At 38.6% G+C, this 220,803-nt stretch overlaps 1 protein-coding gene across 1 annotated transcript; it reads right to left on the reverse strand.

The window, feature by feature from the left end:
- Window positions 1-27,046: 27,046 nt before the first annotated feature.
- On the reverse strand, window positions 27,047-208,551 carry ADAM12 (ADAM metallopeptidase domain 12). Its single transcript, XM_032191052.1, has 23 exons — window positions 208,284-208,551; window positions 191,503-191,636; window positions 162,674-162,747; window positions 108,158-108,236; window positions 104,516-104,592; window positions 92,864-93,041; window positions 88,008-88,073; window positions 87,028-87,099; window positions 85,845-86,014; window positions 84,439-84,523; window positions 78,838-78,986; window positions 59,555-59,732; window positions 54,511-54,600; window positions 52,929-53,124; window positions 45,506-45,614; window positions 45,192-45,390; window positions 42,104-42,181; window positions 39,860-39,968; window positions 36,954-37,089; window positions 36,184-36,292; window positions 35,526-35,708; window positions 29,683-29,810; window positions 27,047-27,383 (listed from the first exon to the last, which is right to left on the reverse strand). Exons 1-23 carry the CDS (start codon window positions 208,399-208,401, stop codon window positions 27,323-27,325), a joined length of 2,778 nt encoding a protein of 925 aa, XP_032046943.1. The 5' UTR covers window positions 208,402-208,551; the 3' UTR covers window positions 27,047-27,322.
- Window positions 208,552-220,803: the final 12,252 nt, after the last annotated feature.

Raw genomic sequence — 220,803 nt, forward strand, 5'->3', positions numbered from 1 at the left:
TGATAACTAGATTTTGGCCAGTATTAAATTCCCACTGCAGAGATTTTCCATTGTGAGAAGGGGACAGGATGGGATATAATATTGTGTATAATAAAAGTGGAACCAGTAATGTGTATACATAAGCCCTCTGGACCTGATTGCAGGGGTAGGCGGCACCAAGCACTGTTAGATCCTAGAAGTGAGAACATCTCCCTGATTTATGAAGTCCTATTGCTAAAAATGACACTTTAATACTCTGCAGGAATTTCTTTCTGTTGCTTTTTATACTCATATGAATATGAAAGCTTGGTGCTTGGCCAACAGACAGCAAACAAATGTGGAAAAAAATTTCCTTCTTCTTTGAAGAGTGTGTTAACTTCCCCGTTGGCCTCCTGGCAGCAACATTTAACCTTGCTTATACTGTAACTATATGACTGTTTATTGAGTAAACCATAAAACTGAAATAGAGAATTTCTTTCATATCCAATAGACCGTAGTGGTACAGATGAGTCACACTTCTGTTGTGTTTTAATTTCCACTTATGGTTTTGTTGGCTGGTAAAATATTATTAGTTTTGCATTACTGCTCTTAAAAGTACTGACAGATTGGTTTAGAACAAAGTGTTTCAAGTCTAAAACTAGTTTCAAGTCTGAAAGCAGTCTAAAAACTAGACTAAAAAGTCTAGTTTTAACTTACTGATTGCCCAGCACTGAATAAGAACATTATGTTTTTTTGAGCTGAAATTTTGCCATTTGCTTGTGTAAGCAATATACTTGCTTGGTTTTGAGATTATTAATTTGTGCATAAATTAGTGTAAAACTTTGAAAGACACTTCTTATTATTCTTTTCTCTTGTTTGCTAATTGTAGATTGAAATTGGAATTCAATAAATCGAATTGTTGAATTACTATAAATTGAAAATACAGAGCATGGTCGTTTTACATATTAAGTAATATTGTAAATAATAACAAAAATATATTTAAAAATTCCAATCAGATTTATTAAGATAAGGAAGTGTGGTCATATAGCTAGTGCCTTGAGAGGATGGCTTCAGATTAGCACAATCCTATAAGTTTTTAAATGTGTTGTAATTTAATTCTGCCCGTGTTTTCTTCCTTTGCTTGCTTTCCCTCTCCTTCAACAAGTGACTCATTATTTCCCTCCTCCACTCACCTTCAAATGAGCTAATTATTGATCTGAATTAGGTTCTTATCATGAAAATATTCTCTTTTCACGTGCAGTGCAGTCTGTATTGGTCAGAAGTTGTTTTATCATTCCAGCAGGCCATGACTTTGCTCAGTTCAGCAATGGCAATGAATGCAAACTGCCTGAGTATTACTTCTACCAAAGGGTCGCGGTGAGTTCAGGACTCAATACAGGTTATCTTGAGATGAAATTTAAGTAAATTTTATTTTTAAACAGAGAAAAAGTAAATTAAATAGGCTTCTTCCCATGACTGGGAGGCAGGAAGAGAAGAAGGTGGTGAAGAGGTTTGAACCCTGTGTCCTTGGGTCACCTCCAGAGAAGGACCACAAGGTGGACTGGCTTGGCATGAGGCACAGACAAAATGCCTCTAACTTGCATAATTGAAATGAAAGCTCAGAACATGTTTTCTTACATATTACCATATTTATCACCAGCATTTGCTTAATAAAACCATTGGATATCTCATTTTCTGTAGTATAGCTGTGTTACGATTTTATCCCCAAACCTGTCAACCAGGCATCAGATCTGTTTGTTTACTCTTCATTTGAATGTTGATATAAAAAGTAAACTAGTAGCTATATTAATCATTTGTGAGTATTTTTTTTTCCTGAGCTGTTTTAGAGAATGGCTTTAAGTGTTACTTAAACACCAGGACTTCTAAAGAAGACAAATGATAGGAGGCCTAAATGGAATTTTACTCTAATTTATCAGTGTTCTTCTATGTAATGGGATATCTTCATCTGCTTTCTATTCACTTTATGATGTTTAGAAAAAGCTAGACCAGCATTTTCTTTTCAAGCTGTTAGTGTAACATCCATGCGTACTGTAGACTTCATGCTTCCCAGAGCTGGAACAGCAGGAGGAGGAGGAAGAAATAGAGATAATTCATCACGAAGAGAATAAAGGGTATTTTGAACTTGGATTTGAAATGAGATAAAGAGTCAGCTAGACAGTGTTAGTACAGTTTTTTTCCAGATGACAGGAACTACAGACAAGATGTTTGGGTAGGGGCCAGGATGTCTGATGGGGCGGTGACAAAAACTGGTGCTGCAGCAATGCAAGAGAGAGAAACATTAGGCTGTTTGTCAGGGAGTGCTTTTGCTTTGTAAACCAATGAAAAATATTCCCTGGAAAGTATCTTGGAATAAGTTGGGAACTATGTGAAAGTATTAGTGGCATGGTTATATCTTTTCTTTGAATGAGAATGCTGAAATATTTTTATGGGCTGGAATATGAATTTCTGGATTTGTGGGAGGTAAAGTGCAACATATGGAGGGGATGTAGAGCAGTGAAAGGGTAAGGTGTGCAGTGCAGTGAAACGAACTAGGTGAAGTGCCTGCATTTACAAACTGGGGTAAATAGTGGCAGTGAGGGATTTACAGGCAGAGCAGAAGGGACCAAGTAGACAGAAAGACTTCAGACCTTGGTGTTTAGCAGCAGGCTTTTGTTGCTGAGGAGCCAAAGAGTCTGAGGAGGAGTTACAGAGATTCTTCAAGTTACCTAATCCCAAACCAAGAGCTGTTTCAAACTGCAGAAGAGGGTGCAGCAGGGACCAGCAGACCTGCTGTGGCAGCAGTGTGGCTGAGCAGCTGTTCTGCAGATTCATGGCTTCAGTTTTCTTTACAACTTTTGGCAGCAGCCATGAAACTTTTAGAGCGGTCATTGTTGCTGTGGTGGACAATAAAGTCTCTTTAGAATTAATTTTCTGTATTCTAAAGATATTCCAGCATCCTCTTTAGGATGTAATTGAAGTGGCTAGTTTTTATATTTGCCACTTTTAAAAAAATATTTTTTATATTTCATATTTGCGATATTTTATATTACTAACATTTTAGAATACGCAGAATGGAAACAGTACATATAAAGTTAAAGTTAGTTACATATAAAGTAACATATAAGTACATATAAAGTTAAAGTTCATTACATATGAAGTTAGTTTACTTCTAAATAAGAAAAGAAAAAAAACATTTATTGGCTTCTTTGTAAGCACAGATTTTATTGATTTGTTTCATGTGAACTCTAGAATAAATTTTCTTTAATTTGTACTTGCTTACACTTAGAAAGTTTTAAGAAGCTTATAACTTAATAACTTATTAATGAAGCATGACGTGTGAAAACATGATTGTTGCTTGTTACAGATGTTTTCTGGTAAATATATGCAGCATTATTGCAAAACACAGTGCAGCAAATAAGAAGTGAGTGATGAAAACGTGCCTTTTAGAAAGGACGGAATTCACATGCTGAGGCTGAGCTTTTTTTCCCAGTGCCATTTGAACTGGGCCAGAGTTGACGTAGCTGTTTCACTCTGCTCAGACAGTCACTGTCACGGGGAGCTGGCAATGGTCAATGTGCTCCGAAAAGAAAAATTTGTTTTGTTTTGACTTTAGGAGACTGCCATCATGTGACATGGCTCTGTCTCAGCTGCATTTGGCCACTGTCATGGTTGTGCTTCATTACAGGGCTGTTGTGATGCTGTGGTTGTCTACTGAGACCCTGAAAATCCCATTTCAGTGCTTTGGCCTCCATTTTGCATTGATTTTGCCCAAGATGTTTTGAAATCCTTACCCTAATCAGGTCAATAGGAGTTTTGTTATATACTTAAATGGAGTCAGTCTACATTCTTTGGCATTTACCCCACAGCTGTTATCCAAGCCAAAATGTTAGGGAAGTCCATGTGAATTGGCATGGCTATAGCATGCCAAATCAAGTCCTTGTTATTATATATACAGATAATATTTAGTGCAAACGTCTGCTTCATTACAGATGCAGAACTAAATGTTTGGCCTTCAAATTTAATGGGAGTTTTGCCATTGATATAAATCCAGCCAAATTTTCTTCCAGAAAATGTTACTAATATATCTGTGAGACATCTGTGGTTAAAAGAATTATGGAAATGTGGTTTATTTTCTGAAGGTAGCATCACCCTTTATGTGGGGTCAAACCTGGTTACAGTTTTCAGAGGCAAGCAGAAAAGTAAATGCTAGATAATGAGTGATCTCTTGATCTTGAATTTCTGTTTACCTCTGTGGAAGAAAGCAAATATAATTTTACACCTTGATTAAGAGAAATAGCTGCTCTATTATTTTTCCTGCATTCTCATTAACTGTGTTGCTCTTACTGAGATAATTTCACATCTTTTATTTCACCTTTAAAGTTTCCAGAAAGATGACTTAGACTCTTTCCTTTGATAGTGCTAAAGCATATTGCAGCCCTTGGAACTGCTCTGCAATGTGTTAGGAAGTGCTATATGGCTGTGGTAATGAAATCCAGTATCTATTATAATAATAATTACTTTAATTAAACTTTTTAGAACCTCTGAAATGAGACGTGAACATAATATCTCTGCCTGTTGTAGGTGCCTAAATGTAGTATCTTGTTTTACAGATCAGAATATAATTGGATGGACTAAACTATTGTTTATTTTTAAGAATTTCACACATTCAATAAACTATTGAATATTCAGATTCACCTATTTTTGCACTCTTTCTTTTCAGTTACTTTCGGTCATGTCCTCTACTGAATAAATCATTAAGAACAGCCCTAACCCTGGCGATACATAACGGATGATGAAGGTCTGTTGCAGTCTGTCCAGATGTGGGGGGATCACCCATAGTGAATCATGCTGCAGGCCATCTCAGGTCGCTAAGATAAGGGCAAACCATAATCTTTCCACAGTTTCTATAAAATAAAATAAAATAAAATAAAATAAAATAAAATAAAATAAAATAAAAGTACTTGTAAGAATTCTTTTAGATAGACTTTGGTATTTGCTGTTGTTTACCTCACTGTTGATGTAGAAATTCTTTGCAAAGGAGAAGACAATCATGCTGGCAAAATATAATGTAGCTTTTTTTGGTTTCTTTCTCCTATACTTAAAATGTACGTAATACAAAGCACCTTGTTGTATACACTTTCCTACTTAATGAGGAACAATGCATGTTTGATGAAATGAGAATAAAGTGAGACAAACGTAATTCAAGTCAAGTGGTGCTGGGGAAAGCTTTTCAGAAATAATGCTTAAAGCAGCCAAATCAATCTCATTGACATTTGCATGTGGGTAGGCTTTTTTTTTTTTTTTTTTTTTTTTTCCAGGTAGGCTTTGGTTTCTTAGGTGGGGAAAACAGTGACCAGATTATGTTCTAATTTGAGATAAAATTGCACACTCATCCTTAGACCTCCCTAATGTATGAACTCGGATATCTGGATCTGGAGCTGTGGCACTGTGTCCAGCCTGCTTTGGCTCTCAACCTGGATTTGAAATCCAATTGTGCTTGCACAGGCTGGGAAGGAGAATGCCCAGAATAGGGGATAAGGGTTTGAAAGAGAAGAGTTATCTGAGTAACAGCTATTAAAATTGTCTTTTTCCTCCTGCACTTATTATTATTCAGTAAATTTAAAGTACAGAAAATTCTTGGACGACTTTCATTGTCCATGGAAAATGTGATTTCCTTGGTCAAAATTGCAAGAATGCTTCTAATTCTTTACAGATATAATATTAATGGCATGTAAATTTTATTTCGTGATTAGTATTAAAATTTTCTTGTATCTAGCACTAGTTACAGGACAGTATTTGCTATTGCTGAAACATATCCAGTGGATGAAGATTTAGCTAGATATTGCCAAAGTGCAATATCTATTGCTCTCCACTTAGAGAAGTGAGAGCAAACCACAAAATGGAAAAGGTAAAGGTGTGTATGACCTTTAACAAGAATGCAGTAGACATAGGTATAATATATTATTGTATACAAAAATAGCTGTTCATGTTTAGGCTAATTTTGAAGAAAACAGCTTCTGTTTCCTTTCCTTGTGAACTTGTGAAATGGTAGTGTCAGTAAAGTTCAGATTTTGCTCATTCAGTCGTAAAGACAAAAAAGAAAATCGCTGATTCAGGATGAGAGATTTAGATATCAGTGCTTTAATATTTCCTCGGCTCCCTTCCCTTTTTGCTCTCTAATTTTTGTGTGCTTTACCTGCACCTGGGCAGCTTCTTGCTGGCCCGGTGGAGGGGCAGGTGGGAGCATGGTGGCTGCAGCCTGGCTTTCCTGGCTGGAACCTCCTGGAGACTGTTTGCTTCTGAACCAAAGCTTTTGGTGTTGCATGGCTGCATGCCTGCACACTGTTCCATTTGCTCGACACGAAGGTGTTTTACTCCCACACGTATAGTAATGGGTTTAGAAAATTTATGTAGGGAAGTTTGTCACTAGGTGGCAGAATTAGACTGTATTAGTACCAGCATTTTTTATGATGTGTCCACTTGGCTTTGTAGTCCATAAACACTGCTTTGACTAAATCCAGCATTTAATAATATATAAATTTAAAAATAATTTCTAATAAACACAGATCTTTCAAAGAAGCAGTTTTGTTAAATAGCAGGTGTAGTTTGTTGGACTTAAGTATTTTGTTAAAAGTATGATTAATATTTCACTTTGAATTTGTAAACCTGCTCTTCACTCACACATTTTGGAAGTATTTTATGGTTCATGTTTGTAGATGATCTGTAAATTAAAACATATTGTTCTTCTTTGGTGATTTCCAAAGACATATAATATTAAAATATTTCTTTAACTAAATGTACAGAGGTATTCATATGCACAAATGTCTTTTCATGTCTCTATCTGCATTATTTTTTTTTTCACAAAAAAATAGCTATTACACAGGCAAAGTTATGTACAAATTAGTTTTTTTCCTACATGGGATGGTTTTAAAATTTGTATCAGTATAGCAATTGCAGCATAGTTGCCACTATAGTGCAAGAATGGCTTCTGCCTCCTCAGATGAAACCTTTTATTAGGGACGTGAGCAAAACTGAAAATACCCCACTCTAAACTGAAGCAGCAATGATTATACTGTTTGTATTCTGGTCTTAATTTATGAGTTAGCTTCTAATGAAAAAAAATCATTATGTTCCAATATAGATTATATGTTGGTGCCTAGATTTGACAGATGCATCAGTATGGGTGCGGTGATGCAGAACTTGAGGACATTTGATTTTGAAGAATAATGCATATGTTTTGAAAACACTGTAGAAACCTTTCTGATCTCTTACTATGTGCTGAAATGTTTGGAATATTTGAATGATCATATGAGAATTTCTTTTCTTTTTAGAGGATATGCTACATGTCATATTGAAGGTGGCTGTGAGCCAAGAGTGTCCTACTCTTGGTTTTGAGATTTTGAGTTAAGGTCACTGGTCCTAAAGGATCTCATGCTTATGGTCCAGTTATCTCTGTGTTCCCCACTAGTAAGTAGTAGAGAATTTAGTTTATCCTTTATTTAAATTTAAAATTAATTTATTTTTAATTAAGTCCTTAACTCAAGGATTCCTTAGATTAAATAAATAAATAAATAGGAATGCTCAAAGAACATGATGTGTTTTCTGAGCAGACATGAGGGAAATCACATAATTTTACTTTAATACTTAGATTAACTAATATGGACTAAAGTTATTATGTAGATTAAATTATATTTATAATAGTCTCTAAAGGACTCTGTAACATAATTTCTAAAACTGAGAAATAAAATGATAAAATGTTACTTGATTTCATTTTATTTATTTATTTATTTATTTTTATTTTTAATTTGTGTCTTAGCCAAAGTTAGTTCAAGGTAATCCTTCAACCTTAGTTCAAGGTAATCAAGTGAGAATGAAACTCATGTAGCCTATCTCATGCTTTCTGGATTTAGGAAGAATATGACTATGATACCAGAAATGTTTTTGTCAATGAAAAAAGTAGATGCATGCCCTTTCCTGGGACGTAGAAAGCTTTTTTTTTTTTTTTTTTTTTTTTTTGATTGAGAATATGAATTATATTGCTTTTCAGATGTCTGAGATACTGGCCAACGAAAACATTGCCTTGAACATGTACTTCTGACGTTATTAAAAATTGCAGTTGAAAAGGTGCTCATAATACTAATTATATAATTAATAATAATATATAATATATATATATAAATAATATATAATAATATAATTCTAATTAATAATACTTAGAAGTAGGCAACCCATTTTCAAGTTTTCTGAAGTTCTTATTCTGCATGTTTTTAGATGACACCTGAAATGACTTTAGGAATCAGTCTTTCACTGAGAGCCTTTTTCCTTGTAACTCCAACTTGGCACTGCAGTCATTGCAGACATTTTTCTACAATTGAAGAGTTTCCATAAAATGTAAACATATGCTTTCATAGATGTACTTGATGCTTTAAATGGACAGTCCTTATGAACAGTTGTGTGGAATATTTCATATAGAAATATTTCATATTTCATATTTCTTATAAAAAATCATATTTCATATAGGTGCAGTAAAGTAAGCTTGAACAGGTTCATTTGATAAGAAGCAGATCTTCCAAAGCTGAGATTTCTTCATGCATTTGTAATGATCCTTGAGCTTTCCAAGTAACCAGAGCTGGCTTAAAATAATTTTTTACTTACAAAGTATTATTGTACAAGTTACATAAAACCCTCCTACAGATCATTACAGGCAGCATCTAACCTCTGGCATAACCTAAGCAATAGGAGTTTCTTTACAAATTCTCACTCACAGCTAAGCTGGAATAACTGGAGACTTCTCTCCAGTAGTTGGTAAATTGTTCCAGAGATTAATTACTCCAGTTAAAATGTATGCCTTGTTTCTGGTGTGTACTTCATTAGCTTCGCACTCCGGTCAATGCATCTTACTGTGCCTTTGCTTACTACATTGAAGAGCTGAGATCCCACCAGGAGGCCTCTGCTTAGATACTTTCTAATCACATTTGAGCTTTTATATTTCACTGCTGCACAAAGTAGAAATGTATTTTAAGTAGTTTTGCTGTAGGTTATATATGTGTTTGAATACACACACATATATATGTGTGTTTGAATGTGCATATACATACATGAATTAAATAGCAAAGGAAGTATAACTTAGGCCTGAAATAATTTGTTGTACTGTTTTTTTACTGCAGTTTATTTCTGATCAGCATATTATACTCAATGCAACAGAATAGGTTTCTAGTTTGTATTCAGCTGGAAAGAAGTTCAATAAATCAGAAAAGCAACTACTCTATCTGAAGGAAGTTTTCTCTCCCTCTTTGGTAAAGTACAAGAAAATTCTGTTTAAATGAAGCATGCAATTTTAATCAATTCCCCCCCCCCCCCGAAAAAAAAAAAAAAAAAAAAAAAGACAAAAAAGAAACAGCTGCTGCTTGTTAATTAGTGAATGCCTTCACCAATGGACTCATCATTTATTTATTACTTTCAGCGCAGCCTTAAATTCTGTAAATAAAGGTGTTATCACCATGCAATATGACTGCCTGTTCATTTGCAACTAAGCAGCTCAGATAATACATGAAGAGTTTATTTTTAAATACAAACATATGAGCTTCATACTCACAGATTCGTTGCTTTCATCCAATAATTGCTTTAATAGTCCTCTCCTGGAAAGCTATGTACTACATCACATGGCCATTTGTTGGTCCTCTGCTAGGTTCACTTCAGTACATCAGTGTACTTTTTGTTATTCATTTCATGATAGTAGCCTTCATGTCTCTAATCTATCCATAGATTACATAGATACATAGATTTGTATCTATCCATAGCTTTTGTTTTTTAAATGAATTGCCTCTGTGGTGACTCCAGGAACTCCATAGCTTCCTGTGTGACCTTTACAAGGAAATCCAGCAGAGACTGCTTCACTGAAAAAATTTGGCTTGATGGTGCAGATACATTAGTATAAATAAGAAAATCACAATAGTAAGTACAAATAGGCAGTGATAATCACACCTCATTGGCCGTATAGATTATGTTAGTGATTAGAGACTGTAAAATACAATTTGGTTTAGTTTGTTCATCTACTAGCTTGGTATGTTGCTGGCTAGCTTTCATATAGGTATGTATTACAAATCAAGGAGGAAAAGAGATATAACCAGTTTGTACCTGTCATTATCTCTGACCCTGTCTTCACCTTTTTGTTCCATGCAGTCTAAATGAGCCTTTTTCATCCTGAGCCCTTTCTTTATTTTTTCCTCTTCTTTGTAAGTCTTTATCTCATTATATTTATTTGCCACAAGCTGTTAGTTTAATTTATGACTTCTTGTTGGGTTGGAATCTTGTCCTGCTGCCTCTTTCTGAATGCTGGTTGGCAGCAGATGTGCTGAGAGAGGGGCACTCACCTGAGTCCTAAGAGTATGGCTTAAGCACAAAGTTCAGATGGCCTTGGAAAAGCTCAGAAGGGTTAGTGTCTGAAGTCAGAATATAAGTAAAGCTGAAAAGCATAATATGCATACTCCTTAATAAAAAATAAAATTAAAAAGAGAGAAATAAGTATAATTATTAAACTATTTTGCCTTATTAGGCTATTTTTTGCTTTATCTTGCTCTTAGACCGGCTTGAAGCAAAAAAAAAAAAAAAAAAAAAAAAAATGTTTATCTCCATGACACATTTTCCAGAGAAATATAACACAGTCAAGCATAAGGCTAAATTCAACTGGACAAAAATTTGAGTCTTCTATTCTTCTTTTCTTCCTGGTCTTTCATACTTTTTTCCTCCCTCTTTTGTCTTGTTCCCTTCTTTACCTCCCCCTTACAAGCAATTTTAGCACTAAGCACTACCTCTGTGCTCGGTTGTTGTAGTCTTATCTTTTGTTTTGCCCTTGCCTGTAGGTATGTTCTTCGTAATAGGTTTTGCAGCTTGTTTCTTCCAGATTTTATTGTTTGTATTTCCCCACTTCACCATAGAGTTGGGAGCCTCTCCAGGTGACTCTGGGCCTCTGCCAATGTTGTGTATCTACCTAGAAAATACTTGCTTTGGGTTACCGAGCTAAGGAACACAAAGAACTAGAAAATGAAAAATCCAACTTTAAGGTCTGTTTTCGTTTCAGTAAAAAAAAAGTTACAAATAATTATAAATCTAACAGATATATATAGCTTACTTAATCATATTTTGCTTTTTCTAATGGCATTTTTAAGAGATGCTGAAGCTATTTCAAAGTCTCTGTCAATGGCTGTAAGTGAAGTATTTTCTCATACTAGTGGTATGAGTCGTCACTACAAATTTGAATGTTTTATGACATGAAAGACGGCTAACTGAAAATTGTGATACAAGTTCTGTTGTTTGTGTAAGCAAGCTGGAAGCTATAAAATATCAGAAGATGGTATTGTGAAATATGAAGACTGGATGCCTACCAGTGGTAGGCTAATATTATGCTATTAAAATGAATTTGTCCAAACATATATATATATTTTTGAAAATACTTTATTCCCTACTTTCTATAGGACAACCAATAAATAACAGAAAAAAGTTCCATTGGCTGTAAGTATTCTGAACTATGTAAAAACAGTTTGTAATTCTCTTAAGCAAGGATAAGGAATTGTTCTATTCTAAAATAACAGAATTAGAAGTCTTAAATAGATAAACTATAAATAGTATTAAATTATGTTATATGCATTATAATTAACATTACGGTGATATTTAAATGGTTTAATAATTATATAATGTTCTGTATATGTTATTTACATTATAATTGCCATGATAATGTTATACTATAAATGACATGCTATTGTAGTCTTTCAACATTCATTTATCAGTGTATTCTGAGAGACCGTATGTTCTTTTATATCAGGCTTAGCTGTTATTTGCACATTTATCCAAAAGTTACTCTGTAACCATTTTCTCACATACCATTGACAAAAATGAATGTATGGGTGGTTAGAATATTTTAAATCATCATACAATAGGTTTTATCTGCCAATATTTGCTTGATTATTTTTTTTCATACGCATGTGAAGGTATGCGTATATATTATTCCTGATAAATAGGGTTTTACTCCTTAGTAGTTGCTTCTCAGAAAGTACACAATAGGTACTACTGTGTTCTGTTATCTCATCCAATGGGATTTAATTTCCATTATTATGTCCCCATATGTCAAAAATAGATCTAGGTGAAATGGGAAAATGTGGGCTATATAATGTTAAACGTAGTGATTTCGATATTAAATATTACATTCACAATGATATTTTTACTTTCAAATTCATTTTTATTAACAATTTTTCCCCTTTATCATTCTACTTTTTTATTCTTAGAAAAAAAAAAGTAACCGAGAAAAATTAATATCTTTATTTTAAAATATACCTGTTCACAGCTACACTCTGGGAGGCTTCTGCAAAACACGGGGAGCCCTGAGATCTTTGGCATCCCTTTCTGTGTCAGACCTCATGTGCATACACTCAGTGTATATATTTTGTGAGGGAGTAGCTTGAAGAAAGCTTATATCTCCATATGCAAAACCAAGGAGTCCTTGCACATCACTGTCCACTGTGCCATGTGTTCTGATGATTATGAAGGATTAGAAAACTGCAGATGTTTGTCAGGTGAGTTTGGTGAGGTGGCTGTGCAGAACCACTGTTTCAAGAGCATACTACTTAGGAAGGGCAGATGGCCCCAAATTAAACTAGTCTGCATTAGCCATTGCTCTCCATTTCCAGAATTTAATTTCTGTAGGCTGTATGGTACCACCCAAATAATGTCATTTTAGGTCTAGAGTTCTGTAGGTGGGTAATTATGTCAACCTGTAACCTATTACCAAATGCCATCACCACCCTCTATGTAAAGTCCTATGGATTTATTTACAGATCCTCAGCATAAAAACTTTTGGGGAGCATCTGCAGTTGCTTCTTACTTACTCTGTAAATCCATAAAAATACTTGTGTGCTGATTGCTGCATTGTTTGACACCTATTCAGCCCTAATGGTTGGCAATCACAGAACTGATGATTACAGGGGAGGCTGATAAACTTCTTGTTAGCCTCCAGCAACCTTATTCTTAAAACCTGTATTCCTTGGGATGATTTTTAACTGTTCTGGCTTTTTCTTCCCTGAGCTCTTGTCATCCGTAGAAACTATTTCTACTTCTTGTAGCTTGACATTCTTCAGAAAGTAGCTTGTGCACAAGTTCTTGCACAGTTATCACGCATCCTTACCTGGTGGGACAACCACCCATCTTCTGTAGGTTTTTTCCTTTGGAGCACGTGCGTGTCTGTAAACCACATGCTGCTGATTTGCCCAGGATTTTGGTAAACAGTGCTGGTTTTACTATGCAGTTTTAAGCCTGACAAGTAGCTGTGCTGCTCAGTGTGATATTTTGAAAAATTGAACAGGAAGCAATGGTGTTGCATGGTTTCTTTGATGACCTGCCCATCATTCCTGGACTGCTTAAAATGCTTCTGGAACTGATGGGGTCGCCATCTCCTAAATACTTCCTTATAAACTCTGGGACAGTATGTTTAAGCTATCTTCTGCATTCAGGAAATGAATGTTATGATTTACCATCTTTGCTTAAATAAATAAATAAAACAAAAGAAAAACAAAACAAACAACAACAAAAAAACAAACAACAACAACAAAAAAACCACAATATTTTGTTTTCTTCTCATCTCTGTCAAAGTACTTATTTGTGACCAAGGAGATGGTATTTGGATACTGTCTCAGTTTAGAAAACATTTAACGTTTTCTGGCTAATGTGCAGCTGTACATTCAATGATACGGTGTATTATAGAACAGTATTGCTACTTTTGTTAGCTAAAATAAATTTTTTAGACTAATTGTCTGAATCCTGAATGCTTTCAGCACTGCCCCATGTGCAGCTCTTCCTACAAACCTGTTCCCTGCAGTATCAGCCAGACTGTGACTGGTTGAGGAGGATGAACAGTGATCACAGCAGCATCCTGTGTACAGCTTAGTTTGCTTTATTTACATTCCTTACTGCATATTTAGTAAATGTATTGATCTAGTGTAGAATTATTGTATCAGTCACAGGCTGAGCCAGTGTAATATTATATTTTGAATCAAATTATACTTTGCTATATCCAAGACAACAAAGTTTTTTTGATGTGAATTTAACCATAATATAGCTGACACTTTGCATATTCATTTCCATGGTGGTAGGTCTGCTTACTAGTGGGATAAATATATCCTCGAACTGGGAAAAGCACTGTGATAAATGTAAATTATTTCTCATTTGAAAAATAAACAGAAAAGTTCTACTAGTGGTAACTGGCACTTGGTTTTAAAGTGATTGACACAGATTTTATTTGTCCAAGCACTGCATTGAAGACTCATTAGTTGAGAGAGTCCTACAGTTTTGTTAATTGTAACCTCTGAGAGATAACTGCAGATAATTAAGCACCAATCAGATTTGGGTCTGACTGTAGCACACAGAATCAAACAAAGATATCTGTCTCAGGAAAATAAGAAGTATTTCTACATTAGCATAGCGAGATTTTTGGAATAGCTAGCTAGCTAGCAGGGGAAAAATATAATTGCACTGAGGACTGTGTGCTAGATTTTTGAAAGGCATACAATAATATGGTTGTCTGTAATAGCAGGAGGCTGGACTTCATGACCTGGAAGATCTCTTTAAGTCCTGAATTCTTCATTTTTGAGATAAATATGTGTGTATATATATATAACTATATATAAACATATACAGTTACATATAACTATATATAAACATATAGTATCACAGTGGAACCACACTGACAGAACAGATAAGAGTCATAGTAGCAGAGGATGTTAGCTGAAAATTAACACATGTGATAGTCTAATCTTTTAAGAAAATAAACAAATAAAAACCGCTGATATTTCTTTAGCTGCAGCATTAAGGTATTCTATGGTTCTGGCATTGTATTTTTATTCTTCTTAGTCTGATCAAAAATTATTTTGCCTATATTCAATTTCTCTTGTTTGGTTAAGATTTTGAGAACCAGAATGATTTTAAACTGAATTGAGAAGTGGATGATCCAAGAAGCACTGGTGTGATGTGGCTGGTAGAGTTAATGATGCTGAGGATGTCTGAAGGACACTATTCGGGAAAAAAGAGAAAAAGGATAAGAATGAAAATGCAAGATAAACATTTGTTAGTTTAATGTTTTCAACTTCACTGACACCTTCAGTCTGTTTAATCCTATAGGTGCTTAAAGCCCTCCAATGACTTGATAACAGATATGAACTGAAAGAGATGTTTTTGCTGGATGTGGGGAAAAGCTCTTCACCATGAGGATGGCCAAGCCATCCATGTGTACCATGTGTAACAGGTAACCCAGAGAGGTTGTGGCCCATCTTCATCGTCAGAAGTTTTCAGGGCAGACTAGCTAAATCCCTGAGGAACCTGGTCTGACTTCAGGGCCGACCCTGCTTTGGGCAGGAGCTGGGGTGGAGATGTCTTCAGGTCCCTAACAGTTTTAACAATCCTATGATCCTACGATGAAGGCAGTTCTAGACATTCACTGAAGAAACGCTGAGGAGTTTAAGATCTTACCATTTGTGCTGGAGATAATGCTTGACTGGAGAGCTGATGGAGACATTAAGCAGCTGGTGAAAGCTGTTCCAGGCACACATGCTTGACTGTATTGAAGAATTTGAAGAACTATCACAGAATCCCATCTGCTGGTTTTATTTTAGTGCCACTAACCTCCAGCAATAGGCGGTACAGAAATGCAGTAACAAGCCTCTGAAGAACAAAAGCATCTTAAATAAGTTTGCTTTTTAAGTACGAAAAGGGTATTTTAAGAGTTTACGCAAGGAGAAAGAAACCTGCTTTCAGAGACACTGTTCCTCCTTTTTGGGACAGAGGCCTCACTCCAGGTCATTTAGGCTTCAACAGTGTCCAGCACCAGATTGGGAACTGAGAATTCAGTAGAAATTCAGAATGGTGTTTGGTGTAAGGTTGGGATGTTGTAATGACATTCCCTTTCTGAACTGATGGATAGTTAAGGCAGTAGGGGAGTTGAGATCTGAATGTGGATTACTCAGTGCTTGCTTCTCTTCTCCTGTCCCTCTTCTTTCTGTCCTTTGAAGTGAGGTAACCTTTTGAGAGGTTTCAGAAAGCTCTTAGCAGTGTGTCAGGCTTTTCAAATATATTCACAATATTATTCATTGTCTTTCCAAGGTCAAGCATTTTCAAGTCTCTCACATACTAGGGTTTGGCTACCACTGGTGCATTTTTACTCTTATTGTCAGAAATTTACATGGTAATGAATACTCTTATACTTTTTTTTCAGCAGTGATAATGATGTCTTGGTTTTGCAGCAAGTTAATTTATTTTCTTTCTGTATTTCTGAAGTTTCAGTCCGATGTTAGCTAGTTGTGCTGGCCACTTGGATACTGTTGGGTACCTGAAATCACAAAGTGCTTCTTGGGAAGCCAGACTTCTGGAGGTCCTGTACTCGGCTGCAGATGGAGGACCTTTTCCCATTACTGAATGGATAACTAATGACAGCTGTAAGGTAGGTGTTATCTCCACATTTTGCAGAGAAGACAGCATTGTCCCAAAAGTAAAGAGGTTAATCTTTTACATTCACATTAGTCCTGCGGTGGTGCATTTCTGAATCCTTTGGGCAAGGTTGTGTTTCTGCTTAATGGAAAATTATTTGCCTGAAAGGGCAATGCCACTGATGTGGGTTCAGGAAAGTGAAGAACAGTGAAAATGTCTGAAAAGTGGGGGAGTGGATGAAACCCTGCGAATACAAAAAGAACAAACAGAATAATCTCTACAACTAGAGGACAGCGATACCTCCACTGCAGTGGTTTTGTAATTAGACCTCTCCTCTTTAGCTGTATTTCATTAATTTACCATTAATAAAACAATAGTTCCTTAATAAGAAATGGGATAAGAGAAATTACCATAATAGTAGCTGATAAAGGATATGAAAGGGGGTCTTCCTTGCCTAAAATTGGAAGTTTATAGTTTTATGAAAAGTATGACAATTTGTTTTACTTGTAGGCTTTCATGAAACAGGAGATAGGCAGAATTGCCTGTTTTTGGTTTCACATCAGAGAGAGACACAAACTTGCATTAGCAAACAAAATTGGACATATTTAGTAATGGCTCAGTAAATATTAGTAAATGGGTGGTATAATTTAATCAGTATGGTTGCAGTTGATAAGGTGTTGAAAAGCTCTGATCAAGACTGCTGGGAGGCTAAATGAAAAGCTGAAGATTCAGAGATAAGGATTGATGGATATAATGTTATTCTAATTGAGAATAGTAGAGAACGTGAAGCACTGAGAAATTAAATTGATGACCTGTAAAACAAGCTTAGATTAAGAAAAAAATCAGATTGATAGAGGTTCCTGCAGGAATGCAGGCAGAGAAAGGGGCAAGAGAAGACAGAATGTGTTGGATAAGCTTAAATATTGCCTAATTGTTTTCTCAGGTAGGATAATATGAATTTAAGAAGTGTTATAAAAGTTTGTGTGTCAGGAAAAACCTGTGCACTGTGGCTAGAATTTAATCTTCTATTCTTTTTTGTAGCATTGAGGGTGAGGCTGGGTTTTCCTTACCCCAACCTTACCCCTTTCCTTACAAATCCCCTTTCTTCCCAGTGATGTCCTGTTTGGGAGCTGTTGGGTGTGCTTAGATTCCCTGTCCCACATTTCACACCACTCTGCTCCCCAGAGTAACCTAAGCACGTGGTTACTCAGTTGGGGGGTGAGAAGCTTTGAAGAGTGTGGAAAGGTGTGGGACAGCACGTCTCTGAGAACTGTACTGCACTTAAAAATAACCTTTGTTCTTTAAGCTTTGGCCCATTTGCTTGTACAGTGTCTGACTTCAGACTACCATTGGAGATTAATATAATTTGGAAAACTATCAAATTCAGCACCTTCTCTGGGACTTTGTTGCAGCCATACTGTTTTTATTGTTGCCAGACCTCTAGTTGGAAAAAAACAGTTCGGTTACAGCCTTCAGCAGCTTCTGCACGGTGCACATGGGGGACATGGACAGGCAGCACTGGGAGTGCAGCATTTCAGAACAGAGCAAGGGGTCAACGCTTTGCCACGGTCTGAAAAAGTCAAAGCTGGAAGTGAAGAGAAATCTGAAACGGGAGCATATTGAAAGTCCAATCAATCCACTTAACTTTCTTTCCTGTTATTTAAGATGGTGCTTCTGGTGCTTACTAGTATACACCTGAGACTGTAAATATTCATACCATAAATTAGAATAATAGAATCATAGAATATCCCTAGTTGGAAGGAACCCCCACGAATCATCATGTCCAACTCCTGGCTCCACACAGGACCACCCAAAAAACAGACCCTATGTCTGAAAGCATTGTCCAAACACTTCTTGAACTCCCTCAGGCTCGGTGCTGTGACCACTGCCCTGGGCAGCCTGTCCCAGTGCCCTCTGGGTGCAGACCTTTTCCCTTCTAGGCCCTTCACTATCTTTGTAGTCCTTCTTTAGTTTTATATCCTTCTTACTTGATGGCACCAAAAACTGTGCGTAGTAGAAGAGGTTCCTCAAAGAGGCTTGTATAGGATTTCCCTTTGTAATTACCACTAGGTTTGGGATTTGCCTCAATGGCAGGAAAAAAAAAAAGTCTGGCAAGAGAAAAATGGTCTCTCTGTACCCCAGCAAAATCTGCTGCTGTGTGCTGGAGTTGTGAGCTGGCACTGGGAATTACTCAAGTAGCAAATCTGGAATTTGGCTTTATACCAGCATAGAAAATGAGCCGTACCCACAGCATGTGTCCAGAGACTGGGGGCTCTTCTTGCCTGCAGAAACATCGAGTGTGCCCCTCTGAGCTAGTCATGGCATGGCCTGGGGAATGGCACAAGTCCGCATGCCTTGGAAAAACAAAGCTGACACTTTAAAGACAGGCCTGGCTGAAGTCAGAAGGAAAAAAGAAGCTCATTCATCTAGAGGATTTATATAAAATTGGCTAGGGGAGCTGTAAGTCTGTCAAAATGACAACTGAGCACAAAGAGGATGCAACAAAATGAGGAATGAATGACAGAAGACCCAAAGAGGGAATAAGTGAGGGAAGGGGTTTCAGTATGGGGAAGGACCAACGCTGTACAGGACTGCCCAGAGGAGAAGTGGATAGTAAAATGTGAGTGTGAGCATCACAGGGCTGTGGCATGGCATGCACCCACAAAAGGGCAGGGGCTGTGGGCAAACTGCAGTGCCTGCACACCCCAGAGATGGGTTGAGAGAGGAAAAACAAGCTTCAGAAGACTGAAGTCTCTCCTCTCTAGTAAATCTGGAGGATTTGTTTTCTTCCGAGCTCTTATTTTTCTTTAATTTAGGTTTGTGATTTAAAGTGGAAGGTTGAAAATAACTGCAAAGGAAGAAATAGTCCAAAACTCATATGAAACACATTTTTAAGGAAAAGAATCATAAAAAAAAAAAATCACTGAATTAATATATTTTTTGATACATTCCTAATGCACTTCAAAATTATATCAGTGATAAAACAGGAGGAGTTTGATTAATTTTTGCAGCTGTTCCCGACCTGTGTTTTTATACAAGTATGTATGCCTGGTGCAGACTACGTGGGCATTACCTAGAGATTCTTTCCAACCATCTGTTTGATGCAGTTTCCATGTTACCAGGCTTTAGTTACTGCCAAAATAAAATTAATGATTTCTGCACTAATCTAATGACTCCTCACTGCATCCTCAAGTGGGCTCTAAGTAACAACAGTGGTATTAAATGCTTTGGTGCTTTATTCTTGTTTAATACCTTAGTCCATACTTTAATGCCAGCCACCATCATCCTGTATTAGATTGCTACAGGATATATATCACATTTCAAAGAGGACTCAGGGTTGTTGTTTCAGTGTGTGTGCCTTCCTGGGCTCCAGCAGAAAGTTCCCAGCACTGCTGCTGGAGCAGCTTGCTGTTGGGATTGTTCCCTCAAGTACTTTTTAGCTTCTTATTCCTAATGTTGAAGATTTTGCAAAGTATTCAACATTGAGGTTCACTTTCCACTCTGTAGTCGTGGCAGGGCCTGCACAGTGTGGACATGACAGGTATCACGTCATGTAATGTAATTTCTAAAATGCTCTTTGTTAAAATTATGGCTGTCGGTACTAAATAATCATGAAGAAATTGCTCTGGCACTGACAGAGAATGGAACAGAAACTACTGGTAAGAATGAGGTAGCTGCAATAAGCATAGCTTTCTTTTATTTTAATTGTTAAATGGAATATGCTGTTGTTTATGTCTTTCACTGTTGTAAAGGACTCATGGAAGACTGGACGGTATCACAGGCAGATGTGAATAATTTCTACATATTGATTTTTGGCTCTTGGCTTATTATTTTAAATGTATTTCCTTCTTCAATTTTCTGATTTTTTGTTTGTTTATTTGGAGCTTGGTCAATTTGTTAGAAGACAAGAAGAAAAAGCTAAGAGGAAAGCCTGATATTTCTCTGTCTTCCAGCTCAGAGATGGGTGACTCAGATAATGGCAAAGGAGTGCTTTTTTCACCAGTAAAGTTAAAATATGAATACTGGACCTCAGCTAAGTGCTGTAACTTGCCTGTTTCACCTCTAGTGTTCAGTCTTCTGGGCCCTCAGCACTCATTAAATTGTGGAGCTCAGCCTCCTCCTCCAAATGTTCTCCTGTATCTGTGGGATTTACAGCCACTGTTTTCTCATAACAAAACCAAAAATCTCTCTCATGCAGAGCTAGATGTAAAGCAAGAAATTCAAATACACAAACATGCTTTTTGGCATTCCCCTGAGGACATTGCAAACTGTATTTAAGCTGCTGGAAATGAAACACTGATTTTTTATTTTTATTTTTTTATTATTATTTTTTTCTTCTCTGCTGCTTCTCTCTGATCTTCAGGACCTTTTTTACTTTCATGACTGTCCCTCTAGTAAACAAAAAATTAGCATGTCTTACCCAACCTTGTTAATGCTCACCTTTAAATTTTCCAAGGAGATGCTTCTTCACCTCAAATCATGAGCTCAATGCTTGAGCAGCAAATTTACAATCTGCTCTAGGACTGAAGAATATTCAAGGTGTTAGGGCATCTAGTATTTCTTCAGAAAAGTGTACTAGGCTACAATTAACTTGAATTATCTTTGGGAAAAAAAAAAAAAAATCTTAATCTTTTAGCTTTTAAAATGAAAAAGTAATTTGCATCTTTAATAGTAAAATAATCTGATGTGAATTACCTGGGGTCTTTTAAGACAAAGCTCCTTCTTAGTTCTGTCTGACAGTGACACTGCTGGGGATGTAAACATGAATTCCCACTACTGAATTTTATTCAGAAAAAGGCATTTTTTCTTTTAAAGAAGTAAAAACATTATTCTTTGTATTTGATTTAGCCTGGTGTTATGTAATACCTTAATGTACTTCAAAATTTTGCATTATTGTGCATAGAATATTATTGTATGTAGCATACTCAGAATGAGTCATTGAACTGAACTCTAAATAGAGAAAATTGTATTTTTATATCAAACCAATTTTAATAGCAGGCCATGTTGATTACATAGAAATAGAGAAATAATAATGAACTGTTATTGATAGATGACGAATAGCCATGTTTTTATAAAAATTGTACTAAATTTTCACACTGGAAAGACATCCTAGAAGATAATAGGACACTAAGCTTTGTGAGTAGTATATATACATTTTAAATTATCTCATCTAAAACAGTTTTGTATCTGATGGTTGCCTGCATGTTATATCATGAAAATACTTCAACTAGAATTTCAAACATTTGTTTTAAAATATTTTATTTTTTTTCTGTTTGTGTAAATGAAATACGTTGGCCATGCTACCAGCTATCCAAGGAATAACATGTACGGATATACAGGGCTAACTCTGTCAAAAAACAAAGTTTGTTCCAAGATTCAACTTCATTTTTTTTCTAAATTTTTTTTTTTTTTTTTTTGTGTCATAGTCAGAAATTATTACCCTTCATAATAACAAAACGCCACAATGTCACTTTCTCTTTACTTTTTGTTTGTTATGTTTTTCCCAAAGGTGCCACTACTGCCAGTTGTCAATTCGTCTGTTTTAAGCAATGATGTGGACAAGTTGCCAGAACAAGAGATATGTTCATAGAAACAGACCACTGAAAAATGGAATTGGAAAGTAATATAGAATTAAAAAAAAAAAAAAAAAAAAGTTATTTGAATACTTTACAAAAGGAGGCTTCTATAAGTGTCACAGAAAAGTTTTACCTTACTGGGGAATATATTAGGACCTCTCTGACATTACTGACTGCTTTTTATGTATAGATAGCTTTAGAAGAAGGAAAAGGTTCATAATACTAGGATAGGCTTTCCTCTGTTCCATTTTTTACGTCATTTTAAAATCAGAAAATATTTCTAGCATTCCTTCTACTTCAAGATAGTATCTGCAAAGAAAAGGAATATACTGATATTCTGTTAACTCAGCATTTTGAAAATAATAACAATTGAAATCTCCAAAAGAAGCTACTGAAAATTATGGAACTTAGTTTTCTTTTTGTTCTTTATGTGCTGTGGACTTTAAAATACAGCAGCTCAGGCAGCTGTCAAAGGTGACTGAGGTGGGCAGAATGGGGTGCAATTTAACAGTGGTAGTGAGCCCAGAGCAGGAAATGAGGAGGAAAGAAGTCAGAAGAATGGGTGAGACTGGGATGGGGTCATGGGCATCGGGATGGAGGCAGAAAGTTTGCTCTGGATGTGATGGAGCTGAGATACTCCACCTGTGATACTGATAATCAAATGCATGTTTTGTATTCTACCCACTGTTTCAGGAAGCATATCTATTGCTGCTGCTTCTGATGAAAAAGAATGGTCAAGTAAAGAGTCACAGATTCCATAAGGTATGATTTCTGTGTTTTCAGAGTTTTCAAAGTAGTTTAAGATGTCTTAAAGTCAAGTAACATCACCATTGCAAAGTCAAGCACTGAAAAATGCAGAATTAATGTTGCCCCCCCCCCCCCCCCTTTTTTTTAATGGCCCATTTCTCCAAATAAAGCATTATCTAGTGTATTACCTAATCAGATGTTTATTTTTCCCCACAGGGCCCTTCACACATAAATAGCACCCAATAAAAGTACTACTTATGCATAGCTTACATTTTCTACAATGGAAAGGGTCTGTAGGTAATGATTCCCCTGCACTTGCAAAGTTGCCAAAACCCTCAGAACAGAGAGGTGGGAGCTTTTTAAAATGGCTTACATGAAGAAAGATGTGTTTTTCTACCAGCATGTTGTATTTTATTTTGAGAAAAATCTTGCTTTTTTTTTTTTTAACCATTTGGATAATTATGTAAGGAAAGCACCAAATACAGTTAGGAATGTATTTATCAAGAGAGAGTACTTAATAATGAGCAGATTGCTCAGCTATCAAATTACCCGATTGGTTTTGATTGAAGTACCTTCAAGTGGAAGATTCCACAAGTTAAAACCTACTACATTGGTAAAAACTGGCTACAGAGCAGTGATGGTGAAAAGCTTAGCAAACTGGTGGATTGTAAATGAATGGCTCATAAAAACAGTGTGCTGGTTTATCTGCATTCATACCGAGCCAAACAGCCTGCAGTGGTATATTAAACTGTTAAAATTACTCACCATTCCTATGTTTTTCAACAATAGCACCTTTTCAAATTAATATATGCTGTATTTTCAGATAGCCTGCCTTAAAGTGTTTCTAAAATGATTTTTATTCCTGCTCTTAGTTTCATTGTTCACAATCATGGGTCACATTTCTTAATGTTGTATTTAAAAATACATAAAATTATTCTTGTGCTGATGGTATATGCCAGAAAGGTGCGTATTCATAAATACATTAAAAGATATAAATTCAGATATGTAAAAGTACAATGTAATAAAGCATTAAAAATGTATTTTCATTTGTACAGACATACAGTACTTGCATAATGCTTCTTTTCTCAAAGTGCCTTAAAGCCATCCTTGTATAGATAGGTAAATCTGAAGTTAGAAGACCATCCTATTTGTCTAGAGTTAATAAATAAGTAAATAAATAAATGGGAGGGGAGGAGCTTCTTAAAAAGAAACAAATCTTTCTCATGATAATGCCACTAGAGATTCCACTTCCAAACTAACTAAATTCCATGAGTTCAAAATGCTATCTCAACATACTCTAGATTTTAATGCTTCTCTCTTAAAAGTATTACATAAAAAGTGCAGCTACCTGTAATGTATGGGACAGCTTTATCTTTTCATAACGTGTGGTATAGTTATCTGGAAGGATGGTCGGTGTGCAGGATGAAATAAGCATTACTGAGTTTATAAAATTACACTTCAGAGGAATCTTCTAAAATAAATAATGGATTTGTTTACTGATATGGGATACTTTATAGTTAAATTAAATAATTCAGTTACTTGATTGGAATTTAATAAAAGATAATATTGTATATTCAAATGATCAGCAGAAAGTAGAATTGAAACTAAGAAAAAAGCTACATTTCTGTTTATTTTTTGAGCCTTTGAAAAGGCTCTCAAAATACACCTGGGAATTAAAAAAAATAAAATAAAAATTGATACTCTGATAATTTTATTATTATTATTTTTAATCTAAGAATACTAAACCCAAGAGATTTGATGGAGGGTAAGGAGGTAAATATGCAATTTTCTTTTTGTTTACTGTGTATTTATTCATTTTCTTTTATGGTGTTTTGTACTTACAGTTCTATTGATTAGCATAATAGCAGCATTGTCATGCACTGCTTTAGGGAGAGCACATTGTGTTCTTGCCTGCCTTGCCTTGCCTGGAAAGGAGAGTTATCTGGATCAGGAACGTCATGCTGAGGGAGGAGCATGGAATATGTGCATGGGAGATGAAGATGAGGAGACAACAGCTCAGAATCTGCTCAGATCTCTCCCAGGAAGAGATGTGGATCACCATAAAAACTGAACGGATGTTGTATATTTTTGAAGGTAATATAGAACTGGAAGTTTACGGAGCACAGAGATAGTTCAATATATTACGACAGGGCATAAAGCCTGTGTTGACAGCACTTCCTTGAAACGAGATACTAAAGGTCCATACGCTGAGCAGCTGTCACAGAGTAACATACGTTGAATTTCACATCCTGGTGTATCCCATGGTAATTTGTTTGCTTACACTGTCCCTAAGAATGTGAAACCATTCATATGGTTTTTGCAATGGAATTTTACATGACACCTGCATGTCTAATCAGAAAGTCACTAATTTTGTATGAAAAAAACACAGCCAACTACTACTCACATCCTGGGAGAAAAAATATATGTATATCTAAACAAAAGAAGCATTTAATAACTTTATTTATTTATATTTATTTTTTTCCTCCACCTCCAAAAGCTACAGATCCCTTTTGGCCTGGATTATTTTGTATCTGAGTATGTATAATGTATTTGCTTATCTGATACTTGGAAGGATTCCAGGTTATATGATTACTGCGTACATAACCCACTCCTCAATTTTGCTATTAAAAAATCAGCTTGAAGTATGCCAATAACTACATTTTATTGGTTTTAAGTTTACAGTATGTTTGGTTTTGCTTGCCTTTGTTTTGGATAAGGAATTACATTTCTTTTTTTCCAGAAGACTAGAAAGCTCTAGCTTTAGCCATGTGTAACACATAGATGTTCCTTCCCCCTCTACACCCCATTATAGATATATGCTACTTCTGACATAAGAAAAGTGTTTTAAATACAAAATATCTCAAATACTCAAAGGTTATCATCTACACATTCTCAATATTATGTGGAAATTTTGATTTCTGCTGCACTGCCAAGCCTAGGGTAGGCTGGCATCCTACTTTAGAGTTGGTAGCTCTCCACACATGAGGCACCGGTGTTGCTGTTGTGGTTGCTTTAAGAATTGAATGCTTTTGTGTTTACTTGTGGTTTATTTTTCTAGCTAGCGACAAAGTAAACTATGGTTTATTTTTGTTTATTTAGTTTATCCATAAACATGAGTGCTATGCTGCCACAATGGGGAATAAGTGGGAGAATTAAATGCAATTACACTTACTGAAATGATATCCAAATTTCTAGCAATGCTTTTATTTTTGCTTAAAGATCAACAACAACAAAATACAGGCAATGAGGAAACTAACCTATGTAAGGTAATAGCTCCTTCTCCCTCTATTTCAACTGATATGCAAAAATTGTTTTTATTACAGCATATGTGAAACAACTGTATTCAGCAGTGCTACCAAAAAGGCACGGAAGAGATCAGATGTAATGTTACTATGCAGTAAAGAGATGAAATTTTGTTTCCATGTCTTAGGATAACCAAAGTTTACGTTCTAAAATATGTATTTTGTTTAGGAAATTAAGAAACCCAGAACAATATTTTAGAAGTTAAATACAAAACAGTAGTAAATAGTAAAGAGATGAAACTTTATTTCCATGTCTTAGGATAACCAAAGTCCGTGTTCTAAAATATGTATTTTGATTTGAAAAGTAAGAAACCCAGAACAATATTTTAGTTAATACAAAACAGTAGTAAATATGCAAAATACATTTGATAAGCAGAGCAATGAGGCAAAAGAAATTAAGTATAATAATTGATTTTTAAAATGCAACTTTGTAATGCTTGGCGTCCCCCCACCCCTTATGTGTAATCTGTTGTCAGTCTAAACAGTATAGGCATGTAACATAGTGAGTATTGGTTGAACTTAATTACCAAAGCATCAGAAAGGTAATGACACTGGAAGGCCTGATATCTGCATCAGTACGTACTAACCATAATGTGTTTGAGGAAAATGAGGTTAAAAAATACAGTTTTGTGATATACAGTACTTCTTCAGTAAGAGAATTTGTCCAAAAAGAAGACATTCTCTCATAGCACAGATTTCTTGACCATTTCAAACAGCAACGTGAAAACTGCTATTACAGTACAACTGCTAATGCTGAGTGATACTTTGGTAAGAACACACATTCCACATCTGTGTGCAATATTGGACATTTCACCATGTTTCGGGAGATTTTTTTTACCCTGACATACTTATTCAAGAGTTTGCTATGAACCATTGAGATTGATTTGTTTATACATTTGATTCATCAAAACTAAACACCCTACATAGGACCAATAGAGCAGAATTATTCAAGTTCATTGAAATATTAAAAAAAAAAAAAAAAAAAGGCTTCCTTTTTAGGAAAACTCAGCTATGGTAAAAATATCTACTACAGTGCACTGCACTGTAATAAATATTCAACATAAATTAATAATTTACAAGTACCTGAGCAAGTATACAGAGCACCATAGCACAGCACAGCACCAAAGGCAGTAGCTCAGAATTCTTAAAAATAATGCTGTTTTAAACATTAAAAATTCTAAGTATTGTTACAAAAATGAACTCCAGCTGGAGTTTAAAGATAGTGCAAACTTCTGTCTTCACTTTTTGTAATAAAGGTGTCAGATTTCCTAGTTATTTCACATCAGCAGTGTTGCTGGACCTGGATACATGTGGTGGATGCTTAGGAGCAGGTCTGTTGGAAAGAAAGAAAATAGCAAATGGTTATTTAAACTGTTGGTAGTTCTCACGGCCAGTGCTTGCTTGAGGCATGTAGAGGAATGGTAAAAACCCCTCAGCGAGTTCTATCGAATCTAACTTCAGGCAAATAGCATGGGGCTGCCATACTGGGACAAGATCTGACACCCTTTACAGCTTACTCACACACCCTCAATATGCTGAAGTCTGTGAATACCCACAGACTCCTCCCTTGGACTCAGGTGGTAACTGATGCCTGGCCAGTGGGATAAGCTTGCTTAGTGTTTCAGGTCTTGTCCTTTAAACTTTACTTTTCCAGGTGCTCACCAGTTTTGCAAAAACTCTACTAAAGGCAGCAGAGTAGCAGTTGGTTTAAAGCAGTGGAAGCAGTCAGCTGGAAGTATTATTACTTTCAGATTATCTTACTAGAAGGCACAGCCAGGGACTTAATCAAAGTGCATTCTTATGGTCTTTCTCTACAAGTATTAGGAAACTAACTAGATTCTATTTTTAATTTTTCTAAGCAATATTAAGTGCCTCACTAGCAGAATTCCTGTGGCTTAAAATACTACTTTCATCTTCCCTGCAGCTCACTTTTTATTCATAGGAAGCTGAAGACTATTGGGCAAGAAAATAACGACTTCAACTTTTTTTCCCTAAAGCAATTGGAATTGTTGTTTAAACAGTCAATAGCAGCAAAGTAAGAAATTTTAGATACAGTTTTGTATACAATCCCTAAGAGGAGTCCATCAAAGGCTGGATGTTTCTTTATTAGAGAAGGAGAAAATGGTGATATTCGATAATTAATTATTATACAATTAGTATGGACCTGTGAAAAATCAATTAAAAAAAGTCTTGACATATTAAACATTCTGCTACCAGAAAGTGAGTAATCTCAGAAAACAGCAACAAAAAGACGGAAGGAAATCGGCAAGTTTGTTACTAACTAATGCTCAAAAAAATAAATGGCATGTCTGTCTCTGTTATAGAACAATACTGTGGTGTAATATCATTGTTTGATCTTTTTGGACGGTGGGGTGTGGGAATGCATACTTTAAAAGAAGTTTGACAGGACTGTTAAAGGTTTCTGTGCTGCTGAGACCTATGATTTGGTGTATCAGAGTTTACCTACAACTAAACTGTTTGCCTGTTGCATATATGTTGCTCTAGGGACTACACAGATCTGAAAAATAATCTCGACACATAGTTTTCATCATGTGAAGAGTCTGGACTGCACTAACAGCATTTTTTTTGTTTAGTTTTCAAAACTCAAGCTTTCTTTTTTTTTTTTTTTTTTTTTTTTGTTAGAAAAGAAGCCATAATCTGCCTTTATGACATAGTAGACCTACCAAAAATCTCTGCTGCAACTATTTACCTGTTTTTCTTTCTTAGTTGTCCATGCAATTTAATTGCTATGTATTCTTCCATTTACATACATACTCTTTACATGCATACTTATGTTTGTATATACACCAACACGCTTGTTCCTATATAACAAAATCCCCGCATTCCTCATTCTTTCAACTTCATTGCCATTATGGAATGGATTACCTTCTGATAATTTTGAAATATAAAATAATGGCAAAACCTCTTTATAAAGATTGCTTGCCAATAGGATACTTTTGATCTGATAAAATAATTAAACAGGACATGTATGCATTGCTGAGCCTTTAAATCTTAATTACTCCCCCTCCATCACTAGTAGGGATAGTCATTTCACTTCTAGATTTTTAATTTTTTTATTCTTAACATTCCTTTTTGGATAAATATAGCTTATGTGTTTTCTGAATATTTGGGGTATTATATTCAGATGACTTAATGTTCTACCGTGAAATGTATGAGTAGAAAATTGCTTTCATTGGTGGCAAATTTTAACAGCAGCACTTGGTTCTCAGCCTAATTCTGTAAGGGGGCTGGCTAAGTGTTTTTATTTATTTATTTTTATTCTTTTTTCCTGCAAGAGTTTTCAGAAACTGGTGTTTATTAACTCCTTTCTCTTCCAAGGAATTGCAAATAGTAATTGGGCAGTGTTTTTGCCAGCTGCTTCCAGTAAGACCTCCATTATAAATTCTCATAGTCCTGTGGAAGTCAGTGCAATTTTGCTAGTGTACTCTTGTTGGGAATCAATCCAATACTGCATGCTTTTATAAGAGCAGGTAGAAAACGTTTGTCGCGTAGCCCTCAGCAATAGATACAGCAGAGCTCAGCTCAGAGTGCAGAGGATCTGCTCTAAGACAATTTAGACCTGCCTTATTGAACCGAGTGCTACAAGCCAAGCCATTTTGATGAGAACTAACCTTACAGGAGTAATGGGAGGCACAGCTTTTGTGTGTCCAAGCACTGGGGTGCACGCACTGTTATAACGAGCTTTGTTCAGAGGATCTGCTGGTAGAGGCTTCCGAGGGGGGTTTGGCTTGTGATTTTCCTGTTATAAAACACAAGGTCATCGTATTAGTCTTTATAATTGACATAATGGATTTAACATAGCAACTACTGAGCAAGAGCAAGGATAAGTTCAGTGTAGTTGTGACCAGATATGTTTAGATGAGTAAGCCATAACGCGTTTCCAGTAAAGAGGCACCTACATTTTAAAACAAAGCTTTAGGGATTTTGTTTCTTTTTCTTTTCTTTTCTTTTTTATTTTTTAACTTCAAAAACACTGGGTGCATCCATACTGAAATTAATGGTAAATTATTAGCAGATGAAGAACAACATAGATTGAATACATACAGTTGCAAAAAAAAAAAAAAAAAAAGAAGAAATAAAAAATAAAAATAATATATATGCACTATATATATATAATATATATATATATATTATATAATATATATGCAATATATATAAAGGTGGAAATACTAGAAATTACTTCATAATACAAGTTGAGATGACCACAGAAGCAAACTGCCTAAGTCTGGTTTGAATTGGGAGCATCTGTGGAAACTTTTGTTTAGAGATGCTGCTGTGCTTTCATTTTGTGGAATTAAATGATTTATTAATAAGGAACAGAAGTCATCTGCTATCGGGCTTGAGCTAATGTCTTTTCTGTGTGGTCCTTGAAACCCTGCAAACAGGGCAGTGTATCTATCTGTGGTCTTCATCTTGAAGAACTGGGATAGATTAGATGACTTGCTCAGGTCACACAAAGACTCTCCAATGTATCCAAAACCTCCAGATCCATCTGCTTTTCAAACTGCACTGTCACGCTTTCTCTAAAAACATTGTACAGAGTGATTTTACTCATCACTATTAGTTTGCCATAACTATCATTAGCAAAGTTGACCAAAAAGAAACAAGAAAAGTTTACATGCGTTATTTAGTTAAATATCTTCTGAAGGATGTTATGAAAACAAGAGGCGTGAATTACTCACAAATAAAGTACAAGTTTTAATTATTCATACTGAGCTTCATTTTGTGATAAATGTTGACTCTTCCAAAAAGGAAGTGCAGGGTGACTATCAGTAAGCATTTTGATTTAAAAAAAAGGCAAAATTTAGACCTTAACTAAATCTATATTGCATGTAATCACTTCAAATTTACCACAAGCTATACTTCAAAGCTGTATATAATGTTGCATTTCTTTTTACTCTCAGCATAAGTACTAGTTCATAAGTGAATGAGAAATAGCAACATGAAAAACAAAACTTATTTTAACTTGTTGTAGTAACCAAATCTCATATTCTGTATAAAAGTTAGTCTCGACCAGCATCCAGAAGAACTTTTTCATGACAAAACAAATAAAATATTTTTCTATAAGCAGCTTGTGAGAAAGGAAAAGCTCCATCTCTGGGGAGAAAAATATTGCAGATATTCTTGAAATAATCAGGCCTGGTAAATGTTGAGATAAATATCAGCTTGTTAAAACACAATGTAGCTTTATCTCACAGGACTGTCCTGCAGAAAGTCACAGAATTTAATTAAACACTAGAGAAGGAAGTTCTTCAGAACACAGTCTTTTCCAGTGATACAGAACTGAACAACCCTAAAACTGTTAAGAAAAGAAATCTTACCATCAGGATTTCTTAGGAAAGCTTACTTTGTGCACTAAACTTCTTACACAATGAAACCTTAATGTGTGTTTTGAAGTAAGGGATACCAATATGGAAAAAGTTAGCATTAGAAAGTGATAACTTTTTAATAACTGATTTAGATTTACAGTAAAAATAAAGCTTTTAAAAGTCACTATATTTATTGCATGGAAAGTTATATACAACTTTATTTGCAGCTTCATCACCTTGAGTACTGCAGCATTAAAAAAAACAAAAACAAAAAAAAAAAAAAACAAAAACAACAGTAAAACACAGAAACAACAGCAGCATAAAGACAGCAATAAGGAATGTGTCTTTGAACATTTTAAAGCCTTTATTCCCTTAACTGTCTCCACAAAAGCAGTCTTTTTCCTTGAGTACACCTGAATTAATCACCTGAATTAGTCTGATCACATGAGTATTCATCTGTTTGCTTGATCAGTTCTTAATTGTTATTGCATGATTTGTATTCACTATTCAATTAGAAGAGAGCTTTAGGCACCATAATTGGGAAGGAAACTGATGCAGGCTCAGCAATCTAGAGAAGTGAGTCTTGGTCTGAAGAGCTTAAGATCTGTTAATGATGAATGAACAAAAAGAGATGAAAACTGTCCCAGTTTGTTTGTTCTTATTAGCTATGCCCTGTGTCTAATCACCACCTGTAATTTTATTTTTTATTTTTTCCCCAAGCATTTGTAAAAACACTGTCCTTGAGTTAGTATACTTAAGAGAGGCAGAAAATTGGCTTGACAGGCCTAGTGTGGCAAGCTGAGAGAAAAACACGGTTTTCATCCAGAGCTTACAAAGTCATCAGGCATGCGTAGCTTAAATTTTTTTTACTGACACATTTCTGAATAAGCAATTGGAAGAAGTTTCTTTCCTGGAATGCACTGAGTGAGAAAGGTTGCCTTCTTCAATCTATTTAGATAAGAACTTCATTTGTATTAGCCCACTGTGTCTGAATCTGCCCTGAGATGACATAGGACAGGTATTAACAAGAATAACTGTGGCAGAAAGAGCAGAAGGTGAGCCCAGCTCCAATTTAGTGGGGAACAAGTGAAAATACGAAGCCATATTTCCTGTAATATGGCTGACCTGTAAAATACATGATATATTTTAGTAATAAGATAACAGTATCAGAAACTACACTTGAATGCAACCAGTAGCAAAACCAATTGGAAGTCTGGAAGTGATCAAATCAGAATACATGGACTGAATTCATGGTTTGTATAAATCTGCGCAGTGTTCTTGATTCAGTGGTGCTGTGCTGATTTATACTGATTGTGAATCTGGCCCATAAATAAAGTATGTTTGCCTCGTGAGAGCATCTGTAGGAAGAAGAAGCTGCTTATCAGTCAAAAGATTGTTAAATGTTAACGTTGGCATCAGTTAATTTGCTGTTTTTTTGTTGTTGTTTTTTAAATCTACTTGCATCTAGAAGGAAAATTTACTGTAAAATACTAATCCATTCATTTCTGTCTCAAGAGTCACTAGAGGGAAGAAGACTTGTCTTATAGTATACCACTGTGCCTTAGCTACCCAAAGCTGTAAACCAGGAGCAGCAGGAAAGTAGCTTGTGTTCAGATATATCTCTCAGATGGGAGAGCTTGACTGAAACTGAGGCAGATGTGAAGCCATCCACAAAGTGAATGGTTTTCTCTACTCCTCTGCAGTGCTCTGCAGCGCAGAGCACCTAGATGACATTAAGGATGTAGCAATGTTTTTTTAAAGTGCTTTCTCTTGATGACCTGATGGGTGTGGTTCCAAGGAATTAGTGTTGAAGGAATACTTTAACTGCTGTCTATATTAAATAAACGTCTTGAAGTTGCGATAGGGACAGTTCAGGCTGAGTGTTAGGAAGCTGCTACAGTTAAGAAGTGGTTGGACAATGCTCTCAGACATAGGGTCTGATTTTTGGGTGGTCCTTTGGGGACCCAGGAGTTGGACTTGATGATCCTTGTGGGTCTCTTCCAACACAGGAAAGATATTCTATGAAATTAGACTAAAACTATTCTAAAGCTACTTTCTCTAAGCTTTGAGAGAGTAAGATAGCTAACTTGGGAAGAAAAAATTTGCTTCCCTTGTGGTGTTTTCTGTATTCCTAGAGTATAAAAAGCAGTTATTTCTGATAATCTTGAATTTATGATAGGGATATAATGTTGAAAGAAGCCACTCTTGACTATTCACTAAGTTTCCCTGAGTTCATCCACTGTTTGTCTCGTTACTGTTTTATGCTGCAACTGAAAATTGAAAACATCAATATTTTGCTTGATGGAGTAGCAGTCTCAATTACTTTCAGCTGCTAAACTGAAAAAACATTTTGGCAGTTTCAGCTCTGTCAGATGCTGGTAATGATGGCACCAGAGAGCTAGTATTCTACCTTGCACTTTGTGAGGTTTGAAGGGAAGGGCATGTAGTGGTGCATTGGGCTGTGACAGGCTGGGCAGGTCAGAGTGAGAAACGTTTCCTTTTCTTGGAATACCTTTTCTCTGTCTGTCTTCTGCTAGCATGAGGCAGCATAAGCTTGTAAATTGCTAGATACTTTTTTTTTGTTGTTGCTGTTTGATTGTTTAAAGGAAACAGTTTGATTAACAAATAGGAAAAGCACTTTTGTTCAAAATCTTAACTTTGAACAATGTGAAACATGCAGAATGTTCCAATAAATGCAAGAAAATAAACAATGAAACCATTGGAGCTAAAGACAAAAACAACACAAACCAGTACCAGTCCAGTTTAAAAAAAAAAAAAAAAAAAGGCTTTGAAAGAATCAATATTTCCCACTCCTTTGAAATTGGAGATAAATGACTAGCAAGATGGAAAAGTGAAGAAGAAAAAGATAAACTAATTGGAAAGAGGCTAATAAACTGTCCCTACTTTTAAAAGTTGATCTAACCAGAGTGATTTGCTGTTCAGACAGTCCAAATTGCAATGTTTTTTTAACATTTTTCTTACTGACAAAATTTGTAAGCACAATGGCATGGCAGCTCAGCACTGTCTCATCCCTCTTTATTTCTTTGTTCTTTCTGCACTCGCCTTTCAAAGCACTACAATTCAACAACTGTTTCTCATAGACATATCCTTCTACAAATCATTGGGAAAGTGTCTTGGAGTAGCTCACGAGGTTGCTGCATGAAGAAAACGCTGTCCTTGGACATCCTTGCTAGCCTACTGGTAGGCACAGTCCCTCAAGACACAACTGTTTGAGTACGGATTTGTAGAAAGTGCACCAGTGTGCTACTCATTTAAGATAGCTTGGCAATAATAATATTCATTTCATTTTAATTTTGTACTTTATCCAGAATAGAAAAACGTCTACAAAACAGAACTAGCTGATTGCCTGATTGTTTTTCTAAGACACAGTCATGCTACAAATGTGACCATAAGAGAAAAGTTAGTGACAAGAAAAGGACGTTTTAATATAGACAACTGCACAGACAACTTCATCTACCCTGAATATTGCTTTGAGATGCATCTTATTACCAAAAAAACCTATCAGCTCTATTTGAACATTGAGAGGAAATATAGGTTTAATGAAGTAAGTGTAGACAATTCTAAGTCTTTTCAAATCTGTGATCTGAAAAAAAAAAAAAAAAAACAAAAAAAAAAAACAATTTACATACCCTTCTGCAGAGCAGAACTACATCAAGCTAATACCTTCTGCTCTCGGGCAAGATGTCTGTAACTTGACTTCCTCAATTATATCACTGTATTTAACACCTTGCTAACAACTGCTATGGCTTCCTCTCGGTTTGGCAACAGACAAAATGAGCTTGTGTTTGCCCCTAATGTGGAACTTGTTCATACTGCTATGTCTTTTAAGTGGGGGAAAGAGATTTCAGGATCCTCATCTTTAGAATTGCTGCCACAGCTGGCAGAAACCCGTATAACCTTCTGGAGCAAAATGAGAGCTTAAGGAATCTTTATTAAATTATCTATGCCACATTCCTAACAGTGTAAAGTGTATAAAGAAAATATAATGGCAAAAGGCCATTATAAAGAAAATATAAAGGCAAAAGGGAAAGATGAGAAAACTGCTTAATTCCTATTCATCACATGCAGATATTCACGCACTCAGTGTTAAACAGAAAAGAAGTTAAAAGAAAATCTGTGGTTACCTGGGAGAACCTCAGTGAGGGGTTAGCTGGCAAGGGTCTTTCAGGCACAGCTTGATGACATGGCAGCTGGGGAAGGGGTGGTAGGACTCGCTGTGGTGTTTTTAACGGTGGTAAATCATCCGTCTTCACAGGGTTGCTAATGTCAACGATCTGATACGGCAGCGGTCGTCTCGGGCCATCTCTCTGCAGAAATAACCCCACCCCAGAAAACAGTTATAAACTTCAGGAGTTGATACAAGCATTGATATAGGCATTACTCCTTAAAAAGTCACATTATTCACTTGCTTTTCTCTTCTGCTCTGCTTTCATCTACCTTCGACACCTCCCCTGCAACCGGAATGGTGATTAACAGTTTCCAGAGTCCTACTGAAGCATTAATCGTTCACCATTTAGATGTGGTGTTCTGGTGTAAGGCAGCTGACTCTGTCCCAAAGACAAGAATTTATTTCATGTGCTTAACATCCCCACCTGTGCAAAACCTGGAAGCCATTACTGTATTCTGAGGCCTACTTCTCCCGTTTTGCATGTTTTATTTCTATGTGATATCAGTATGTACTGATGCAATGTAATTGATTTAGAATAAATTACTTAAATGAAATCCAAAACAGATTTTTATTTATTTATTTATTTATTTATTTTAAACTACCCAGGGACTTACTTTTGGTATGTTTATATTTTGTGGCTTCATGATGAGGTTTTTACTGAGAGATGTGGTGTGAATGTGATTAGGCTCAGACAAACTGGAAGGCCTTGTTGGACTCACAGACCTGCAATACAAGCATACATTTATTGAACACGACATTCTGCTTTATAGCATTTTTTTTTAAAAAGTAACCTCTTTTCAGAATGAGATTTTGCAAGGTCTTTCTGACTTTTCATAGTAAACAAGGAAAGTAAAAATTCTCTAGTGCTCCTGCAAGAATAAAAATAAATATTGATTTTTTTGAAACCAGTAGTCTGTTAAATTAGCTTCTGCAATCTGTGGAAATGCAGCTTTGTAACACCCAAGAGACTCTTCTAATGAATCTAGCATTTAAACAGTAATGACCTCAAATATGAAAGTTTCAGCTCACTCGACTGAGTTTAGATAAAAGGCCATGCAATATAATGAGACCATTTCAAGCAAATGAATATGAAGGTAAGACTTCCTTCAATTTTTGAACTTTTTTTTTTTTTTCCAATCACAAAAAGAGGTATATAGTCAAACCAAAACCCACATTATTACTGACAATCAGTAAAGTTAAACCAGGAAAAATTCTGCTGATAATACTGTGTGAATATTTTTAAGGCTGGCTCTTTCTAAAAGATATTCAGACCATTCTGTGATGAACACCAAGATGAGATTTGCCATGTTTACAGCTATTTTTTTTAACAAATATCTTTAAAGATAATAATAATAGGCAGTATAATTAGGCAAAATGATCATACCTTAGTTTCTCTATTGTTGTCTTCTTACTTGTAAACAGTAATCTCATGAAAGTCTTCCTTTTCAGATACATGATTGACCCAGCAAAGATAAGGCACAGAATAGTTATCAACACTCCTATGGTTAAACTCTTATTATCTGCAACAGAACACATTGAGTTTGCTTCTATTAGGAGCCATCTTTATTCAAATGTGTTATGTATACGGAGCAGGACATTGCTGCCTTGTCTGGTTTTCTAACTGCAGTGCAGGTGACGTGAATAAACTGTGTGCTAAAGACTCAAACTCTTATTTCTCTGTAGCAGTGCCAGCTGGTGCCTTCCTCATGGGCTGCCTACTTCCAGGGCAGGGGGGAGAGGAAGGGAAGAAGGACCAAATAGAGACCTAGCTCATGGTGTGGGTTAAGTGCAACATCTTCAATATGCTGTCCCTCAAGCATAAGCTGTAGCTCTAGCTCCTTTGTAACTAGATTTTCATTATAACTGGGGTTTCATTGCACTTGGACTGGTGTGGTCCAGCCCAGGTGGCTGTCAAGTCTAATCTGGAGGCAATCAAGGAGCTGGAGGAGTGTCTTCAGCACTGGGGCTGTGTGCTTTCAGAGGAATGTGCTGCCTAGGCACGGGACTGCAGCCTCCTGTACTTGTTCCAGTTTTCAGAGTGCTTTAAGCTACGTTAAGTACATTGCTGGGACCTAAGTGAGGCTCAGTGGAGATGCAAGTCCTGACTAGATGACTTGCAGCTGAAAGCAAGCCTTATTTTTTAGGAAGAGGTAAGCCATAAGCATCAGAGCTGCTGCTATGTGATACAATCATCGCCTGGAGGAGAGGATGTTGTGATTTTGCAGGACTGCCGACCTGAAAAGTGCACACTCCCACAGTAGGAGATGCATCTTTAATCTTTGCTCTGGTAACCTATCATCACTGTCTCGGTCTTATCCTGATTGAATTTCAGCCAGCTGGCTCTCATCGACTGGCCTCAGCTCGCGCCGAAATGGTGAACACAGTCAGCAGCACTGACTCAACAAGCTGCACGTGGGGCTCGATGGGGTGTGAAGTGCTGCGATTTTTACTCTGTAGCACTGCAGAACAGTAAATCCCTCACCATTTCTAAAAGATTAATAAAATTAATAAACTCAGATTATGCAATTAAAATTAATTAACTTCTCCACCTAACAATTAAATATGTAAGGCTTCTTTATAAGAAAAATATGGAGTCAAACACATGTGTTTACTCCGAGTCAGCTGGGTAAAATCAGTTACTAAATACTAATGAGACCATGTGCCACATTTGACTAAGATGAATGTATTTTATTGATCTAATCCTTCTGTAATTTGATTTAGAGATGTGCAGACTACTCAAATCATAATCCAAACCACCCCATCAAGAGCTCATATTTAAATTCAAATGTCAGGGATAGAAAATTAGGTCCTCTAGCAATTTCCATATTTGTTTATTCCCAGAATTATTGAATTTAGCCCTGTCTTTAGAGAAAAATGGCCAAAATACCACACTGCATTAAGCTATTGTTAACATGGTTTTCTATTAAATTGAAGTGTTGGCTTCCAAAACACAAAATGCAAGAATTATAAAAGATACCCTATATTTGCCTTTTGCAGTTAGCTTTGTCTGTGCAGCGTGTTATTATAATATATTTTGTAGCTCCCTAGATACTTTGATACAAGATAAGCTGAAAAGGGACTGTAATGCTTTAGAGCATATCTTAACAGAAAAACATTTAACACACAAGTGATCACACTTGTTCGGTGCCTGAGCACAGTTTCTTTGCTATCTTACCAGTTGGTAGGTATTAAAAAAAAAAGAAAAAAAAAAAAGACATTTCAACAGAGAAATCATAATGCACAGCTTTGTAATGGAAATGACTGTGATGTCATAAATCCAGCATTACAATTCACTGCAGGATCTGGCATGTAGAGAATACAATCCATTTTGGTTTTGAATAGCATTATTCATATGAAAACTTGCAGATCACTTTCCAGCAAGTTTTAGGTTATATACGTATATGTGAGTAGACTGCTGGTCCTGTCACTTGCTCAGACATGAATCAGAAATATCTCTATGGAAGTCACTAAAGTTACAATACTTTGGAGAAAAATTGGCAGGTGATGATCATCAAATCCTATAAAATTGCACCATGTGTAGAAATAATTCCTTCTGAGGCTGGCCAAAGATGAAGTAAGATACTGATGCCAATATTCTACAGACTGAACAATGGGAAACTGAAATACAAATTACAGAAAATGTGCATCTCGTGCTACTATTGTATGGTAGGAAACTCCTGATGAATGTGTGGAAGCTATTTATAAAAATGTAGTTTTAAGCTGATTCTTCTTAGAAGCACGATATCAAATATATTGTTGAATATGCAAAATTTTTGCATGTATAATCTGTACATTGAGTTTTCATTAGGCACATAGCTATAGTAACAGGCCATGCATACAATAAGGTTGTTCTGTCCTGATACTCTTGGAAAATGCTCTGGAGCCTGGCATATCTCAGCGTGAATCCAGAGCACTGCAATGTTCATCTACCATGGCAACAGGGCTAGCATGAGCGTGGGAGTTAGCTCCTCACCCTCGGCTTAGATCAATACCATTTCAGGGAGCTTCTAAACATGACCACATATCTTAAAAAAAAGAGAAAGATGACACAAGATGAGACTCACTGGGACTACTGTGCCTTTAGTTATGCAAGAAAACTGACGGACTCAGCTGGCCTTGGTTTTGCTTCACTAGATTTTCAAGCTGGCACCAATGCATTTAGAATAAACCATTAGACTTTACTGACTATCCCAATCTTGCAAGCTCGTTACTCACAAAACAGCATTCTGTATTTGCATTCTTTATTATGGAAATATGGAAATGACAGGTAAAGCATGAATTGCTACTCACCTGCTTGCCTTATGGGTCCACTGTCCACGCTGCCACCGAACCCTGGCTTGTCACAGTAGGGGGGGGCCCAGTCAGCCTCGCAGTGACAGTTCTTTTTATTGTTGCAGACCTTCAAAAGAAAAGAAAGATGACCTAACATGAAAAGTATTATACTATACATCTGAGAAGGGCTCTGGCCAATACCGCCTCTTAATCAGATAGTGACACATCTGAAAGAAATAAAGCTCCTGTCACAAGGGAGATGTACTGGTATCTGCTCCTTGCCACAGCTAAGATGGCATAAAGCAACTCCAAAGGCAAGAGAGCAAGGAAAAAAGAAAGTATTATTATTTATGTGGCAGGTAATAGTTTGAGTTGCAGCAGTTGACAACTTCTATAATCACAATAAGGATAATCACACACCTCTTAAGTCTTACTCTCTTTGCCTCCAGCAGCAACATTACCTGCTTTCTAACTTCTGTTCCTTCTGCCCTCCCAGGAACAAGATTGTTAATACAGTAAAGCTTTGTCAGCCCACTTGAATCCTCCTACCCATCAAGGGTTTGTGTTAGGCTGCACATTGATTTGTCCACTGCTCAGACCCTTCAGCAGTTGGAGCAGTTGCTGGAAGGTGTGAAACTGAAAGCAGGGCAGAGGAAAAACTCCCTTTGATATCATAGATATCCTAATTGTATGGCCTATAAAGATGCAGTCCTCAGTGTTCTGGTGGTTTTTATCAGGGCTAAGGAAAAACTCGCAAGACCTGATTGACCTAATGCTCCCTGCAGAGTAAGAGAGCTCCAAGAGACCAAAGTCCATCTTCAATAGCAGCCAGTTCCCCCTGCACAGAAGAAAGGAGCTGGTAGACTCAGCTATTCCCACAGGAGGTCCCAAACTCCTGTGGGAACACCCATCAAAAGAAGGGCTGCTTTTTATTCCCTTTCACTAACACCCAGGTAGTGGCTATGATAGTAATACTGGGGCTAGTAGTCCATGCTGTATCAGCTGAGTACATAAAGTGAACAATACATTATGTGAACAGGCCAAAACTTTTCCTGCACAGGACAAAGAAAGCACAGTTGCAAGTAGATGCTCAAATTTATTTTTAATGCAAGTTTTTGGGCTTAGGGCTAGTTATCAATGTGGTCCTTAATTCTGTGCTAACACTGTTCATCACTTATCAGCCACCGTCATGGAAAAGCTACACAATAGATGGATTTATAAGACATGAGTTAGTTCACAAAGTTTTCAAATATGCATTTTTTTGCAAGGTCAGCTGGCAGGTTTTCAGCAAAACTATACTGGCTCTGTCTGCAGAGTATTAAAGCATCCTTCACATAGCTTAGCCTTGCTATGGTCATACAAAATACAAAAAGAAATGATTTACTTTTCAAAAACAGCAAGATATTTGAAAATATAATTTGTTAAGCATTATTTTTTAAATTAAAGCACTCCAGAAGGTCCCTTCTATGGTTCCATGAAATCCTTTTTTGACTACTCAGGAGTTACTGTAGGTACAAAGATGCCTATCTAAGCCAGTGCTTATTCCAGCACAATGATAAGATGCATCACCATTAACATTGCACAGTTTTGTGTATGTGGGATGATAAAATAAAGTAAATTAAAATCCCCTCACAGGACAGGACAGGGCATTTCCAAAATTTTTCACAGAAACAAACAGATCATTAGAAAATCAAGGTTAATAAGGCATAGCTTGACATGATTAACATTTTCATAATATAAACTAGCATTCAAAACACTTTGCTGTTGTTAACTGATTTCAAATATTTCATTCTCTGTCACTTTCATACCATGAAACTCATCTATATACTTTATTTTCATAATTTTGGAAATGCTTTTTTGAGATATCTCAATTCAAATGCATATTTAAGCTTTTCTGGACCCACATAGAAACTGTCTTTTTTGAAACGTTAATGGAAAATTTTCATGACGGAAGGTTAGACAAAATTTCTTTGAAGATGACAAAATTCCTTTTTATCACAGACTGTTAATTAAGAATAAGATAATTACTAACTGATAAATATTCCTTTGTTAAATGAAAATAATTTCATTTCTTGTAGTTCATATAAGGGATATGGAAAATTGAAATACATAAGAAAAAATATTGCAATGACTTCGACTCATATATTACAAAGAATCACACATCTCAAATGTATTACTTAAAATCATGTCTTGTCTAGTGTTTATTGACTGTAAAAAAAAAAAAAAAAAAAAAAAAAAAAAAAGTATTCCCATAATACTTACTCCACGTCCATGGCACTTTGTTGCGCATTTGTGTACACCAAAAACACTTGTATTCTGGCACCGGCGATTAAGACAAATCTGCAAAATAAGGAAAGAGGGGTTTTAATAGGAGCAGAACTGCTGGTGCTCACCATAGACCATGTCCCTCTCAAACTCTTTACATCTGTTCATCTGTCAATGGCTCCTATAGCAGTTTTGAAGATTTCCCAACACACAAGTTGCACTGACAGCATGCTGACAAAAAGATAAGGACAGCAGCAGTAGATGTCTTTTTCTTTGTGGACCTTTTATGTCCAAATCTGTGGAATTTAAATATTGCACCCTGGCCAATACTGAATTTCAGTCATAGTTCATAGTTGGTTAATATGCTGAGCTTGCGTAACTAAACAGGCAGAGTTTCACTCGGGTGGAACCACTTATTTTTTCTTTATTTGTTTTTCTTCTTTCAAGTCAATTAAAAAAAACAACACAGCAGTTTGCATTTTTGAGGACTAAGAAATGCATTGAGTAGGTCTCAGTTCAGGTCCCTTTGTGCCATAAATTAGCGTAACTGTATTGATATCAATTGCTCAATATATCCCTTACATGCCAGTGTGGAACTTGCCCCAGGACAGCCTGAAAATTTACCTGAGCTTATAGATACGTATGGCTCATTATTGTTCATCAGCAAAACTGAGATCTTACTGACAGTTTCCCTAAGATAAACAAATTTTTGATGTCAAATATAAAACAGCGATTCATAAAGTAATAATAATAACCTGACAGGAAATGGAAGTAAACTAGTAGCATATGCAACGTACTCATGCAAAATATTTTGCTGTCCAGTCAGGACAACTTTACTCTGCCAATATAGCTGAAAACTGGTATAAAAGAAGAGTGGCACTGTCTAATAACACCATCAAACTGTCAAATGGCTGGTGAGGATGTCAGTAATAAGAATTTATTCTATTCAAAACTGTAAAAAAAAAATATGCAACTGGAATGACTTACTATACTCTATTGATCAAAAAAAAAAAAAAAAAGAAAAGAAAGAAAGAGAGAAAAAAGTCACTGCACAATTTTGCTCATGTTTAACTGCAGTTCAGTTCAGTAGTACTAAAAGTCAGTCACAATAATTAGCATTAAGCAGGGAAAAGTGTTGAAGGAGACGACAGGGATGCTTAATCAGGGCACTTATCCCCTGGGGAGAAGGAAAAATGGAAAGGAAATTAGAGTGAATTGGCATCAACATGCACGCATGTAGAGAATATGGTCTGATTACAGCAGTATTCACAATTCAAATATTCATAGTGCAGTAGCACACAGAATTTTGATCACATTAAAATGGCTGCATTTCAAATTGTGTATCTTCAGCTTAGAAAACTCAAGAATATTTAAATTCATATTCTTAATCCATAATACAAACGCACTAATGTCCTCAAAGTAAAACATACAATTTCATAAGTATTAGCCTGCGTATTCTATAGTGTGCATGTGTATGATTAGATAGATTAGAAAGATTAAATACTCATTAGTAAAACATAATGGGGTTCTTTCCCAGCGTTGAATTTTCTTTGAAAAGAAGTTTTATAACAGATTGACTTAGAAATGTTATGTAAGGGTTGTTTTCCTGTACCAGAACTGGATTTGCACTAGGGACATGTTTTAAAACCGTTCCCAATGCAGAGTGGTAATCCAACATAATTCAAAAGCATTCAGAAATTCAGAGACTTATTTGAATTTACCACAAATTATCAAAGCATTTTTTTTCCTCTTTGCCAGTAATCCACTAAGGGTATGAAACCTTCATTTCAATAGTTCTTGGACTCTTTTCCATTCCTCCCCTCTTTAAACTCATGGCTGTCTCCCACCTTTTTCTGTTCATTTTCTCTCCAAAGAAAGCCTATGAATGTGACAGCCACATGAAATTTGGACTACATTCATGCCAGATAAATCAGAATGTTTGCAAAATATGATTGCAAAAATCAGTTTTGATGGCTGAACATAAACGGGTTTATATTTTTAAAATAGATCTTACAGAAACAGCTTTTCTTGCAAGAAAAAGAGGAGGGGTGGCATAATCAGCAGATCAGATAAATACAGTTTGAAATCTAAAGTGAAGTTAATGATAATTTTGCAATGCCATACACACTGAAAAAGTTTGCAGCACTGGTAGAAAAATCCATGGAAATAGTAGCGGATGCAAAAGCAACTGTGTAAAAGCACAGCAGCACAGAGCGGCACGTCCCCAGCACACACCTGCAGTATGGGGACTTTCTATGCCAGAAGTGCTAAGTAACCCTTGATGTATTTTTCCCCAGTGAAGCTAGTTATTCACTTCTTGAACACATTCACTGTTTTACATTTTGTGGCAACCCATTGACAGAGCTCACAGAACGCTCTGTGAAAAATAAATAAATAAATAAATACCCTTTTGTTTGCTCGCCTGATTTCTGATTTAATTTGTTTCATTCTTAGGTGTTACTGTCTCCTCCCCAAACTACTCAAGATTTTATGTATTTGTATAATCTACCAAGTCTTCAAGATCTCTTCACCGAGCCAGAACACTTATTTGAGAGCTTATTGCAAGCTGAGCACCCTGAAGCAACGCAAAGGACACTTAGAGGGCATGGGAGTTTCCAACCCTCGAACACCAAACCCTGAACTTAGGTAGGAATAAACATCAACTCAACTGCAATGCTAATTTCTACGTCTTGCTTTCACCAGTGAATAGCATGATTTTATCAGAATTTCATTAACTATTCTGCAGTGTACTTTGCTGTACTTATTTTTCAAGGAACCTCTATCCTAACTGGATAGAAACTTGGGGCTGTCTTAAAAAATCAAAACAAAACAACAGTTATTAATTTAAGCAACTTTCATTGCATCTGCAAATCTGTAATCCAGAACAGTGGCCAGAAGAAGGGAGTAAACATCTGACTCAGTGTGAGAAACAATAAGAGCCAACCAATTCTTTTGTGGGGAAAAAAAAAAAAAAAAAACAAAAAAAAAAAAATCCCAAAGCAAAAACCAGTCAGTTTAGTAAAAAATACTGTGCAGCTGGAAGGTGGTGATGTTCTCTCTGTCTGGGATTGTTTCAGAACCTTACTTTTCCATCTTCACACTTGGTTCCTGACAGCACAAGACCCGGGTCTGGCATATCATCCCCCAAATACACGTGGGTACCACGGCACAGGATCTTTCCACCTTCCTGAAGGGGGATATTGGTTTCTATGGAAACAGCATTGGTACCAATCACAGGTCGATTTGCTCCCCCTTGACACTGAATTTTTCCACATTTTGCATCTCTGAAGGAAACAGACAAAATGAAACGTTAATGAAATCATTGTAGATGTTATATACCCATTCCCACCACCCTCACATCAGTTCCTGTGTTGGTGACGAGAGACCAAGAGACCCTACCTGGGCTCACACTTGGCAAAGGAGCTCTTGGAGTCTTTGCCACAGTTGCCGTAAGGATCACCTGCAGAATTGACTCTCTCAAAGCAGATCCCAGGAGCAGGTTTCGCACCTGAAACGAAACCTAGTCAGAACTTTCATCTCGTACAAGGTGTTTTTAATAATTTTCTTTGAGCTCCAGTGATGTTTTAGGGGAAGGTAAGATGTGATCTGCATGTTGATGAAGCACAGCAGAGCAGTTGTGCTGGATCAGCATGCTAATTGAAGAGCCTGAATGTGTGGGTTTTCCACAGTCCTTTGTCTCTCTTGGCAGCCCTGTGCAGTAGACAATGCTGAACTCATTCTCTTTCAGAGTTCCTACATGATGGTCCTCTTGTGAATCCTCCTAGGACACAAAAACTTTTAGCAAATGCCAAATCTGGTTTAGTGAAGAAAGACATAGGCCAGCTGGTAAGTTAACTCCCTTCCTTTTACAGGGGTCCATGTGATTCTAGCAAGGGCCCAGGAGCTGAAGCCAATGGAAATAGTTTTCAAGAAAGGCCCTTTTAACTATAGTTCAGAACAACAAGAAACCAGAAAAAAAAATCCATTTGCAAATGAGAATGTCACACAACAGTGTGACGTGGCAAAGAGAATATGGTGCTGTTGGATCAAGTTAATGCACTGGGGAGAGGAAAGGAACCTGTTTCCACCTTAATCTTCAGTAAATCCATGCCTGAGAGGAAAGGCTGATTTGAAACCAGGATCATTTCTACCAGGGTAGTCGAACTAGGAATCTGGGAAGACAGACAGCATCTGGTTCTTATCTATCGTAGCCTTTTGTAATACTTATCCTAACAGCACTGGAACTTCTCTGATGGCATTAGTACTGGAAATGTCTGTGCAGACAGATTACTCATCCCCACATTTTAGAAGTTAAAAGGTGCTATTAGAACATCTACTCTAATCCCTTATGCAGATAATATTATGTCCATTTTTCCCAGATTATGACCAACTACAGAATATCTTCTACATCCGTGCATTCATCTGACATGTCTAAGAGGTGGAGAATGTACTTTTGTGGCTTGACTGTTGCAATATTTAATTAGTCCCCATATTAGAATTTCATTCCTTTGTTCTAATGTGAAGTGTAGCTTTTGTTTCCAGCAAATAATTGCTGCTCTTTGATAGATTAGGGCCTTTTGCTGTCCCATATTTTCTTTCCATGAAGATAATTAATAGCACAATCAAGTCATTGCCAACATTTCAAGTGCTCCAATACACAGACTTGTTTTGAGGAGACAAGTTGGTAAGGATATATATTGGCTGACTCTCTTGGCATGTATCTGCTAGATACATTTTTGTACTTTTGATAGATCAGTGAAACTGAAACAAAAATAACTGACAACAAATGATGTGATAGCCTAAAGGCTGAGAACATACCACTTTCAGTGTTGCCTGATCTTTAACAGGGACAGAATTAATGTTCCATTTTTCACATGTTCCATCTTTCAAATATTTTGAGCCACTTGCCAGTGCATATGCCTATAACTGTGGCTAAAACATATAATTTATTTAAACTATCCTGAAGATTTGAAAGCCTTCAAAGAGGAAGAAGGCTTTAAAAAAGGGGGTCAAATTCCTGAAGAAGAACATACAAATATGATTGTAAAACTCCCAGATAGCATGGATCTTTTCACTAATAACTCAGAGATTAAAGCCTCAATTAATTATCTGCATTTCACAGTTAGAAGCTTGACTAATACTATATACTGCTGAACAGCAATCTAATGCTATTAAGGACAAAATATTAAAACTTGGAGAGGCTTAAGATGGCACCCTCTTTTCCTTCTAAGATTTTTACATACTGAAAATGGAAAACTCAGAAAGCAGGGCACAGAAGGAACAGACTGTGAGTTTCTGGTTCCCTGGAGAGAAGGACAAGAGCCTAAAATTCTTTGGAAGATTACTATTAAGCTTGCTGAGTTCAGAATTTTACTCAAATCTGGAACTATTAAAGGGACTTGCACAGGATTCTTTTGCTTCTTTTCATTAAACCACAAGCAATAATCAAAAATCAACAAAAGCATCCAGACAAGACACTGTACAAAATGCAAAAGTAAAATTTACATTTTCAGCATGTAGATTCCTCCTCGTCTATCCAGGGCAGGCACATTAACTATTCAGCATGATGCAAACATTAACATGTGCATACACTATGCCAGCTTCAGAGTGGAGAGGGAAGGCACGAAAGAAAAAATATGCTGTAAGTAAAAGTCCAAGAAAAAATAATTGCTTTTTCCTCCAACATCTGCAGTGTTTGACTTCCTCAGACCTACCTCACCCCATGACAATATGCAATTGCGATGGGTCTCCATATTTTTTTGGCTGGGACCCATGAATCCCAACCAGTTCAGACAGTGGAGTGTCACTGGGGTGGCTGGAGGATGTGTCAGCAGCAGCCCAGAGCACAGACACACTTTTCAGAGCAGTGTGTGGCTCCATGAGTTGCCAAAAGCAAAATGAATGTCCCATGCTTTGCCTATAAGTGACCTATAAAATGCTTATTAAAAAAATGATATTAAGGAAATAAGGGGCTTGCTGAAAGACTGAGAGTTTAAGGTATTTACCTTCCCTTTCACCTAGTGAATTTTTTTTTTTTTCCTTTTTTTTTCTTTTTTTTTTTGACTGTAGAAGTCAAGCATGGTACATGTGATGGAAAGCTGCCTGCAGGAAGAAAAACACATCTGCAGCATCCTTGCAGGGCTCAGCTAGTGAGCTTTAACTCCAACCAATATTACTTGACAAGAAAACGGATGTCATGGAGGACAAAATAATGCTCCCCTGCCATGCTTGGAGCAGTCTGTGTATGAAAACACCTGGTACCCAGTGATCATCTGGGGCCTGGAAACCAAAATCTAGCTTCAGTTTCTGTCTTCTGTATCAAACCAAAACACATGGTTGCTTGGGATTCAGATGGCTGCTCCTTCTCCTGACTGCTATCTCACAATATTTGGACATTTTTATAAATGAAAACATAGCAAACTATAAGAAGCTGAGCAGATGGAGCTACCGAGTTAAAAGCAGGATTTCAGAGGATGCTTAAGGAAGAGAATTGTAATGTTGCATTACTGGAGGAAACCCATTTATCATGATTGCAGCACATAAACTGCAGCAGAAAGTCCTGTCTTTCTCTATTTTGCTACCTCTACAGGCAAAGACAAAATGATTTGTGAGATTTACAGTGGATATTAAGTGCTTTGAACTGGATGAGCAGAGTTTATTTCACTTTGCTGTTGATAATTATAGTATCGTGACCCTGTAATTAAGGTCCTGTCAGCTTTTCCATGCTGAGCCTTATTTGAGGGATTAAATCAGCCGTTTGAAACTGCTGCAGGTCAAAGCTCACCACTGCAGTTGTCAGCCTGGAGACTTTTTTTTTTTTCCTCCAAACGTGTATATTGACAAACGCACTTCTTTCATGTTAAGATTGCAAAAAAAATGTTCTGCTCTCTCAGAAGCAGTGCAGAAATGCTGTGTCATTTCAGACCAGCACAAGACCTGCTGGGAAGATAAAACACTGTCACAGTCTCCCTAAAGAGAAGAGAGAAATTTCTGACCATGGTGCTGACTGCAAGAACAGAGAAACTTCGGTTATCAGGCAGCAAGCAGAAACAGAAGATATTTAGACTCACCTCCCAACATTGTCTCAGACTTATTAAAATTATATACCTATGGAGCGTACATAATGTGGAGGGGAAAAAAAAAAAAAACAAAAACACTCAGATGGGAGTTTTCTTACTTGTAGCATGATAACAAGTACCATGACCAATTAAATAAATAAATAAAAGCATAAAAATACATCTGTGTGTGCCACGTAGTTTGCACCTAGATTTTATATCTCATTAAGTCTGTTTTACTGCACTGAGGATCCAAGCAAACTTCCTTGAGCTTCCCTTGGCCTTTCTCTTCATCTTGGTGATCCCTGCTGTCAAGTCTCTGAAAAGTGGGATGGGGTTGAGCTATTATTTTTGCATGTAAGGAGGATGCCAGCTCTCGCTAGCTCTGAGAACATGGTTTAATGCTTTTCGCACCCCTAAAAGCAAAGGCATTGCTGTAAATCTGTGATGACCCAAACTGTTTGGTTTCACTGGTTATCCTAAATGAGATTCAAATTTTGCAGTACTCAGATAAATATGTATTCCTTCAAAAAATAGCAGTGGCTTGGCTGCCTAACTTAGATGGGAAAGCCTATCTGTTTTGCTTGTAGGGTTGTGCTTGGAAAAAAAATGCAAAGCTTTGGTATCATTGACAGGACTTTGTAACAAATATTGACAATAAAATTAAGATTGTTCCTGCCTAAACAAATGGCCATGTCTACGCGACAGATTTAAGCATGTTCTAATTATTAAGTCAATGCATGCCATTGGCTCCCCAAAATCATTGCTTTTTCCCTCTTGGGGAAATGTAGGAAAACACACCGACAAACATTTCCTTTTCTTCCCTGAAGAATCACTTTCTTGTCAATGCAGAAAATGCCAAGAGTTTAAAGCTGAGAATCTTCTATTCCTTGGTAATCAATAATTCCTCTCTCTTAAATAGCTTTATCTGTGTATCTTGGTGCTCCCTGCAAATGCCAGTGGAGTATCAGACATTACACAAATGCATTACTATCGATCTATCACTCTGTCACACCACTATCAATAGGTCAGATCAGTGCAATGTGAAATTTTTTAATACGAAACAAAAAAGGTCACAAGCCCCTCATGCATGCTGCTCCTTAAAGATAAAAACAACGAGAACTAATGCAAGAAAGAGAGAAGAGGAATCTGTGTGTTCTGTGAGCAGCCTGGAATGAACTTGATATTTATGGTTGTTTTCAGAGCTCTCCAGCCTATTGCAGATAGGAAACAGCAAAAAGTATTCCTCCAATTTTCCTCCAGAAATTATCTGTTGAAAGTAACCAAGAAACCTGATGAAACACGAGTACTCCTTTTTGGAAACAGATTCCTGCTGCTCAGCCTAATGTAAACTATCTCTGACAAACTCATTATTTTTCTTCAGAGCTAAAAATATTAAGATTGACATTTATCATTGGGCATCTGTAAGCCTATGAATGAAGAAAGATATACAAGAGAACACATCGATAAGAAATTCAATATACCGAATGAAGTTTTAAGAAAAGTTAACGTATTTTGCATGGCTTTCTCTTACAGAAAAGAAAAAGGGAACTAATGTAAAGGAACTATGGCCTGTTTTCCCTTTACTGTATAAAATTTTCTTTGAAAAACCCACAACTACTCCCTTATCCCACTTCCAACACACACAGTTGTTAAAAACAAATTTTAATCAATTACAGCAATCGGGTTAAAGGTTCAAACGTAACTTTTTGATACAAAGCCCAGGGACAACATCTTGATATGTCAAATTCCTCCTTCTGCTGCAAGCAGAGCTGGAGGGAAACAGTTTTCTTATCTGTCTTGCCAAAGCAGGCAAGATTTGAAATCTTCTCCTTTTTCCAGCTGCATGGCCCACCCACCCCTCTTCCCATTCCAGCCCTCTTCTGCCAGCTCATGCTCCAACAAGATGTAAGTATGAGCAGGTGGAGATATTTACAGCCCCGGTCTTTAAATTCAGAATACAAGCCTTTTTTTTTTTTTTTCTCTCTCTCTCTCTCTTTTTTTTTTTTTTCCTCTCTTCTCCCTCCCCTTTCTTTTTTGAAATCTAGTCTGCTCGAAGTTTGAAGATTTACAGGTATTATTTCTAATTTATACCTGCACCAGTGAGTTCAGAACTGAGGCTTGCAGTTCAGGTTCAGATAATAAGGGTATTCCAGTTAATGTCTGTTGTGACCATTTGAGCCCTGTTCCTAACAAAGTCATTTGTCTCACAAGCAGACCCCCACAGCCTTGACCGCCGGAGACTGCATGCACAGCAGTGCCCATGTTGAATAGCCCAGAGAAGGAAGACAAGAAAGAACTTGGGGAGCCCGGGGGTGTTAGAGGACGTGCTTTGTTAGGAAACAGACCTGGCAAGGGAGCTACAGCAATACAGCTTTCTGACCTTTAGCTGAATTTTTCTAAGCAACCAAAATTACTAACAGTCTGACTGAGTAACTTTCCATGGCATGGGAAACTGGTTCGTAAGGAGGTTTTGCTTTATACGAGAGAAATATCTCTGTATCCAGGGGATTAAAAAGTCCCAGTATGACTAAGACTGGAGGCTATAATTGCACATGCCTATATGAGCTCATATTACCTCTATGACACGAGTGGGATTCGGAGGAGTGCATGAGATGCATGGCTTTCTCCACGTAGGCAGTTTCGTTATGAACTGGAACTCTTCTAACGTGTTCCTATACCCACATGAACAAGCTAATGTCTCTCTGCTATCTGCATCACTGGCACTATTTCTTGAGATGCTTTGATGTTCATTTGAAAAGTTTGGAAAGTGGTCTGAGCTCTTATGAAGATTACTGATAAATTCTTCAGTGGACTTCTGATGAGGGCTATGACCAAGGGAAACCTCTGTGCATCATAAATTGATATGAAAATCTTGAAATAGAGTTAAAGACAGCTAGATACTGAATTGAAGGAACCTAAAGGAGCCAAAAAAGTTAGTTTAAAAGAAATAATTAAATGTGGCTCTTAATATCACCTCTCCCTGAGAGTTCAAAATATTTTCCCCTTTGAAAGAGGGACCAAGTGTGATGCTGAAGATATGACTTGTCCCAAGTGAGGCAACAGGAAACAGCAAAATGCTGAGCTAATGCTGGTATGTCAGTGGGAGGGCCACAAAAAGGTAGAAGGCGAACAGCTTTCCTGGGTTATCATCTGTTTAGGATAATTTAAGAGCTCATCATTTTAGATTTTTGCAAAAAGTGAGTGAATTCCCATGGGTGAATAAAATCTCTGCTTCAGTGCATACTCTGCTAAGAGAATTATCAGGAGGCAGGTTTACAGAGTAACACCAATTAATAAAATGCACAAGGGGCTGTGAGAATCTTGTGTTAGTGTTAAATATTGAACTCTATTTTGGGATGTAAGCAGACATTCTGCGGATGAGCAATTCAGAGATCAGGTGGAAGCAGTCTGAAAAAGGATGTGATTTCTACCTCAGCATTCAGGAGCATTCTGCAATTTATAGGATGAACTAAGACCATATCAATCAGTATTAAACGATTTGCCTAAGTTCACAGAGCCATTTGTAGTGGTGCTGTGGAATGAACCTAGTTACGGCCGCTCTCTACCTCCTGCTGCAAGAAATGAACATGACTGCAAATCAAGGAGAAAATGAATCACAAAATGATTCCCTCATTGTTCAGTTCTCCATTTCAGGAAAGAATAGACACAGATTGGCACTGTATAAAGTTCCCCCAAATCCAGCTATAATCACAGGCAACTTTTACTGCAGTCTGACAAGCAGATCTCCTGGTTCCTGGACTCACCCTGGCCCCAGAGGGTGATGCACTGCTGCTCGTGGGTCTGGCAGATGCCGTTGTAGCAGTAGCCGTCCACCCCGTGGCACGCGTGCCCATCGTGCAGGTACACATTAGCTGGGCAGTGAGGGCTGGCTCCCGTGCAAAACTCTGGCAGATCGCAGGAATTACTTGACTCTCTGCAAGAAATCCCCGCTGGTTTTAACTGCAAAACAAACAAAACCTTAACTGCTGTCGTTCCAATCAATAAGCGTTATGCAGCGGTGTAACCCTTGCAGCACACAGCTTTTTTTTTTCCACTGGCTCTGCACCAACTGACTGCAGTGGACAGCATAAGGATTACGCCACTCTTTAAATGTATTTATTTGATCCGTGTTGCAAAGTTGCTCAGGTCAGAAGGTAAATCCAGCATCTTGTTAGTTTTCAAATAGGAACAAAATTTTTCAATGCACCTCCTGCAACCATTCCTAAACACACAGATGCTGAAATATTTTGGGGCTGTAATGCAAAGGATGCTCCTTAGTGCTGATGGGAAGTCAGACCAGAAACCTTGCCATCCACACAGCACCAATCCCAGGTGATTGCTCTGTGCTGGGGCCAGGTGTGACAACACCACAGTGACCAGGGCAGCCAGATGACCACAGAACATCTCCAGCTCCAGCTGGAGCAGTCACTCACAGGGTCACCACCCCACCTGATGCTGGTTTCACTCCCTGAGAGCTTCCCTGATAGCTCAGGGAAATGTTGCTCTCTCACAGGCTTCAAGATCTTCTTCAACTTAACAATACCACCAGTCCAAAAAACTACTCCTCTCCTGTCCCAATTTCTCTAGATAACTCTGTTGTTCAGAGGTGAAGGCAACTAGGGAATGTTAAAAAAATCCCAGTCTGAACATTCACACATCACCAGCAACGAGAGACAGGTGTGCTCTGGGAGCACCATTGAACTTTAACTGCATCACCAGTGTTTTTGGTGAAAAGCAAAAACACATGAAGGTAATCCTCCCTAGGAAAATGCTGCAGCAGGTTGATGCTGTCCTGACAGCTTGCAGGTCTGAGCTTTTAGGCAGATGGTTGCCACAGACACAATGGAAACTTGCTGAATGCTTTATTAGCCCATATGCAAGAGTTGGTGTGAGAATTTGAGAAGGTAAATGCCTGCAGCAAGTTGGCTTTTTATAGCACATTAGGAGTCCACAAGAGCTGATGTTCAGCCATTAAAAATATATATGCTGTTGACAGAATTAATATTTCAAGAGTCTTCCCATAAAAAGAGGGTCCATCATTTAACGACTGCTTGCCACAGCACAACATCCACATAAGCATGAAAAACAGTCAAGTATACAAGTTCATGAAAAGGAAGAGGTTTTGCATGAACAAATGAAATGGCTACAAATAGCACAGGCACTGTTAAAGAAGTCTGCCCTTTCAGTAACTGTTAGAGTTTGATTCTTTTTTTAATTGCTCACAAGAAATGCAAGGGTCTTAATGCTGCTAATTTGGGTCTGTGTTCTTGCTTACTCGTCTGCTGTTGAGAAGATTATGGAAGTGTGCCCACCCCACACAAACAAGAAAGATTTCCGTCAGTTCACCTTGCAGTCTTCACAGCAAAGTCCATGTGCACACACTGCTCCTGGTCTCAGAGTACAGGTAGTTGCATTACAGCACGGGTTTGTACATTCCTAGACGGGGGATAAATTAAAAGCAGACAATTTTCAATCACAAAGAGCTGTAAATCAAGAGAGGCTGACGTTCTCAAAGAGGTGCTATAGCCCTGCCAAGAAAAGCTAGGCATGAATTAATGAATTATGTATGAAATTCGACAACTTGATCCAAACAGTCTTGTCTGTCCTTCCTTCCTACAACTGCAGTAATTGTAGTAAAACCAGAGAAGCCACTGAGGAAGGCTGGTTTATTCTAGCCAGGGGTCTAGTGCCAAACAGCACGAACAACTCAAGTGTGCTGCTACCTATCCTGACACAACAGTATGGTGTTTTATTTCCACTAAGTTCAGTGGAATTAATCACCTTCTGTGGAATTCACCACAGCTGAGGATCCCAGACCTGTGCCCCAGGTACTGAGCATCACCACTGCAGCTCTCTGTTTTGTGATAGATGCTTACCAAATTTCTGTCTTGCATAGAGTCTGCTGCCTGCTGCAAAGAAAGATGATGACACCATTCCATATAATCTTTTCTTGGGGTATTCCAGTAATAGAGCTTTGCGAAGAGCATGAATTGCATTATTACTAACTGATACATCCCAATTTCACACTCATGGATTAGATGGCTGCACATGGGCTTTTACAAACTTTATTCTCAGTAGAATGAGCTGTTAAGAAGTTTCAGAAAATAATGGAGTTGTTTTTTCCGAGATTATACTCACAAGCTGCAAGTTACATCAGCTACACTGGAATCTCAGCTCTCTAACAAAAATAGCAGCAGATAAAATTGCTCTTCAGCTGTGTTAAGTCAGTTTGACTTAACAAGGGATCACTAACAATACAGGGAACACAGGAAAAATAAGTGGGTTAGAATGATGTTCACAGCCTCTTGCTACCTTATTGGCTTTTGTAAAGCTTTCCAGCTGGAAGATAGGGCTGCCATTGCACTCGCAGATGAGCAAAATGATTCTCCGAATTTCACTGTTTTCTGCCTGAATATACAAAGATAACTGTGCTGCTCTGAAGCAGCAGAACAACTTCCTGCACCTATTTTTGATCATACTGGAAGGCAGCAGGCTACACAAATATTTCTGCACAGCTGCTGTATTTAAGAAGTAACATTCCTCTGCACAGAAGAAGATCTTATAAATTCATCTCAATAGCAACCTGAGAAAAGCAGAGTGAAGGAAAGCGATGTCAATCCAATTAACATACTTCTGAAACTGTCAGCTCCTATACCCCATCATCAGGCCATCCACAAAGCAACCCAAGGAAAGCAATTGGCATTCCACAGGCAGCGTGGGACAAAGACACAGCTCCCTGAATGATGTTGCTGCAGCCTTTCAAATTTCCAATTGCTCACTCACTTATTACTCATTGCAGGGAATGAGCTTGGTAAATAGTTTTTGTGCCTGGGCTATTAAATTGTCAGGAATGGTTTTAACATAAACAAACAGGCAAGCAAAGAGAAAAGGCTCACAAGGTTTTTGGAGGCTGGAAGAGAGATGGGAGGCAGCCACCTGAAACTACCGCCCTGTCGTAGTTTATTATTATTAGTCATTGCTAGCTACAACAGCAATGATGGGAGGTGGGTTTCTTGGTGTAGATCTCCTGGGTTTATCAGAGTGTCTTAAACAGACTAATGCAATAATTATTCTGGCATCACCTACATGACACCTTGTTTTCACTCCCACTTTCTTTAGAATACAAGATAGACCACACCTCACCCATCTAACCTTGCTACACCCTGACAGCAGCCAGCAGAAAATGCTTGCAGACAAGAATATGAACACAGATATGTGATACTTTCCTCATCTCCTGGGTTCCTTGGATCCATATGCATTTAAGCACCTGCAACATTTGGTGGAAAGGAACTCACAAGTAAGCTACACAGTCTGGGGAGCAGCTCCTTCTGCTTGTTTGAAACCTGCCATTTGCTAACTTCATTTGCACAGTTCTTGCCGGGGGCAATTGCTCCCTATTCACTCCTTTCCAATTCACTCATGATTTTATCAGCTTCTGTCACTATTTCCTTCATTTTCTACTTTTCCAGGCAGAATGCCTCCAAAAGTTTAAACAACCTTGGTTGTTTTTCTTTCAGCCTTTTTTCATTCTGCTTTATCCTTATTGAGACCAGGGAGAGGTAGGAAAAAGCTGCACATGCTGTCTCAGACACATTATGAAGCAGATTTATAGTGGCTTTCTGGTCCTTTTCTTTTAAATTTTTGTTTGTTTGTTTGGTTGGTTGTTTTTTCCTATTTCCTTCCAAGTAATTTCTAACAGCCTATTTACCTTTTTGACTACCCTTGAGCACTGAGCTGACATTTTCATAACACTATTTATAGCAGTAAGAAGTCTTGCTCCTCTATGGTCAGAGTCAGCTCAGAGTCCATCATCCTATCTGTGATGTTTGGAACATGCCTCACTCTGCACGCGATCCCATTTTTCACCTTAATGCCCAGTCAAGCTATCTCAGAAGGTTCTTCTCTAGTTCTTCATAGCCAGCTTTCATCTCTACAGGCCTAGCTAATACCATCAGCAAGTTCAAGACTATTCCTCTTCTCAAGCTGTTTATGAATATGCTGAACTGTGTAGTCTTCCAGGACACATCTCACAGATAATGTCACTGTAGATCTTCCACTGCCATACTTGACTATTTACATTTGCCCTATATTTCGTGTCTTTTAACCCAGTTTTTGTCTGTGCAATATTCATTCATCCTATAGCCGTGTAGTCTTCTAAAGAGGCTTTGGTCTAAAGCTCCTTTGAAACAGGCTGATATAACTGGATCTTCCCTTTCCACCTACTTGCTAAATCCTGCAGAGCTCAGTGATAAGTTTGTAAAGCAGGTCGTCCTGGCACAAAAGCAGGACTCAGAACAGTCCCTGGCATGCCACAGCTACTCAGGCAGTAGCTCTTTATTACATTTGCCAGTAATTTGTTTGGAACTGACTTCTCATTTACCAATTTGTGGTATTCTGATCTTCCTTGTAGCCTGTTATAAAATTGGCCACATTTGTCACCTTCCAGTTCTTATGGACCAAAGGTACAAGGGTGTTTTTTTGTTATTGTTTGTTTGCTTTTTTTTTTTGCCCCCCCCTTTTTTTTTTTTTTTTTTTTCCTTTTTCTGTCTTTGTATGTATAATCCACATTAACCCTTCTTCCTGTACAGCTGACATTGGACAGCATATTGGACATTAAAATACAATCCCAAATTAGGCTAAACTGGTAATATCATCCTTGGTTGGGAGTCATACTCTTGGCCTGGTGGTGAGCACACCAGCTTCCATTATACTCAAGAAGCTGACCAGCATCTGATGCATATGAGACCATGATGTGTGAAGGTAACCAAACAGTCCCTACTGCATCACTGTGTCCGGGGTTGTCTGAAGGGTGGGAGGTGTACCATAGCCCTTATGAATCCATTGCTGTCCTGCTGATAAGGAATGTCACTGATGATCTCAGCATGGAGCTGATGTTTTAGCTGGGGGACAGAGCAGAGCTGTTTTTCCTTGGCAAGTAACACAGAGAATTCTTCAACGCCTCATCGAAATTCTGAGGGTAAAAGATTCTTGAGTAAAGGAGAAATGTCCTTACCCACCATCTACATCTATATATTCAGACAGATACTTAATTCTGATCAACGATATAATACAACTAGCACATGTTATTGCACAGCTTTCCATGCCATAAAGTACTGCACCACTATTGACAAAACTCAGCTGGTCTAAATGACTGGACAGTGAATTGCTAACTACTCTAATATATATATATATGTGTATATATTTATGTATGTATTTGGTACCACTTGGATTATAGCAGTAAAATCCAAACTAATTTAATTGGACCCAAGGTGCATTTTAGCAACATAATTAAAAAAGAAAAACATAGAAAGAAGAGGCAAATCAAGTCAGTGCTTGCTGATGTTAAGTGGCTTTGACTTGAAAAGGTATTGCTATCATTCAAAAGTGAAAATGAGAAAGATAACTGGGTTAGAAAGACATTTGCAAGCTGCTTGCACTCTATTGACTTTAAACTAGAAGATAAGCCTGCTTCCTCCAACCTTGTTACCCTGAAGAATGAGTGAACTGTCAGGAAATCCTTATGGCTTGTGTAAATCCAATACACTGTATAGACAGGATACAGCAATATCTCAGTGTTTTAACTGCCCCGATCTATTTTGTCTGCAGAGCTGTATTTATCACAGGAAACAAATCCCTCATCTGCTGATGTATTTAATTCAGATAATCTGGGAGAAGTTCAATACAGCCAATGAACATGGGGAGCCAAAAGGATAAGAATGTATGCTCGGATATTATTTGACCCCCAGGTTTTGCCTATCTCCTCCTGATCTGAGCAGTCCTCTGACACATTCTCTAAACTAAACGAAATGATTGTTGAAGTAGTAGTAATCTTTCTGGGAGTCAGTAAAGGCTATTTTTGTTAGCAGGGTAATTGGCTAACAGCAAAAAAAAAATCTCATAGCAAAAGAGGGAAAGGTGTTGTACGTAAAACCTGAAACTGGCTGCAACAAAATAGATACCTAAGCAGTATCAATTCAGTAGGTTCTCATAGATGGAAGAGAACTTTCAGTTAATGTGTGGTATCCTGAGAAATCTAAGTGATGTTAAGAAATTTATTTTGGGTTTCGGTTATTAGCTTGTTTGTACAGGCATCTCTGTTGTTAGGACCGTGATACACATGGCTGGTCTGTTGGATGAACCACGAGAGATTTTGTTCCTTAATGGCAAACTGAGCACATGTTTAACTAATGCTTTGCAATTTCAGCAACCCAAATGCAAGGCAAGCAGAAACCCCGCATTTCTGAGGACTCTGAGGCTTAAGCTGATAAGATAGGAGCAGAGAAGAGGAAGTTCTGCTTTACACCAAACATGCCAAACCAACTCTGGAACTTCTCTACTGTTAAAACCCAGCAGATAGGAGGTGAGTAGTAATTCACAGGTGGTATCTTACATCAGGCTCCCCACAGTCGCACTCCTCTCCATCTTCCACGTAGCCATTCCCACACTTCTGTCCACCAAAGGACTCCTTGACTTCAGGCAAGTTAAACAGACACATTCCCACTCCTTTCTCCAGGCTGTTTTCCAGGTCCTTTCTGCTGCAGCTACTGAATACCATGGGAAATGGGTAGCTGGAAGAAAAATTCATGAAAAAAAAAATCATTATCAGATGAAAACATCTCTCTCCTGTCACACTGCTGACCTTTAAGCACACCTGTGCACAAATAAGAAGGCTGTGTTCAGTTTTTTACCCTTTAACACTAGATTGAGATACAGCAATTCACTGTGAAATTGTGCCAAAAATGTTTATTACAATTTCTGATGACGAGCAAGGAAATTTCCATCATTTGCATTTAAAGTTGTAACTGCTGGTAAAGACTGGAAGCACTCGTACTTGGATTTCCTTCTCCCCCTTCTGTGCAGGTAGTTACAGAGCAAATTTTGATTCTGACCCTAAAGAAATGCTAGGCTTGCAGGGAGGATTCTAACATTCAGCGGACTGCAAAACATCCTAAAAAGTCTTGGAAAATGTAGCCTCAAATGACAAATTCATTCACTCTCTGCGGAGTGGCAAACTTCCCGCATGTTTTTAGAGAAAGAGAGAGAGAAAGAAACAACACGTTAATTGGTGAGAACCTGCTACTACAGTTCACCAAAGTTGAGCTTGGGAATTGAATGATTAAACCAAATGCAGTTCTTCTTTGAAATCTGGCTGACTATAAAGACACTACTGAAAATGCCCATGTTTTGAATTCATATTGATGAGAGCAGAATTTGGCCCTGCTGTGCAGGCACCGAGGGTCTCTATTTAATTTTGGAAAATGCATGGACAGTTAGTGAAATGATCCAGTGGAGTACAAATGTCACCAGATAATCTGTGTTTTTTGATGGAGGACGTAATTCCATTCTCATTAATGAACATTTGCAGTTTGACTCAAAGAAATGAGACAAATGACACCTGGGTCTGGCCATCAGAGTTATATCCTACAGAAGTCTGCTGTGCCCTCTCTGCACTGAGATGAACACACAATTACATTGAATCTGGATTACAACCAAGCAGAAAAACAGCTTTCAAGCTGCCTTATCTCCCCTAAGACCCAGGACCTTCTTTACTGCTGCTCCACAGTCAAGCGGTAATTTAACATTACAGCAGCACAGGGAGACAACCTGATAATGACTGGACTTTATTCACTAAACGCTTTGTATCAATCATGTATTATTAGGGACAGGGCATAATCCTTGCCAACAAGCAAGATAATAGATGGAAGTTCTGCACTGCTGAGCTTCAGACTTCGATGAATCAACTGTTATTTCTAATATTCTGAAATGAAAAGCTTGCTTTGTGGATGATAATACCTACTGCTATCAAAAATGGATAATTTCTATTTAAATAAAAAGAAATGCTTGACAATTGCAGATGTGATATAACTTCCCATGCTTAGGATTAGCTAATTAGGATCTTGTAGAAAGGTTAGGGGTACTCTACAGAACAGAATTAATTTTATGCCCTCTTAAAATTACCTTTTTGCAGATTATTCTGCAGTAATACAGCCAGCTTGTTGGTAAATGACATAAACATGACTGTTAAGAAGAAAATAATTTTCATGTACCACTACAAGGCTTGTCTAGTTAAACTAAACAGTTCTGTGGTTCACTGACATATGACTTCAGAAAGTTAATAGGCCTCTTCACTTAAGAAGCTGATTTCTGGAAAATGTTAATGTTTAGGCAAAATGACAGAGTCTAAGATAAACAAATTTCAGAATAGCATGAGGTAGGAGTCAGGCTTCTAGCTGCAGCTCCGGGCTCAAGAGGAAATGGAAGGTACTGAGAGTAATGAAACAGAAAATAAAGGCACTTGGGAAAACTTCTACTGACCTTTTTATATTAAGCAAATGGAGATGATCTTAACTGAACACCACAAGTTCCTGTCCCACTCTTAGTTTGATTGGAAAAAAGGCACAAAGTTTTGTGTGCATGACTATGATCAAGTAGGTAGATGTCAAACACTTCTATCAAACAACCTCAAGAACCACAGATACATCTGAGTGATAAATCCTCTACAAAATATATGAGTGCTTGATCAGAATTGATCCTCATATCAAAGTGTGAATAAATGAATATTGCATCATCCAGGCAAGATCCTTCACTTCAGTGACACAGATTTACTTTGATATCCACTGAGAGGATAGTCATACAGTCGCAGGGAATCATACAGACCTTACACAGTCTGAAATCAATTCAGGAATACAAATAATGCATTTTTCCCTGTGCCAGATGTCTGAGCCACATGCAGTCCATAAGAACAGCTTGCCAGTCAAAACCATCAGTATTTTAAGGGCTGTTCCTTTGTATCCATGAATGCTCAGGGTCATTTGCATGAATGTGAGATGTGTCTGTCCATCACTGGGAGAACAGAATCCTTACTCTTTACCAGAGGTGAAATAATGTCATTGTTAATGAATGAGGTTTCTGTTTCCCCCCCAAAGGAACTTCAAGCTGTTTCCTATTTTGAACTAAGAGATCCATTCATCTTCTGGCTTTTCCTGCTCTTGACGCTGATTTCCTCAGCTGACATCAGTGCAGCACATGTTATTTGATGAAATTTTCTGAAAATATTTTTTCTTTACCAAGTAAGCCCAAAATAAAGCAAAGTAAAAACGAAGAAAAACACAACAAATGGAAACAGAGAGCACCTGAAGGATAACCACACATACGAGAGAAGATACCACATCAATTGATGTCAGTTGGTATATTGGAAGCATAACTGATCATTAATATCATGCATGTTGTTAAAAGGAATCTAGAGCCTGTGAAAAATCATGACTAGTCATGTGAACGATAGTCATCCTCTAAAAAGTTTCAGCACACTACCCTGTGAATAAGCTTCAGTCCTCACCTGGAAGGATTTCCTTTGTGTGGGAAAACATCATGGAGTCTCTTCAGTAAAGTCAATCCTTGACCTGCCTCTAAGATTTCAATATCATGATCAGAGATATTTGTGTTTTCTGTGGTACCCCAGGCACTTATCCTTTTGGAATAACCCTCAGATACCACTTTAGTCCAACCTAATTCCTATTCTAGCATGCTGAATAGCCCACACATTTGCTACACTCTTTGAATCTGTAAATTTAATACACAATAGATCATTTAGTTGAACCATTCTTGCTCTGGGTACAACTCTGCAGAACTCAAATTGTGCCTGGCACTACATCAGTCTCTTCAGTGGGTTTACAGCAAGGAAAGTAATTTCAGAGTCTTTCTACCCCTCTTGAATCCACAGCATTCCTCTATGTCTCCTTAGTGCTTAAAAGATGCATGTAATCTCAAGCAATGACTATCCTAGTTCCCAGCAAAAATAGCTTTGACTGCTCCTGCAAATGAGAGATTCACAGTAGTAAGATGATGGCTGGTAATTGATTCCTTTATAAACAGAGTCTGGTCTTGTCCCATTCATTTATATTTCAAGCACTCAAGCCATTCAAATGCCAGTTTCCTCTATCTACTTTTGCATTTAGCCTGTATTAGATGGCTCCTTTCATTAACTAAGTGAAGTGGCATCATCATGGGAAGTGTCAAGTCCCTTTTAAGAAAAGAGAATTCTTTGTCTGTACTAGCACTGCATTGCCCAGCATAGTTTCTTTTTTGCATGAACTATAAAAGTTCATCTCCATCATCTCCATTTCAGAGGCATTTCCCCTCCTAATGCACTGAAGAGTAAGAGAATACATGGACAGAAAAAGTCAGAATCACTGCCTCAGAAAATTACAGTTTTTAGAGATAAGACAGCCAAGGTATTCAGGAGAAAGCGAGTGGCTGCTGATTGATGCATGGTAACACAGCAGATCAGCTATAGCCCTAGCACAGATCCTGCTGCTGAGCAGCATTTGCCTTTTCTGTCTTTCTCATCCAATGCTCCAGCTGGAAAATGCCTGGAGGGGCACTGAGATGGGCTGCAGGAGATCCCTGCTCTATTCTAAGCCCCACCACTGAACTGCAGTGATACCTTGGGAAAGCCATCGGAAGTGAAACTCCCTTCGTTCTAAACTTGTAGATGTCTAGCTGCATCTTTAGGTTCCTGAACATTGAGTACCTTGGGTCTGCCTCCTCCATGTTCCTTCACCATAAAACATAAGGCTCCCTTTGAAACACATTTCGCTGTTTCTCAAGAAGAACCACTGAAGCGGTATCCCCATCAATACTTCTGGCAGTTCTCTGCATATTGCATAGGATGATAAACTGCTGATTCACAGTATCTTGGAAATGAATATTATGATTATTCTGAATTTTGCTATCTAATCTCAGATTTTTTCTTACTCAAGAACTGTAAGACATTCATAAAGTAACTGACATTATCTCCAAAAGGTTGGTATATGTACACACACACATTATATAAATACATACCTTATATATCTATTTATAGGGTTCATTTATTCCAGTTCATATCACAACCTGATTATTCAGCATTACAGCAATGTTTATACAGAGCCTTTTACCCAAGGCCCTGAAGTGTTTTACAATTATTCACTCAATTAAAATGCACAACAGCCCCAAAGAGCTCTACTAAGTACCACCAGGCCTTCTTCCCTGAGGTAATATGATAATTGGAGATTATATTAATTTTAAAAGGGCATTTTGATTTTCCACCACTTACTTATTGAAACAACTGTTGACTAGCTAATTTCCAAAGGTGCAGAAAATGGGACCTGGATTTGTCCAGAATGCTAAAAAAATCAAGCTTGATATGCCATATTTAGAAACAGCTCAGGCACCAGCAATTTTTTATTTTATTTTTTAAGAGCATGAAGGTGTTATTAACAAACCCTGAGCCCTGAGCAGTTAGAAATTTCACTAATTAAGCAAGTGAATTTCCAACACTTTCCATGAAAACTCTTGTCCAAACTGAACATCTGTGTCTCGTAGTGTCTGTCTTGACCCCAGGACCCTTTCAGATCCACAGTTACACTGACCTTTTTTTTTTTTTTTTTTTTTTTTTTTTTTATCTTTTTGTAGGTTTTTTGTTTGTTTGTTGCTTTTTCTTTTTTTTTTTTCTTTTTTTTTTTTTTCTTTCCCAAGTGAGGGACTAAGCCAAGAGCACCATTCAACAGCATTGTCTTTAACTCAAGAGGTGCCTGAGATAAGCAGCTGCCTTCACTGCCACCCTTTCCTATAGAACCTCACCACAGAAGTACAGGCTCTGACATTCAGTTGGGAATCCTGGAGCTCCTGCCCCACTGAATGGGAGACTGAAAACAACATCAAGGTTTCCATGTCAAAATAAATAAAAAAAATAAAAATAAAAATTATATATATCTATATATATATATACACATTTATATGTTAGGGTAGCCTACATGTAAAGACACTTGCTTGGAAGGAAAGCTCAGGGTGTTAGTGCTATGCTCTAAATTGCCTATTATTTTTATCCAAATAATATTCAATGTAAAAATTTGTCAGTAGTATCTGGAGAAAAGAAACCAAGAGCCTACTTGCTCTTTGGAATACCTTCTAAAGCGGACTATAACCATATTTGGTTTTACTTAGTTTCTTAGACTTAATTAGTCTCCAAAACTATTGATTTATGGCTGCACAGTAGCTCACTTTCAACTGGAGAGGAAGAGAGCAACTCAGATCCTTGTTTTGGAGGTAGAAGAAAGAAGTATGAGCTCCCTCTTCATAGATTCCTAGAATTATTAATGTTGGAAAAAACCTCCAAGGTCATCTCCTCCAACCATACTCCTACCACCAATGTCACCCACTAAACCATGTCCCTAAACACCATGTCCAACCTTTCCTTAAACACCCCCAGGGAGAGTGACCTCCCTGGGCAACCCATCCCAACACCTGACTGCTCTTTCTGAGAAGAAATTTCCCCTATTTTCCAACTTTTCACACCTCACAGAATTACTTAACCATGAATGTGTAGATTTTCAGTTGAAAATCCCCATCTTATATAGGAACCTAAGCCCAACTTTTAAAACTTGAAAAATCGAGAGAGTTTTGCTTTTGTTCATTGAAGTATATATGATTTTTTATAGACAAATTGCCAGCAGCAGAGACAATAACACAACGGTAACACCCTAGAATGTAGAAACTCAAGTGAAATGAGTGTTTTTAGACCCACTGAGGTGTTGATTTCAAAGAACCATGACAATTTACCCACCTCCTCTAACTCCTTATCTAATTGACATAATTCTTTCTCACAAAAAGATATCCCCCTTGGTTTTAACCTCCTAGACATTATTACTGCTCTCCATCCCTTGAAAATAACTTTTATTCTGCTCTCCTAAGAGATATGAGCCTAGCAGAACAAAACTGAATTTGCTATTAGATGACATTTTTAGAAACTTCAGCTGTTCTATACAGTGTCTTATGTTAATGAATTAGTAATCATAGAGAACCTCACAGAGTAGGGTATTGAGCAGGAGATAAATCCAGTTCTCTTTGATATTGAAATAGGTTTTCAAATACTATAGATCTCTCAGTCTATAAAGTTCTGTCATTGCACATTACTTCATACACCTCAGGTTTTAATAGCAACTGTTTAAAATTAGGCAACCTCCATAGCATGGAGGGTTTGTTAATCTATAATTTAAACAATGGCTTCATTTGTAAGTAGTTTTGGGGGAGACAGATAGTTTTAAAGTAGATCTCACAAGCACAATAAAGTAAAAGGAGATCCTAAAAGTAGCTGCAGATTTCTTCTCACCCAAAGGTTTTACATACAGCAGATTTTTTTTTTTTTTTTTTTTTTTTTTTTTTTTTTTTTTAAACATATATATTAAGTATTGAAGTGGGAAGTTGCTTCAAAAGCATCTAGGTGTCTGGCAACTCATACTTATTTTTCTAGCCTATTTTTCACTCTTGCTCCTCCGTTATAGTTTTAATCCCTAAAGCATCAATAAAGTAGAGCACAGAATTGGGCCATGTAGTTATACATGACATCAAAGCTCTTGCTGTCTGAGTTCATGGTCAGTGATTTAAAAGCAAGCCTAGATTTCTCCCACAGTTTTGTCATGTTCACTACATGGCAGCATTTATACTTCCAATAAATAACTGTGAATGCCACACTAGTGATTAAATTAATTGATATGTAGTGACAGTGGCTTGCTGAACTACAATGAAATTTCCAGGGTTATTGAAATAAAGTCTTTCCAAGTAAATGTTTAAACTTCACATGTAAATGCTTTAGGATCTTTGTAATTTAGCCCTGGGGATAATGCAGATTCCCAGGCTTCATTCAAGTAATATTACTTCAGGTGCATAGGCCGGATTCTCATAGCCCCAGCTGAGATCTGACCTCTCCCATTAAACTGAAAGTGAAAATTTTACTACCTGAAATATTCAGAAAAGCAGATTTATAGTATTGAATGTGGGACTTGAGGGCAGAAAGCAGTGGTGAAGTAAATGACTGGATGGTCCAGAAAAATACTTTTTGTAGAGGAACAACACTTAATGGCTTTATACAGTATACATTGTCATGACTTGATATTTCTGCAGTCACAAAACTGCCAAATAAAACATTATTAGCAGTTACTTTTACTTTGACAAATGTACAGTCAGAGAAGTTTTTTCTTGTTGAGAGGCCTGTTGTGACTTTCATTTCTGTGTTCAATGGGTGAAGCAATACCAAACCAATTTATCAATCTTGACAGTATTCTGACGATACTCTGGAGTTATCTGCATTGCAAAAGCTCCATGGGAATTGAACTCAGACAACTGTTCTTCCTGTTGGAAACTGGACAGCCAAGGAAAGTAGCTATAATCAGTTTGAATTTGCCTCTGGCTCATCTCTTGCTCTGTTTCCTTTTAGACCACTACCTCATTAATAAAAATTTGCTGGATTGCTTTGAGTTCAGGTTTCGCAATCTACTGCTTAAAACTTGATGTGAATCCAATGCTGACTACAGTAAAATTATTTAAAAAAAAAAAATCATATACAAGAGGAAGGGATAAAAAGGCCAGGTCAGGTCTGGTCCCAGGCTAAAGGAAAGCAAGGCAGCAGGCATCCCATGCCTCCATCAGTTACCAAGACTGAAGGAAACTGCAGATAAGAAGCATGACCAGCATTCTCTGTGTTTACACTTGTCACAGAAAACACAGCACCCTCAGCACAAGATAAGCAAATAAAGATAAATGCTCCATCTTATTGCTCAAAATACCTTGCTAAAGGTCAGATTCCCATTGATTTCTGGTTAGATAAAAGGCACTCACTGATCTGGCTTGAAATGCTAGGAAAGCCTCATGGCCTGATAACACTTCATTTATTCCCAATGTGATTTTATAATCAATTTTAGTTTTAGACAGTTACATTCTGATTTTGTCCTTTGAAAAACATTGCAATTGTTTTTTAAATAGGTCAGAAGCAGACTGACAAAAAATATAAATCTGACTTTGGGAACTGGGTTTTGAGAGGATTGCTTTTATAGAGAGCATGGTGAAGGAGCAGAACAAAATTATTTTTCAAAAACCAAGCCAAATCAAGCAAAGGGGAGTATCAAACCCGAATGGTAACAGAGAAAAATCAACAATACTTATTTATGCACACTTAGCTTTTTCACTAGTACAGTCTCCTGTCCTGCTTTGTGTGAATCCTTAACACAATTCAGGATATGCCACACCCAGAAGAAGCACAGTTATCCTCCTAGTGATGCTGTGACCCATCTGACCAGCCTGATTTAAAGACCTGCCACACTTTGCGTACTTATGTAGTAGACTCAGAAGATGAATTTGGGCTAGAATAAGCCTGCAGATCAAGTGAACAGATCAAATGACAACAAGGTAAGGGAAGAAGGCTCAGAGTATGCCAGAACCCTCACGAGGAAGAAGCTGGGTCAAGGTGAAGAGACTTGGGAAACATCTCTGAACAAAGCTCTTGAGGAAGCATTAGGAGGATGAAGCTCATGGAAACGCCAGCTGGTATGACAAGGGTGTTAGAGAAAAAATGGCATCATTTCCACCTTCTCAGTGTGTACCCTATAAGATGTACACTGAGAGAAGAACAGCATTTTCCCACATCACCTAAATAAAATCCTAAACAGAAATTAACAATCCGAGCTTCCCTTTTCTTCTTCACACAGCTTGGACCAAATAAATAAAATAAAATGAAATAAAATGAAATGAAATAAATAAAATAAAATAAAATAAAATAAAATAAAATAAAATAAAATAAAATAAAATAAAATAGTACCACCATACATGTAATTATCTCAAGCCAAGACAAAATAATGGATCCAGCCATGATCTATAACTTCGAGATCCTTAAGCAGGCAAAAAATTTAAAGGAATCTATTAAGATCCTGATGAAATCCTGAACATATAGGAACTTTCCTATCAACTTCAATGGAGCCTGGATTTCACATCTAATGCCGTCTGGCTGCCAGGAGAACGTCACTGATGAATATGAATGCAATTTTCCTGCTACTTTAGAAGAAGCCAGAAAGGCTCCTTAGGAGACTAAAGTTATTTCACCTCTTTATTTTCTGTGATTTCATGTTAAAATATGTGGCTTCTTATCTTCATCTCACCACTGTAGCTGTGGTTTTCAGTTTTGAAAAGCTGAAATGGAGCCTACCTGCCTTTCTGCCATGAGAATCCTACAGTAAGTGCATCTGGGTCTTTGTCATACACTTTGAAATAAGAAAAAAAAGAGAGAGAGACTGGCTTTGCAGGAAGCAATTGTGGGGTAAAATGGACTTCTTCTCTCTCTGAATTTTAAACATTTTGCACATCTATCCCAGACACAAAAGACTCTGTGATTCCCATGACAACTGTGGCAAATGTAGCTGTAGGCATCATTTAATTACAATGACTCAGACTTCCAAGTCAACACCGATTCCTTAAAGTGCTTCAGGGCATAAAACATATGTACAAAAAAGAGTGACCTTACGAATATGCCCTTTAAGGTATGTTTCCAATTATACTCTGGGAATTTGGAATTTATTAACACCAATTAAAATGGGACATTGTACACTTAATTCTCCGTGCCCTGCACTGCAGATTTATCCCTGCAGGTTGAAATGCTGTTGTTTTGTTTTGTTTTTGATGAAAGAGAAAGCTAAGATAAAGCAAAATGTCCTTACATGTTTTGTTCTCATGGGTCATGGCAATAGCAGTACTACAGGAGAAAAATGTCCCTTACAGAGCTATGTTTTGTATGGATAGTACACTGACAAGACAAAATGCAGCTGAACTCTCACATACCAGCATCCAAGCCGGTAAAACTGTACCCATTCTGGATACATCACATAGTAGAAAACATGACTTGTCCCTAAGTATCTGCTATAAATAATCAGACCAGAAGTAAAATGTGTTTTCATTTGAGAAGTAACCTCTCTCCTTGTCAGCTTCACTTACAGAAAATGCATGCTGTAAATCCATATGAGTCCTCCTCTAGAATACACAAAAAAAGTAAAATATTTTCCTTTCTAACCGCAAATCTACTAAGATGTGAGCAACAACAACAATAAAAATAAAATAAAATAAAATAAAAATTAAAAAATTAAGGACCTGCCCTGTAGCTTTGTGGATTAATTGTTAACAGTGATCCACTCTTGTAAAGGACTGAGAAAAATGTCATGTATTTTAACCATTGCTACTAATTCTTCAATGTAGACCTTATTTACTAAAACAACTAAATATTTCCATAATGTGTGGAAATTACTAACAAAAAAGGAATGCCAAATGCACTGCAGACATGAGGCTACTTGGAGCTAAGTGAAAGACTGACATAAATCCATTTTGTAATCTCATGACTGTTTTCTACTAAAGGAGGGACCAGAATGCAATGTGCTAAATTACTAGGGCATAGGGATATGTTGCTTAAGTTTTGTAAAAAAAAAAAAAAAAAAAGCAGTTGCACTGCTGGCACAACAGACCTAGCTCTGTCATGAACGATTTATTACATCAGTATATCAATTTTATTAAAAAAAGGAAGAAGACAATGAAGAAGAAGTCTTTGTGCAGAGCTCAGCTCTAGACCAGTTTGGAAACATAAACAGCTTCAGAGTTTAATTAGGAACTGTTTACATCTTAAAGATAATTTCATTTTCTTCAAATTGTAACAGAGGTAATTGCAGATAGTTCTGCTGACTCTTCAATTTAAAGTCTCTAAGCTGCCAGACTGAAAAATGCAAAGTAAGGTCTGCACAACTGAAAACAAACTGTGAGGGGTCAGGAAATACCGTGTAACTAATAATGGTTTGATTATTTAATGTTTAACAGCTCTGCAACTACAAGGTACTGTGGGATGTCTAGAAAGGACAAAAGAGCACCAACCAGTACATTAAAAAGTCCTTTCCCACACTGGTCTCCATCACATTTCCCACATGACCTTTTGCCTTTTTTTTTAATATATTATTTTTTTAGCACTTTATTTATTTAGCTAGTGAGTTGGTTTATTATTGTGAAGTGAAGTGAAGTGAAGTGAAGCCTTGTGAAGTGACGAATTAAAGGTTTTTTGCTTCAAGTTGAGTTTGGTACCAAAACCAAGATGCTGACTTCACAGCACACCTTACTGGCTCCTGAAGCTAGCATGCTCCGGAGGTACATTTTCATAGCCCAGGTCTGTATACTACAGAAGCTCTGGGTTTGAGCAACAAAAAGGAAGGCAACCCTGTATCCTCTCTCCTTGAGATGATTTTTCAAAAAGAACTGAGATGGAAACTAACACTAAAAATAGCAAAACATACACATGATTAGTACGTTCCTATCTTCTCCTTATCAAATTTTAAATTATTGCTTTATGCATTTAACTACATGCTTATAATATAGTTAAATACAATTTGTTATACGTCAGTTTAAAAACAAAAATCAAACAAAACCAGATAAAATAATAACTCCAAAGAAAAGCCTCTGAAATTGAAGCTACTGGGCAGAATAGTTCTCCAAGAGACACCAACCACATATCATGCAAATATATATTTATGCAATATAAAATAATCGTTACTGTTAGTAGCTTTCTTTGATGTGCAGTTCTAAATCTCATTAATGGCTATGGATGATCCACAAGGGAAGAACAGACCTTCAGCACCATCAAAGGGTTGTGCAACATGCTTCAGTGAGGGAGTGCTGGTCCCCCAGACACTGTCCTTGATGGTGAAGGGAGATGAAGAAGCTGCTGAATGTGTCCTCATCCTGCCCCAACCTTGCTGTTCACAGCTATCCCAACTGCACCAGGGTAACTGTGTGCCTGAGCTGTCAAGCAGATCACTAAGTAATCCTCATCATTCTTCTGCCCTGACAAATCTTTTGTTTAAGTTGGGTGATATCCATTATCTGGATAACCCACTAAATGCTAGTCCAGTTCACCAGCAGTGCAAATAAACTGCCACACAGGAATAAACCAGGTTGGAGTTTTGATCCACAGACGAATTTCTCATCCCAAACCAATATTTCAGTGTCTGCTGTGGGTGTAATGTGACAATCAGAAATACCTATGGCTATTGCAGAGAAACCCTGCATGCAGATTCTGTAATCCACATGTCTATGACCATTTAGCGTTACTTTAAAAGAGAAAACAAATACCCAATTCAAGCTGTGACACTTCAGGGGCTCTGGGGAGCATTTCCAGAACCACCCTTGAACCCTGGCAGCTTGGGGAAGAAGGTGCAAAGTGATGACTGGACTCCTGAAGTGCTAGCTATGTGTGAGTGTGGAAACTTCTGCTAGCCCTACCCTCACATTGACAACAAACACGGGGGAAAACTTGCAAGTCTGAGCACTTCGGAATCTGTATCAGGCCATTTAAGATAAGAAACACAGAAAACAAAACAAAATAAGACTCTCAACAATGTGAACAAGGAGTGGGAGCTGGGGGGGAGGGAGAGAGGAGGTGCAGAGGAGAGGCCAAGTAAAGAGCAGTTTTAGATATTGGTGATAATAAACTTGATACCATAGAGGGCTGTAAACAGAGAGTAGCCAATGCAACCAATTTTCCTTTGCCACCAGAAATAGATGCTATAAATGACACAAACTAGAGTAATGCACCTTCTGTTGTCCTCTGAAGTTAATGCATGAAAGTAAACCATCAAATGTTACTGTTTCTCACTTGCAGGAAAGCTGCCTTTCAGGGATAGTTTCTCTTCCCAGATCATGCAGACCTACATTTTCAAATCAGTTGGGAAGTGGCTTATAACACACAACAAAGAACAAATGCTTCCTAACCTAACACTTGGATGCCTACATCACTTGCAGTATAAACCCACGGACCACCTTATCATTAGTTGGGCAAATGAGGACATTTTCATTTATATCTTCTGTGCTACTTGCTTGGTCTTGCTTGGTACCACATTTTAGCCACTCATGGAGAAACATCATACACGTAGACATCTGGTACTATTACTAGGGAAAGAACACTATATTTCCACTTAAATATTTCACTTATCCTTGACTTGTCTGTAACTACCATACTCAGTGCCCTGTTCCTAGAGGGAATTAACTATAGCATATACTGATGCTCTTTTTCATTGGTGTCTGAAAGAAGCCCTTCTGATGGTGATTCCCATCTTTACTTTTTCCCCATTTCTCTTCACCAATACTTCAGTTAGTTTAGTTTGGGACTATCACCCAGCTGATTTTTAACAAATTATCATTTGCCTTCACTCTCATTCACAAATCTGTACGTTCCCATTGGCTGTATGTTTTAATTATAACCATAAAGGTTTCAGTTTTACTTAAAAACATTATCATAACAGTGGATGCTTTCGGGATTTATTAAACAAAGCCAAAAAAAAGATCATCTCCAAATTTCAAAAGTAAATGAACCAGTATTTCTCTACCTACCTTGTTCAGCTTCCACTATGTGCTCTTTATGTGATCTTGATTGTTTTCCTTCCCCAAACCCTGCCTCCAAAACTCAATAATTAAAGTGAAATTGTGGACTGAAAAACAATTACTCAAAATTATTATTATTTCTTTTAATTATTATTTTATACTGAGAGGCACAGTTCCACAAAAATCCTGTGAAATGATGATCAGTAGCTGGGAGGTTGAAGAATTGGTTTCAATTTCATTTCTCCTTTTCCTTCACTTATGATCACTATACAAAAACTTGGTCCCCAGGCTCCAGTAGAGCCCCAAGCTATCCTGCAGCCTAGGCAAATCACAGGCATTTCCACCACTACAAATTCACAGTTCAAGCTCCACTTCCCTGTAACAAATGCAGTCATATTTATCTGAGCAAATTGAATTTAAAACCTGACCAAATCAAAAAGATATACTGACGTTAAATTCTAGCTGTGAAAATGGAAATGGTAACACAAGATCCAAGATAAGAGAAAAAAAAAAAAAGGCCAGGCATAGAGGGATTCAATTCATTCTTTGACTTTTCAAAAGGAACATCACACTAAAAGTAACATGACAAAGTGGAGTTGTTGTGCACAGAAGTCCTTACAGAGAAGCTGCTTCCTTGTTTACGTTGCTGGCGCAGACCTTCCCGCGTGGCACCGAGTGGCTTCCCGTCCCTAATGCTACATGTCATTGCAGGGATACAAACCAGCACACAGCCTGGGACAAGGCAACGAAAAACAGGACTCCCGAGGAATTTAGATTAAAACAAAAGTTTATGAAGAGAGAGTTTTTCATTCAAATGTCTGTCAGGCAGATAGCAAAGGCCAAGCCTTCTCTCAACACATCAGGTTTTGCAGTTCCAGAAGAGCACAAACTTATACCCCTTGAATCCACATCTTGAAACAATAGTGCTTACAGTATAATTTATTTATTTTTTTTTCTTAAGGATTTGTTATTTTTAATTATTTTGCATTTATTTAGTCTCTTCATCACAGTCTTTGAAGAGAATCATTATATGGCCAAGGTAGAAACAAGAATCAAAGTAGACTTGCATGGCCTGCTGCCGGGCTGTGCTTGATGTGCTGGACAAGAAGACTGGACACAAAGTGCTGTTGCTTGATCCTAGAGTTCAAGGGAATGTCTTTCCCCTAGCCAGATGCAAAGGGAACTGGAGGAGAGACTGCAGAGCAGCCCTTATCCAGTCATCCTCTCTTCTATTGGTATGGTGAAAAACTGCTTCTGACTTATGGAAGTGCAAAGAGAGATGAATTGAACTTCTCTATCCTAGTAGCCTTCCTGGCATGTCAGTTACTTTTGGCTGAGATGAAACAGCAACAAGAATTCTCCTGATCCTGGTAAGAGCAAGACAAAACCATGAGATGACAAAGAAAGAACCTGTCTTCATGGCAAGTCATGGGGCTCTGGAGAGGGATGGAAACTACAGCAGGATCAAGCACCTGAATGTGCTTGATGAGACTTTGTGTCCTTTGTGGATTCCTGTGCTCTCATTAACACCTAAACAAGGTGAAAAACATGGAAAGTCAAGGAATACTTTCTGTTAGTGGTAAGGAATGTGTAGTATGCTCAACTGCCCCAAAGACGAGTGAGCTGTATAAGTCCCCCATATATAAATCAGAAGAGCATGTTATTGGTAAGGATATAGACACATGGGTGAGATGAAATATAAGCCCTTGGGTTTACTGAAGGGAAGAAAGCTATCTAAAAAGGTATTACTCCCCTTAAGGCTAGCTAGAAATTTCAAGCATTTATGATCTCTTAAGCATCCAACTAATTTGAGGGAACTCACGTTGTTTCAACAACCATGGAGATAACTGTGCATAATTTTGATGAAGGAGCACATTCCCAAAATTATTAAAGAAACAAGCCCTGTTAACTGGCATAATTTTTCTCCACAGATTGTGATAAATTCTGTGTTTAGTTGCGATTATATATATCTAGAGTAATGCCTTGGGTTTCACTATAACTCTTCTGGTTTTATCTAGCTGTCAGGAAGAATATTTGCAGTCCTAAGAGTGGAAAATTTAGGGAGATACTTGGAAAACAAGTGGAATACTGAAATGGCCTTGCTGATTCAGCTTAGTCCCTTTGTTTTCAGACACAGCCATCTCAGTAAAAAGATTTGCAAATCTCTTTGAGACTCCTTATTGCCTTCTTTATCACTTGAAACAGTTTATAGTCAAAACAATTAAAAGAAATGAAAAGGTGTGATTAAAACATATGCATAAAATGGGAACAATGTGTTAGTATTAAATATTTCCTTCTTGATACTATTTTTACAACAATAACAACAGCAAAATCAGAAACTTCTGCAATGGGATTTATGTGATTTCCATTGCAGGTATTGTGATCTCAAAAAAATCTAGAGTGCCGTAAATTCTGGTTTTGGTTTTATATGCTTAATTCCATTTATACAAAATATATTTTGCTAAAGTAGCAGGTCTTTAAGGCATTTGTTGCTCACACAAAATGGTACACATCTTGCTGGTATCTTTTAAGAGTGAAAGCTATAGGAAGCTCATTAAAGGATAGATCCAACAGAGTTTAAATTCCACACTGATCCCTTGAGATTTTTTTCCACCAAGAAGTAATTTCCAAGATGACTTTTTAATGCTAACCTCTTCAAAGGCTGAAACACAAGAACTGAAAGAAGATGGCAATAATTAATGAAATCACTTTTAAGTAAAAAGCCTTCAAACATTCCTTTTTGCTGCAGAACCAAACAAATGACTACAAAGTCAAGTTTGCAGAGGCATTTCTGTTATAACCCAGATATTTTCTATTCTTTTTAGATATCAGATAAGGACTTCTCAGGGGCTCATACTTTTTACCCTAGCTTCAGCCCAAGGATTTCTTTTCCCTTTTCTTGCACTTATTAACTCTAGCTTAAACCAACAGAAATTAGAAGGGCACAGAATGCCAAAGAGTATACAGAGAGAGCAAGCTGTCTCTCCATATGTATTTAGCTTCCCTGAGATGTTCTTTGTTTTGATGTTTTTCTTATTCTGAGAATGTTTTTCAGGCAGGGGATATTAATTTGGCCTTCTCTTAACTGACGCTTCCAGAGCTGAAAATTCTTCAGTGATTCTTGAGTAATGGTGCTCAGAGAAATACTACCATTGGTCAGTTGTTGGGTAAATATTTAAAGTGTTAATTTTAAATTGGTAAAACATAGTTTGGCTTAGGGCGTAAAGCATTCTCCTGGAATACTTATTACAGATTGACAGCACAGCATGAAGGTAAAGCCTAAGGCTACAAACCCAATGTTAAAATTTCCATTTATAAATCAATAGTCACTGCAAACAAACCAGCCTACTCTCTTCTGTGAATGCCTCAACTCTTCTTTAGGCATAAGATGTAGACAAAATTTGGTCAAAATCCAAAGACAACATGACAAAGCTGAATGAAGTGCACCTGCTAACCCCCTCCCAAAGCTGTCATACCTATGGTGCTGGTGTTGGGCAGGGCGTTGCTTAGGCAGTATGGCCTTTAACCTATAATATATATGGTGCTTTAACCTGCAATGGTGCTATTGAAACCCTGGCATAAAGCAAGCTGTGTTTCTCGGACTCATATGTGAGGATTAGGCTGATCAGGTACAACCTTACTCTGTCCATACCCAGAGCCAAGCGACTGGACTGGCACACCAAGCAGATGAGGACACCTCCAGATAATCTCACAGGACTGTGGTTCAGAAGGCGGAACCAGAGACAAGCTAGCTAGGTTCATATTAGAGATATCTTCCTGTTATGAAACCAGAGTATCTAGAAATTTATTTCCTGACTGCATCTCCTGTATTTATTTCCAAACGCGGAGTAACTGGATGCCCAACCTGTAGTTCAGCTGAGATGACTAAGGCTTGAATGCATCTTTCAGGAGCTCACAGCCCAGACTTGTCCGCCCACTGCATACCAGGTATCACATCACATCACTTCAGAGCCTTGTTTCCAACTTCAGTTTGTTTTCACAGTGTGTTTAATAGCCCTGATGTACTGCAGAATGCAATTCCGTAGGGATATTTACTACCTATTGTTTTAGAAGAGGCTGGCTATTTTTCTCTTCCAAACTGTAGAACCACTCTTATTGTCCTCCAAGCACACAACTCTCTTTTCATTGTTTGTCTCAACTTGCTGTGCTTGGCCTCTGGCCAGAATCTCTTTTTCTGCCTTGAAGGAGGGTGACAGCTTGCCTTTGAAGAAGTGCCAAAGCTGCTGTTTGGCTGACCAGCAGGGAGCAATCCTGCCCAACACTCCCTGCCCTCTCCCATATTGCTCCCCTCCTTTCCCAGAAACATGCAGCCTCAGAGCAATCAGAGGCTGACCTGATCAAATATCCCAGAAGAGGTTTTCAAGCAACATATGAAGTTTAAGCACACACAGGGAGTGCTGGAGCTGGAAGACACATCAGAAGATCATCTAGACCATTTGCTCACCCCAAGGCAAATCCAGCTGTACCTACAAGATGCTGCATATTTGTCTGACTGGTTCCTACCAGATTCCAGGCAGACAGTCACATTTCTGCAGGCTAACTAGTCCAACATGCCACTTTTCCATCAGAAAGCTTTGGTAAACCTCATCTCTCTTACTTCAATTTCATGCCATTGGTTCTTGTCTGAATCTGGACATGGAGAACTCTTTCATTATATAATTAAGTTTCTAATAGCATTTAAAATGCAGAGATGCAAGCTGTAACTAGTTACCCTGCTCACAGTGCCTGTGCTTTTCATGTCTACTAAACCACCAGGCTTCTCTGTTGACATATAAGCCTTTATCATCAGCAGAGCACTGACTCAGAGATGATCAGCCACAGATTCACTGGCTTTATTTTCCATGGTGCTTTCTGTCTTTCCTTTGAAGATCTTGCTCTGGCCACTGAACAGGCCTAACCCCACTAAGCTGACAGACCCAATTTGCTCACAGGTTAACACTGCTACACACTTACAACAGACAGAGAAATGCAAAAGTTTGTGCAAAACTAAAAACCTTCTCTGTGCAAGACAAAGGCTTTACAGAGAGTCTAATAATAATATATTTCCTGCATTACTTTATTTCCTACACAATCATCTTAGTCTTGGCCTTGGGACATTGCTCATTTCCTATTATGACTGTGATGCTCAGTTGGCAAGATGAGCAAGGAGGATATTCTGATTCATCACTTGCAATGCAGTTTGGTTTTTAAAAAAACTTAACCACCTGCTTATGGCGTTTTTGTCTCTCACACTGGTAACAAGGAAATGGAAAAGTACAATGGTACATGTTTTATACTGATAAGAAGTATAATTGTTTCAGCTTGAGGGGGATAACTTCAAGGAGATTTGACAGGTCTTGGAAAGTTTTTCTTTTTTTCATTTAAAAGTACCTGAGACAGAAAACAAAACCTGAAAATTTTCCACTATAACTGCAAGATACCAGTGCTCACGCTTGCACTTACCCAGTAGAGGGATTCATGATGCAACCCCCTTTCTCTGTAGATGCTTTGCAGTTGCAGCCCCTCTCCAACGTATCGTGATTCATTCCAAAATTGTGGCCCAGTTCATGAGCTAGGGTGACTGCTGCACCTAGAGGGTTTTCTGAATGATCCTTAAACAAATAATAATAATAAAAAAAATAAAATAAAATTGCAAAGTCAAGGTAAGGAAACATTAAAAATGCACATTTCCTTTTTAAGGTCCAATTGTTCATTCTTCAAAATGCTTTATGAGCTTACCAGCTGTAGTAACACTATTGTTAAATGCACACAATTTAATTCACATGTACCAGGTGCAGACTGGGAATTTCAGAGCAGCCTATCAGTTCTGGCCACCCATTTTCCCCAGACATTTGAGACCACAGGGCAGCTTTGAACCATCTCTTTTGAGCCATCTCTTTACTGAGGGCCTAAAATTTCCGTGTTCAGTAGCTCCCAAGACATGGCAGTGGCAGAAAACAATAACCCAAATGGGAAGCAATGGAAAGGATAAGGATTTATGGGATAGGATGAGTGTGATGGGGAGAAACAAGAAGATCCTTCATGTCAGGAGGTAAACTAAAAATGCAGCAAGAGATTTACTGGACCTATTTAATCTTCATCAGATTGTTTTTTTAATATCAGAAATTTGAAGAACAATCCATAAGCCCTGTAGGAAAAAAAAAAAAAAAAAAAAAAAAAAAAAAAAAAAAAAAAAAAAAAAAAAAAACAGTGACCTTTGAAAACCTTCTTTTAAAAATGAAAGGATGAAAGGACAAAGTAAGATGAAAACTTCAGTAGCCTCTACTTAACACCTATGAATATTCTAAATGCTGCAAGTGTCAAAATTGAAATATTGACATTAATCTGTGTTGAAATTCTGGTTTCTTTTTTTTTGGACAACTACTTCTAAGAAATTCACTGCATGGTCTGATTATAGGCTACTGATTGGACTGATGTTTTGGCCTAACCACAAGTCAGAGACCTTTCTACATCGATCACTTTCCTTGAGGGAAAAAATATCCATTGTGCTCATATAAAAGCTTTCCCCAAAGGCATAAACATGTAATATAAATGCATGATCTACTATTTATCACTCAGTAAATGGAATTACTATGTACAGCTGCCTGCTCTAAAAGCATATATGAATATATTCAGCTTAAATAACTCTTTTAGTATCATCTAAGCCAATCTTCAGACTAAAAAGAAGTGAAAGGTAAAAGTCTCTCAGACATCAACTATATATAAATGAAGCCCTTAATACATGTCTTGGAGTAGATTTAAAAGTTTCTTCTTTCATCTGTCTGAACTAATATTTTTTGTAAATCAATTCTTAAATAGAAAACAAAATCAAAAAGAGATCATCAAATTCTGAAAAAAAAAAAATCCCTTCTGCATTAAATAATTTTAACTTTTAACAAAGGATCTCTCTCTTTTTTTTTTTTTTTTTTTTTTTTTGTGTGTGTGTGTGTGTGTTTTGTTTTGTTTTGTTTTGTTTTGACCGGAATATTAAAATTTTGATATCAAAATACTGTGACTAACATAAAAGCCAATTTGTTTGCAGTTATATGTTAAGATATCTGAAGAAAGAATCTGTATAACCTGTCCTAGTAAAAGAAAAAACAAAGTAAACATATGCAGCAAAATAATCTGTAATAACCAAGAATATACATACTGTTGCACAAAGCCCATGTGTGGAGATGTCTTACCTAGATACAAGTCACATACATATTGATTTATCTTTGTACTTACAGTAATTTATGAAATATTTAGCGTATTCAGTGAAATTGAATCTGAAGTCCTAAAAGGAACACAACCCCTCACTCAACTGGAAAAAAACTGAGGACCAAAGATTATGAAAACACTGATATAATTCCACATAATTTACCAGCAAAGCACTGTAGCAAAGCCTTAAAATTAGTGCAATGTTGTCCAGACTCAGAAATTCCTCTGAGTTTTGAACCACCTACACAGACAACAAACTGAGCTCAATTTTTCTTCAATTTGCCAGTTTCTTTTCTGCTTACTGCAAAGGGATTTTGTTCATTTAAGTGTCTCCAATATTGGCAATTAAAAATAAAAGGAAGAGTTCACACAGTCCACTCCAGAACTAGAGCAACAAATGATCTGAAATGTAATTTGGGTCTTGAATAGGCAAACAATTTATTACAGCCCATGCGGTTCTCATTACTTGCTCAGATCCACTTGGAATGCAATTTTATCAGTTTCTAGAGAGGATTTTTAAAACAAGGAATGTGATGTCTCAGCAACAGAGGTTATTTGAAAACAGCATAAATGAAGATTATCAAAACAAACAGTGACATGTCCCATTTGATACTGAGACCATTTAAGTTTCCCAAGTACTTAAGAAATGAATAGCAATGTGACTGATTTATTCCACCAAGGTCTTTTAAAGCTAACTTAAGTAGTAAAAGTCATTACCAAACAGTTTCACAACCACTGAATAAGCAACCAACTACTGTTAAGACATTATAAGCTGTTGCACAAAAGATGCAGCTGCTTTCAGTTGAACTCTGCTTCATTCCACTGGGATTCAGTTCAAACCTCAATAATAAAGTCTGTCACCTACAGCTAGATGACCTGACACTGGTACTTCCCAAGTAGGTTCACTCAGTTGTAAAAGTGCAAGTTTTCTGAAATATTCTTTTATTTCATGTAAGCTATTCATTGAAAAGTGAAGTGCCCCTGTACCACAGCTGTTGCTTAACCTAAATTCCCACTAAAGACAATAGAAATTTGACATGAAAGAAAACTCTATGTTATGTTACTGCAACTCAGTGACATCTTAATTTTAAATCCATGAATTTGTTTAGAAACAACAGAACGAAGACTGAAGCATATGTCAAAGGCTTGTTTTAATGTCAAAATGTGTTTGGTCTGTAAAAAACACAACAGAACCATCACAGTGAAATAAAATGATAATACTCCTGATGCACCTAAACTGTCTCGTACTCAGATGTGCACTCTTCCCACCCTGAGTTTCTGTTAAATAGTGTGAAAGAGGGGATCACCTATCGCCGAGAGAATTCAGCCCTACAGAAAATAGAGAGAGGCAGGGTCTCAGACAGGGGAATTTAGATCGTATAATAGGTGTGGGTAACTGCAAAACAGTCAGGAAAATCAGATCACACACAGTCAACTCTTTCCAGATTTACATTCAGAAGCTATTTCTCATGCACTTATTCCATTGTTTATTCCTTCAGAACTCTTTAGAACAGTTTTCAAAGTGAGGAACTCTCTGGGGTTGGGTGTTTGGAGAGGGATGGGTAAGAGGCTGGTCAAATGATAACAACAACTAAATGTTCAGTAGCTCAGTGTTGAGATGTTTGAGCACCAAAGCCTCCCAGGTTAAAAGTTATTCACTATTTCATTTGCACATCTTGCAGACTTAAAATTTTTGTCTGTATGTATTGGTAGGTATCAAGACTTTTCTGGATATACATGAATTAGCTTCTGCTAATCTGGGGGGAAAGCTTGGACAGCTGCCCTTCCAGGTTTTGGAGGGAGTGTTTGCTTGTTTGGATTTGGCTGCCTTTTGAGGATTTGCCTGAAGAAGGAAAACATCTCTAGTTATGATGTGCAAGCATCGGATTAATTTGCACCTCAGAAGTTTCAATTCACTAGGGTGGGAATCTCCGGGAAACAACACACTCCCCTGAACAACTGAAGCTGTGGCCTGGCTACAATTTCTCTGCAGACACCGGGTTTCTCCTGGACATATAAATCAGTCTGTTCTCTGTCAGAGCCCTGAGAATACTTTAAAGAAATGCTGATTCTTGTTTTCTTGTTATTGGAATGATTTTGCTGTTTCTGTTGTTTCTGCTTAAAACACCAGTTTCCACAGTGAGGAGGACTGGCTTTGCAGAAAAATACTGTAGCATATCTTAAAGTTTATGCTATAAATTAAAAGACCAAACAAGTCATCATTAAGGGCATCATTAAGAGCATCTCTGCAGATAAAGCCGAAGCAGTGACTGCTACCCTGAGGGAGGAATGGATAAAATGGGGCTGGTTGACTCATCTATGCCTTTGCCAAGATTTGGAAGTGCATCTGGAGGCTCCCCCAGCTTTTCCTTCCTCTTTGCCTCCTTTTTCTTTTGTATCTAGCCCCCAGGTACCCAGCAAGAAGCTGTAACAAACACTGACTAGAGACTCAGCTTCTAAAGCTGCCAAGAGACTTAAGCCTATGTCTTTTCTACAATTTTGATGACTTTCTCCAACTTATTTGATTGTTCTTTCCCACTCTTACCTACTCTTCATCTTTCCCACTCACCTCATAAATCCTCCCAGTCTAGATCATCAATACATCATCTTTCATGAATGCATAAATTGCCTCAGCTTGGCTTCTTGCCTACTTGTCCCAGAGACCACAAAGGAGCCCTGCATTGCGTGTGGACCAACCTCAGCTTCCACGTTCACTGAGAAGCAAAAAATGCAGGGGCTTCAAGGGACTGTATCTCTGGGACTACTCCACTTAATCTTGAGGCAAAAACCTTAGTGTCTTGGGCTCCAGGTTGGCTCCATGATGCTTCAAAGAACTGGGAGGTTTGGGACCATGCAAACTCTGAGAGCAATGTGCATTTCTCAACTCCCACCTTGTTTACATAGGGATGTGTAACTGAGGCATCCAGCAGAGCTGGAGAGAATGGCTGGATCAGCTAATGTGGGGAAAGCCTAGACAAAACCATAGAAAAAATAAGGGCTTTCAGCACTTCCAAGCTGAACTCAGAAGTAGACAAAATTTATGAGGTTTGTAGGGCTTCATTACTTTCTGCTCTGGAGCTGAGCTCTAAGGCCACCAGCTGAGCCTCTTAGTAGCCTGCAAGTTCTTGGAGTCCACATCTAATTTTATTTAAAGTACTTGAATTGAAAAGCTTAGTTAATTCAAAACTGCTTTCACTCACCCTTAAAAAACACTGTTCAAAATTATTATTTTTTTTTTTTTTTCTAAATGAAAGTATTCCAGAGTTAGTAGCAGAAATTGACTAAAATGTTTATTTGTTTGTTCATTACATGTAGCATTGAGCAACAGCACTACTAGCAATATTCTCTGAGAGACATTCAGGTAGAATAAATGCTGCCATTGTTTGTGCTTGTTGTCTGGCAATGTAACAAAACCACTGTGCTACAAAGATGGAAAGCAAGGTCTTACACAGGGAACTCTGTAAATCCAGAATAAAATCGATATAATGAAAGATTCAGGGTAGACTGTTGTTGCCTGTAACGCTAGTATACTCAGGTGCATAACAAATACATCTTCTGGTTCTCATCCTTCATAGCACCTCTTCACCTGATTTAATGATCAGTAGGAGCAGAAGATTCTTGCAAAGAGGTCATGCTATATTTTAATACTATATATATATATATTTATTATTATTTTTTTTTTTTCAGTATGGAAACTATGAGTTAAAAACTTTACATGCAAGCTGCCTGTAGATATAGATAATTCAGACTGAAAATGGGACAAAAGGGGCTGATGTGCTCGTACAGAATACAGCACTACAACACGTGAGATCATGTTGCACCACTTGGGCCAGTTTCCAGCGCTGTGCTTTTACCACTTACCATGACGACCCCTCCAGACTGCTCTGCAGTGCACATGCTCATTATGGGCGCCATGCCAATGGTAGTCCCTTGGAAGTACACCCCGCTGCAGGAGGGCGAAAAAGGAAAAGAAGAATCCCAGAATCAACATTCGGTGCCAAGATACCGCCCTTATTATTTTCAGTCTTGTGTTTCTGCCAGTCTCAAACAAAGATCCTGTTTCAAATGTGTCAGCTCCAGACATTTGCAGGTTGAAAACAATGAAAAGCACAGATTAGTCATGCCAACTTGCCAAACTGACAATGACAGCAACCCTGCTCTGAGAAAGATCCATTTGATCACCATCCTTTGGATTTACTGCTGTAACAAGACCCCTTCTTCCTTTCTTTTTCTCCTGATTGATGTTGGGAATAGAAACGCAAACAGAAAAATACTGTCTCTAGCTCAAGGAAGGCTTATTTTAATGTAAGCTTATGTGCTACTTGTTGCAATACAAAACATAGAATTTAATCATTCTAAACAAAGTATTAAAACATATAATAAAATACTTTGTGACAGTTTAGAGTGACTCACTCTATTCCCCCACAGATAGTGTCAGAATATCTATGCAATGAATAAAGTGAGCTCCTTTTAATTACTAAGACATGTGGTCTGTTTTTGTCTATAGTATGGTTGATCAAAACAATACCTGGATCAAGAAAGAGGTGCTATTTTTTTTTTTTCTTTTTTTTTTTTTAGACTGCTTTTGATTTGAGCATTTTTACTCAGTTCAATCTAGGAAACAGCAGCAAGGTAAATGATGTATATAATTTAAATTGTAAGTCACAAATTCAAATTAATTTTCTGATTGAGACCGCATTTTTAATTTTATTGATGTCTTTTTATGAATGAGCAGGATTCAGATCATAAAAACAGAATGGTTTGGCATGGAAAGGACCTTAAAGATCACCTAGTCCAACCACTGCCATGGGCAGGGACACCTTCCACCAGATCAAGTTGTTCAAAGTCTTGTCCAACCTGACCTTAGAATGTCACTATCTGCTTGACAATAATACCGCCTCAGCTCTACTTTAAGGGAGAGGGCAGGACTGCCTTTTTCAATAACAGCTTAGATTGAGACCACCTTAAACCGGCTGCAAATTCATGCCTAAAGTCCTTATTGGCTTATTATACATCTAGATTTCCATGCATGTTGTATTCAGGAAATGCCTACAAGTAACAGCTATTGCATAGCTGTTAAAGGAAATTTATCTGGAGCATCTGCTGTAGGGCCATGAAAAGCACTTCTGTGTTTGTGGAGGGGAAAGACAAACCCTCAGGATCACAGATAGTCATCCCAACAGTTTAGACAACCGAAGAAGAATACAGTACAGCTACTCTCACATCACTGAAATACCAGCCAATATTAGATTTGACATCAACTCTACCTTATTAGCTGTGCATTGTCGTGGGGTTTACGAGGTAGTAGTTTTAGCTTTCTCCAGTCTAGAAACTCATGGAGGCTGGTGAAAGGATCTTGAGAAATGGAGCACTTATCCATGTCGTTCCACACCTCCACTCCAACCAGGGCTACTCGAATATTCAGTGGCCTGTAGAACTAATGAGAAAACAGAAACAAAAACAATTATAGAGCTGTTGGCTACTCTATTATCACACAGTTGCTGTGAGGGGGGAGCAGGCACAGTGTTACTGATGATGCAGAGATAACAATTCTAAGGTAAGAGTAATGTGAAGAAGGACTCAGGAATTGATCAAGTCTGGATTTGGCTGACAGTCTGAGAAAAGCATATACTAGATCTTTGTCTTGTTTATATGCATTACAGCCATTTGGATAACACTGCCATTTGTTGAGCATAAATTAAGCATGAAACATAAATATATTGTAACATGCAAAATTAATTTTGAGCAGGTAACATATAAATGCCTGTCTTCCAGTAATAAGTCAGCAAGACAATTACAGAAGAGGTGGAGGTACCTTCAGCAGCTTGTTTTTAATCACGAATGCTTCTCCTTGAGTTACTGTCCTTGAAGCATCACTTGATAAGTTCTCAGATAAATTAGACTCCCTTAGCTATAATTTGAGTACAACATTCCTAATTTTTCTGGCCATGCAGCACATCTAAAATAAACTTTATTATTTTATTATTATTATTATTATCATTATTTTGCTTTTAGTGGTTGGAGAGAAACCTTGCCCTGAGATACTGGGGCATTAGGAAAACAGCAGGTGTGTTCACTCAAATGAGGCAGCAGGAAACACACATTGCTCTTATTGATGGGCTGATGGCAGGCGGTGAACCATTGACAGAGGCCAGGTTCTCAGCTGCATGTTTTGCACCTGCACGGCATCAGCTGGGTGTGTAAGGAGATGGTCTGAGTGTGGTGGGCACACTGGGAGTGTGGGCCAGGGACAGCCTGTAGTATGAAAGGAAATACTAGAAATGTGACCAGTAAATCTGAGTCGAGCTCTTTTTCTTTTCATAGAGGTACAAATTTAAGCTTTAAAAGCTTTCTTAATTTATACTAATAAGACAGACATAAATCTCACAGCAATGTCCTTCAGAATGTGCAGTAATTTCTGAAAAAGTGGAATAATCCTCATGTTCTTACCTTATCAACATAGTTTGCAATTTCTATCAGCCTCTGCTTAATTTTTTCCACATCCTTGCCTTGTCTCTGAAACTTAGAAAATAAAGGATCAATGTACTAGCAGCACAAATACAGCAGCTTTTCTCCCCAGCATCCACCTTACTCTTGATGGCACTGTCAGTGATGTTTGGGGATTACAGGGAGCAAGCAAAGGACAATGGCAGATTTCTCTTGGCTTTCATGGAACTGATATCTGCCTCAGAATAAACACAGGCTATGGGAGAGGATTTTTTTCTTCATAGAAAGATTTTAAAATCCCTAAGTCTTACATAGCAAGCTTTCTAGGACTGAGGTTTTGTGAAAAAGAAAGGGCTCTTCTGTTAGCTATTTTGGCAGCAGAGTGATTGTTATTCCCTAATGAGCTGTGTTCAAGGAGAGTGAAAGACCATCATCTTTTTAAACAAACAAAAATGTAAGTAGCAAAATATTTCAAAGCAAGCCTTCTCATCTTTGGTTGCCGTTCAGCTCACTGAAACACATCTGTACAGCCTGTCCTGGTTCCTTTTTTGAAGCTCTGCTTCCAAACTGTCAGAAAGGCTTTGTGCAATGTGATGGTACAGTACTGCTTCAGAAGGAAATGCAGGATCCTACAGCATCTTCTGAACGGTGACAATCACACCAAGGGCAGGCAGGAAATGCAATGGTTTAACCAGCTCAAGGAAATCCTGGGCTGTGAATTTTTATTTGCCTTGTCTTGAATTACTGCCAGACATCCCAGTTATCTATGAGTGCCAAATTCCTTACAAAATATTGCAAAAAACATTTACAAATGACTAGCAGTCATCTATCTTAATAGTGCCTTCCATTGCTTAGCCTTAATTAGGTTAGAAGCATTACTTGTGAAAACTACAATATTTTATCTGAAGCACATTACTTGCAATCCCGTGGAAACCCATTTCCCACCTGTGCTTCCCATATATTTTTATGTTTAAGTCTCTTACCTCACGATTATCTGCCACAATAACAAGCTCCACGTACTTTGTTGTCTTCAGAGTCTCCCTCTTGTACTGCCAAAGAAGATGAAAAAGGTTTGGTTGTTGTTGTTTCAATGTGACCCTTGGAATCAGCTCTTCCTCATTTAAACAAAGTTTTTGCAAGAGGAGATATACAACATCTCAGACTTCCAAAGGTTTCATGGTGTACAATTTCTTATTGCATTCCTTCTCCTCATGTCCATGTGGTGCTTGCAAAAAAAGACCTGTACAACCAGGATTTGATCACAGCAACCAGGAAAGTGTTGCACAGTGTCTCTCAACCTTTCAGGTTTCTGCAGCTGCAATGTTTGAGTTATCTTTCCTCGCAGGAGAATATCATCTCCAGCAGAAAGACCTTTGCTATTTCCAAGGTACATTTAAAGAAATGATAAGATAACTTTTAGCAAACATTTCAAGCAACAGACAAATGGGCAACCAGGAAAAATGAGTTGTAGAGGGATATCAAGTAAAGCACGATAAAGTAATAAAGGAATATTGAGTATCAATCAAGTGGTCTACTTATAAACTGTGTAGGAAAAAAAAAAAAGAAAAAAAAAGAGAACAAAACTACGGAAAAACAAAACAAAACAAAACAAAACAAAAACAGCTAAATAAACTGTCAGTGTCTGGGAAAGCAAACTATAATGCTTTAAAAATAGCCTACATTTAATTTTGCATCTGTGTATTCATGCATGTCGCGTTACTTGCAGTTCTGATTGCAGGTCCAAAAAAATCATAATGCTTAGCTCCAAAAGGATCACTGAAAAAAATTAAATGATTTTTTAAGGCTATTAATCATAGGACAGCTCATTTGCTGCCCTAAATTTAAGTGACCTATTGTCACTTAAAGTGACCTATTGTCTGTGGAAGTTCTGTGATTTACACCAGCTGAACATCTATTCTATTATTCCTCCCTTGTTTCTGGAATAAAACAGTTAGGGAACAGAGGTCCCAGCAGTATGAGTGATCTTCGTGCCAGAACTTAAGGACCTTAAGCAGTTGTATGACCTACTAATGACTATGATGTCTCAAACTGTACTAGTGCTCTTTAACCTAAAACATGACTAAAGCTTTCAAAAGCAAACAGTGTGTTCCAAGGCAAACTATGCAATCCCCTATGAAGCTAAGTCAGTACTGGACATCACCTTCCAGCCAACTTTCACAAAGTTTTCTTCACATTAGCAAAGTGTTCCTCTTTGTTATCTGCAGATTGATGATTTTGAATGTTTTACAAGAAACATTATGTTTAGAGGAAAGTGCCAGAGGTAACTAACCTTCGGTAACTCTAACTTTCCAACACTAGGAAACTCATATTTAATAGTGTGACACAACCTTTAAACTACAGGAATTGAAAAATATTAAGTTCCACTTGGATGGTATTTCTGAACTGTGAAACCACTAGAAGCTGTCATTAATGAACTAAGCATCAATGGTACAAACACTTTGCAGGATTACACTCATCGGGGGCTCTGGCAAATTAACATGGGTAGGTATTCTTACACCTTCTCCTGGTACTGGAGCTCCCTGTCATCTTCTTTGGCTCTGCTGGAGGCAACAGTCTCCATCATGGGGAAATGGTGTGTGCATGGACCTGGTGCATGTACCCATGCCTCCTCTGCCACACAGGGCATTGGCAGTGCCTGGTGGTGTGCTGGATGGGAAACAGACACCAGCAGCCAGCACATCTGCTCCTGCTGCTTCTGTAATGGCAGCAGGTGCAGTGTAAAGGGCCTGCCACATCTCTACAGAGCTCAGCTGAACCTGCAGGGTTTAGGCAGAGCTTGATTCACCTCTCTGCAAAATATTGGACATGAGTGAGATGCCACGGAAGGCAAATGACCATATGGGTTTTGTTTGTGGCAGAATTGGTCTCTCAGACACTGAATGTCTAATATAAACCTGAAATTTATTATGCATCCCTGATTAGAGACATACCCCAAGATGCCTCTAGTCTTCTTCGAAATGAAAAGCAAAAAAAAATGAGACATGATTATCCAGGTGCAAAGATATAAGAAGGCTCTGTTACACCAGTCAGCAAGCCATTCATTTTTTACCAAAAATAAAACTGTTTGGACCGGAGAGAGTTAGCCTGAGAGAAATTGACTACCAAGGTATAATGATATAAGCCTCCGGTGACTGATTTGCATAACGAATCCTTTCCTGTGATTTGCCCAAAGGCTATGTGTATTCCTCGGATATGATATTTATTTATAAAATGTACCTAATTATCACTTCTTTCAGCTTGGTTTCTGCAGCCTACTGCATCAATGCACAATCCATTGACTGATTGAATCACTCAGAATTAAAATGAAGAGTCAATAATACAGCTATGACAGATATTCACAATGGGAGACAATACGCTTTGTTCAGCTGACTGCTGTCCTGCTCCTCTGCTTCTTCCATACCTGATCCTACTGCAAAACTGCTGTCCTATGCCACCATATATTCCCTGTGCTCTCCTGCCTGGGAATTGGCATTGCTTAGATTCACAGCACAATGTTGCAGCCTCTCTCCTTCTCTGTGATCTAATTCCCCAAAACAGCTGTTCTGGGATTTACCAGGACCACACAAATGGCTATTTTGTGTGGCTACAGAGAAAAGCCATACTGTAGGGACTGCCTTACATACTAGACTTGCTTTCTGTAGGGTCCTGTCTCAATGGAGCTCAACTGGAAGACATGTTCCTAGCTGCAATTTGACGGTCCCCTGCTTTGTAACATAACCCAGTACTTATAGAGACACAGCTCTAACAGGGAAAACTGTGTCTACACACACCTGCTGTGTTATTTGCTTTGATTTATTAAACTTCTTGTTTGGATCTGGGAAGCTAAGTTTATTGTTTGTTCCATCATTGATTTGTACTTAAATCTAACCTAAAGACTAGTCTAAATTTGTGATACATTGATCAAACATTTTGGCTCTGCTCAATAAGCATTTAGTGTAGGTATCTGAAGTGAAGGTTCAGGGGGAAATAAAAAGAAAAAAAGAAAAAAAAAAGAGCAAAAAAGCAGCTCCCCCAAAACCTGCCGAGAAACCTAAAATTTTCATCATGCCCTAAACCTGATGCTGGATTTGTGCTTACTTCTTTGACCCAGTGTAATCTGAAGCAGCCTTGTGTCTCCATATTTTGCAGTTCATTCTTATTCAGTGTGTCCTGACAGTTTGCTTAGTTGATGACAACATTGAAATGTGAAAATTCAGTCCACACATTACATTTGACAACTTCCAGAATTCATACATTAAAAGTGTATCCAGCATACTCATGATATGTATTTTACCTAACTCTATGATGTGGTTGTTGACAGGTTTTATAATTACGTCCAGTGAACCACAGCAAGAATATCTTTCAGATATTTAAGGTGAAATTTGACATGTATTTGAAGCCATCAACAAAATGTGAGAACCATGAAGGTAATTGTAAAATTGTTTTGATTGCATCAGCTAGTTATACACATGCTTTTTATTTCAGTTTCCTTGTGTTACTCTGATTACCTCTGCAAAGTCCCAAACATCTGGGGGCAAACCTTAATAAAGATGTGAAAAGAACTTTCCTATTCACATTAAATAATTTGAAAATACATTTTTTTTTTTTAGGTTGTTGTAGGATCTACAGAAACACTCTGGCATAGTGTAGGACCCTATATTTGAAGCTTCATTGAAAGGAAGCCCATTTTGGTAGAGTTGAATTTATAGAAGGACAAACTGGAAGGCCATGGCTTTGTTCTGCCATGTTTCCCAAAAAGAACAGAAAGGTCATGTCACATATATGTATATGATGTCAGGGAACATTAACAGAGAATGTTTGAGCTGAAAGTATAAACAAAGCTTACACAGACTAATGCTAATATTTTCAACCTTAGTGAGTTCATACATTCTGAGAAAAAATATAAGACAATAAAGTTGTAGATGTAATAGCTAATGCAATATTCATTTAGACAAAAAGAAATTTGGACAGATAATGCCTAATATTCCTGAAGTATAAAATAATTTAATTCTACTACATAAATAAAATCTGGTGATGCCATTTAGGTTGCTCTCCTTAACAATTAACTCAATGTGAAGGCTTAGTAGTACACCTAACTATAAACCCCAGTATGTGACAGATAATAAATTTTGAGGCCAGCTTTGTAACATTGTAGAATTTCTGAACACCTGAAACAGTCTTTTCTACAATCCCCTTCCAAAATGCACATGAAGTTATTGTACTATTTCTTCTTTCTGGTTTTCAGCTCATTTCATTTTCTAGTTTCCATGAGCTAGATGCATTTCACATTAAGGACATTTCTTCTTACATTAAAACAATTACAATAATACTTCTGTAAAATAATATGGTGAGAATTTGTTTTGTCTGCATAAGATACTTTCCTTCTAGAACGTAAAGGTTCATTTAGGTTTTAAAACACTATTTGCAAAGCATCACAGCTATCATGTTCTTTTCCATCTTGGGTGGGCAAGAACTTTTCCAGACCTTGCTTAGCGTTCTTATGGGTTCATAAATTGTTGCTATAATCATACATGAACCAAAATATAGCACCATAATTTGAAACCACAAACTTCTGTGCCATCTCATTACCAGAAAGAATGTATAAATACAATGCAAGAGCAAAAAAAAAAAAAAAAAAAAGCAATAAAGCTTTAACAAATCATGTAAGTGTATGATTAAATTTATGCATGTTCTTAAGTACATATCATCAACACAAGATGACTATATGGTTTAGTGGTTTGCTCAGTAGGTATATAGGAAATGAGGCTGGAACAAATATTTATGGTTGTGAAGATGCTTTCAGAAAGGTACTTAGTGTAAAACTATATAATCCACCTACCCTGCCAGCTTGAGAATGGTGTGTTGTGTCATGAGACCTCATGGTGGAGATATCCAACTGGTGGCCACAAGATCCTGGACCTATTTTCAAGTTCTCTGCTCGGTAGATCTTGTGTTCAGTCGTAGCACCTTCTATTGGCTCCAGAATGTAGCTTTTGTTTGCAAATACAATAATTCCCCTGTAGCACAAGAGAACAGAGTAAGATGCATGGCTTTCAAAAATGAATCTATGTTTGTCTTCAACAACGTTACAACACGTTTTAATAATGACGGAATACGAAAAAGAAAAATGCTGATTTACAATGTCATGGCCGGGTGGAGCAGGAAACATCAAAGCTGTATATTTGTCACTGCAGCACACTGCACCTTACAAGAAGGAATGGCTCAAAGAAAATTTTCCTCTTCTGAAGTGTTGTGCTGTAGAGCAAAATTACATTTGTATTTTATGTGTTTTTCATTCTCCCAGTGATGCATTGCCATTGCTTACTAGAGTAATGATGTGCGGGCTTCTGAGGACCGGTTGCAAACAGTAGTGAACAAAAGCGTGGTGAAATGCTTTTATAAGAAAAGGTACAGAGAAAAAGAATTCATTATGATCTGCAGATACCTTTTAAACCAAATGCTGGTGCAAGCATCACATCTGCCAGATGAAAGATGTATCAAAAAGGATTATTAAGCTTTACATCATGGGACAGTAAAAAGAAACTCAGATATATTAACTGGTGGATTCCTGTTTAATGTATTTTACTCCCCCAAATAATAATTTTACTGTAATATCATCTGCTGAGAATCTCAAAGACTTTTTAACAATGGAAGCACTCCTGTCACATTACTGTCAGCTACAGTATGCAAAGAGGAAATAGGGGTTTAGAAAGATATTCAACACCTTGTTCCAAGAAACCTGTGGAAGACTCTGGGACACATAGCCAATTCTAGGCTTCATGTGTTGTCTCCTTACCAAAAAATACACTGCCTGTATACTCCAGACCAAATAGAAGCTGTTCTTGGGTTCTTGTGCTGGGTTCTGCTTGATTGTTCTGAACTGCTACAGTAAAACAAGTTCAGTTCCTCCTGCTGGCATTAGGCTACAGAGATGCTCTGTCAGCTGAGCACAAGAAGAACCAATAGCGTGGCATGGGTGTCCATGGTCTGCTCATTCTGTGAATAAGATTTCTGGAAATATATGGCATAAAGTAGGATGATTTCCAAAAATACCACTTGAATTAGTAGTCAGCTGGAGGAAGCAGCACAGAGTAAGTGACTGCTATGCTGTATATCCAGATGGCATGATACCATAAGAAGACACAGGTTAGGTTTAGAGACAGGGCTCAGGTAGAAATTAATGTGAGAGAAAAGAATTTATCATTCAGTTTCTAATATACAAGTGTCATATCCCAAGCACACACCACACAGGAGAGTCCTAGATAATTTCTGCATTTAACTGGATATCCATTTTTGTTGGGTAATTATGTGACCAAAGTAATGGACCTTTTAAAACCCATTTGTTTGTTGTTAACTATGGATAAGCATTTTCTTATACAGTGTGTGAGGTATTTATCAATTGGAAAATGCAATGCATAGTGCACTGCACTACTGATTTTTCCAAGTCTTTAAATTAGGAAGGCATAAATCCCTGAGTACTGGCAAAGTTTCAGCAGTACCATTACAATCTACAGAAAAATCATATGAAACTTTTAATTGGCCAAGGTGTTCTTCCTCAATTCCTCTCTAGACATTGCTCTATACTCTCTCTACACTTTGCTAAACAGCTATTATTTTTGGCTCATAGCTGGCTACATTTTATTAGTTTGTCTTTTTTTTTCTTTCCTTTTTTTTTTTTTTTTCCCTTTTTTTTCTTTTTCTTTATAGGAGGCATCTGCTCTTCTTATTTCTGTCTGTACTACAGCAAAGGTGAGGTACTACAACCATTGTGAGACCAGTATGTGTCTCCATAAAATTCTGCAGAAGGCTTTAAGAAAAAAAAAAAAAAAAAGAAGAAGAAAAAGAGGAAGTAGCCAGGAGCAGGTTAATGACACCATAAAGACTGATTTAAAAATAAAAAATAAAATTATCTGGAAAAAGCTGCCCTAGCTATTCAAGACTTAGAAAGATATGATGAAGAAACTCCTAATCAATTAACTGAAACTTTAGTTCCAAGCTGACAGCCCATTTCTTGCAAAACATCCTTCTCATCAGTTCAGCCAAGCCAACAAATGACCATTTCACTGTGAACTATAATAGTTAGAAGTCTGAGGGAAAGACTGGCAATCCACAGTAATACGAAAGCTGTGCAACAGCATTCACAGAAATAGCTCCAGTGAAAGAAGTGTGTGCTTTACCGAAAGCACACTTTTTTTCTGAAACAAGAATCAGTCTCTAATACTCCATCTGCAGCTTCCTTAGGACCCTTGGCAAACCAGGTAAGATATGTAATATACCAGTCACAAAGGCATGCTGTGTATGATGGATGATAGCTGGAAAATCAGGCCTGATTTATCACAGCAACCCTTGTAGCTATAGCTAGGATATGCTATAGCATGACTGACATATGAGAGACCTCCAAGCAGGTTGCCCTGTGATTTTGTAACCTTACACCCTACAGTTCTAAGGCATTATTTTCAGATCTGCCTTATTCCCTGAAGAATTTAGGAAGCTCTGACAATATATCCTCTTTGCTCCAATAATCATCAACTCTATAATCAGCATAATCAAGTAAGGGTTGTCTCTCCCTTGTGTAATTAATCATTTTATTTTGGAAGCTGCTGGAACCAGCGATGGAGGCTGAAGTCCATTAGTCACTGTTTGAAATGGGCCAGCCTGGCCATCTCCCTTTACTAACAACTCCAAAACAACATATAAGCGTGTAGGTTTTATTTTTAATATTAAACTTCATCCTGCTTAAAACCTAAGCTCAAAAAAAATATATATATTTTTTTTCTTTAATTATTTATACTAAAGTGGGCAAGACTTGATAGTATCTTTTTGCTAGATAAAGCCTACTTACTGGGTTTTACATCTTGGTTTCAAGAGTTCATAGCCAAAATACCCTGAATGCCACATTTCCAGCACACCCTCTAGTACATCCAGCTACTGCCTAAACTAACTAACAACTCCTTTACCTCTCATTTTCTTTTGCTGCAGGGGTTATGGACAAATGAACACAGACACCAGAGTGATTAATTTTGTTTTCTACTGAGCATGTGAGAGCTAGGGCAGCCTATTCAACTTGTCACTGAAACTCCCATCCCAAGGGACAGCATGAGCCTTTAAGAACAGTGCCATCCTTTACATATGAAAAAATCCCATGCTAAAAAAGAAATCTGCAGATTCAGCATAAAGGAAAGTATACATTTCATTTAAAGCACCTTTATCCTTTGAGTGCTGCCTACAGGATATCTGCACCTGGCTTGTGACCATCTGTAATAAGATAATGAATATCAAATATGAATTATCTTGGCCAGCTCTCTGTTTTTCACTAATTTTCTTTTCCTAAAATTGCATTTTCCCCCATTGATCACTGCCAAGCACAGCACCTTAAAAATGCAACTGGTCAAAAATGACAGTTTCTTTTTTGGTGTGGCAGGATCAGATGAACAACACCTACCAGTCTTTCATTACTGAAAATTTGATATAAATAAAATAAATCCATAATTGCTTTTTTTTGCTTTTTTTTCCCCACTTTTTTGTCAGGTGTTTCACAGAAGCCTCTGTTACTCCTATGCTGCTTCTGTGTATTTGTCTTGTACATTGTTCTCGCATGCTCCTGAGGCAGCATATGTTCCCCCAAGACCAAGATGGGGCGAGTTCTCCATTTTTTCAGGAGGCATTGATGTTAAGTAATACAATGTTTTTCAAAAAAGGCAGACAGTATATTAAACTAAAAAACCCCAGCCAAAAATGACACAAGGAACTCCAAAGGGATTCCAGCAGCTCTGTGAACGCTCAAGCAGCAACTATTCTTTAAGACAAACTTCTGGAGAAATCTGTGAGATGTCTATCATTGCCTCTATCAGGAAAAAGACTACCAGAATTCCAAAGCTTATAAACATTTGGGGAAAAAAATAATATATGTATATATATATATAATATATTTTATTTGGTCTCCAGGTATCTAACTCACGGCACCTGTATTTTCTCTAGTCCCAAAATACAGTGATACCGGGAAGTCAGAAAGATCTCCCAAAACAGCTAAGCAGGAAAGACAAGAGACAAATTAATTCCTATCTAAAACAATCAAGCTCTCCTCTTCATCACCAGTAGCAGAGAGGGTGAAAAATAAAATCTATACCATACCGCATGTCCAGACATCAGTTCACAGGCTTTGAGCCAACTGGAAGCAGCTTCAGTGTGGTCTTGAGCCTGAGCTAATATTTTACTCTGCTTCTCAGCAGGGTTTGAACCCTGCTCATGTCTGGTGCTCAGCACTGAATAAACCACATCCACTTTGCTGCTAATCAGCTCTAAACATGAACAACTCATTGGTATTTGCCTACTATACACCATTATATGCCACGTGGACGCACAGGGACCATGTAAATGGCATGGGCTATGATGGGAACTCTCTGTCCATCTCAAAGAACAAGAAATTAAAACATAACTTAAGTAATGAATTTGTTATTACTTTGCTGTTTACCTTGCCAGGAATCTCTCATTTAGTGAAATGCAATTTGATAGAATAAATCCTTTACTTAAATCAGCAATAAAAACAAATGGGATATTTTTTTTCTCTTAAAAAGAAGAAAAAACGAAACAAAACCTAATGCAAGGCCAGCCGTATTTCATAAATCAATAGGCTTTAGGAAATCTCAAAATATAAATGGGATTTTTCTTTTCCAACTTGTCAGCAGAAGCAAAGGCTCTGCCAACATAAACCATCAATGCATACTTGTCTGAGAAATTGTGATGCTGAAGTAAAACTTGGCTAGGACAGCATTACATGAAACTGTGATATATTATTCTGCTGTAGTATAAGAGGAAAGTTAAGTAAATCAATAAATCTGATATTCATGAATGCAATTAACCATTTGGTTTTAATGAAGCACAAAGTTATACTCATTTCTAAACAACAATAATAAAAAGCCCTATTACCACTGGAAGAGGAATGTAGATGTTTTCAGTTTGTAAGAAATTAGTTAGACTAGAGTTGTCGTGCTTTCACACCACATACTGACACTGAGTCTGCCTCTGTCCCCAGTGAAAGACCATGCAGTACTCTTGTGCTACTTAAAGATCTATAGAGTCTCCATTTCACAATTAATGGTACAGCTTCAAAAGAAAAGGGTCAGATCCCACAGTTCTGCCACAGATTTCAGTGAGTTTTGTCTGCATAGATAACAGAAGTGGAGCCTTGTGGCCCTGGAGTATTGCCCTCCAGCTGCCCTGGACAGAGGTACAGCAGTTACTCACTGCAGCGTTTCTCAATGTGTGTGATATCAGAAGGCGACCCATAAAGTGGTGGGGCATTTTTAATTATTTTTCCTATGTGTCTAACAAATTCACAGGCATGCAAGCAGACAAACAAAGAGGGAGATCAATGTAGTGAATAAAACCTTCACTTTTAGCCTGGTTTAGTTAGTTGCAGTTAAATACATGTACTATTGGAATAACTGAGCAAGATGATGGACAGACTTTTTTTTTCCCTTCTAATACATTAGGTACTCTTTAGATATTTTCCAAATGGTTTGGTCTTTATTTAATTTAAAAGACTGAGAAATACAGAGAATGGGAACTGTACTCCTGAGGCAGAAGTACTCCTGTCTCTAACAATGTCCCCCATGCAGCCTTGGCCAAGCAATTCACCTCTGTCTGCATCAGCTCCTCACCTGCAAAATGGGTTAAATTTTAGTAAGCACACAAAATAACGATCTGTCGATGAAGAGCATCACATGAGACCCAAGCAATACCATTATACTGGTATACTGCACATCAGAATTCTATTAAAACAACAAGTCTGGCCCAAATCAACAAACACTAGCATCTCAAAGGGAGGTTAGAGCAGTAGCATTGGTTTCACATATTGCAGTAGTGGTAGAGGTGTTCTCGCTCAGACACATCATTAGTCAAATACATGTTTTATTCCAGCCAATGCCTTTCATTAACCTGAGAATATATTCTATAGCACAGCGTCGAAAATGTAGTCATACCCAGAGACTACTGTAGCATGCACTTAATCCTTTCTCAGTGCAAGACAGATGTGTCCAGAGTGAATGCATATTGGTCTGCAACTGATGCCTGGAATTTAAGCTGGGCGTTACCCGACTCAAAAAGGGTAATGCAATTCCTTGTCCACACTTGGGTGGCAAGAAACATCAATTGTGTTATCAGAGAAAGTGTCACATGTGAGCTTAACTGGGAGGATGACGAGGCAGACCAAGGACAGCAGAGAAAACTGAAGAAGGAAATACGTTGGCATCGCTACCCATCTAGTGAGCACATTTTATAACATTATGAAGCAAATAGTGTAGCCATAAAAGCAAGCTTGATTTAAACTTGAACATCACCTTGAGGTTTGGGACTTTTTCAAGTCATAAAATGTATGAATATATATATATATATACACATTTACATATAAATTTAAAACTTTATTACTAATACATTAATAAGTATTTTTAATATTATTTACATCTCAATTATTTTTTATATAGTAATGTATGTTATATATACATAAATGAATCCTGTCAGACACAGACTGGAGGGAGAAAGGGCAGGCTCAAATGACCAGATATGGATCATCTCTTATACTTCTAGCAGCAGCAGTGGTGCCTGGGGCATTACCGTGTACCCAGGGACTGTACGCAAAAAGTATTGTCAAAGAGTGGACATAATGTTCATCTCAGATCAAAGAAGTGATCCACAAGCAGTTTACCATTTAAACAGAGAGAATACAGAAGCCATGAAACCCAGAAACTGAATGCTTTCTGATGTAAAGCTCAAAACCTCCAGTAGTTTCACGGTCAGATAACTTACAAACCATGTGAGATGTTTACATGAACTAAAAGCTCTTCAGAAAATATGAGAGAAAGCACACATCCAAACCCAGGCTTTTCTCAGTTGGGATTTTCTTCTAACTTCTTTTTTGGATGAAATCTCTCCTTCTGTGGGGAAAATATGCTTGAAGAGGTATGAGGAATTATTATTATTATTTTTTTTTCCCTCACTGGTTTCCTACTTCCATTGCATTGTTAAATAGTTGATGTCTGGAGTGCCGTATTTAAATCCCTTCTTCAGCTGACTGTGTCTGGGACAGTGAATTTGGCCAGGCCATTTGACAAATGGATGGCTGTAGTATTGGCGGCCTCATTTGGCATAGCTATGTAATCCCATTAATAATTACTGTGTCCTGCAGCCATATTCCCATTGCTGTCACCGTGGACACAGCATCTTTCAGTCACCGATGGGGACGTACAATGACTGAATACTTTTATACATGTGAATGGGCTTATTATCTGGCAATTAGGTAATGCTGAGAGAGTCTTAAGATTTTCAAGAGCTTTCTGTTGCTTTGGAAAGAAAAGTCTTCCTATGAGATTTGTATCCCTAAAGTACCAAGGAGTCTCTGAGCAAGCGCTCAGTATGTGCGTTTGGGCCTGCATGTCCCCCTGCCAGCCCCTGGCCTTCAGCACAGACCAAGGAGGTTGTGCTCTTCTTCAGGCTGCTTTTTTTGTGTGTATGTGCCAGCTCCTGCACTCTCAGAGAAAGTAATAGGGGAAAAATCATTCAGGTGTATACAAATTTATCATAGATGTGTGTGGTGTCTGCAGGCAAAAATTATTTGCTAAATACTTGAAGAGCTTCTGAGCTAGATAAACAGAAGGGCATTTCCACAGGACAGGAAGGAAATGACTTTACTTGGTTGGTCACCTTCCCCTTCACCTTCCCACAAGCTTTGACAATCTAATTGGCTTTCTTATCCAGATGGAAGCCCCGGAAATCCTGATTACCCATTGTTCCCTTTTGGTACATTCAGCATATATTGTCTCCTCTCCACCATTCACCTCTTCCTCCTCCAGAGGAGCCAGCAGGACACAGACTGTGGCATGATTGTATTCCCCTCTAACCTGCATTTTAGGCTGCTATCAGTGTCAATCCAAGTATTTATGCCACTGCAATCCTATGTGAAGTGAGGTACTCGAATGTTGTGCCTGAGAGGATGTAACATAGCTGGAGTATGTGGGTGTCTGTGTTTAACAGAACTGAGTCTACCTTTCAGTTATCTTTATATTTCACTCCTCTACCTGTCTGAAAAACATAAACTAGTCAAATCTGTCTTAGTTTGCAGATTTCACACTTTATTCTTCCTGTATCTTGTGACAGGCAGGCTAATCACATTGTATTTATAAGCTAACAACGTGTCAAATGCCCAACCGTGTCTGTAAGAACTTATTGGTCATATTAACTGACAGCAGGGCTGCTCCAGCCCAGCACCCTGCCTCTGCCTCTGGCCAGTGGCAGATACTTAGGGGTAAAATGTAAGAACATAACAAACACCTTCCAGGAGGTATTCCCAGCTCTGGCAGCATGAGTGTCAGGGACATCTTTGGGTTTGTCAGTCCTGGAGAGGCTCCTCTCCCCAAATTGTTTCATCATGTATTGAATCTACAGATATTTTTGCCTTTGACACCCACCTGTTACAGTGAATTTCACAACTTCATTATAGGAAGGATAGAAAAGTACTTTCCTTTGCTCTAAAATTTCATTTGATGCCTCCTAATTTGGGGGTTATAGAAAATATTCAGTAATTGTCCCTTCTCCAGCATGACATTCAACCTAATTTTATCATACCCTTTTTCACCGTCATCTCCTTTCAAAACTGACAAATCCTAGTCTATTTTCCCTCCTTGGATAAAAGCTGTTCCATACCTTTGATCATCATTTTTGCCCCTCTGTGTATCTTTTACATATATAATGGATATAATGCTTCCTTTTCTGAGATGGGGATAGGGAAGGAAAAACAAGAACTGCATGCAGAATTCAAGATGTGAGTGCACTATGGATTTATAAAGTGGTAATGAGGGGTTTTGTTCTATCCTCTATTTCTGTCTCAGTAATTCCTATGATCCTTTTTGCTTCTTTGACTACCGCTGAGCACTCAGGCTTCAGAGCAAGCTAAAATGTGGAACCTCTTCTTTATGACTAGCTTCATGTCTTTTAATGAACTCTTCTAATCTGGGGGAACAGATGATTATTCCTACCCCTCCTCACCTGGAACAATGCCCAAGGTGCCTGTCTAACAGGAGCGGGAGGATATTAGTGCTCTGAGATTTCAGTGAGCTAACAGCTTGCACTTCCTTTCACTAGATGCTTTTCAGACACTTAAACTTTACCCTCATGTAACAGCCATGTGAGGTAGGTAAGAATCATTAAATGAATTTCACAGATGGGGAAACCGAGACAGAGAGATTTGCCCAATTCACTTAAAAACTGTCACAAAGCCAGGAACAGCCTCCCTGAGAAGGAGACCAGCATTTCCTTCCAGTTCTTGCTGCCAGCGAAATGGCTGCCCCAGGGACTGTCCTCTCCCGGGCCATGCAGCCACACGCTGTCGCATTGTGTACCCCTGCAGCTTGCTGTCCTTACCATGAAATGGGAAAAGTCCCTTCTCCACCAAGCTGGTGGGAGAGGACACCATCCTGTCCCATCCTATCCCATCCCATCCCATCCTATCCCATCCCATCCCATCCTATCCTATCCCATCCCATCTTATCCTATCCTATTCATAATTATTCTTTCAAGATCCAACAGCAGCAAAGGTGTCAGCAAAGTGAGCTGTACAGTAGTTTTGAACTGTCCTATTTCTCCTCGTGTTATTTTAGACTGGATCATATGCTGTAAAACTTTCCACCCAAATTCTCAAAGGATGCATTGCTACAGTAATGTTTTGGTGGGAGAGGAATATTGTGACCTGTGGGCCACGTTCTGAAAGGTGCTCAGTGCTGTAGGGCCTCAGCACAGCCATTTCAGCCCTTTGTTCCCAACCAGCTTTAAAGAGAGGGCCTGGATGGCTCAAGAAGCTGGCAGTGCATTACAAAGCCTTACAACTAGACACCCCTGGCTCAAATCAAGCACAGATGATGACTAGGAGCTATTACTATTGGCTACAGGCTGTGAAATGAGTTTTGTGGAGTAACTCAACAGGCACCCTTATCGCATGCTGTTATCGCTCATAGATGATCTCTTGAACAACCTCAGCAGTGAACACAGCAGTTAAATGGGCATGGATAGTGAGATATATCCTCAGTTCTCCTGCTAGAGCCAAAGATCAGTTGTCATGAAAATTGCACTGAAAAAGATGCTGCTATGCTTTCTCTATGGGGAAGGAGCCTAATAAAGGCTTGTACTTTGAGGATTAATCTGCAATGGTGCCAGATGAGAGAAAAATGTCTCTGCCAGCATATGTTGCCTTGACATATCTTACTACCTAAAACTGGGAAAAGACTCTGTGAGCTCAACATTTGTAAAAAGAGAACGAGCAAATTAGAGAAGAAAGAGCACGCATTTATTGTGGGGAAGAGTCATTTGTCCTGAGCATTCCTAATTTATGAGGTAGCTCTGGAACAAGACACTGGTGCAGATCCTTTCCCACACAGCGCACATTTTCCCTGTGGACCTTGCAGCAACGCAACCCCTTTACCCATGCATCGCTTAAAGCACTGCATTATATTTTTGCATATAAAGAATGACTGGTGAATGCAGGCTGCCATGCTCTATGCAAAGCGTTAATTAGAGTAAGCTTGTGGAATACGCCTGATACGTACTGCAGTGCCCCCAAAATCCCTCTCCATATGGGAATGAGCCACTGGAACCCAACCCACTACAGCAAACAACAGGGAGAGGTGTCGTAGTAACAAACTGTTCTCTCTGCAGCTCTCCATTCCAGAGCTCTGGTATAATAGCCTTGATAATACCACTATTGCACAAAATGCAAAATCAAGGGAAAAAAGACTCCAGCTACTCATGCTGTTTGTAGATAAATTAAACAAACTCAGAAAAGGTTGCGACAGCTGGAAACCTGACAGGAAAACTGGGTTTTCCAGGGAGAACACTAGAGCCAATTTACAGTTAATTACAGTGATTTGGAACAGCTCTGTGAGTAAATACCACTCTCTGATTGTCCAAGTAAGGAAGATAATTGTTTCCTGAACTGTGTCCATTGTGTATTTAAAATGTTGTCAGCCTGTTCCTTTCTCCAGCTCAGAAGAGATTTTCTTTTCAGCAACATGAATCTGCTACTTTTCTGTTAACAAGTGGCTAAAATCCTAATGCTGAGCATCATACCTGCCATGAACGCTGTTTATTGAGCTCCACAGCCACATTTCTAAAGCAAAGCCTCCTAATGGCTAGGCTGTTGGCTGATGCATCCGTTCACAGCTGCAAGCAGTCCTGCCCTTGCTCATAAAACAGCTCTGAGGACCAGGAGGACTGGCCTGCGGGCCACAGGGCCATGGGGCACTGCCAGCCTCAAAATGGGCAACCCCGATTTTGCATTTTCTATTCCATTTTTCGCTTCAGAGCAACAAGATAAATGATTTTACAGAGGTTGTAGGACCATTTGAAAAATAGATTTTGGTACATTTTTAAAAAGGTAAAACAGAAACCTTGTGGGTACTAGGATGATTTATTAAGGAGCTCAAGCATTACTAAAACTTTGGCTCACCTGAGTCCAGAGCAGGTACTGAGGCTGACTGACGAGTCGGGGTACCCTTGTACATTGCCGTGGTAATAGCAGTGACCCTGATTAAAAAAAAAAAAAAAAAAAAGAGAGAGAGAGAGAGAGAATATTATGTTGCCGTCTTGTTTTCTCATGGATTTCCAACCCCTGTATCTCAAAGCTATTTTCAATTTCAGGCTTCAACATTCAGAAGTACACTGACAGCATCTTTCCTGACCCACTAAATATTCACTGAATCAACAATCCAAGGGGTTCCAAAATGGAAACCTTGGGTGTGTTTATACCATAGAGAATGGGACCCATGTTTTTCTCTTATTTTACTTAAAGCTTCAATATAGAATATTTTATAAAATTAATCAGATGAAAAAATGAGCTGTCACATTTTACTACTTTCTATAGACACACATATTTATATATAAGATCATTCATATCTGTGTACATCAATAAAGGTAGCAATGTATAAAGGGAGGTATAAAAAAATTAATTCCAACCCTACAGTTTGAGAAAAAAATCACAGAGTGAATGAAAGGAAGGGAAGCAAGTTGGAAAGGAAATCTTTTATTGAATTACCCAGCTAAGTGGCTGCATGTTATTAAGAGCAACCACGAATAAGAAGGTCTTCTATTTTGAGAGGCAACAATCCAATTTCATTTTGTGGCTAGGTTATTGTATTTCCTTAATAATCCACTGCTTGCAAAAGCACCCACAACAGAGATACTTTCTCAGCACATACACGTATCTGTCTGGAATCAAGGTTAATTTTATTGTTGACTAAAGGTTATATTACATTCCCAATTATGTGACAGACTGGAAAGCAATGATTGTGTCACGTCCAGCATTTCTTTTCTCATGGCTCCTTTGAATGCCACAAGGAAACTGAAAATACCATTGTAAAAGGTTCCTATCTTATTAGTGCGAGGGAAAGTTATCACTCATGCTTCAACCTGACAGTCACCTCACTGTGCCTTTTTATTACTTGGTTCATTCACATCTATCTAGCTGCATTAATTAACCTTTTCAGTGTTGGGGCATGGTTTTCACTTACAAAGCCTCACATAGCAGACTTCTAAAGACCACCTTGATTTTGTTAAAGAAAGCAATAACCGTGAAAATGCTGGGCAAGATGGAATGATTCAGATATATATTTTCTGCAAATGAGGTTATACCATGAAAAATATTTGTTTAGAGCATTTGTATTTCTAATGTGAGCAACTGAACACAGCACAGCAATATCTGACTTTCTTAATACAAGTCTCAATAGCTTTTCTCGGTGATCAGAATGACAGAAATAGGGTAATAGTGTTTTACTCTTGGGTATCTTTATCACCAGTGCTCATAAAGAGCCAGCAACCTGTTAGCAAGGATAAAGCAACAATGAAATGGAGGAAGTCATCCAACTTTTTAGACACTTCAGTAACAATTGCTGTGGATGTCAAGGTTTTCAGCATGAGTAAACTATTTCACTTTATTTTAATATTGTCAGCTACATTCATCCAGTTGGTAAGAGAGAAAAAACAATAACCCCCTCCAAACAAATACTGACTTTCATACAGTGACCTTGAAACAGTGCAAAACCAAACACAAAGTAGCTTTATTCATGTCACTTAAATTAAGTACAAGGCAGAGATGCAGTTCAGAGCTCTTATGCTGCCAGTCTTTGGGGTTTAGCATCACTGGTGTTAACCAAAGTACTCAGTGAAACAGAAAGGGCAAGCTGATATCTCATCCTATACAGACTGCTGCTGCAGAGAGCTGTCTTTATCAAAGAGTGAATATGGCAAAGGTCCGGATTGCTTTCCCTCTCACACACAAGTTGTTATTTTATTAACTTTGAGCTCCTGGTTGTGGCCCATTTCACAACTTCTCTGAGATCCACACACTATATGTATGAAGCCAAAGTTCCTGCAAGTTCAGTACTGAAAATGTAAACTTATCAGACCATGCCCTGCAATTGGACTGGTAGAAAATTGATTTCTAGCTCAGTAACTCCACTGAACTGCAAGAGGTTCCTTCCCCCTTTCCCTCCTCCCCTCCCTTCCCCCCCAAAAAAAAAAGGTTTTCGTTTTTGTATCCCAGTATATGAAATGGATAGCCCCCTAAAAACAAATAATTACCATGGATGATTTGTCATACTTAAGTATTCTACCCGTACTTGAGATCATTTAATTATGACTAGCTTTTGACAACTGCAAATTTTTCAAGTGCTACAGAGCAGAAGAATAACCTGGGCTCTAGAACGTGTTAAAGAAACCCCAAAGCTACAGCTCCACAAAGCCACCTTGGTTTGACCTCCAGGCAAAATTTGACTAAGCAAATTTTCAATGAGAAATTGGATTTGGTTTCAACTACAAGCTATACTGATGTCCTCGGTAAAGAAGAGATGTAGAAATAAAATCAGAGAGACTTATCTGTTTTAAACCATATTGCAGTATTTAATGAAAAATGAATTCACTGGTCTCAAAAAAAAAAAAAATTCTTTTAGGCAGCAAAATGAACTGCTAGTATTATTCAGGACTTACTGTCATTATCTAAACAGTTTTTATTATTTTTTTCTTTTTTTATTGTAAGAAAAGCCTAGCTATCATTAGGCATACTCATATTCATGTTAACGTAGTTAACCCTGACAAAGTACTGTGTATGTTTTACTTCCTTAAGGAGTGTCTACAGCTTCCCTGTTTCTAAAACAAATGACTATTTTCTACTGAACAGGTTTTGAAGAAGATATGAGCACCCAGGAAACAAGAAAGCACTGAAAGCTTTCAAAATGATTACTTTACTTGGGAGGTCTGGGGCTATAATGAAGATGCTTCTTCAGAAGGAAAATATTATGCACAGAAATAATGCCTTTCACTGATATCAGCAAAGCCCATTATGGGTGGGAACAGAAAGCATGATGCTTCTTCAGACTATGTTAATAAATAAATAATGTAAAGTAACAAATACTTCATAGGAGCTGGAAGTACTTAGGCAGATAAAAGATAAACTTTGTAATTAAAATCACTTGCTGCATTGTTTCTAATTAAGGCGTTCTTACTGTCAGAGGACAAAAACATTACTGCCTTAAAACATTTTTTATTTATAAAAAGCAGTTTAAATTATTTATGATAAAAAGCTTTTTGTGCTGATTTTAACAAGGAGCATATTAGCCACACACACACATACACGCATATATCCATAGCAGTCTTATGGGCTGGGATAAAAAACACACCTGAACAAACCTCCGTCTCTCCCCAAACTGGATTCCCAGTGCTGAAAGCCACCCAGGCCTTCCAGTCCACTGACATGAGCTTATCTTAACTTGGGGCTTTCTTCCTAACTGAACCAGGACTTTCCTCCTTAACTACTCAACAATGGCTACCTTATTACAAAATTTTAATGGCTATATTTCCAAGAAGCAGAATAAATCCTACAGAAATGAAAAGTCACCTGGTTAAAACCCCACAGTTTCCCTTTAAAGTCTCTCTCTAAAAATTGATGCGTATGATCACAGCAGTCAAAAAGGTACAGAAGGCAACAATAAAAAAAGATCACTCGTATTGCTTTTTCATCCCATGGCTCAGATCCCAGCAAAGAGCACTTTGGGTTTTAATGATGAAGCATCATCTACCCATGAAACACCAGCCTTACCGTGTAATTGCGTGAGAGAACCACATCAGTGCCGTCTTTCAAATAATGTGTTTCTGTGAAGCTGCTGGCTAACAGGCCCCTAAAAGGAAAAAAACAACAGAGGACACAGGTAATATTAAGGCCACATCACCTTGACTTTGTCCTTTAATGGTTCTGTTTGAGAGAGCAATCAAAGCACAACATTAACAATACAGTGACTACCGGGGCTGTGTGTGAACTAAGAGAAAATATAGCTCCAAACACTGAAGCTGCAGTGCATGAGCACTTCCTTCATCAATTGTGAAAAGTCTGGGCTTCCAGACTGCTTTGTCTTCCAAATGAAGTCTGTATGCCAGCACATGTCGGTACTGACTCTTCTATATAATTTTCAACACATTTTGCATTAAATCTGTAATCTAGACATGGGGAACATTGTTAAGCATTGGTGTTTTTTGGAAAAGGAAAATGTTCTCCCTTTGTTAGTTTGTTGTATAGTGTACTCTTTTCATCAGCAAGTCACCAGCAAAGCCTAGGTTAGCTCTCAGTAAATGCAACAAACTTCTTCCATTGACAGTTGAGGAAAATCACCTCAAGAAAATTACAGAAGTCAGACTACTGAATTTATTTTGAGCATCTGAAAAGGATACTCATGAATGGAAATCTAACAACTTGAAATGATGTCTCAGGAGACAGTGAAGTATCCTGCATGTGATGAGTTATTTTGTTCTCATGCAGTCCACATTTCCCCTCCTGTCTTTGACAATGATACCAAGAATTTTGACTTGCAATTTCTGTTTTCCAGAAATGCCCAGAAAGAGTGTATGTGTGTGACAACTATGAAAAGTTTCCTTTTGTAGTAAACACATGGAACAGGGAAAGCAGCCCCTGCCTTGGCAACAGTCTGCTATTGGTCTGTTTTTCAACTCCTCATCCAAAGAGCATTTCTAACAAGGCCAGAAGGAATAGTACATATCCACATTGACTCTCAACACAGGCATTAAAACTATGTTCCTCAGCACAAATATGTTTGAGTTTTGACAGACATTGTAGTGAAATGCAAAAGCAATATAAAAGTAACCAAAACCAAATGCCACCATCATCTTTGATGGACTCTAGAGTTCAGACTACAGAAAATCTTTGGCACAGGGGTTCAAAAACTTCTGTTCCACTGCAGAGATGCTCTTCTCCTTTGGGATGTTCACTTGAACAAAGACTTTTTAAATTGAAATCTGATTAATGCTGCACATATATTGCGTGAACTGATACATAGTCTTGGTACATATTTGTTGCAATGCATATAAACTTTAAAGTTAGAACATGAATGAACATTTAATTTTTGTTATTGTCATGATTTATTTGGAATATATTAACATTCAGCCAAGATGAGGACCTTCAGGACCTGATTGTGCTAGGAACTGTACAATTATTAGAGAGGAAACCCATTTTAAGAGTCCTTATCTTAAGGTAGAAGAAAAAAAAAAAAAAAAAAAAAAAGTGAATGAAACAAGACAAAGAAAAAAAAGAAAAAGAAAAAGAAAAAGAAAAAGAAAAAGAAAAAGAAAAAGAAAAAGAAAAAGAGAGAGAAAGAAAGAAATATCAATATAAAAGGATGAAGACAGCAAAGGTCAACACAATAAGTATTCAAGCACAACTTCTCCATTCACATTTTACAGCTTGTGAGAAATATTAGCATATTAATAGATAACGAATGTTAAAACACTGCAGTGGTTTGCAGGCTGTACAGGAACTGCTCTGGATCTCAGCCATCCACCACACCTACAGCAGGACTCGGTTGCCTAAGCGAGCACCCAGCGTCACTTTAGATGCTCCATCCATTTCACCAAGCAGCCCTGTGAGGACAGCTCTGGCACCCTGTGGTGCCTCGGGTGGCACTTGACACCCACGCTTATCTCAGCCCTTGTGCCTGCAGCCTCTGGGAGGGCTGCTTGAAATGAAGTGTGCTGTATCTCAGCTTCCTACTGTCATTCTCATTATCACAAAGAGCAGCTGCTTTCTTAATTATCATTATTATTTATATAACTACACTGCAAGTTCCATGCTTAGCAGGCATTCATTAACTTTGTCAAAGCAAAAGGTAAGATCCCATTGCTGATGAAGCCAACAGAGTTCTGCTGTGCACTTGGAAACGTTATTTCACATTGGATACCACAGCAATTTTTATTTAATGGGACAAAATTCAGGCAAGGGATAAGGTAACAGATGTAGCATAAGGACAAAGTGATTGAGCAATAAACTCACTGCTCTGCTATTTCCAAAGCGTTTGACAGCAATGATGATATAGGTGACCTTTCTGCTGTTGGTTCTACCCTAAGGCATAGGATTAGAAAATATTTCATGGATTCATAGATTTTAATACCAGAAGGGAGCGCTGTGATCAGCACTCTGACCTGTCATATTACATAGCTCATTTGACTTGAATTATTCTTCTGCTTCAGTGGCTGTGATGGAACCAGATTGTCCATTTTCTTGTTGTACATAGTCCTTGTCCAGATCTTGCATAATGAAGAAGCTATCACAAGCCTGGTAAGTTTTTAACAGTTAATTACACTCGGTGTAAAAACACAGCACTTTGAATCTAGCTTGGCTTTGTCAATGTTCAGTTTCCAAGCACTGGATCTCATTCCCTTGCATCAATGCTTCATTTTCATTTGAGTCTCTCATGGACAGTTCTACTTACTAAAGTGAGGAATTGCAGCAGGTGAGCAAACTTCTGGTGTTGCTGTCATCCATCTCCCTACCAGGCATGTTTCATCAGGATGAGTTTCCTATCTAGGCTGATGAAAACGCCAACTGAACATGAGAATTCCCTGTGTGAGTAGTAAAAGGCTGGCAAGAACACCAAGATGACGGAGTCCTGCTATTGGACTAACCTAATAAAACTTAAACTATGCCCTAATGTAGAAGCCAAACTAAGATTTCAAATCATGGAAATTTCGAGTACAGCTGAAGGGCCTTTTTAAGAAAATGAGAAAGATTTTTCAGGGGTCTGCATTAACGCTCTTTCGGTTTACTAACTAAGACATCACTGCTAAGACATCTGTTTTCCTGCCACGTATGGTGCTAACGCAGGCTTGAGAGCAAGCCAGAGGAAAGATTTTTTTCCCCACTGTAAAGGTTGGGGACCTGTACAAGACATGTCGCTGGAGAGTCCAACAATTTCTGGCAGAGAAAGAAGCTGTTATCCCCACTTTCAGAAATGTCTAATATCTTAAAAGCTGTATAGCAGAATAAGCACGCAGCATTAGTATCCGGGGACAGCAAGTCATGTGCTGGCATTTCGTGAAAGGTTATCAGAAATAAGTGTAACAAGCACTCAAATTCCACAACTGAGTGTGCACCACTTCACTTTGCAATTCTGGCAATGATGTTTAACATACTGAACAACAAATTTAACATATGTATCTACTCAGTAATTTAATTACCTCCCACAAAAAAGATATGCAATGTAATAGATTGATTTACATTTCTGTTTCTGACCCACAGCAAAGGAGATTAATAGAGGAAAGTAAATTAATTTAGATGGCAAGCTACTTAACCTAATTGGATCAATGTAATTCTGAAAGAGCAGGGATCAAAATAACATTAATATATCATAGCACAATTCATCACCATGTCTGGAGTTTCAAATGTTGCCAGCTACAATGCTCAGCAGTACCAGACAATTATCAATTTTTTGCACTGCATGAAGAGGTGGAAACAAATGTTATCAAGAACAGCAACAACTGCTGGATACAATTAAAAAAAAAAAATCAATTAAAAGAACACCACTACTTTCTAATTAATTCTTCAAAGATGTGAAAGTGTGATTCTTGAGTTAAATTACTTATGTATTTAGTCACTGTGTTTGTCAGCACCGTGGATATTTTCACACTTCCCAGAGCTGAATTAACAAGTAGAAGCTTCGACAGCCCAGGACTACTTTTATCCCTCCTGATCTATGACAGACACAGCACAGTCTTCCTCTGTAAGTCAGCATGAAACTTACCTGTCAAATCTGCTGAAATGTTTTCAGGTGTCAAGCAACTTCCACTAACCTGAGCCTCAGGGAATATGATGAATGCTGTTTAAACTTCTAACCCTTACATTTCCTGCCCCCACAATGTGGAGTCTTGTTTAGGGAGGGGGGAAATGTCCTGTTTTAAATACAGCAAACTCTTATCTGATCCATTTAAGAAAAGGAATGGTAATTTAACACACTGTCTCTCACTTGCAAATGAGAATGTCACTCTCTGCTCTCTAGGTACCAATATATTATTTCAAAAGGTTATAATGATATTTCATCACCCAGGGAGTGTCAGAAAGACAGAGGCGCCAAAGTTAGAGATGGAAAAAATCTAGTGGATCATGCAGACGGCTTCCCTGGAAGCCAAGTATGCTGTTGATCAAATTTGGTTCTGTCTCATTGAGCTTCAAATGTCAAAAGCAGTGCTGATCCCACCACTTTCAAAGTGAGATTACTTCACGTTCCAACAAATGTTACTGTCATGATGCATTTCCTGATATTCAGCTTTTTCTAGTTTTTCCTAGTTACACTTCTTTTACTAGCTGAAACAATTGCTTTTCGTTCTTGGTACATATATCATTCAGAGAGGTACAGATTATTATCAAATTCTCCCTTAGCTAGCCATGTGCCAAGTATAGCATGACAGGCTATAAAAAATGACAAGAACTGTGTACTGTTGTGCTAGGGCTGCTCAGGAAAAATCTAAGCATTATCACAGTAGGAGCAGGCACCAGGGTTCCCCGTGGTGATATAGGAGAAATATGTAGAGGAAAGACTAAAGAGTAAATCTCTTTCTAACAGCATCAGAGCGCATAGAGTTGTTTTTCAATCTGCCTCCTAGGATGAAACTTCTTTGGTCACCCACACTGTACCAGGTCATCCCCTTACATTACAGATATAAGGGGAAAGACACCGACATTGTCGCCCATCAAAATGGAGCTGCAGGCAGTGGGACCTGTCTCTCAAAGCTGTTTTATGAGACTGGACTGACACTGATTCAACACCGCTGCTTTATAGCCAGACAGTATGATATCTGTACAGTCTGGTAGATGTTTCTTCAAAGTCCTGTGTGATGTGTGACTCCCTGCTATGCATCTTACAAGGAACATGTCTTGCTCTGGCATGACACAGAGCATAAAACTTGGCCTCTGTGTCAGAGAGGAATCAGGGCAGGAAGAAGAGACTCCTTTTAAATTATTTTACTTTTATTTTAAATGAATCACTGCTTCTGCTAGTACTGCCTTCTTAGTACTAATGAGTGAGCAGGGTCCTGGGGCTTCTTCTCAGGCAGGAGCTCTGTGGCATGCAGCTCAAAGCCACCCAACACTCCCGGGGATGTGGGGTATCCACCTACTGCCACCAGTCATTAACCAGGACTTTGAGACAAGTTAACGTGCAGCAGGAACTGGACAATTATGTAAAATGTCTAATTTCATGCCTGAAAATTAGAATTTCATGCCTGAAATGGGGATAGTAAGAAATTTCTAGAAGTTCTGTGTTTTCTTTTAAGTATCATGGATGTGTAAAGTAGCCTCTAATCTGAGACACAGCTTTGTAGACTGTTTGATCTGAGGTCTGACATGCCTAAGAAAGGATTTTGAGTGCTCTGCATACACATTGCAAGACTGACAGTATGGGCATGTATGAATTGTTTTTTGTTTCTGCAACTCTGACTCCTCATTCTGTGGCAAGGATGGATGGCTGTGGAAATGCAGCCCCTAACCCTCATCTTGTATCTTGATTCAAATATGGTAACACTTACACATCTCTCTTCTGGAGTCCATCATCACAGCAATGCACTTTTTGGTTATGATGTTTGACATGGTTGCTTTAAAAATACAGAGAAGCTACTCCGAACCTATTGGGCTTTGGACATATGCTTTTATACCTCTCGGGTTCATGCTCTTGATTTTGTTTTTCTGCTTAACTTCTGTTTTGATTAACATCTTAATGTAGTTACACTACTTCAAGAACTGTTGTTTTAGGAAAAACACTGAATATTCCTAAGACCTCTTAAATAGTGAGTCAGCTGTCTAGCTACTCTATAGGAGCACTGGCCCTATTAAGCCACTGGTAGTGCAAGGCTGTCTCAAACCTATTACTTTGCTTCTTGCAGATATGCTGCCTACAGCTCAGACAGACAATCAATCTGATCGTTACTTATGTTCATTACTATTTCTCCTCCTTCTGAATGCTAAAATACCTGTTTTCTTCCCTGTCCAAGTAATGCCTTACTCTGTTACACAAATTCTTACTAAAAACCCTCCTGCTGTGCTTTTTAAACTTAGCCTACAAATGGGGGAGATGAGAAGAGAGGAACAGGATGCCATGTAGGAAGTTATAAAAAAAAGTCATCTACATCTCTGCCTAGTGACACCAGCATACTCCTTTAATTCTTCAGCATCACACTTCAGGTCATCTTGACCTTTACAGTGGAGTTAGCTGTTATTTCTTCAATTGTTGTATTCCTTCAAATGGTTATTTAGAGGAATAAGCATGTTTGTTAAGCCTGCTGTGTCTGCAGTGGTTCTCTCAGTGCAAGAACCTCCCGGTATTCACAGAAGCAAGCTCAGCAGTGCAACTTTTCAATTCTTCTTTCTCATTACAACATAACAAATGAGTGAAGCATGGGTAATGAGTTTCCCATGCATAGGCACCTAACATCATCCCATTCGTAAAACCACCACATATTCTTAAACATGCCACATTCTTTCCCCTTATTTAATTATCTTAAGTGATTTGAAATGCTTTTGGACATTTTCCCATTGAATGCCTCCACTTCTTAATATCCTATCTGCTACACTCCAGTGTGTTGCCATAGAGGGACTGCAATGTCATAATTGAAGAACCTGAGAGATTAAAATTCAAAAAGCTTAATTAGCACAACAATTCTGAGGAAAAGAGGGGAGGAAAATAAAACTATAATAGCTAGGGAATCAACCAAGCATCCGAAGTTTCAATATAAAGTTTATGGTAGTAGCCTCTGGCCTGTTTCACACAATTTGTGGATAAATGATTTGAATTGGTCATATGCTACATTTAAAAATGGGTATCTGTAATTCTAAACATTTGTTTGGATGCAGAAATTCCTATAATCCATGTTAAAATCCCACCCTCATCCCCCTGCATAAGTGATATAGTATCTGACACAGAAAGAGCAAACTTTCATAAGGACTTGCTGCTATGTCAAATGGTAGATAACTGCTCTGAGTTGTCCCTCATCATGCTAGAACACAGACACTGTTATGGGGAGCTGCTCTGCAGTCTGCTGGGGTGGGGAGATAAGAGAGATGAGCACACTGTTTAAAGATAAGTGCTGTCTTCAGAACTAGTCACTACATGAGGTCGCATGTATAGAAAACCATGGAAGAGTCTAAGCAAACACATCTGAACTACTAAAGGAGAACACCACCTCCTGAGCTGGCAATCAATGAGTGATTGAGATCTCTCTTGTTTCCTGACTGCTAGGAAAATAAACCATAACCCTTACCTCTCTAATCTTCAATAGAGAAAGATTGAGATGAAATTAAGCACGTCAGTGGCCTCCCATGCTGTTTCAGGCTCTCGGCTGCACACTCTGCTTCCATCACTCATTGCAATGTTTACAGCAAACATTTACTTGCCAAAACCATAGTATTTATTTTTTCATTCTAATTCCGAAAGATTAATGAAGTGGCTACTGCTAATGAGTGTTGTGGTGAAAGCATGTTCTCCCTTAGAAGAAGATGCACAGTGTGTTTTCCAAGAAACCAGATGTGTAAAAGCATGTCCTCTCCCTAAAATGGTGTAGGCTTGGGCAAAACCCTCAGCATGGTCATAAAAGGACAGTGTTAGGTAGCCTACAACTCAGATGGAAATTTTATGAAGAAATAACCCATACGGCATGAAGAGAGGAATGAGATGAATACCAGCAGGGTTCACTCTGTGTCATATTCAGTTGGAAAATATCTGATGAAATAACAATCATGTTGTTTCTGTACCTGAGTCAGGGACCCCCAAAAAGTTATTCTCCACTAAAAAACGTGATTAGGCTTCTGTGTGTAATGATCGTAGATTGTCCACAGCCCAGCATAAAGCCTGAAAATTGCTACCCCATACAGGATTGTGGCAGCAGGAAATGCTTCAAGAGGTTGAAGAATTTTCATAAGAGATGCAACTAGTGTTGAGTCTAAAATAAAAGTAAAAATAAAAGTGAACATATCTAGATTTCCAAAAGCACAGCCAGCACAAATAGTAAAAGCAGAAAACCCCAGCAAGGAAGAATATTTTCACTAAAATTAGGTCCCTGAATGAATATCTGTTAGGGTTTATTTGAGCTACTTGTTAACCAATAGGTCTGAGCCAAGGTGATATTTCAGTCCATACATGGAATGCTTTTGTACAAACAAACTCCATTTTGGGGTCTTCACAAGAAAGCTTGCAGATATAGTGACACTTCTCCAGCAGAAGATGGAATGGTACTGCTTACTGCTGTGAGCCTGGACTCACACTGCTCATCTTGCATCTGCCAAAAGCCAGACTCAGAACTGGTTTCCCACCATCTAGCTTGTGTGAACCTCAAGACGCTCTGACTTTGTCTCTCACTGACCAACTCCAATATACTAGAGCAACATTTGACAGTTTCAGCATCTCTCTCACAGAATTATCCTAGAACTATCCTATAATTCTAATCCTAGAATTATCACTCCTCGTGAGTGATATCACTCCTTGCTTCCTTGAGCTTCCCTGTGTAGCAGCATAATAGAAGTCATGTTTTTGGCTCAGCCAGGCAGCCCGCCATAAAAAGCAAACACCTTCACTAAAGGCTCCAGAATACCACTGGCCACAAATTGCTCTCAGCTAAGGAGGGATGACAGGGCTCATTGGCTAACTGATTTCTGATGGAAAAATACAGTCCTCTCCTTTTAGGCAGACTATGTAGTCTGACTTCTTTAGAGATATTTTACTGTTAGCTACACTGAGGAGTTTTAATTTGGAGTAATGGCAGTGGCCATGAAACCTTGAAGTAACATGCCAAAAGTTAAAGAATTATTCTGGAAATAACTACTGAACTACTACATCTCCGAAGTAGCTATGGCAAAGATCAAAAGTAATGTGCACTGCTGCACTACAGGCTGAACCCAGACAAATTTACACAGCTCTGAGTACTCTCAATTGGCTTTGGCTAGACTAAAGACTAACACGGCTCTGAAATTTCTGGCTCCCCTTCCAAGGATGACAGTACTGTGGTTTCTTATGAAATGCATACTTCCTATTATTATTCTACCACTAAAACTTGTAGAAGATAATGCAGGGGCTTTTTTAACATACTGATCTTACATGCAGGATACGGCATAGCAGTTACTGGTTCAAGCGACGCAGGATATACCAGCAAAATTGTGGCTCAAAAGATCATTAGAAAATATTGAGATGTTTCATAAGCTAAGAAGTACATATATCACAAGTGGCAGACATAATATTTTAATGCATTCTTTTCTAACTTCACAGTGCTGCCTTTCATAAAACAAATTCTTTATAGTCCCCGTGACACTTCTAGGATGGCATATTTTCATTGAATTGTAAGTTCAGAGATGCTGGGCTGGAAAGCTGTCAAAGTCTATTTGAAATGTTTCATCCAATTAAATGTCATTTGTAGCCAAGTAAGATTATACTGCTGAACAGATGTCATCAGGCAAATTGTTTAACTATGCTTTCATCTCAACATTTCTAGAAGAGCAGAGAACTCAAAGCATCCAGAAAAAGTAGTCTTAATGTGTAAAATTTTTAAACACAGAAATTTAAGCAACTCCAATGAAAAATCAGAATTTATTAAAGACTAACTAACAAAACGTAAAATGTACTGTGGGATTACAAAAGGTTACATGCAAGCGTCTGCACTGCTTTTACAAAGTTAGAAAGCCAGGCTCTAACATTAACAAGAAGTCATTGAGCTTAGGTTTATTCTTAGACTCTCACTGAAAATCACATCCTCGTAACTTTTTCTTGCTTTTGAGTGTATGCCCACAGGCTTGCATTTGCATTTTTAACTTAAATTTCTGCCAGTTCAGTGAAACATGAAATAATATTTTTGTTTTACTAAAGCCACAATTTTTCCTTGCCACAAGAATGAGGTATTTGCCCTAATTAGGCTGTACTCAAATTTCACTTGTCAAACACCATTGACTTTTACAGATACACCTTCATTTTGCCTTACGCCTCACTGCCTCTCTCACTAACATTTTAAAATTCTGGGTGAAGAAAGCAGAGGTGTATGAGGAAACCTTTATGCAAAACCTTTGTTTTGGTCTCAAGCTTACGGATATGGTATGCATGCTCATTTAAATGCAAGCATGTGCAAAAGCCAAAAGATTGCCATAAACTGCCAGCTCAAAGGTCCACCTAATCCTATATTCTACCCCCAATAGTGACCAATACTATTGAAGTAACACATGAAGAGGGCAAGCATGCTACATTTCCCCCAGATATTGTTTCTTCTCTGCCTCAGATGCTTTACGAGCCAGGGATGAATGGAATACCTTTGCAGGGCAGAGACTCCGAGATTAATCCAGAGCTCACAAGTCTTCTCACTACCCATTACAATCTTCCTTTCTTATTAGAGCAATAACTTGCATGAAGTAAATCAATTTGGCAACACAAGAGGACTGCAGCTGCAGATTGCAGGCAATGTGTTAGGGCTAATGGCAGAAATGAAAGCATGATGTGCTGCAAAGTCTGCTCCTGTGGAAGTCAATAGGTAAGAGCAGTGATTCCAGTGCCTAGCACAATTTTACTGGGACAAAAAAGAGAGCCAGTATGATGCCCACTATCTCAGTAACCTATATGCTTGTGTGGAGACCAATTAGGACTGCTCGTGTGTTTTTTAAGTGTGTAAGGGTTATTCTAACCAGAGCAAGCAAAGCTTTGTGAGATCATGGCCTCCTGTTGACAGTCCTCCAATCCAACAAAAAAAACACAGCCACTCTCTGGCTTCATTAGCGGCACCATTTCTTGCACAAAGGTGTAACTACATGTTTTATGAGCCACTTCTGAAAGGAGCACACCCTCCATCATCCAGCCCCAAGGATGGGGGCTGCTCCTGCCCTTGCCGATGGCCTCATCCCCAACACTGAATTAGCTGTTGGCAAACAGCACTGCAGGTGACCTAGGAAAGCCTAGAGTGATTTTTCAAGCAACATTAGACTATACTCTCAGAGGATGATGCCTCATTTCCAACTAACTCTACTGCAACATATGATTTGGAATTAGGATGAGGTAATTCAGTAATTTTGCAGAACAAAAGTGTGGGCCAAGGGTATCAAGCTACCAGTAAGTTTATAGGGTGGAGGAATGAAAGAAAAAGGATGGGGGTTGAAATAATCCTCCTTCTTTTCCTCTTTCTTATTCATTTTAATTACTTTTCCTACAATCCTTGCTTTATACCTCAGCCTTTCATCATCTTTCCATTCCCCCTGCTGTTCCCCACATTATTCCTCCATAGCCCTCCTTTCATCACTTCTTGCATGCCTATGTTTGTTATTATGCTGTTAAGCAGGAATTACATTTTTCTTAGTAAGCAAGACACATGAGAAAAATCAACACAACCACATCAGTGTTTTTCTTTAAAAAAAACTCAAACCTGGGGGTAGCACAACTCAGTATATGAGGCCAGCAGTTGCCAGGCCATCAGGCCACCAGCTCCACCAGATGTGACTTAGTGGGGCCCATAATAGAGATAACAACGGCCATCATCCCTGTTTCTGGTCAAGCTCCATGTTCGTGTTTTTTAGGCAGGAGAAGAAGAATGGGCGGAAAAATCTGGGCACCAGGGTAAGAGGTTTTAAAAAAATAGTTTTAGCTTTTTCATTTGTTTGGGTATTGTTTTTCATTTCTCTTTCTGCTGTGCATTTCAACTGTATCTAATTCCTTGACCCTTCCACGCATTAGGACCATTTCTGAACCACTTAAGCACATTAACTCAACAGAAAATGACTGCAGGTAAGCATCAGATTAGTGCCTCTGGTTTTAGTGAGGAGAGTGGCTCAGCAGAGCTGCAGGTACAGAGATGCAGGGAGAAGAGGCAGGCAGCGCTACTGGAGCAGGAGCAACCCACCTTCCCACTCCAGCAGCAAGTCTGTAGCTAGGAACACAAGGAAAAACCCCATAGCATCTGCTCTTCAACTTTTACTTATTTAGGAAATTATTGACGTTAGAATTTTTTTTTTTTCCTGCTGGCCCAGGGTCCCAGCATGTTTCTTACCTACTTTGAGGGCATTTTATTGCACAGAAATCACTGAAGATATGCTGGTAGAGATGTTGGGTGAAAGAAGGAACAGACACTTCAGCAGTTAAGACACAAAATAATAATTTTCTTTTCAATTCAAGGAAGTAATTAGTTTATAATAACATTTAACATTTAGTTGCTGACAGAGATATGACACTTATCTTACATAAGTCATTTTAATTATTCCTACTAACCAAGACCTCAAAAATACCATGTAGTATAAGCTCACAATGCCTTTCCAGATATTTTTCGTTCTACTGTCATTTGAAAAAAATGATGCCTACAGCATCAGCATTTATCAAGCTCATTATAGATTTCATCAAAATGACTACAGATAATTAAAAGTATGCTTCATTTTTATGGAAATGTTTTCCCATCTAATACTGCAAAATCTTGTTTCTCAGGGTTCTAGGAATTAATGTAGATTCATCTGCCAGAAAATAAAGTTTCACACAAATATATACAAACTATTCCCATATACAGACTTGAGTCACACATGCAGAAATGCTATGTGAATACACACACACATACACACAGACATTTTGGGGGCACTATATGTTTTTGTACATGTTAAAAATACTGTTAAAACTGAATGATTACTTCAGACACTTGAGACACCTAGGTAACCATCCTTTGAAAAATCCATCTCCTCTAAGGAAATCAGTCAAGGCAGGCATTAAAACAAAACAAAACAAACAAAAAACTTTAGATTTTTGCCATTCTCGTATTTGTTTATTACATATAGGCACATGATATCCCATTATTTTACACCACAAAGAGTTATTCATACTTAATTAGGCAGATGTACACTACTACTACTGACTTGAGTGGAGAAATCTTGGCAGTATTTATTTTGTTTTATTTTGTGTAGGTGTTGCTATCTTAGAAGGTGCCAGAGTGAAGAAACAAATCTCCTTTCAAGAAGCTACCCTAAACCACTACTAAACAGGATTCCAGAGAATCCTTTTAATTAAGCTGAGATATAAGTGATATGCTGAAAGTTGAAAAACCCATTAGGAGACCTCTGAACTAACACTATTTCATCTGTGTTGGGAACAAGATGGTTTCCATGCAAAAAGTTGGATTGTTCTGTAAATGTAAGGCATACATTTCCACAGAGCCCTGAGTTAATACCAATTTAAACATTTTTTTTCCCTACTATTCATGCACCTGGCTATGTCTGTCATATCTGGAACTGTTACCAAAATTGTTAGCAATGACCAAAAAAACCCATATATGTATATATAATGGACTGTTTATGAGTTTGTAGTAATTAATATAACACTGACTTTGACTTGTACAAGTATAAGGCATTGTACATAGAAACCTGTCTGATTCTAGGAGCCTTAACAGTGCTTCAGTTAGATAATGTCTTGTATGATGAACTTTCCTTGGCACACCTTTATCATCAAATGTTTTATGTTTTTACAGGACTGTTCAGCTTACTTTGAAACTAAAATTACCCATAAATAGCAAATGGGATTAAAAAGCAATTACAGATACATGCCTTTTTAATGGCCCTGTTATAATGCATAATCTGGTAAATCAGAGAGAGTCTATTTAACAATATGGTCATAAAAAATCTTCTGTAATTCGGTATTAAGATCCACATGAAGCAGAGTTAACAAGGGTGTGGTGACGTACTTTCCTACTGAGGAAAGAAAAAGGAAAACAAAAAACCATAATGAGATGAATATGATATAAATATTAGGAAATGGATCCATATTTTATGAAGGCCGTTTTACCCAAGACAGTTTAGGTTTCCTCCCACTCACGGAATGAATTTGCAGTGAATAAACCCTTGACTCATGAGACTATTTCACATGCAGATATGGATTTTATGTAAATTATTTAACCATGTTTTAGAAAGTCCAAGCCATTATATAAAAGTTTTCCCCTGCCTATGCATATCAGTCAAAGAAACAGCGCTCGTGACCAATCAATTCATAAGGTTAAAAGTTCTGCCTACAGTCTTCAGACTCGGCTGTGGCACACGTAGCCCTCAGTCCAAAAAGACAAGACTGTGATTCTATTCCCTGTATTTGCCTCCTCCTGACCACAGAAAGAGCAGTGCCTGGGACCAGGCTGTTCTGGCAGCACCAAAACCTCTGCCCACAACAGCAAACTGGGGAAACCTAAACCCAGAGAATGTGGAGCCATACATTAATGCCTGTCAATATCCAAAAGGAAAATATTGCAACCTTAAATCTGCAACGTCAAAAGAAATGTTAATTAATTAAATGAAAAGATTAGGTTGTTTTTTTGCTTTATCTCCTGGTTATTTCCAAACCACTCAGAATTATCTTTATTGAGTATGAGTCAGACACAAACCAGCACATGTTCCTCTATGCTTTTGTGCTGGATATTAATGGATAAAGCAAGAAAGTGCTCTTAACAGAGAGGTAAAATGCCAAAAGCCCAAGAGTAAACCCCTCTGAAAGAGGTCACCAAAAGAGAACTGTCAAGACACAACAAAAGGCTCAAGATAATTAATGTGCAATTATCTATTGCACTTTCCTGTAAATTGCTGTATTTTTATCCTTTTAATTTATTTATGTCCAGGAAAATATGTGACAGTTTATTGCCCATTGTTATACCTTAAATATATATATTTTTAATGTAAACCAGGCTCTGTTATTAGGGCAATAGTGACACAGAAATCATGATTCTATCTGGTTTGATGAGAGATGTTAGGCTGTGTTTCCCCACAGGAGTTTGCTACAATACTTCCATAGCAAAAAGCAGGAGATAAAATGTTATCAGTACAGCACCAGCTGCCCAAACAACGAATCACAGGCTGAAGGTGTGAGACTTTGTAATGCTCGTGTGTCTGTCTGCTACCCAACGCTGGACAAGCCTACAACAGCGTTGTCGGCAAAGGTTAAAGAGAAAGCAGGCACTACAGAAGAGATGCCAGGCTGTCAGGGAGAGCTAGATATAATGAATACAAAGATTTAACCCAGCTCAGTTAGGTGAGGGAGCAGAAGACACAATCCGAACTACTAACAAAATAGCAGAGAATTCAACAGTTTGGGAAACATGTTCTGGTATACTGAGCCTTTCCCCTCTAGACTTCTGGTTTTAATTAGATCCTTGTCTGAAATAATGGAAAGCTTTTTAGCAACTGATGGCTGATGTGTAGATTGTGAAAAAATGAGCTTGTTGCAGATCAGACAGTGATATCATAGTCCAATTCGCTCAATCTAGCCACATTCCCCTTTCCCCCCTCAATTCTGCTCACTGTCTATTTTGTTATCAGTCTGAGCAGGAAGGAGATAGCGTATAAATTCCCAGATATTCTCACAGTATTAGGAGAGAGGAGGCAGAGCAAGACTGAGGTAGACGAAGTGGACAGGCTATAGACGGGTGCACTAAAATTGGCTTCCACATTTTGCAGGCAAACTTCAACAGTTCCCAAGTTGTTAGTCTGGCATTTCAGACAGCTAGCTAATGCAATAAAAGGAATAAAAGAAAAACAGAAACAAAAATAAACACCCAGGAAAATCAAAGCAACAACCACAAAAGATGTATGTACAGTTTTCCAAGTGTCAGTAATGCTTTGAGACATGCTTCTACTGCTCTAACTGTTTTTCTTCCCTGCCTATCAACTATTTTTATGGGAAATGGTTGTTTTTTCTCAATTTAATTTTCACTGCATGTTTAGAGCATCCAAATTTTGGCCTAATTATCCAAATGGGAGTCAGGCCCTTCATTTCAATTAAAAAATATATGTACCCTGCCTGGTTTTTGGGTAGGGTAGGAGCTTTTATGACAATTGCTGCTATCAGAGCCCTACCATTTTTAGGTGCCATTAATGAAATACCTCTGCACGATTCTGCCCTTTAAGGCCTATCTGCTAGGTCCTGGGTTTCCCCTTGGTCTGCTCCAATTTGTCATGTTCCAGAGATGAAGAATATTCCAGATGTACTTTGGAAAGTGCAATGGCTTGCAATTCGCACGACCTTCTGAGACGTGCTGTTTCCCCATACTGTAACATGCCAAGAGAGATAAGCTTTGGTCTGCAGCCCAAGATACTTGTTTTTTCAGCACTGAGAGCTATGAGGAAGTTTTCCTTGGAAGGTGGTCCTCTAGTTTCTTTACCTTGATCTGAAAAATCCTTTTATTCTTACAGAGTGCATCAACTGTATGCATATACTTGGGTTCATAAACATATTTTTGACACACCTACAAAGTGAACAGGAAGTAATATTTCCTAAATATTAGTGCAATTCAACAGAACTGCATTATCCCCTACTGAACTATGGTGTTTCATATCAGCCTAAAAAGATACAACAATAAAAAAATAGAATGCAGAAGAGATTGAATCACTGGATAAAAATCAGGCAGTAAACAAATGAAACTGTTTTGAACTCAATGTGAGACAGTTATTGTAGCATATCAAAGAAAAAAACAACATCACAGTGCACTGGAATTCCAGAAATCTGCTCTCCTAAGAGGAAATTTTTCATATTCTTTCTGATAGATGAGAGACTCAAAGTACAGTGTCACTGAAACAGGAAAGTAAGAGCTGCTACAGAGACCCAAACCTGCCAAGATACGGAGAGAGCTGCCAGAAAGGCATTTTAAACTTTAACAAGACCTGACCAAAGAGTGTTTGGCTTGTCTCAACTTCCTGATGGGTAAAAGCTGGAAAGGTAGCAGAACCTCAGCAAAAATACCTTGAAAGCCTAGGTGGCAGAAAAATAGCCACTAGTGTGTCTGGAAGGCACATCAGTTTTCTGTGAGGTTTTGCCACTGGACAGTTTGCTGCTATCCAAACTAAATATCTAGATGATCCAAACTATCTAGACTAAAAAATATATTGTTTACTTAAAAGCTTTTTTTTTAAAGCTGGCTTGATACACAACAGACCGGCTTCAGTTGTGACTGCACCTTACTAAAGAGAAGGCTTTCCCCTGCATTTCACTGAGTTTGCTTTTGGTTATATGCCTTCACATATTTTTTTGTTTTGATGGTGTGGAAACAAGGAAGTCTTATAACTTTTGAGAAGCAAATGGTTCCAGTATGAAAGTAATGACCAAACACTCTACAAAAGGATCAGCAAGAAAATGATGACGTTTTGTATGTTTGTTGCTATTTGAAGAATCCCTGTGGCCAATTACAGTTGGCTGTTGTCAGAGAGCATTACCCCTAACAAGATCTCTAGAAATACACAACAAACATGATCTTGAAGTTTCCAATACTCCAGATTAGTAGAAAGCTTGAGGACAGTGATATCATGCTGCCAACAGCTGTCATAAGTAGTATGGTTTCATCTCATCGTTGGCCTAAAAACTGTCTTTTCCTTTCCCGTTTCATGCTTCATCGTATCTTCCGCTGTCATAACAGATATGTCAAGCAATATTACCCTCCGAACAATATCAGTTCAAATTATTTCCCAGAATATTCCTCTTCTGTCCTCTCGAAGGCATGAGCCTATTTTTCTCAACTGCAATCAGTGCAATAATAGAACTAATTCACTCTGTGGCAGTGTATCTTTCCCATAGAGCACCAAATTCTTGATGTCAAAGATTAATCTGAAAGGCAAATTCATGTAAAATTGCTAAATCATAGCACTTATTTGCTGATTTGCTATGGAAAACTTCCTAGTTAAAGGAAGAAAACATTTTGCTTATGGCATCTATACCATACTGAGGTAACAGAAAGACACACTTTGCAGTCCATACTGACAGACCACTTGTGCATTTTTGCCCACCAGCAAAACTAAAATTGTGCCATGATCTTTTTAAGCTCTGCTACTTCCTAATAATTATCTGCTCCTAGATTCACAGACGTGAAGAACATAATGGTTAATAGAGAAATCCTCAAGAAAACAACATCTTTCAAGTGGTATAGATTTAAAAATATCTACAAAAAAGAACACCTAAATTGGGGGAGGAAGAGAAGCTGTCATTCTAAGGGCTACAATATCAGACAAAGCTGTGATGTGTAACAAACACATTACAGGTCAGCCTGCATTCACTGATGCAGCTCCAGGTGGACCGTTCAGACCTTTTTTTTTTTTTTCCCTGTGCAAACATCAATGTTTAGGAGTGCTGTTTGTTCATGAAGACACGGCTCTTGCTATAGCAGAGCCTTGAACCTACCACATATTTACTATGAGGTGTCAGTTGGGGGTAACAGCGAAGAAGAAAGGCTGACAAATCCTTTCTTGTTGTATGTCTCTATTAGAAAGCAGGTGTGCCATAACATGAATATTTTATTTCCACAGAGAAATTATTTCCCTCATTATAGCATAGTAGCTGCTCCACACAACTGATTTCACACTTGGCTAGTGCAGATGATGCTACAGGTCATGCAGTTGCTTTCTGACACATGAGATAAAAACCTGTCTGGTGGAGTCAAAAGCCAAGCTGTCTTCATCAGGGTCAGTATTTCACTCAAAGCATTATAGCAAACATGGCTCATCCATAGGCAGAAGAAGAAAGGGGTAAGCCAGCAGACAGGACAGAATTTAAGACAGACATCCAGAAACATATCATATCAGATAATACATAGGAGAGCTAAACTGTCTCAGTACAGATGTAGGCATGCATCAAATATCCCAACAGTGAACTAAGGCCAAGAAAATGAAGTCTAGTCAATTTGAATTGCAGTGAAGAGTATTTGCAATTTTTCTCTTTTCCCTTTATTCTCCTGCCAATGGTGTGTATGGGGGTACAATTTCATTTTCCTGTTTTGAAAAACATCTCCTCCTCTTCCCAATGGGTAAAGCCTAACAAAACTAAATAGGAAACTGCAGTATTATGGCTAGGATCCAACTGAGATTTCAGCACCCGTTTAAGTAAAAACACATGCTCATTTCCAGCTTTTTTTCAGAGAAGTCTTTAAGCACATGGCTGAAGCTTTTTAAGTGACTCATAACAGTGGCCCATTTAACAAACAAAGAAACCATCCTTAAGACACAAAGAGCAATAGGGAGTACTAGTTTTCTGAGTACCTATGAAGTGCGAGATCATGATCTGGACTGCACTGGGTATTGCATCCATGCAGAGAAGACAGGAAAATCATGAAAACTCTGGCTCCTCTGAGCATGAAAGCAAAACACCAGGAGGCAAAAGTATGGCTCAACCTATCATGAAGGAAACATGGACAATTCGGCAGTAATTCTGTAGGCACAGGAAAGACAAAAGGTTTTTAATTCAAACAAACATACAAACAAAAAAACAAAATAAAATCTGGCTTCTTAATTCTTACAACTTTACCAATTCTCTCTCTACAACTATCTTCAGACACTTGGCATCTGGCCCAAGTGGCTAAGAAAGCAGTGTCCTCTGACTGCTTGGTTCCTGCCTCCAAAAAAACGGGCAAGCCCTGCGCTGCTGAATATCAGGCTGATGGGTGAACACAATGAAAAACAGAAAAAATCTATAGAGAAATTGTGATACATTTAGAGTAAATATAAGACAGAAAATATGTCTCTGAAAAAAACAGAAGACTGTAGAAACCTTAGAGACAAAGCAAAGTTTAGAGACTTCACAGGTTATTTATAGCAATTTATCAGCACCATGGAAATGATGTTTAGCTTCTACAGTTCCTCACTTGTCTATCTTCTCCAAGTCAACCCCACGTGCTACCTAACCCAGCAGTTTGTGGTAGCAGTGATCTCCATAACATTCAGGCTCTCCAGTATCTTAAGCCAAGCAGTGCAGAGGAGCAATAGAAATTGTGGTACAGTACAAGAGAGGATCATTATCCTATGTAAGTGGTCCAAATGGTACTCTGAGGAGTCAGTGGTTACACAATTTCCAGATTACAAGTATCTTTTCCATGTGGTCCCCTAAATGTTCATAGTCAGTTCAAGCCAACCACTATGACTTATTAAACATGCAACTGCAGCTAGTTCACTATTTTGTACTGCTTTGTTCTATAAAGTTAATATCTCAAGCTTCAATAATACTAACAGTATTTAGACTTCTGTGTGGGTTTGTAAAATGCTGAGTCACTATAAGTGGATTTAAAGCATTAGTTGATAACAGAACAGAATTTTCAACATAAGCCTGAGAAAAGAAAGACAGACTAAAATTGTCAAGAAAAGCCTTTAGTCTGACTACGATAGACTGAGGATGGTGCTCATGATAGGTGAAGGCTTTTGTAAAGGTATCAGTTTGTCACTGTAAAATGAAATAAGTCAAGGGTTAAAGTACAAAGAGCTACTGGCAGACTTTTGCTTATGGAATTGCACTACAATTGTATCTCACTGTGTGAAGGTGAATGAGTTTTGCCGTTTTACAAGAAGACTGCTAAGAAAATTGAAGAGTCTGTCCTTTGACATAATTACCCATCCCTGCCGGATATACTGGGAAGTGCTATGATAGACTTAACCTTTTTATCCCTTACAAGAATAATTATTTATCCACCATCCTTGAAACATGCACTGAGGTTTCCTTAATATGATGAAAAACAAAAGAAGGAAAAACTAGTACATGTGATACTTAAAGGTCAACTAAACAAGAAATATCTGAAATAATACCTGTGAATAGTCATTAATGAGGAAGACAAAAGAGAAAAATAAGCAGCAAGAACTCTTTGGGTTTGACCTTAACTCCTCTACTGAAGTACCTTCAAAAGCTCTCTTCATATGTCCTATTCCTCAGTTTCCTCATCTGTGAAATGGACTTAGGGTGTCATGCCCCAGTACTGCGGACTAGACAGTGGTACATGTAGATCTTCAACATTTATCCCCGTGGAGTTTGCTGCTAGAAAATACATGGTTTCCTGGTTACACAACGTGAAGAATTTTACATCTATTTTAAATCAGTCATCTAATGCAAGCTCTTAAAGGGAAATAAAATTCCTAATTAAAATCTAAGCTTAATTTGGACACAACTCCAAGACAGGAAAAGGAAAAAATACTAAAGTTGTAGAAGTGTTAGGGGACAAATACTGAAGCAAGGACCTTCTATGGTCAGATGAAGAAACCTGCACAACAGGTCTAAGAGGACAGTAGACGGTAACATCATGGATATGATGATGGAGAACTCCAGTCAGAGGAGAAAAGGGAATTTATACATGGGTATGTATGGGCATTTATACATGTATATTGGCTAAAGCTGCAGGCGAAGCTGAGTAGACTACATAACATCACATACTATTCTGATAATGCAAAATCCTAGTTAAGTGGTTACTCCGATTACTGCTAATTCCAACACAAACCATACCATCAGATCAGCAGTAGAGAAAGGCTCTATGGCTATTGCACAGCTCTTAGGAATTCAGGAAATAAACAGAACTGTATTTCTGGTAAGACAGAAGACACAGAAGGAAAATGTGAAAACAAAGTTATTCCCAAATAATAACCCACCTCAATGTATGCCATTACAAGTGACTTAATTAATGAACTTAAAATATATTTACTGCTATCTATATAAAAATACACATCTTTTTACTGTCAATTTATTTTAGGATTGCATCAATGCCTTTATCTTTAGCTTTCCAAATGAAACTCCAGTGTAGCCTTTTAGACAGTTGTCTTCAGACAAATGTGATGTTGTACTGTAAGGTATTCATGCTGCAGTACCTTTAGACAACCTTCAACAGCTAAGATATTCTATTAAAATATTTAGTAATCATTCCTTTAAAAAAATATTTAAGCAGTAAGAAAGAATGAGCAACAGCATGAACACAAAAGAAAAATGGCAGAAAATGGACTCTCTTTTGTTCTCATTCACAGTATGCTTCCAAACACTCATCTAAAAAGATTATTATTACATGTACACTCTTATCTATTACCTTGGTCCCATTTCATCAAAAGACAAAGCTCAGATTCACAGGATGAGTTACAAGTGAATAACTACCTTTGCTTTCAAGTGTAAAAACAATTCTTACATAAAGTATTCAAAAAATGAGAGCTTTCAAAATCATTTATTTTTCAGAGGAGATACCCAAATTACTTCTCAATTTTAATATCAATTCATTAGTTGAATGATAACCTTCTACATTACCACCTAAAATAGGTTAAAATTATAACTTATCTTCCCTATTTTAGTATTGCAAAGCACGTTTTTAATACATGTTTAATACATCATACCCTGTTCTTCAGGAGGACTTTCAAGTGATTCGTAAAGTACAGACATGCAATACAAAGGCAATACAAAGCAGCCAGACCTCAATTCTGACATCCTTTAATGGCTATGTCTCCAGCTCTAAGTTTTGAAATAATTCTATAGAAAGAGACTTTGTCTGCTCTTGCACTTATAGACTCTGATCTTATCATCTTGGATGCACCTTACTGAAGAGACTTCTTCAGCTTCCCATTATACTCTGTCTCATACCTTCAGCATTTTCTTCTCCTCAGCTCTATTCCAGCCTTTCTTCTGCACTATTATGTCTATCTGAATGGTACCCATTTACTTCCTATATTAAGAAACTGAGGTTTTAGAAAGGAATATATGATGGAAATTCTGTCTCTGATACCAAGGGGCTCAGAGTTTGACCAACTGCTGAGTACATCTTAAAACCCTAAGCCAAGCCAGTCAGGCACTGTTCAACAGGCTAAAAATTATAGGCAAATAATAATAATAGTACAATTGTATTTCAATTCAAAAGAAGAGAACATGATAATGAGGCCAATCCAACAGGCAAGAGAAATGTTGATGGGGCTCTATTAAATCCAGGCTGTTTAATATCTAAGCCTTCAATAACTTAACATCTTTGCAGCTTGTTTCTTAAAGTAGTATCACAGAAGCTTCCATCTGCTATGCTTTTTATTTTTACTTCACATCTCTAATTGACCTTTATTTCTTTCCCCTATTATCAGATGGCTGCAGAAGACACTGAACTGAGTGTGACTTCCAGCTCACCTACTCCTATTTGCAGAGCAATATAATAGCACTATGCCTGCAGGGTTTTCACTATGAGCTGCTCTCCCTGTCAAGAATGTAAGAGCTTAACATGGATTCAGGCAGAAAGCCACTGAACTAGCATTTTAAAAAGTCTGAGACCTATAAAACAATTATAAGCAAAAGGAAATTTTGTAACTCAATCTTTGTCAGCATTTTTTTTTTTGAGGAAAATAGGTCATGTTGAACAGACCTGAATTCATTCTTTGATATGATTACGTGTTTGCTTTTATAAAGATGATTACATGGTTTAAACTGTTATAAAGCATCTGACCTAGTATAGTACAGTGAAGATCCATGTTCAAGACATTCAAAATGAAAGATGGATTAGTGAAGCAAGAGAACTCGAAAAATTAGTGTCAGCAAAGAATGCTCTTCTTTGGTTCCTAGTGGGATTCCACAGGGTTTTTGTAGCAGGCATTGTGTTATTCTGCACTGTGATCAACAGCTTTGAAGTAAACATGAAATAGGCAGCTTACTCAAACTTGGAAGGAATTTTATGAGATTTAAAAGAAAGGCCTACACTGCTAATTGGGCTACTTCAAGGAATAGGTGTACTAGAGCAACAAAATACAAAGACATTGATCTGTTAGAAACATCTCCATAACAATTATGTTTTTTATATTCTTATTAAGGTATAAATGCAGAATATACTTGCAGAGCTCTGAGGAAGAAGAGGGAGATTTTTCTTGGAAAGCAGTGACTGTAGAAGAACACAGGATCATACCTTAGAAAATAATTCATCGAAGTCTCTGAATATAATAAAAAGTAGACAACTGAAAGAATTACCCAAAATTGAGAGAATCAAGAAAAATGCCCCCAAAATAACAGAAAATTGAGTCAAATTGGAGAGTGGTTCAAAGGATATTTAGAATACTTGTAAGACAGAGGAAAGAAGAAAGAGATACAGCTTAACAGCTCCAAGAGCTTCACAAAGAAAAAAAATAAGAAAGAAAAACACTGAAGGAAGATTGTTCTGGACCTCTGTGGAAGGTCTGAGTTAGCTCACCAGGAATGTCAGGCAGCACTGTGGCGGCCCAGGGAGTTGACTCTGTCCTGCCAAGCAAAAAGCATGCCCCGGATAGCTAAATCTGCCAGCTGCTCCAGCACAGGCACAACTGAACATCATCCAGTGGCCTGGAATAAATAAAAGGTCAGACTGGAAAATACAACTGTTGTGTTGGATCTCATATCCTATATGCATCTATGTGTAAATATCCAACATGGAAGTGGAAGGAAATGTTATTAGGGTCATTCCTGCAAACAAGAACAAAGAGATCAGATGTTGTAAGAGATGTTTTGTTTTGTTTTGTTTTGTTTTTTCAGGGTGCAAAAGGCTGCTGGGAATGCATGTCCCAGGACAACGCAAGATGAGTTAGGAGCCATGGGTGCAGGATGGTCTGGCACTTTTTACTGCACCCATGGAGGGGATAGGCAGAAACATATAAAGGACCTTAGAGAATGCCAAACACTTAGGACTCTACAGAGTACCAATATTTTAAAAATTAAACTTAAAAGAGTGAGATCTCAACTCCTGTGTCACAAAAGGCCCTATGAAAGCTACCACTATCTTTAGCAGAGAACACATAGATGAAGAGTGTTGCTGGCAATAAATCGGATAACTCCGTCTCAGAGGCTTCCTTCCTCTTTGGGTTTAATTGAACCCTTCACAACTGTTATTTTGCATGTTTCCTGTAATTACTGAACATCAGTTAGGTTATCATGATGCAAATTAAAATACATAGAAGTAAAAGCTGATTTTATAAATACGTACCTATTTCTTTAAATTATACTGTGGTCTGAAAATGCAATTGGTCTGTCCATGTATTAAAAGCTCAGAATTAATGTGAATTCTCAAAAAAAAAAAAAAAAAGTTTTATTTGGATGAATAAATTGGACATTGCTTTTCAAATGGACAAGTAGCAGATAAAGGTGTTCAGAGTGCACCTTGACTGCTTGCACTGCCTGCAGGGTATTCCAGCTTAATGAGACACTGCAGACCATAAGATTAGTTGTTTGTTTTTTTTTTAACAAAATAGTATTTCCCTGACACAAGTCTTTCAAAATTCAGTATGTGGAATAGCTACAGTTTATCTGAACAAAATCTAGTCTGTTTCTCTGAACAGATCATATCTATTTTCTATCCAGCATGTAATCTAAAAATATCAAAACCAGCAGATTTCCCTATGGTTCACCCTCCACACTTACTGAAACTAGGGGTGCTGCTTTCAGGAAAATCTATGAAAACGCTACTGATGCTCTGAATTCACTGGTTATTTTGAACTATGATTATTTTATCAGTGAATTTCCTACCTAGGTTTTGAAATATTTTAAAGCCACCAATTGCAGCACTTTTCCACTCCAAAATTTGCTAAGGAGCAAGTTAAATAAAATTAATTAAATAATAAATAATTAAAGAAATTGATCTGTGTGCAACACGAAATAAGTAAGATTCAATCACTGGTTCTTACTAAATACAATCCAACTGATCAATTTCATTTACTGTCTTGGTATTTTACCTTCCCTCTTGCAGTATGTTTTCTTTCCAAAGGTCTCCCCTTTAGCATTGATGTAGACCATAAATTCTTGTACCATTGTAAGTTTTGTCAAAATTTAATATGTTCTTTAAAACACACCTACTCTTTCTACAAGAACTCATTGAAGACATGACTTATTACCTCATTTTTATTTCATCAGCCAGTAATCAAATTCTTAATATGATAATATTAATGCCAAATAAATTTCACAGGAAGAAATATGAAAACAATATCCATATGCTCCATTATTCCTGTTTCTTGACTCTTACCGGCTGACACAGCACAGAAAAAAATCCAAAAATCTGAGGGCAGTGTACAATGTTCATTTCAAAAGCTTTTAGTGGTGATGTAAGGTACACAAAAAAAAAAAAACAAAAAACAAAAAAACAAAAAAAAACAACACCAAAACACACCAAAAGCCTAAAACAAACAAAGAAACAACAACAACAAAAAATAACAACAACAAACAAACAATCATTTGGGGGGGGGGGGGGGGGGGGGGGCTACCTTAAATACAAAGACTTGAATGTTGTAAAACTGTTTGTACATTAAACATCTGCTTATAAGATAATTCTGCCTTCAAACCACAGATGACAGCCATGGACATGAACACATCTTTATTCATGGAAGTGAAAAATTTGCAGGAGAATATCAAATACTGGTCAAAGATGCATTTGCTTGATGTTAGAAGATGTCACACGAAATTCAATGTCAATAAATACATTTAATTCCCTCCTCTCCATCAGAATAAGTACAATCTAGGTTGGCCCAATGAAGTGTCAGAATGCAAGAGAGGAAGACTTGACTTGTAGCTACAAGTGTTGAGTAGAAAACCATAAATTTATTATAATTTCGTCTTTACTGACAAGACAAATAGTAGGCGGGCAGATTCAGACACTGTTTCCACTGGCTCTTTCAGGGAGACATTTGCCATCTGGTTTTTGGAGGTAAAGCAAGTTGAGAGAAAAAGCCAAGATATCTCATTGAATGTTAAATGAGTTGTTTCTGTTGGAGAGTAGATATTAAACTTAAACTGCCTTGGTAGTGGGTTCTTTCTCTTCCTTTAAACAACCATTCAATTGTTAATACACTATTCAATTATAAGTAATGCAGTATATATGAGAAAATCTAATGACACTATAACATTTATAAGTTAAAAGGAAAGGTATCATATGCTGACAATGAATCTCAATTTTTATCTCAGAGTATGTACGCTTACCCTTTCCAATGTTCACTTTCAATTCTGTAAACTATTTTTTCACATTTCATGTATATTTATGAATACACTATTACTGCCAAATTCCTAGCTTAGCTATCCTTGCTGAGCTTAATACATATTCAAAAGTCACAGCTGTGACTAGGAGGAGATGAGTATTTTTGTGGAAACCAATTTTTCTCACATATCAAAATGTATTTCCTTAATTTATTGTCACATGCTTGTTAAACCATATTTTAGATTCTTTTCCTAATGCATACTTATGCAGAATATGTATTGCAGTTTAGAAGACTCCTACAATTGCAGTCCGTACTTATTTAAAGAAAGATTTCCTTCAATTATGAAATACTGTGGGCAAAACACTGGCAATAGCATTTGGCGCTTAACAGGAACACTTGGAAAACTAACAAAACTCTAAAATTTTATTAACATGCAGAGTGCTGTTGACTCTCCTATAATATCTGTGACAGTTATTATGGCTGCTCTCAGAAATTACTAATTAAGTAACGCGGTAATAAGGATAAAGGATGACAACTTAAACAGATTTAATTCATGATAAAAATCCCTCTATATAGTACAGAATTTACTTGTGGCTTATAAATTTGGGGAAAAAAGTATATTCAGAAAAGGAGAATGGGAAATTTACTGCTTATGTTTCAGTCTTAACTGAACAAATGACTTTTAAAACCTTAGTTTCAATGAAAAATGTGTCTGTTGGGATAGCTGCAAATGTCTGATATATATGATGCTACTCATAGGTAGAGTGAAACAGTATTGTTTCCTTTGAAAACAATTTCGTGTAAAGGGAAGATATAAAGAAGACTCTAAAGTATTAAGTAGTTCTGTGGAATAAGTGGATACTAACCTCTAAAAGCTCATCTAAATATTTAATTTAACATGTTACAAATTTCAGTAAAATCTAGCTTTGGGCCTATAACAGAATGGAAATTTTCAGGTGGTCTTCGGTATAACTGACAAATCTCCACCCAGGCAAAGGCTGCAATGGAAACCAATGAGACTACTGAGGCAAGCAGAAGTACGTCAGTTAACTAACTAGTACTTAAATAATTTTCTATCCAGGCAACAGAAATTTGATTTTATTCCATGGTTGTCCTCAAAACCTAGGTTATTGCAGTGCCACTAATACCATGATTTTAACCCTTGTATGGTCAAAACAAAATGAGATACATGATATTTAGGCAATCGGAATAATCAGGAGAGAGCTGGTAGATAGATCAACCAGCTAAAATCTTTTCTGTCTCTACCAGATGAGCATTTAGCTAGTGCATCTAAAATACACATTTCCTTTCCAAGTCTGGACAAACTCAAACTACAGTAATTGCTTAGTTATAATAAGATATGCAAAGAATAAAACATCTGGCATTAAGATACAGTTAGTTCTGGAAAACAATGTAGATGTAATGTTTCTGCATAGTTTGCACGTTTATAATGGAATGGCACTATCTCTAGAGTAAGGATTTTCCCAATATCATTTTCATCTGGTAAGTGAGCCAGAGTTTGTTAACCATCTGCATATGTGCAGTATAGATTTTTAAAGTAATTATTTTTATAGCATTCCAAATTGCTATTGCATAAAATAACATATATTTTTCAGCTAAACAGCCGGAGGTTACGTAAGTCATAAAATACCATTTTGTATTCATTTTAGTTTAGCTGTTGTGCAACTAGAAGATTGTATGTATGTTTTGTCTCAAAGAAATGCAAACATTTGTATTGAAGTTTTAAGGTTCCTCCCTGGTGACAACATCCAAAGGGAGAGGTTTTGGTGTTTTATTTTCATGTCTTTTGGGATATATGTGGGATGGTGTCTATCATGACCAAAGTCTACAAAGATTTAGTTCAGATGGAAGTTATTCACTTTGGTTTTGCAGGGGAAGTGTCTTTATTAACATGTATGATTTTTTTCACTCTTTTTGCTTGTTGAATGAATGACCACCACTGAAAATCCCACTGATTTACAAAAGCAAAACATAATGTCTGCAATAACCATTTAAGGCTAACCATGGGCTGTGGCTGTGTTTTCTTTATTGTTTGTGTTTTGTGAAGGAGAGGAGGATTTGGTCTAAAACCTTCTGCTGTATAATTTGGGAATTAACTAAATTAGAAATACCCTAATTTTCTGAAATATTTACAAATCAAAATAAAACAGAGCAGAATTGCAACTAAGTAAAAATGACTTGGCTTCAAATGGCAACTTTCAGTAGACAGATTCATGAAGACAGTAGAATTAAAGCTGTGGTTAAATCTTCATAACAAAAACCTCCACTGAAATTAAGTTAAGACTAGTGTGCATTTAAATTTTTCATGTACCCAAAGACAGAGCAATTTCTCTTCAGAACAGCCACATCATACCCAAAATAGCTGCTCAGTGCAGTCCCAGACTGGCTGAGCTGTACAATCACGAGGACAAGATCCTTTGAAAAGATCTCTGCAATTATTTGAAAGGTCAGAATGAGACTGCATACCTCAAAACCACTGAAAAGAAGACAAGTTATACCAAAGGCTCTTATTTTATTTTTTACTTTGTTTTCTTCCAGAAAAGAGCATGGCTGGCAGTTAAATCCACTGAAGAATTCACACAAGGTTAGCAGAGGTTTTTGATAAGTGTGTCTTGCAAAATACTACACTTTTTTAGCCTCAGGCAAACAATTTTTTTTCTGGTAGGTAAACAACAATATCATCCTACTAACATGTGTAAATTCTATTCCTTCATGCACAAATTCCATAATTATTTTTCAGGCTTTGATAAATAGCACAAATTCTATATTATGTATGGTCCTTCCCTGTAATGAATAAATTCACTGCAATCCTAATACCGTAAATAGGAAGTAAATAAGAAAAGCAGAAAGAGGAACTGTTTCAACATGATGATTGTAAATAAAGGGAAGGAAGGAAGGAAGGAAGGAAGGAAGGAAGGAAGGAAGGAAGGAAGGAAGGGAGGAAGGAAGAAAGAAAGGAGGGAAGGAAGGCAGGCAGGCAGGGAGGGAGGGAAGAAAACCCCCAAAGTTTATTCAGAGTTAGATAATGGTTTCCAAATGAAACCATTCTAAATATAACACCTTCAGAGAGCTGTAAATTTGATCTACAATTGTAACAACTGTAGCAGTGATTTCTAATCAGGAATTACTAGCGCTATCATGTCTGGTACATTTTTTATTCATAGTTTTATGTTTTCTTTTAATCATCAATTTAAACAGAATTGCATTATTATTATTATTTTTTAAATTAAAATGAGAAAACTGTACCGTGACAAGCAATTTAAAGCAAATGCAGAAATTAATGTTTTTGTTTTGGAAATGCCACTGCAGCAGAAGTCTTTTTCCCTAACAAAAATTGTTCACCAGCGCCTAGAAAGTTTTAAGATTTTAGATCCATTTCTATTACAGGTAGATGCAAATGCCTCCCATTCCATGCCCTCACCCATGCACCTTGTGATCAGCCCTGAAGTTTAATCAACGTAATGAGATTACAAAGAATATAGGAAAACAAATTAAGTAAATAATAATATGAGGTGCATTGAATATGTAGATAGATATGCACAGCCTAAATCCTTTGAGCATAGTAGGTTGTATCTGCTGATGTCATCAACCAATTTGATCATGGAAAAATGTACATATTTTTGTTGTTGTTATCGTTGTTAGGTCTGCTTTCTGTATGCATAACCATAAGCAAAAGTACCACTGGAATCAACATTATTCATATACTCAGGGTTCGCACAAGCTGAACACTTCAACAAGAATACGATATTTTGGACATGAAGAGAACCAAAAACTGACTTCTTTTCTGCTTTACGGCATTTTTTTTTTTTTTTCAGAAAATTTGCTCATGTTAATTTATTATTATTGATTATTACTTTGACAATTAACTCAAAGAACCTCATGTGAGGTTCATGAGCATTACTTCATGTGAAGTAATTTTTTCCTGAGTGCTAAAGAAACTTACACTAAGGATTCTAAATAGCTGTCAGTCAATGTAGATGAGCTTTATTTCTTGATCCTAGAAGACTCCCAGAAAAAAATTAAAGCAAATGTAGACGCCAAAGAGAACTTGCACACTGAGTGACATACTTTAGAAATCAAAATATTTAATTCCTTCAGAACTAATTTAGCTTAAAGGAACTCTATCATTCCCACCATCTGGGAAGACAAGCTGGTTTTATGTGCTTCCATCTTCCCTGCCATGAACTAGTTAATGCAAACCTACAGTTTCATCCACTCTGTAAACCAAGTACTTCTCTTCAAAATTACATGAAGATATAGAAAAACCAACCAAACAAACAAACAAAAAACAACAACATGCAAACAGCTCTACTCTAAAGCTCTAAAAACATCAGCTAAAATGTTGATGTATAGAAGCCTGTTCAAAATATATTTTTAAAGAAAATATTTCTTTTTTATGCAAAAGATAACTGCTTGCAACTATTTAAGCTAAAGTCTCTATGTAATTTTCCCTTCTGAAAAGGTAGCGCAGAAGAAAAGCCAAGAAATTATTACAAAAAAGCTGGTGATTCCTACCTGGCACTACTCAACTACTTTGAGTGCCACTCCAAAATACTGCCATTGCAGCGTAAGGTAGTGTCTCTACTAATAGTATTTTATTAAATCAATGTCTTGTTCAGTTCCAGCTGTTCTCCATATGACCAGTGGAAAGAAAGGATTTCCCTCCTCATGTGTTTTGGGCAGACTCTGTGTGTAATATAATTATTCAGCAGTGTGAGATGACACGCCATTCAACTTTTGCTCAAACAACCTTATAAATCTCTGTTCACATCACCTAGATCAACAAAACATGACTCTTATGATTAAAGCTTTGCCTTTAGTTATTCTTTCATTCTTTGTTTTGTTTTGTTTTCCTGTTTGTTCAGGGGTTTCTCTCTTTGTATACAATTGTATGTGCTGAGGGACTCAATTCCCAGACTTCAAATAATAAAAGAAGGTCCAAGAAAAAAAAAAAAAAAAAAAAGCCAATTCTTGTCTACTCCTCCTCTCCTCCTGAACAAGTTTTGGAGGAATACTGGAGAAAGTGCATAATTACTGTGAAGGTATGCCCCTCACAATGAGTGAAACCATACCTGAGCAATATCCAAACACTTCTTGAATGCCAATAGGCTTGGGGCTATGACCTCTTACTTCCCTGAGGAGCCTGTTTCAGTACCCATTCACCCTCTTGGTGACATTTCAGTGGTTATATCCTCTCCATGAAGAACAGGGTTTGGCTGTGTAGTCATTACAGTTTTATACAAACACATCTCCATTTACCTTTTGACTGCCTGTCTTTTGGGGATGCCCTTAGGACACTCAAGTGCTGAAAACCTAAATGAGGACACAATTATAATGATACTCACAATAAAACCAGTTGAGTTGACAACACTGCCTCAATGTGGAAAAGAAAAAACAGATGAGTACTCTGCAGAAGAAACACTTGTGTCTCCCTGACAAATGTTGGGTTGGAAGTGCTACAGCAACAAAAAAATTTTCGTTGCACATGTTAGCACAAAAATCTGCATTTGCAATGGTCTTTTTGGTTTCACTCCAGCACACACATTTCGCTCTGAGGAAGATGGTAATGTCAGGTTCTCCTCGATCTCCAGCTCCACTCATCTCTCGCAATGCAGTCTATTTTCTTTCAGGGTTAAGTTCTTGGAGTAATTCCAGTGCAAGATAGTAGCAGTATACTGAGCCCCCTCACTCCCAGCATCCTGCCCCAAACTAGCTCATTACCTTCTGGACTCCAGCTGTAAAATCAAGGTCTTCTGTACAACATAGCACAAACCTCCTTGTTCCTATCCATCAAAGTACATGAAACGATTACAAATGACAGCTACTTATGTATGTGGAAACTGCAATTCTTTTTCTAGTATAATTTAGTCTACAAGCCAAAATCAACTCTGTAAATGTCCAAGGGTATGAAGATTACAGCAAATTAAGTGCAATTCACATCTGAATGAAACCATCTACTGAAGGGAGAGTGGTGAGAGTAAATGTAGATATTTTCACTTAGCCTGTATTAAATTTGTAGTTTTGATTAATTCATCTTAACATCCTGAGCTTCCCTGTGTACAGAAGTCCCCAGAGAGCTTGCAAGAGACTGTCACTAGTGCTGCTGTAGCAGCTCTTGTCACTGGAGGGCACACTGTTGCTGCTTTCTCAGGCTTTCACTGGCTCATCATAATTTTTTTTTCGACTTCTTTTTTTTTTTTTTTTTTAATGGCATTTTATCCCCCCACATTACCTGAATGCACAAGTCTTCCTTTTATGGACTTCTGACTACTAAATTATGCAAAAAAAAAACAAACACAAACAAACAAAAAACAGCAACAAAATCTCCAAAAATAAAACGCTGAAAAGAAAGAGAGATTTTATTTCCTGTGTAATGTACCGGACAGTGTAACTATTCATTAACTTTAAAGCATACAGTTTAAAATTCTGTTTTTTCTTATGATCTCAGTTTTATATCCTGGAGTTCATTTAGACCAAAACCAAATCCCTGGCTCTAACTCTACCCTTAATATTAGGAAAATTGGGCTTCCATCCATTTAAGCTGTTATGCTTATTCAGCATTTCCTCTAGATACTTGAGGAAAAACCTGATCCAGGTAAAAGCTCTTACTTAAGGATATGCATTGTACCTCAAAGGAAAGCTTTTCCCATTATGACAGTGAGCCTCTGGCTGAGCTCTCCCAGCTCCCCTTTGTCCAGATAACATTAAACACTGAACCATTATAGAAATTACAAATGAATTAGAAGAAAAAGAAAAAAAAAAAAAGCTTTTCTTATGTGTTTAAAGCTCACCTGATCATAAAGCAATGAATACCCTGAGACTACCTGTCTCATGCAACCCCTCCCTGGTGCATGGGGCAATAGCAGCAGAGCAGCCCCACTGTGAATTTCTGCCCAGCTCGTCTACATTGTGCTTTTGCTCCACTGGACCTGAGGAGGGAGACCACAGAGGTAAATGCACAAACAGATTCTGTCAAAATGAGCCATCTGTGGGGTTTCTGCTCCCTGCCACAGCCTACGAGATGCAAATTTGAGCCATGCAGGGCTAGGAAGTACGTTTCACAATGCTGACAGGCTCCTCAGTACTTTTGTAATCATATTGTGACCCATGGCTTGGAACAGTTGGACAAAACTACTGGAGAAGCTTTCTGGAAAGCAATTTCATTAGCACACAATATTGGCCTGACTCTGCCTGAAAAGTCAATGGCAAAACTCAAAGTGATTTTAATGAGAGAAGAAGTAGGTCAGTACTGGAAAATCTCATGCACAGCCTTTATATTCTGTCACTGATTCCTTGTGATCCTCAAAGACGAATAATTCTGAATCTCCACAAGTAAAACTGTGCACAAGGAAAGTCACTTTTAATGCCCTATCTGGGCTTTCATAAAATCTTTAGAAAAGTCCCTTACAGCACTAGAGCTTGACTGACACTTTCAAATAAACAGCAAATGCATCTTTGCTGCTGTCCCATTATTTCAAACCATCCATCTCACTGTACCAATTCTCCTTTAAAATAACTAAAAAAAAAAAAAGAGCCCAGCTTTACATTTACAGAGTTTTAGATGAAGATATTTGAGTGTGCAATGTAACAAGTCTCACGCAGATATAAAAGCTGCTGGAAGACACATAAGAGTGCCAACAGTTCAGTGTCAGTCCCTAAAAGGATCAATTGTTAATTCCCTGACCAAATCAGGTTATAACACAGCCTGCACTGCTCAGACTCGGAGGGTTTCTTAGCTCCATTTACAGTCCGAGTTTTCTTTGCCTAGAATGTATGTTATTTGATCCTTCATACCTCTCAGCCAGACCCTGAATGCTTCATTTATTAATCTGATATTATTTCCTCCATAGGCAAATGAAAGGATTCACGACTGATGATTCGGACTGCTTGCTAAACAGCTGGGTCTTCTTCCAAGCCTTTTTCACGCTATGCCTTTTTGCATGCTTGAGAGTTCAGCTACAGCTAAGTTACACAAACTCTTCAGCTAAAGGAACAAATCAAAACACTGGAATCCAAACCACTTTAGACTGGCAACTACATGCAACTGCTGAATCTCCCTAAGCCATAACAAAACTGTTGTGGAGATCAGACCCCCTATTTCCAAAGCCTTTATGGAAGTTCTCCGTTCTGGCCTGGCTGGTCACATCACTGATACAGTGACATACTGATCCCCACATCCTTTCCATAAAGCCACACTCTATGGTCCTCACGCTAATTACAATCTTCACCAGCATTGAGAGGGCCCAGAACTGTCTGCAGGGTTCTGATTTTCTGAGCATGCTTTACATTGTATGTGTGTAAGTCGCATTCCCTGCTCTGCCCCCACATGGTCCACATGGGAAAGGGGTGGCCTGTGCTCAGGATGATGCATCGGTCCACAGAAACCAATTCTGGAGAGGCCTCTGGAGAAAGAGCAGCTAGATATGGACTGCAGGTCTGTCCCAGAGGTCATGCAATCCCCTACCCAATCTGCATTTCCAATCACCAGCTTCCTACAAGTGAGGAATAAAGCAGCAGAATGTCTGAAATTGAATAAACATGGCTAATTATCAAGGGGATTATAATTGTGACAGTGAAATATGATGATCTATGAGGTCAAGAATTTTCTTCAAAGAAACATGCTTGAAAATGATATTAAAAGCTTGACTTAGACAGATTGCAGGGAACTGACCCAAAACTATCTTCAAAGGTTTTTTTCCCCTGAAGAAATCAGTCATTGCACTGCACAAGACTTGTATGGGCACAAATGCAAAAATAATTTAATGTTTATTTTGACTTCCTGCACTAACATAATTAGTACTGATCTGTACTGGAATACTAACCAAATCTTGCATACACCTTTTCTAGCAAGTTGATGTCTTAAATGATATTCTGAAAAGTTGAGTTCAAGACAAGTAGAAAAAAACAATATGTTAGTATCAGAAATACTCTAAAGCACCATCTGCAAATAATTTGTAACTGATAGAGTAATATTTTCTATTCAGCAGATAAGACCTTGTTATGTATTAAAAATGGATTGTAACTTTGCTTTCAGGAAGCCTGACATATTTGTATGCTTAGAGCCCACTTGAATTCAGTAGGTCTTAGGCCTTAACTACCACTTACCAGTCAGACAACCCAGGAGACCCCTCACAAGACACCACAAAAGTTGACCCAATATCTTAGGTCCCCGAGCTAATCTTGACATTTCTTTCCTCAAACAAACAAACTGTGTTGTTGCTTGATAAAGATGCATGCCATAATAGTTTGCAAAAGAATTTCAGGAATATAGGACTGTAAAGAATCACCTGGCAATAAATGTTCATTTCAGAAGGGTGCATATAACTTCAGCTACATTCAACTCAGGTTGAGAAATTCCCAGAATCTTATATTAAAACAAAAGCCTCCAGAGCAAAAGCCCGGAAGCCACAAAGCTCTTCTGTGCCACAAGAGGACAGCAGGAGAGATCAAAGGTTTGCTACTATCATCTTAGATCACTCCATCAGCAGCAGATTTTTTTAACGGAAAATGCCCAGATAATCAAATTACCTGCAGACATTTGCACTTGTTCATCTAGGTCCATATTACAAAGGAGATCCCATGTTACTGGCTACCAAAATTAATAGAAAATTTTAAGATAATAAGAAACCTTATGCTCAAACAATCTTTCTACAGAGAGCCATCTAGAGATAGTATTCATCATAAATTAAGTACAGTCCCATCCAGATAAGTTACAGTTGCATATCATTATCCACATCCATCCAGATGTTCTGGAAATCATTCACTATAGTTACATTTGGTAACTATAGTGATAGCTATGTTCTGTAAACATCCTATGATTTATTGTGTTTTTAATTTCTATAGGAGTGAAACTAGATGTCTAGAGCACTTTTTTTTCCAATGATGTCATGATACAAAGATCTTCAAATGGGACCAGATTAGTAGCCATAGATATGAAGAAAGCAATCATACAGCAATGTTACAGTCAGGAGGACACTGCTTATCATGACTGCAGACCATGATATTAATGGACATTTTTACATCTTTGAAAATCAAGATTATAAACTTATTAAGCAAAGATGAGCATCAGATCAATTAATCTTTTAGCTAATGATGAATGCTAGGTCATTACACCTATTCACTCTAATATATTTTTTCTAATAAATGTTGAATGAAGTCACCTACTACTGTAAATCAACATAGCTCAGTTAAAATCAATGGCCCTATACCAATTTATGTCAATGACAGATTTACTCTACTGGCTTCTTTGATCTTATTTTTCAGCTTTGCCTAACTTTTGCTACTTCCTTTACCTACCTCTGCCATGCTAATATCGTAATATGGTGCCATTCTGGCAAGCTGATGCGTACATTATAACAGAGAAGTAAGAAGATGGAATTTGTTAAAAAGGGTGCTGGCAGCTGCAAGATGTCAGCTGTATATGCAACAATGAAGCATTCTTTTGGGAAGCACAAAACCGAAATTTTCAATAATTAATACAAAAATCAAGCTAAGTCAGTAATGCTAACAAGGGTGGTGACACGAGAATTTTTTAGTAGTAAAATGTAATCCATTCATTTTTACTCGTTTACAATATTACTGCTTAAATTCTTTCATGGCACCTGAATTTGTATTATGGTAAGAGTTGCTACTTCATCCTTAAAGCAAAGACCTTTATTTTTTGGCATACCAAGATTTTGTGCTGGAGAGAGGAGCTGTTTTTTCACCCCGAATTCTCACTTCAGAATGCCCACTTGAGGAGACCTTTTAAACATATCCAGCCATGCAACAACAGAGTGCTAAAATAGTGTGTTACCTTTCCCTGCACAGGGTGCACTAAAATCCTGCTGAACCACTGATTACTGCAGCCTGCTCCAGGATTAAAAAAAAAAAAAAAAAAAAAAAAAAAAAAAAGTCTCTTAAAAGATAAAGAAAACTGAGATTTCATATTAATATCAACAGACTTTGATCTAGCAATATATCTACCAAATGTTATTCCAGTATCACATTCTAAATCTTTGTCTCTGAAATGATGTGGATTGTCAGAACTTCATACATAAATTTATAAGAGAACATCTTTAATTTCATGCAAATGACAGTCCTAAATGTCCCTAGTAAAATAGTCATTGTCTTCTACTATAATAAATTTCAAACTTTTTCTAGTTTTTCCTGAACTCTAAAGATGAATGATATTCCAACTGTTCTCATAACACATTACTATGGCCTTGGCCTTGCACTATGCTGCTATGTTGAAATATTAAGTTTCAACAAGAAAAAAGCTGATATAAAGCAAAAGTTGTAGAAGTTCTGGAATAAAATTATCTATGAATTTGTGAAATGAAATGTTCTAACATGTTCTAGAAGGCTTTCTTATTTCCTAGACAAAAATGTGTGCAATATTCAGTTCAAGTTCATGATTTCATTGGAGTCCCATAAAATGTATTTGATTCATTTGTTAACAAGTGCTGTGCCCAGGTATTCCATATTTTTCTTATACTAATGACACTACCGACTTCTCCTTGACTAAACATTTTCTTTCAAACTATTTTCTCAGGAGGAAAAAACAGGCTCTAGGGACTTTTTCCAGAAATGCCTGCCTGCAAGACAAAACACTTGGAAGCCAAGGGATTTCCCAGCTCAGCTCCTGTAACTATGCTGCCATCCTACATATCACTAACCAATATTACCGTGTTACTGAGCTAATTTATCAGGTGGTCAGGCTGCAATGTGACTATACAGGGATGCAAAAGTGCCCATAATTTGGAAGATTCCTAGCTAATGCATGAGTCCTAATGAATCCATTTTCATTCTACTTGTCTTTCAGGACAAACAAAACAAAACAAAACAACAAAACAACAAAAAAAACCCACCTGCTAGGTCACCAAGGACAAGATATTTGTTCTTGTAATGCATCCAAAGCTGTGGCACACTGTTAGAGTTGGGTCACAGGTGTAAAAATAAAGAAACAGGAAAGATGTTTCTTGCTAAACATTAGCAACACAGCCAAACATTTGCTGCCTACATTTCTACATTATCAAGGACTAAGGCATGCCCCCTGCAGAGCTTCTGTGTACTTCTGAGACATGAATCAAACATGAAGAGAATATCACAAGTCTGATCATTATATATTATATATAACTCCTACATCATTACAGAAGTTTTACTGTGGCCTTTCAGGGATAATAGAGTCAGAAACCAACTCACTGCTGCTGACACAGGTATTCACAGCTCTTTCAGGCCCACTGAAAACCACAGCCTCAACTCTTCCCATCAAAATGTTACAAAAACAGGCCTTGGAAGTCACGACTGTATAATAAGTATCTGTAACATAGAATATAACTACTACATGTATGGTTAGGGGTCCATATGAATGCATGCAGTGAACTCCCTACATCATGATGATAATGAAATAAGAAATTCAGAGATACCCTGTGAGGGAATGCAGAGCCAGCAGTGTCTGCAACCTTTCTTAAGCATTAATGATTAATTTTCAAAAGGAGAAAACAAATCAGTGGCAGAAATGAATGGTGCTAGGATGCTTTTCAGATGCAACAGAAAAGAAACAGAACAAAACAAATTCATTATTGAGAACATTAAAATGATAAACAAACCATGACTAAGGAATCAGTGGAAACAAGAATAAGGCTTCACCATGCTCCTCTTGCCTTTTTATCCATCAACACATTCAAAAAGGAAATACTTCCGAATTACCTCTTGATGTTTTTATTTAAGAATGAGTGTTACAGTTCTTATGCATTTAGGACACCGAGTATGTTTGTGAATGTAAATATAAGAATCAGTCTTTAAAATTTTTCTTTTAGGTTGATGATAGATGTATCACATCAAGTAGCTGTGTCCTAGCAACAACATACTCTTGCTAAACTCAGGCAATTGGAAAATCAGTCAAATTCAGACGTAATTAAGATTAAATGTCATAACTGACAAGATATGAAAAATACTAGGCCTTTCTAATTTAACCTTTTTTTTTTTTATATAACCATCTCCAGATCTTTTGCAATAATTCATGCAATGACATTAGTAATATACAGAAATAAATTAGAATTGACTTTTGCTAAAATATCTGAATAGTATATTAACTCTTCTTGAAGTGTGTCTGAGGGGAGTTCCTGTTTTCCCTCTGAACCAAACGCATGCAGCTGATTCAGAGGCTGCATTAGTGCTTAAGTTACATCCTAAAATTCTTTCTAAACTTGAAGCCCTCTAATTTTTTCAAAACATTTTAGTCCCCAAGTCACACTGTCAATCATGTATTTACCATTCTTCATTTGCTTGGGATGAGGTATTATCTTAATTTTCCTTATCCCTTGATTTCAGTAAAAAATTCTGAAAAAAAAAAAAAAATCTTAAAAAATTCTGTTCTCTGGAAGTGAAAACCAAAGCAAGTTTCAACAGTCTGTATGAATGCGTCCATGATATCCTGACTTCCAAGGCTCACCACAGTGACACTGTTTTCGTCAACAGCAGTTCCTGTGCCATCTTACTGTACAAGAGAAGCTTTCCTAGAAGAGTCTTAAGTGTACTGCCTTCCTGAGCCTCTTCTCTCCTCTATCACATCCACGAAGCGGATGTTTGTCTCTAGTGCTTCTTACTGTGCTGTGAGCTCCCAAGAGGAACCACCTTACTGAATGATTTCATGAAAGATACGTGATTTAATACCGTGATCCTGTGGTATCAGCAAATCCAAAAACATCTGCATTCAGAATGACTGAATCCTCCTGAATTTCTAACCCTCACAGTATTAACACTGTCTCTTAGATCTTCCAGCCTATGTCACAAATTCTCTACTACCTTCAGTAGGTCCGATCCTGAGGTCTGATCCCAGTTCTGTGGATTTTGCTTGGATTTTTTCTGAAGATAATGCAAGGGCAGGTATATCTGTGAAAAGAGGTTACTTACTCTCCCCATAGTCTACCTGTAAGGAAAACCCATACCTTTTTTAATAAGAGAGAAAGCCAACAAAAGAGAGATTTTTCTCCTTTAGTTCTACTGCCAAAACTGAAAACGTTTTCCTGCTGAACTGAAAATAGGTGAGGATGCAACCTTCTCTTTTTAATTTGCAGATATTGTCAGACTGCTCAAAACCTACACAGTAAGAGTACTCAGGTGAAAGTGATATTATAGTTTCAACTAATTGTGTAAATGAATATAAGCATGAAAAAGTAACTCAATACAACTGCTACACCACTAATTGTTTTAACAAAAGGTTAGTAAACAAAAGGGAAATGTACACCTATTCACCTTACTGCAGAAAGCCTACACAAAAATCCTGCACTGCAAAAGCCCTAGAGATGTGGTTTCAGTACACTACATGATCTGCCACAGTCCCTTTGCTCTTGAAGTGATTTTCACCCTGTGTGAACTTTGCAAAAAATGTTTATAAAGAAGCAAAGAACATTTGAGATGAGAAAAGCAACCATGTTATGATTAAAAATGTATGGTAATGCCAGTGCTTGTGGTAGTATACAAGAAAAGCAGCTGGCTATTAAGCTAAGTAACATAAGACAAGGCATGCACCTCTCTGCAGACTTCTCATATTGTAAGGACATTTTCCAAGGAGAAAGCTAATATCATCGTGATACTTACTGTTCCCAGTAAAACATATATGCTTTTACAGAACAGGATTCACTTCTGAAGCTGTACCAACAAGTAAATTATTCATAACAGAAGAGATAAAAGACTGAACATTTCACAGAGTAAAATATTTAGACCCCCCAAGCTCTGTGAGTGTGATCACACACATACTAACTGGGCATATTGGGAATTTAAATGAACTTAAATTAAGTGGTACAAACTGTGCATATGAAATACAGAAAGTTGATCAAAAAAAGAGAGCTCCCCTATACCTACGTTTTGTCTTTCATGTTGAAGTAGTTCAAATGGAATTAAGCAAAGATGCAATTAATCGGTGATCTTACATTGTGCTACTTATCAATATGTGAGCGTAAAACTTCAATAAAATAGGATGCTTAAAGGACTTCTAAACGTATCAATATTCAATTAAATAATGTTAATAAAGTCATTAAAAGGGAATTAACAAGGGTTTACACAAGAAGTATCTCTGTCCAACATTAGGTGGCTCTTTAAACATTTTCTAAAGAAATACAGTAAAAAGCTATTAAAATATTTATGGGATGTTTGCATTAGTTCTATTTAACAGGCATAACAGAAATAATATCAGCAGTTTAAAATGCTTTGCTTCTCAGCGCCACATGATTATTCGCTAGTTACAAGAGATAAATAAATTCCCACTTCTAAAATATTAAGGCTTTGTGTTATAAAGAAAAGATATTTAAATCTTTCATTAAAAATCATAGCTTCACCAAAGTCGGATGTTTACAGCTATTCATTGGGTAACTGATATTAGAGTATGCTGCAGCAGGAACCTGGGCTGGAGCTGCCCACCGGAGCTCTCACCTGCTGCTCATTATTTCAGGTAGCCCCAAAGGACCCAAAGCCCAAAGCTGTGTTTGCTGTGAAGTCAGGCCTACCAGGCAAACTCTTCACGGAGAGCTTACAAAGTAAGGAAGATTATTTCATTCAAAGAGATTGTGCTGGTGCAGCAGTTCTGGAGTTTGTGGCTCCTCCTCTATTACCGAGTAACAAAAAGCCTCCTAGGACTTGTTAAATTAGCCAATGTAATGAAGTCCAATTCTGTGTTATTTGCACAGGGACTGGAAAAGATTTCATGTTTCCATGTACATAAACAAAACCTGGCTCAGCACACCAGGGACTTGGGAGGTTTATAAAATATAAAAGACATTCACATTAATCTGTTAAACAATTCATTCTCTACACTGCCCTTTCCTTCTAAGTGAATTCATTACTTATTAAATATATTTATTTGTTGCTGGCCTTTTTGTTCCCAGTGCTGAACCCCGAGACTGTGGGGCTCACCAGTGGTGGCAGTGATGTCCTCTCTTAGGAAGTGTCTGGCCCGGGGATATGTGCTGCACTGGCACCAAAGCACTGGCAGGAAACTGAGAAGCATTTGTCTCTCTTCCTCTTTCTACAAAAATTCGGGTCCACAACAACGTGAGTCTTTACACTAATAAGGACAGGAAGTCTTTGGGACAGCAGCATTGATCTGGGTTAAATTACTATGAAACAAATAAATTCACCTTGTGGAAAGCAGAAGATTAAGCAGTCCATCTGATGCTGCTCAGACAATGGTGAGTGGTTTCCTCCCAAGAAATCGCTAAGCTAACAGAAAATGTGAGTTACTTGTAAAACAGAATGGGCAAACTTTGTCAGGGTAAACCCATCTTTATATTCAGGACCTGTGACTCTTCCTCTTCTCTCAAGGAACTGTCACTTGCAATTTCGATGGATGTTGCTCCAAATTTATTGAAAATGTATTTTCTTCTGAAAATAACAGCTCTTATTCTTTAAAAAAGATCAAAGAGGAACCGCTGGATAAAAATCTTTTAAGGAGAAATGTTTTCTAAAATAGGATGTTATACTAAATCACTACACCTTTGAGTTCATAAAAAGTATAGTGCTTGTTCTACTTGAGCAGTATTCCTGTAAATAGTTTGCAAAGACACTAATTGCCAAAATTTACATTCACTTAATAAAGCGATGAAGATTTTAAAAAATGATGCAACTCATCACTTCTTTCAAGACATCACTTCTCTTCAACCTTAACCAAAGTACAGGTGAAAATAGCACCTACTTGCTTTTGTTTTCTTTAATGTCAGCAGGCAGCAAGAACTACTCATGTCTTTAACAAGAAACAAACAATTAAACAAGCCTTCTACCACCTTCCTTCCCAAAATATTTTAGTTTCAGAAACATTTGTTACAATCATTGACAGCTTCCATGCTTCCCCAACACTATCTCACACTATCTCTTGCCTAATAATATCACCTAATCACATTATCCACATATTATTATTATTATTAACTCTATTAATAATATTAACATTAATATTGATATTAGAGGGGAAGTTGTTGTTTATGTACAGGTTGGAGATATATTTTTCACTTCTTGTGTAGCACTCAGAATACCCTAGCTACACTTTTTTGTCTCATAGATCCCTGCTGTTTCAAGCTTTGGAATGGGCTGCCCAGGAAAGTGGTGGAGTCCCAATCCCTGGAGGTGCTTAAGAGATGTGTGGATGTGCCACTAAGGGATATGTTTTAGGGATGGTACTTGATAAGTCAGGGTGACAGTTGGACTTGGTGATCTTGAAGGTCCTCCCCAACCTAGATGATTCTGTCATAAACTGTATTATTATTTGTCCAACTAAAACTGCATAAGCTATTCAGTGAGTCTGTGGAACATGTAGCTTCCACCAATTCACTCTGATCTAACTAGCCAAGTTTAGGGCTAATCAAATACACCTAACAGGTACTAGTCAGTCCATAATGGGAGACTTGCCCATTTTCCAGCCAAATACAGTAGGTCTGAACACTCTTATTTTCATTTTGAATCCTCTGCCAAGTTATCGTGCAGTCGTCTTTCATCCAGTGATTGTAAGAGTGTCTTTTTTAAAGCCGTATCCAGCCAGGGGACACATCTAACACAGGAAATGGTGTTGCACCGGACTTGACACGTACTGCAAAGAAACAAATGTGTACGTTGAATTTATGAGTCACCCCAATACATTTATTAAGCATTAAGTTGTGCTTTTACAACTGGTCTTCATCAAAGATATTTCATCTGTTAGCCAAAGCGTCATCTTTTCTAATGACTCATAATGAAGACTCATTCCATTTAGCTTGATTTTACTGGCTCATCAGCCTCTTGTTCTCAAGGGGCTAAGCTGTTCTTTTCAGCATGTTCAACCCACATACAAGTGGCCATTAACTATGCTTTCTCATTATGTAAGAATCAGCTAATCAAGACTGACCAAGAAATAACTGATGTTGTGATTAGAGAAAGAGAGACATCTGCTTAGAATTATCCAGACCGCTGTTTCAAAACTGATAAGGCATTTGCTGCCTTGGTATTAAATTATAGCAAGTATAAATGATTTTGGGGAGGCAGGGAAAATGTAGAGTTAGCTTTACCTATCACTTGGAAGAGGAGAGATGGATAGCACAAAGTGGAAATGAGCACCTGTGTCGAGGAGAAAAGACAGAACCTGTCTGCAAACCTCATTAATATACATCAGAGAGGGAAGCAGAGAAAAATTTTGGACTATCTTCGAGGTGCAGTATAAAATTATTTCCATTGTTCTCAGGAATGTAGAAAAGGCCAAGTTGTAGAAATAACTTCTATTTTCTAATTTCATTCAGATTTTTTTTTTTTTTTCATTTTATACTATCCAGAATAAAAATACTATTCATATATATCAAATTCTTCTCTCAGGTAAATCTGCTGCCATTCCACTGAAGACTGTGGAGAGCATATTTCTGATTTCTGATCAGAGTAGTTCTGATTAAATCTTACTAAGCAACATGCTTAGACATTTTTATAGATGTCATGTACAACTTTTCTGAAGCCAGAAGTTTACTTATTTTGATCCAAGAGCTGGAGATGCATATTTCCTCTTATTCCTTCTTGTTACAGAAAATCTGTAATCAGATACGATCATTTTATACAAATAAGCACCAGCAAAATGCAGATTCCAGAATACTGGTCTAATAAAATATGTAACGTAATAGAGACTGCATTGAAACTGAACCCTAACTCAAGCTGTAACTGAACATAACTCTTTTTTTTTATTCCTTGGGGAAAAAAGAGCACCAGATAGGAGGAGGACAGTGTGCTTTTACTGGACTAAACCACACTGAGAAAGTGCAAATATGTGGGTCAGATGAAGAAACAGGCAAGCTCTGCTCTCATCCCAAGAGGACTCGGGAAGTGTAAATTGCCAAGAACAGTCCCGTTTAGGGGGAGTGTTACAGTGTACTCAAGTTACCTTATTCATGCAAAAAGCATACATCTACATACAGCCAGGTACTCGATACTTTTTGCAGCTACTTCAAATGAACAAGTAGCAGGTAGTAAGATAAAAGCACAGAAATAAGTTGGACCAATTTTTGAAGGAATCTGTCTGGATTACTGAGGCCAGACATCAAAGAAGGGGAAAAAAACGTGTCCCATTGCCAAGCTTATGTTTCCATATATGTATTTCCTCTGCGCTAGGACTCTTCATACAGGCTCTGCTTTTTGAATCATCCCTCTTGGCTGATATTGTAATACTCAGCACTCATACGCTGCTTTTCATCTACAAAATGTGAAGGAATTAATCCTCACGGCTCTGCGGGAAGGAGATGCAACACCTAAGGACGGCCATCCCTGCTTGCCGGCGAGCGAGCTCGTGGGGCCTGCACGCCTGGCAGCAGCCCCAGCACACCCCAGCCGCGTGCTCCCGCCCCAGTGCGCTTCGTGAGTGGGGATTTGTTTCTCCGGCGGCACTTTCAGCCGTCCTCTGCAGCCCTGAGAAACTGCTCTGTCACTTGGACAGGAACTGACATTTTCTGGAAAGCGTCTGGGGTTTAGCGTCCAGGAAAGTATCTGCTTCGCCTCTGAATCCAGCTTCATGCAGAAGATTCTTGTCCTTAAGTACCTCGCAGCTGGCTTTTTCTTTCTTTCTCTCCTTTTTCTAAAGCTCCATTTTTTCTCTTTTTCATTTCTTTTTCTTCTTTTATTATTATTATTACTTTTTTTCCTGAAGAGGAAAACCTTCCGCAAGTAGGTGCAGAGCAGCAGCTGTTGCAGCAGGCAGCCCCACAGACATGCCTGCGGCCTGAGTCACCGACGCCTCTTTCAAAAAATGTGAAAGAACCCTTACATCAGTGAGCTGAACCGCACCGTGCCCAAGAACAGCCACAGGACGCACTCTTCTCCTATTGACACAAGGCAGTGATTTCTTCCTTGCACTGGCCCTCCTCTTTCCTTGTATTTTGTGAGGACCCAAATATTTTTACAGAGTAAAGAGCCCAGCAGCCTCCTCACCTGCTCCCCGAGAACAGGAAAGATCAAAATACTGAATGTTGTCCTGCTTTGTCTATGGAAATTCAGATACACCTGGAAACGCCTTTTAAAGGGGTTTTGAGAAAAGGGTGGGAAAAAAAAATAATAAAATAAAATAAAAGAGAGAGAGAATGAAAAAAAAAAAAAAGAAGAAATAAAGAAGGAAAAGAGGAGAAAAAGAGAGCCAGATTACATCAAAATTGATGTGAAAGTTCCTGCACTCCATTCCTGACAGGTTTTTGAAAAGAAACAAAGGTATGAACTCTTCAGGAGAACAGGATGGCTATTTTCTCTTTATTCTCTTAATAACATCCTATACTCAGTTCTTCAGATTTTTATTTTTCCTTGAAGGTTACAGAGGTACAAAAGCAAGTCCCAGGAGCTCAAAACACTAATAGTTACAGATTTTGCCATGACTGTGACAGTACTATCAGGGCATTTAGTTAGTTAGTTAGTTAGTTAGTTTTTTAAACTTGTAATGGAGTAGAAAACTTGAGGATATGAACCTGAAATATCACACCCAAAAAAAAAAAAAAAAAAAAAAAGACAATGCTGAGAAGATCTTCCATTACTTGCACTTTTTTACTGTTGTGATTTTTTTCCCAGTTTGCACTGATATGGACAAGCATTGCAAACTCAGGGAAGGGACAATCACCTAACGGGAACTGCAATGCAAACAGGTGCCACACAACAGCAGCAATCTGACACAGAGATATCTGTCATATTAAAATCTATGTGTTTTAGGGAAACCACAAGGTTCACTTCTTTGCAGATGTGCATCTTGTGTTCTACTGAGGAGGAAAGCTTTGAGTGGGTATTCACTCAGATGTAGAAGAAGAATTATGTTTTACAAAACTTTGACCCTCTATAAACATTAATCTGTATTGCAGAACCTTTTTTCCATTTCCCAATATTCACAACGAGGAATCAATAACAGATGTTTGGACTGTGACTTGGGAGGGCACGCTGAGAGAGCCCCTCAACCATACAGGCATGGAGAGGGAGAAGAGCTATTAATGCTTCTAGAAACCATCGCTTGAGATTACTGCAAAGAACTGCAGCAAGCACTGGGACAGTTTGGCAGAGATCAGTCAAAATCTGGGAAGCCAAAGTCCACACTGGAAGAGACACCCAGACCCGTGCTGGTGGGGGTGGGACCAGGCTCCCAAACAGGGGTTATGAGCAGAACTGAATTGTTCCTTTTGATTCCTCATTTCCAAAAGCAACATGAAATCACAGAGAACTCATCTGAAGAACTGTACTTCAGTGTGCTCTGTGTTTCCTAACCCTCTAAAAATAAATACATGAAACAGTGAACACTACAAGTGAATTAAATAGCTGGCATCTTTCCCTACAAAATTTTGCAAGGCAACACTCTTAGTTTCTCTCTGCAAAGCCTTCAGGAGAAGCTGAGATCCTAGAAACTGAGCGTGTGCCAGTAAAATGCCACTGCATTCAAAAAGAAAACAAATTCTTGAGATATTAGACATACTGTCACATATCTGCTCTCATTCAAAGACATTGGACCCCTGGCACTGAGCATCAAAGTGAAAATATCTAACAGAAAATTCATTAAAAGCAGGCTCAGCCTCAATTTTTACTTGAAAACCCATTTACAGTCCTCCCTGTCTTTCTGAGGCCAGAAAGCAATATAAACAAATGTTTCTGAAAAGCAGGAGAATCCTCTTGGTTTTGGCCTGGTATCACTACATGTGTTGTGTAAAGGAGACCAAACATCCTGGGTAATGACAGGCCGTGTGATGCTGCAAAGCAGAATTCAATGCTTCCCCTTCATTGCTGTTGAAATGCTGCTCACTCTTGTTAGAAACAAATTAAAAAAACAACAACACACAACAAACAAAAGCCATCTGAAACCTGCCTGAGCAGCAGATAGCAGAAACATGTGAGGAACACCCAGGAGCTTTGTGAGCAAAGCCTGGGTCCAGCTGGATGCACCCCTGCTTTACTTGCCAGCCTGAAAAACGATTCGGCATTGGCCATTGCTCCTTGGGCAGCCAAGGCTTCTGCAGCACACGGGCTGGCGTACAACCATCAGGGGGAGATTAGAGGCCTTCCAGAAAGCTGTTTTTCTCTCTTGTCTCTCCCCTAATTATTTATTTTGCAGTCACAGATGATTATGTTTTGCCTGTGTTTTTATTATCACGGCGATGGAGCTGACTCCAGCAGGAGGGAGGGAGCACGCATTCCTATTGCCTTCTCCCAGCCAGCTCTCCTCCCCGACCTCTCTGCCGAGTGATGCTGAAATGAAATGCTGAAAGCCTCACACGCTGCAGTACATGGGGAGATTAAAACACAGTTCTGAAAATATAATAATCTACCACTGCAGTATATCTGGGGAACAAAATCTAAAGCAGGCACTTCTTTATTAAATTTATTGCACCAGCACGTACATTTTCCTCTCTATTATTGTTATATATTTAATTGGAAGGTGCAGCTCTAGGGTTGCTCTGAGTGACAGACACTGAACAAGCAAAACCTTGTGTTAAGTTGGTTCAAAGCTGTCAACTGATGCAGCACTGGAAACTACCATTCTCAGGAAAATATGCACACCAAGAAAACAGCACCTACCCATCAGGCTTTTTGTTTTCCCCATGCTTTTTTGTATTACAAGCTTTATAATTCTGGGATAAAACCAGAAATGCTAAACTTCTCTGTGTCTAAGTTTTTCCAAGGCTGCAGGACAAATACAGGCTCTCCTGACCCATGTGCTCACCCAGGACTTGGGGTTTGCACCATGAACAGGACACAGCCCTCTGTCCTCTACAACAGCCTCAGCACAACCCCATTGCCCTACTGTTTTCTGGGACATGCGAGGAGGAGAAGCTTGGTGATGTTAGAGGTTATGACATTCAGCCACAGCAAGGTCTCCAGAGTAGGAGTTGCATCCCCTCCACTTCCAGCATATTGTTTCAGCCTATAAACATCCTCTCTAATTTTCCTTTCTGTTCATATATTTACATCAGGAGAGGAAGAACAGCTCAAGAAAGCAGTAGTTTCTCCCCTCGTGGATCTGAGCCCTTTCACTGAAACAGCTCCAAAACCACGCAACAAAAGCCTCCAAAAGCACACAGCCCCAACCACAAAACCTTGACTACCATTGCTGATACCATCCTGTGCTACCTTTCACTGTTACTGAGCAGATCTCAGTATTTCAATGCCCACGCTACATACTCTGTCCTTACACCACAATCCTACAGCACACGCATGTACCCTTAGTGTCACAGACTGACACCAGCTGTTCTGCACCAGCAGTAGCTGAATCTTCACATTTTGCTGTGGTGTAGGCCTTCTGACTGCTGCCAGGATGGAAGGGAAAAATCGTTACTTCCATTAAAGTGAAACTTTCATGTCAATTAAAGAGAATTCCCAACTGTCAGCTTGCACTGAAATGCTGCAGTACAGCTGCTGGCTCCAGCATTTGCAGATAAAACACTCAAGGGTCACTGTTTTTTGGCCAAGTTACAGCACGGAATTACAGCAGCAAGTACAGCAAGTAATTTCTGAGAGGTCCTGCCTCTCCGGTTGGCATTTGTTTGTTTAGATTTGTTTTCTCTATCTGTATTTCAAGCCATTGATTGGATATAAGCGTGTCAATTCATTAACAGATTTTGTCAGCTACTTTCTTTGGCCATGGAAATGGGTTGTTTTCTTGCTAAATTAATGCAGTTAGAATGCCACTTGCACCCCAATCAGCACTCCTATTCAGAAAGGTCAGGCAGAATTGAAGAGATAGAAAAGAGAACTCCTTATTTCTTTCCTCTTTTTTTTTTTTTTTTTCTTTTCCTTTTTTCTTTTTTTAAGAGAAAAAAAAAAAAAAAAAAAAAGATTTCTGGGACAGGACACTGTGCATGAAGAATTTTATTGTCTGCTTCTGCAACCAAGGGGATACTACTGGAACCTCCTTTGACCTGGGGTTAAGCTTTCAAAGTATTCTTTGATGCTAGACCAGTACGTCCCAGTACACCCCTAGTATGGTGTTGATGTGAAGAAGTGATGAACATGCAAGGGGGACAGTGAAAGATGCTCTCAACTTCTGGAGGTCCTGGGATCTTAGGGGATTTAGAGGATTAGATGGAGACTTACACCGTGGCCCGGGGTGGCTTTTGCCTCCTGATAAAATAGAAGATTTTTCACTGGGGCAACTAGGCAGCAGACAAACCTCATATATTTCCCCTTTTTTTATGCTGTTTTGTTAAAGGTTGTGTTTTGAATCTGACCAAAAGGAACACGAGGTTATGTAGAAATAAACAGTAAACAGCTACTCTGAACCACTCGAGCTTTGCCTTTCCATTTACAGCTCCCCCAGACCTGCTGCCCCTTACAGCTGGGGAACACATTCCCACCAGAAGGAACCCATCCAAGACACACCTGAGATATGAAGCTGATGCCGACATCCTTAGGGCAAAGCAGTCCTACCTCCCTGCTGTCCTCCACTTATCTCAGCTTTTTATCTTTAACTGCCCTTCACTCCGCTGTACATGGATTTGAAAAAGCTCTCTAACATCTGTTCAAAGTTACATTTCTTTGACATCCATAATTATGACCTTTGTCAGCAAATCATTTAAGCATGAAATTAACTTTGAAAATAAGTAATTCCGCTGACTTTACCTGGATTACTCATATGTTTAAAGTTAAAAGAGTACTTAAGCGCTTTGCTGTATTCAGACCTACTTCTGACAGTGTAAAATGTTTCCAGTTGAAGAAGAACAGCAAGTAGTCACATACTGTTCCACTCTGCAACTCAGATTTAATCTTATGGGGGTTTTGATTCATTTTCACAGTATTAAGACAACTTTCCTCTAAGATCCACATGCTGCTTAGAGGAATTTCTATGTGCATACATTATTGTCCCTTGCACCACAGAAGTGCATCAGTATTACTGACGTGATGTACACCAGGATAGCCAGCTGCTCCTAAGGGTGGTTTATTTTGCAGCTGAGAGATGATTTGCTGATTCTGGAAATCTCTCTATGTATGACAAGTGTTTCTAAAACATTTAAGGTACTACAGAGCTCAAGGTTCTCAAGAGTGCAATCATATTTTGCAAATAAATCATAGCAAGAAATGTTCATTGCAACATAAGCTTGCTAGTCAGTTTTCTACAATCGACAAAGTAAATTCAAGACAAATAATTTTGTTTTTGCAAATACAAATGTGCAGTGCCTGAAAATTAATCACCAAATTATTTAAAGAATAAACACTTTAGCTGGAAAACACAGAGAAGATTTTAAACCTTGAGTGGTGAATTTAGGTACCAGCAACCCTTCCAAAACTAACTATAACATGTTGCCCTATAAATACAAACACATTTTGCTGAATATAAAAATCAGAAAAACATCAAACTGACATTAAATATTTCCATAGATAACAGATGGTTTAACACATCAGTCTCCACTTGGGGTTGCCTAATACATCTGAATCATATTTTGAATATAACTGAAGGTTTGGAAAATCTCTAAGGTTTTCGATAAATGGATTTTAATGTCAAGGCTACTCAAAGCAGCTGTTTCTACTAAGTATGGAAAATCATATCCAGTTGTTTTCTCTCTCTTTTTTTTTTTTTCGTTTTGCATGACCCAATGCAGAAATTATGTAATTTAGGGGTCCCGTTCACCTCCACCCCTACCACCCTCCAAGGAACAGCATGCTTTACATGAAACTGCAGTAAAACAACAGCACACGTATCAGAGCTTCATATCTGTTGTCACTTACTACTCAAGAAAATATGTTTGTGTTTGGCACGCAGCTACTTAAAGCACGCTGGCTTAATGGCTACTCCAGTGCAGAGCAGCAAGGCTTTCAAGATATTTGAGCTGGTTTGAGCCAACCTCAGGAAGATGGGCAGGCTGGAGGACACAGGGTCTATAAGCACATCTGCTGGTCTTGCCTGCAGTCTCAGACACTCATAGGCAGGAGCTACAGCATGGAAATGTTGCAAAAAATGTTGTTCCTTCCCCTCACCTCCTCTGCTGCCACTCGCCTCTTGGTGGTGGCAATGACTCAGCACCCAACGCTGTCAGCAGGTCCGCGCACACACCCACACTGACTTGCAACTCAGCCCATTATTTGTCTTGAAAATAAAAGTTAGTAATGCTAAATGGAAAAAAAAAGAGGAAAATGATTTTGCAAAACTGTGACCCTTTTTCTGTGGTTTGAGATCTGTGAACTGTCTCATATGCTACAAACCCCAAGCACAGGCAAGGGTAACTTTAGTGATTTACAATAGTAAAAGTACGTTGAAACTCCTTTTCAGACAAGGAGCCTAATGTTGTCGTCACCATACAAAACCCTTGTAGAACATAAACCTTCTGGTGGATGCCCCACCACAGAGACAGGTAAACTAGAAAATAACCATTACTAAGTATTTCTTAAGAAGCAGGGCTTGGAATTCTCCAAGTCTGGTTAGTCAAACAGATGTTCATGAGAGTTAATTTATAGTCCTGTCATCTCTGTTTTTAAAAAAGGTGGAGATTGTATCTTACAGTTTTCTAAATCTGATTTTATTACAGGTACAAGAGAGTTTGGTATGTTCAGCAAGGCCTGTATTAGCAGTTTTATGTTCTTTTAATCGCTGACAGGAATGCAAATAGTTTCCTCAATTGCTGCATACTTCACATTCCTGAAGGAAGGCACACCCTTTGACAAAGATTAAGAGAATATAAAGTTAAATTCCTGTTTACTAAATGAATTAAATCCTCTTTTAGTTGCTCAAACAGAACAACCTATGCATCGGGGATCTACATTCCTTTCAGGGATAGCAAAGGAACAATAAAGAAACATTGAAAATAATGTGAGGAAAGCTCATGATTTGGTCCTAATGTCGAATAATAAAGTGAACTGGATTCTATCACAGATGGGTAATGTTAGGGTTTCTCCAAATGACTGGAAATAAAAAGCATTTTATAAAAAGCCAAGAGGGAATGCTGCCCACAGCCACCAGGCTGGTCCCTGTCCAGCTCACATGGCTAGGGCTTGGTTTCTGCTCACAGCATCATCACTGCTGTCCATCCCATGGACTCTCCATGCAGCATCCCCTCGTGTCTACCACTGACAGCTTCTGCACATGAGCATGAGTCATCAAGAGGACACAGAAGAAGATGCAATACTTACAGCCCACAAATAGATATTCAAGCTCTGCTTTGATCATGAGCCTCATGAGCAGCATGAACATCCATCCCATCATCAGCCCCTTGCCAACAAACCCACAGAGCTCCCATTTAAAAGTCCAGCAGGGGTTAAGCCCCATTGCTTGGCTCATACTCCCTGACCCACGGCCACTGGGAACCATGATCACAAGCAGCAGCAGGAGGGATAAGTCCTCCAAAAACTGTACCAAAGGCTGTAGAGTTTTCCACATTATTGTAAATAAAAGACTTACTGTGGAAAAGGAGGACAAACCCAAACCAAAGAGGAACAGTGATCAACACAACAAAAAAGCAGTGAGAGGCAGCTTTTCTTTTTTCAGCCCCACATAAATGCAGGTCCTTGCTTTCTTAGCAGAATACAAATGCCTCCAATCAAATTGGAACACAACACTCCAGACAAGGGGGGCCATGTTCTGTAAGGGACCAGTAGCAAACATGCCTCCAGCTTACTTTCAATCCTTCAGTTTTAACATTAACCTCCCGCTCTAAGAATGCCAGTACAGAATGAACATGCACCAAGGGTACTCACTCGTTTCTCTCCAGCTGGATGACCAGATGTTTTCCTTCAGCTTGTACCACCACCTGCAGCAGGGCTGGGTGATTCTGCAAGAGGAGAACAGAGTCGGATGAGTCCAAAACTAGAGCCAGCACCTCTCCCAACCAGGGATCCAGGCACACCGGTTGCAGGATCTGGCCCTGCCTGGTGCAGTGCAAACACGTGGGGCTTCACACCGGTGTCCTCAGGACAGCATGGTTCACACCATGACATCTGGAGAACTTGCATCATTCCACACCAGAGCACATCTTGAAGATCAGTATAGCAATGAAATCCACATCATTCCCACGAGATACCTGATACAGTTCTGAATTTTCTCTCTTTCCTCTCCGTATAATAGCACAATGAGATTAAACGCTAATATAATCTCTTATTAATGTTCAGTATTGATGTAGGATCTTTTGAACTGAGATCAAGGTAATGAGGTTTGCACTTTGCATGACCATTTCCAGTCTCTGTTAGCCGTGCTGGAAGCTGGTGCCTCTGCCCTCAGAGCAGACCTGCAGTGCTGTGGCCACAGTCAGCAGGGTGGCTCTAACAGAAATAGCTCTTCCCTTAGGGCTGAGCATGTTAAATATTTGTGTGCAGGAAGGACCCCACATGTGATGCAGATCTAAGACCATCATGGAAACTAAACATCAAGTATCGTCATGCTGAACTACTTGTTCCCTATAAACAGCTACATATTTCAATATATGGTGTTTCATAAGGAAAAAATAAGATTTAGATAAAAAAAGAATTGGTGTTGGAGCAATTAGAAATATGGCTGACAATATTATCAAGAATCTCTGTGAGAACAATAGACAAAGTATTTGTACACATACAAGCATGCAAGAGAAATTTCTAAACAAGACATCAAGAGCTGAGCGCACAGAAATCCCTGTTGCACTCCAGCATGGAGCAGGGGTCAGGACATCTGGATTGCATTTTCAGCACCGACACAACTCCGTGCAATCTTCATATTGTTGTTCCCCTGACGGTAAAACAAGTTCTTTTTCATCTCAAGTATCTGAAGGTGAATTCACTACTTTGGGGGCTGTGAATGAGCATCAGAAAAGTCTGCACAAAGTGGTGATCCCTTTGCTCCTGCGAGTGGGGTGCTTAACCACAGCAGGAGGGGCAGAGCACCTATACGGGCCTTTAGAGCACCAAACGAGAAAGCACAGTTTACAATATGCTAGCTACTCTTAATCCAGAAGTCTGCACTCACATATATTCTAAGACCGTTTACACTTAACTTACATTTCATTAAACAAACTTACAGGGTTGTGAGACAGTATTTCCTTGTTTTGAAATTCTGACAGTAGCTCAATAAATCAGTTGTTCCTCTGCATGCTCAATACACTTTTCTGAAGATTTATGCCAGCCAATTGCCAAACTGAGCCAGTCTAATCTTTAGGGGTATTGTATTTAATTGATTTATTGGGAAATGTGTCTGAATGTGTGATTGCTACAGCGGTGCCGTGATGGAGCCTTGGCTGTGTGACGGTCAGAGCACCCCACCCATAAAATGCAAGAATTTTTAAATGATTTGGAAAATTGTAAATGTTTATTAAAAAGTGAAATTATGAGGAGACTGTTGTAGACTAAACAAAATTGTAATTTTGTTATAATAAAAAATAGCTGACAACTCCCCGGTGCTCTCAGGCATTATTAAGTGCAGATTGTGACTGTGATACCATTGCTTTCTTCTCAGTGTCCTGCCCCACTGCTCATGCAAATTCATACATGTTTGCCTCTTCCCATGCAAAATAGCAACAATATTGAAATTCTGCATCTACGTGAACTTTGCAGGAACTAGATCCCTCCAGAATGCTAAATAAAAGCTTCAGCCTATCCTTGGCATTCAGCAAACACATGGGAGTCATTTATTGGCATGAATATTTAGAGACAATGTTGATTACCACTTTAATATTAGTGCTTTGGTTCCAAACCCTGTAAGATATACATACTAGAGAGTTTTGAGAGAGTAAAATACAATTAATTACGATATAACACAGTAAATAATTAAGATATTGCAGGAGCAGAAATGGGTTCCTTTCAGATAAAGGCCCTCCGTTAGTATGTAAATGATAACCATGTTTATTCATGAATTCTCACTGGTACTTATTTGACAGTCAGTTGATGCTGCTAAGTTGTAAAGTTAAAAAAGCAGCTGCAGAATAAAACAGACTTCTACAAGACAAAAACTATCTCTCAGAGAATTCCTAAAGCTGAAACTACTCATTATTGAACACAATAATGTCTCCAGTTAGGATGCTGGACTGTTTTGCATGAGACCCTGGTTTGGATCCCTGATTTATCATAGAAATATTTTTCAAGCAAGCGGCTCATTTTCTTTTATGCCATCTGAGGAAGAGATGAAACTATACATTTTCCTATTCTGGTTGGTAGTTGTAAGCATAAATACAGTAAAAATTACAGACTGCTCAGGTGCTATGGTATTTGGAAACACATAGGTACTTAAAATGATACATTTCTAATGTGAAAGAAAAGCAAAGATCATTCAGAAAGTTTTTTGTTCTTGATGTTGTTGATTTTTTCTTCCTTGCTAAAGTATACACTTGTGAAATTATTTTTTTTTTTTTCCCCAACAGTACCAGTGAGCTCTCCATTAAAGTATTTACAGTGTTCTGCTACAAGACCCTAAAAATTCATTTCAAGTCTCATGAAACATTGTAGTACTCTCCTTACAATCAATATTTTCAAAACTGAATTGATAGATGAAATGGCAATTACTGTAAATACTGATATTAGATAGCTGTTTTATATTTTCTGTTTAGAATAATAAAAAAGTACATTATGAGTACACAGACTCTTCTGCTCTGAAACTTCTACTTGTATAAAGAACAACTTGCTATAAGACTTTCTTAAGAATCAGAGAAAATAATTGCTAAGGGATGTTGGTTTGGTCATAGTGATAATATTCTGAAATAAGTGAAACAATAAAGTGATGATCTTTTAGTTAAAGCCAAGCAAGAACTCTCCGATAAAACACATAATAAATGAATATAGGCTTTCTTGAACAACTGGAACCTGGTGAGACAGTAGCCTGTTTCTGAGTCTCAGTTGTTTGTTTTCCCACAACAGAACTAAAATCAATATGCACACATAAAGGTAGTTTAATTAATACAAGATTTCAAGTACTTTTAAGTGTTCCTAGCCTCCCACCCTTTAATTCACATTGATCTCTAGATCTCTAATTAGAAAGAGAAAAGGAAGGATGGTTTGGGGACTGAGGGCTTCCCCTGTGAGCCTGGAGAGGGTGCGGGCAGCCCAGCTGTACCACAGAGTCACCTCTGGGCTGGAACACCTGAAATCCACTGTGGGAAACAGCTAAACCCTCCAGCTGAGCCTAGCTCTTGCACCTCAACTTGTTTTTTGTTTCACTCACCCCTTCTGCCACTTTTCACCAATATGGCATGTGGACGACTTTTCAAACTCCTGTCTGCCTACTACACAGTGTTTTAAAGATGTGATCCCTAAACACAGCAGTGAGCAGATAGGCAACTTCCTTCCCATGAAGGCATCAAGACATTACAATGGTAGCTCAAAACCAGCAGTAATATATATATATATATATATATATATTTCCTTTAGTTGCTCATGTTTTATCACATCAACATGAATACCAAGATAGAGCCTCTGCAGCAGATCTTGAAAGTCTCATGCTTTCATGGAGTACTTTCTAATAATATTGATATAATAGCCACACACACAAACACACACACACAGTTTTCTATGCCTGAAATACTAGTAGCTATCCATTTGGAGTAGATTTGTTCACCTTGGTGGGATGCCCAATTCTGGAATTTCAATACAAAGTAGTTGTCACTGAGCATATTTTTCTGCACAGTAATCTAGGAAAAAGTCTTAATCACTGCTGGATCATCTCTTCCTTTGGGCTGTGGATTTGGCACACACTGTAATCACGTTGCAGTGCTATTAGCTTTTCCCTTGATACTGACTGTTGAGATTGGGATAGAATATTTTGAGTCATTTCTTATTACATCTGAAGAGAGAGAACCAATGAAGCAGACAGTCCTACTACATATGTTTTTTACACCTTCCTCTCCATAAAGGATTTTATTGGATTAAGATATATGAGTTAGACCACCACATAAAAGTTTAAAGAAAAAAAATATTCCAGTAACTACATAATAGAAATAAAAGGAGATACCTAAAGACAAGAAAAAGAGTGTAAATAAGCTCAAAGCAGAAGCATTAATTCATTTGGAAAGCCAAATGCATTTTCAGCTGTCTCAGATATCCAAATCCAGTATTTGAGAATAAGGATCAGCACAAGAAATGGAACCAAAAGGGATTATTTTGTTCCTCTGGTTTCAAATTAAGTTTTCAGTAATATCCTTGCATGGTAGATTGAAATTGGCAGATTTGTTTAATCCAACAAAGTGGTTTCCCCTCCCTCCAGAACTGCTACTAGCTTCACTAAAGCCAACCTTGCAAGAGGGCTGATTTTGCATGTGCCATCAAGTTGACCTATATCTCTGAAGTGCCTGTGACAGACATATCAGGCCACAGACTCCATGAATTGTCCTCACACCTCAGTGGAGGGACATTCCTAGCCTGAAATAGGTTGAGATGGGCAAGATTGCAAGGAAAAGCCTTCTACTTTTTAAGCAAACTGACTACAATTAGTTGTATCCACCAAGCTTCCTAACATCCAACTTGGACCAAAAATAAAAACACAGCAAAGCTCATAAAATGTCACATGTAATAATTACTTGCCTGGGCTTTAGTTCAAAGTAAAAGAAATCACATTGTCAGTGACAAGCACAAGAGAAGAGACTTTGGAAGCCACGCCAGCCTTGCCCAAAGCTTCTCAGAGATATGCATTGATGTAGCAGACCTTAGCAGCCTAAGTACGCTTTTCCCATAAGATACATGATGATACAAGAGGTGAGGATATTTGTTCTGACTAGCTACCATGAAGGCAGCCCAGCTCTGCCATGTATGTAGCCACAAATGGTGGTTTAACACAGTGTCATACAAGGCAGTTGAATGCAGAAACAAATCAACATTTGTTTATGAATACAGAGGGGTAGGGAGGAGATGTCTCCAAAGTGCAGAGAAACCAGAAAGTGCTTCTAGAACTTCAGTACGTATTTAGGATTAAACTAAACACATAGCTTATTCATGCAGAAATTACCCACTCTCTGTTGTCTGAAGACAGTTGGTGAGGACTTGCATTTTGGCAACCCGATTTGCCCCACTACTGACATGGGTCAAACAGGAGTAGATGATGTGATAGCCAAAGTATTCTACCAGGGGAAAATTTAGAGGTAATTTTTAATCTAGGGAGTCTTAAATTGAGCAAAAAGCATCAAGAATTGCTCCAAGGATATGACCACATTTACTTTATCCTCTACATTTCTGAAAAGATAAATTCCAACACACACATACAAACAAACAAAACACACACACACAGACAAAAACAAAAAACAAACAAACAAAAACAATACTGCGAGGGTCATAAGTTTATGCTCTCTCTTAAACATAGCTCTGGAAGTCATGGACATCTGAGATGCATCAGATAGCTACATGCCATACAATCCTAGGTGTTTCTTCTTGTATCTGATGAGCTAGCATCAGGAATTAGAAATTGGTTAACTGAGAAAAGAGTACATTATCTCCTGTAGGGATAAATTCTATGCCATTTTGTGCTATCTACAAGAAAATAACTTTTTGTCCCTTATTTGTTGCAAACTGATGTTTTGTGTTGGTGCCTCCACAATCTAAAAGGTGTGCTTACAGGTATTAGATCCTTGAGCTGATATTACCCCTCCACTACCTGTAGTACACATAGGGGGAAAAGCTGGAAAATCTATAAGAAATAAAGCCATCTGGGGAATCTTACCATGATAACTGGAATCCAATCCAATAATCTGCAGTGCAAGCTGTCTACAAAGTATATACATTTAAGATAATTTCAAGTGACAAAGAATACAATAAATTGCATGCATTACTTTTAAATCGATAAATATTTATTTCTTTTCTTTTGGCTTTAGTTTATAAGCGAACACAAGAGGCTATGTTTCTTGCAAACACCTCCAAAATCAAGTGATATTTCATGCAGACGTGAAAAGTATAAACATTTAATTCATATTGTCTTGCAAGTTCCTCAGGGCAGTGAACTCAGCTGTGCTTTCCTTACTGTCAAATGACAAGCATGTATCCCTGTGGCTGTATATAATGAGTAGTAACAAAGAGAACAGAGGGTTTTGCGGCAGATCTTTTTTTTAATGGAGTAGCAAAGAATCACAGCCCCTTAACAAATTGGCTGAGCTACTCCAGTAATGCACAAAACCAAAGGACTTCCAAGTTTGTTCCCAGCTCTAAGATGCACTGACTCTTCGAAAATGAAATGATCTACTGTTTGTTTTCTTGCTGGCAATACAAACAGATGCAAGCTCCTTCTATCTGGAAGACAGTTTCTAATCTGAAACTCCTTTTTTTTTTTTTTTTTTTTCCTTTTTTCCTTTTTCTTTTTTTTTCCTTGTAGAGCAAATCAACCTGTTTCTTGGTGGTAGTCACTCTTTTCCATCTTCTTCTTGCTCCTGCTTCCTACACCGCCAGCCAACTGCATGTGGATAGCTGCACACCACAAGGCACAGCAGAAACCAGCAGAAACCATCACACATGAGGTCCCAAAGCAGGGACAGGTCAAAGACAGCAGCTCTTCTGCCTCTTCTCTACAGGAATACAGAACTCCGAGGAGTGTCACGAACACAGAGCTCATGTGATGGGCATAAAACAGGAGCTGTAGGACAATCTTGGGAATGACCCAAATTCAGCAGGTTTCCTTTCACAGACTAAAAAGATGTTCAATTAAAGTTAAAATAAATAAATAAATAAATAAAGAGAGCTGCACTGCTTCTATACCACTCACAATCCAAGCCTCTGGCCATCAGGTTATTTGGCAACATCTGACAAAGCTCTTACAAATCTCAATAAAAGGCTTTTTAAATTAACAGATTCCTGCTCACTGTTGGTGTCCCAGCATCCCTGTGCAGAGTTAAAAATTCAAGCAAATAACGCTCAAGAAAGAGGAAACTGAGAAGTTAATTGTGCCAGACCAAAATCAATAAAACTACACAGCTCTAGCACACAGTTTCCTGGTTTCCATGCAGAAATACAAAGCCAATGACTGCTCTGGGAAAAGGAAAGCTTGCTTACAATTTAGCTACAGCCTTTTCGTAAGTATTCCTGATTTACTTTTTTTTTTTTTTTTTTTAAATTAAAGAATAACCTTAGTAAAACATGTTCAGAATGTCATAACGTTATGGATCAAACATTCCAGGAGGAAATCCAAAATAACCAGTTTGATGTTTTAAAGAAATCTGCATCTTCTGAAGTTGACTTGTTACGCTATGAATTTATTTGGTGTCAGTAGAAAGTCAGGCATGAAACTGAGTTCAACATTTGCACCATATTTGCATTATCAAGCACGGAAGTTGTGCTAAAACATATTTAAGTGCATATGGCCAGCAACACAAGGATTAACAGTAAGTACACAGTTTAAGTGTTTAAAAAAAAAAAAAAAAAAAAAAAAAAAAAAAAAAAGTCAAATGTGTTCTTTCTATGTAATTACAACTAAAAAGAGCAAATGGGCCAGCTTTGGCTTTCAAAATAGTTATGCAATTATCTGCTGAACTATACTTGTTAAGAATAGGTCAAAATCGAGGCTCACTTTTTGGGACAAAATTTGAAAAAATCTTTCAAAGGTTCCTAAAAACAAGTTCAGTGAACAAAAATTAGTGGATTATGACAATGGAGCTGGTGTTGCCAATACTCTGAAAAAGCTGATCAGGAGCGAGCTACGCTATCCTTGGCCTCAGGATGTGGTTTGGGAGAAGGTGGCGTGTTGTAACACAAACCAGCCAATGTGAAGTATTTAAGCCCTTCCAGTATCTTTGCAGCAGGATGGATGCAAACCAACACAAACCAACATTCAGCATGTATTTATTACACTTCCCTGCATGCCTGATGACCTGCAAGGAGTCTGCTCGGCATCTGGAAGCAGGCGATTCGTTAGATTCACGATTCACAAAGGAAGGAAGAAAGGAAAAGGAAACAACATATGTTTTTGACTGAATAGAGATGACTGCACCAAACTGCGAACTCAATTTTGTATTAAGAACAGCTATTAAAGAAAAAAATTAAATAACACAATATGCTTTCAGCCAGTTCTCATTTATTGCGCTGTATCCCAAACAGGCCAGACACCCCTTTGAAGGACAATCTCCATAAATCTGCCTGATGCCACCAAATTTTGTAATCCAGGTGAGGACCTGCCTTCATGAAGCAAAGGACTTTCTACCCAGAGCATCAGTATAGGTGGTCAATCTCCAACTTGGAAACAGGTCTTGAGAAGTGATTTTTAATGTGAGTCTGGTGGAGAGGTGTGGAGTTTGCTATTGCCACACGCTCGCTGAGATGGCTGGAGAGCCCCTGCCCCGTCTGCTCTCCATCATGCTGGCAGGAGGCTGATTGCATCTGTGCACATTTTAGCTTTCTGAAAGAACTGTAAATACAGAAGTCTTTTTAATGGTAAAAAAAGGAGAAGGATAAAAGGCTGGTTAAAAATGTCTTCCCCTCCACTGTTTTTCCTTACTGTGTTACCCTAGAAGAATAAAATGGAAATACCCACTGCCATGTAAGCCTCTGGGGGAGTATCCATGTTGCCTTCGAGTTGGAAAAGACTAGACAGCCTCAAAGCTATGAAAAGCACATGGCATCTGATCTTCCTGGTACCTGCTGTGCTGTCAGGGCTGCTCGTGGCAGCCTATTACCACCACCCTGCTCGATGATGGGTTGTTCTGTTAAAAGTAGGTTTAGCACCTGAAAAGATCAGCCCCAACATCAGAAGTCTCTTGCTAACTCAAAGAGGGACTAAAACCTGGCACAGGAATGAAATAACCTGGACTTTGCTCAAAGTAAACCCATAGTCATTATACAGTATTTACACTGTACGTACAAATCACAACTGTTCATTTTGCTATCAAACAGATGGGAGCAAAAAGTACCTCATTGTTGGAATACATTATGTGCTGCTTAAACAATGCTTTGTGGAAGGCTGTGCAGAGAAAACAAACATGTCTGTTCTGTAGTAAACTGTTACAAAACAAAACTTAATAGAGCTGGCAGCTAGAAAGCAATTGCAGTGGGTCTGGGTAGTCTGAGTTACTAAACAGAACTTGTTGCAGACAGTCCTTTGCAATTTGGGTAATTATAATGTGAAAGAACAGCTGTTGATATTTGCCAATTTTAAATGTACATGAACTTCTTTGAGGACTATGCCATGCAGATTTAGTACATCCCATTTGGGCTTAGTAGATTGTTCCACCATGTGTAATTTTAAAACTTCTCCTTTCTATAAGGACAAGGGGGACAGTGACCTCCTTCTACCAGATACGTAATTATGACATTGTGGTCTTCTACCTTCCTCAAAAAATCAAGGTCAAGCATAGACTCTGTCAGAGACTACATGTCATTGTAATTATATTTTATGCACCTTACTCCTCTTGTCCTGCCACGCTTTCTATGAGTATTCCCATCTAATAGCTCTCAATTTTACCACCCACACATCCACTGTGCTCTAACAGACCTGGAGCCGAACAGCAAACCTGAACCTATTTAGAAACATCTCTCTCCTTCTACACACATAATTACTGCAGCATACATTTGTGGGGAACCCACAACCAGATTTAACATCTAGCCACTGTGAGGAAAAGAATTACCATGATAATTGCCTCTGATAAGAAATGACACATCATCTAGATTATTTCTGAAAATGTTCTCCACAGCAGTTGTCTGGAATGCTGAGGAGGGATGAGCTGCATATATTACACGTGGCTGCTGCAGGCACAACGTATTTGTGTATGTTGGGGAATTGGCAGATCAAGAGAAGTGTGTTTCAGGGTCAATAGAAACTTAAGTCCATTCTCAATTGTGCCCATTACGGACGTTATCTGAGCTACCTGAGCACTCGTTTAACCCTTCAGTGCCACCAGCATCCTCACAGCACTCAGACTCAGACAGTCTCAGGATGGGGGTTTTTCTGTCCTCATACAGGTTTGCAAAGCCGTTGAAGATCAGAAACAAAAAGCACAGTCAGAGCCCTCCCAGTGTTTCCATAGTTCAGCTATCTAGCACAGAAAGAACTGACACAAAATACTGCAACAGTTTTGTCCACCAAGAACCAAACTGGAATGGCCACCCATTTCACTGAACTGAAAGTCAACTCCAAACGCTCCAAGAAAGCCCATAAATTATTCTATCACTGAAAGAGGATTTCAGATGCTTTTTGTCTCCCGTCAATATAAATCTGGCTGTGCTCAGTAAGTTATATTAAACGCACATGTATCTCCTTCAAGCCACATTTCATTCTCTCCAAACATCTTTCTCTAAATTAGATCCTTTCATATTCCTTGAAAAGCTCAGTTCTTAATTAGGAAAGAGTTCTGATTTTCCATTTTCATTAATTTATTTGATTTCAAGATTTTGAAGCCAGAGTAATTGCAACTAAATGAAACTTACTGAAAGACAAAAAGATACAATCAGGTTCAGACAATGAGAAATTTAAGAATTTTTTTTTATGCAAGTAAAGGGTAGGTCTAAATATCCTGGCTAAGCTGAATCCTTGACAATGCAACAATCTCCAGAGAAGCAATGATATGTATTTTGCTTCTCTGAATGAACTCGGAGGGTTGGCCAGATTAATGCTTAAATCACTTAATTATTTGGCTTAATTCACATGCTGTTCTTCACTTTCAGATCGCTCCTGCTCCCCTCCAATCAGACTGCTCCACTGCACCAGGTCTGTGCCAAGATCTCTGAGCTCAGACTTCATTCTCTCTAAACAACTTTTCATATTATGTGCCTCAGATTAAATCTTCTTTGCTAATTTGTTATTGCAATCACAGATGTGCTTCTGGATTCAAGTTCCCTTTTGCATCACAAATACTGGAATGTGAACCAGAAGTAAGGAGCTGGTGTCTAATTTCCACTCTTTCAAGCTGTAATTTGTCTCTGATGATCTTTTGAAGGTGATGAATGAGTTATATGAAAACAGATCAAATATTAATATTTTTTAAACTAATGGAAGGGGAGATTTCACCCCAATCTTAGGCTACTCAAGATAACTTGACAAACTTTCCAAAGCTGTACTTCCAAGATACATTAATCATTTTTATGTTCTGGAATGTGCCCTAAGAGAAAGAAGGATCTGAAGATTTCCTAGTAAAGCAAATGATATTGCCAACCTGTGGGCAGCATCTCACATTTTTCTACTTAATTTGAAAGATACTTTACTTACAGATACCACATCTATACGTATACTTTCTCATAGAAAATAAATGACACAAAGCAGCATGGAAAGCTCAGAAAAGCTATCTAAGAAAATATGTCCTAGAACAAAAACATATGCTTTAATCTGAATGATAACCCAGAGATCAAAAATATTAATGACCAAAATATTTCTTACCACAAAGACAAAACACAGATGAAAATGCCTTTTCCACTAACATGCTGTAAAAAAAATGTAAACAAAATGTATTTATTAATTATAAAGTACATTTTAAAAGATATTTAACTTGGAGAAGATAGAACGCTAATATACAGTTAATTCCTCCTGTAGATAATATAGTTAAGTATTTTCAATTGCTAAATTATCTTATAGAAAATCTACTTCATTATTGCTTATAGGCTCAGTAAAAATGCTGTAAAATGGTATTTCTAGAACAAGCTCTCATATGACATATTAGATACACCTGTGGGTCTAAAAAATAACCCCTCTATCAAGGTTATATAAATTGATATTAAAGCTCAACAAAGATCTCCTTTACACTAAATCATCTAGAAATAGCACACCCTTTCTCCATTGAAGGACATGAGGTAAATAACTGAAGAGGAGGTTAAAAACAGATAATCAATTATTTCAGTTAGCTTCAGGGTTACTGCTGAAATTTTCAGCCCTTTAGAGAAAAAGCAAAAATCGATATAGCAGAGCATTTTAAGATAACAAAGAAAGAAACATCTCAAAGGCATTTGCAACATGTGATAAAAGTATAAAAGAAAGTTTGCTGTCACCTTCAGCTGCTCTACCATGAACAAAAATATTCTTGCTTACTTGCTGAACTGGCTGCACAGGGTAAGAAAACAACAATAACAACAAAAAAAAACACCAATTTTGCAGAAGGCTCATAAAACGTTTCAATTACCCAGCCTCGGTCTCAGGGACCAGTGCAACAACACAGAAGGAGTAAGAACATTTTTCAGTTCAGCCTGTGGATGCTGGAGCTGAATACCCATAGGAGCTGTGGGAAAATAGACCAGACAGTAGCACTGAAATTATGGAAGAAAGCATCAGTTGTTCCTGCAGCTAGAAGATGATGAACAAGTACAGTTGCATGCTGCAAACTCTATTTTAATTCTGTATGCAACAGGATCTATTCCGAAAATCTGCCCCTGCAAATTCAGGCTACCGGATCATCCCATCAGGACAGTACAACATCCATCTGCCTTTCTGGACAGCTCTCAGTTGCCTTTATGCATATCATATGCATATCATTCAAGTATGCTTCTACATACACTTCTTGTAAAACCATTTTTTTGTACCAGTTCTGCTTTGCTTTTGCCTGCCTGCCCCAATACCAGAAGCCAGTGAATTACCAAAGATAAGAGACTGATAAAGATTACCTGAAACAATCCATTGTATGCAGTGTTTCCTAAGCAAATGCAGTAAAGCTCTGAAAACAGGTTGATTTAAACCTTGGTGATAGTCTCAAATTCTCTGCTTATTTATTCATTTATTTATTTATTTTATTCTTTTCTTTCCCCCCACCTCCTTTAAACTGGAATGGAAATTTGAATACACCAATGTCCCCTAGGCTGGACTAAGATTTCAGTATTCGCACTAGATGGATACACTATGCCATATGTGGCTGAACTCCCATCAGGTTTATAGATTTATTGTTTTGTGAGGGAAAATTCTCACTTTTAGACACAGAGGAGCCTTCCTATCCAACCTAGAACAACAAGCTAACTACCTTAAAAACAAACAAACAAAAAACACATTTATTTTCAGCTTAACATTAGGAAGAGTGCTACCACACTGAGGAGCACAGAGTGAACAAATATGTGGAACGCCTGAAAATTTCCAACAGGCCAACCTCACGTTTCCTGCCCCAGATAAGCCACACTCAGCATCCAATCTACTTTCTGCACAACTTCTAATATAAAGCTGCAGAAAAGATACTGAGAGGAAAAAAAGAAATTAAAAATAAATAAATAAATACAAATCTAACAACCAGCTCTGGACTGAACATGTTTCCATTCAGTTGATCCTTTGAAAAAAAAATAAATAAAAAAAATAAAAAACACCATGTCTCTGTTCACTGCTAATTAAAAATAAAACAGCTCTGAAACACAGCCCATGTGATCTACCAGAAGGACTTTACAGCCCAAATGTCCCAGAATGTGTTTTGAATTACTTCTTGCTTATTGTAAACAGTTGAAATTGTCATCTCAGGATTTGGTCTATTTATGATGCACTGCAGTTAAATCCTCTCCTCCCTTCCCCCTTCCTGAAAAGCTTTTGAAGCTTTGATGCTTCTCAGAGTAACAGATGACACAGATACGAGTCTGCTGCTGCCACCCAACATTGTTTAATGGCATTATACTCCCAGAAAGCCTCTGGTGAAGCCTGGATATTTCTGCATAACAAGTTTTCTGTAAAATCCAAAAAGATGTACAAAAGAGACTTTCAAAAGATTAATCTTCCCATGAAAGTTTGTTTACAATATTTTATACCATATACTTTGGAAAGTGGCAATAAGGTAAGTGTTATTACAAGGCACAGTCAACAGTTCACATGGGCATTGTATTTTTTTGTAACCTGTCTCGACAGAATGGCTTATATCTCCTTCCCGAATCTCCAAAACTCCTGAAAGAAAGGATTTCCTCAGGCTGTCTACTACTGTTTTCTAAAACTGTCATGCATGTTTATACCAGCCTCTATCACCGCTCAAGTGAGAACCTCCCCATGCATAAGTTGGCACCAGTCTGCGAGACAGAGACGTAACACAATCTCCATTTCACAGATGAGCAGCTATGGCAGGGAGAAGCTAATTGACTTGTCTGTGATTACCTGGGAACTCTGCAGCACAACACAAAATTTAACAAGTCCTTCCAGAGCCCTAAATAATTCCTCCCTAAACCCAACCTCCTCAGGTTATATATATCCCAACCTCCCTGGCATCCCGATCTGCTTCTGTGATTTCAGTGCATGTCCTTGAATTAATAATAACATTTAAAGCAGCAAAAACAAAAGGTTCAACTTCTTCTGGAACATCTTCTCTTCACCCAGTTGAGACAGCATTATAGTTTATGTTGTCTATATACTATTTAGAATCTGGTTTTAAACTGTGCTAAGTTATTAATTGGAAGAGAAAGAAAAGACATGGGTCAACAAAGTCTTCATCTTAGACAAGAAATTGAAATATTCCCTGTGAAGGAAGTGTTCAGGTATCAAAAAATAATAATAATTAAAAAAAAATCCAAACTTTATTCTTTGAAATCTAGAGATGATAAAATCTTTCAAAGCAGATTTTTGTATAAAGGAGAAAGAATGGTCTTCGCTTCACTTCAAATCATAGAAAATGTGGATTAAGGGACTTCAGAGGTTCCTGCCCCATGTCAGGATCAACTATACCTCTCTCGTTAGCAGCTGTTTCTCTGGTGTTTCTGAAAACCGAGTGCACTCAGAGACTTCAAAGCTTCCCTTCCTCACTGTATGCATGTAAATACATCCTTTTCTCATTATCTTCATTACTGAGCTCTTACTTGCTGCCTTGTAAGGCCATTCTTCTTGTTGCTGCTAGACAGGGTGCATATCTAACAGTGGCACAGGAACTAATTACTGCCTCTTACTTTCCCGCAGCTTTTACATACTTGAAGATTCATTATTTCTCCACTCAGCCTTTTTCTCTTTCAACTGGACCGACAACCCAATTGTTTACTCCTCACCACAGGCCACGCTTTCAGACCTCTAACCATTGCCTGCACTCCTTCCTGTGTTCCCCCAGGTGACCTGTCTCTTTCATGAAGAGAGTTGCCCCAAACAGGATATAATACAGCAGCAGAAGCCCTACTGATGCTAATATAGGGAAAAATTTTACTCTGGTAAATACTGGCATACTGCACCAGACCTGGGTTTTGTACTCCTATCTCATACAGGTAAGCAAAGTACAAAGAAGAAAGCTTCTGAAAAGGTTCATTAGCATCTGTATAAATAGTAAATGTTTGCCAGATATGGATACTACTGCATTGTCATGAAGTGTCAACAAACTCAGCGTGTTTAGAATGGGACTTTGAAGCACAGGAGCCAGCCAGAGTCTTCTGACAAGTATAAAATTATATATCATCTTTTTGGAAATTTCATCCAGGCTTGGCAACATTAAATAGAGAAAGGCTCTGTAGGGTTTCCCCGACTGTGGTGATTTCCTGAGATGTTTGGGAAAGGAGGGTTTCAGAGCCATATCATGAAGCTTAAATGAGAAGCTTTATTTGCCAGGAGACTGGAGAGTTTCAGAGAGGAACTCAGATGGACAACTCATTGGAGCATCCTCACCTGCAAGGGCCTCCTGAGTCCTAAGCAACTAAATCTGAACTGCCCTAACTGAGAGCTGCTGTATTACTGCCTCAGACAGCAGTTATTCGCTTTTACATAGAAACTCTGGTGTTAAAGAAACATAAATTTCACCATAAACTGGATAAAGAAGGTATATCAACTTCCTCCAACACAACTCAATCAAATTTTGATTTGTAAATCAAAATTCACAGATAAGAATACCCTGTACATACAAACATTGCCTTAGGCTAAATATGTGGGACAAGTTATTTCCTTTCCCATATCAAGACTGTGACGGTGACATTGCATCAACAGACAAGATAAAACTCCATAAAATTGAAGAATCAAATCTGCACATTCCAAGAGATACAGAGAAATGATTTTGTGAGACAGGTAAAGACAGCAATAAACTGGCATATGACTTTATGCCAGTAAAGTCATATGCCATGTATGTTGAAGAAATGTCTCATTTGTTTACGGTGGACTGTCAGGAACCAGACATCGCTCCAAAGGAACAGGTCGTGAAAGCAATTTCAAAATTGCTCTTGAGGAACTTTAGAAACTCTCATTGTTAAAATGGGAAAATATACATATGAAATACAAAAATGCAGAATGTAAAAATTTTAAATGACATGGTGGCTGCTGAAGAGGCAATAAAAACATACTGTGTTGTTTCCAAATCATTTTCCTTGACCGTGTTAATTTAATAATTTTTCAGTTTAATAATTTCAGTTTAAGTAATGTGTCTTGGTGTGTTTTACCAGTGATGTATTGATTTTTCTTTCACCAAGAAAAGTGAAGATTTTGCTGGGAAACAAACAAATATGCAACTGAAAAAAAAAAACAAAATGAAACACTTCCATTTCCATAACATTGAAAGAGACTTAAAGCAGATTGGACTCCTCTGAATTATTTAGCAATGAACACTGTTAAAAACTTTTGGATATTTCGCTAAAAAAAAAAAAAAAAAAAAAAAAAAAAAAGAGGAAAGAAGGAAGGAAGGAAGGAGGGAAGGAAGGAAAGAAAGAAAGAAGGAAGGAAGATGGGATATTCATCAATGCAGTGAGGAAGCCTCAGGAATATCTTTTAAAGGAATTGTCCAAACCTAGCTGACATTGTCTTCCATCTCAAACAAAGGTTTGGAGAAATTGCTAAATACTTACTCTGTGCAGGCTGAACTGGGAGTTGCTTTCAATCATATACATTGAGGTTTTTTTTTAAATTAGTCAGTAAAAGAAGCATGGACGTGTATTAAAACTAATAAGTTGTGTTTTAAAAATAAATTGATGCTTGATGATTGAATTGTACATTTGAGGGCAGTAAAAATGTGCACTTGAAAGAAAAATACATAATACCCTAAAATAATGTTTCTCAAATGTTCCTTAAAAAACAGTGTTTTCATGTCACTGTCATTTCCACCAAAGAAAGGTGATTGTGCTAAAGGGGACTTGGACTGATTTATATAGCTCATCGTATACTATAAAAATTTCAATTAGTGTTCTTCATAGTACTTACAAGCTGCTCTTAAATTGCCTCTAAGATTGTAACAGTGAAAACCCTTGTACTCAGCATTGCAAACACTCCTCCTCTTTAATTCTTTGGAAACTAAAATCTTGAAAATATTTGTTCCCTTGTTCTGACAACACATGCATGATTTATCCACACATGCAAGACATTCATCTTTCCCCCAGAAGAGCAAATCCTTGCTCCCTAAAAGTTGTACAGTGTGTGAGTATGAATACAAATAACTTTTTTAATCTGAAAAGGCCATTACCAAAATCAAATTTATGTCCCATGGCTTGGATTAAACTTTATTCCCATTTTATAGATGGAAAAGGTCAAGGCAATAAAAGGGGAGATGTTTGACTATACAAAGTTAGGTTTCCATCTTAAAAAAAAAAATAAAAGAAAAGAAAAAAAAAGAAAAAAGAAAAAAGAAAAAAGAAACCATTTCTATCCATATCTTAAATTTGCCCTCTGTGACTTGCACTGTTCCCAGGCTCTCAGTGCTTCGTCTCCACAGAGCAGCGGTTTCCTTTCCTCTCTCCCTCCTATGGGGATCCTGGGAAACAACCACATGTATTTGGAGGGCTCCCACAGATCACAGCTTAAACCAGTCCACCACTATTCCTTTTCTTCCTTTATAATCAACATACCAAGTCTGCAAGCAATTCTGCACTAAAACGTACAATGAAAATGGAGGTCAATATTTTGAAATATATTTTTGTTGCAATTAAAACTTTTTACAATCAGAAATGTTAAAGTAATAAATAGGGACTCAGGAAAGTATGAAACATAGAACTTTAAATTTAATTACAGGCATTTAAATTGATTTAAATTTCTCTCTATGGGATGTACTTTTATGATCTTGTTTTGGTTTGTTTTTTTACATACACCACTCTCTTAATTTACACTAATTTATATGCTTCAACGTATCTCAATAGCTACTCTACTAACAAACATGACGTCTCTTGGCAATAAAAGGTTAAAATTCACTTTGCCTTCTGACTATAACAGAAATACCTTTGCAAACTAATGACTGTAACAGGCTGGTCTGTTCCCGAATAAACATTCTAGGGATTTCCTGAGGTGTTTTGTTTTGTCTTTTTTTTTTTTCCTTCCATCTTTTTAATTGACAGAATTGAATTTGGAGGGTGCAGGCAGTTTAGATGCCATTTCATCAAAAATGTGTATATGTTGTCTTTCTATATGCTTTTAAATTAAAAAATAAAAAAATAAAAAAAAAAAATACATTTACACAGCTTCTGGATATTCATTTTATAGAAAAAAAAAAATCTTTAAAGCTTATCCAACTCATCTCCTTCTGCCAACTTTCCTTGCCAACTCTTTCTTAGTAATGCCAGTAAATGCCAAAAAAAGTCTGGTTTAAACAATGTTTCTGTCTGTTGCAACCAAGAGAAAGGCATTTTCTGTTGGAGATACTTGATTTAGGAATCCCACTTTTTCTTCTGTTGCTGAAAACGCACCCTGACTATGCCAGTGTAGGCTGAAGGGAGGGTGCAGTATTTAAATGGTAATATTCCAGAAGTAACTTTAAGGACAAAATTACGCAGTTTCTCTTATTGGCTTTTCCCGCAACAGATTCATTTCCAGAAATTCCCCTCTCCTTTGAAAGAGGCAGATGCAGTATCTGCCAAGGAACCGGTCCTTTTTGGGGCAGGGATACTACGGCTGTTTAGATTAACACATCTCCAAGCTTTTGTCTCATTGTCACTTGCCAGGAGTTGAAGCAGACCTCCTTCAGCAGCATTTCTTTTTCAGTACAAGATGTACTTAATGCAAAAACATCTAGGGAAAGATGATGGAATGGGTGAAACTAAAGTAAATAATGTCATCTGAGAGACACCAGTGTAGGATTTCGTCCAATATCACTGCCCGAAGGAGCCTGCCATCTCCAACACTCACACAAATGAAGTGTACCGGAAAATAGCATCCACCAGTGTGCAAAAATTAGGCATCTCTATGAAGATCTGATCCTCCCATAGCTAGGCAGCTTTGACATAAAACATTTGCTCCTGTGCTCAGTTAAGTGGACTCAGGTTATGAATATATTTCTCCCGAATATTAAAATTATATACTGGCTTCACTTTTGAAACATGATGTGAACTACTGCCACCTCATGAGGCAAAGCACTCCAGATGGCAATTACCGGCCAGGAAGGGCTTGGCAGGTTCTCCCAAATAAGACCAGTTTAGTGCAGGACTCTGAAGCCTGTCACAAAGGTTGCGGTCAATGGGAAGGAGAAAAACAAAGGAGAACAAGGAGAAAAACACTGCCAAGGAACCACCCAGCAGCTCCTGGTGGAGGGAGATGGCCAAAGAGAAGAGGGAACAAGTTCATTCAGAAGAAGGAAAATAAAGCTGATCCTAAGGCAGAAGACACAGTAAGGGCAAAGGAATGAGGGTAGGACCTACGAGCACTTCATTTCCTGAGCATGATTCAAACTTCAGAGGAAACAACAAATAAGCATCCTGGGATTTGGGGCAGAGGATGAAAGGGCAATCTCAAAGGCAGAGCTGCAGATTTAAATGGAGCTTGATGTATTTTGGTTCGCCATGGACAATGAGCGGCAACGAGACCTCTCTGCAGACTCGACACCCCCGCCTAAGTGACCATAAATATCTAGATGCTGTATTGGTGTGAGAAAACATACTCCATTGCAACCAGTATCACTAGCAGACTTTGCATAACACTGACCAGAAATAACACAAGCACATCCTTGCAGGATATGGATGAGTTCAATGCCTGCAGTAAAATGCCTGCAGACTCTGGCAGCACTGCACATGCATCATACACATGGAAATGCATTACACAACTATCACCAAAAGCATTTTGTCTCCTATCTCATTAAGCTTCATCACTCCACTGTGTCTACAATGCCGTAAATTGCAATCACTTTGTTAAATTAAGCTTCGAAAGCTCAATAATACTTGAAAACTGTGTCCTTGAGGAAAAAAATTGCACAAAAGGGACACACAATTTCCTCAAGACAGGAATTGAATGCAAAATTTCTGCTACCATATCTAAGGGATATGGATTATTTTTACCTCATCTATATGAGCTTTTCAAAAATAATTGGCGGGTTTTTTAGCAGTCATTTTATTTGTAGAAAAATAGCAACACTTTGAAATCCTTTTTATTGTCAAGATATTACTATTGCATTTTAAAAAGGCTTATTATCAATTTTATTTTTCTTATCAGCATAGTACCACTATGAGTTTCTGTTAGAATTCTGAGGAACGAGAAATATCCGTATATAAGAGGTAGATCATCTGGGGTTCAATTTAATTACATTCAAATAGAATTATAATTCAACAACAAAACCATCAGGGTTAATGGGATAATGGGACTTGGTAGATCTACCAGCTAAATTTACCCCTTCATCCCTAAAATATGCATACACTAAGTACAATTTAATTTACTATTGCTTCCTGAGATTAGGGTCTTCATCATAGAATATGTCAATGGCTCTTGGTCATGGTCATCCCCTGCTCAGAGGATTTTAGTCCTTGGAAATGTCCCTAGTCCTGCTGCTATCATGAAAAGGACTCTTATCAGGAGGATGTATGGCAGGAGAGAGCCTGCTGTAGGGACTACACTGTTTTCAACTTGACCCAAGGCAATCTCAATAAGAATTAAGAACAAGGGAGATTCTCCTTTTTCCTGTAAAAGAATGATCACATGTTCAGGGCTGGAAAGTAAAGCATTATTTTAATCCAACACTGAAATTCATACCTTACGCTCAGAAGATCTGTTGCAAGAGATGTGAAATAGCCAAGTATAAGCTAAATTAATTCAATATGAAAATGCCTCAGTGCAAGCACTTTACAAAATCGGTATAATGCCGCATAATTGCAAGAACTTTATTTTCGATTTCAATACCACTTTAAAGGGCTACTATCATTAACTGGATCATTAAGATCAAAATTGTTTTTCTGTTTTCTTAGGGAATGTATGATCTGTCTGTTGTTGCCTTTTTTTTTTTTTTTTTTTTTTTTTTTTTTTTAATAAGAGGCTGAAAACTCACATTTAAGAACATCACTTCAGCCCCATCACCTTACAGAGGAACATATGAGCAGATTCCTCAAGCCCAGATCTGAGACACTACCTCATAGCTGGTGGGTCAAAGTCAGTGAGCACAGCAAAGCACTTCTGCAGAGCCCCATCGTATACAATTGCTGGCAGAGGGAGCCCGGGTGGTACGGGGAGACAGAGCTTGCCCAAGACTATTATATCACTGGCGATCTTCACTGGCCAAGTATGACAAAATTCCTCCCAACAGCTCAGCGTGATACAACCTCATGAAAGGGAAATTCACCCTACTGAGGGCTCCAAAATGCTAAGGGGGCTGGGGTATGTGTGGGGGAAGCTGGCGGAAGGTTTATACAAAGCTCTAGGTTTTCTCTTTATTGAAGCAGCAATCTCTCTCAATACTATCTGCTATTTATATTGTGCTTGAACTATCCCACAGAACTTTACAAACTTAACACACTGTATCACTTAAGCTAAAAATGAAATGGACCATTTTCTGGGATGAATCCCAATTGCTTAACACTTCCCAGTATGCCCAAGTGTTTCAGGCAGGAAATGAACACTAGTGTATCTCGTTGAAACCAGGGCACTGATTCAGTGCAGACAGAGAAAAGAATTTCCCCTACTCAATCACCAACACAAACTTTTTATTGGTGGTCCCAGCTCCAGGAATTCATCAACCCTGTAGCTGCTGTGTAGGATCCAGCAAGTACCTAGAACCAGGGTGCACCTCCCAGCATTTTGTTTTGTGTTAATTTCCTAAAAGAAATGATAAGACTAATCAATTGGTTGAACATAGGTGAGGCACTGACTGAGAAGAAGATGTTTTTGTGAAGACCCTTTCTTGCATGAGATGAGGTGGTGGGGACAGCTTGAAGCTGCTTTTTCTCACCCAGTAAAGTGGTCCAGCCCTACTAGCACAGTCGTAGAAATTCAGTGAGAACAGAGGAGGTGACATAGCCCCTTTTCCCCATGCACCCCACACCAGACCTGTGTGGCAGAAGAGCCACTGAACAACTTTTTGACCCCATCTCAGGCTGGCTTTCCTGTGGCTGCGCTGTGAAAGCAGCTTCAGGGTTGGGAGGACCTGGGCATTTCCTTCCCAGTAGCTTCCACAATAAATAAATAAATAAATAAATAAAAATCACGCTATTCCTGAATTAAACAAGTGCAGGACTGTTATTAAGTAATAGAGCATATATTTTTCTAATTAATTAGTTCTCACAGTGGCCCTACAAGGCAGGGCTCTAGGTATAATAACAAGCAAAAGAAATAACAGATTGTTTACCGGGCTATTAAATTAATGACTAACAGGTTACTAATTAAAGCTCAATAAGCAGATCTCCCAGAGAACTTTATCAAGGTTTAGTGCAGTTTCTCACACCACTGAGGCTGTCCGTGCCAAGCTGCATTCCCAGCTGATGACACAGCCATAGCAGCATGCACAGCTCTGCCTCTTATATTTGATACTCATGAGTCATAAAAATATGGAGAGGACTATAAATTCTGTTTATGCCTCTCTCTCTTAAGATATGTAAAACAACTATGTAAAAGAGCTATGAAAGCTGTCCTCTCAGCCTTCAAAGACTTGTTTAAGCAGCGCTGTATGATTCCCCTTAATACAATTGTCTGGAAGTCTAAACTTTGGTAATTATTTCAAATGAAAAAGAACAGCAGGAGGCTCTGTTGGAGGGAATATAAACAATTATCACTTGCACGAAGGCTATGCCAGTTATGAAATAAACTTGAATGGGTTTGCTCTTGAAAAGGCTGTGCTCTAAATTAATGATCTGACATAGAGGGCCTCTCAGCTGTACTCCTTGCATCAAACCCTGAGTTGGAGTCACGCAAGAAGATGGCGAGGTGCAGAAAAGAGGGGAAACGTCAACCAGCTTGGAGATCCTGTTAAACTGGGATCTTTCCACTGGGTGCACCAGAAACTTCATAGGAGCACTGGAGGGAGAATGCACACATAACTCAAGATGATGGACTCGATGATGGCAAACTGTGCCTGCTCTGCTAGTTTGCAAGAGAAATGCAGCAAGGGAAGAGCAAAGGATGGGATCAAACAGGATCATTGCTGTTTTGCAGATTCTGATAAATTCTCAAATCTCCAGAATTATTGCTGTGAATTTTTAACACATTTAAAGTTTCTTCTTGTTCCTTCCAATAACTTTTTTGTTTCATTAGCGGTAAAACCTTTGTTCAGCAGGTGTTGGATTAGGACCTTATAGGGAAGTCATGGAAAAAAAAAAATGTGAAAAGAATCAGTGTAACCTCTGATACGTCTGATAAACCCAGAGAATCATAAAGATAACTAACAACTGTCCAAGGAGATGATGCTTTTACAGACAGCAAAGAATTTCACATCAAGATTCAAGTAATCAGCATCCAAAATGACATATCGATGATCAAACTTCTGATGTTTGTTTATGAACACAATCCGTAACACGATTCTTCACGAATGAGGCAGGCAGAAAAGCTGCTTCTCTGCGAGCTCAATGCATACTAAGCAGTAAGAAATGGTAATATTCTGCCACTTTACATGCAGAATCTTTTGGGCTGTGACAACCGTACAGTTAAAAACTAGAAGAATTATGGTCTAAGTATATATTTATAGATGGCCTTCATCTTTAGCTTTGAATTTCATTGCTAGAGTTTAGATTCAAAGTGTAACATAACACCAAGAAAGAATATAATGTTACTACAAGAAAAGGAATTTTCTGTCTTTTCATCTTCCTTATCTCCATTTTTGAAAACTCTTTAAGGTTTCAATCCACAAACCTGATTTAAAGCAGCCCAGCCAAAGGAAGAAAACTGAGTCACACTAGCTCAGAATCTGGCCTTGAAATCTTCAGCTTGGTGAAGCAGTTTTAGCCTTCCCTGAACCTATTTTTCCCTCCCCTTTCTCCCCAAGGTAAAATGAATTTCTGATATATTTGGATTTAAAAGTTGTGAGTGTTGAACACAGCTGTTCTTCAACAGGAAACCCTCGGCAGCTCTCCCCATCCTTTGCTCATCACTGGCATCTTCTTCTCTTGCTTGTCTCTAACCCCAGTAGCAACAGACAAGAAGGTGCTGGTGTGTGGGAAGCCACTGCCCAATAAGAGGTCTGACTGCAAGCTTGGGGAGAAGTTGCTTTTCCAATATACCCTTTGTTAATTGAGATCAGTGATAGTACTTTAAAAAGAGACAGGTGAGACTCACTATGATACAAGCAGATTAGGAGTCTAATCCATTGACAGGTACATCATGTGCATATAGTGTCTCGTTGCTAATTATTTTTAAGAAGTTGCAGACCAAAATGTGCTCATTGTCCCCAATATGTGACCAAATTTAATACTAAAAATATATTTCTCTGCACTATTTGAAAGCAACCTGGATGGACAAATTGCAAACTCAAAGCAACCTAAAGGATTTCAGGGCTCTCTAGCTTCATACGGGGCTTTTCAGAAACCACACTCAGCTGCATGGCTATGGGTCCTTCAATACCTGCCCAGCTTCAGCTGCGTTCAAAATGATCTTTCTGAATTGTAATCATAGCCTGATTGGAGCATACATGTGTGTATGGAGCAGTCTAATATTGCACTCAGAGACACACAAAGATCAGAATTACAGAAGTATGTGCATAAGCACTGAAAGATGCAAAGCATCATCCAGTAAGGAGAGTTGCACCTAACTTGCTTGTAAGCTTTTGGAAACTTCAGAGGACTAAATCCTGCAAGAATCAACATTGTGATCATATTTCAGTCCTTGCAGGTGCCAGCAATGACATTACTGATGCTGCATGGCCACCACCAGAGAAAAAAACTACACTTGAGTGACAGATGACACCAAACTGAGGAGAAAAGATCTGTGCTAATTTAGCATGACCTCAACACTCTACATTTACCTGTATAATCAATTGTTTCATGAATGCACAAAATGCCTTCAGTTTCCCAGAAACTTCATGCATTTTAAGATCTGGATGTAGCCCTGGTTAGAGGAGAGAGTGCCAAGTTCCACAACAAGATGTTGCTCCAGGAGAACAAATATCGGCTCCAGGCAATGCCACCCTGGGATGCTTCTCAGCATTACGATTTCATATCTGCCCTCTAAGGTCTCAGATACTGGGCAGACACCATTTCCCACAGTTATAACCTTTAAAGTGTAGAAGTGAAACCAAAAAGCCCTTAATGCCCATGTAAAATACTTCCCACCTAGCTCTTGTGTCTCAAAGAGAAGGAATGTGCTTCAAGCTCTGGTCTAAGGCGAGCACTATTACCTGACCTACAGCTCCTGTGATGGTGGGATCTGGCACACATTAACCAGTGTGTGTCCCTAACAGGGTGTGAGGATAAAAGCTGAAGCCAAACAGATGGTCCTCTAAAAATCTTCCCTAAAGTGTTCTGTGTACTAAAACACCACTTACCCAACTCTCATCAAACTTGGCTTGATTTTTAAGTCTTGAGCCAAGTTTGAAGAAAAATATTCAGCCGGGAACAAGTGGGGAAAAGAGTTTTTTCTTTCTTTCTTTTTCTTTTTTTTTTTCTGCACTCAAATAATATAAAAATGAAAAAGAAATTGTTCAAACCTTAGAAATAAATAAGAAAACCAGAACCCAACCCTGTTGGGTTTAGACCAAGCACTGTGAAAAGAGTTGACAGCGAACACAGAACTATGAACAGATGAAAGAGAGAAATGGGAAGGGAACTGGAACTAGGCATTTAGTATAATGATCTATCAACACCTTTTATAATGCACACAAAGTTTCAGAGAAGACGGAAATCACATCTGCATAGAATATGGACAGCTATTGTTTGAAAGCACACAGCGACCTTGCACAACATTTCAGGGTCCTGATTGTGCAGTCACACACCCACAAAGAGTTACTCATCAGTAGTCCTGACTAGCAACAACTGGATACTCCAAATAGTAGCCACTAATTTTAGCAGCATGTTCAGAATTAGCAACAGAACATTATATCTAGTTAACAAAAGAATGTCACTGGGCACCATTCGAATAGTCCAACTGAAAATTATCTAAATTTTCTGACTTCATCAAAGGATGCCAAAAGAGTTAGCAACCATCAACTACATGAACAGAGTTGTACAGTTGCAAAAACATGTATGTATTTCCCTAGTACATTCTATTAATTATACATATATTTTTTAAATGTGTATCACTATATGAAGTGTTTGCATGAACATACACTTCTTTTCAAACTGGAAAGAAAAAGATAGCACTTCTGAACTAATAGTACCACACTAAAATCCTGATCTTGGCTTCTTGTAATTACAGTTTGAGAGGGCTGAGGGGAACAAAAAGAAAAAAGAAAAAAAAGCAGTCTGCCCAACAAATGATAGGTTCTCTCTTGAAACAAAGCACTGCATTTATACTTAGGAAAACCCAAATTCTTTAAATATAATTTGATTACATGTCTGATTTTAAAATTGGATTTTTCCTGCCATTAATTTTAACCATCATGTTTAGATAGTACCTATATCATTATGTATGATTAGATGTCCTTGAAAAAGTATATACTAAGTGTATTAAAATAAAACTAGGCTACAGATAAGTAACTTTTTCCCCCCTTTTCCTTTAATAAACTAAATTTTAATCTTGCTAGTGAACAAGACTGTGTTTGTGTGACTAGTCAGCGGGACTAGTGTCAGCAGAAACATGTTTTTTTTTGCTTCTGTTCTGCACAGTGTACTGCATAGAAGGCCCTCAAGAAGAAAGTCATTAGCTTAATAACGATTCACGACGCACCGTGAATGAGATATCCCAACAGATATTGCAGTGACTCCTGATGTAAATAAAGGGATGTTTTTATCCTTCAGATCACAAAGAAAGTGTATGCTACACTAAATGACTAGCATGGTTTCTAATTGTTAAGCAAGAGTATTTACGACCAGAGGATTGGAGAGTAGGGCTTTCATTGCAAGGCAATTATCTATACACAAATAACTTTAACACTTTGGCATTTTTATAACCACTACATTATTTATTTTACTATATATTCTATTGCAATACCATTCCCCTGGTTACAAGTACTTTGTACTTTTTATTTTTACTGCATTAAAATTAAAATAAAATAGGGGAACACTTTGAAATGAGCTGAAGAACAATAGGTCCTACTTAACCATTGAATTCAACAGTATTTAGCTTTTATGCTTTTGATCAATATTTATGTGACAAGCTATTCATTACTCTTCACTACCAGTTTAATGCTGTTGTTCTTCCCACAGCCTGATCTGCACTTCTATGCATTTAATTTATAACAGTTTCCATGGAAAAGAAGTATTCAAAGAAAAAAAAGTGCTGATACAGCACGTGGATCTTTCTACCAAACCACAAATCTTTTCTAATGTTCATCTTAAACTCAAAGCAATTCTGGGAAACAAATTAATGATATAAATCATATTATCATTACTCACATAAAGATACTCTGTTGTAAGTCTTTCAGAAAGCTACAGTGAGTAGCTAGACGAACTTTGTAAGGAGAATGCCTGTTTCTAATTAAATGATCTAAAAATAGAGTTGCACATACATCTAGGACCAAGCCATCTGTGTTATCTCTCTAAGATAAGCTATTATATATCCACAATGATATCCCTTTCATCACTGCAGATATTCAAACCAGGGACTGGCCTTTCTCTCCCATTTAGAAGGGTGAAAAAGAATAAGGAAGCAAAACTTTCACCCAGAAAACAGTTTTTGAAAGTCAGACCCACTGTCTGAAATGTCTTTTCACACCTACTTCTGTCTGTCAGCCACACAACTCAAAGCTGGGTCCCTCAGACAGTGGCAGTAGCCAAGAGGATTTCTCTGTGAAACGTTTTCCTGATGCTATAAAGAACGTTGCTTCTAATGGGCTCTTCAGGCTGTTTTCATGGTTTCTATGATGGTGTGTTCTTTTTTTTTTTTTTTTTTTTTAGTTAGCATTTTGACTGCTTGAAAATTTAACTTTTCTCTCCTCACACTTACTAGAAAATATATGTATAAATGAAGCCAGAACAACAGCGGGCCTAAAAAGCTGGTTTGGAAAGGTTGGGTAAGAGATTCTTATGACATCCTCGGTGATAATAAAAGAAACAATGACTTGTCTTCCAAACTTGAAGAGGAGGCTCTGGAGACAGAAAGCAGGCCTTTTCTCCTAAAAACAGCCACCAGTATCACCAGCCAATGGCTGAGGAAAAGAAGAAGGAAAGCTTATCAGGGTCTGTCAAGATGGGGAAACAATCTCTGTTCAGTCAAAACCAGTGGTAGATTATTCCCCCTCATTTTGGTGGCTGCTTTGTTGTTGTATTATAAAATCTCAAGCAATGTATGTTAAATTCATTAAAAATATGATTTTCCTTCCATTTCTGCAATCTGAAATAAGAATGCCATTTTACATTATAAAAACAAACAACAACAACAACAAATATTAATTTCAAATACCTCCTTCATTTTGTTATGTTAGGAAAGTAAAAATTGTTGACTGCAGATCCTCTAGTAAAATATAAAAAATAAGCTTGTAATAGCTATGATGAAGTAAGCGCATTAATTTCCCCCAAAGCCTTCTAGTTGTTATACACCTCAGAATAAAATAACAGGCAAAACAAAGACTAACCTTTGAATAAATGTTGTTTGCTGGTCTCCACTTTTCTCCATTCAAAAGGACGGGAGATGTTATCTCATAATCTTTTGGTGGGTCCTTTGGCATCAGCTGTTTTGAGGACTCCAATTTGCTTTCCACAGTCTCACCTGGAACAGGGGGAAGCACTTTGTGGTTAGTAGGGAGCAGTATCTGACAATGTGAACCTTGTCATTTAAGGGACCTGGCAGCATACTTTAAAAGGAAATAATTCAGAAGAAGCATTAGACATTAAAACATTGTGGGCTCACACAACCATTGCCCAAACCTATGCAACTTTGTAGGAGATCTGCGGTTCAGGAAGAGGTGTGTGTTGGTGGTTTCCATTTTGATCAGAGGTTGCATTTCTATATCAGCAACTCAAATACCACACAGAAGAGACAGTGAGCAGCTGATGACGGAACAGCAAACAATTCCGTGCAGCATCTGAAAATCAGTTTTAAAACTATATAGGTAATTCTTGTTCTATATACCTTGACATATGCAAAAGTTGCTATTATTTATGCAGGCATTTTCATATATTATTCTCACCTCTTTTTATTAAGTTATTTTTTATTGCTCTTAAAGAGTCCCATTCTGAAACTATGGTGCTCAGCACCGCACAAACACAGGACAAGGTGAGGAGCAGAGATACCAGGATGCAATGACCAGGAGTTTGGTCTCAATATTTGAGTCAAAAATGTGGACAGGTATTGGCACCAGCCATTTGAAGTGTTAATAATGACATCAGTGATTTATTTATTTATTTATTTTCATTGAAGATGACAACAAGGGGGAATGTGTTATGTGTCTGTCATTTCAGTGTCATCATTAAGAGTGAGCAAGCTGCAGGGATTTAAATGAGATAAGACTTTATCAGGTCTATTTTCCCATAATTAAGGTAAGAAATTCATTCATTATTCATTCCACTCCCTCGGTCCCTTCTCCTGGGTCTCTTCTCCCCATCTCTCTTCCCAGGTTCAGTCACACTGGCTCCAATCCAAAGCAGCAATGTCAGAAAGGAGGGCAGTGTCCATGGGGTGCAACTGGAGACCTAATTCCCCTAGGATGAATGAACCCTGTCATTGCACAACGTGTGCTCCAAAGAACAAATAATGATCCCAGACTAACCCTTATGTCCTTCCCATTTCTGCAGTGGGTCCACAGGTTTTGTGAGTCTGAGTCACAGCACAGATATAACAACCCTGCCTGCTTCAGGTTCCTGAAAGCTCCAAGCTTTCGTGATAGATTTACCAGACTTAATCCTAGGTATTAAACACTTTTTAACACACCATCTTACTCTGCTAAACATGGAAATATGTGGTTGCACTCCATTTGAACAAGTCTGAACTGAGTACAACAAAAGACTGAATTTTACTTGTCTTAGTGGCCTCAGCATTTCTGTATGGACATGCCAGGAGGTCATGAAATATCGAGAATCCAATAACATCAAGGAAGCACACTCATATTAGTGGAAAAAAAGAAAAAAGTCTGGAAGAGAATATAACCTCTCACTGAAATAATGCTCTACTCCCACACAGTCAAATTACTTCAATTCATACTACAACGTCAAAAAGCTATTTGCATGCAACATTTATCAACCATTTCTCCTCTCACTAAACATACTAATGGTATTGTGCCTCTCAGAGCAGAGTCCTAAAAAACAACCAACCAGCCAAAAAAACAAACAAAATAAAACCAAAACCTCTAGTACAAGACCTGGAAATGGTACTGAGGATGAATCTAGAAGAGAAAACACGGATGGTTTCCAGGAGCCATGGGAAAGTCAAAATGGTGGCGGGGTTTGCCACACCAACCAACATGCCGAGCCCTCTGGAGCACTCAGACCCCATGAAGATAAGAGCTGAGCCTTCACAGGTGCTCTAAAAATGAAGTGATGTTCCAAACCCTGCAGACAACTGGGCTCACCCCTGTGTAGGTGTATGGGATACCTCCTCACCTGCCCTGGAGGGTTTAATTAATAACTATTGAGACTGCACGAAACTTCACTGCTCTTTATTCTGATGATGAGACATGAAGCTCCCCTCACAGAAGAGAAATTTATGAAGCATATCGCAGAGAAATGAGAAAAGTTTGGCTCTGTCCCTGATTTCTTTTCCTCTTCTTGGCTCACTAGAGCAGTCTCAACTATATGAATTGAATGACTCAGGTCCTTGTATTATTTTACAGGATTTGCACTCTGAAAGCTCAGTGCAGTCTAAGTATTAAGAACCCCTGTGAGCATACTTCTCCTCCCACAGACACGCTGTCTGCATCACTTCTACAGCCTTACAGTGGAGATGCTGCCAGATACCAGGAGGCATCAAAGTCTTTCTTGTACTCCTCTATGTGCAAGTTGCCTTTCCTCTTAATTCTGCAAAGCGATAATATCCCTATGTTGCTCAAAACAAAAGAAAAAGGGAAAAGGGAGAGACCAGTGTTTGTGCACAGATGTGTTACTCCCTTCTTATACAGCATGGTCCAGAAAGTGCCACTGTGATGAAAATATCACATGAAAAGGGAATCTTATCTACACAAAGTGCAGCTCAATATTGCCCCTCCTATTTCTATTATTCGGGATCACTTACATGACAAAGTGATGCTTGTGGTGCATAAAGAAGCAAGGTTACAATAAGCAAATTTAATCTTATACACATGCTTATTTATGGGCACACTGGAAAATGCATATTGTGTAGAAGTGTTGATAGTCTGGAGACAGACATCAAGACAGGTTTATAGGCAGCAGTAATATCTTTATTGGGAAAGATAATTTATTCGGGGGAAGCAGAACAGACAAGCTTTAGGGCTCGCAAACTCTTCTGAAGCTGTAGCCTTTAGAAAATATGAGATCAGTTTCTGTCTAGATGCTTTCCTTCAGCCAAACATTTTGCTGCTTATCTGAATGTTTTTATTTAAATTATTGCGTGTGATAAAAATCACAGCTTCCTGCAAAGGCAGAGAATGCACTGCGTCCGACTGGTGTGGCCTCCTTCTGAAAAGCCCTTAAGCGTATGCCCAATGTTATGCATTTGCTCAACTCCCAGATGTCCTCAGTGTGAGGACAAGTTACAGTTTCTTTTGTAAATGAAGTAGTGATTTTTTATTTTTTTCATTTTTAATTTAAGGTCATTACATTAACATGCTATGCATATTTCGGAAAGACTACAAAATCGAGCAATCTGTATAACAGACAGGCAAACTTTAGATCAGTTTTTCAATATAAAAACAGGAGGAAGATAAAAAAACAAAGTAAATCCTTTATGTAGGATTCTGAAGTCTGATTGCAAAGCTTCAAAGAATGCCTTGAAAAAAACAGGGGATCACAGCTGATGATGAATGACTCCCACATATCTATCTGAGATGGGAAAGATGACAGCATCTAACGGGCCACCAGACCAGCAGAACAATAGGACACAGTCATGAGACTTAGGTAGAGAAAGACTCAAAGTCAGGAAAAGGAAACAAACAAACAAAACCCAACAGAATTAATAGAGACAGGCTAAAAATTAAATAGTCATAGAAGTTGAATTTGAAGCCTTGAAAAAAAATGGGAGAAACTGGCGTGCAGTCCCAGAACAGCCCCTAATCTGAGCTGTGGTTTGGACTTCAGATTTGGTAGGAAGGTGGGATGGCTGCTGGCAGCCCTGGAGAGTTGAAGCAGTGCCCTTGGCACACATGGTCCTTGCCTCAGCCCAAGTGTGAAACACCAAATTTGTCCCAGAGAGGGACACTACATCAGTGCCTGGATGAGCAAAACACTTCTAGTCCTCTGCTGGTTATGGGCCACCTGTTAAAGAGTGTCAGGGCAGCCCTCCCAGAGAGCTTCCAGGAGAAGGGTGTGATGGGATGGAAAGGAGGATGGGATGGAGGTCCATGCCTAAAGAGGGTTTCAATCTCCTTGGTCACTTCACATGAGGTCCCAGTGCCACGGTTCTTTACATGTGGATGTGCTGGTATTTCCTCTCTGCCACTCTGTTTCTTTTACCCATTTTCATTAAGATTTCTTTGAAGCTGCAGCCATTAGAGTTGTTTGCATTACTTTAATAAGAAGGCTTCTTCTCTACCAGGACTCTTGGTATTGCAGCAATACAAATAGTGTAATAAGGGAAATCAGAGAATTCAAATTTCAGTAACGTGTCATGAGAGGGGAAGAAAATCAGACCATCTGCATTATTAGAGGCTTTTATTGGACCCAGGCTTCCCATCTTTTGTGTCACATGCACCTTCTTCCTCACCTACTTATTTTCCATTTCAGTGAAATTCTGCCTGGTTCCTCCTGGTGCAACCTCGTCTCCCACTTGTTCACATGGAAAACTTCACAGTTGGGTCTATCTGTTTTCTATTTTCAGCCTGCACTGAAGGTAATGTTTTTGATCCACGAGCAGCCCACAAGCTGTTGTAGAGCCCTTTATTCCTTTTTTTTTTTTTTTTTTTTTTTTTTTTTTTTTTTTTTTCCAGGAATATAAAAGACACTTTGTACAAATAGCAAGATGAGTAGATGTTATCTGTCAGTGACTTTTGTGTTGCTTACACATTTTTCATCTGCAATGTACTTCTACAACTTTTTTTGTTTCACAATATCATGCAAGGACTTGTTGGCCAAGTAGTTAAGAATAGTTGTCATCTTTCTCTTTGTATTTCAGTTCCCCCAAGCTCTGTGCAAAATAAACTCCATGCATGTGATGTGACATCTCTGTTTAACAGCCACTGCCTCCTGAAGAAGCCCAGACACACTTCAGATTCCCATTTACTTAAAATTAATACGCTTTTAGTCAGGCAGCACAATTTATTCATCCCTATGATAAACAAAGAGGTGAGCGCTCCCCAGACCGAGTGGCTCTGGATGAGATGGGATGGAGGGGAAGGAGAGAGCTGCCTGCCCGGAGCATGCATCCCTGCTCATGCTGCCTGTGCATGGCATGGCATGGCAAAAAGCAGCCAGATGGGGGGCAGCTGGTGCACACCACCCATCTCTTAACCTACAGCTTTACCATAAAGCCAACCCATGGCTCTGTGCTGCCTTCCCGCAGCTCCTGCACCCATCACAGTCATCACCCACTCCCCAGTGCCGCAGGATGCCCGGCCACGGCCCCAACTGCAGCCCCCCATGCACTGTGCACTGCCACCAGCCAAGAAAAAGGAAAATAAAAAAGCTAAATTAAATTATCCTCGTGTTGCCTTCCATATTACAAATGGGCTTAGAGTTGGAATTTGCAGCCTATCTACTTTTTCTCTGCAACAAAGCAGCTAATCACCGGAATAATCTCAGGATAGAAAAGAGCAATAGATTTGAGCAATCTTTCAGCAAACGGAGAGCAACTAATGGTATTGCTCTGTATCACAGGCTTTGGCAATATCATGGAAGACAGAAATGGCATTCTTCATCCATTTCCCTCATTTTCTCCATCTTCCTCAGCTTAGCTCACTGCCAGTGGGACCCATGATTTAGATGGGGCATTTCTGGCTATGGAGGAAGGGCTGGAACCATGGCTGCTTCCAGCACCTGCCCAACCACTGGCAATCAGTCTTGCATGTCTTATTTGGGACAGCCCTGTTATCACCTCCAGACTCAAAATACAATTATTTAATCCATAATTACCAAGCTCACACACTGAGAACTGAAGACCAAGCATTTGCCCTTCCAAATGAGTATTAACATAGGAAAATTAAGAAAGGAGTGAAATTGGACAAGGTGTAGGGATTACCCACCAAGTACAACTCGACAACCAGCCCAGCAAAGGAAGGTTTCTACCAGGTTCATGAAGACGATGCATTAAGATCAGTCTTAGTATTTCCATCAGCAACCTTTACTCAATGTCCACAAGCATCCTCCTCACACCTAATGCTCCAAGTTAGGAGATGGCAACTGCACAGAAAAGGGCAGGAATAACACAAAAGAATCAGTAACTTCAAGGCCTGGGCAAAGTGTTGACAAATGAAACAAGAAGGACCTGTACATGATATTCAGTATATGAGCCATCCAGCACTGATATCGTATGAAGCAAATACAGCTCTGGAACAATGCATCAGAAGAGGTGTGTCCAGTGAATATCAGACCAGTATATACCAGTACAAGCACCTCTGGAATAGTGTGGGCATTTCTTGCCATCTGTGTTCACAAAAGATGAATTCAGCCTGGAACTGGTAGATTGGAAAGGCTGCCAGGGCAATCAGGGAAGTAGAAAGACTGAATTGCAAAAGGATAACTAAAATAATTAATTGCGCAATCTAGAAAAGCACAGATGATAGGGCCCATGGTTGTCCTTTAGCTTCATGGTGTTTACATCACCACTGATGATGTATTTATAAATGGCAAGAGTATAAAGTGGCCATACATAAAATTAGATTGGAATATAAAGTTTCTGAGCAAATAAACATTCAGCTCTCCTGAATCGAGAAAAAAAATGCTTTAAATGCACCTTATTAGTATTAGGAATCAGACTATATTACAACAACAACAACAACAACAAAAAATAAATTAAATTAATCTCAACTATCTATCCAGGGTTTGGGGGGTGTGCTTCCTGTTCTCTATTTCACTACATCTTCCAGCAAAAGCAAAAACATTACCCAAGCCATACATTAGCCAGGCACAGATCACAAGTTTTGCTGATGCCATCTTCAAGAATGGCACTCTCTTTGAGATAGGAATAATAACAAATTGTCACTGATGAATGTAACAATAAGACAGATTATATTACTATGTAATAATAAATATTTAAATGCTGCAAAATAAAACAATCTAAGAATTCCAGTGCACAGTGGTTAAAGTGTTTAAAGAAAGCAGGGTGCTGCAGGGAAAGGTGACTCCATCCCAGACAGACCCAACACACCTTGTAACTTGCATAGGATACAATAACGAGTAGCTTGCCTTAAAGCCAACTGTCTGTCCTCAAATTTTACACTAAGCACCAACAGGAAGTACAGCCATCCTCCAAAAAAAAAAAAAAAAAAGAACAAAAATGAGAAGCCCCACCAGCCTGATTTCTTCCCATTACCCTGCTAACAGCACTTACTCGGCTTTAAAAGAGTACACAGTGTGCCAGACCCTGCCCTCGTCTGTGTGTGAGCACAAAAGGCTGAGCAAGGTTTGACTGTGCATAAAATAAAAATCTTATCTCTTGCAGTAAAGTTTTTATTAGTTCTGAACCATAAATTACCTTTTAAACTAACCTTAGCACATCTGAGCAATACATTGATTCTCTCCACAAAATCTAGTTAAATCAGTTCTTTCATGGCCTGCCTTGAAAAATAATTCTTAAAAAAAGCCCGCTAATGGTACACAATGTTTTCCTGCTCTCACTCCTTCCCCCTTCCTACACCCAAGACCTCAGGCATTTAAGCACGAGTAACTTTCAAAAACACATTCCATGGATCTTCTTGGGCATGAATCTTTTGTTTTCTTCACATTGCAAAATTACGTCTCATGTACCAGATTTTTAGAACATCAAAAGTCAGCACAGGTCTTTGCTGAACCTGAGCACAGACAACAGCAAGATGACTCCACGCATTTCTGAGTTTAATTTTCTGTTCTTCCTGTGTCTAATGAAAAAGGATCCTCTCTCCATCTTGACACGTTTGTCAACTTCAAGCTAATCTGGGTGTGATTTTGCAGCGTGTCCACTTGATCTTTCACACTAAGCAGCTTCATAAGAACTGACTGCTCAGATGAGAAATCGGAGTTTGAGACACTGATTCCCTTTAACTAAACAGCCTGAAAAACACGCTTTTTAATATTTCAGTTTTATAATTCTAAGGACTGTCTCCTGTCATCACTTGTTCTTGCAGGAGTTATTCCCTTCCTAAATCCAGTTATGCAGAGGAAATAATCTGCAACAGGAACCAGCCCTCCCCCCCCCGACATCCCATAAACTCTGGCGAAATCACGTGTGCAGCATTTCAACGTGGACACGGGAGTGAAAGCTGCAAATTGAAGGTAACTCGCTGTTCTTCACCAGCAAGGGCTGCTGTGGTCAGTGTCACTGCGCGGCCAGCTGGACAAACCAGTGACACATTTCAAGGCGAAAAATAGAGACGGGGAAAAGAAAAAAAAGAAAAAAAAAAAAAAGAAAAAGAAAAAGAAAATGTTCATTGTGAAACATACCCCCTAAGCAGTTGGATCATCTTAATCTTCAAGCTTCTGTAATACAACTGTTGGAAGGCTCTAAGTCTGTGCACAATAAAGTGCTTTATTCAGGGAACCATATGACTCCATCAGTCATTCAAGCACATGTTTGGCACAGATTGAAAGTGAAAAGCATAGCTAAGTCAAATATTTCAAAACTGAACTTGTCTTTCTAACACACATGGTTTATATATTGGTGTAATATCTATATAACTTTTCAGTTCTCATATACAGTAATGTCATGGCTAAACTACAAAATGATGTCTGCTGCACTCGGCAGCATTGCACTTCTTTGGAGTTAACACATGTCAAAAAGCCATTTGCTCGAAAATTAAAAGGGAACTATCACACTTGACAGATCCTCAAGAAAACCTTAAAAATAGCTTTTGTTCTCCCTGATTCTTGAATATCTACCCCTCAAATTAGGATGCTGCACCACTCTCCGCTGGAGAGCTGTGCTGTAACAAAGCCAGGACAGCCAGTTCCTTCCCTGTCATGCGCCCGGGATCAGGCTTCTCCTCTGTTTGCAGATGAAATATTGCTCATCATACAGAGGTACCCCTGCTGATGCAAATGCGATTAAAGCAATCTTGGGAGAGCACAGTGTGATTAAAGCATAAGTAATGCGAGAAGGATTTGGGCTCTCATTATACAAAATACATATTGAAATGCACTCAAGGAAAGAAGCCAGTATATCTCAATATCCTCCCTGTTCTCCAGAACAAAATGTGACAAGTGGAGTTGGGAGAACATTTGCCACCGACTGCAGGAGGGGGCAGGGAGGCTGCAGGACATTTCAGATGGTGAAAACCAAGCTTTATTACCGGGTATAGGATATAGACGTATACTATATTTAGGAAACAGCTGCCCAGCCTCATTTGCGATGCTGTTGTGTGTGAATGAGGAATTTCTATTCAGGACCAGTCCAAAGACAGAGCTGCCTTTTTTTTTTTTTTTTTTTCTAGAAGAGAACATTTTGAAATTTGGGAAATTAAAACCAGAGCAGCACTGAACTGGAGGGCACACCAGGTGATGGGTGGTTACCCCAAGGTTCCCCTGGGGAAGAGCTGAGTGCTTGATTTCTACAGGAGAGGGCAAATTATAAATGCAATATTCAAACCCAAAGCAGCTTTAAAAAATAAGAAACATGACGGCTTTGGAGAACTTTTGTCCTCTTACTGGAAACCTTATCTTAAGCTTTCTTTGTTTCCAAGTCCTGATGCACACCATATAAAAGGCCCTGGCCATTCTGTTTCATGAAAACAAACAGGAAGGGACAAAGAAGAGGTAAAAAATTATCGAGGGTTGCACACTACCTTTCACGCAGGTATTTCCAGGATGCCATGATGAAGGACATCCTATCTTAACTCAGCATCAGCCCAGCATCAGCCCAGCACAGGTGCTACTGGGTGCATCTGCTTCTTCCTAAACTGCTGTTCCCTCCCAATGGAGGATCCCAGTCTCAGAGATTCTCATTCAGATTATAAATTCAGCCTCACACCCTTCAGCATCAGAGACACAGCACCTAACAAAAACACTTATTTGGGTGGAGAAATAATAACGTGTGCTTTACAAGAACAGACACCACCACAGCACAGAGCTCCAATGTCAAAGAAAAAAAAGCAGAGAAAGTGAACGCATTCACTTTTCAGTGATGAGTGCACATAATAACAAGAAAACCTAGATCCAGCATTCCTCTCCAGCTGCTCCCCTCCAGAGAAATGCTACTTTCCACTGAATTCAGTTCAAAATTACTCCCCCAAATACAATTTCCTCTCAGTCTTTTAAAAGGTACCGGACAATCTTTTTTTTTTTTTTTCTTTTCTTTCCCCCCCCCCCCCCATGATTTAATAGCCTCCCTCACTGAATACAAGGAATCCTTAGTGTAACTGTATTGAGGGACATTCTATCCTATACAATATACAATCACCAGTGAATAAAATTATTGAGTGGGAGTTTGAATTGTCCTCGTCACTTGCACACAAATCATTCATTCAGATGTTCTCTGGGAAATCACACTGAAAGCAGAGCATACCCAGCTGAAGCAAATTTCAGTATTAATTTAGGTGAATGTTCATGGGAAACCATTTGTGGTTCTTTCCCAATCCTAGCAAATGAGCTACTGAGCTGAGGAGTTAATATCCATCATGAGTTTTTGTTTGTGAGGGGAATACCTGCTACCTGCATTATACAGTGGGGACAATGAACAGTTAGGTGTGCCCATGCTGACATAAGTTACCACCAAATTTTGTCATTCATCTTCCAAAAAACAGGAAGAGCCATGAAAACTCAGAGTTACTTGATGTTCTTGAAGCCACCTAACCTGTTCAGGTTTATGTGTGCAACCTTACAAGAACATATGCACTGCATTGGCCCATAACTCAACTTTCACAAGTTCTTCATGAGATGAGACAGAAAGTCAGGGGAATGGGCTAAAGTTGCGCCAGAGGAGGTTTAGGTTGGATATTAGGAAGAACTTCTTTACTGAAAGGGTTGTGAGGCATTGGAATGGGCTGCCCAGGGAAGTGGTGGAGTCACCATCCCTGGAGGTCTTTAAAAGACATTTAGATGTAGAGCTTAGTGATATGGTTTAGTGGAGGACGTGTTAACATTAGGTCAGAGGTTGGACTAGCTGATCTTGGAGGTCTCTTCCAACCTACATGATTCTGCGATTCTGTGACAGGAGTAACGAATATTTATTCTTACTCTTTCCTCAGGGTGGGAAGAATATCCAGGATATCTTCCCATGTCACCAATAGGACTTTGTTCATCGGACCTATACATCCTCGGATCCCTTCAGGCAGACTCCAAATGAATAGCACAGAAAGTTGTGTTAACACCAATTTGTACAAAGGAGCCACATCCATGGAGGTGAGGAAAATTATCACAACTAAAGATCAGACTCACAAACAAGTCTTTAAATATATTATTATTTTGTGTAATGCAAAATAGACAAGCTCCTTCTTTCCAAAGGGTAAAGAGTTCTGCAATGACACTGCATTTCCCCTCAAACACACATCTTTACCCAAAGTATCTCTTCTGTGGGATAAATTTTCCTTTTTGAAGAGGCAATACATGAACCCATAAATACAATTTCACTTGAAATGTTTATCTCATGTTTTAAAGTCTGTGTCAAAAGGCACAAGCAGTTTTTAGCCTGAATACAGTTTTATGACCTCCAGTTCACAAAAGAACATGAGTCCAAACGAGATGCTATATCCTTCCCAAGAAGCTGCAGGGGCCAAATTTCATTCCCAGCTATAGCTGTCATAACAGTGTTCTCAGTGGCAGAGAAGGAATGCAAATTAAATAGTCTAGAATTGCTCTCCTCCTCACATCTTCTAATCATGGAAGTAACAGAAGATCTGCAGCACGTGTACAGACAGCACTGCTGAGTAAGGACAGTGGTGATGCCCAGCTCCACGTGTGGCCAGGCCCATATGCTCGCCTCATTTAGTGTAGCATTATGACAAAGTCCAGATTTTTTGATTTTTTTTTTTTTTTTACATCACTATATCAAAACAAAATCCCATAAACACTTGGATTTGGTGATGTTTATATTCTGATATGTTCTTTCAAAGGTAAGCAGTCACACATGAAGTTTATTTCTCTTGCTTGATCAGCTGTTTTCAGAATTAGAAAACATTAAATAGAAGCAAGAAAACAGCAAACTTTCACCACTGTCAGAAAAATGTTTTTCAGTTAATGCATCTGACATATACCATTAGACTAGATTTGTAAGCACTGACACTGTTTGTCTTGACAAATATCTCAGAATAAACTAGCTAAAGATCCTTTTGTGCCAAATTCTGCATCCAGCTTTTTACGCCTTGCTGTGTATTATCCAGCATGCATAACAGGCCATGAAACATTCCACTTCTCGCCTTATTAGCTCATATATTTTGGATGAGAAAGGATATGTTCATCCAAATGATGGTTTCATCACTGTGACTTAGTGGATGGACAACCTCTACCCCCGATCCAACCCAATATCTCTCATCCTAGTTGCAAATCATGGAGGAGAGCAACACCATTTATATGTGGTATAAAAAAAGTTAATTAAACAACATGAAGTGATTTAACAGAGGAGTAAACTTTTCTGATTAGATGATGCAGATGATCAAGTCACTTTCTGAAACACCGATGACAACACCACACTCAGTATCAATGTATTCTCCAACTCTTATGTGACACTAAATAGCTAATGCTAAGAACATTCATTCATTTCAACAAATACCATTTGGCCTCTTCCACTAACACAAGCCTTCCATGCACTTCAAGTTCTTTTTGCAGTGGTGTTGTAGCAATGCCTACACCCCAGTGTGAATTCATAGACATTAGGGTAACTCTGCAGTTTAACATCATACCTTAGACACCATTTTTCTTGCTAATTTTAACAGTAGGGTCAGTAACACGTGTATCCCCCAGTAGTAAGTAAGTAGTAAGTTCACCAGTCACTTCATCATAAAAGACAATTACAAACTTAAAAATGCAGATGAGAAAAAATATACCAAAAAAAAAAAAAGGCATAAAAGTGCTATTTTGAGATAATGACAATGCATTGTAGGACTGGTCAAAGTGAATAGCATTACCAGACAGATAGGCACCGTCCGTCTAGCTGAGCATCCAAATCACAGTGGGTGATAAACAAAACACAGAATCACAGAATCACAGAATTGTCCAGGTTGGAAGAGACCTCAAGATCATCGAGTCCAACTCTGACCTAACACTAACAAGTCCTCCACTAAACCATATCACTAAGTTCAATATCTAAATGTCTTAAGACCTCCTCTTGAGTCTGAAGTCTACTGAGAAAACCGCACCTTTCCTTGGGTATTATGTGACCCTTTTATCAAAAAGACAAGGACTGAATACAGTTCATAGAACAGTTTGGGTTGAAAGGGACATTTAAAGATGCCCAACCTTTGTTCATTGGGCACTTGAAGCATTTCACTCTGGTGTTCACCAGAAAGAAAACAGATTTTTTGTTGTGCTGTCCTAGAAAGAACCAACTGCAACCCTTTAACAGATTTACTCATGCCATGCCTTTTTTAATCAGTTTGTCATAGATTTGCCCTGGTCACTCAGCAGGGTGGAAGAGAAGCCCCTGCAGGTGGGACTTAGACTTTTGGTACTGTAAAATGTTGGAGATGACACATTTTTTCCTGGGAATAATCTGAAAGGCTAAATGAGACGCGAGTGCATGCAACATGAAGAGCAAAACCTGAGTGGGTACAGAGTCGAGGCAGCACCCAGCCCTTCATCCTCCCCCAGGCACATCCTCAGATGCCAGGCTCAGCTGGTGCGAGTACCCTGTCCTTGTGCCCCGCTGCTGCTGCTGTCCGCCAGCTCGCCGACAAAGTGAAGCCCAGCTGGAGTCCTTGGACAAATTGCACTGCCAATATGAGACATGTTAAAAACATAGAGACTGCCAGTGATAAATCTGTCAGGATTAGGATATGTGAGGTCTGAACGAGGCTGGTGGCAGACCAAATAAGCCCTTATGTGAATTCAGCCTTTTTAAAAGAGAATTTCGTGATCAACAGCATCGGCGGCAGCTGACAGTGGAAGCAGCAGATAAACACAGGCCTGGGCTGCTGTGGTTGCTCACATGTGGTTGGAGATGCAGCTCCTGTGCCATGAGCAAGGTGAAAAGCAGCCGAAACGCAGCCCATCAGCCATTAGGCTGAGGATGCTCTTTGTGGCTGGATGTGCCCTTCTCAAAAATCTCAAGGAAAGCAAGAGATGAGAAGCCACCAGCTGCTCACCAGCAAACTTGAGAGTTAATGATGTGAAAATGGTTGGAAAAGCAGGCATAATGTCCTCAGCTGGTGTATTTTGGCTGGGATCTGTGGAGCCCTGTGGACGCGGAGAGCTTGTGCCAGGCTATCTGCAGGGGAGCTGATAGGAATAATCGTCAGACGAGAAGGTGAGTATACACAGACCATAAATATCTGCCACATAAGGTCCAACAGTTTGAAAGAAGACAGTGTTTGAAAATGAGTTTGAAAACAGGAGGCACGTTGGAGAGATCAGTGTTAAAGCACGATACAAGGAATGTTATCTCCTCCTGTAATTTATTTCCATTACAGCCAAGGCAGTTGCAACCAGTAGCAAAAATAAAACCTGGCAGAAAAGTTATTTTAACTGAAGGTGAAGAATTTTGGACTGCAGTTTTAGGGTTTTCTTTTTATTTTTTTTTTTTCTGCTCTTCTTGCAGCTAACACCTAATATCTAAAAGAGATTTACGAGGTTCCCCACACACACTAATACGGACTTTGCCTTTACACACCATCACCTCGTTGTCTGCCCTGTAGATAGATACACAAAGGCCTTGACTCTGCAAAAAACTTACACAGACATTGAATTTTAGGCATTTGTCAAAACCAATAAGACTAGATCTTAACCTTCCAGACGTTATTCCCCACTAGGATAACAAAGCAAAACCAGCTTTCCTATCTTGTTGAGGCCGGTACTTCAGTCAGTTTTCCATGTCATCCATGGGGTCCTTTCGGGCAGCAGCCAAGAGCTGGAGATTTTGGCAACTGGAAAATGCAATTGTGAAACCATAAAAATTGGAAAGGAAACTCACTCTGAAAGCGAGAGGCGAGGCTACTTTTACTTGTCTAGCTCGTAACCTGGTAATTTCTGTTTAATATGAGAGCTGTCATGTTATGTGTGCCTCTTGCCTTTTCAAACAACCGCATCTCAAAAATTATTTTCAAGGCGTATCACAATTAAAATTTCTGTCTTAATCTCTAGGCGTGCGTTGCTGCAACAGTCAGGATGCCCTGGCAGCACCACAGATCATGGACACCAGGCCCGGAGCAGCCACGGCGGTGGAGCCAGCTGAGGTAGAAGTCGCAGGGCTTCAAAGCACCCGGAGGAGATGCGTGCCAGCACAGCTAAGAGGGCTTTTCATCACCGGGCAGCTCCGCCGGGTCTAGCAGTGTGCGGCCGTAACTTTCAGCACCTCTGCGACCAAGAAAGCAGCACACACACGCTCTGGCAAGGCTGAAGCTGTTCTCTACTTCCCCAGGAAAAAAAAAGAAAAAAAAAAAAAAGAGGCTACTTGCTGAGCACACTGGCTACAGATCCAAAAGAGCAAGTTATGGACATGTAACGGAAAGGAGCAGGAGGGATGTAGCAAAGCAACCGGAAAATCCGACTGAGCTGCAAGGGTCAGTGAGCACCACTGCTGCTTGACACCTAGCATCAGGACGGGAAACTGATGTACACTTCAGAGAGCTTAATTCATCAGCACAAATGTGACCTTAGAGACTCAGCTTGGCTCTTAGGGAATCCCAAAATACAGCCGTTGGGGTTTCCACTGCCGCTCACCATTTCTCATCTCATTGTCAGATCTCAGCCACCCACAGTGTGCCTTTGCCTTTAATTTTATTAGAAGGTCATTACTTTGGGGTATGTTCATTTCTTCATTTCTTGGAGCCCCTCATCCCACACCTTCCCAGGCAGGTAGCCAGGCGTACCCCATCCTAGCATACTTCCATCACATGGAGGGGCTGGTCTGACCACAGCAGCTCCCATGGCCAGGTCAGGACATCAATGCTCAGCCCACCCAAAGCCACCCCCTGTCCATGCAGCAGGGACAGCCACAGGGACACCATGGACTGATGGCTCTTCATCTACCTGAGACTTTCTGCAGCCTTTCTCCCCAATACACTGACTTGATGTAAGCAAAGAAATACAAATGTTGAAGGACAGAAGTTAGGATCCCTCACAGAGGCAAAAGTTTCAAGTCCCGTTAATCCATTCATGTAAATCCCAGGTTAATGCATCAGCTTGCTCTGCCTGTCCTAGGATGTCAGTGCTCTGGCTGACGTGTGGCCAAGCACACCTCTGCCTCTCTCCTAGCAAGCCCAGAGCCAAAGTCCCAGAGAAAGTCTCCGTGCATACATTTGGAGACCAACAAACATGTACAAAGTTTAACGTTGCAGTGAAAAAAAGTCCCAAGACGAGTTTGCAGGAACACGCAGAGATCTGCGTGCTCTTCAGTGCTGTGAAAGATATTTATACGAGAGGATCTCCCTCCCTCTCTCGCATGAAATATGCATTGTCAGCTGTGGCTACAGGGAGAGGACAGGGCCCGGGGCTCCAGCGATTCCCGAATGAGCCCCGGAGCTGCTGTGCAGAGCCAAGTCGCTCTTTCTCGGCTGTGAGAGGGGATCACCGGGCTGCAAACCAATGCTCCAAACGCAGCCAGTGCTGCCTGCCTGCGCTCCCTTTGAATGAGCAGGGCTGCGAGCAAACTTTTCTCCGGCAGGGCAGCTCGCACCGGCTGCAAACAGGCTCCAGACCCCAAAGGAGCCCCCGCACCCCGCACTCCGCACCCTGCATCCCGCACCCTGCACCCAGCCGGGGGCTGCCTGCGGGGCTCTGACCGCTCCGGGACCGGGAGGGGGGATCCCAGAACGGGCCCCCAAGGGGCAGGGAGGCCTCTAGGGGAGGGAAAAGAGGGGGACAGCAAAGCGAGGAGGGCTCGGGAGGGGTGCGGAGGGGTGCGGAGAGCCCCCCCGGTGCAGCTCACGTCCGGGCGGCTGCCGGTGTCCCCGTAACACGGAGCGTGGGCTGAGGAAAGGGTTTCGAGGTTTCCAAAGCTCTCGGTGTGCACGTCCAGCTCTCGGTAACTTACCTTGGGCTCTGGGTGATGCTACGAGGAGCCAGCCGAGGCTGAGCAGCAGCACGGCGAGCTGGGCTGGGGGGCGCGGAGGAGGGAAGCGCCGCTGCCCCGCACGGAGCCGCTTTGACATCTTAGCCCGGACTGAGGGAGACAAACTTTCATCAGCTGGGGCTGGAGAGCAGCACCATAATATACAGTTACGGCGAGGAGCGAGCCGGGACTCAGGATGTGAGAGATTTCCTGCATGCAGTTAACTCCCAAACCCCTCCTGCTCCTGCCGCACGGGCTGCCGCGGGGCTCCGCTTTCTTAGGGGGGGAGAAAAAAAAAAAAAAAAAGTTGCTCGGCTTTTTTTTTTTTTTTTTTCTTTCAGAGAGTCGTGTGTGTGTGTTTTTTGGGTTTTTTCCCCCCTTTTTGGCAGGCGGGATGCGCTGACCGTTGCAGCCACGGAACAAATGAGGCCGCCCCCGCCGGGTCCTAGCGCCCGCCGCCCCCAGCGCCGAGCACCCCCCCAAGTTACCCCCCCTCGGGATCCCCCCCCTCTCCCTACACACCCCACCCCGAGCCAAGGTTTCCCATTTTCTGCTGCACACGCAGCCCTGGCTGCTTCCTCTGGAAAGTCATCTGCATGTGTTCGAGCTCAGCGATTATTTATTGGTTTCCTAATTATTCCTGGTGCCGCCAGAAACTTATTTTATATTGTTTTTTTTCAAAAAAAAAAAAAAAGAAACAACAACACGCCCACAGAGTTGCCAGATGCATTTTTTAAAATCTTCCTCATTCAAATTATCATTACCGACTGTCTGGGAGAATAACCAAATACAGATTATCTAATCCTTGGTGTACCACCAAAATACATATAATGCCCACATGTTGTGCAGAATGCTGCAGAGCAACCGAAAGAAAGATCCCAGTCCTGGAAACCCTTATTGTGCAGTTTTGCTTTTTATTCAGTGAGATTCTTCCCCAGTCTCACTTTTTGGGTATTGATACTTAGTTCTGCCTATTGACCCCATGCTCCTTGTACCCGGAATAACCGCTGAAGGTGGCCTAATAAGGTTTTTGGACATCTCAGGCACAACAGCCATGTGATTCTATTAAAATATATATCTATATATTATTTGGGGTGCACAGATTTGTGTCTGTTCACAGTGATCTGGACGATGCCTTCCCCAAACTCAGCGGATGCAAATCCCACAGTTCCCAAGCCAGAGCCCTGCGCTGTGCTTGGCTCAAGCCATTGAGCCCCTGCTGGGCTGCCTGTGGGACAGGCACGTCCATGGGATAATAGTGGTAATGTCAGGTCATCTTGGAACAAATACACCTAGGAAAGAGCTGGGCCTCCTATCAGCTGCTTTTCCCCACAATTAAAACGTTTGTTTTCTTCCACCTCTCCCCTCAGACTTCCACCCCAGACCGCTCACCCCAAGTTGCCCTCAATTCTGAATGCTGTCTACATCTATCCCTCATTTCTTATCTTGGCAGCATGAATTTTCTTCATCACATCCCTTCCCGGGCAACCCCTATCCTTGTGAGCAGTTAATGTATAGCCTTAATTACCAAAATGCTAAATTATCCCTGCTTCCCCAGGATCAATTACATTTCTGTAAAAACATCTAAACTCAGCAATGTTTAATCCCTAAAAATATAAACTAATGAACTCCATTGACTATCTTATTAAGGACATGCATAATCCACACAGCACACTGGTTAAAAATGTGAAAATTAAACCAGAAGATTTGTTTGTGGCAGGCCCCTATAAATGCCACGTAGACATTTTTACGCTTTGAAGCTTTTTTTCCCTCACTTAAAAAACAAACAAACAAAAAACAGTCAAAGGGGGCTAGGGACTTTTAAATACAGTTTTGGTAATCCCATGTGGCTTTTCACTTAAATGGCAGTATTTTTATTTTGAGTAACTATATTTGCTAACAGAGAATGTGGAGCCAATTATATCTTGGTCATTCACTAGCATGAATGAGCTAGATATTATCAATGTTCCTCCTCCTCCTCCCCCAAAACTTAACAAGAAAAGAACGCTTGCATTTTACTGCACTAATTTTATGGGGTTGAAGTTGATAAATTGATAGTTTATCAGAAAACAGCCCCAAATACTTTATTAACAACATCCTTAAAGGAATGCTACTGAATTGTAGTTACTCTGACTCTGAAGAACAGCAGTACGTTTTCACAGCAGTCTCAAAACTCTTTTGCTGAAAAAAGAAAGAAAAGTGAAGTTAATCTGAAGTGCCCCTGCCTCACTATGTGCCTACGAGAGACCAAACCTTGACTTTTCATTTCTCATGTCAAACCACCTCCCACAATTAGTTTTACGAGGCTTGGCTTATCCACTTCAGAAGAACAAGGCTGAGTTTCCCTGCAGGAAATGAAAATTGCATCCAGGTTGTGTGGCTGCTTCAAAGGGGGCCACAGCCCCGATCCTGCAGGTTGCTCCCGCGGGCGATGGGCTGTCCGCTCCTCCTGCCCAGCTTTGTTCTTTAGCACTCTCGGGGACGGGGTGGGGGGATGGCTGTAGGGGGTTTCACTGTCTGAGATTTTATTTACCTTTGTATCTTTTGCTACTGTTTCTTTAAGGTTTCTTTCTTTAATTCTTCCTTCCTTCCTTCCTTTCTTTCTTTTTCTTTTTTCCTTTTCATTTTTGTTCTCCTTATCTTCCTTAGCATAGGTATTTAGTTTTTCTTTACTTCAGCCACGCGTAGCTTTTCTTTCCAAAACACACTCTGCTCTCTGTCCTACAATAGCAGCAGGATGTGAACAGCTAAATAATCTTTTCACTCCTCGTTTTTATCTCTCTGGGAAAGGGAAAGCTAACAAATGGCCATTTCTTCCCTATAGATAGGGGCAGAGGGTGGCATATGCTGGCAGCTTGGTTTGCGCTCAGCTTTAAGGCTCAGCCTCTGCCCTGCAGGAACAGCAAGCCAGGCATCAGCTAAAAACCCCAAACCACAGATCCCTCTGCTGTACTGTCTCTATGATTTGGGATGTGTGGATGAAATATCCCCCCCTGCAGCTGTGGGTCACTTGTGGCTAGAGGAAAGCCTCAGGAAAGGAGAGGCGAGGATCAAGGATGGCCGAGGTGCCATCATGGAGCCCTCTTTGGGCACGTCTGTCAACTGCATTGCCTCTGTTTATTCTTCCCCCACTTCCCCTTGAAGTTGTTTGGAAACACTTAACACTCCTCCTTCAGCAGGAGGCTGAGAATTGGTAACATACATGGGATGCTTGGCAATTTGGCCTCACTCTTGGTCAGCCCTGAAGCAGGGCTGCAGGTAGGCCTCCGTTTCTCTCCAGCCGCCATCCCTGCCCCTGCCTGGTGTCACTGTGTCACTTTAAAAGATCGGGTTGGAGGGGCTTAACCCTCAGCTTGCATTCACTTTGATAATATGTTGATGTAAGAAGCACACATGATTTTTAACAGTTCATATTTGACTGTATCAAAATACAGGCGCTCGGCCTCTGGTTATCAAATTACACGTTCAGGCGGGAGCTTTAGTTCACAGGGCACTGGAAAGGTCAAGTCAGAAGAGAGCCATATGGAAAAGACAAGTATGGAATAAAGTATGGAATAACTTACCTGGAAACAAGCATAACATGAGGGCTTGTACAGACAGCTAAAAGAAAGGAGATACACTGAGGGAAACATCAACCTCCATCAGTTTCCCCTTGGTTAAAGAAGAAGGAAATTTTAGAAGGAATTAGGGGCTGCTGGAGACAACATGAAGAAAAACAAGGGGGAGAATAAATTGAAAAAAAAAAAAAAAAAGTAAGAGTGAACATGTTTTAAAAACTTCAGACTACAATACCATATGCTCTGGTGACATTAGACAGGAGGTACAAACAGGACCTAAGAGTATATACAGGAGTAACAAACTGTATGGCACTTGTGAGGTGGACTTTGGTACACTATGGAGCATAGAGTACTAAAATATGAAGAAAAAAACTGTGTTTGCTACCCTTCCGTGCTACAGCAGGAATTGCATCCATGCATTATAGCTGAAGTTAATGAAGCATGGATAAACCCTTCAGACAACTGAAAGATTATTTCAAGAGGAGAGGTTCTGGTGGGGAGAAATCACCTCTGTAATGCTGCTCTCACATCTTCCCCAATCAGCCGTGATATCCTTTTGGATATCCAGGAAACCTCACTGTAATCACAGCATCGAGTGTTATCCAGAAATCTGAGTCCTTTTATTCCCATATGTGCCAAAAGGCATGAAGACTTGTCTGGGCTTAGCTACAGGGATCTACAGTTTTGGGGCCTCCAGGCTAAAGTTTTTGCTTTGTACTGTAAACAAAACAAAACAAAAAAAACTTTTCCCTTTGAAATCTGTGTGTCCCCTAGCCAGCTGCTGAGACTTTGTGTCTCCAGTCTTCCCTCACTTCATTAACTTGCTGCAAAATCAAGATCCTGCTGAATTGTGACTGCAGTGGCAGATTGCAGTACTCTGTAATTAACAGGCAGAGATATGGCATAGTACAGCCTGACCCTTTGCCACAGAGCCTTTCTGCAGACCTCTGCCACAATGCTCGGACACAAAATAGAATGCTCCCAAGAATAGCATCCATCACTGAAATGAAATACTTGCTTTATTGCATGGATTTGAATAGTTTGCTATACATACTTGGGAGAAGTTGCATTCTCTAGATTTTCTGGTCTGGGAGGGCAAATTTCCATCCTCCGTATCTTCAGGGAGCACGCATTCCTGCACGCCTTGATGGGCTGTCATGCTGCCCCAAGCAGTGCACAGAGCCTGCAGCAAGGCGTTAAGCCCATGAAATTCAACGCAAGGTCAGCAATCCTACCTTCGTGCTATTGATATATTCCTATGTTCCTGCTTGCAGGTCCTTGCTTTGGTCATGGCCTTTTTCACCTCCTGCCCCAGAAGTCCCACAATGCCAAATTCATATGAAATTGCTGCCCTGGAGCTCTGCCTTTTGCTGCTCCATGCCCTGCTCAGGCGAGCCGGTGGGCACCCAGTGCCACTAGAGCTCAGCCTGATTCCAGGCATAGCCTCCTCCTGCCCTCTCTAGAGGACCAAGGATTTTCTCAGTGTCTCCTCTGCTGCACACAAACTTGCAAAACTGAGTTTGGTGTGGTTGAGCAGAGACTCCCTCCTGAGACAAACCCGCGAGCTGTTTGAAGTAACACGGTTCTTTGTAATGGCAGGGAACCACGAACAGCTACATCCCATGGAGAGGTTACAATACTGGATTCACCTCATCACTGACTGCAGAACCCCAGAACTAAAGTGCTTCTAGGTACATTTCTTTTTAGATACAGAAGAAACTAAACCACCCTCACTTTGTTTGAAGGCTAAAGCATTATAACATGATATTCAAATATAAGTAAAACTGACACGGCCATCCTGAAGTTATTTACATATTTAATAAATGAGACAATAATTGTAACCTGTTTCAGGCATAAAATGTAATTTGTGTTTGGAGAACGCTGCCAGCCAGCATGACTCCCACCTGCAAGGGGGGTAGCAGGGCTGGTGGCGAGTGACACGTGCTCATCACCCTCCTCTGCCCTCCCTGCTCTGCCCAGTTTGTCCTACCCCCCCACTGCAACACTGTTTTGGAAAACAACTCCTTTTCTCTAACAAAGCAGGGGAGTAGGCTCAGCTTTAATGCTGATTAAGCTCTATATACTACTTTATAGGGAAACTACACAGAGACTGTTGCAGCCTGCTGTAACAGGGCCAAGGGTGAAAAAGCCAAGAGGAGCTCAAGCGAGAGCAAACAAAGAAACCCACCGCTCCAAGGATACAGGACCTTAACAACAACAACAGCAACCCCCTAAATTCTTCAGCACTTAAAACACAAAAACCCATATCTCATGCGCTCCCTCGTTACATTCTTTTCCTGTAGCATAAACCCTCGGTCATGCAAACACAGAGCTCTGTGAGCACGGCCACCCCCGGCAGTGGAGCCTCCCCGTGCCCCAGTGCTTATCTTCATAAATCAGAGAGGGGGTCCAGCGTGGCTGTGCAGCCCCAGAGTGACACTTTTCCTTCTGATGCTGCCATTTTCCTGGCCAAAGCTATTGTTGCAACTGGTGACCCTCGCCCTCCCCTGCAGCAAAGACACGTGGCACTCTGGGGTAGTTGATGTTACCAGGTGGGAATTAATATTCTGCAAAATCATCGTTTGCACTCTCTTCTAGTTTGGTGTTCTGCTCATGATCAGCCCCTGGTTACTGCACTGAGAAGGGAATTATGCCATGTGGGAAGAAGCAGCAAGGATTTTCTGCCCAACAGCCTGCTATAGAAGATCCTGGAAAGTCCAAACCAGAGTGATGTGGCCCTAAGTTCTGGGCATCCAACATCCTCTCCATGAGGACCTGAATAGCTCCTTCTTTTCTCATGGCAGAAAACACATCATTTTAGGCTTTGCTATCTATTTCAGCAGTCATTTATAGAAGTGACAGTTCTGCACCACAATCCTTGTATCAGAGAGAACAGTTCTGAGAGCATGGCAGAAAAGTTTCCTGCACTACAAATCTTTTAAATATGACAAATAACCCATTAAATAAGTTTTTCTGACTTCAGACCAGACTTTGAGAACAAGCACTTTGATCCATTGCTTCGAATTTCACTGTCTCCCTGAAAACAAAAGAAAAAAAGGACCACAAATTTTTACACGTCTCACAAGAGGATAGTATTCAACTCAGACCAAAAATTATGAAGTCATATATTTTTAACATTCCTGTGTAGCCCTCTGCAAACCACAAAACAATGCAACATCCATCATCATAAATGCTGGGACAGTAAATTAGAAGGACAGCATATTTTTGGATGCTTTTAAAGAAAAATAAATATTTCTAATTGGAAAGTTGAGAGAAATCATTAAAAAGTACTATGGTATGTATCATGGGAGAATGAAATCAATCAGGTCTTAATCTTATATTATTTATGAAAGGAAGAGTGAAACAGAGCTCTTTTTATCATAGACATTTTCTGATTGTTATACTCTGATGCAAAACTTTCATTTGCTTTGGGTCATAAACACAGCACGTAAAATCTCTCTGAACTAAAACAAATAGAAGTAAAATGCTGGTTTTGTAATATCTGCTAATAGTATTAGATAGAACAGTCAGCCATAATTATATATCTTTCATGCAGTTTAACTTATGCCATTACATAATTAAATTTAGACCAACGAGCCCTCAAAGTTATATTTTTACATAATAACAAACACAAAAATTATATATGTGCTCCCAGTAGCATTACAAGTTAAGTATATATTTGGCGACACTTTACAGTAAGTGGGTATTCATTACTAATTCCTCTGGTATTCATTGTAATAACATTAGTCACGAAGAACTAATGTGGATATAATATCTAAGAGCTGGTTTATTTCTCTATAAATCGACAGTGTAGAATGGACTGGTAATTCCCTGTCACTGACATCACTGCACTGTTGTTGAAGACCGCCACCAGGGCAGGTATTCAAACCAGGCTGTGCTGTTGTCATTGCCTGCCTGGGCAGCCACGGTGAGCATCCAGCTCGTTATTTATCCATGGAGAGGAGCATCATCTTTTTCTTGTTGTTCTTCCCCCAAATCATGGCACATATCTGTCTCCAGCCCATCTCCCTCCTACTTTTTGCAGTGACACAATTTCAGAGGACATCCCAACTACAAGAAACAGACTTCTCCTGTTCCAAATACGTGTTGTTCTTTTGCTTCTTGTTTTTGTTTTTGACTCTCTGGCCACATTTACATATTACAATTCATTAAAATGATTGCTGAGGGACCTATCCTTCAGACACCGGTATCAGATAATCTTCCAATTAACCCAGTTTCAGACTGACACCATTCCCATGACCACCCTTTTGGTCATAAACTTCATTAACTTTCATCACATCACCCCAGAAGGGAACACAAGGAGTTCACTTATTTTAGAGAACAAGAAATTGGAAAACAAACAAACAAACAAAAAAAAAACCTTTGAAATAAAATTGGAAGTCTAACAATTTCTCAGGTACAACTTCATGAACTACAAGAGCTTTGCTCTTAAAAGGTGTTGGATAGTGTATTATCAGATGATCCAAGTGAGAAAATGAAGCTAATGCATGTTTAAGAAATGCTGCCATTTTCTACTTTCAATTTCTGAAGTGATGTGCAGCCCTGCAGTAACTCCAGAACCACGCAGCAGCCTACGTTTAGTAAGTGTTTGCATAAAGGTCTTCCTATAATTATATGTGTACTAACGTCTAGTCATTGCAGGGTACTGTAGAAGGTAAAAGTATTTAAAACATAAAGTCTAACAATAGATCACTGTGACCAATTTCTAATAATAATAATAAAAAATCTCTGCAATTAGGGAGTCTTTTTCATAATCCTATCTATGCAACAAGAACCTCAAGCAGTTTATTCCACTTTTCCTCTTTACTAATTTTATATAATTGTGTGTACCATGAGCACATTTGTGCAGTTTCTTCTCATTTTTTAATCATTCTGCAGCTGCTAGGGAGATGATACACCTCATTATCTTATTCTGTGGGTCATCTAAAATGGATATTAAGTAATTCTGCCTCCTACAGCTTTGGTAAGGAGCCAAGGAGAACTAGGATAAGTAAGACGCCTGACAGAAAAATGGAATGTTTTTTTATTTTCAATGTAGAAGTGTGTTTTTACATGACATGTTTTTTTTTGTGTTTTGTTTTGTTTTTTTTTTTTTTTTTTTTTTTTCATCAGTTTGGCAGTTTTGCCAAAGCTAAACACAGAGCTAAAGAAAAAATCAGGACCTCCCCAGACACTTCCAGTTAGTTCAGCTGGGAAACAAGTTTCGCTTGCAGAGCCAAACCAGAATGATGCCACTATCAGCAGGCAGGCCAGCACCACCCAACAAGCAGCACGGGCTCCTCTCTCTGAGCAAGGACTTTGGGAAAGGATTTTTGTGATTGTGATTTCAGTGGTAGATATGTATTTAAATCAAAGCTTGATGTGTATTTGCATTCCTATATTAAACTTTTCTACAGTACATTTCAGTACCGTATTTTATCCTAATGCTTTTCTTTATGCTCAGGTGTCCTTCTTGCATTTCATTTGTGCCCCTGCTTTCTAATCGCCTTTTATTAGGAAGTTTGCAAATGGGGAATGGCCTCAGAGGGGGCTGGGACTTCACAGCCCCCTGTTGCCTGGTGCTGACCCGTGGGCATGACAGCGGGGGAGCACAGAGAGAGCACCTCCCAGGCATCCAGCTTGCTGTAACCCAGCTCAGCAAGAAGCGTACTGAGAAATAAACTACACAGGCTGAAGTCATAGTGCTTGATGAAATATGACCTTGTGGGACAACCCCGTGTACTGATCTACTCTGTCAGTGAACAAGTGGCCAGTCAATGCTCCCGGAAAGACAATTACCCACCCATCAAAGCACACAGGCATTTTTGTCCTTGGAGTCAAAGGAGCAAACATCTTTGCGGAAGAGGCAAGCTGGGGTATTTTTGGCCACAGAGCTCTTGCTGTGATGGATGTATCAGGAATGGATTCCTCCAGAGAGAGCTGCCAGAAACTTTATCCCTGCTTTGCTGTGTTGTTTTCCTTGTAAATCAGCCCTCTCACAAAAAACATTACGCTGACATGGCCAATCCCAGATACTAAACAACAAAACTCCGAGCAAGCCTTACCCAGACAGTCTCCTCTTCTATCTGACCAGCTGAGTAAACTTGAAGAAGTAACTAATGACTTGCATACACGTACACAGGAAAATATTTGGGTTTAAAATAAATCCCCAGAATACTGTAACCCTCAGCGCTTTACATTACAGTGACTTTCAGCCCTTAATGATGTATTGCTGTCAGATGAAATTAATGTTGCCAACGTGGAGACAAATGTGTCTCACACACCTAAACCACTGTGTGTCCCCCATGTGGGCGCCATTTTGAGCAAGGCACAACTTCAGCCCTACTTAGGGGCTTCTGGTTAGGAGGGAAAAGGCTGAGGTGGTGAGCCTTAACATGTTGAAACCATCTCAACATTTTACCCTGACTAGAACTCGTTAACATTGCTTTGGATGCATGTTCATATCAGCAGTGAGAAACCAGGAAAGTCAGTGAGGAACTGAGGAACAAGCGGCAGTGGCTGTCACCTGAGTGTCAATCCTTGTGCAGTTGCACCAGCAAGAAAATGCGTCCCCCGTAAAGACACACAGCATGGGCTGACAAATAGAGAACCCATGCCCAAACAGCATCCAAAGAGAAGGAAAATTCCAGTATTTAGCAAATGTGGGTGATCTCTAGCACAGGTTGGAGAGTTGTCTGTGGAGCGTACTGTCCAACGGTGAATGTATTCTTTCCTTTGAAATGCCTGAGAGTCTGAAGTGAAATTACGTCAATTTTGTTCCTAGCTCTAAAGTTTATTAAGTTGATGCCTACTTGTACAGGGCTAAGCCTGTGAGGCCCATGTTTTTCTGAAGTAACATTTTCCTGTATAGTCTATTTTCTATTACAATGACTTGATTGTAGAACCGAAATGAATGTCAGGATTGTGTGCTGGATACATTACCAGATACCTTCTTTTCTGAGGCCCAGAAAGAGAAATTAGGTTTGCAACAGAGATCATTTTTGTTATTTTGAAGTGAAGGTTTCATGTCATATAAAGCATTCCCAGACAGTGATTTGCATTAGGCATTTTGTTCACTAGGTGTACTTCCAAGGTTATTTATGGGAGACAATTCCCACCTCAAGTTGCCACATATTTGTCCTGTAGATTTTGAAAGCTGCATTTAGAGAAAATAAAAAACATTGTGAAATAACCTTTCTCCAAAGCCAAAAGATTTTATGAACAGCATATTAAGACAGAGAAGGTGGAGCTACCTATGAGCAAGATGACACGAGGATGCAGCAAGCCAATGCCATACCATCTCTGAGGATGGCCAGCAGAAATGACAGGAAACCAAGCCACCCCTGCCCCAGGGAGCCTGCTGACAGGGCTGCCAAGGGGCAGAAAGGAAGCTGACCCTTGTCACGCCTCATTTCAGTTGCTCTCATGTTTCCTTTTCTCACCAGGATGTAATGGATTTCTAAGAAGGATCAGCTCCTCTGTTCAATGAAAAGAGGCAATGGGCAAAACTGGAGGACAAGAAGTTCCAGCTAAACATCAGGAAACACTTCTGTACTGTGTGGATCAGGGAGCCCTGGCACAGGCTGCCCAGAGAGGGGCTGGGGGCTCCTCCTGGAGAGCTTCAAACCCACCAGGACCTGGGGCTGGGCACCCTGCTTGGGTGGGGAGGGACCTGAGGGATCTGAGGTCCCTGCCCACATCAGCCAGGCTGCGGTTCTGTAATTCCCAGCCAGACGGTGAGAAACATGTTAAATATGTATATATGTATTTACACAGGCATGTAAAATTATATGGGCATGAGGGATGGATATATTTGGGCAGTTAGATTAAGACGGTTAGATTAAGACCCATTTCTCTAGTTTCTTGGCATTCTACAAGAAAAATGTTGCATTTCCTTGTAAAATACTCTTTCATTCCCAACCAGGAAGGCTCCTGGTCTTCTGCTCTGCCAGAGAAGAACTAGGAGAAGTTTCAGGGCTCTCTTCTCCTGTTGGTATAGGATGTCAGTCCTACACCAGAGAAAATCCCCGACCCAGGCTGCTTTTCTTCTCATCCAGAGGATAGGGACCAAAGACCTAACATCTTGTCTCCATACCAAAGTGGTATGCCTCGCTGTGGCTCTAGGGAAGGACTACAAGCAAGTTTAAGTAGATACAGTAAAACAGGCTTAAATGTACATAATACTCCCCTATGGATGTGTGTGAGAAGCAATGCTCCTGATTCATCAAACCCAATAAATCAAAGCTGCATTCCTCCAAAGTCAAGAAACTAGAGGTTAAGGAACCAAGGGGGGAAATTTTAGGTTCCTACTGAACTCAAAGGGGATTTGGCACTGACTTCTATAGGAAATGTCTTCAGTTCTTGTAGTGAGCTCTAACTGAAACTAAGCTTGAAAGATAATCCTTCAGATCCAGTCTAGGAGACCATGTGTGTGGGTGTGCTCACTGCTGACATTTATCACTGTGTGGTGGAGCCCCAGAAGTCTGCTGAAGAGAAAGGCCCTCCTGTTCGAGGCAGGCCACATGTTTTTCCTGGAGAGCAGCAGAGGGATCAATGAAGCCACAGGAGAGCAGACCTACCATGCAGCTGAGCCGTGAAGCTTGGAGGATGTCCCTTCTCTCAGTCCCTTTCACAAGTTCCCCTGTTTGGAGCCATGTGTGGTCCAGCCCTGACCTCAGTCCCCAGTACAGCATTACTTGATTGGTTAAAAAGGCTTGTTTTGGGCAAAAGCCCTGGCAGTTCCTTTCTCACAACAAGCGTTTCCTTACCTTCTTCTCTCAAAATGTATCGAAGCAATTGTCGAGTACTTAAAAATATCTACCTGGAATGCAGTGTATTTGTTCAATAAATTTCTACCTTTTCTGTGAGCAAAAATTAACATCATTAATCCCACTTTACAAACTAGGAAGCTGAAACACAAAGAGGAAAAATAATTTAACAGAGAG

Source organism: Aythya fuligula, chromosome 7, assembly GCF_009819795.1.
Source record: "Aythya fuligula isolate bAytFul2 chromosome 7, bAytFul2.pri, whole genome shotgun sequence".
Classification (NCBI taxonomy): domain Eukaryota; kingdom Metazoa; phylum Chordata; class Aves; order Anseriformes; family Anatidae; genus Aythya; species Aythya fuligula.

Bases quoted from the DNA above. Each gene is read 5' to 3' on its own strand.
- ADAM12 (XM_032191052.1), bottom strand. From the start codon at position 208,401: ATGTCAAAGCGGCTCCGTGCGGGGCAGCGGCGCTTCCCTCCTCCGCGC. The intron at 93,042-104,515 runs GTGAGCCAAAGT...CTTGTGCTACAG, and splicing joins AGTACCTGCTCTGGACTCAG to GGGAATTATTGTATTTGCAA. The intron at 45,391-45,505 runs GTAGGGTCTCTT...TGTTTCCTTCAG, and splicing joins TTTGCCAAGTGTGAGCCCAG to AGATGCAAAATGTGGAAAAA.